The sequence below is a fragment of the Neovison vison genome, chromosome 8, assembly GCF_020171115.1.
Source record: "Neovison vison isolate M4711 chromosome 8, ASM_NN_V1, whole genome shotgun sequence".
Taxonomy (NCBI): domain Eukaryota; kingdom Metazoa; phylum Chordata; class Mammalia; order Carnivora; family Mustelidae; genus Neogale; species Neogale vison.
In genome coordinates this window covers 30,814,650-31,089,063 of record NC_058098.1, presented here as the reverse complement: position 1 = coordinate 31,089,063, position 274,414 = coordinate 30,814,650, and the positions used below count along the sequence as shown (strand labels likewise).

At 46.0% G+C, this 274,414-nt stretch overlaps 2 protein-coding genes across 11 annotated transcripts; both read left to right on the top strand.

Moving 5' to 3' along the window:
* Positions 1-68,091: 68,091 nt before the first annotated feature.
* SLC23A2 (solute carrier family 23 member 2) lies at positions 68,092-198,476 on the top strand. 6 transcript variants are annotated; one of them, XM_044263405.1, is made up of 17 exons: positions 68,439-68,513; positions 94,459-94,581; positions 126,109-126,373; positions 142,596-142,694; positions 149,415-149,531; positions 151,552-151,709; positions 166,120-166,208; positions 167,236-167,306; positions 168,253-168,434; positions 178,107-178,227; positions 178,725-178,881; positions 182,182-182,329; positions 183,488-183,593; positions 189,570-189,699; positions 190,535-190,672; positions 192,263-192,358; positions 193,808-198,476. In XM_044263405.1, the coding sequence occupies exons 3-17, from the start codon at positions 126,266-126,268 to the stop codon at positions 194,038-194,040; spliced, it is 1,953 nt and encodes a 650-aa protein (XP_044119340.1). In that variant the 5' UTR covers positions 68,439-68,513; positions 94,459-94,581; positions 126,109-126,265; the 3' UTR covers positions 194,041-198,476. The 6 variants fall into 6 exon arrangements, with proteins under 6 accessions (XP_044119345.1, XP_044119340.1, XP_044119339.1 ...); XM_044263404.1 differs by having other exon boundaries at positions 68,440-68,513; positions 94,455-94,581; XM_044263410.1 differs by lacking the exons at positions 68,439-68,513; positions 94,459-94,581 and adding an exon at positions 68,092-68,112.
* Positions 198,477-228,478: 30,002 nt separating this feature from the next.
* On the top strand, positions 228,479-270,520 carry RASSF2 (Ras association domain family member 2). Of its 5 annotated transcripts, XM_044263402.1 has the most exons (13): positions 228,668-228,786; positions 229,681-229,746; positions 241,030-241,185; positions 253,362-253,452; positions 255,804-255,879; positions 257,847-257,998; positions 260,261-260,355; positions 261,338-261,498; positions 262,292-262,393; positions 263,300-263,351; positions 263,805-263,926; positions 265,397-265,494; positions 266,548-270,520. In XM_044263402.1, the coding sequence occupies exons 4-13, from the start codon at positions 253,394-253,396 to the stop codon at positions 266,615-266,617; spliced, it is 987 nt and encodes a 328-aa protein (XP_044119337.1). In that variant the 5' UTR covers positions 228,668-228,786; positions 229,681-229,746; positions 241,030-241,185; positions 253,362-253,393; the 3' UTR covers positions 266,618-270,520. The 5 variants fall into 5 exon arrangements, with proteins under 5 accessions (XP_044119338.1, XP_044119334.1, XP_044119337.1 ...); XM_044263403.1 differs by lacking the exons at positions 228,668-228,786; positions 241,030-241,185 and adding an exon at positions 228,479-228,552 and having other exon boundaries at positions 260,261-260,349; XM_044263399.1 differs by lacking the exons at positions 228,668-228,786; positions 241,030-241,185 and adding an exon at positions 228,479-228,552.
* The last annotated feature ends 3,894 nt before the right edge of the window (positions 270,521-274,414 follow it).

Below are 274,414 nucleotides of genomic sequence, written 5' to 3'. Positions count from 1 at the left end.
ACTGTTTTGTTTTGTTTTTAAAGATTAATTTTATTTATTTATTTGAGAGAGTGAGAAAGCACAAGAGAGGGGAGGGTCAGAGGGAGAAGCAGACTCCCTGCTGAGCGGGGAGCCTGATGCTGGACTCCATCCTGGGTCTTGTTGATCTGGGACTCCATGATATGACCTGAGCCAAAGGCAGTGTCTTAACCAGCTGAGCCACCCAGGCTCCCATCATGGGAACTGTTTGTAAAGCAAAGATCAGACCAGAAGATTTTGGCCAAACCAAATTATTTGGTCCTTTTTTTTTTTTTTTTTTTTTAAGATCTTATTTATTTATTTGACAGAGCGAGACACAGAGAAAGAGAGAACACAAGCAGGGGTACTGGGGGAGAGAGAAGCAGACTTCCTACCAAGTAGGGAGCCCAGTGTGGGCCTCCATCCCAGGATCGATTCCAGGATGCTGGGGTCATGACCTGAGCAGAAGGCAGATGCTTAATAACTGAGCCACTCAGGCGCCCATAAAGATTTTCTTATTTGTGCAACAACTCTCGGGCCTCTTGTCATTTCCAAGGCTAAAAATCCTCCCCAGTTGCATCAGCTGTTCTACTGTGATGGAGATTCAGACTCGTTCCCCCTGGATAAGCTTCGCCTGGTCAGTGTGCATGTTCCTTCCTGCCAGGTTTTGTGAGGTGCTAAGGACATAACAGGAAAAACTGAGCATGGTCAGTGAGGAGCAGAGGTTGCAAACTAGTGAACACATGTTGGCCTGCATTTTGTTTTTCAAAATGGAAAGGTTCACGTTTTGATTTGGGGATTTTCTTTAAAAATCGCTAGATTTGGTTGCCTGGGTGGCTCAGTGGGTTAAGCCGCTGCCTTCGGCTCAGGTCATGATCTCAGGGTCCTGGGATCGAGTCCCGCATCAGGCTCTCTGTTCAGCGGGAAGCCTGCTTCCTCCTCCCTCTCTCTCTGCCTGCCTCTCTGCCTACTTGTGATCTCTGTCTGTCAAATGAATAAATAAAAAATCTTAAAAAAAAAAAAATCGCTAGATTTTTCTTCCTTCCTGAGAGGCTACAACCAACTGAAACAAGGTAGTAAAGCAGCTTTGAGCGGAATTCTCCAGGTCACCACAGTCCTCACCACTGCTTGCTTGTGTGCCCAACCCACTAGTTGTTTTCATTAAGGGCAAGAGTGTCTCAGAGTTCCACAAAGTCTAGCACAGTGTTTGTGGGCACTTAAGTTTCTTAAATGAAGAACCAAAGTTGAGAGTACATTTCCATCCCAGGATGCTGTGTTATGTTCCTTCGAGGTGTGGATAGTTGGGCGGGTGCTATTTGATTCAGATGGTCCTAGATGATCCTCCTGTCGGCTGCCGGGCAGGCCAGCTCCTCAGATTGATTTGGTGCTACCTGTTGAGTCCACTCCACCTAATACTCTGCTCAGCCGTTGAGCCCAGTTCACAGCCACCTGCATGTTCCTGCCTTCGGGGTCCTGGGGTGTCCCTGCCAGCTGGCACCAAAGAGCCTTCTGTTACTGGTTCAGTGGAAGCTGGTGGAGGGACCTTCAAAGGGTTATAAACCAGATTAACTCGCCTTGGTTGTCTTGTGTCATCTAAACTATCTTGAGGCTTCTCTCTCAGACATAATCCCTTAGGCTCCTGGCCTCACGAGTTTGGTTAGGGCTTAGTGGCAGGGTGGGGAGGGTTGAGTCTTATTAGCTGTGAGGCTTTGGGCAAATTAGTCTGGAACTTCACTTGCCTTATACAGTGGGGATAAGCCAGTTCCTACCTGTGAGGGTAAATGTGAGGACTTAATAAAACCATGGGGGAGGGCGCTGCACACACAGCCTTTCGCACGGTAGGTGGGGTTAATGGAAGCTGCTGTTGGAGGAAGTGAAGGCAGTCACTCCTTTGGCTTCGGGGAGTAGTTTCTCAGGTGAAACTCAAGAGGGGAGAGAGCCCATCTGCTATCCCTGGGCCCAGCCTGTAGAATCTGCTGTTCCATGGTGGACCGCCCTGGAGTTAGGGGCCCGAGCTAGCATGGCAGCCGTCCCCAGCCAAGGCAGGCCTCCCTGACCTGACAGAATGGAGGGAATGAGACAGTCTCCAGCCTCTGGCCCTCCATTAGCATGCAGCTGGCAGGCACACTGTGTGCTCCAGTCCTGTGGAATGCAAGGGGAAGGGAGAGTACCAGAGCACCCCATTGTAGCCATCATGTGGGCCACAGAGGCCCCTGCCCCAGAAGGCCCTGCGGGGAGGTCCTTGGAGACGCAAGGTGGTGTAGCGGTCGCTCTAGCAGACCAGCTTGCCTGGAGCTTGTTCTTCCCCCATTCATCTTCTGTGGGCCCTGTTCTTGCCTCTTTCTCTACTATCCCTCCTTAGTCTTGGCCGTTGCTACTCGATGCATGGCCTGCAACCAGGAGTTTGTTACAAATGCAGAATCTTGGGCCTGCCCGAGCCCTGTTAAATCCAAGCCCGCGTTTCGACAAGACCTGTACTGTGTCGGTGCCTGAAGAGCACTGTTCGGGGCTCCCTGTGCCTCTTAATCCGTTTCTTCCCTTTGGGCCTGGACCTCTTCTGGCAGCACCAAGGGCTGGGGGGGTGGGGACCAAAATTTAGAGCTCCCCCTCCTTGATCCACCATGATTCTCCAGCCGGTAACACCCAGTGTCTTGAGGAAGCTTCACAGAAATGGCACAGACACAACACAGGGAGGCTTTGTGAAGATGTTTCGTGTGAGCAGTGAGAAACCGAAACAAGTTCCACAGGTGGGGAAGGTCTGTGGCAGGAGCGGGAGCACATTTGAGTGCTCTGAAGGCCAGGGGAAGGGAGCTGTGTAATTTAAGATGCAGTGAGAGGGAGGATGTATTTTCCTGCATATGTGAGAGGCAGGCTCTGCGACTCAGGAGTTTCCCCTGAACACTGGAGGTGCTGTCCTTCCTCCCTAGCTCTGTGGGTCTTTAATACCTCCATGCTTTCATTCCTCTTACTAACAGGAGAAGAGCCAATTATAAAGTGCTCCAGTCTTGGCTAAGGCGTTGATCCTTCAGGAGGGTTTTCTCTGGGATTAATATCCATAGAGTTTGCTCTGAGACCACCACCCTCCGAACCAGTATGCCCCTACAACTGAAAAGGGGACAGCAGCTGAGTCACTGACACAGCTAGGAGGGTTTGTGGCCTGGCGGAGTGGAGATGACAGGCACCAGGCAAGAGTGGTCACCAGCAGGGTCTGGGACTGAGACAGATCTCTGGATATAGCTGCAGGCTCCTGTCCCGTTAGCCAGGATATGAACATTTGAAGACTTCAGAGCATATTGCCAGGGTATTTGCCAAGAGCACCAGGTTTCCCCTTCTCGGGGACATCAGCAAATGCCAGGTATCTTCTCCATTTAATGGAAGTGAAACCACAGTGGGCCAAAAGAGCATGGAATGAATGATGTCAACAAATGCCAGGTATCTTCTCCATTTAATGGAAGTGAAACCACAGTGGGACCAAAAGAGCTTGGAATGAATGGGCCCAAGATCAAGGACTCCTGCTCATTCTGAACATTGACTCAAGATGGTCTTCCACTGTATTGCTCTCCCAGGGCTGCTGGCAGGGTAGAGTACATTTACTGTTTACTTTCCAAGGCCTGGGTCACCAAAACTTGGAACTTGAGAGTACTTTGAGGGCAAGATATCTCTTTATTAAAACAACTCAACTTAAATATTAACTGAAAAAGTAGACCTATAGAGCTTTGAAGGCCACTGTATCTTGATACAGTTTGGTCCTCTAGATGCCTTAACCATTAACAGTCACAGCTTTAATCTAACCTTAGTTTTATCTCCAGACTTTGTTTTAGATCTGTCTGTTAATTCACCTTGAATTCTACTTTTGAGTTTATTCATGAAATGTTTTTTGGGCACCTACTATGGACATTTGCCAGATATCAAAAAGGAATCTTGCACTTCCTCCAGAAGTTTACAACTTACTTAGGGAGGAGAGCTCCATACCTGACCTAGCTAAACAATGTAATAAGTAATATTTATCCACTAATAATTTAGACAATTGTTGCTCTGCTAAGTGGATTGGAGAGGAAAGGAGGCTCAGCAGGCTCCAAGCAGGTCTGGGGGAGACAGGACTTGAGCTGGACTAAGGGCAGATGGGAGGGAACTTGGATGAACTTGTCCCCCCTCCCCAAATCCACATAACACATACACTGGTAATGGGTGATGTGTTCAGGCAGGGCATTGGGAGAGTTGGAGATAAAGGTTGCCTAGGTTACATGGGACTAGGCTGTGACCAGCTAAAGAATGAGGAAACTATGGTAGTTTTCTTTTTCTTTTTTTATTTTATTTTTTAAAGATTTTATTTATTTATTTGACAGAGAGAGATCACAAGTAGGCAGAGAGGCAGGCAGAGAGAGAAGAAGGGAAGCAGGTCCCCCGCTGAGCAGAGAGCCCGATGCGGGACTCGATCCCAGGACCCTGAGATCATGACCCGAGCCGAAGGCAGCGGCTTAACCCACTGAGCCACCCAGGCACCCGGTAGTTTTCTTTTTAAATTTTTCATAAGCAGTTAAACCAGGCTTATTAGGAAAATCATTTGTTCTTAGCAATCCCTGCTCCCTCGTTCCCCAAGGGACACCTTACCCACCTTTGGTTCTTCCAGCTGAATCTCCTTGTATTGACTTTGAGCTCTCTACATGATACATTACCACTTCACAAATTTTCAGTACTAGGCCTAACCAGTTGACTTTATCCGGTAGAACGTGGAGATTTTGCTCCGTTCCCTCACTGTCTCCTATCCTCCTCACATACTTACAAGCCCTCCGTTTTCTCCTTGTAACTGTGTCATTTTGGATGAATCCATATTCAATACTGTGATGTGACTAAGAACATATAAACCCTATTTTCAGCTTAGCCAGGACGTACATTATGACTTAAATCTCCCTTCTGGCTCAACTTTTAGCTTTCCCTGGAGCTGACAATCTCGTTTCGTTTGTTTATGTGATCTTCTATGTACTGTCACTAATTCAGACTCTGCCATTTCTATATGTACCCCTGGTGTTCTGTCCTTGTCATCAGGAACTCCCTCTGGAGCCTGTTGCCCTTTCTTTACCTGCTTATTGTCCTCCAGAGACGAGAATGTGAATGCGGAGCCCTCAACCATCCCATGTGACTTCTGTGGAGATATCTGGTGCCACTCAGATTTCAGGTTCTTCGGTTGGCTGTTGTTTTTTTTTGTTTGTTTGTTTGTTTCCCTGGATGCTTAAAGAGTTGCATTCAGTGTTCTGACATTTCACAGGGACACATCTTGTTGTTGGCCCATTTTTCTTCAGCATAGGTGCTCTGGTAACTCGTATCTTTTAGTGTTAGGGAATTTTATGAAATGAATTTGTTTGATAATTTCCTTCACTCTGAAGTCTCTGTTTTCTGTTTCTGGAATTGTTTCTTTAGGGGTGGGCCCTTACCTTTTCTCTCCAATTTTTCGTATTTTTGTCTTTTTTTCCATATTTTGTGTTTTTTATCTCCTTTATGGAAGGCTTACTTGCCTCTGTCTTCCAATGTTTCTGTCATGCTTTTTGGTTTTTTGCTATCGTGGTTTCAATGTCCAAAGAGTCTCTTTAATGTTCTAAGTGTTCTTTTTATGGCAATTAAGTTTTATTTTGTGGCCTGACGTCTTTTCTTATGTCAATATATTATCAGTGTAAATATTCACTTAATCAGGGCACTTGTTTCGCTCAGTTGGTAGAGCATGTGACTCTTGACCTTGAGTCTTGAGTTCAAGCCCTACCTTGGGTGTAGAGCTTATTAAAAAAAAAAAAAAGGAAAGAAACAGGGACGTCTGGGTGGTTCAGTCAGTTAACCCTCTGACTTCAGCTCACGTCATGATCCCAGGGTCCTGGGATCGAGTCCTGCATTGGGCTCACTGCTCAGTGGGGAGCCTCCTTTTCCCTCTCCTGCTCCCTCTGTTTGTGCTCTCTCTCCCTGTCAAATAAAATCTTTTAAAAATATATTTTTAAAAGACATAAACACTCATTTATCAGCATAACAGTCAGAATGGTCCTTTAAAAATACATCATATCGGGGCGCCTGGGTGGCTCAGTGGGTTAAAGCCACTGCCTTCGGCTCAGGTCATGATCTCAGGATTCTGGGATTGAGCCCCACATGGGGCTCTCTGCTTGGCAGGGAGCCTGCTTCCTCCTCCTCCTCTCTCTCTGCCTACCTCTCTGCCTACTTGTGATCTCTGTCTGTCAAATAAATAAATAAAATCTTAAATATATATATATATATCAATCACATCATGTCATTCCTCTCAACACACCACAGTGAGTCTGTATCTGACTCACAGGGAAAGCCCGGGTCCCTGCAGGGACTGATGTGCCCCAATTTGCTCTCTCCTCCCCCGGCCCCCTGTCATTGGCTCTTCTACCTCTGTTCACTGACTGCAGTCACACTGGCCTCCTCTGTGTTCCTTGACTTCTCCAGACCCAATCCCACCTTAGCACCTTGGCACTGACTGTTCCTTCTGCCCAGAATCCCTCACTTCTTCAAAATGTGGCTCAAATTGCATCTTCTCAGTAAGGCCATGGCCTCCATGAGTAATGCTGCAACCTGCCCACAGTCTCTTCCTATCCATGCCTAGAGCACCCCCTCGCCTGGCCTCCTTTCTCCCACTCAACTCTTCTTTCCCATGGTAAATGTCACATTCTAACTCGCTAATTTTACTTTCTTTTTTTTTTTTTTTAAAGATTTTTTATTTATTTGTCAGAGAGAGAGAGGGAGAGCGAGCGAGCACAGGCAGACAGAATGGCAGGCAGAGGCAGAGGCAGAAGCAGGCTCCCTGCCGAGCAAGGAGCCCGATGTGGGACTCGATCCCAGGACGCTGGGATCATGACCTGGGCCGAAGGCAGCTGCTTAACCAACTGAGCCACCCAGGCGTCCCGCTAATTTTACTTTCTTACTCTGCGTGTTCTTCATTGTTCTGTTTCACTCCCTCATCCCACCCCCACTTAGAAGGGCAGACCTCTCTTCTTTGTTCACTGGTGTTCCCAGCACATTAGAACCATGCTTGGCACGTGGGACACCAGTAGTCTTCGCTGAGTGAAAGAATGTATGAATGGATGAATCTTATGGAGGATTTTCACGGTTGGTTTGTGAACTTTCCATCTCCCTGCATACTGGTCTTTTCTCTAGGTTGCTTTTTCTATTTCTTTGCTTCAGTCTTGACTTTCCAGGTGATCCATGGCTTTAAGCTCATGCAAAAGGGTGAGGACACAAAACCCAGCACAGCTCCATGCCTTGTTGACCATGGGATGGATCCTCTGCACAATAGTCTGCCCGGGCCATTCACAAGGGAGTACTCATGATCAGTAACTTTAGATCTTTCCCTGAGGTTGATCTTTCCCAGACAGGGCTAGCCACCAGTGCCTGGGAACCAAGCTGGCAACAAAGGCTGGGAGTCTAGATCTCTGCTTAGCTCCCTGCTCTCAGTTGGCTCCTCCCATCTCGGCTGGTATTGCCCAGCTTCTCAGTCAAAAAGCCTGATTTCACAACTTTATCCAAAGATCAGACTTCCAGATTCCTGCCAGGATGCTGGAGTGATCTTTGCTTAGAGCTGAGGAGAAGAGATAGGGTGTAACTCATTTTATTTTTTGCTTTTTATGCATGGATTCATACCTCAGGGGCTTTGCTATACCCCTGTTTCCTTCTATCCCCCCAAATCCCTCAAGGCCTGAATTCTGCCTTCTTCCTACCACCCCGCATCCAGATAAGCTGGTGTCATCCGCAGTGTCCTCTGCCTGCTGCTTGGACTCCGGTCACCCACGCATTCTCTGTTATTAGACCCAGTTGTTCAGCCTTTGCTCATACTTCGGCTGACCTCGCTGAGTCAGGAGACCCAAGCACTGCTTCACTCACTGACTTGTTTAACCAAAACTGCTCAAGAAATACATGTTCTGACAGTCTCCAGAACGGCTTCTTCCTTTTCAAATCTCAACCCTGGAAAAGACTCCTTTTTCTTTTTTAAGGGAAATCAGATTAGAACAAATTGGTTTTGTTTTTAAAGACTGTCCTGTTGCTCTTTGAGATCCTTAGAAAGCCCCATAGAACGAGACCTGGCGAAGAGTAGGTCCTGAAGTTCAAAACACAGTGAGTAATTGAAGGTCTGCAATGAGGGTAAAAGGCAACAGGTCAAAGGTGTGGTTGTCTGTGGTCCAGGAAGGAGACAGCTGCATGTTGAAATCTGTCTGGACAAAGCCAGACCTGGGAGAGCATCTTTGGTCATCTGGGGTCAACCTGGGGTTTCCCTGCTACGTGGTCATTTCCCAGGCTTTGAAAAACAGTAATTTATTTAAATACAGAACTGTATCAAGTAAAAAAAAATTAAACGCCCTCCATTATGAGTTTGCCATTGTATTCTTCCAGGAAAAAAAAAGTGCATATATAAAGCCATATGCAGATTGTTTTTCAGCTCTTTTCATTGTCAAATAATATACATATACAGAAAAGCACACAAAACATACATGTATGGCTTAGATAATTAGAAAGCGAAAATTCAGGGAAGCACCTGTCAAGTCAGGGATCACCAGATGGGCATCCTGGGCAGAGGGGGAGACGCAGACAGCCAGGTGAGCGGCGACAAAGCAGATGTCGCCTGAGAGCGGACTGACTCGGTTCTGGCCAGTACGTTGTGACAGGAGGATCCTGAAAGAAGAGGCAGGCTGGTGAGATCTTGGAGAACCCTTTGTGGCAGGGGAAAGAGGCCAGCCTCCTGTCCCCCACCCTAGCTGGGGTTCCGGTTCTTCTCTTCACTCTCAGCTCATCCTCTGCTTCTGCTAAATAACCCACAGAAAGTATAACTTTCCTTCTCTGAGGCTACAAGATCAGAACAGAAAATTCCAGCCTTTGATCAAGCCCTCAAAACTCCTGACACTGGATAAAAACAGACTCTTTTGGGTAAAGATGAAAAGAGGCACATGAAGAGATTCGAGAACACAAAAGAAAACGGAGCAGGCAAATGAGGAGAGTGTTGCTTCCAGTAATGGGATATGGGTGCCAAGAAGAGATTCATGTTTGTAGCGAGATTGGAGAGGACATCAGAGCGGTCACCCGGAGTCCACGAATACTGCTTTCAGATGAACTCAGGACTCAGGAGTAGACACTCAGAGAAGGCATCTTTAAAAACATGAGGAATCGGGGCGCCTGGGTGGCTCAGTGGGTTAAAGCCTCTGCCTTCAGCTCAGGTCATGATCCCAGGGTCCTGGGCTGGAGCCCCGCATCGGGCTCTCTGCTCAGCGGGGAGTCTGCTTCCTCCTCTCTCTCTCTGCCTGCTTCTGATCTCTGTCTGTCAAATAAATAAATAAAATCTTTAAAAAAAAAAAACCATGAGGAATCAATAGCAAATGCCATACAGTATAATCCCAGATGTATTACCTTTAAAATCAGAAGCAGGGGAAAGGTATCCACTAACACCTGTCATTCTGGTTAAACAAAGCAAAAGTGGGCTTGAATCTCAGTTCATTGATTGAAGTTTGCAATAGGGAAGGTGTTCAATCTTTTCTGCTTTTTAAATAATTCCACTGAGTTCCAACCACGAGTCATCATGCCACCAGGAGACTGAAACGTACTTACTTAGGATGGGAATGTCCCCTCACTGCCCAGTTTGCCATCTCAGTTGCAGGAGGGGGCTTTCCAGTGGTACCAAGGCCTCCAGGGAGAGGAAGCAGCTGGCCCCTGTGTTTCTCTGTATCGTTCCAATTTTAGTATATGTGCTGCCGAAGCGAGCACAGGCCCCTGTGTTTCTACACTAGTGTTTGCCTAGATAAACTTTGGTCTAGACGTTAGGTGTTGGTCCATCTGTGTAGCTGCGGTGTCCCCTGTTCTCAGCTGCACATTTTCCTAGGTCTCTGTTGCTCAACTCCTTCTGCACCTCCTTTGGGTCCATGAGAACATCAGGTGGCCCAAGTGGTTCTTCGCTGCCTCAGGGTTCCTTCTGAACACACAGAAAATCATTCCCCTGCTCCTTGCCGCATGCCGGGGTGCGTGGGAACTGTGTGGGCTATCTCCAACCCAGCCGTCCAGCTCTGCCCAGCCCATTTCTCAAAGAAATGATAGAATCATGCTGCTTCCAGGCCCTACTTAGAAAAGGGCATGGGCCCCCTCTGATTGCAGTTTCCCAGTCGGTCAAGGGTATCTGTTGTTCTCCGGCTGGTAGCTCTCCTCTCCCAGCCCCCGCCCTGCATTTATGGCTGGGCTCCTGGGGTTGGGGGTGATGTTCTAGACCCACTGGTTTCCTTCTAACTCTCCTCCTTTCTCTCAATCCGGAGCCTTCTGGTTACTGTAAAGAAGCACTCCACTAAAGCACATCAACTAAAGAAGTGAATCTGAAGATCAAACAAGCTGTGATGAAATAGCTTCCATTTCACTTCCAGTTGTCGCACAGCAATATTTTGGTCCATACACTGTACAGTGAGGCCAGTCTCCTGATCATGCAAATATTTGGATCCTGTGGTGACAGCAAATTGCTGTAAAAGTTTCTAAATGATTCCTCTCCATATCTGTACTTACTTCATCATGGGCCACGATTAAACAGCTCAAGGGCCAGCAGAGGTCAGAGGCCACATTGAGGAACCTGGTATGAAGGCTGTCACCTCCTCCACTGTTCTTTTAAATCTGGTAAAGACCTCCAAAACTGAAAGTTCATAGAACGTGGGGCACCTGGGTGACTCAGTTAGTTCAGGGTCTGACTCTTGGATTGGGCTCAAGTCGTGAGCTTAGGGCCGTGGGCTGGAACCCTGTGTCAGGCGCGGGGCTCAGTGTGAAGTCAGCTTGTCCCTCTCCCTCTGCTCCTCCCCCCCACTCACATACTCACTCTCCCTCTCTCTCTCCCAAATAAATAAAGTCTTAAAAAAACTCCAAGAACATGACTTCCCTTTCCTGTGCATTCTGCTATGTCACCCCTTCCCAAAGCCAGTGGGCACAGAGTACCCTAGCTGCTTGCCAGGCTGGAGAGAAGTGGTCATGAGATCACAGAAAATAGTGGAAATGAAAATTGCATCAGTCCACACAGCCAGTTTCCCTCTTGCTGCAGAAATGAGAAGTTATAAGATTGGGTTGTTGTTGTTTTTAATGAGGAAAGTGGAAAATTAATGATAATTTGGAAGTAAGCAGATTACAAACTATAGAACGGTTTTATTAAGGAAGTTCAGTAGTGAACTTCCTTGATGAAACAGTTACAAAGAAGGTCAAGATCAAGAGTGTTTCTGCTGGGCTAGAATAACTATTAGAAAACAATACAGCAAGGGTGTCATTCACAATGACTATGAAACTAAATATTTGGAGGTCAAATGAGTAGGAAGTTACTGAATATACTTGGAAAACATCACAAGACCTTACTGAGATACTTAGACTTTATTAGTAGTGACTTATATATTGTGAAGAAGTGTCAGTTTGTCTCCATTGGCAATTCCTGTCTAATCAAAGTCACACAGGGGCTAAGAGGACTTCAGGTGATTCTCAACTCAGTCTAGAAATTAAAGGATGACAATAACCAGGAAAAAAGTGTCAAAGGAGAACCCTGAAGTACTTATCTTCTTTGATATTCAATAGCATTACAAAGCTATGGAAATTAAAACAGTAACTATGCCCAGGCATCGATGGGGGAATCAGTGCAGCAGAAAGATGATCCAGAAAGATGCCTGAGGATCAATAAACATTTAGTATAAGATAAGTGGACAATAAAAAGAGAGAAAGGGTGGGTTATTTAATAAATAAATTATTATTACTTAATAAATCCGTTGTTAAAACAACTGGTTAACAAATCTGCCCAATTCTCCTGGGCCTGTTTGGATTAGAGTTCCTCCTTTAGGGCTGGGTGTCATCACGTGATTGGCCCTGGCCAATGAGATGTGTGTTGGAGTGATAGGTGCCACTTCTTTTGGTGGGGAGGGGCAGAGGGACATGGAGAGAATCTTAAGCAGGCTCCACACCCATCGTGAGCCCAGTGGGATAGGATGGGCTCCATCTCACAAGATGGGTGTCACTTCTGAGAAGAAGCTTTTAGGGCCATTACACAATTTCCCATGTTTTCACTCACCCTCAGCCTCAGTCCGGGAGTGAGCGTGACTCACAGCAGAGGCCCCAGCTGACCCATGATGAACACCTAGAGTGAGAGGGAAATAAACCTTTGCTGTTTTAAGCCACTGGATCTGGGGATTTCTGTTACACAGCTACCCTGACTGGTACAACTGCTGTCTCCTACTCACAACTCTCTGAGGAAAAGCAATTCACACCAATGTATCCATGTTTTCTGGAAGCATCTGCGCTTTCAAAGGGAGTGTTGGAGAAAAGGCATAGGCTATCCAAAAGAGTAAAGTACTGTGTGTAGGACCAGCTACGTAATCTGTGGGCCCCAGTACAAAATGAAAATACAGACCAGTTGAGGGGCGCATGGCTGGATCAGTCGGTAGAGCCTGACTTTTGATCTCAGGGTTGTGAGTTCAACCCCCAAGCTGAGTGTGGAGATTACTTAAAAATAAAATCTTTAAAAACAAATATACGGGGACACCTGGGTGGCTCATTGGGTTAAGCCTCTGCCTTCAGCTCAGGTCATGATCTCAGGGTCCTGGGATGAGTCCTGCATCGGGCACTCTGCTCAGCAGGGAGCGTGCTTCCCCCTCTCTCTCTCTGCCTGCCTCTCTGCCTACTTGTGATCTCTCTGTCAAATAAATAAATAAAATCTTTAAAAAAAAACACAAATATACAGGTCCCTTATTTAAAAACTATTAAAAATGGTAAAGATGGTGATAGCAGAGCATTAAAGTATGCATGGGGCCCTTCTGAGCATGAGTCTCTGTGTGACTACATGCAAACACAGATCACACACCCACTGAAGCTTGCCACCCCCCGCCACTGTATATAACTCACATGTCTGCATCCTCCCTTTCCTCCTGCTGCAATTTCCTCCCTGCTCTGCCTCACATGACACATCCACCAAGCACTAAGATGGACCTTTGTGGTTTGTTTTTGAAGTCTTCGCTCAAATATCACCTTCTCAGTGATGCTAACCATCCCCCTTGTTCCTTATCCTGACTGATTTTTCTCCTTCATACTTACCATCATCCATTGTGGAATACATTTGCTCATTTATGTTATTAATGTGTATCTCCTTTACTAGACTGTAACCCATGAGGGCCCAGATTTTTGTCTGTTTTGGTCACTACTGAATCCCTAACACCTAGGACACTACATGTCACACAGTGACCACTCAGTAAATATTTGTTGACTGAGTATATGAGTCAAAGAATATCAATATAAGAATATGGAACAGGCATCCACCACACACACTGGTGGGTCCATTCATTCAACAGTATTTAATGGTTGTCCCTTAAATCAAGCATCATGTTATCTTCTGGGGGTGTGATGACAAACCACGGTGCTGCCTATCCAGTGATGGAGTTGGGTGCTTGACCTGTTGCTGGAAATCCTGATAATCATTATGAAATGTACACTTATGGGACATCCTGAGGCTGGGCCCCATAGGGAAATACTTTTTTTTTTTTAATCAATTTTACCATGGGGAACCTGGGTGGCTCAGTTGGTGGGGCAACCGACTTTTGATTTTGGCTCAGATCATGATCTGCCAGGTCGTGGAATGGAGACCCGTGCTGGGCTCCCTGCTCAGGTGGGGAGTCTGCTTGAAGATTCTCTCACTCTGCCACTCCCCCTGCTCATGCACATGCATGCACTCTCTCTCAAATAAATAAATAAATCTTTAGAAACAATAAAAAATTAAAAAAAATAAAAATCCATTTTACCAGGCTATAACTTACATCCATAAGACACACTTATTTGAACTGCCCAGCTTGCAGCACTTAGGTAAATATATAAGCTCACATTCTGCTTGCTTTTTTTTTTATTGTGGTTAAAAAAAATACCTAATATTAAATTTACTATCTTAATTATTTTTAAGTGTCTGGTTTGATAGTGTGAAATAAATTCATATTTTGTGACCCACCATTAGGATCTTTTCATCTTGTAAAACTGAAACTCCAGTAAATACCAATTCCCCCCTTCTGCAGGGGAAACATTTCTTTTTACTTCACCCTTAAAAATGGAGCATTCAGGGAGCACCTGGGTGGCTCAGTGGGTTAAGCCTCTGCCTTTGGCTCAGGTCATGATACCGGGGTCCTGGGATCGAGCCCCGCATCAGGCTCTCTGCTCAGCAGGGAGCCTGCTTCCCTTCCTCTCTCTCTGTCTGCTTCTCTGCCTACTTGTGATCTCTCTCTGTCAAATAAATAAATAAAAATCTTTTTTAAAAAATGGAGCATTCAGAATGTATAAGGAACTTCTTTTTTTTTTTTTTAAAGATTTATTTTATTTATTTATTTGACAGACAGAGATCAGAAGTTGGCGAGAGGCAGGCAGAGAGAGGGGAGGAAGCAGGCTTCCCACAGAGCAGAGAGCCCAATGCGGGGCTCAATCCCAGGACCCTGGGATCATGACCCGAGCTGAAGGCAGCGGCTTAATCCACTGAGCCACCCAGGCGCCCCGTATAAGGAACTTCTTAAAATAGTCTCAAAATAGGGCTACTTCCAGAAAAAGTCAGTGAATCATTAAGGTGCAAATAAGGATTCTTAAGGGTGCAAATAAAAGAAAAACAGTCTGACTCAAATTGGCTAAATAGTAAAAGGAAATTTGGAGACTCCGGTAATAAAACATTCTTCTACCCAGAGCTTAAATGATGTGACCTGCCCTAGCTTCTCTCTTTGCCTCTCAGCTCTGTCCCTGGGGGCTGTGTCCTCTCCCAGACAGAGGACAGCACCACCAGCCCACCCTCTCTTTCTGGACCTTTCTGGCAACCCAGGCACATGCCTCCCCGGGTCCCCACTGGATCAGCTCAGGTTTCCTGCCCACAGTGGAACTGATCTCTATAACCAGCGCAATGGAGTCTGTTGATTATCTTAAGCCAGTTGGGGTCCATGTGGGAGCTCAGGTAGGGGGTTGATCCCCTAAAACTGCATGCCTGAGAATGGGAGAGCGACAATTTAACCAAGGAAAATTGGGTGCAGGTGATAAAGGGGGAACAGATGCTGGGGCAACATTGTGATGTTATCACTGATATGCATTTTATATAATTAGGACAGTCGATCAGTACTCAGGGAGTCCCATAACAAAGTAACATCCTGATGAACCTCTGGGGTGTGGATCAGGTTGTCCCCAAATCAAGGGTTCAGGTGTAAGTGACTTATGAAGATGGTGCTCCCAGGAGAAACCTGTAAGGGACTGGGGTAGAAGGAGCAAGACGGGGAAGGGGAGGAAGCCCAGCAAGGAAGCCATTGGGGTGATGATTCAGCCTCAGCCTGATCCCTCCAGAACTGAGTATCAAATCACACCCCCAGGGGTGCCTGGGTGGCTAAGTCAGTTACACATCTGCCTTCGGCTCAGGTCATGACCCCAGGGACCTGGAATCGAATTCGAAGTTGGGCTCCCTGCTCAGCCAGGAGCCTGCCTCTCTCTCTCCTTCTGCCTCTCTCCCCTGCTCACACTCTGTCTCAAATGAATAAAAAAATCTTAAAAAAATAAAATTACACCCCCAGGAAAAGGAACTGGGCTGTCATCATACTTTCACCCCAGTCTTTAGCTACTTGGCCTTGGCAAAGGAGGATCTTAAAACTCTCAGATCTTGTCCCATCCTCCAAGCAGTCAAGGAGGATCTGACGCCCAAGGTGGCCTTCTGCAGCTTGCTGGTGGAGGCCCCTCACAGCAAAGCTGGTGCGATCTGGATGCACAGAGCCAATCAGAGGCAGGCCTTCCGGAGAGTCCACTGCAGAGCGGCTGTGACCAGGATCTGCTATGGAAGCTGATGCCAGATGGGCAGCCCCAGGGGGACTGAGAGCAGGGCTTCGGCAAGTGTAGCACCTAGAGGGGAGTCACCTCGGAGAGTGCCACACGGAGCGGTAAGCTGCAGGTGGGGCCAAGGCACACCCCAGTACATGACTGGGAGAATGCGGCTATAGAAGTGAGTGGTGTTGTATACAAAGTGTGGTGTTGATTAGGCCAATTCAGAAGTGAGGATACCCTTCTCCAGAGTCTCCCATGGCAGGGTATCAGCTCCCACCACCCAAGCCTCAGCTCCGAGCTGGCAGCCTGCTTCCCTGGAGTTTGCGAGCTGCTCTGCACCCAGATCCCAGAGCTCTGGGGCCCAGAGATCCCAGACCTTCTGCTTGGATTAGGCTCCATCTCTGTCCCTCAGTAGTGCCTCGCTAAAACCCTGTAGCCTATGGGCCAAGCCACTGAGGTCCAGGGCCCGGGAAGGAAACATGGAGGACCTCCAGGCAGGCTCTGTCTGGGCTCAGCCTCTGCATAGCCGTTACTACCAACACGGGGTCCAGATCCTGGGGCAGCCCTCTCCCCTGTGTTCAGCCCGTGGGCGCTCCCGTTCTCCCCCATGCCTGTGACTTTTGTGGGAGGCCTGTCCTGGACTTCTGGAGTTGTTCCGTAGGCATGGGATCTTGCCTTTCCCAGGGCAGCCCTTAATCACTGAGTGAGAGTATGGGAGAGGGCAAGCCCAGTTCTCTTGCCAGGAGGCACGACAACCTTAGCATAGAATCAACACTCCCGAGCTTCCTGAGGGACCAGATGAGGCTCATACTTCACCTGGATCGCCGCCCTACCTCAGCTTCCTCCTTCTGCCCGCCTCCTACTTTTCCCACTCCCTTCCTGACACCCCTACAAACCCTTCAATATCCTCAATATCCTCTAGTGCACACGGAAGCCTCCTTTCAATCTCTTTCTGGGGAATCTGACCCAAGTCCCCTCCAGAAGCTGGAGCATGATCTTTGAGAAGCTCCAAGCTCAAGTTCTTACAGCCTCATGTCCTGCAAAGGAAAAAGCTCTTCCCTGTCAGCTCTGAAGAGAAAAATCCCAGAGAGAGTTCTGCTTGGCGGACATGGGTCATGTGTCCATCCCTGTAATCATCACCATGGACGGGAAAATGGGGTCCTACAAACTCCCCATCAACTACACAGTGAGAAAGTGGGGCACCTGAGGGGCTCAATCGGTGGAGCTGCTGACTCTTGAATTCAGCTTAGGTCATGGTCTCGGGTTGTGGGATTGAGCCCCGCGTCAGGCTCCACACTCGGCATGGAGTCTGCTTGAGATTCTCTTTCTCTGTCTCCCTCTGTCCCTCCCCTCTGCCCTCTCTCTCTCTCTCTAACAAATACATAAAGTCTTTTTTTTTTAAGATTTTTATTTATTTATTTGACAGAGAGAGATCACAAGTGGGCAGAGAGGCAGGCAGAGAGAGAAAGGGAAGCGGGCTCCCTGCTGAGCAGAGAGCCCCATGTGGGGCTCAATCCCAGGACCCTGGAATCATGACCTGAGCCGAAGGCAGAGGCTTTAACCCACTGAGCCACCCAGGCGCCCCCCAAATACATAAAGTCTTAAAAAAAAAAAAAAAGGTGAGGAAGCATTTCCTAAGTGACTGAGCTACTATTCCAGTCAAACAAAACAATAAATGGTGATTGCATTTGTTTTAGTTTTTTTTTTTTTAAGATTTTTTTTTTTGACAGTCAGAGATCACAAGTAGGCAGAGAGGCAGGCAGAGACAGAGGGGGAAACAGGCTCCCCACTGAGCAGAGAGCCCAATGCAGAGCTCGATCCCAGGACCCTGGGATCACTACCTGAGCTGAAGGCAGAGGCTTTAACCCACTGAGCCACTCAGGCGCCCAAGGTGATTGCTTTTGTAAGAATATAGGTTTGGGGGGGCACCTGGGTGGCCCAGTTGGTTAACTGTCTGACTTTGGATTTTGGCTCATCTCTTGATCTCAGGGTCCTGGGACTGAGCTCCACATCGGGCTTCACCGCATCGGGGAGTCTGCTTGGGATTCTCCCTCTCGTTCTGTCTGCTCCCCCTACCGCCACCCTCTGCCTAAAAATAAATAGTAAGTTTGTTTGCATGTGACAGTGATCAAAAATAATACTACCTCACACAAGGTAGAAATTATGTTTTCTCTGACATAAAGGTACAAGGCGGTATAGCATCTCAGCTCAGTGATGTTGCCAGAAGCTTTGGCTCCTTTTGTCTTCTTGCTCGGCCCTTCCTGCTCTGTGTTGCTTTTAACTGCATTATTCAGTATGGGTCCCTACCCCCCTGCATTGCAATCACTATGGTGGAGGTAGGGGGAAAGAAGAGGGGAGAGCATATTCCTTTTTCCTATAACCTTTTCTCTCATGTCCCATGGACCAGTACCTAATCATGTGGCCACATCCAGCCATGAGTGAGACTGGGCAGAGTCCATTTTATTTTTGACAGCCATGAGCTAAAATATCATTATATTGCAAGAAAGGGAAAAGAAACTTTGGGAGATAACAGGTCTTCCAAGACTCCCTTCAAATACTATATTTATGGGCATTTGGAAAAAAGCAACTGAGATTTCAAAAAAATGGTGGGCAGGCCAGCGTGAAAAAGGAACAACTTAAAGTAATGTGTCTGGGTGGCTCAGTTGGTTAGGAATCTGCCTTCGGCTCTGGTCATGATCCCAGGGTCCTAAGATCGAGTCCCGCATGGGCTCCCTGCTCAGTGGGGAGCCTTCTTCTCCCTCTACCCCCTCACCCTGCTCAGGCTTTCTCTCTGTCTCGCTCTTTCTCAAATAAATAAATAAATAAAATACCCCCCCCCAATAAAGTAGTGCCTCTCAGTCATATTCTACAAAACCTTTTTTCCCAAGGGTTACTGAGAGGGGTGGCAGGAAATTGGGGTTCCACAATCAGACGCATTTGGGACATGCTGTGCTAAATTCAAGGTATGTTAGGAAGTTCTTTGGTTGTGTTTGTTTCGAATCGCAGGACTTCTCAGAACTGTAAATGTGTGCATGTACCTCTGACACACCCACAGAGGACACAGATGGCATTCACGCTCCCTGATACTACTGGGAAGGAGGGGTGTTTTCAGGAACTAGGCTTATGGGGCACCTGGGTGGCTCAGTCAGTTAAGCATCTATCTGACTTTGGCTTAGGTCATGATCCTGAGGTCCTGGGATTGAGCCCTATGTTGAGCTCCCTGCTCAGTGGGGAGTCTGCTTATCCCTCTCCCTCTCCCCCAGCTTGTGCTGTCTCTGTCTTAAATAAATAAATAAATAAATAAATAAATAAATAAATAACATCTTTTTTTTTTAAAGTTTATTTATTCAAGTTATCTCTGTGCCCCATGTGGGGCTCGAACTCATCACCCCCAAAATCAAGAGTCGGGTGCTCCAGCAACTGAGCCAGCCAGGCGCCCCGTAATGAGTTATTTTTAAATTCTAATTCTTAAAAATAAAAATACTAATAATAAATTCTAATTCTTTTAATAACATGACATCAGTAATGTTGTGTAATAATATAAAAAAGAATCACTTAGACTTGGTTTAAAATTTTATTAGTTTCCTTGCCTACCACTATTTCTTTTATATAACATTTTCTTTTCTTCGTTTTTAATTGTGGGAAGGTACCTATAACATAAAACTTGCCGTCTTAAGCATTTTTCAGTATGAGGTTCAACGGTATTAAGGACGTTCTGGTTGGACTCTATCCTCACCATCCATCTCCAGAGCTCTTCTCACATTGTTCAACTGAAACCACACCCACTGAGCACAAGTTCCCTGTGCCCCTCCCCCCCAGCCCTGGCACCCACCTCTCTGCCTTCGGGCTCTGGTCATTCAGCTTCTCCAAGTACCCCAGATGAGAAGACTCAGACAATATCAGTCTTTCTGTGGCTAGCTAATTGCACTTAGCATAATGTCCTCCAAGTTTATCCTGTTGTTGCAGTTGTCAGAACTTCCTTCCTTTCTAAGGCTGCATAATATACATTGCACACACACATGCATACACACGTACACACTCCACTCATTTTGTTCATTCATATACAACTCTTTCTTAAGCTCTCTCTCTCTCTCTCTCTCTTTTTTTTAATATTTATTTGAGAGAGAGAGCATAGGCACAGGTGCAATGGACGGGGAGGTGGGGGGAAGAGAAGGAAAGGGAGAGAATCCCAAGCAGACTCCATGCTGAGCGCAAAGCCCAACACAGGGCTGGATCCCCAGACCCTGAGATCACAACGTGAACCAAATCCAAGAGTCAGGAGCTTAACCGACGAAGCCACCTGACCACCCCAAGATGTTTTTCTTTTTAAATAAATTTGGGGGTGCCTGGGTGGCTCAGTCAGTTAAGCGGCTGCCTTCGGCCCAGGGTCCTGGGATCGGGCCCCGCATCGGGCTCCCTGCTCAGCAGGGAGCCTGCTTTTCCCTCTCCCTCTGCCTATTTGTGTTGACTCTCCAGCTCTCTAATAAAAAAAATAAAATCTTTTAAATAAATAAATAAATATTTATTTATGATACATAAAAATAAATAAATAAATAAATTTATCTGCTGAACTAGCAGTAGACAAATACATTACTTAAAAGTATAATTAATATTTAAATGATATATAATAATTATAATTTATATTAATAATTAAATTATAATATATATTGATTTAGATTTTAGTATTACTTAAAATTATTTTGATAATTTCTCCTTATGCTGAAAATAACACTTCAAGTTATGTTTTCAAGTAGGGCATCTGGTCCATCTTGAACTGCCTACTTTTTGCCTACGGTAGGCAGAATGCTGAAGATGGGATTCTTTCCACACCACATTCTCATCCCCTAGTTATTCAAACACTAACCTAGGCAACTTTGTCAAGGGATTTTGCAACTGTAATGGAAGTTCCCAGTCCATAGATGTTAACACACAGAGGTTCTCTGGATAGGTCTGATCTAATCACAATAAGCCTTTCACAAAGCAGCAGAAGAAGGCAGAAGAAAAAGCAATTCATAGCCTGAGAATGGCTTGATATGTCATTCCCTATTAGAAGATTGCGAGAACCACACGAGAAGGGATGTGGGCCCCATTAAGGAGCCATGAGAGAGGCCCCCAGTCAATAGCCAGGGAAGAACGGGACCCTCAGTCCTGCTACACGAAGGAACTGAATTTTGCCAACACCTAAAAAAGCTTGGAAGTGGATTCTGGCCCAGTAGAGCCTACAGAGAGGAATGTGTCCCTACCATAGTTTGATTTCCGCCTTATAACCCCTGAGCAGAAGATGCAGCCTAGCCTGCTTTTGGTTTTTTATTTTTATTTTTACTTTTTTAGGGAAATGCTACCCTCAATGTGCGGCTCAAACCCACAACTCTGAGATCAAGAGTTACACGTTCTACCAACTGAGCCAGCCAGGCATCCCTCAACATGCGTAGGTGTAAGCTGCTAAGTTTATAATTTCTTTTTAAAGATTTAATTTATTTATCTGACAGAGAGATAGAAAGAGATCACAAGTAGGCATAGTGGCAAGCAGAGGGAAAGGGAGAAATAAGCTCTCTGCTGAGCAGGGAGCCAACGTGAGACTCAATCCCAGGACCCTGTGATCATGACCTGAGCCGAAGGCAGACGCTTAACCAACCGAGCCACCCAGCACCCCAAGTTCATGATAAGTTTTACACAGCACCAAACAACAAATACAATGCCTCTTTTAAACCATCTTAGTCCCCACACAGGGTTAGCAATCATGTTTGATGCATCATCTTTCAAATCCTCCCTCAAAGGATGAAAAGTCGTTTACATGGGTCCATGTAATTATGGACCTATTTGTGGAATTTATTTGAAGGGTGCGCCACAGGATGTGGAAGCAAAATGTGCATGTAAAGAGCCTCTGGGATCAGGAATACCCACAGAGACTTGTGGCTGTCCTCTTGAAACAGCTGGTTGGCCAATGCATAGTCATCAAAGCCTAACCCTTTTGAGAGAAAGAAACAGGGTGAGGGACGTTATTGGCCATTTGGACCACGGGCATAGCTTTGACCTTTTTTCCAGGGTAGCCAGTTCCCTCTCCTCCCTGATGCTGTAAGCCCTCTATTGCCTCAACCCTAGATGGGAGATAAGTGAAGGTGTCCACTAGTCTGACAGCTGTTGTATACTTTTTCTCTATCTTCAGTCTTTAAAACAAAACAAAGCAACCCTTATTTTTGGGCAAAAGACCCAAGTTCATTTTGGAAAAGCAGAATATATTAGATAAACAGGAAGGGAAAATATCCATGAACATTCTCACCACACACAAATTATACATACATACATATATATATGTGTGTGTGTGTGTGTGTGTGTGTGTGTGTCTGTTTGTGTAACACCTCTTTGTATTTTTCTGGGTATCTCTTTCTCTAAATGTACACATCGTTGTCTAGATTCATCTTGTTATATATATCATTGTAATTAAAAACCTAGATATCCTTGTATGTCTATTTATGTCCCCATCTTTCTCCAGCTCCACATCTCCCCATACTCACACCTGTTTCTGTCAGTTTATTTGTGACTGTTTATTTGAGAGTTTTTTGTGACAGTTTATTTGAGAGAGAGAGTGGTGGGGAGGGGCAGAAGGAGAGAGAGAGAATCTTAAGCAGGCCCCACCTCCAGCGTGAAACCTGATGAGGGGCTGTCTCACGATCATGACCTGAGCCGAAATCAAGAGGCTGATGCTTGGGGCACCTGGGTGGCTCAGTGGGTTAAGCCGCTGCCTTCGGCTCAGGTCATGATCTCAGGGTCCTGGGATCGAGTCCCACATCGGGCTCTCTGCTCAGCAGGGAGCCTGCTTCCTCCTCTCTCTCTGCCTGCCTCTCTGCCTACTTGTGACCTCTCTCTGTCAAATAAATAAATAAAATCTTTAAAAAAAAAAAAGAGGCTGATGCTTAATCCACCGAGCCATCCAAGTGCCCCTTCGGTGTATTCTTGACTTGCCGCAGCCCTGCAGTAAGCCACACGGAGCCCAGTGACAAATATTTCCGGAGCCAAGACATTCACTAATGACTGGAGTCAAATACATTCCCACTTCCAAGTTTTCCGGTCATTTCTGGGGCATCTACGGATATCACCCTCTGACTTTTGAGTATTTCCTGACAACCACTCCGTTGCCATTCACCCGGAAAAGAGACAACGTCAGCTCCCAGCAAACAAGGAAAAACAAACACACAAACAAACAAAATCCCCAGCATCTTCCGAGAAACCCGTTTCTTTTCCTCTGCCACACACCCACTCCAGAGCAGATCCCACCACCAATCACAACAAACTAATAAAACCTGCCAGGTGATTTGCCCAGGGTGGGCAAAAATCCTCTCCTACAAATATTTGTTGAGTCTTCTCCCACTCAATAATTAAATCCTGCTTTCCCCTTACACCTGGATGACTGGAACCACTGTGGTGGAAGAGTGCCACCTGCCACCTGCCCCAGCTCTTGGCTTGCCTGGGACAAGAGGATGGCAGAGCAGGGAGCCTGGGCTTCCACCCCAGGGAGAGTTCTGGGTATCAAGACAACTTCTTCGGGCTCCTCTTCCTTGGATTTCCTTCCTTCCCCCTGTATCACTTCCGCACTGCTTCCTGGAATCACTCCCAAACTACTTATACCCAAAATCTGCTTCTGTTAGGAGTCAAATTAAGACTAGCGGGGATATTAGCTTCTTCAGAGGTCAATGGGGACACCTAGCAGTTGTAAGCAGGGACTCAGATCTGTACCGGTTGGGAGCTGGGGACTCTGGTTAGGGGGCGTGGAAATTGCAAACAAAAAAGTCAGGGCGGGGATGAGCACACTCGTTTCTGCGAGCTGACCCAGGTCGGTGATGTTCTATCTGAGTCCAGAAATGTTCCAGGTGTAAACTCTGTGAATCACAGGTGTGAGTAAGGTTCTTTAGGCACGTTTGGGATTTTGACATGTTTTTGTTTTTAAAGAAATATCCTTGTCTCTGCTCCCCAGTCTTGTCCCCCTCCAGGATGGCCTTTAGAACTCTAGGAGGACAGAGAAGCATTTCACATCCTCCTTCAGGGAAGGCAGTGTCCTTCAGGGAAAACTGACTCCACCCTGACAGGCTGGCGAAATGGCCCAAGGCCAGGACCCAGGACTTGGCTGGCCAGTTCCAGCCCAGTCCAGGAGCCCTGCCAGTGTGGCAACGATGCGTCACCAGCTGGGTGTGCTGGCCATGATTGGCTTGACCATGACTGGGCAAGGCTGTGAGGTTTCCCAGTCTGGGTCAGTGTGGGTGTGTGGGCAGAACAGAACTAGGGCTGAGGGCAGAGACCAAAGCTAGGAAATTTTGTTGGCTCCTTCCATGGCATATCGGTCCCTCTGCCCCTTGCTCAGATCAACTTCTGTGGTCTTCTGTGAAGATCACTTTTCTGGTCTTCACACGGTTGGGGATTTTCAATGCATCCCACCCCTCATGCTGGCTCTGCCCACCTCCAGTGCAACTCCAATCTGACTTGCAGTTGTGGTAGCCGGCCTGTCAGGGCGTGACCTGCATCCCACACAACCAGTGAGTCACAACCTCTGTGGTCCGGTCTGTGGGCTGGTCACTTCCTGCCCTTTATGCCAGAGCCCTGCTCTGAGCCCAGTCTTTACACAAGCCCTGACTTTAACCAGTTATTCCAGAAGCATCTCCACATGGGAATCTGGGAAGCTGGTGGTAGTAAGGGGCCTCTGCTCTGGCCTCCTGGCCATAGCCACTGCCTCTCTGCTGCCTACTTGTCTCTAAGATTGTCAGAGCAACTTTGCTGCCCATAACAAGGGCCACTGGGAAAAACAACAAACAGCTAAGGGAGGTGGACCATGGAAATCAAAGAAAGAGAATTCTTTGTTTCAGTCCCTCTTAAGAGTGCCTTCATCGCTCCTGACAACTGGTCAACCTGCATCTAAGCCTTTGATATTCCCTTCCTAGACACCTAGGTCATGCCATTCATGGACCATTCCATTTTGTTAGAAAATTATTGCATATGGAGAAACCAAACCTGCTTTCTATGAAATCTTCCATCTTTTCGTATGTTTATTGAAAATTTTTATTTCATTCACAAAATTCATAGAGTTGTCTAAATTTTCAAAGTTGTAGCTATAAAATTATACCTAATATTTTTGTCTATTGAAATGTCTATGCTCTGTTGTTCTTATTACAAATGTTATCTTTTTATTATCCTTTTCTTTCTTTAGTAACATTTTTCAGAAATGTCTATTTTAGAGTGTGTGTGTGTGTTTTAAGACTTTATTTATAGGGGCACTTGGGTGGCTCAGTGGGTTAAAGGCTCTGCCTTTGACTAGGTAATGATTAGTGGTAACGGTGGTCCGGCTTTGCCAATATACTAAGAACCGCTGAACTATATACTTTAAATGGTGAATACTAAGGTGTGCGAGTTGTATCACAATTTTAAAAAGTATGGGGCACCTGGGTGGCTCAGTGGGTTAAAGCCTCTGCCTTCGGCTCAGGTCATGATCCCAGGGTCTTGGGATCGAGCTCTGCATCAGGCTCTCGGCTCAGCAAGGATCCTGCTTCCCCCTCTCTCTCTGCCTGCCTCTCTGCCTATTTGTGATCTCTCTGTCAAGTAAATAAATAAATAAGTATTTTTAAAAATATATTTTATTTATTTGCTTGACAGAGAGAGATCACAAGTAGGCAGAGGGGGGCAGGAAGCAGGCTCCCTGCTGAGCCGAGAGCCCGATGTGGGGCTCGATCCCAGGACCCTGGGATCATGACCTGAGCGGAAGGCAGAGGCTTAACCCCCTGAGCCACCCAGGTGCCCCTATATTATTGTCTTTCTTTTTCATTTTTTTTTAAAGATTTTATTTATTTATTTGACAGAAATCACAAGTAGATGGAGAGGCAGGCAGAGAGAGAGAGAGGGAAGCAGGCTCCCTGCTGAGCAGAGAGCCCGATGCGGGACTCAATCCCAGGACCCTGAGATCATGACCTGAGCCGAAGGCAGCGGCTTAACCCACTGAGCCACCCAGGCGCCCCTATATTGTGTTTCTTTCAGTGAATTAGCATTGCGTTTGCTTGATCAAATTTATTGTGTTTCATTTGCCTTTGTTTTGCTTACTTCTGCTTTTATTTTGAATAATTTCTGCTTATACTTTCTTTGGATTTATTTTGCTGTTCACCCGCCAGCTTCTTGGGCTGAAAACTCAATTCACTTAACATCAGTCCTTCCGGTTTTGTTATCAATGCACCTATGGGAATGCATTGCCCCAAGTACTGCTTTGCACACATCTCCCAGATGTTGACATGTAGCTCTCTAATTATTGTTTATTTCTGAATACTTTGAAAATTTTTAATTTTTTAAAGATTTTATTTATCTGTCAGAGATAGAGAGAGAGAGAGAGAGCACAAGCAGGGGGAGTGACAGGCAGAGGGAGAAGCAGGCTCCCCACTGAACAGGAGCCCAATACAGAACTCGATCCCAGGACCCCATCATGACCTAAGCGTAAGGCAGACACTCAATTGACTGAGCCACCCAGGCGTCCCATTACTTTTTAATTTTCCTTTAATTTCCTTTTGAAACCAAGAATCTTTGCATAAGCTTTCATATGATTTTTCAAGTTAACAAATTTTTGGTTAAATTTTTCTTGTTATTTTGTAATTCTACTGCCTAGTTGTCAGAGGATACAAGTTGTATGAATTTTCACTTATTTGTAACGGTCATCCATCTGTCTCTGGTCTGTTCTCTGGTCCCTCTCGAAGACATTTTAATTCCTCTTTCACAGGATGCTCCGAAAATTTGATAGCAGTTACTTAGCAGTCCCTGGGGAGGAAGGGGACTTCCCCAGAGCATTGTCCATCTTCTGGGGACTTTTTAAGCTGTTCGGATGCCCCTGCCCTCTGTCCCTCACCCCATCATTGTCATCACGTGTTGAGACAGAAAAGGAAAATCTGCTCTGAGTTAAACATTCACTGTAAGACAGTTGTGGCGTGGCCCATCCTGTCCTGAGGCTCATCTCTGGAGACATTTGAACCTTTCAGTGTCCCTCTTTAGTAAACCTTTGAAGTCAACATAGTGCTCATCAGACTGTAGGGCGCTGTGCACTTCCTCTCTCCCCGAAAACATACTTCCCTTTATGTGTTTCAAAGCTAGCTTTGTCTTTTTCTTTTTTTTTTTTTAAAGATTTTATTTATTTATTTGACAGACGAGATCACAAGTAGGCAGAGAGGCAGGCAGAGAGAGAGAGGGAGAAGCAGGCTCCCCGCTGAGCAGAGAGCCCGATGTGGGGCTCGATCCCAGGACCCTGGGATCATGACCTGAGCCGAAGGCAGAGGCTTTAACCCACTGAGCCACCCAGGTGCCCCTAGCTTTGTCTTTTTCATAGACTGTAAACTAAGCCCCAAACCGAGTTTCCCACACTGGGTTCCACGGAACACCAATTCTGTAGGTATTAATAGGTGATAGACAGAAAGGGTTCTGTTTGGGGACTGTTGAATTAAACAAAGATAACTGACTACTATGTCATCTCAGATCCTCCGTATCTGCTAGTGTATTAACTGACTTTATAAGAGGAGGGAAAAGCATGGCTGTGTTCCCCAAACTAATCTGGAATGGAACCCTTCTGTAGGACACTGGGTTAATGCTCTAGAACAGACACCATATTCCATGTTGCCCTATTCTTGAATAGACTCCTATGAAGCTTTTTGTCTTGGTTGAATTTTGTTCCGCCTAATGGTTAGAGTCAGTCCTTTACTTCAGCTTCCCAGTGTTGATTCTGTAATCCAGTTTTTCTTACTGTCGGCGGATCAGAGCATCCTGCCCTGTGCTCATGCCGGCACAGATAAGTGCTTGGAAAGGACCAAGGACGGAGCCTTGAAGTGTGCCTTGGACTAGGGAGGACATACGTATTTCATTCAATGACTCTGATTGCCAGAGGCTACCTACCCCAGCACATCTTAGAGTTCCTTGTGCAGGCGAACCACCTGGGAATATTGCTAAAAGCAGAATCTGAGTCAATGAATTTAAAGCAAGGTCTGAGATCTTGCATTCCCAACAAAAGCTACCAGATGATGCCGAGGCTGCCAGACCCGGAACTACATTTTGAGTAGCAAGGTATCAGAGCACTGTGCTGAGAAAGAATCTGAGGCTGCATTTGTGCTCAGTGGGAAAGAGTGTCATGATCCACTAGTAATGTCTGCTGTGGGCAGAGGCGTGAACTGTGAATACAGGCTATCTCTGCCCTATAATCTCTATGTAGAAAAGGATGTATTATTCAAGACTAGAGGGAGAAAAAGGTCATTCATACCATACAGTGTTATGTAAGCATGAAAATGAATATCTGTGTCTTCTAGATGGCATAAATTCTAAGATATGTGTAAGAAGGCAAGATTGGAGATAAATTATATGTTATTCCTCCATTTGTGTAGAATAATCAGTAATCCTATACTCTGAGGATACCAAGACTTGAGAAAGCTATAGAAAACAGGGACGTTGTTACACCACTGGTGGGAATATAAACAGGTATAACCACTTTGGAATATTGGGTGGTGCTATTATCGGAATTGAAGACATACACCCTCTCCCTCATCTTCTGCCTGCCGCTCCCCTGCTTGTGCGTGCTCTCTCTATCAAATAAATAAATAAAATCTTTTTGAAAATTCCAGTATAATTGACATTCAGTATTATATTAGTTTCAGGTGTACGATATAGTGATTCTGCCATCTATACATTCTTCAGTAGGCATCATGGTAAGTGTACTCTTAATCCCCTTCACCTATCTCACCCATCGCCCCCCCCCCCCGGTAACCACCAATTTGTTTTCTGTATTTAAGAGGCTGTTTTTTTGCTTATCTCTTTTTATCTTCCTTTCTTGTTTTGTTTCTTAAATTCCATATATAAGTGAAGTCCTATGGTATTTGTCTTTCTCTGACTTACTTATTTCACTTAGTATTATCTAGATCCATCCATGTTGCTGCAAATGACAAGACTTCATTCTTCTTCTTTTTTTTTAATATTTTATTTATTTATTTGAGAGGTAGAGAGAGACAATGAAAGAGAGAGGTCAGTGGGAGACGCAAACTTTCTGCTGAGCAGGGAGCCCGATATGGGACTCTATCCCAGGACCCTGGGATCATGACCTGAGCCGAAGGCAGTTGCTTAACCAACTGAGCCACCCAGGCACCCCCTCGTTCTTTATTTATGGCTAACATTCCACTGTATACATATGTATCATGTCTTCTTTATCCATTCATCTATGGATGGACACTTGGGTTGCTTCCATATTTTGGCTATTGTAAATAATTCTGCAATAAATAAGACTGCATATATCTTTTTAAAAGATTTTTATTATTTTTTTAATATTTCTTTTATTTATTTGAGAGAGAGAGAGAACAAGCACACAGAGGGGGACAGGGAGAGGGAGAGTGAGAGAGAGAAACAGACTCTCCACGAAGCAGGGAGCCCGATGCAGGGTTCAATCCCAGGACCCTGGTATCACGACCTGAGCTGAAGGCAGATACTTAACCGACTGAGCCTCCCAGGTGCCCCTATTTTTAATTTTTTGAGAAACCTCCATACTGTCTTCCACAGTGACTGCATCAGTTTGCATTCCTGTCAGCAGTGCACAAGGGTTCCTTTTTCGCCACATCCTTGCTGAAACTTGTTATTTCTCGTGTTTTTTATTTTAGCCATGTTGACAGATGTGAGGTAATATCTAATCAGGCTCTTTCTGCCCCTAAGCCACGTTCAGTTCGATTCATCAGAAATTTAGTGAGTCGGGCGCCTGGGTGGCTCAGTGGGTTAAAGCCTCTGCCTTCGGCTCAGGTTATGGTCCCGGGGTCCTGGGATCCAGCCCCGCATCAGGCTTTCTGATCAGCAGGAAGCCTGCTTCCTCCTCTCTCTCTGCCTGTCTCTCTGCCTACTTGTAATCTCTGTCTGTCAAATAAATAAAAAAAATCTTAAAAAAAAAAAGAAGAAATTTAGTGAATTTAGTGAATACCTGCTATGCGTCAGGCCCTGTGTTAGGTTCTGAGAGTTCAAGGACAAAACACATTGCTTTTCCTCCTCCAAGAGGCCATATTTCAGCAGGAGAAGCCCCACATACAATAAATAACAGAGCAGTGAAACAGAGGTTGCTGGTATGCCGTGATAACGGAAAGAGGGAGAACAGACAAGGATGGGGGCATAGAGGGGTGGTGGGTCCCTGGGACCACTGCAAAATTTTTCCCAGGGAGGATGGAAGGGTAGGGAAAAGCATTCATTCTAGGCAGAGAGGGCAGGTGACATGAATTAACACCCCATCTGCTGAGTCTGGGAACTGGAAAGGTGAGGAGGGGTCAGCTGGGAAGGGCCTTGAAGGCCTTGAGAAGGAATATGGACTGTCTCCTGCAGGCAGAGATGGGTAAGTGAAGGAGGGTGGTATTAGGAGAAAGCTGGGTAGATCTTAAAAAGTTTCAAGCCAGACCAAAGTTTACTGTAATAGTTTTACAAGAAGACACTTCGAAGAAAATGTGGAGAAAAAGAGGGAGCCTTGTTGTGAGCTATTGTCTAGGAAAGAGGTCATGATGACCGACTTAGGATTGTGGTTGTAGGAAGGAGGGGCCAGATTCAGGTCACAGATTCAGGTCACTAGTGTCAGTCACTTCCATTTTCCATTCTTAGATTCTAGGGTTAGAATTGGAATAATCCTAGAGAAGACCTAAGATAACACTGTCTTGTATCAGGTCCCCTAGAAGCAGAGCCTGATGCGGGAATTCAGGCATACATGACTAACTGGAGGGGTGCTCCCAAAAGAAGGGGAGTGAGGGAGGCAGAATGGTGCAGAGGAAGAAGCTGAGAAAGATGTGGTTTCATGTGGAATCTAGCCTTAGCGTGACCCCAAGACAGCTCCGTGACATGGCTCCCTCCACTGGTCTCACCTTGAGCCAAGAGGACCAGCCTTTTATACAACCAGGTAAGAGTAACCACACAGACAAGGGGACCCTGGTTGGCCAAGACCAATTCTCTGGAGGAGGGGACAGTTGTAAGTCATTAACAAAAAATACTCAGAATGGCTGCCCCCATTTTCATCCTGTCCCCAAATTCATATGCCCAAGCACTAACCTCCAGGACCTCAGAATGTGACTATATTTGGAGAAAGGGCCTTTAAAGAGGTGATTATGTTAAAATGAGACCATTAGGGTGGACCCTAGCCCAACAGGACTGGCGTCCTTATAAGAAGAGACTAGGACCCTCGGAGAGGGATATTCATGCGCACAGAGAGGAGGCCATTGTGAAAGCACGTTGGAAAGGCCGCCATCAGCAAACCAAGGAGACAAGGCCTCAGAAGAAACCAATCCTGCTGACACCTTGATGTCAGACTTTCCAGCTTCCAGAGCTGTGAGAAGGCACATCTCTATCACGGAAGCCCGCCCCCCCATCCCCACCCCAGTCTGTGGTATTCTATTATGGTCGCCCCAGCAAATTAAGAAGCAGATCAGCAGGATTTGGATGGTGCAGGCAACATTCACTATATCTTCATTTATGCTCTTCACCCAAACCCTCTCTCCTTTCCTTCCCCACCTCCCTTCCCCAAACAGTTCATTTAAATCTGTCTTCCCTCTCATTGTTAAGAACAATGGCCTCCATGGCAAGAACCAGCTGATTTCCTGGATGGGATATGGGCCACCTGCCCCAGACAGGAGTCAGCCAGCTATCTTACTGAAGATGTTGTGACATCTCAGGTCGAAAAAGGGCAACCAAGACTAAAGATTTATGGTCCTTCAGTTACAATGAGCAATCACAAGTGTTGCTATATTTCATCCATTAACCCACCATCAATAGACAGGCCCAATCACTAAGGGTTATGTGTGTGGTCCTGGCCAGTCTACAAAGAGCTAAAGAATTGTTCCCAGGTGGGGCGCCTGGGTGGCTCAGTGGGTTAAGCCGCTGCCTTCGGCTCAGGTCATGATCTCAGGGTCCTGGGATCAAGTCCCGCATCGGGCTCTCTGCTCAGCGGGGAGCCTGCTTCCTCCTCTCTCTCTCTGCCTGCCTTTCTGCCTACTTGTGATCTCTGTCAAATAAATAAATAAATAAAAAAACAAAAGAATTGTTCCTAGGATCTGCTATGAAGGGGGAACAGAGTTGGCTAAGCTTTCAGAGATGAGCCTTTAATTGATGTGACCATCATTAAGATTAATATTTATTGATGACTAATTTTCCCTCCACCGCTGGATTTTTCCTGTGGCAACAGTAACCGTGTTGATCTCATTTCCATGTAGCAATGGCAATTCCTCAGCCTGCCAACTTGCTGAAACAATGAGTTCCCAAGAAGCAGGCACCAAGTCTGGTAAATTTATCATTTAGGTCTTGGTAGGTGTGAGTAGAGTTTTGACTTTTTCTTGAGGTGAGATCAGGAGCCATCCTCCAATGGTACATTCGTTTGCTACAGTTATCACAACAAAGTGCCAGAGACGAGGGACCTTAGGCAACAAAAATGGATTTCCTCACAATTCTGAAGTCAGGAAGTCTGAGATCAAGGTGTGGGAAGATCAGTTTCTCCTGAAGCCTCTGTCCCTGGCTGGCAGACGGCCGTCTTCTCCCTGTGCTTCACATTGTCCTCCCTCTCTGTGTGTCTGTGTCCACATTTCCTCTTTCCACCCCCAGTGACTGCATTTTAACTTAATTACCTCTTTAATAGTCACATTCTGAGGAACTGGGGATTAGGGCTTCAATATAGCAACCTTGTTTTTTTCTAAAGATTTTATTTATTTATTTGACAGAGATCACAAGTAGGCAGAGAGGCAGGCAGAGACAGAGAGAGGGGGAAGCAGACTCCCGGCTGAGCAGAGAGCCCGATGTGGGGCTCGATCCCAGGACTCTGGGATCATGACCTGAGCTAAAGGCAGAGGCTTAAACCCACCGAGCCACCCAGGTGCCCCAATATAGGAACTTTGAAGGGACACATGTCAGTCCCTAACAGAAGATTTTGAGCAGGAAGAGATGGTATCTGATTTTTTTTAAGGACCCAGTATGGCTGTGGTGTGGCGCACAGTCGGCAGGAAAACAAGGGTGTCAGGAGGCCCTGGCAAATAATTCAGAGGACAGAAGGGGATGTCTCAGCTAGCGGGGTTGCAGTGGATTTGGTGAGGAAGGATCAGACCTTGAATATGTTTTGAAGATGAAGTGGAGAGGATATGCTGATGGCCTACAGGGTGACACAAAGAGAAATCCATGAATCTGTCCCAAGGCTGGTAGAACACCTAAACACCTTTCACCTTGGTCTTTTTCAAATATATCAGAACTACCAGATGATATCAAAATACAGATACCTGGGGGATGCCTGGGTGGTTCAGTCGGTTAAGCGTCTGTCTTTGGCTCTGGTCATAATCCCAGGGTCCTGGGATCGAGCCCCACTCACTGCTCAGCAGGGACCCTGCTTCTCCCTCTCCCACTGCCCCTGCTTATGTTCCTTCTCCTTCTGTGTCTCTCTCTGTCAAATAAATAAGTAAAATCTTGAGAGAAAGAAGGAAGGAAGAAAGAAAAAGTAAGGAAGGAAAGAAGGAAGAAAATAAACGCAGGGGCGCTTGAGTGGCTTGGTTGGTTAACCCGCTGCCTTCGGCTCAGGTCACGATCCCAGAGTCCTGGAATGGAGCCCCCACACTGGGCTCCCTGCTCAGCAGGGAGCCTGCTTCTCCCTCTCTCTCTGCTGTTCCCCCTGCTTGTGCTCTCTCGCACACTTTGTCAACTAAATAAATAAAATCTTTGAAAAGAAAAGAAAATGCAGTCCATATAGCAAGAAGTAGGAAATAAAGAAAAAGCATAAGAAAAAACCTCAATGCATAAATAAGATGAATTACAGCAATTATAATAATAATACAAGCTGTTAAACTCTATTATTGAAAGATAAAAATTTGCAAATTAGGACACAAAACCATAACTATATGCTGTTTATTAGCTACATCTATAATGAAGTAACAAAAAGGTAAAAATGGAAGAACAGTAAAAATTACATCAGAGAAATACAAATAAAAAGAAACAAAAGTAGTAAATGGACTTTGGTCAGGGAGGATTCAAGGTATTATAAATTCAAAATTTTAATTCTACGCCTTAAAATATTAGAAATAGAAATTGTTCAGGGGCACCTAGGTGGCTCACTTGAGCGCCTAACTCTTGGTTTCGGCTCAAGTCACCATCTCAGGGTGCTGAGGTTTAATCCCGAGTAGGGCTCCTTGCTCAGTGCGGAGTCTGCTTGAGATTCCTTCCCCTCCTTTTTCCTCCCACTCTGCTTCTCCCCATGCTCCCACTCTCTCTGTCTCTAAAATAAATAAATGCGGGCACCTGAGTGGCTCAGTGGGTTGAGCCTCTGCCTTCTGCTCGGGTCATGATCTCAGGGTCCTGGGATCGGCCCTGCGTGGGGCTCTCTGCTCAGCAGGCAGTCTGCTTTCCCCCCACCCCGCCTGCCTCTCTGCCTACTTGTGATCTCTGTCAAATAAACAAAATCTTTAAAAAATAAATAAATAAAAATAAATAAATGCAATCTTTAAAAAATTGTTCAATCTTAAGAGAAAGTAAACAGAACAGTCATTATAGAAATTTTATTTACCTTCAGTATTAACCTATCACAGAGGATAAGAAATAAATAACATTAAAGAGGTTCTGAATAATACAATTAATAAAATTGATTTATTAATTGTAAATCAAAGCGTGTCTCCTAGAAACATAGAATATATCATTATATTCAGCACCGAAAAGACATTGGAAACATGCACTATTTATTAGACTACCAAAAAAAATTAAAGAGGTTAAAAAGTCAGTGTACTTGCAAAAGCAGGAAACATCCAGGCCATTTTCTCTGACTACAATGCAATAAAATCTGCAGATGAAAAGTAAATGTTTTAATTTAAAAAAAAAGTTAACTACTTGGGGAATTTTGGAAGGTACCTTTCTAAGTAACATTTAAGAATTTAAGAAAACAAAGAAAGAAGCCAAAACTGTAGTTAGTTAGAGGAAAATTCATACCTTAAAAAGTTTTCAATATTGACAAGACATAATGAAAATAAATTAATTAATAGAGTTCAAGAAGTTGAGAAAATTGCAATGAGATAAAATTAGGGAACACAAATAAAGGAAATCGATCAGTTAAGAGCATCACCTAATAAAATAGTAGAATATAAAATAAGCTTCTCGTTTCTGTTGAGTTAATTTCTAAACAAAGGATCAAACTTTGTCACTGTTAAATAATATTTATTATGATAATATTTTTCGGGGGCTCTGTCAGGATAATTCCGCATGAGGTCACCTAGATTTTCTGATTATCATTTACCTCACACTGGTCTGAATTAAGGATGGAGGCTTGGTTGAGGCTGTAGAACCTTCTTATTTAAAAAAATATTTTTAAAAATTAAGCTTGTTAAATCTTTAAAAAATGGATTATTGAGGTGCCTGGGTGACTCAGTTGGTTACGTGTCTGCCTTTAACTCAGGTCATGATCCCAGGGTCCTGGGAATGAGCCCCTCATTGGGCTCCCTGCTTACCAGGGAGCCGGCCTCTCCCTCTCCTTCCACCTGCCACTCCCCCTGATTGTCATACGAATAAATAAAATCTTAAGACAAATAGATCATTGAGGTGTGCCTGGCTGGCTCAGTGAAAAGAGCGTGAGACTCTTGATCTCAGGGTCAGGAGCTCAAGCTCCATGTTGGGTACAGAGAGTACTAAAAAAATAAACTTAAAAAAATGAATTATTTGAAAAGGTTAACGGAATAGACAAGTCCTGGCAAGTGTATCATTAAGGAGTGCTCACATAAATATGCAAGATTTTAAGGATTAAAAGATTTAAAAGACCAGGGAATTACAAGAGAATCCACAGATCAAAGAAGAATTTTTTTGAAGATTTTTTAAAAAGATTTTATTTATTTACTTATTATTTGACAGAGAGAGCACAAGCAGGGGGAGCAGGAGAGGGAGAAGCGGGCGCCCATTGAGCAGGGAGCCCCATGTGGGCTCAATCCCAGGACCCTGGGATCATGACCTGAGCCAAAGGCAGACGCTTAATCCACTGAACCTCTCAGACAACCTGAAGAAGAATTGTTTTTAAATTAAGGAAATAACACATTCAACAACATAACACAAAGAACAAGGAAGGATTTTTCAAGAAGTTGTATTAACTGATTAGTAATGGGGGGATATATTTAATTTTTCCTTTCAAATAATTCACCAAAAATGATTTACAGTACATTGTATGTTCTCTCTAGGGCTGATTATTTAAGTTTTTAAAAAAATTTTTTTAAAAGATTTTATTTATTTATTTATTTGAGAGAGAGAGAGAGAGAGCACAAGCTGGGAGAGGAGGCAGAGGGAAAGAGAGAAGCAGACTCCCCACTCAGCAGGGAACCTGAACTGGGGCTCAGTATCATGACTCTGAGATCATGACCTGAGCCGAAATCAAAAGAGGGGAGCTTAACTGACGGAGCCATGCAGGTGCCCTCTTAGCTCTTATATTTGGGTCTCTGGTCCATTTTGAACTAATTTTTGTATGCAGCATTAGGTAAGGGACTAACTTCATTTTTTTGGCATGTGGATATGCAGTTGTCCCAGCACCATATCTTGAAAAGACTGTCCTTTCCCCCCATTGAATGATCTTGGCAACCTTGTCAAAATCATTTCACTATATATGTGAGGGTTTCTTTTCAGGCTCAGTCTTCACAGCGGAATCACCTGGAGGGCTTTAAAAAACTCTGACGCCTGGGCTCCACCCTTCAGGGGTTCTGATGTCAGTGCAACCTGGGCGCGGAGAGGTTTTACTCATCCACAGGTGCTTTCAAGGTGCATCCAAGGTTAAGTAAGAAGAGCTAACATTGACCAACCACTCATGCTGAGCCAGGCTCCATTCTCCAAGTTGGACATCCTTGAAATCGCACCTAATAACCTGATGAGATTAATTTATTGTTTTCTCATACAGAGTGGCCAATGAGTCACAAAGAGGTTAAGTACTTGCCAAAGGCACACAGCTCACAAGTGGCAGGGTCTCCACTTCAACTCCAGAGCCCATGCCCCTTATTAAAATGCTGCATTGTTGGGGCACCTGGGTGGCTAGTGGGTTGGGCCTCTGCCTTCGGCTCGGGTCATGATCTCAGGGTCCTGGGATCGAGTCCCGCATCAGGCTCTCTGCTCAGCAGGGAGCCTGTGCTTTCCCCCTCTCTCTCTCTGCCTGTCTCTCTGCCTACTTGTGATCTCTGTCTGTCAAATACATAAATAAAATCTTAAAAAAAAAATGCTGCATTGCCAGTGGTCATCTGCCAGTCTCAGCCACGATCCCTGCCTCAAGATGCCCCTCGATGTAAAGATGGCCCATAATCTAGAAGGCAAAGATATGTCCACCCTTGGTAGACTGGTCTGGCAGTCAAGATTACAAAAGAGAACCAGGAGTCTGTCTGAAGTTCCTGAGACCAATTCCAGCATGGACCCTCCAAGGATGTGACCCCAAAGCCCTGGGCTGCCTTCCAGAGACATCGGAGCTGTGATCCCAGGCCACCTGGCTCCTCTTTGGAATCTTCTCTCTCTCTCTCTCTTTTTTTAAGATTTTATTTATTTATTTGACAGACAGATCACAAGTAGGCAGAGAGGCAGGCAGAGAGAGAGGAGGAAGCAGACTCCCTGCTGAGCAGAGATCCGGATGCAGGGCTCTATCCCAGGACACTGAGATCATGACCTGAGCTGAAGGCAGAGCCTTAACCCACTGAGCCACCCAGGCACACCTTTCTCTTTCTGGACTCTTCTTATTGGCATCCCCAATCCAAGCTCATGGATTTCATGATGTGTCATTCTTCACATGATGCTTGTGGGTTCGAAGCCCCCAGCATTGTCCCTGTCAAACAAATGTGCATGTTGGGGCCTATGGTCCTATAGAGAATTGAAGTGGTCATTTCCCCCAGTCTTCTGAGAGATCTGAAGAGTATTTCAGGGCTGTCCTCACCCCAGCTGAGGAGTTCCATGGAGCTTGAGGGAAGCTGGGAATGAAAAAGTCTCTGTTCCCCATTCCCTTCCAGTCATTGTACAAGTAAGTCCTGAAAAGAAAAGGGGGTTTCAAATCATGAAAAGTTGAGGAATTTAAAAGAAAAAAAAAAAGGTCTAAAATAAGAGTTCAGAACATAATCTTCATTTTATTTTAATTTTAGAAAATAACCTTTATTTTATTTTATTATTTTTTAAAAGATTTTATTTATTTGACAGACAGAGATCACAAATAGGCAGAGAGACAGGCAGAGAGAGAGAGAGAGAAGCAGGATCCCTGCTGAGCAGAGAGCCCGATGTTGGGCTCGATCCCAGGACCCTGAGATCATGATCCAAGCCAAAGGCAGCAGGTTAACCCACTGAGCCACCCAGGCATCACAGAAAATAACCTTTATTTTTTAAAAAATGAGTCCAGGGACTCTTGGGTGGCTCAGTGGGTTTAAGCCTCTGCCTTTGGCTCGGGTCATGGTTTGAGGGTCCTGGGATCGAGGCCTGCATCGGGCTCTCTGCTCAGCAGGGAGCCTGCTTCCCTTCCTCCCTCTCTGCCTGCCTCTCTGCCTACTTGTGATCTCTGTCTGTCAAATAAATAAATAAAGTCTTTTTAAAAATAAATAAATAAAAATAAAAACTAAAAAAATGAGTCCAGTGAGAAATTTTATTTTATTTAATTTATTTTTTAAAAAAGAGCCACCCAGGTGCCCCCAGTGAGAAATTTTAAAAGCTACATATATGGGTTATCTATTAATACATAATAAGTTACCTCGGAATTTGGCAGCATAACACTGCTATACACATTCATTATCTCACTAGTTTCTGTGTGTGGGTCAGGAATTTGGGGAACAGCTTAGCTGGGCATTTCTGCCTCAGTGTCTCGGGGGTCTGTGGCCCTCCGAAGTCTTTTTTTTTTTTTTAAGATTTTATTTATTTATTTCACAGAGAGAGATCACAAGCAGACAGAGAGGCAGGCAGAGAGAGAGAGAGAGAGAGAGAAAGGGAAGCAGGCTCCCTGCCGAGCAGAGAGCCCGATGCGGGACTCGATCCCAGGACCCTGAGATCATGACCTGAGCCGAAGGCAGCAGCTTAACCCACTGAGCCACCCAGGCACCCCAGCCCTCCGAAGTCTTAACAGAGCAAGGATCTACTTCCATGGTTCCCATGGAGATTAGCACAAGGCCTCAGTACCCCAGGACATGGCATTTGGTTTCCTGCAGAGGGAGTGACCTGAGATGTCCAAGATGATCGGCCATCATTCCTATAGCCTCCTATTCATTCCCCAGGTCACTCCTCTAACCCCATTCGATAGGAAGGGGAGCACCCAGGGGCTGGAATACCCAGAGGTAAGATCACTGGGGACCATCTTCGAGCCTGAATGCCCTACTGTGTAAATACAAAGAAGAGGTAATGTGTCTGTATTCTGAGCGAGGCACTGCCCTAATGTAGTAACACGTTTAGTTCTCCCTATAACCCTGTAACTTCAATGTCTTCTTATTCTTGCTTTACACATGAGGAAAGAGGCCCAGAGACATCCAGCTACCAACCGAACGCTTCACAGCGAGTAGAGATGGAGGCCGAAATTGAACTCCAGTAACCTGGGGCTGAAGTCGTGCTGTGTGCCACCCAGGGAATCCCACTGCCTTGATGGGCACCAGGGGGTGGGCATGAAAAAAGTGAGGGTTAAATCAGAAGAGCTAGAGCGAAAATGGAAAGTAAAGAAATAGAGCAGGAAAAAGAAAGCGAGGAGCGGGGTGAGAAAGGAGTGAAAATAAAGGGATGAAGTAGATCAATAAAATAGGGATGGTTGAAAACAGAAGCTGAAGAAGGCTAAGGAAGAAGACAAAGCAGGGAAGACTATACTTTAAAATCCCGCCAAGTGGGGTGCCTGGGTGGCTCAGTGGGTTAAAGCCTGTGCCTTCGTCTTAGGTCATGATCCCAGGGTCCTGGGATCGAGCCCTGCATCGGTCTCTCTGCTCAGCGGGGAGCCTGCTTCCTCCTCTCTCTCTGCCTGCCTCTCTGCCTACCTGTGATCTCTGTCTGTCAAATAAATAAATAAAATCTTTAAAAAAAAAAAAAATCCCGCCAAGTAAGATTAGGAGTTTTAAAAACAATCAAGGAAGAAACACAAAGCTAAAGCACAATGAAAGGAAGGTTTGGTTTACAAAGGTATAAAAGAAACCGAAGCCAAACCCATGCACGATAAAATAATCTGTGAAGAGGGTTAAAGAGGAGAGGGGGTAGAAAAGTCTCATTGGAGGCAGCTGAGCAGACTCAAAGAGGGTTTTTAGGACACAACAAGCTTCTAGCTTGTCCTAAAATAGGCAGGAAAGCCTCGGGCATCCTCTCCCTCTGCGGCCCCGATGGCAGGGCCCCTAGCTTCCACTTAAAGAGACCCGGGGCAGAATTTTCTAGAACACTGCTTCTCAAAGTGGGGCCCTTGACCAGCGACACCCCATCACCAGAGCTTGTTAGGAATGCAGAGCCCCAGGCCTCTCCCCAGGCCCCCTGATTCAGCATCTGCTTTTTAGCACAAAAAGGATGGAGCCCTGCTGCTTTGTAAGAAATGTCACATTTCTTCCCTCAGTGTTTCCTTTAGGAAGTTATTTTAAATCTCTGAAGCAGTATAAAAATAATGCAGCCAACACTTAGGAACATACAATGCAGATATAACAAATGTTAGCATTTTGACCAATTTGCTTCACATCTGTTTTGTTTGTCCTTAAAACAGGGATAGTAGAGTTTCTTCCTCCCTTGCCACTCACCGCCCCCCACCCCAAGGGCCCCCACCACCACCTTGGTTCTCCTTCCTTTCCCAGAGATAGCGGCTGCTATGAAGTTGGCATTTTCTCCCCTGTATTTTATGTACACCTTTATTACAGATGTAGGAATGCAGAAACACAATCATTTTGTGTGCATTTAACTTTACATGAATGGTATCGTACCTTATGTACCTTTCTTCAACTTGCCTCTGTAATTCAGCACTGGGTTTTGTTTTTGTTCTTGTTTTTATTTTAGGATTTATTTATTTATTTGAGGCATGGGACTGGGAGGTGGGAAGGGGGAGGCGCAAAGGGAGAGGGAAAGAGAATCTTGAGCAGACTCCCTGCTTAGCCTGGAGCCCGATGTGGGGGCTTGATTTCACCATGCTGAGATGATGACCTGAGATGAAATCTACAGTCTGATGCTCACCTGAGCCACCCAGACGCCCGTGTAACCTGGCATTGAGTCTTAAAGGCCTATCTGTATTGACAGACTGCGGCTGAGTTCATTCATTTTAATAGCTGTCTAGTTTTCCTTTGATGGCATATTGTGAAATGTATGGCTTAGCTCTCCTGCTGAGTGACATTTAGGCTGTTTCCAATTTTTGGCCATGATCCAAGGAAAAGCTGAAATGAACATTTGCCGGTCCTTGGGCACATGAATGAGTGTTTCACAAGGGCACATACCAAGGAGAGATTTTCCAAACCAGTTTGCACTGGTGCCAGCCGTGTACAAATGTATCTCTCTGTTCAAGTTCTTGCCACCTTTGATTGCATTGCTGTTTTAGACACTGTGGGCTGGATACCTGGCTCGTGTTCTAGCCCTTTCTGCCGGCTTTCTCTCTATTGCAGAGATGGGACAAGCAAATACCCACTTTCTCATCTCCCTTTTGTCTGTGGTGGCCATGGAACACAGCCCTGGATCTTATACCTCCCATGCTTCATTCAAGAAAAAGAGTCAGAAACAGAACTGACCAAATGTCCACGTGAAGAATTGATTGCAAGTGCAAAGGTGTCATTGTATCATTCTCTTCCTTGGTGGATGTTTGAAATACTTCATACAGCAAAAATCTGCCAGACGGAGGTTAAAACGTTTGCTTCTCGGACAAAGAGGATCAGGATGCTAGCTTTCTTCTTTCCTCTTTGATTCTGCCTTTAAAACTGGTGAGATGGGGCGCCTGGGTGGTTCAGTGGGTTGGGTCTCTGCCTTCAGCTCGGGTCATGATCTCAGGGTTCTGGGATCGAGCCCCACATCGGGCTCTCTGCTCAGCGGGGAGCCTGCTTCCTCCTCTCTCTCTGCCTGCCTGTCTGCCTACTTGTGATCTCTATCTGTCAAATAAATAAATAAAATCTTTTAAAAATAATAATAAAAATAAAACTGGGTGAGATGCCAGGAGGCACACCAGCTACTTTACAATTGTGCAGTTGAGGTCTTGAACTGGTGCCCAAAGTTGATTATCTCCAGATTTCTCCAGACTTCCTGTTATGTGAGAAAAAGAATCTTGTCATTGTCTGAGTTGCTGTTAGTTAGATCTTCTCTTACTTGTAGCCTAATGCATTCCTGATTTATACAGCCAGGTTTGCTAGTTTTTGCCAGTCTGAAGATATAAATGATATCTCACTATGGATTTGGGTTTTGTTTTTTTTTTAAGATTTTGTTTATTTGAGAGACAGCACAAGTGCAGGGAGGGGCAGAGGAAGAGGGAAAAGCAGACTTCCTGCTGAGCAGGGAACCTGACAAAGGACTCTATCCCATGACCCCAGGAGCATGACCTGACCTGAAGGCAGACGCTTAAGGACTTCTTTTTTTTTAAAGATTTTATTTATTTATTTATTTGACAGACAGAGATCACAAATAGGCAGAGAGGCAGGCAGAGAGAGAGAGAGAGAGAGAGAGAGGAGGAAGCAGGCTCCCTGCTGAACAGAGAGCCCAATGTGGAGCTAGATCCCAGGCCAGGAGAACATGACCTGAGCCGAAGGCAGAGGCTTTAACACACTGAGCCACCCAGGCGCCCCTTCATTGTATTTTAATATGCATTTTCCTGCGTGCTGAAGAAGCTGTTTCTCTACATGTTCTATGTTTTGCGTGTTTATTGATCATAGAAACCATTCCTTTGCCTGTTTTCCTTTTGGATTTTTGCCTTTATTATTTGTAGGTTAAAAAAATAACTGGGATACCAATTCTTTTTCAATTATATACATTACAGGGGTGTGTGGGTGGCTCAGACGGTTAAGCATCTGCCTTTGGATCAAGTCGTGATCTCTACGTCCTGGCATCAAGCCCCAGGTCGGGCTCCCAGCTCAGCAGGGAGTCTGCTTCTCCCTCTGCCTCTGCAGCCCCCATGGCTTGTGCTCTCTCTGTCTCTCAAATGAATAAATAAAATCTTTTTAAAAAATTACATATATCACAAATAGTCTCTCTCAGTTTGTAGCTTTTCTTTTTCCCTTTGTTCAAGACTTTCCATGACTATGTGAGAGTTGTCAATGTATCTGTACAAAAGCTTTACATTTTAATGTAGTTAAATTTGACAGTATAGAATCGTGTTAAACATTCTTCCCCATCCAGAGGCCTAAAGATAATTTCTCCAAAATTTTCTTCCACAAGTTTTATTTTTAATATTTAGGTCTTTAATCCCCTTGGAATTTATTTTGAGTGTGGTATGAGCTAAGGATCTCATCGATGCTTTTCTCTATGTGGAAAACAAATCACCCCAGTCCCAGTTACCAAAGAGTCCACCCCTTTCTCCCTCTGTTGGTAACTCCACCTCCCTTACGCACTGTGGTAGTAGCCCCATTGCTAGCTAGACCCCAATGATCCCATGTCCTGGTACTCAGGTTCTTATTAGTCCCCTGCCCTTAAGGGGACTCACTTGGAATGAATGGAATATGCCAGTAATGAGTGTATGTCACTTTTGAGAGTAGGTTATCAGAAGACTGTGGCTTCCATCTTGGCCTTTCTATCTCTGTTTCTCAAATCACTCACTCTGACGGAAGCCAGCGGCCATGTTGTGTGAGCAGCCCTCTCTATGGATAGCCCCATATGGTGAAAACCAGAAGCCTCTTGCTAGAAGCTATGTGAATAAGCTTAGAAGTGGCTTTCCCACCCTTCATATTGTTGCAACCCTGGCCAAGGACTTGCTTACAAGCTCAGGAAAGACCCCGAGCTAGGACCATTCTGTCACTCTTTTTTTTTTTTTAATATTTTATTTATTTCTTTGATAGACAGAGATCACAAGTAGGCAGAGAGGCAGGCAGAGAGGGAGGAGGAAGCAGGCTCCCTGCTGAGCAGAGAGCCCGATGCCGGGCTCGATTCCAGGACCCTGGGATCATGACCTGAGCCGAAAGCAGAGGCTTTAACCCACTGAGCCACCCAGGCGCCCCCATTCTGTCACTCTTAATTGCTAATCTTCAGGAAGTGTATGAGATAATGAGTGTTTGTGGTTTTAAGCTGTTAAAACTGGGATAACTTGTGACACAGCATTACTCACATATTATCTGCAGTTTTTTATTTGTTTGTGTGTTTCTTACCAATTCTTGCACTTTTCTTCTTTTTCTCGAAATCTTCCCTTATTAAGAACAACTATATAAAGAGATCTCTCTCTCTCTCTCTATATATATATATTTTAAAGATTTTATTTATTTATTTGACAGACAGAGATCACAAGTAGACAGAGAGGCAGGCAGAGAGAGAGGAAGGGAAGCAGGCTCCTCACTGAGCAGAGAGCCCGATGCGGGGCTCGATCCCAGGACCCTGAGATCATGACCTGAGCCAAAGGCAGCGGCTTAACCCACTGAGCCACCCAGGTGCCCCTCTCTCTATATTTTTAAAGATTTTATATATTTGACAGAGAGCGAGAGCACAAGCAGAGAGAAGAGCAGGCAGAGGGAGAGGGAGAAGCAGGCTCCCCGCCCTCAAAGCAGGGAGCCTGACTTGGGGCTCAGTCCGAGAACTCTGGGATCATGACCTGAGCTGAAGGCAGACGCTTAACCAACTGAGCCACCCAAGCTCTCCGAAAAAAATATTGATAGAGGCTATCCTTGTTTTTGTTTCTGTCTTTAAAGGGAATTCTTTTAACATTTCACGCTAAGAATTTATACTTTTTGTTTGGTAAATTTCTTTTATTCTTAATAATTTTTAAATTTTTAAATAAACCTATAATGTATTATTAGCCCCAGGGGTATAGGTCTATGAATCGCCAGGTTTACACACTTCACAGCACTCTTGTTTGGTAAATTTCTTAACAACAAGAACAGGGTAAAGTAAGTCTCTCTCTCTTCTCTTTTTTTTTTTTAAGTTTTTTTTTTGGGGGGTGCCTGAGCTCAGTAGGTTAAGTGTCTGCCTTCAGCTGAGGTTGTGATCCCAGGGTCCTAGGATCAAGCCTGGCATTGGACTCCCTGCTCAGTGGGGACCCTACTTCTCCCTTTGCCTGCCACTGTCTCCTGCTTGTGCTCTCTTACCCTCTCTTTGTCAAATAAGTTTAAAAAAAAATTTTAAATTTTATTAGATTTTATTATTTTTTTTAAAAATCATTTATTTTATTATTTATTTATTTTTTGACAGAGAGAGAGACAGAGTGAGAGAGGGAGCACAAGCAGGGGAATAGGAGAGGGAGAAGCAGGCTTCCTGCCGAGCAGGGAGCCTGATGTGGGGGCTCCATCCCAGGACCCTGGGGCCATGACCTGAGCTGAAGGCAGAGGCTTAACGACTGAGCCACCCAGGCGCCCCTATTTTTTTTTTTTTTAATTTTTATTTTAGAGAGAATGGGGGCAGGGGCAGAGAGAGGGACAAGCAGACTAGAGTCCAATGTGGGGCTTGATCCTATGACCCTGAGATCATGACCTGAGCCAAAATCAGGAGTTGACACCTTGACCGACCGAGCCACTCAGGTGACCCAAAGTAATTCTCTTCTGTTTCTAGTGTGCTGAGTGCACCCCGCTCATAACTTAGACCTTTTAGGATGCCTGCGCCCACTTAAATGCCAGAGTCAGCTTCTCTGGGCGGGAGGGCTCGTGTGATTTTCCCCAAACGAAGGAAGGTTGCTTTGCCCCAGTGAAGAGAAGGGAGGCTGAACGCGCTGGGGAATCGACAGCACCAGGGTCAGTTCTCAGCAATGACTTTCTCTTGGGAACTGGAGAACAAATCCCCCAGCTCACTCACCCCTCTGCCCTCTGCTGGGATAATCGTGACAGTCTGCTTCCGGGGGGAATTCAAAGGAAGACAGTGCTTTCATAAAATGCTTTTGAGATTTATCGCTTGTTTTTTTTCTGAATCTATTGAGATGGCCATGCGGTTTTTGCTTCTTTAATCTATAGCTGTGTAAATTATATTGCTATGTTTCTTTTTTTTTTTAAAGATTTTATTTATTTATTTATTTGATAGACAGAGATCACAAGTAGTCAGAGAGGCAGGCAGAGAGGAGGAAGCAGGCTCCCCGCAGAGCAGAGAGCCCGATGCAGGGCTCGATCCCAGGACCCTGAGATCATGACCCTGAGATCATGACCTGAGCCGAAGGCAGCGGCTTAACCCACTGAGCCACCCAGGCGCCCCAAATTATATTGCTATGTTTCAATGGTCAAATAACATCCTTAATTTCTGGGATGAACACTACGTGGTAATGCTTTTTCCCACATTGCTGCATTCGATTCACTAATGGATTTTTCAGAATTGTTCCATCTCTACACATGATATTAGACATTCCCTCCTTCCCCTGTCCTTGCTGGCTTGGTGTCAGGGTTATACTAGCCGTAGTCCGGTGACTAGCTTCATACAAATTAATGAAGCTTATTTCTGAGCTTGAGGAAGCCAGAGGTTTTCTGTTCCTTAAGGGTAGTAAGAGCACCTGTCAAGACACGGGGGCTTGGTGCAGTGTTTTGTAGAATTTTTTTTATCTGGGTTCAATCTTTAATGTATAAGTGTGGTTGGATTTTCTGATTCTTGAACAATTTTGGTAATCGATATTTTTTCAGGTAATTATCCACTTTACCTGATTTTTCAGTTGTATAGTTTAACCTGCAGAGTTCAGAGTTTCAGGACAACTGCTTGTCTCCCCACCACCCCTATTCCTCACCCTCCCCTGCCCTTGTCTAAATTGGGCAGACACCAAAAGGGGCAAGGAAAGAGGGTGTTTTCATTCTCCACAAGATCCAACAAGCTTAAAAGAAATGGGGGAAGGTGCCGATAATTTCTCTAAAGACTTTTCATTGTAATTTTTAAAGAAAACTCATTAAAGACACAGATGTTCTTAGTGGGTAGCCTGGTTCACAAGGGCCCACAGGCTAGGCAAGAGCCCCAAGGGTGATTTCAGGTAAAGGTGAGAACCAACTGGGCAGCAGAGTGGCTTTCTTGGCACAGGGACCAAGATAAGGCCAGAGGTTTATCTGGCACCAAGTCTGTGGCCGCAGTATTGAGACCTGGAGGCTAAGTCAAGGAGGTGGAACTTGACCCCATAGTTACCTGGTCTCCTATCTTTTGCCAAATGCCCAGTTTGGGAGAATTGCAGGGTTGGGGTGGGGGAGACAGACATTTTCTTACTATTTTTAAGCCCTATTTTAAAAGACAGCTTGGGAGTGGAGGAGAGAAAGCTGGGGAGAGGCTGGAGCACTGGTTGGTGAGGGACGCCTCCCCCCCACCCCCTCCCGCCACCTGAGTCTCACCAGAGCAGGAAAATTTTGCAATCAGGTGGGATGATTTCGCCTGGGTGTTGGGAGGAAAGGGTGTGAAAGTGGCCTTCTGATAAGAATGCACAGGGGTTGGGAAAATCCAGGGCTTTGCAGCTGTGTGACCTTGGGCAAGTTAACTCCTAAAGCCTTGAAATACCGGAATAAGGTCTCTGATTTGCAACTGAGTTTCCTGCAATTTTAAATGTCTTTGGCTGGGCCAGAAGGATCAGGAGATTGGTGGAGTTGGGAGGAAACCTCAGGGTCCTATTTCCCCAAGGCCCCTTCTCAAACCTCAGTAATACCCCTATTCTAATTTCACTGGTCTACTGTACACTGGGGATTGAGCAGAGAGCTTTGTGATGAGGAAGCCATAAGATTCTGTGATTTAAAAAATTGAATAGTAGGGGTGCCTGGGTGGCTCAGTCAGTTAAGCATATGACTTTTTTTAAAAAATATTTTATTTATTTATTTGACAGAGAGAGAGAGAGAGAGATCACAAGCAGGTAGAGAGAGCAGAGAGCTGAGCAGAGAGCCCAATGTGGGGCTCGATCCCAGGACCCTGGGGAATCATGACCTGAGCTGAAGGCAGAGGCTTTAACCCACTGAGCCACCCAGGCACCCCAAGCATGTGACTCTTGATCTCAGCTCAGGTCTCAGTCTCCAGGTTGGGTTAAAGTCCCATGTTGGGCTCCACGCTGGGCCTGGAAACTGCTTTAAAAAAAAGGAAAAAAAAAAAAAAAAGAATGTTAAATAGTAAAAGGAACTGCCATTGATATTCAGTAACCACTGGATTTTTAAAATTGTTTTAATTATAAAAAAAACTTTTAGGGAGCTCAGGTCATGATCTTAGGGTCCTGGGATCGAGCCCCGAATTGGGTTCTCTGCTCAGCAGGGGAGCCTGCTTTCCTGCCCCCCTCTCTGCCTACTTCTCTGTCTACTTGTGATCTCTCTCTCTGTGTCAAATGAATAAAATAAAATCTTAAAAAAAAACAACTTTTGAAAGATTTTATTTGTTTATTTGTCAGAGAGAGAGAGAGCACAAGCAGTGGGAGCAGGAGGTAGAAGAGGGGAGCCAGATGTGGGACTTGATCCTGGGACCCTGGGATCATGACCTGAGCAGAGCCAAAGGCAGATGCTTAACTAGCTGAACCATTCAGGCATCCCCCACTGGGATTTTTTTTAAACAGCGAAACACAACATTCAAAGAAAGAAATGCGCAAAAATGTACAAAATGGACTGGGGAGGGGAGAGACTAGATCCTTCGTCCTCAAGAAATGGTCTGTAGACCATGAAACATTAGCATCACCTGGAAACTTATAAGAAAGGTAGAATCTCCAGTCCCAACTCAGACCTACTGAAGCAAAATTTGCATTTTAACTTTAGGTGATTTAGAAATACTTTAAGCCTGCATCAGTGAGGTCCAAAACCAGGGGTTTCAAACCCAGTTACCCAGAAGGACCAGAGAGGTCCTGTAAATGAATGAGGAGCCCATGGCATGGGTGGAGCAGATGGCAGGAAGACCCCACCCCTTGTCCCCAGGGGCTGGGACCCTCAGCCACAGCTCTGAAGACTGGTCATGCCCTAACAGAAGCATTTCCAGGACTTCTGATTTTCTAAGAAAAGCATGAAATCCAAATTCCAATGTGAAATCTCCTGAATTTTTAATCTTGACAAGTTTTTACATTGTGCTTAATTTTGAGATTTAAAAAAATATTTTATTATTTTTAAAAAATTAATTAATTTATTTTCAGAAACAACAGTATTCATTATTAATTTTGAGATTTAAATAAAAATTGGAAAAGAGATTAATAAAATGAGTTTGTTTTCTTCTAACCAGAAAGGGAAGCAAGAGAGGAAGGAAAGAAGGAAGGATGGAAGGAAGGAAAGAAGGAAAGAAAGAAAGAAAAGAAATGAAAAGGGAAAAGGAAAGAAAAGGGGAAAGGAAAAGAAAAGAAAGGAACGGAGAGGAGAGAAAAGGAAAGAAAGGAAAGGAAAGAAGAGGAAAGGACTCCAGGACTCCATAGGCTAAAGCAGATTCCTCTGGGAGTGACATTTTGTAGCTCTGATAATTTATATAGTACAGAGCAAGAGAGGGAGAGAGGGGTTGGGTTAGGGCTGCATCCCAGATTTTGGGAGGGGTGCTTGGGAGAATCATGGAAGCCCGAAAGTGTGGAGAGAGAGAACAGGCCAGCTTCAGGGAAAGTTGGCTAGCCCCGTTTCTGACACGATGAGTGAGTTGAGGCTGTCCCTTTCCCATAGCCATGGATGGGGATAGACTATGTTGCCCCCAATAAGAATCAGGAAGGCTTGGTGTTCGTAGTGATACGAGACTATTTCCAGGTTATGTCCATCAAACCAAGCACGCCACGAAATAGTGTGTAGGGTATACTGTGAGTCTTGGTTTGGGTAAATTCTGAGACAAGAACTTGAAAGCAAGTAGTTTATTTGGGAGGTGAGCTGGGGAAACACTAGGAAGGTGGTGAAGAAGTGAAACAGGGAAGAACAGCCAGTAAATGAGTGGCTTATCCAACAAACAACTACTCTGGGCAACGGAGCTGAATCCTGCTGAGAAACTCTAGAACCAAACCCCTACCCCAAGTTATCCTTCCAGATGGATGGGTGGAGAGTCAAGAGTGTTAAGACTTTAATCCAAATCTAAGTATGAGGAAACCGCAGCAAACCCAAATAGAGGGACATTCTGCAAACCAAGGGACTTGAACTCTTCAAACACACACGCAACATGAAAAATAAAAAGAGGCAAAGAAACTCTTCCAGATGGAAAGAGATTAAAGGGGCAGGACAACCAAATGCAACTGGGAATCCTTAATTGGACTCAAGATCAAAAAGAAAAAAATAGAGGTGCCTCGGTGGCTCGGTTGGTTGATCGTCCCACTCTCCTCCGTGTGCTCTGGTATCTCGGGGTCAAGATGGAAAAGACAGTGCCTCCCTGCAGTAGGGGGTGAGACACTCGTGATGGAAAGAACACCTGGCAGCCGGTAGACACAGCACACGTGTTCACTTAAACTTCAGTTTCACAATTTTGCCCTGGGCCAGTACACACATGAGAGAAAGAAGTCAGTATCCAGAATATCCAGAGTCTTTGAAAAATTCTTTTTTTTTCTTACCATGATGAAATGCTCTCTATTACCATGGAAAGCTATTCATTACTTGTCTATAGCCACATAGCACACATTTCCATACCTGAAGTTTACCTGTTGGGTATTTTACATGAAAAAAAAAAAAAAAGCCTTATTGATAGGTGCCTGGGTGGCTCAAGTCAGCTGAGTATCCGAGTCTTGATCTCAGCTCAGGTTTGATCTCAGGGTCATGAGATCTCAAGGTCTTGATCTCAAGCCCGAACTCTATGCTGGGTGCGAAGCCTACTTAAAAAAATTTTTTAGGGGCACCTGGGTGGCTCAGTGAGTTAAGCCGCTGCCTTCAGCTCAGGTCATGATCTCAGGGTCCTGGGATCGAGTCCCGCATAGGGCTCTCTGCTCGGCGGGGAGCCTGCTTCCCTCTCTCTCTCTCTGTCTGCCTCTCTGTCTACTTGTGATTTCTCTCTGTCAAATAAATAAATAAAATCTTTAAAAAAATTTTTTAAAAATAACTTTATTGAGATAATTCATCTACCATACAATTCACTCTTTTAAAGTGTACAATATAAAGGTTTTCAATAATCCACAGAGTTGCGCAACCCACACCACCTCCATTGTTTGCTGTCTTCCATCACTCCCAACAGAAGCCACTGTCCATTTCCCTCCAACTCCGCCAGTGTTAGCCACCATTAATCTCATCAAGCATCATGAGGAAAGTACTAGTTGTTGGACCTCAGGCAGGTTACTTAATGTCTCTGAGCCTCCGTGTCTTCATCTGTCACATGGGGACAATGATTGTGCCTCCCTCCCAGGGTTGTGGTGAGGGTTAGCTAAAGTAACGACTGTAACCTCTTTGAAACCAACAGTATCTTTTTAAAAAAAATATTTTATTTATTTATTTGACAGAGAAAGATCACAAGTAGGCAGAGAGGCAGGCAGAGAGAGAGAGAGAGGAAGAAGCAGGCTCCCTGCTGAGCAGAGAGCCCGATTTAGGGCTCAATCCCAGAACCCTGAGACCATGACCCGAGCTGAAGGCAGAGGCTTAACCCACTGAGCCACCCAGGTGCCCCTGGAACCAACAGTGTCTTGATCAGAGTGAAGTGCTCAATAAATGTTACTCCCCCTCCTCTTTCTTTTTCACTATTATTACAATGGACCCAGGGAGGTTAAGCAACTCTTCCAAGCTCATAGAGCTGGGATATTTTCCAAGCCCAGCTCTCTGTGTATGTTCCCATTGCTAGGGCACTCCTTACTTCTTTTCTTTTTTTTTTTAAGATTTTATTTATTTATTTGACAGACAGTGGGAGATCACAAGTAGGCAGAAAGGCAGGCAGAGAGAGAGAGGGGAAAGCAGGCTCCCCGCTGAGCAGAGAGCCCGATGTGGGGCTCGATCCCAGGACCCTGAGATCATGACCTAAGCTGAAGGCAGAGGCTTAACCCATTGAGCCACCCAGGTGCCCTGTCACTCGTTACTTCTTATCCAGACTTTTCGTCACCTTCTAAGTAGTCTTCTTTCCATCTATCTCTTTGTCCACTGCTTGTCCTCCACACTTAGTGACAGGGAGCTTCGTAATAAACATCTTAAATCCCCACGTGGGGTGTTAATAGACGCTCTCAGTGCTCTACCTGGGGGCCCAAGGGTCCAGCAATCCCACTTCTGGGTATATAGTCAAAAGAATTCAAAGCAGGATCTCAAAGAGATATTTATACATCCATGACTGCAACATTATCATGAGAGCCAAGATGTGGAAACAACTTAAATGTCCGCCCACGAATAAACAGATAAAGAAAATGTAGGATGTATACACACAATGGAATATTATGCAGCCTTAAAAAAGAAGGAGATCCTGTTACTTGCTACAACATTGATGAATCTTGAGGACATTATGTTGAGGAAAGTAAACCAGCTACAAAAGGACAAAGACTATATGAGTCCACTAATATGAAACCTCTAAAGCGGTCAAAATAATAGAAACATAAGGTACAGTATTCATCGCCAAGGGCTGGGGAAAGGAGAAATTAGTGTTTAATGGGTAGTTTCTGTTTTGCGAGATGAAAAAGGCCTAGATATCTGTTGTACGACAATGTGAATGTATAGTACACTACTAAACTGTACACTGAAAAATGGTTAAGATGGGGTCACGATGGAGGGCACTTGGGTGGCTCAGTCAGTTGAGCCTCTGACTCTCGGTTTCGACTCAGGATATGATCTCACGGTCCTAAGACTGAGCCACTTCGGGCTCTGCACTCAGTGGGCCTTCTGTTTGAGATTCTCTCCCTCTACCCCTCTCCCTCCCTGCTCATGCCCTGTGTCTTTCTCTCTCTCTCTCTAAAATAATAAATACAATCTTTAAGAAAATGGTTAAGATGGTAAGTTTAATGTTATGTGTTTTTTGCCACAATAGAAAAGAAGTCACAGAATGACTCCCCACCAAACCACACAGAACTGGGATGGCAAGCATTCTGTTGTCGCTGTTACACTCAGGATGTTGCAAACAAAGAAGGTGCTGCCACATTGGCCACCACCAGAACCCCGACACCTGTGCCAAGTTCACACTAGCAAGTCACTATTCTGAATCTTGCCTCTCCTCCATGTGACTCAGCTTTCATGCAGGAGCTCACACGAGCATTTTGACAGGTGGGCATGTTGTTTTAGCTTCCAGCCTTTTCAGTCCGGGAAGATGCTCTAGAAAATGAATCCCGATATCAACCAGCAAAGGGCATCTTTTCAGGTATTCCCAATGCAAGAGCAAATCCTGAATAGTCCAAGTCCATCAAACATTATAATCACCTGGAGGGTTTGTTAAAACACAGATTCCTGGGTCCCACCTCCAGAGTTTCAGAATTAGAAAACCCAGGGTGGGGGCGCCTGGGTGGCTCAGTGGTTAAGCCGCTGCCTTCGGCTCAGGTCATGATCTCGGAGTCCCGGGATCGAGCCCCGCATCGGGCTCTCTGCTCAGCAGGGAGCCTGCTTCCCTCTCTCTCTCTCTGCCTGCCTCTCTATCTACTTGTGATTTCTCTCTGTCAAATAAATAAATAAAATCTTAAAAAAAAAAAAAAAAAAGAAAACCCAGGGTGGGGCCCAAGGATTTATCTTTTAAAACAATTCCTATGTCATGCTGTTGGCTTAAGGATCACGCTTTGAGAACCACTGGTCTAAGCACTGTTTCCAAACATTTTCCACACCCTGCCCCATTCAGCTCCATGGATGCTGCTGTCTGAGGGCTTCTGGGACCAACAGCTTGACCTACCTGTAGACCACTCGCAGCCCAAGCACACCTTCTCAGTGATTGGTTCAGCGGGGGGCACACAGATGCCTTTCTGATCAGCTGAGCTGAGACATAAGGTTCCCTTTTCTTTCTTTCTTTCTTTCTTTCTTTCTTTCTTTCTTTCTTTCTTTCTTTCTTTCTTTCTTCTTTTTAGGTTTTGTTTCTTAAGTAATCTCTACTCCCAATGTGGGGCTCCAACTCACAATGCCAAGATCAAGAGATCAAGAGTCGCATGCTCCGTTGACCGAGCCAGCCAGGTGCCCCTAGATGTGAGGTTCTAGTGATGGCCATTGGAAGAGTTCCTTGTTCTGAAAAAGATGCGTAGGAAAAAAAAAACCAGTCCCATGTTACACCTGCAGCCGTGGAGCCATCCTGCAACCCTGAGGGAAGGTAAGCTGCTTTGTTGATGAGATGGGCTGGACAGATGAAAAGGACCTGGGTCTTTGAAGATGTCATCAAACCATTCATCAGCACAAACCCATCCTTACCTCTGGGCTTCCTGCTATCAGAGAGAATGCATTTTCCTTACTTCCTTATATTCATTATCTCTTGCACAGAAGTAGGACTCAGCATTCTGTGTGATTTTTGGCCAAGAGCAATCTAGTTTATGTACATTTTAATCTGCTTTTCACTTACATTCCATGAACACTCCTTCCTGTCATTTGTTATTTTTCTACATCATCAACTAGAATGGCCGTATAACACTTGGGCTGTGATGTATTTAACAGTTCCCTCTTATTAGGCATTCAGGAGACTTCCAATTTTTTATTACTTCAGACCATGCTATGATAGACACACATGGCCATAAATCTTTGCACACATCCATAATGATTTCCTTAAATCCATAATGATTTCCATAATGATTTCCTTAAAATCAGCTTCAGTGAGTAGACTTGTAAGATTAAAAGGTAGGCATGTTTTAAAAAGTTTAACAGTGTGTCTTACTAAGGTTTCCAAAAAGGTTCAACTGATTTAACCCCACCACCAGGAATGTGGGAGAGTTTTCATCTCCTGACATTGTCACCAACACAAGATATTGTGTTTTCAGACATTTTTGCCTCATTGAGAAGCAAAATATGCTACCTTGTTTGGATTTATGTTTTCTGGAACCAGTATTTGCCATGCTACAAATTAAAGATGAAAAGGTTGTATCTTAATTACTTAGGTCACTTAAAGTCTGTATTTTAAAAATTGAATTGTGGACTCTATTTTTATGCCCTGAATAAGCTGATAAGCTATTTCCACATATAACTTCTGTTTAAAGAAATCAGGTAAGGAAGACATGCTAGGGAGCAAATGGCAGGGACGGTATTTTGAAGTGTGGTGACGGAGGGCTGATCCAGCAGAGGCTGTCCCAACAGGCTATCCACTTGTCCAAAAAGTGTCTGCAGAACAGTGGTGAGGCAGCCCCAGAAAGCGGGCACTTATAAGGCTGGAAGAACACACAATCCATTTCAAAATTTGATTTTTAGGCAGCCGTCCGCATTTTCCGGCATAGAGTTCCACACCTCTACATGTTGGACCTAGATTCTGAATATACTTGTTATTTTTTATTTTTTATTTATTTTAAAAAATTTATTTATTTATTTGACAGAGATCCCAAGTAGGCAGAGAGGCAGGCAGAGAGAGAGGAAGGGAAGCAGGCTCCCCACTGAACAGAGAGTCTGATGTGGGGCTCAATCCCAGGACTCTGGGCTCACGACCTGAGTCGAAGGCAGAGGCCTTAACCCATGGAGCCACCCAGGCACCCCTAAACTTGTTATTTTTAAAAAAAGATTCTTTTTGTTTATTTGAGAGAGAGAGACAGAGAGAGCATAAGCAGGGGGCAGGAGCAGAGGGAGAAGGAGAAGCAGGCTCCCTCCTGAGCAGGGAGCCCAACTCAGGGCTTGATCCCAGATCCCTGAGATCATGACCTGAGCTGAAAGCAGATGCTTAACCAACTGAGCCACCCAGACGCCACTAGAATAAACTTATTATTAAAAGAAAATCAGAACAAATAAATATAGATCCCATCTCTCCAGAGAATGACCAACACCCTGAAAAATGCCTCAGAAGGTTTTTTCCTTTTGTTTTTAATTGAAGTAGGGTTGACACAGAATGTTACATGAGTTTCAGGTGCACAACATAGTGATCTAACAAGTCTACCTGTTATGATGTGCTCAGCACATCGTAACTCCCATCTGTCACCACACAACGCTACTGCCACGACTTATTCATTGCATAACTGGAAGCCTGTGCATCCCACTGCCCTTCACCCATTTTGCCCATCGCCCCACACCCCTCCCCTCTGGCAACCACCAGTTTTTCTCTCTATTTATAAAGACCATCTTCTTTGTTTGTTTTTTACTTTAGATTCCACATACAAGTGAAATTATATGGTATTTCTCTTTCTCTGACGTATTTCACTTAGCATAATGCCCTCCATTCACCCATGTTGTCATAAACGGGAAGATCACATTCATTTAATTGCTGAACAGTATTTCATTTCATGTATATCACATCTTCTTTACCCATTCATCTATTGAGGACACTTAGCCATACCGTGGCTATTGTAAATAATGCTGCAATAAACAAACGGGTGGGGACGCCTGGGTGGCTCAGTTGGTTGGACAACTGCCTTCGGCTCAGGGCGTGATCCTGGAGTCCCGGGATCGAGTCCCACATCAGGCTCCCAGCTCCATGGGGAGTCTGCTTCGCTCTCTGACCTTCTCCTCGCTCATGCTCTCTCTCACTGTCTCTCTCTCTCAAATAAATAAATAAAAAATCTTAAAAAAAAAAAAAAACAAACGGGTGCATATATCTTTGTGTGTGTGTGTGTGTTCAGTGTCTTTTTTTTTTTTTTGTAAAGTTGTATTTATTTAGGTAATCTCTACACCCAGTGTGGGGCTTGAACTCATGACCCCAGCACCAAGAGTTGCATGTTTTTCTGACTTGAGCCAGCCAGGCACTTCTTTTTGAATTAGTGTTTTTGTTTTCTTTGGGTGAAAATATTCAGGAGGCTTTTTTCCACAGGAGATCTAGTTAGCATGAATTGATGGAGAAGAGACACAACCAGATGCATTCATAGCTCATTAAAAATATTTTAATAGGGGCACCTGGGTGGCTCATTGGGTTAAAGCCTCTGCCTTTGGCTCAGGTCATGGTCTTCAGGTCCTGGGATTGAGGCCCGCATCGGGCTCTCTGCTCAGCAGGGAGTCTGCTTCTTCACCGCCTACCTGCCTCTCGGCCTACTTGTGATCTCTCTCTGTTAAATAAATAAATAATTTTTTTTAAAAGATTTTATCTGTTTATTTGACAGACAGAGATCACAAGTAGGCCGAGAGGCAGGCAGAGAGGGGGTGGGGAAGCAGGCTCCCTGCTGAGCAGAGAGCCCAATGTGGGGTTTGATCCCAGGACCCTGGGATCATGACCTGAGCTGAAGGCAGAGGCATTAACCCACTGAGCCACCCAGGTGCCTCAATAAATAAAATCTTTTAAAATATATATATTTTATGAAGAACTTAAATATACAAAAAAATGAGCTCAGGTCTGATAGGGTTACCAGACTTAACAAATAAAAATACAAGATCCCCAGTTAAATGTGAACTTCAGATACATAATGAATATTTTTTTTAGCATATGGATGTTCACAACATATATGACACCTCTAGCTGGAAGGAGTCCTACTTGTGTCTTCTTTCTATCTCCTTGAATTTTAGTGAAACTCAGTTGGTACTTATCTTAAATCTTTTTTTTTTTTTTTTTAAGATTTTATTTATTTATTTGACAGAGAGAGATCACAAGCAGATGGAGAGGCAGGCAGAGAGGGAGATAGAGGGAAGCAGGCTCCCTGCTGAGCAGAGAGCCCGATGTGGGACTCGATCCCAGGACCCCGAGATCATGACCTGAGCCGAAGGCAGCGGCTTAACCCACTGAGCCACCCAGGCGCCCCTCAGTTGGTACTTATCTGAGGCTGTTCTTTTCTTTTTTAAAAATAAATAAATAAAAAGATTTTATTTATCTATTTATTTGGCAGAGAGAGACACACACAGCGAGAGAGGGAACACAAGCAGGGGGAGTGGGAGAGGGAGAAGTAGGCTTCCTGCTGAGCAGGGAGCCTGATGTGGGACTCAATCCCAGGACACTGACTGGGATCACGACCTGAGCCCAAGGCAGACGCCTAACCACTGAGCCACCCAGGTGCCCCTGAGGCTGTTCTTAGAACCACACTAGAACTTAAATGCAAACCTTTCACAAAAGACTTGTATAAAAATGTTCACAGCGTATAATATTCCCAACTGGGAACAATTCCAATGCCCATCCATGGCAAAATGAGGGAATGAATGGTGGTCTTCATGCAATGGAACTCTGTGCAGCAGTGAAAGACAATAAATTCCCGTCACTTGTAACAACATGAATGAACGTCAGACATTATGCTGCGTAAAAGCTGCCGGGCACAAAAGAGCACGTGCTGCACAATTCTTTTTATAAAAAAGTTCAAAAATGGGCAAACCCAACTGATGGTGATACAGTAATGGTTTTATGGGGAAGGTGGGTAATGACCAGAGGAGGGCATAAAGGAACTTTCTAGAAGTTATTTCCAGACTCCTAGAAAGTGTGTGTGTGCGCACATGTGTGTGTATACATATATTTGTGTATTTTAACTTACACAAATCCATACACAGGTAGAAATTCATCAAGCAGCACTTTCGGCTGTGTGCTTTATTGTAGTTATATTATATCTTAGTTTTAAAAAAAGGGGGAGTCTAACCACCCTCAGACCAAGATCTCTAGCTTTCTCCAAGTCGGTTTCATGCATGCACCTCTTTTTACACCATAATTTCCCTCTAAATTCCCTCTAGCTGGGCTGAGTACGAATTTTTAAGGGAAGTGTTATTGCTGGAGGGTCTCCATCAACTACTGGACGATGTTCTGTGTCCTCCACCCACTGTTCTCTCCGGCTTAACTTCAGTCTCCTGTGCTGGAGGAGCCCCCAGACCTTATTACCAGGCCTTGGTTCCTTTCCCTCAATGCTCTTTCCCTCCATGGTCCTACTGAATCCACTGGCTTTGAGTATCGTATGTCACTGTTGGCTCCGATGTGTGCAACTCTAGCCCTGTCCTCTTCCCTGAGGTCAATAAGGGAATCCAAATGCAGCTATGGCATTGTTTGCTCTGGGGGTGTCACAGATTGAAGTCTCCCCGCCCCAACCCCTCTTCCATTCAGAACCCATTGACAGAGTGGCCTCTCACCTATGGGCTGCCCAAGCTCCAAACACAGATGTCTCCGGATTTCTTTCTTTCCTTTGTGCCCCACATACAGCCCATTAGCAAGCCCTATCATTTTTATCTAAAAAGCATTTTGAATCTGCTCCATATATCTATCTCTTCCGTTCTCATCCCAAGCCACCATCTTCCACCTAATTGGCTGTAACTCCTCCATGTTCGATTTACTCTATACTTGACCCTCCCATCCATTCTCCACAGGGCAGCAGAGTGATCTGAAAACAAGAAATGAGGTCATGTCACTCCCTTGCTGGACCCGTCAGATGACTTCCCTTCATACTTAGAAGGCCTGCTCCATCCAGCTCTCTCATGACCAACACTTCAATCTCATTCATTTCTTTCCTCTTCCCACTGTCCATGTCCCAACCATACCAACCACTTCTCAGTTTCTCAAATGTGACAAGTTCTTTCCTGCCCCAGCACCTTTGTACTCACTGTCCCCTCTTTCTGGAATGTTCTTCCCCTAGCTCTTTGCATAATTGGCTTCTTCAAATTTTAGCAATAATATCCCCTCTTTAGTGCTTCTTCATTACCTTACCGATGATGGCCGCCCCCCCCAATCTGGATCATGGTCAGTCTTCTTGATGACTCCTTTTTAGCACTTACCACCAACATAATTATATTCTATTTGCTTTTTCGCTGGTTGCCATATCATGTCTTAGAAAAAGTCCTCTGAGCATCAGGAGCCCAGCCAGACACTGGGTAGATGACAATTTCTTCTCTAGCCTCCATACTTACCAGTATACAGGCTCACATGGAGCAGGTGAGGTGAATTTCCTATTTATCAGTTTTGTCGATAGCGTCTAGCCCCATGCCTGCCAGGTTGCATGTGATCATCACCATGTGATCAAGAGTGGCTGTCCAAACTTGTATTGGATGAGTGAGTGGGGCAGCCAACAGTCTGGGCACAAAGGTTCTGAATTCCAAGTGAGCTTGCATAACTGGAGACCTTATCAAAAACAAAGAGAATGAAATTTCATATAAATGAAGTGTAAACACAGTCCAGGGAAAGATCGAGTGTGTGATTTTGGCTCAAAACCAATCGTGGGCTCAGTCCTGCGACTAGATTAGGCCTCTTGTGCTAATAATTTATATTTGTAAAAGGCAGTAGAAAACATTTGCAGAAAACATGTTTGCGGTAATTATATCGTTTAATGCTTATACCAACCTGGGAGTAGATGGGCAGACAGAATTATCTTCACTTTGCATATTGGGAGACATACCTGTAGGTTGGTAAAATGATTTCCCCAAGGTCATCCACAAGGCAGAGTTGGGGCAGGGACCCTGTGCCTTTTCCCCAAGGGTACGTGAGTTGTGTGACACATTTGTTCTAAGACCAAAGGCATATTTTAAATTAAACCTTCACATCCTGTAGTATATATGCACATCTTTGTTTCCTAACGTGCACATTCCTGGAGACAATAGTTTGGACCAATTCATGTCCTGGGGCCTGACTTTCTGCTAGGGCCCATGCTAGGAAGGGGATTCGTCTCTACTTTCTTCTGGAGATGGACCATGTTATTTAAAACAGAACACCCAATTTACTAAATGTAATTTTTTTTTTCTAAGTCTAGTTGTTGCCTTTACTTAATAAAAATGCTTTGTCGGGCACCTGGGTGGCTCAGTGGGTTAAGCCGCTGCCTTCGACTCAGGTCATGATCTCAGGGTCCTGGGATCGAGTCCCGCATCGGGCTTTCTGCTCAGCAGGAAACTGCTTCCCTCTCTCTCTCTCTGCCTGCCTCTCTGTCTACTTGTGATCTCTGTCAAATAAACAAATAAAATCTTAAAAAAAAATGCTTTGTAATATACATACAGAAAACCACACATAAGTGTACAGCCTAATGAAATCTCACTAATTGAATATGCTTGCCCGCCTAGCACCCAGATGAAGGCATAGAACATGACCAGTTCCTCAGAAGACCCTGTGGGTCTGTCCTTAGTCACTGTCCCTCCACAGGGTGACAGCATCCTGAATTCCAACAGCTTGGGTTAATTTTACCTCTTTTCTACTTTGTATAAATATTGATGGATTTTGTGCTTTTCCCATTCCCTCCCCCTCCAGAGACTAAGACTATGAGATTCTAGGCTCAAAGGACTCCTTTACTGGATAAAAGTGTTTACCCAGGCATTTGAAGCCTTTCGGGTTTTGCCTCTAACTTTTGTTTCCCTCTTGGTTTCCAATTCTCCAGGAACCGGGAGTTAATCCTGAGTCTTCCCCTCCCTTCATACTGCATCTCCCATCAGTGCTCAGGCCCTGGTGGTTCAGTCCAACAGCTGACATCCTTGACTATTTACTGAGCATCTACTGTGTGGCAGGCATCATGTGACCAGCCAGCAGGCAAACGTTCATACATAAATCAAGGTCTCTGTCCTGGAGGAGCTGAAAATTAGTGAGGCAGGGGAACAAGGCAGAAAAACAAGGTGTTTCAATATAATTTCAACCTAAGTCCTAGGAAGTATGCAGGGGTACACCTATACCCACCTAGGGGCTCAGTAGAGATTTCCAGGAGAGTCCAAGGGCGGGGGTGGAGGGAACTTAAACAATGAGCAAGAATGATCCAGAGGAAATGTTAATATGATCCAGGCAGAAGGAACAGTGAAGCTGCTGAAGGGTTTTTGAAGAGAATGGACAGAACAATGGACCGAAATGGACACACTCCCCGACTCCTAACACAAGGGTTTGAAGGAACAGGAGGAATGGGAGTCTAAGCAAGTTGCGGGAGCGGGGGTGGCGGCGGGGGGGGGGGGGGAATATGGCCAGAGACATAGAAAAACCAACAGGAAATGCAGCCACAAAGCCAAACAAAGGAGGAGAGATTTTCCTGAGAAAACACGGCGCTGGCTGTGCCAAATACCTTCAGAAATTTCCAATAAGCTACCCACAGAAAAGATCCCCTAGATTGTGCAATTTGGGGGAAATGGCGAGTTTACCTGGATAGGTCCAAAGGAAAACAGGGACAAAAGCCAGATTACCAGAGGGAGAAGAAAGGAGGATGTCAGGATGGAGACAGGGACGGAGGTGGCTCTTTAAGAAGCTGAACTGAGAAGGGGAGAAAGGTGCAAGAGCTGGGAGGATGTGGGTTGTGGAAGGGGGTGGTGAATGCTGAGATGCTACCTGAGGGAGGGGACTCTCCAGAAAGGCTGCGGGGGGGGGGGGGGGGGGGGGGTTCCTCACCGGCATGTGGGGCTGAGGGAAGCACCTCCCAGGAATGGTCTCCCAGGAGGGAAGCAGGAAGTTGGGAGTAGGTACAAATGGTTAGATAGGGAATTTGAGATTGGGGTGGGGGGGTGGGGTGCAGGTTGGAGAGGTCACTTGTGGAGGACAAATAAAAGGCAGAGGGCTGTTCCCATGGGCAAACCCTCTTGTGTCATGGCACAGACATTCGTGGTTGCCCTGAGCTGGGCTTCCTGCTGGAACTGGTATTCTGGGTTAAAGGTGTATACATTTAAATAGATATTTTAACAGATACGGGGCATGCATTGAAACAGATAGATGTTGCCAAATTGCATTCCCCAAAGGCGGACTAACTTAGAATCCTTCCCACAGATTTTGAGAAAGTCTATTTCCGTGTGCTTTTACCAGCCTTGGATGTTATTAATCTTTGCCAGTCTGATAGGGGAGAAACTGTATATATATATATAAAATATTTTATTCATTTATTTGAAAGCCTGGAGCCTGACAGGAGGCTCGATCCCAGCACCCTGGGATCATGACCTGAGCCAAAGGCAGATGCTTAACCAACTGAGTCACCCAGGCGCCCCAGAAAATGATATTGATGACTACATTCCTGCCCCTTGGGAAAGAGAGGCCCTAGCCCTCAGAGAAGGGCTGGGTGGGGTCCTCTAGTCCTCAGCCACTGAACACAGGTCCTTCCCAAGCCTCAGGCCAGCCCTGCCCTGCCTGCTCCCAGCCTGAACCCCTGGGCTATCATGACCCCTCCTGTGCCCTTAGCTTCTCATCCTGCCTTCCTCCTTGCAGATTGTTTTCCCTGCACTCCTAGCCACTCCTGGGACCCCGAGGACACTCTGTACCCGATAACAGCTTTACTTATAGTTGGGTCTTTCCTGGTGGTCAGCCCACAAGGAGGGGACATGGTATAAGCATGGTATAACCGGACAACGGAGTATTTTTCTACCTTAAAAAGGAATGGAACTCTGATACAAGCTCCAGCAGGGACGACGCCTGAAAACATTATTCTAATGGAAAGAAGTTGGATGCAAAAAGATAAATATTGTATGACTCCACGTACCTGAGGCACCTAGACTAGGCAAATTCACAGAGGAGGAAGCAGAATAGTCGTTACCAGTGGGCCATGGGGAGTTAGTGTTTCACAAGGACGCAGTTTCAGTTTGAGATCATGAAAACATTCCGGAGGTGGACAGTGACAGCGGTTACAGAGCAGTGTGAATGCACTTCATGCCCCTGAATTGTACACTTCAATAGTTAAAATGGTAAATTTTGTGTTGTAGAGATATTTGACCACAACTTAAAAAAGAAACGAGGGGCAGCTGGGTGGTGAAGTCAGTTGAGAATCAGACTCTTGGTTTCTGCTTAGGAAGTGATCTCTAGTCCTGAGATGGAGCCCGTCATTGGGCTCCACACCGGGTGCAGAGTCTGCTCGAGATTCTCTCCCTCCGTCCCTTCCCCACCCTCATTCTCATGGGCCCGCTCGCACTCTCACTATCTCTAAAATGAATAAATAAAATCTTTTTTTAAAATAAAGATTAAAAAAAATTAAAAAAAAGATTTTTTTCTTTATTTGACAGACAGAGATCACAAACAGGCAGAGATGCAGGCAGAGAGAGGGGGAAGCAGGCTCCCCACTGAGCAGAGATTCCCAACACGGGGCTGGATCCCAAGACCCTGAGATCATGACCAGAGATGAAGGCAGACGCTTTAACCCACTGAACCACCCAGGTGCCCCTAAATAAATCTTAAAAAAAGAAAGAAAGTGCTGACACCTGCTACAACATGGATGAACCTTGAAAACATTGTGCTAGGTGAAAAAAGCTGATTACAGAGGATCACCTATTAATGTGGTTTAATTTATATTCAATGCCCAGAATAGGCAAATGCATAGAAATAGAGTATAGATTAGTGGTTGCCATCTACGGCCATACCACCCTAAACGCGCCCGATCTCGTCTGATCTCAGAAGCTAAGCAGGGTTGGGCCTGGTTAGTACTTGGATGGGAGATTAGTGGTTGCCAGGGGCTGGAGGGAGGGGGAAGAGGGTTTCTTTTTGGGGTGATGAAACGTTCTGAAGTTGCAGTGGTAATGGCGGTCTGGCTTTGCCAATATACTAAGAACCACTGAACTGTATACTTTAAACGGTGAATACTAAGGTGTGCAAGTTGTATCACAATCTTAAAAAGCATGAGGGCTACATGGTATTTCATACAGTGCTTATATGCCAGTTTATTCAGTCATTCCCCAGTTGATGCCCATCTGGGTTGCGTTTCAGTTTTGTTTTTTTTTTTTTCCTATTTGAAACAATGCTGCAGTGAACATCCTTGAACGTGTGAAAAAAAAAAGAGAGAGAGAGAGAGAATATTTAGGCAGATCTTGGGCTCTCCCAGGCTGCCTCGCATCTGGGCATATCCCTATGTGAGTTTGATTTAGAAAAGTGTCACTTCCTCTGACACCAAGGCATGGTGTAGGGAAGAAGCTTTCACCCTCTTCTCCAAGCACTTTCTCAGAAGAAAAGACTTTGAAATGACCGTCATTTTGCTTTCTTCTATCATTCAAAGACCTATTATAAATTATATCAGCCCCATGTTACCCTGAAGGGACAACCCGAAGTGGGGGGACTTATGGTTTAGATCAGGGCTTGGCCTGTTTTTGTACCAGCTAAGAATGGTTTTTACAGATGCATATTTGTGACTGATTTGATGATAGGAGACACTAGCTTCAAGCTCAAATTAAGCAGAATCTTATTCTCTGTTGCCCGCCCCCTCAAATTCCATTTTTTTTTACCTTAGCAGACTTGTACTACCAAAAGCTTATACTCAATTACTATTGTTGTATTTTGAATTTTTAAAAAAAATTTATTTATTTATTTGACAGACAGAGATCACAAGTAGGTAGAGAGGCAGGCAAAGAGAGAGAGAGGGAGGCAGGCTCCCCCGCTGAGCAGAGCCTGATGTGGGGCTTGATCCCAGGACCCCCGGGACCATGACCGGAGCTGAAAGCAGAGGCTTTCACCCACTGAGCTACCCAGGCGCCCTGTGTATTTTGAATTTTATCAATAAAAAAATTTGTGGAAATTTTCTCTCATTTTATTTTTTTAAAGATTTTATTTATTTATTTGACAGAGAGAGAGAGATCACAAGCAGGCGGAGAGTCAGGCAGAGAGAGAGAGAGAGAAGCAGGCTCCTGCCAAGCAAAGAGCCCGATGCGGGGCTCGATCCCAGGACACTGAGATCATAACCTGAGCCGAAGGCAGCGGCTTAATCCACTGAGCCACCCAGGCGCCCCTTCTCTCATTTTATAACCACCCCTATAATATCCTCGGTTTTGCCTCTTGGCCCACGAAGCCTAAAACATTCGCTATCAGGCTCTTTGTGAAAAGTTTGCCAATCTTGGTTCTATACTCCAGAGAGATATCGGAAATAAATATTGTAAAGAAAAGCACTGTATAAAGATGAAATGGCCCCAAGCTACAATTACCTTTCAAAAATAACACAGCCTGGAAATGACAGAAATTTCAATCAAATTATCCAGGTCATAAAACGTTCTGCTGATTTAGTTTAGAGAAGTTAAGGGGAAAGAAAAAACACCGTTTACATCTTCTATAATAGGAAAGGAAAATGAATAGGAAATAGGGAAATGAAACAAATAGGAAATTATTCATGTATTTTTTGAGTTGATGATGATAAAAATAATTATATAACAATAAAGACATGGATACGTATTGACTATGTAAAATATACTTATGTATTCCAGCCCTGAATAAGCATTTTATATAAAAGATCTCATTTAATCCTCATAAAAACCCTGCAAGGTTGAAGTCAAGGTCATCCCCTGTCTGCCAGCAGCAAAAAATGGTACTTTGTCCAGAAAAAAAGAAGCAGCTGGAGACTAGCTGGCAAAGGGCCTTGAATGCTATGCTGGGAAATAGCCTATATTCTGTTTCTTTTTACCAGGTTACTCTGTAGACCCGGAGGCCCTCAAGAATTTCCAGAAGGGGGGAAGGGTCAATTCTGTGTTTTGGGATGATAACAAGGATGGCTTTGGGAGATAACTTTTGAGGCCAAGAGGCCAGAGAGAAACTTTTTCAACAGTCCAAGGAAGAACCAGTGAGGGCCTGGGATGGTGCACGCAGAGAAAAGAATTCCAGACACATGTCTTTTTCCGATTGGCCAATAGGTTGACAAAATGTACATGGGGGCTGGGGAACAGGCAGTCAAAGGCAACTTCAAAGTTTCTGGTGGCAAAATGGGAGAACTCGGATAAGAAGTTTGTAGTAGGAGAAGGAGTAGGGAGATACTTAAAATTCCTGGGTAGTATCTAGGGAGGTTTGTGTAGGACAATCGGAAATGTCCAGAAGATCAGAAAAATCCAGAAGTTCAGAAAAACATCTGATCAAGAGAGAGAGATTTGGAACCATGAGGAAATGGCTGCTTTTCAGATGGGGTTTAAGAAGGAAGGGACAAGGGAAAAGATGGGAGAGAAAGGAAATGTTAGTAAAAACTAACCTTTTAAGGGTTGAGCATGGGGCAACTGAGAAGGAAGTGGGTGGGGGGGGGTATAGGACATGCAAGACCCAGTGGTATTATCCCGAAAAGAGTTTCAAGAAGGAGGGAGAAGTCAATGGAAGATTACAGAGCCCTCTCAGTAGAAAAGAAGGGCTCTAAACAGGCAATTGGATTTGGTCCTTAGAAGGTCACTGGTGACGTCTGAGAAAGCAGGGAGTGACAGCATCAGCCTGAGGAGGGATGGGGAAGAGGGATGAGGAAGAGAGGCTGGGACAGTGGAAGTTTTTTTTAGGATGAGAAAATCTGTGAAGGAGAAAGGGACACTGAAGATGCAATAAAGACTCTCCCATTTTTCTATCCCGGATCTCACATCCTGGCTGAGCAAGACACAGAGTACTCCGGACCCCACCCCCCAAAATAGACTTTGGCTGGAAAATAGCCTCACTGCTGGGGATGTTACAGGGAGAGGGGACATGAATTTTTCTCTAGGTGTTTGATCACAAACTTTTAATCTCTTATTTCCTCCATCTTCCATGAGGCTCTGGACACCTGACATTCCAATGTAGAAAAAAATTTTTTTAATTCAAGTATAGTTGACATTCAATAGAATGTGTACTGAGTTTTACAAGCCAACTCTTGTATTTTAAACCTAGTTATTAGAGAGGTAAATATGATGACACATTATTGATTCTTACAAACACAGACTATACTTTGTATTTGATGAAATTCCCAGCGGCTAGTCATACCCCTCCCCCCTCATTGATATGTATGATACCTATACCATGGAGTTTCCCCAAAGTGTGTGAATCAGGCAGAAATTCCGATGATGAAATCTGCTCCTCCCCATGTCAGGTCAAACACGGTCCTCAATTCTTCAGCTCTCTCGAGACTTGCTTGGGGGAACTAGTCAGTTATTATTCGGTGGAAACAGCAACCACGACAGTGGTTTCAAGATGGAAGGTGCTATGAACATGCTAATTATTAGTGTTTTGTTTGTTTGTTTGTTTGGTTGCCTCCTTGTTTCTGGCCATGTATTCAGATAGTCTTCAGCAGTGGCTCGCGAAGTGTGAATATCGGACAGCGGCAGCAGCAGCATCACCTGGGAAGCTGTCAGAAATGCAAGTTCCTCTCGTTCCAGACCTCCGGCCTCAGCAGCCAGGGGGTGGGGCCCAACCACGTGCGTCTCACCCGTGCACTCAAGGTGGGGCTGCGATGCGCTAAATTTTACCCGCAGCCCCTTCCGCTCGGCGGCCCTGACCCAGCGGCATCACCCGGGGGCTTCTTTAGAAATGCAACATCTCCGGCTGCCCCCACAGACTCGCTGCATCACAACCCGCAGTTAAACAGGATCCCCGGGGCAGCGGAGTGTGAGAAACCCCGGGCTGTGTTACGGTGTCCGCATGATGTAATGAGGCCCTCTCCTCCAGTAAGTTAAAAAACCTGAGGGCCTAACCCGAGAAAAGGTGAAATTGCCTTGAAACCTCCAGCCACCCCCCACCTCCAGCCCAATGCGCCGCGCCAATTGCACGATTATCTTCCCGCAGCGGTGACAGGGCTCAGGGTCAGGCAGGGTAAAAGGGGAGAGCCAGGAGGGGGAGACTCCGGGCTGGCGCTCTGCCTTCCAGGTGGGCCCCAGGAGCAGGTGTGGCTGCAAGGCGCGAGGAGGGGGGCGACCTCCACGCAGGGGAGGGAGCTAAAGGGGACCTGGGGTGGGGTGCGCGCAGGGAACGCCGCGGGGGCGGCTGGGGTGGGGGCCGGTTGCCCTGCCCGGGGCCCCGCGTGAGAGGGGGCACAGCCCCTCCCCTTGGGGGGGAGGCTGCCGGGCTGGGGGTCGGGGGCGGAGAGGGAGGTGGGTCCCGGGCCGGCGCGGGGGCGGGCGGCTCCACGGCTCCCCGCCCCCGGCCCGCCCCTCCGCGGCGCCATTTTGCAGGCGGCTGTCGCGGGGACCGGAGGCGGAGGCGGCGGCGGCTGGCACTGCGGCGCCGAGGCGCGGCGGCAGGACGCGAGACCAGCGAGCTGCAGCCAGGTGAGAGTCGGGCCGCCGCGCCCCCTGCCCGGCCCGCGAGCCGCACCTGCCGGGCCGGGCCGCGAGGTGCCCGCCGCACCCACGAGGCCGGCCTGGCACGGCCCCCGCGCGCTGTCACCGGCCCGCGGCGCGGCCTGCGCCCCCCAAGCTCCGGCCGGTTCCCCGGGTCCCCGCACCCGCGGGCCAGGGTGGCCGCTGGGCCCGTGGATGCCCCGCAAGCCCCCAGCCTCCACCGCCCCACCGGGCCCGGTCTGGCCCCTGGGCGCTCACCCTGGCCGCCCCGGGAGACGCAGCGTGCTCGGGCCCTCAGGCCGCGCCGCGGGGAGGCAAGTGGGTCCCCCCGGGACCGGGCTGGCCGGCCGCCGATGCCTCCTCCCGGGCCCTCGGCCCACGCGTCCTGGGGTCGCTCTCTCCTCGTCCCTCCCCGGGAGGTGCGCGCGGGCATCCCCGCGCCCCCCGGAATTCAGGGCCATCAAGAGGGCGGCGGGGGGGTGGTTTGCCTTGTACATTTTTTGCTTTCTTCTCTCCTACAAAGGCTGCGCCAAGTAATTTTAGAAGCTGCTGCTCCGACCCCAGGGCCTTTCTCTCAGGCCTGTTCCCCCGGGGGTCGCGAATTCCCGTTGTTGCTACCTTGCTGGAAGGAGAAATTGACGTTCTTGAGTGTAATTACTTTAAGGGCTCAGAATTTTCTCCTTCCTTTGACTCTGGATGTACCCTTGAGTGGGTAGCTGACAGGAACTCGGCCTACAGTCTGGGGGTTTTAAGCATGACTGATGAGAAATTCTTGATTGTCAGGGCAAAGGGTAAATGAGGGCAACTGCAGGTGGAAGAAAGTCACCCATAAGGGATTTCTAGGTCTGGGGTGTCAGCCGCGGCTGTTACTTTTATTCCTGCAATGCTGGAAGATGGGAGGGGGAAGATGCTGCCCCTGCTGACGTTTGGGTGTGCTGAGGAGACCGGTGATGTGCGAGGACGTGGGACCGGGAGTCCCGAGGCAGTCTGGTTTGAGCTGTCATTAATTAGCCATGTGACTTCTCGCGGCCAGTTTTCTTCCTCTCTAAAGCCAGAGACCAGAATCAGGGGTAGCTGAAGCTTTTTTTATTTTTATGTTTTTGCATTTGAATGCTGTTGGGCTGGGGCCTCACTGTTTCCAGTTGTGTACACCTGCCTTTTTAGCTTAGCACATGACTTTTCCCTGAATAGCTCCAGAGGTGTTGGAATCGGGTGAGATTTATAAAGGGTCTTTCTGCTCAGACATTCTGAATTCTGTCCTGGGTTATGGTTGGCTGTCTCAGGATCACTTGTGAACCGGTCACTCATGGTCTCTTTTCCCTTACCAGAATTTAATAGCTTTTGGGCACCAGCCTCTTAAATGGCTGGCAGTGGGTATGCAGTGGAAGGCCTCCTAGCACACCTGGTAGTTGAAAGGAGGTGAGCAGGTGTGTCTAGCCCAGCTACCTGTTTCACCTGACAGCCTGAGCGTGAGCTCTCTGCTTTCTAGACCATTTCCTTTGTCAAAATGGCGACCGGCTTCTTTCTTTGAATTCCAGGGCATTTCTCTTGGGTTTTTTGGGGGGGGGCTCTGAGTGGGGAATGATTTTTTTTTTTTTTTTTTTAAAGGAAAGGTATTTAAGGAACTTTCCATATTGATGTCCCCCTCCCCTCATTCACATGGTTGCATGGCAGTTGTATTTTCTGACTGGCAAAAGTTAATTAAGCTGAGTTTTAATGTTTCTTAGGATGTTTCAAAAATGCTTTTGAAAGTACTGTTGTAGAATATTGGAGAGGGTTTTGCTAGGTTTCATGCCAGCCACACTGCCTGTCGCATTTGTGCAGCAAAGCCTAGAGGTCTTAGTCCTGCAGGAGTTAGATCTCACAGGAGCAAGCTCACATAGCCTTCCATTAGTCCATCTGCTAATTTGGTGTCAGGTGCTGTTGAACAAATAATTGTGGAATCACACTCCGTCTTCCGCCCTCAAGAAGGCCAAGGTCTGGGGTATTAGAAATCCTGAGTTGGCTATTGCCTTCCTTTGCAGTGTCTCTAAAGACAAACCTGGGATCCTCTTGGGGACTCCTTTCTGGCACCACTGGTATCTTGAGGAATTTTCCCATTTTGCTTAAGGGGAACTAAAAGTCAGCATCATAATTTGCAATTACATAGTGCTTTGTACTTGTAAATGAAAGCTTTTTAAAAACTTATTTTTATTTAATCCTCTTAGGCTTTTTTTTTAATTTAAACATTTTACAGTCCTTCCCTGACCTGTTTCCGGGCCTTGCCTATAAAACTCCCAACACACTAGTCTGTTCCCAATGCCAGATAACCTCATTAACTCATTTCTTACTCCCTGCTGTTCTTCCAGTTATTCTCTCCTCAGAGGGCTGCCGGTCTGGGCTTTTATTCTTTTGCTGGAGAACATTCCTGCTCCAGGTTATGCTGTGGCTGTACATTATTGACTTAGGATTTAAAGGCGCTCTGTGTGTGCTTTATGGAACTATCTTCCTTTTCTCCCCAGCTTTACTTTTTCTAGCCTGTTATTTTGTCACAGGTTCTATATTGACAAATCATGGAGGTTTGCTTGCAGCTTCTACTTTTCACAGGATTTGACATATTTAGTACATATTTATTTATTTAAAAAAAAGGATTTTATTTATTTATTTATTTGACAGATCACAAGTAGGCAGAGAGGCAGGCAGAGAGAGAGGAGGAAGCAGGCTCCCCGCTGAGCAGAGAGCCTGATGCGGGACTCGATCCCAGGACCCGATCTCAGGACCCTGAGATCATGACCTGAGCCGAAGGCAGAGGCTTTAACTCACTGAGCCACCCAGGCACCTCTGTTTAGTACATTTATTGAGAACCTGCTGTGAGCCCGGCAGTATTTTTGGTGCTCTGGTTGCTGCACGGAGCTTCTCTGCCCTCATGGAGCTCACACTCTTGGTAAGGTGGCAGACAGAGATTTCATGCCCTGAAGAAGAATCTGGCAGGATTGAGGGTACTAAGTGTTGACATTGAAGCTGAAATTTTAGGAAGGTTAGACAGGAAAGCCCTGAGTCACCTCTGAGTGAAGATGTGAAGGAAGTGAGTCATGTGGATATCTGAGGGCGGAACATTCCCAGTTGAGGAAGCAACAGGTGCAAAGGCCCTGAGGCAGAAGGAGAGCATTTGGTTTTGCGGTCAAAGAGACAGTGGGAATTGAAACATGTAAGGCCATGTGACAGTAAGGCTTATGGGTTTTACTTTGATGGGAATGGGAGCTGATGGAAGGTTTTGAGTAGAGGGGACAGGGACTGACCTAGGTTTTAGCAGGGATTTGCTGGTTATTACTGTTTGAGAATCAACTAGAAGCAGGGAGGGTGGGACAGCACTATGTCTTCCTGGGTGAGGGCTGAGGGTGGTGGTCAGACCAGCGTGATGGGAGGGGATTCTGAGGTGGGGCTGAGGAGATGCTGATGGGCCAGATATGTGAGGGGAGGGTAGCGGTATACCAAAGAGAGTTGAGGGCAGTGTCCAAGTGTCTGGCCTGTGCACTTAGAACGAAAGGAACCCAAAATGTCCAAGGTAACAGAGGGCATGGTGACCAACCTGACAAGCCCGAATGCAGTCAGAAAGGGAGGAAATGGGTGTTTTAGGGGAGCTCCTCCTTCACGGAAATGTAAATCTTTTGGGGCACTTCTGTTGTCCGTAGTCTTAATTCTCTCCTTTGACCTCGGCAAGTCCCTGACCTCAGGTGTAGGTGGCTTCTAAGGCCCTCTGAAGATGTACTCTATGAAGGAGAGTTCCATCTACTCTCTATTCAATAGCACTTTCTTGCGCCCCTTCAGTGGGGTTGCATGTTATGCAGGCCTAGAATCCAAGATAGCACAAAAAGCAAAGAGCTGGATTCATCAGAAATGACCTTTGAAAATTCCTATTTCCCAGGAAGTGTGGCAGGCATGAGCTGCACATACAGTTTGTACCGAGACATCTGAGTCTGTGAATGTGACGAACACAGGTGAGAATTTCACAGAAGATCATATTTGGGACTTGGTCCAGTGTCCTCACTGCCGGCCACTGCTCAAAAGCTTTAGGTCGCAGCCCCAGACCCTTCTGCTGGCCATCGTTTGACTGCAGTTCTTACTCACCATATCTCTGCAGCCTCAGTGAGGGGGTCCCAGTTGCCTTGGGCTGTTGCTCACCTGGCCGCCCCAGACCATGGCTTTCTCTGGTCACCGGTCAGGAAAGCCTTCGTCCGCAGTTCTTTCCATAGGTTCTGCCCTTGGGTCTGTCGCACTGGGGTGCCTCTGAAGCCCGCTGGAGGCTCACCCATCCCAGCAGCCACCTCCCTCTCAGTTCACTCTGAACATGAGTCTTACAGTGCTGAATCCCCCCATCTTCTAAGATGAATGTGAGTACGATTTAACAAAGAGCACTTCTTGTCCGGGAGCCTTTCCAGGCAATAGAAGGGACCCGAGAAAGACTGGGCAGGGAGCCCCCAGGAGCTTGGGCCCGTGCAGATGGGCTCAGTGCTAAGCACTGGACATCAGTATGGTTAGGCAACTGGCAGGTAGAGGCGTCCTGGGCTGCATTTTATTGATGAAGAAATTGGAGTTTGGTTAACTTACCTGAGTTAACTCCTCCTGGGTCTTGATTTCTCCGCTTCAGCTCCAGTAGTCCAGGGATAGAATGCTCATCCCAGGTTTTGTCTGAAGCTCTGGGTTTGTAAGTCCCTGTTGGCTTAGAAGAGGGTAGAGAAGCTAGAGTTGGGTGCCAGGTGCTCTGCCAGCACCTCCTGTGATCACGAATGTCCTTTGATGGCCATTACTCTGGTTCCCACTTCACAGCTGAGGAGGCTGAGGTCGGGAACATTCTTGCTTTGTACCCTCATCTTTCTCTTACTGGCCTGTTTTTCATTCCCAGCTATGGTGTTCCTCTGTGTACTCCTGCTTGGTCCTTGGCTCCTCCTTTTTTTTTTTTTTTTTTAAGTAATGTCTACACCCAGCACCCAACATGGGGCTTGAACCCACAACCCCGAGATGAAGAGTTAGTTGTACACTTCACTGACTAAGCCAGCCAGGCGCCCTGGGTCCTTTGTTCCTTCTGTTAGTTCTCCCTGGCATCTCCTGTAGGAGTCTTCCGCAACCCCTACCCCAATCTCCGCATACAGTCCTTTCTTTTACTTGGTCTCCCTTCAAGGTGGCATCCCTTTCCCACCAGCTTCATTTAATTAAACTTGCATTAGCATTTTCGTTCTGGGCCATCCCTTTTTAGGAGGCCGTGGTGTTACGACTCTAGGGATGGTCTTCTCCACCCTTCTTCTGGTGGAGAGTCCTGCTGGAAATGCTGTTCTTCACATATTACCACTGTAGTTGGGATTTCAGCCTCAAATTGGTTTGGCTCTCTTGTCCCCTCCGCAGTGCTGGCTGAAATCCTTTGCTGTCTCCAAAGGCAAATCCCCTGGCTTGGGGGGTGCAGTCTCTTCCTTGTCTGACGTGGTAGAACTCAAACTGGAGAGTTTCTCCTTCAGAAGGTCTGGGGTGGGGCCCAATAATTTGCATTTCGGATGCTGCCAATGAGAGAGTTCTTGGCACCTGTTCTGGTAAATCGAGTTTTACTGAGGCACAGCCGTGTGCATTCAGGACACCATATGACCTGCAGGCCTAAAATATTTGTTCTCTGGCCCTTTATACAAAGAGTTTGATTACCTCTGCTTCACAGTGGTATGGATGACCTCAGTGCTGAACACTTTCTGTTGAATTCATATTTTATCATCGAGAACTCTATATTAAAGAGACTGATTCACGAATTATTCCTCAGAAGTATGATATGGGGAATATATGCATATTTTGAAGTGTTAGGGAGTATAACAAGCATGGCACTTTTAAGTCTTCTGTTTTATCTAAAAATAATGTGAGTTTTTTATTCTATTCCAGAAACATCAGTGCTTGGTTTAATATGAAACATTTTTCCTCCTTAATCTTTGAGTAAAGTTGATGCTACTGGATATGTTATTTTAATCCTACTTTCACTCTGTTTGAGAAATAAGCCATTAAGATTTGCATTTTTTTGTCATAAGTTGCAAATATTTGTCTATGCTTTTAATTCAGATCTGTCACTTTTTCTTTCTCATCCTCTCTGTACCCTAAGAATTTATTAATATTTTTTATATGTTTTTACGTTCTTTTTAAAAAATATTTGGCTGTTATTTAATACTTGGAGTGTGGCGTGGAGTATGGATTTTTTTTCCTGTACATTTTTTCCAGCACAATTTATTTGTTAATTCATCCTTGTCTTATTAAATTAAAATGACACCTTAATCATATGTTGAATCCTTAGATCTGTTGTGGGAATTGCTGTTTTATTCCATTTATCTGTCTGTTCCTTTGCCATGACCTTGCTATTTTCATCATTATAATCACTCTATAGTAGGCTTTACTCTCTGGTAGTGCCTATGCTCTGTTTTTGTTGTTGTTTTATCCCGTATTTTTCAGTTTAGGGTTTCAAAATAACTTATTGGGAAATCTAATTAAATGTATATAAATTTGGGGAGACTTGTCATCTTTATAATATTGAATTATTCTGTGAATATGAATCTTTGGGTTTATGCAATCTTTTATAGCTTTTGTTTTTTCCCTAATGTCTGCAGATTACTTGTTTCTTGCTCTTTATTTAAAAATATTTATTTAGAATGAGGTTATTTCCCCTTGCCCCTCCCTTCTTCCCAGTGGTAAAGAGCAAGAATAGAGAAAGAAACTGATTACATTCTATGTATCTTCCAACCAAGCACCTGTATTACTCAGGGTGGTTATGTTAGCCAAAATCGGTGTCCTAACAAAATAAAAAGTTACTCCCTCGCCCCAAACATTTACTTATTTGAGAGAACACACAAGGTGGAGGGGGAGAGGGAGAGAGAATCTCAAGCATACTCCCCGCTGAGCAGGGAACCCTGTGTGGGGCTTGATCACAGGGCCCCAAGATCATGACCTGAGCAGAAGTCAGATGCTTAACCCACTAAGCCATGCAGGAGCCCCCATTTGTGGTCTTTTTCTTATACATTTCTTTTTTTCTTTCTTCTTTTTTTCTTTTTTTAAAGTAGGCTCTGCGTCCAGTGCAAGGCTTGGACTGGTTACCCCAAGATCAAGAGTTGCATGCTCTCCTGAGCCACTCATATGCCTCATACATTTCTTTTTCTTAATAAATTATAGAGTATTTATAGAACAGGTTTTAATGTGTCAGTCCTTTTAGTTTTTACTGGGATGCATTATTGTATATAATCTTCAATGATATTAAAGAAGTGTCCTCTTCTCAAGGTCTTTTTCACTAAATTGCAGTATTCTATGTACATAATGTTTTTGAATGAACAAAGTTTGTCACCTTGACATTGACCCTGTAGTTTTCTGTACCACAAAAATCCTTGGTAGAGTCTGACCCTGTTATTGTGGTAATTCTCCACAAAGAAGTTCAGTTTCCCTGCTGATTTGAGGATGACCTCAAATTTTTTGCCAGGAGGAATTATAGGAGTTCTATCTTATCTTCAGGTTCATCCCAAGGGCTTCTATTTTCTGACCATGCTGTCGTATTGTGCAGCTGCTGGCGTCTTTTGTGTCCAGGTTTCTGACCCACAGTCTTTGAAAATGTGCTCTTCCTCAGAGAAGGTTTTGTGGCTTCTTGTTTCCCTTCCTTTCTCTTTCATCCCTGTGAAGATGAACTGAATACTCTAGCAATCTCCATTTGCCTCCTCTGTTGAAGTTCTGCTTTTTGCACCTGCTTCCTGACCCCCAGTGTGAGTTCAGGCCCTGCCCTGTCCTGCAGCCTGTGGGTCCCTCCCCACACCCCATTTCAAGTGATGGGTTTGTGCCCTCACCTCCTGTGGGATCTGCTATGGGCTCCCCCACGGGGTGGGGTGCCCAGATGCTGCTCTGCACCCCCTCAGAAGCCCTGGTGGAGGTAGATGGGGCAGGGAATCTTTTATTCCTTGGGCAGTAAAGGCAGACGGGGTCCAGCTCACTTTTCCTAGCCTTTAGTTCAGTGCCTGGGGCAGTGCTCCAGAGTGGCTTCAAATTTTTTTCTCCCAATTTCTGTTTTCAACTCTTAACATCTCATACTTTCTTTTCTTTTCTTTTTTTTTTTTGGAATAGGTGACAGGTGTCAGTCAACTCCTAAAATACATTTTCCAGACTTTGTTTTGACTGACTCCCTTTCATTGATAAGTATATACACATCAAGTGTGCCCGTGCACATCTCAAGCAAGTTTCACAGAAACCATACCTAACTTTGTGTACTGTGGGTTCTGAAATCTTATACTCCTGTTTGATGAAAAAATCAGTTGTGATGCCCTGAACTGAGATTGAGATCTGGCCGTGAAATCCATACATGACTCCGCCTGTGAGTTGGAAAGGTTATCTATCCATACTGTCCTCTGGTCAAGGAACTGCATGGGCTTCAGAAGGAACAATGGGGAAGGAGCTCGACACAGAATAACCTGCAAAAAAAAGAAAAGTTTCATTGAGTTGTTATTCCATAAACCCCACCTTTTTATTTTTATTTATTTATTTTAACCCCACCTTTTAAATTTTTTTAAAATTTTTAAAAAAGATTTTATTTATCTATTTGACACAGAGAGAAATCACAAGTAGGCAGAGAGGCAGGCAGAGAGAGAGGGGAAGCAGGCTCCCCACTAAGCAGAGAGCCTGATGTGTAGGGCTTGATCCCAGGACCCCCCCCCCCCCCGAGATCATGACCTAAACCAAAGGCAGAGGCCCAACCTGCTGAGCCACCTGGGTGCCCCTGAGCCCCACCTTTTTAAAGGGTGTGCTTCAGTTGTTTTAGTATGTTCACAGAGTTGTGGCCCCCACCACTATCTCCTCTCCAGACCATTTTTGTGAGCCCAGACAGAAAACCCTGTACCTATCAGTGGTCGGTCCCCAGCCTTCCCTCCCCTCAGCCAGCCTCTGGCAACCATGCACCTGCACTGTTTCTGTGGATTTGCTTTATGTAGATCTTTCCTGTAAGTGGAATCCTACCATATGTGCTCTTTTGTAATGGGCTTTTAGCCTGTTTTCATAATTTATCCACATGGTGGCAGGTGTCAGTGCTGCATTATTAGTCAGTCGATGGCCATTTGGGTGTTTCTCCATGGTGGCTTCTATGAGTTCTGCTTCCCTGCATGTTCCTGTGCACCGGTTAGGGTGAGCATGTTTCCCTTCTTTTAGATAAATATCAAAGTGTGGGATTACTGGGTTATATGATAATTCTATGTTTAACACTTTTGGGAACTGCCAGACTTTTCCAGAGTAGGTGGGTCGGCAAGATGACAGTTGTTCTCCTCCTCATCCTCAATGACCCTTGTTAGTGCCTGTTTGGTTGTAGCCATTCCCGTGGGTATGAAGTGTTATCTCACTGTTGATTTCATTTGCATTTCCTTAATGACTAAAGAGGGGGAGAGCATCTTTTCATGTGCTTATTGGCCATTTATATAATGTCTCTGGAGAAATGTCTTTTCAGATCCTTTTTAACTGGGTCATGTCTTTTTATTGTTAATGTTTTATGTACTAGTTTCTTATCTATAAAAAGTTTATAGACTTTCCCCATTTTATGGGTTACCTTTCACTTTCTGATGTCCTTCTCAAACAAAAGTTGTTTTGTTTTAATTTTGATTTAGTTTATGTTAAATAAATTTTAAATTAAATTTTTAAAAAAGGTTTTTGTTTTAATTTTGATTTATTTTAGAAAGAGAGTGCAAGTGGGGTGAGGGGCCGAGGGAGAGAGTAAGAATCTCAAGTGGCCTCCCTGCTGAGTTTGGAGCCTGACATGGGGCTCAGATCTCACAACGCTGAGAGCATGACCTGAGCCAAAATCAAGAGCTGGGTGCTTAGTCAGCCAAGCCACCAGGCACCCAAAACATAAGTTTTTAATTCTGGGGAAGTCTCATTTACCTATTTTGTTGTTGTTGTGCTTTTGATGTCCTATCTAACGAATCATTGCCTCACCCAAAGTCGCCAAGATTTCCTGTACGTTGCCCCTATTTTTTTTTAAGAGTTTAGAAAATATATATGTAGTTTTAAGTAGTCTACCTGACTTGGGGCTCAAACTCATGAATGCTCCTCCAAATGCTCCTCCAACCAATCCATCCACAGTGAGTTTTGTGATTTTTTTTTTTCTTAAGGGTTTTATAGTTTTATCTTTTAGATTTAGGTCTTTGATTGGTTTTGAGTTAATTTTTGTATATGGTATGAGGTAGGGGTCCAGCTTCATTCCTTTATGTGTGATTTCCGGTTCTCTCGGCACCGTTTGTTGAAGACTGTTCTTTCCTCATTGAATTGTCCTGGCACCCTTGTTGTAAATCACCTGATCATAAATGTTACAGTTTACTTCTGGATTCTCTCTTCTGTCCCATAGATCTATTTGTCCATCCTTATACCAGGGTGTCATAATTACTGTAGATTTGTACTAAGTTTTGAAATTGGAAAACATGAGTCCTCCAGTTTTGTTCTTTCTCAAGATTGTTTTGTCTATTCTGGGTCCTTTGCATTTTTATTTGAATTTTAGGATCATTTTGTCGATTTTTGCCCGAAAGGCAGATGGGATTTCTGATAGTGATTGCATTGAATCTGTAGATCAGTCTCAATAGTATTGCCAAGAACTACATATTTTTAACTGAAAAATTTCATGAGATATTATCTATTTGCACTAGGAGCAATGCATTTTATGTTCTAGCTTATTCTAGCCCATTCCATTCGTTTTTTTTTTTTTAAGTTAAAATAATTGCTGGCCCCAGCTCCCTGAATTGATTCCTCTATTCATGTTCATGGGTTGTTAATTTATTGTTTGTAAAACATGTCTTGGGTCAGTGGTCCTCAACCTTGACAACAAATTGGAATCATCTGGAGAACTAAGAAACGACAGCTGCCTGGTCTCATCTGTGAAGCTAAGGTACACTTGATCAGGAGTATAGCCTAACTGTTGGGGTTAAGAAAAAAAAAATTCCCAGGTGATTTCAGCGTGCAGCCAGGGTTGGGAACTTTTGCTCTAAGTGAAGTCAAGTGCAGCTATTTGCCCCTTTGAGAGCCTCTGCCTAGTTGACTGAATGTACTGTGGGATGAATTGTGCGTAATGTGTGTTTTTTTTAAAGAATTTATTTATTTATTTGACAGAGAGAGTAGGCAGAGAGAGCGAGAGGAGGAAGCAGGCTCCCTGCTGAGCAGAGAGCCCGATGCGGGACTCGATCCCAGGACTCTGTTATCATGACCTGAGCCGAAGGCGGTGGCTTAACCCACTGAGCCACCCAGGCGTCCCAGAATTGTGCGTAATGTTAGCTGCAGAGCTTCATGCTAGAGAGGTCCATGTGCTTTTTCTTCATTTAACCTGAGCACTGACATTGTTTTTCCAAGAGATAAAAGGCTTTAACTTTCTCCTGGGTGTGTGTAGTTTCAGTGGTCTGTAGAGAGGGCAAGGATAGAGCAGTCCCTGGGGAGTGTCCTTTCTCAGGAATTTTTGTGTCTTTTGCTTTTCTGTGATAGGAAATGGACTGATTTGAGAAGAATATGCAGGAAATGCATGACTCTTTTAGGGATTGTTGTATAAAGAATCCTGAAACTATTGGTTAGTTATTATTGAAGTATATGAGGCTATTGGTCAGAACTGATCAGAATTACTGGAAAAATAGCTGAAAGTGAGTCCTGTCTCAGAATATTAAGGAATATTAACACACAATATTGACACACAAAATAGCTTGTTTTACTCAATGAATATTTCTTTTTCCAATTTACTTGAAAGTAAAATTTTTTGTTTGTGCACCTGTACATATGCACATGTGTATATTCTTATTTTGAAATAGAGATACAGGGGCTTTTTAAACAATTTTAAAAAAAATTTAGCAATGTACCTTAGGCATATGACTAAATCATTAAATAGCCCTTTAAAACATGGCTTTTAACAGCTCATTTGTGCTGAATGCATCATGTTTTATTTGACAAATCCTTCTATTGTTGGGCATTTAGCTTATGAGCCGTTTTGTGCTGCGGTGAACACAACACAATAGTGAACAGCCTTGTATGGAAATCTGGGTGCATTTTTCAGATTATTTCTTTAGGCTGCTTTTTTGGAAAGGACATCATTTGCATTTTTAAGGCTTTGCTACGCAACATATATACAGGATACTTACTGTATCCAGGTTAACATACTGGGAATCATGGTTATGGTTAAGCTTTCCTCCCTCCTCCCTTTTTTAAAAACCAGTTTGGGCAAAGAATAGAATCATATTTATTTTAATTTTCTTTGACAACTAGTGGGTTTGAACACTTTTGAGTTTTGGGGGCCGTTTATATTTTGTTTGGCTTATTTATTTCTTTTACCAATTTTTCCAGCTTTGTGTTCCATCTTTTTCCTGGTAATTTATAGCAGTTCTTTTTACAGCCAGGATATTAGCATTTTAGTAAATGTTACAAATATGTTTCCCAGTTTGTCTTGTTATTTTATGATGTATCCAGGAAGTGTTTTTTTTTTTTTAACGGTTTTATTTATTTATTTGACAGAGATCTCAAGTAAGCAGAGAGAGAGAGAGAGAGAGAGGAGGAAGCAGCCTCCCCAGCAAGCAGAGAGAGCCCGATTCGGGGCTTGATCCCAGGACCCTGGGATCATGACCCAAGCGAAAGGCAAAGGCTTTAACCCACTGAGCCACCCAGGCGCCCTCCAGGAAGTTTTATTTATAGATCATTTTTAGGGCTTTAGCTTTTTTTTTTAAAAAAAAAAAGTCATTTTTCAGACTCTAAGGTTTCAAACAAAGCATTTTTCTTAAAAATGAATAAAAATCTGTCAGAATGTGATTTTGCTTAAAAGGTTTTTTAGATTTCAAATCTGCTTGTCTTTCAAAGTATGATGGGAATAATCAGCTGAATTTTAAAAAGTTAGATATGAACTTGAAGATTTTTCACCATCCTGGTCCCAATAATTAGGAACTTTAAGTGGGAGCACCCGGAAGTTGGGTGCTGTTATTCTGAAGAACCAGAAAGGGGGGCTAGAGGTCATCAATAAGCTTTCCACTCCACTTTTAAATTTCGACAGTTCTGGTGTTTCGTACTTTTCTGTTTGGGCATGTATGGTGTCTCTTTGGGGTTGATGGAGTTCTTGAGCTTTCATTCCTTGTTTTTGTGCCGGTACTATTAAAAAATGGAGACTTTTGCATCATACTTAAATAATAGCCTCTAGTAACTCTTTCTAATTATATCCTTTAGGCTTTTTCCAAAATATGGACTTGCTGTGTATTCCAGGTCTCTGGAAACGCTTGTCCTAACTAGTTTTTAGTCTTTGTTAGTCTTGTTAACTCCTGAGGTTGTGGGCAGGTTTTTAACAACACGTGTAGCACAGGACTCAGAGAAGGTGCTCCGGGCTCTCTCTGCCTATCCACACTATTCTGTTTCCCTCTCCACAGTTCCTAGTGGGAAATGAGACCGGGTTTGGTATCTATTCTCTTGCTGCTTCTGGCTGGGTGTGAGACCCTGCTTTCCCTCTGTGCCCCTCCCTTCCTTGGCTGGTGAGTCTGTGGGTTTTCTAATCGATCCTTTGTGTTCATTCTGAGGATACTGAGGTACATCTGGGGAGAAGTGGCCTGTCTGAGACCTCCGCATGACCATCTCCAGGTCTTTCCTGGTTCTGAGTTCAAAATTCTGACCCTGAGTCACTTCATTCTGATGACAGGGATTATCTAATTGTGATCATTCTTAGACACTGGAGAAGTTTTCAGGAGTTCTGGGGCTAGCAGGTCCCTGGGGGGATCTTGTCATCCCTCTTCACACACACTCCTGATTCTACTCCAGAATTATTCCTGTCTTCCATAGTAATGAGGCCGTGGAAATGGGTACAGGAGGGGGGAGCAATAGCAGGGGAGCCCCCTTGAGCTGTCAAGTCTGGGTGGGTCAAGGAGCAAGCACCCCACACCAGCAGGCAGAGAATGGGGCTGTTCAGAGAGAAATTGGGGCATTAGAGGTTAAAGACACGTCCAGTCTGATGGGAAGCTTTTGGGGTTAGCTTTTCAGCTTAGTTGAACTTAGCTGTACTAGTTCACGTGCTAAGGCACAGTTTGTTAAGGAAAAATGGAACGGTTTGTGTTAGCTGAGCTTGACTTATTACCACTGATAATTGTCATTGGGCTGTTTTTTTTAATTCGGTCATTTTGCCAGGAGTATAAATCAGACATTACTCCTTAGATCTTTGGGTAATTAAGGAAGATTGGCAATCCTCCATTTTTCTTGAATTAAGTCATTATTATCCTATTTGTAATATGGGATTAAATGTGTTAAGCAAAGGAAAGGCATTTTTAATTTTTTTGAAAGACAGTTGCAACTTAAGCATGTGGGCAAAATTATTTTTATTGGCTTATTTTGCATGTATATTTATGAGTTTTAAGCTTTTTTTTCTAATCACAAATATAATACATGTTCATTAATAATGTAAAACAGACAAGCATAAAGAAATAGGACCCCACATACAATCTGACACTCAGGAAGGATCACTGTTAATATTTAGGTAAAGTATCTAGACTGCCTGTTTACCAAACAAACATAGTTTTTATATAAAAATGGGGAGGGTATTCTGCCTCTTCCCTCCCTCCCCCCACTTAGTAACAGAGCGGGACTGTTTTCCTGAATGGCTTTTGAAGTGTTTTATTGTAAAGCATTTTATTGTCATAATTTAGTTAGCCAGCCCTTAAATATTGAATATCAACTTATTCTATAACTAAAGTAAATAAAAATATACTCATCTAGTTATATTCCTAGAGCTATGATTTTATTGGATATGCATTTTTATTTTTTTAAAGAATTGATTTATTTGAGAGAATGGGGGAGGAGGGATGGGTGGGCTCACACCAGCAGGGGGAGGGGCAGAGGGAAAGGGAGAGAATCTCAAGCAGACTCCCTGCTGAGTGGCGACGTGACACTGGTCTCCATCCAGGGACCCTGAGATCGCGACTGAAGCGGAAAGAGCTGGCTGCTTGACCAGCTAAGCTATCCAGGTGCTCCTGGATATGCATTTTTAAAGGGATGGATGTTAAACATTTAAAAGTTATTTTGACCAAAAACATCTAGATGAAAATGAAGGTGAATATTGCTCTCATCTTGGAGTGAGGAGGGGCTTCCTAAGTACAAAAGTATTAGAAGCAATTGAAAAAGATGTGAGATTGGACTTAAGGGAGGTGAAAAAGCTGTTCTTTATTTCAAGTGATATAAACAGAAAGGAAAAAGCAGTCTTTGACTTTTTCTGGGGGAAAATGTTTGCAACATGACAAACAGTTAATGTCCATAATTTGTAAGGAGCTCTGACCAGGGAATAAGAAAAAAGTCAAACCTACTGAAAAAAATGGACAAAAGGCACTTTAACAGTTCATAAGAGAACTATAGACGCATGGATCAAAGAAATCAAGATTGAAACCAGATGTCATTATTCTCATGTCAAATATGCAAAAGTTAAAAAAAAAATCCAGGACTGGCAAGTGAATTTAACATACAGTTTTCTTCTCTTGTGCTTTCTTTGTTAGCTTGTCAGTTTTCCCAGAAGGAATTGGGAAGGTTTCCAATTTCCTATTTCCTTACCAGGAGGTTAGGATGTAACTGACCTATAAATTTGTCTTAAGCCTGGCATCTTTTTTTGGGGCACAATTCTTTGTTTTTGTAGTTTTCTCTATTTGTGTACTGTTACTTGTTCAGGATTTTAAAAAATTGTTTTAAAAAAGTTGCCCATTTTGCCTAAATTTTGGGGTACATACATGTGCTTCTTTTAAGTCAGTTACAAAATACAAACTCAATGTAAGAGCATGAAGAGTAAGTAGTACATAATATCTTGTGTTTTGCCCTCGTTTTCAGAAGATAGCCTTTGTCCTGTTCAGCAAGTATTTTAAGTTTCATGGGAGAGGTTTGGTATTTGTTTTTTGATTTAGGAGTAGGTATTTTGTCCGCCTTTTTGGCATCTATGGAATTGACAAAATGATTTGGTTGCTCAGTTTCTGGTCTGAGAATGGTACTGGCCCCAGGGCTATGTCCTTCTTGCTTCTGAAGTATTAACATCCTTTTTTAAGGAAATGGTAAAATATAAAGATAACAGTTCTATATATATGTCTGTTACTCACCGCCCCCCCCCAATTTTGTGTGGTTTTTTTTTCTCTGTGAAATCAAAACCTTGAAACTGTATCACTTAGTACCTTTGCATATCCCAATTAAGAAACTAGAGAAGAGTTGTAAATATTTTTGTGTGCGTTCAGAGTGGCCTTTATAGGGGGAAAGTCAGGAGGAACGTTATTGAGCTGCAAGTGATGTTTCCTCTCAACTACTCACAGGGGCCTTGGCTTTGATCTCAGCCTTGTAACCCTGTGTGCAAAGGGCAGGTCTTCACATTTCCAGAGTGTGGTGGCATACAAAGGGGAAGGGTGCTGGCTGGTGCTGGGACAGAAGTTCAAGGATGCACACTGATAACTCAGTCTTGCTTTTGTTGAGTGGCTCCTCCTGCTTAATTTTTCTCTCAAAAATACACTTGTATTTTTCCAGTGTTAGAACTTCTGACCCGATTTCTGTGTTTTGGTGTCTGATAGTCTAGTGGAATAGAAAGCCAGTCCTTCCAAATCCTGGTTTTACTAATCAGCTTAAAAAAATACTTTCCAAAAACAAATCTTCATGGGGTCATAGTACTTGCCCTTGTCCTTTGACAATTTTTCTCTGATTTGTAACTAAAGTGACGTTTTGGTAATTTGCAGCTTTGCCCTCATGGAAGCTTTTTTTCTTAATTAATATTTTTTAGCCCTTTAAAGAATTTATGAAAGAAGCATATACACATGTTGGAAAATAATTCTAACTTGTCAGAATTGGATAAAGCAAATTGTAAAAGTCACATGAGCCTCTTTTACCTCCCTGCACTTCCTGGCAGTTTGCTCTTTATCCTTCCCAGCCCTTTCTTATGTCCACAAATATGTTCTGTAAAATTATACTTTTAATAAAAATGGGATTATACTACACATACTGTGCAACTTGCATTTCTCAAAGGACAACGTACATAATTTCAGTTGAACTGAAAATAAGCGATTCTTCTAAAGCGTTTCTTTAGTTACTTTTTTCCCTGGTATTTCCATTATTCCTCTTCTTGACATAATCTTCACTGATGGATGTTGCCTTGGTGCTTTTCTTCTGAATCTTTGCATTTTTAATAAACATAACTTAGAATGGATTTATGGTTATGCAGATTTTATTTTTGGAAATAAATTACCTTTCTCTTCTGCCCTGAATGTAGCGTTTTAGCAAGAGAAAAACAGTTTCTCCATTCATATGCTCATTATTTCAAACTGAGTAGTCATTTTTGTCCCCAAACAGCAAAAGACCAATGTTTAGTTTCTGAAATTAAAAAAAAAATAGGATCCCTGGAGGCTTCCTGAAGGCTGGACTGATACAAGTGTGATGGCATGTGTATGCTTATTTGCCTCAAGGCCATCAGTGATTGTGGTGCTAACTCACTCCTGAACAAACAGTAGAAAAAGTTGCAGCATTTAAAAAAAAAAGTTTGCAGTGGAACTTTTTTTTTGGGGGGGGGTGTAAAGATTTTATTTATTTGACACAGAGAGATCACAAGCAGGCAGAGAGGTAGACAGAGAGAGAGGGGGAAGCAGGCTCCCTGCTGAGCAGAGAGCCCGATGTGGGGCTCTTTCCCAGGACCCCAAGATCATGACCTGAGCCAAAGACAGAACGTCAACCCACTGAACAACCCAGGCGCCCCTGGAACTGATTTCTAACAGGAAACTTGGTATCTGGCTAAACTCACCTGTGTTTTTCTTTACAGTGGTGGGCCAGACTCCTGACTGGTGTTCCAGAGACAGCTGCCCCAGGTCAGGCTCTGGGTTCGTTTTTATTGTGAAACATATGCACAGGTATAAGGGTATGACATCTGTGTACCTATTGATAATCCAGCTTAATAAATAGAGTACGAGCCAGCTTTTTTTTCTAGAAGCACCCTCACAATACATTTGTAAGAGGCTTTAAAAGAAGGTGATTTTTAAGTAATCACATCTTCTCTCCGTTTCACCAGAAACAGCACTGGTGGGGTGTTGTGGTGCTGGCATTGAACACAATGTAGAGTCATAAAGCCCAATCGTCATAGGCGTGATGGTCCCTGACCCCAATTTTGTCACATAGGAGCTCCAGGACCTTGACCAGACTTCGCCCCTCTTGGTTTTCTTACTTGTAAAGTGTGGACCCAGTCATTTCCGAGGGCCGTTGCGAAAATAAAGTGCACAGGTATGATATTTAACCTGAAAAATAAAAGTTATTTTATGGGTTTATTAACCGAGATTTGCAACTTTGGACATAAAAGCTATGGCCAACAAACAAAGGAGAAAAAGGTTACTTTATGGAGAATGAGGAAGTCAGAAATCCTTGGAAGAAAAGTAGGAGTTCAGGGTGATGTGAGGGTTTGTTTTTGGCTGAGTTGCAGGAGTGGTTAATTTCTTAGATGAGATACTATGTACATTTTCCCCTCTTGGGGCCTGTTATTGATGATTCTTTCCTCTTGAGATTCTTCTGTTAGGGTTGTAATTTACAATTCTTTTTATAGTTGGCATTCAGTGATACCGGCTCCCCCTTCTAACTTCCTGACTCTATTTTAGTGAAGTTTCCCTTTATAAATTTTCGTATTTCCCCCTTTTGATTGAGATTTTTCTCCAAAAGCATTACTGATCAGTAGTCAGAGTCTTATAATTTAGTGGCTTTTGTCTCTCAGTGCTAGGATGGACCTTTCCTGTGTGTCATGTCCCACACTGGGAGAAAATTCTACAGATTGAAAACCTACTGAGGTCACTTTTGAGTAACGAGGGGTGCAGGGAGAACTCTCAGGCATCTCCCATTTCTAGTGCATAGTTATCCAGATTGTAAGCGTTGGAGATTTTCTCTTTATTGGGTATGTTAATTTAAAAAAAAAAGATTTTATTTATTTATTTGACAGAGAGAAAGAGGAGCGCAAGTGAGGGAAACAGCAGGCAGAGGGAGAGGGAGAAGCAGGCTCATGGCCCAGCAGGGAGCCCAACGCAGGGCTCTATTCCGGGACTCTGGGATCATGAACTGAGCCAGAGGCAGACACTTAACCGACTCAGCCACCCTTGTGCCCATGGGTATGTCATTTTTATAAAAGTTTGACAGGCAACAAGTACAGAATCAAAAGTAACATGACAGTTCCAAATTCTGTGATGGCTCCTTTTTCTTTCTTTCTTTTTTTTTTAAAGATTTTATTTATTTATTTGACAGAGAGAGATCACAAGTAGGCAGAGAGGCAGGCAGAGAGAGAGAGAGAGGAGGAAGCAGGCTTCCCGCTGAGCAGAGAGCCCGATGCCGGACTCGATCCCAGGACCCTGAGATCATGACCTGAGCCAAAGGCAGAGGCTTTAACCCACTGAGCCACCCAGGCGCCTCCCCCCTCCTTTTTTTTTTTAAGATTTTATTTATTTGACAGAGATCACAAGTAGACAGAGAGGCAGGCAGAGAGAGGGAGAGGATGGAAGCAGGCTCCCGAGCAGAGAGCCCAACTCAGGACCTGATCCCAGGACCCTGGAATCATGACCCAAGCCAAAGGCAGAGGCTTAACCCACTGAGCCACCCAGGCACCCTTGTGTGATGGTTCTAAACCAGAATCCTAGATCTGAAAGTAGCCATCTAGGGGCACGTGGGGGGCTCAGTTGGTGGAGCGTTCAACCCTTGATCTCTGGGTTGTGAGTTTGAGCCCCTTGCTGGATGTGGAGATTACTCAAATAAAATCTTTGAAAGGAGCCAACTAAAAATATTCATTGGCACTGATTACAATTTAGGGGAGAAAATTCCCTCTATAGGAAGCAAACCCAGAGTTCATTATGCCTACTAGAAGTCACCCCTTTGAGCCTGTCATGAAAACAGAATAATGAATATGACAGGAGCATTTTTAAGAATGAACTGAGTTCATTTGGGAAGGTGCAGTGCAGGTATAAATATGAAGCAATAGCTGGTGGGCTTTTTGCGAAACAGCAAAACTCTGCAGACACTTTAAAACAGTATTGTTATCTTGAAAGAACTGTTCTAACCAAATGTAATAATACAGTAAAGTTGATAATTCAGAAGCCAACAAGAGTTTTGGATTAGAATCTAGACTCTGTTAATAGTCCAGATGAAAAAGAGACTTTGTGAATCCTGAACCTTCTAACAGGCCAGGGCTGGACATCTTGGGGGAAGCAGTCTCATCCAGATGCGTCTGCTTCAAGTCCAGGAAATCATTACTTTCAGGTCAGCAGGCAGTGTGGAAGTCCAGTCAGGGTTTGCTGACTTTCGACAGGTTGTGCGGATGCAGCACGTCTGTTCCCTGGGGTTGGCAGCACGTGGGTGGGTTAGCAGCACCTAGGAGGGGCCTTTCCAGGGAGGCTGAAGAGAGTCTTTCTGGAGGTCTTTTACTGTAGATGAAATTTCCAGGTGCAAGGTGTGATTCTCAAGTTTTCATCTCCAGAGTGTGTGGTGAAAACACGTCTCTACTAGCGCCTGGTTATTTTCAACAGGAGCTGCGAGGCTTTTACACAGTTCAAGTGTATCTCTATCAACCATGGGTCAAAGGCGGCGGGGACGGAGTGTATCGGTCGTTCTCTGGTTATTTCAGAGGGTCAAAGTCTGAAGGGCTGGGTCTGAGTTAGCAAGGACCAATGTCAGTGCTTTAGGCCCAGATAAGAGGGGAGGTCTCTGCCGATTTTGCCCGTTGAATCTTAATAGTGCCCTTAGCACATTGGACCAATCTGAGGGCAGAAGTGTCGTAAAACTGGCTGAGCGGCGCAGATTTGCTGAAGCACCTGCCTGCTAAAATAGGTTCCTCCATCACTCTGAAGTTAAAGAGGAGTTCTCTGCATGAGGATGATTTTTTTTTCTAACAGAATTTTAGCTACAGAAACAGTAGTGGCCTCGGGTGCGAGAGACAGCAGTGGTCCAGGGAGAAAACATAAGAACCATGACTAAAACATATTTAAATTCGTGAGATGAGGGGGTAGCTCTATGAAATCCATTTGCCAAACCTTGAATGGCCCCTTTGGTAATTTCAAATGAGCGGTGTGAGTGAATTTTTTGCATTATGTTTTGGACACATGGGGCAGGTGAGGTAGGCACTTTCTGTGGCTTTATTTATATCTCCCCACTGTATTGGTTCATGAATTGGGCCAGATTATTTGGTCCAAACCACAGTTTGTTTATTTTTTTATCAAAGCAACAATGATTAGATTCCCAGTATTGTTTTTCCTATTCTGGGGGCCAGTTGTCAGGTGTCTCTGGTCAGTTTTTCAAAAGCCTCATTTGGGAGAACATCTCATTGGACTGTGAAGGAGGTTTGGCTCTTGATTTCTTTGAGAGCAGTGTTGTGGTGGCATGTTTTGGTGGCAGTATCGTGGGGTGGTTTCCTTCGGCCTCCAAAGAGTTGAATCTGGAATGCCCAGGAAATTCAGTAAAAGAGCAGCTGGCAAAAGTAGGGCATTTAATGAATTTTAACCCTAGGAGCCATTTTTAATCTTATCCTCCTTGGACATAAGGGTACCACATTGTTGGTGTAACATTCCAGAGTGCTGAGCTACCTGAAGGCAGACCAGCTGTGGGTATAAATGTTTGTGGTTTGATCTATGGCCAAGGTACAAGCTTGCCTGAGAGCGTGAAACTCAGCCTGTGGGGCTCAAGTAGCTAAAGGTAGAAGTGCTGCCTCGGTCCCTTCCAGAGGGGCCACACTAGCATTCCCAGCATGGTACTTGTCATTCTCATCCTCTAAACCAGCACCATTGGTAAAACACGAAAAATACGCCTTGGTTAGAGGAGTTTGCTAGGAATTGTCACAGGAAGTCCAGAGGTGATCTGTCGGTCTCAGGCAGTTGTGAAGGGGTCTCCTCCGTGAAGGAGGAGAGGAGAATCGCAGGCTTAATTATGGTTATGGCAGTGAGAAGGAGTTCCGTGACGAGCAGGTAGCAGGGGGATCTCCTAGGAGGTGAGGCGGCTGACTGAGGTGCTGAGTGTGGTGAGGTTTTAGGGGGGCTTCTGCAGGCAGCACAAGCTTGGTTAGAGGGAGTCCTGAGACTCTTTCTTCACGGGCCTGAACCAGAAGGGCAGTGACAGGAATGGCTCTGAGGTGGGGGCTGAAGGGACATCCCTGGGCACAGGTTCCGGTGTTTGGCTCTCCTATCCTGTGGGTTAGTGATGGTCCCCCATATTTTTGGGTAAGTACTCCAGGCATTTTCTTTCTTCTCACACACAATGAGGAAAGGGGAAGTTGATCATTAGGATGTCGAGGGCAGGAGGCTTTATTAGGCTTTTCTTTAAAGTCTCCAAAGCTAGGTCTTCTCGATCTTTCTGAATGACAGGGTCAGGTTTGTCATTTTTCAAGTAAAGCATACAATGGTTGAGCTGTAAGAGAGAAGTTTGGAATCTCAGTTTTGACAGTAGACAGCCAGCCCCAAAATACTTTGTAATTGGCACTTAGTTTAGGTTTTGGGAAGTTCAGGGTGCTGTGAAACCAACCTGAGTCTAAATGTAGTCCTTGTTCTGAGATCAGGTGCCCTAAGATGAACCTGAGTTTGTGCAAGCTGCAATTTGTCTTTGAAGACTTTATGTCCTTTTGTTTTGTTTTGTTTTGTTTTGTTTTAAAGGATTTTATTAATTTATTTGACAGAGAAAGACATCGAGAGAGGGAACACAGCAGGGAGAGTGGGAGAGGGAGAGGGAGAAGCAGGCTGCTCGCCAAACAGGGAGCCTGCTGCGGGGCTCAATCCCAGGACCCCGGGTTCCTGACTGGAGCCGAAGGCAGATGCTTAACCGAATGAGCCACCCAGGTGCCCCAATTTTATGTCCTTTTGAGGCCAAAAGTTTTTAACAGATGAATGCTGTCTCCTGTGAAGATGTTTAAGAAAAGGAGCAGAAAAGCAGAACATAAATACATATTGTAACCAATAGAGCCCGCAGGAAACTTTATATCCTAAGGTTTATAAGGAGCATTACTGTTCAGGTTTATTACTGTTCTTCCCAGGTGAAAGCAAGAAGATACTGTCCTTATGAACCGGAATACTAAAAGTGCACTATATAGAACAATTACAGGGAAGGAGGATTTGCTTTTAGTGGGAAAGGACATCAGTGTGTGGGGGTTGAGAACAACAGGGCACCCAGGGATAATGTTATTTATTGCTCTGAGGTCCTGGACTAGCCTCCATCCTGGCCAGGGGTCTTCTCACAGGTAAAGTAGGGGCTCCCAGGGCCTAGTACAGGGGATGATAAGGCCCTGAGTCTGTGGTCTCCTACTCCGGGCTTGATGCCTTAAAGGGCTTCTTTATTTATAGGGCATTTGTTCTGGGGAGAGGTGGCGAGGGATCTGTTTGAATCTTGGTGGGAGGCATGCTGTGAATCCTGCCAGTATCAGTTGAGGAATCTGCCCATAAAGAGGGTGGGCGCCTGGGTGGCTCAGTGGGTTGAGCCGCTGCCTTCGGCTCGGGTCGTGATCTCGGGGTCCTGGGATCGAGTCCCGCATCGGGCTCTCTGCTCGGTGGGGGGCCTGCTTCCCTTCCTCTCTGTCTGCCTGCTTCTCTGCCTGCTTGTGATCTCTGTCTGTCGAATAAATAAATAAAACCTTAAAAAAAAAAAAAAAAGAGGGTGGCAGCTGACCCGATGGGGACAAATGGGCCGTGTCCCCAGACTCCCCTATAGTGCCATCAGAGATGGAGCAAACAGAAGAGGCTGAAGGCTCATTTAATCCACCTGGTTGGCAATTTTGATTCTAAACTTATTTCCTTCTTTCGGGAGAAATTCTGGCATAATACTTTCCTAAGAAATCTTGTCCCATGAATGAATGGGATGGAGAAACTAAGGAGAAAAGGGTGGGAATCTCCAAGGGTCTAACCGAAAAGGAATAGGTGCAGAGACAGGAACCTTGAAGGTTTATGAGGGAAGCCCCCTTCTCCCCCCCAATTATTTGGGCTGTTTTCATGCTCTGTTGCCTGCAGGACCTGCTTTCGAGGAGTGGCATAGTGCACAGAGAATGTAGCTGTGGGGTTAGTAAGACAAAGAGATTTCATTCTTAGTCTGGAGAGTGGTTTCTTCAGGCCAATTAAGAGTGGGGACTGGGAAGAGCCCCTGTAGGTCCTTGGAGCCCCATTGCTGGGAATTAGGAGGACGTTGGAAAGGCTGGCAAGAGGGCTGAAGGCTTCTGGAATGTTTAGGTTTGTAACAGACTTTTTTCCCATTGCCCTGGCCCTTTGCACCTAGAGCAGAAACCAAGGGGTTATGGTCTGTTTAGGGGTTGTCATTGGGCAGAGTTGAAAATTGAGAGTTTAGTGGTCTTTCTTTTAGGTGGCCCTTGAGGGTGTGAGTGAGCTGGTTTGCCAAGCTAGCTAAATGTGGAGTAGACACAGTTTCCCATTCCATGCTGCTCCTTCAACTAAAAAATCCTGGTTCAACCTGTTAGTAAATGAGAGCCAAATGCTACCCAGGTGTATTCTCTAAAGGAAGACTAGAATCTTCCCCAGAGATACTTTGGAGTTGGTTATAGTAGTTACGATGAGGTCATCAGGCTGTTGTGTGCAAATTTGAATTCTGTTCCAGTCAACAGGCTTAGGAAAAGCTACTGTAATTGCCTGATGGAGATTTCCGGTGAGTGTTCTAGGATCTTACCAAAGTTAGGGGTTTGTTTCTCTAAATGTTTTAGGATGTTCTCATGGGGCTAATTTCATCCAGCGTTTGGCGTGGTCCTCTCTGAGCGCATGGCCTGGCTGATACAAATCTTAGAAACCGGGGTGGTAAGTTGGAATAAGTGTGTTAAATTCTTTAGCAAATGTGAATTCTGAGTCACTTTACGAAATTCTTCAACTCTGGTGCGCAGTCTGGCCTTGGTCCAGGGAACACAAGAGATTTGGGTTTTCAGATCCTCAGAAGACTTAACTTTAAAGGGGCAGTTTTTATTATGTTCAGGAAAGGAGGGAGTGGGGAGAGTTTCAGAGGAAAAGGGAAGTTCAGGAGTGAACACAAGACAGCTGCTGCACATCCTGAGACATAGGAGACAGGAAGGAAAAAGGCCTCAGAAGCCCTCTTCTCTCTGTTTGCCTCCGTTATTCTAGAAATTGTATTTTGGAGACAAGCAATTTTAGATTCCTGATAATATTCCCTGTTCCCAAGAAGTTGGGTAAAAGGCTAGCACAGTTTCAGTCAGAGTAGCCTGGTTCATAACATGAGCTGGACCGAAGGCCAAATGAGCATTCTTATAAAGAACAAAGCCTTAAAACAGATGCCAAATAATTCTTAGAGAGCTTAAAACACAGAATGGAGCTCAAAATCCAGGAGAAAAATTAAGTTCAAGTTCTAGGGTTGGCGAGAAAGCAGTGAGCTCAAGTAGCTCTGTGGATATGGGTACCTTTTTGTTCATCAGCCTTGGAGTTGTTGGCGGTCTTCTGGATCCCACTTCTAATCACCAAATAATGTTAGCCTTCAAAATAAGTTTTTTTGCCAGCAAAAATGAGTTATTTGGGACATTAAACCATGGACAAACCATAGGCAGGTACAGCAGAGAGGAGGATTGTTTTATGGAGAAGAAAGAAATCGGGAGTTTGTAGCAGAGCCTGTTGGAGGAAGACACTAGTTCAGGGTGATGGTGGCTTGTCATGGGCTGAGTTGGCCAGGGTTGCAGATTTCTTGTAGGGGCTGCAGTGCACTGTCTTGCTGTTTTGAGCCCTATCATTGATAATTCTTTCCTGTTGAGATTCTTCTGTTGGGGTCTGTGATTGACAGTTCTTCCTGTGCTTAACTGAGTTTTACTGGCTCCCCCTTATAGTGTCAGAAGATGCTCCTTAAGAATGAATGTGTCATAGAACAGGTTCTAGGATTGGCCACAATGAGTGAGAAGTAGACTCCATTCATGTGGAGTGCCTCCTGGTAGGTTCATTATTGCTCTGTTTTTATTTACCATCTGTTTTTCTCTAGCTAGGTCTTGACTCTGCTAACCGGGATCCCCCTGTGGTTTCGAGCTTGGACCTCAGCAGCACGAGGAAATGTAGCTCAGCGGCTTGTAACGGAAAGCATATGGACAGGTCCGCGGCGCGGCATTTAGGTGCGTCTGAAACCCAGTCTTTCTCGTTCTGCATTTCACAATGCGGTTGTGCTAACAGCCCTTTGGTGTTAGAATTCATCTGTGCTTGACCTTGTCTTTGCACATGTCCCCAATAGTCTAAATGCAATCGAGGGAATAATTAATAGTTCTATTAATGCTAATGATAAGGTAATAGACTGCTTTAGGCCAAATTCCTTGTAAGCAGATTAAAGTAGAAAACAGGCAAAGTCTTGCTACTAATGGGTAGTGATAAGGTAGGAAGTAAATATTTTCATTTTCCTTTATATGCTTTTGACTTTTTTTATCATTAAAATTTGAGTACTTATCACCAGTTGAGGCTCCTTGTCTTGGTCCCAGGTCTGAACCCTGGAGGTAGACTGAAGCTCTCTTCTTTTTCTAGCATTCCACAATTTAAGTGGTGATATTTATTACATTACTCCCCACATCCCAAAGCTTGATAGGCATTTTGGTTATTTTAAATGTTTCGCTAATACAAACAATACTGCAATGAAATTTCTTGTACATATTTTAGGGAGAATACCTGTAAGTAAGTTTCTAGCAGTAGAATTGTTGGGTGCAGTGCTTAAGATTTTTTAGTATTTTAAATTTTGACAAATTGTCCTATAGGGAAGCTGCAAGAATTAACAGTCCTATTAATAATTGTTCTCTCAAACAGGTTGTCTTGTCAAAACTAACTTATTCAGTATGGTAGGTATAGAATGTTATGTTGGTGGTACTTTTATTTATTTACTTCTAACAAACTAAAATTCACAATTATAAGTGCTTTCACAAATGCTAAAAAGGGGATCATTAAAATATTTTTTTCATTTTCTAATAGAAAGTCTGTACTTACTATTTTTAAAAAAAAAACAAGAAACAAAAAACAAACATGGTAATTCCAAGAATTTAGGAGGAAGATCTTTGATGATCCTACCACCTAATGACACCACGGTGAGCATTTGTGGATTTGACTTTTTTTCTGTGTGCAGTTTTTTTTTTTTTTTTTTCTCCTTAAGCCAGTATCAAATTATATGTAATCCATTCTTAAAAGTAATGTTTATTAACCATGAGGGAGGTGAGGGGAAGACTGTTCTGCCGGGGCGTATCTGCAAAATATGTGGTCTCTCAGCTCTCAGAGTTTCAGTTACAGTCTTGATATTTCAGTTCACACCTCTCTTTCTCTGCTCTGTGCACAGAACTTCTCTCTCAGATCTCTGGTCTTCGATGGGTGCTTGCTGGGTGTACATACCACCCCCAGCTCAAATTCAGCATGTCTAGACTTTGTTCATTACTTGCCTTGTCAAGCCCGTTTCCTTATTTAAAGGAGACACTCTTGTTCTTTCTTTAGAGGTCCTCTTTGACACTAGATCTTTTATTTTTTCTTATTCAGCTCATTCCCTCTATCTCTTTTTTTCACTGCCCCATCCACCGTCCCAATGGCCGGAATCCTTGTACTTGGATTAACACAGCAGCTTCTTGACCTTCCATCTTGAGATTTTTCAGCAGTGGTCTTTCTGTTCTCCTCACCTGCCCAGAAGCTCATGTTTCATAAAGGTGTGTTGCATTTACTCGAACTCCTTTGACCCTGCAGGGGTGTGTATGCTGTATGCTGTGGCTAAGTTGTTCTTGTGGCCTAGAGGCTGCCAGACTTCGGCCTACCTTGGTCTCCGTGGCAACCCACCGCTCAGGAGACTCCGTCCTCTGAAGTTGACCCCCCACCCCCCAAGCCCCACATCCCCAAATTCATTTCTGACCATTTGTGGCCCTCTTGGGTTCCTTTCTCCGAGTGCTCATGCCCAGTTTGATAATGATCACGTCTCTATAATTCACTCACTGTTCCAGTCACTGAGATGGCACACGTAATCCATTTCCATCAGTGCGGAGACTCATGGCAGTTTAGGAAACTAGCCAAACGGTTGGTTTATTCCTCCCTCCGCTTCCTCCCCTCCCCATACAGATCCTAAATATTAAGTTTACAAAGTTGAGAAGTGAGAAGCCTGCCAGTTAGTGTGTTACCCGGAGCACGCAGGTGATAGTTCGCTGTCCGGGCAGGCATCACTGAGAGTACCAGCTCTGCCCGGTGCTGGCAGCCTGCTGACCACGTGCCCGGGTCTGATCTCGGGCACATTTTAGAAGCTGATCCATAGATGTGGACGGACTTGGATAGAAACTGGATTAAAGACTTGGAGCTGTGAGGAAGTGTGTTTTATTGGTGGCTGATTTTGAGAGGCTGCATCTGGTAGTTCTGGAGTCTTTGGTTTATAGACTGTGTGCTGTTGACGTCAGTGTCCCAGTTTCTCATAACTAAACATGTTATATAAAATGCTCATTGTTGATAGTTTGATCGGTTGCAACAAGAGAATTAAATATTTACTGGAAAAAATGGGTACTTTCAAAAGCCTGTGTAAACACTGGTGAAGATCAGGGAGCTTGCATAAGAAGGGAAGGACGATGGTTACTATGGAACAGTTACTGTGAAGGGACTCCCAAGTACATTAGGTGAGCGCTGGCCTTTTCGGTGGGATGGGTTATAAAATCAGTGTGTTAGTGTTGGATTAAGACCAGCTGTTGATAAATTGCCCAAGTCCTTGGCTGACTTTGGTATAGAAAAATCTCATCAATAAATATGTCCCATTCCTTCTAATGACTATTATTATTATTATTATTATTTTATTTTTTTTTTAACAAAAATGCAGGTATTATTCTGTTTTAGCTTTGCCATACGAAACCAGAACTTGCAGTTCAGTAGTTACAACACCCCTCTGGCTCTGAGGCTTGGATGGATGCTGTTAGTTTTATTTAGGTTTTGTGCTGGTTTTGAGCTTTCGGCGCGGAGCCCCTGAATCCCCTTAGGACCTTCAGCTCGTGCTCGCTGTCAGCCCATGGATATCTGCTTTGGATTTTTCCACATCTGGCTCCCTCCCATCTTCCAGGGAAGGGAAATTAGGTTATGGCAGCTGCTCCCCTCCATCAGGGAAAGCAGATACCAGGAAAAGAGAGAAGTTAGGCAGAGTATACAACCATGGTAATCATGACCACAGTCCACCGAAAGAGTCTGTTCTGCTTAGATTGTTACCCACACACTGACACGTAACACGGGCCAGGCCATGTCTTCTTCCCCAGCCATCAGAACAGGCCCTGTATTACTGGGCTACACCACCAGCTTTACAGTCTGCACCCCGGCGCCCTCATTTCTTTGAAATAAAGAATTTGATGACCCAGGAAAATCTGAAGAAGTACACTACTGTTTTTAGATAAAATCAGCCTTTAGGGATGCCCGGGTGGCTCAGTTGATTAAGCAGCTGCCTTCAGCTCAGGTCATGATCTCAGGACCCTGAGATTGATTGGGTCCCACATAGGGCTCCCTGCTCAGCAGAGAGTCTGCTTCTCATCCCTCTGCCTGCTCCCTGCCCAACTAACCCCCGCCTTCTGCTCTCTCTCTCGCTCACTCTTTCTCTCAAAACAAAACAGAAAAAAACAACTCACAAAAGCCTTTAGAAGTAGTTAGAATATAGGAAATGAGGAAATAGAGGAAAATCAGGAATCCCTGAGCACAGTACGTTTGCAGAACATTGAGAATGCCTCCCTTCTGAGCACACTTTGGTCTCTTTACTCAGCTTCTGTCAGCAAGTCCTTGGAAGTGAGAGGCTGAGCATCTTGTTACAGGGATTGGAGTGCTGTACTTTCTCCTTCTGGTTTGTCTTGCCTGTGCATTTACCTTATATTGTCCATAGACAATGACTTCAGGTTTAAAAATTAAAACAGGGGCACCTGGCTGGCTCAGTCTGTAGAGCCTGTGATTCGTGATCTTGGGGTTGTGAGTTCCAGTCCCACATTGGATGTAGAGATGACTTTAAAGAAATCTTTAAAATGATACATACACTGTAGAAAAATAGGAGCAAAAAGTCATAATCCTGTCATCTGGAGTTAATCAGAAAATCACAAAACACTTGGGCATTTCCCCTTCATTTTGTGTGTGTGTATGTACACACTGTAATGGGGATATCATGTATATTTCATAACCTTCCTTTTCCTCCACTCAGGGATACACTCAGCACATTTCCTTCCATGTCAGTGAGTACTTCTGTTACCAGTTTTTAAATCCCACAGTGTTCTGAGAATGTATCTACAGATTTTTTTTTTTTAAGAGACTATGTGAGAGCTGGGGGTGAGGGGTGGAGGGTAGCAGAGAATTTTTTAAAAAAGATTTTATTTACTTATTTGAGAGAGAGAGCATGTACAGGAGAGGAGGGGCAGAGGGAGAAACAGATTACCCGCTGAGCAAGGGAGCTGGGTGAGGGGCTCAATCCCAGGATCCTGGGATCATGACCTGAGCCGAAGGCAGATTTTTAACTGACTGAGCCACCCAGGTGCCCTGGGGAGAGATGATCTTAAGCAGGCTCCATGGCTAGTGTGGAGCCTGATAGGGGCTTGATCTCATGGCCCTGAGATCATGACCTGAGCTGAAATCAAGAGTCAGATGCTTAACTGACTGAGCCACCCAGATGCTCCAGAATGTATCCACAATTTAACCAACCAGTTTAGGCATTAATATTTTCTACTTCAGGTTTGGATTATTCTATGCATTATTTTAGTGAATGTTCTCATAATTAAAAACTGAGCCTATTTTAATTATTTTGTTAAATTCACTAAGAGTAGAATTGTTGGGTCAGAGGCTATATGTATTTTTAGAGCTTTTGATGTTGTTAAATGGCCACCTAGAAATGTTAAACCAATTATTATTCCCACTAGCAGCTTATCTAAGTGTCTGCCTACTGAAGGAACATTAATTATTCAGTGATCTTAAGATTTGTTGAATGAGTAATAAGTGATGCATTTTATTTGTGCTCTTTTAGACTTTTCACGTTTTTAAAAAATGTTGTCTTTTTTCTTTTTTAAAGATTTTATTTATTTGACAGAGAGAGAGGGACAGTGAGAGAAGGAACATAAGCAGGAGGGAGTGGGAGAGGGAGAGCAGGTTTTCGGTTGAGCAGGGAGCCCAATGTGGGGTTCAATCCTAGGACCCTAGGATCATGACATGAGCCAAAGGCAGACACTTAACGACTGAGCCACCCAGGTGCCCCTAGACTTTTTGCCTTTTTTTTTTTTTTTTTTAGATTTTATTTATTTGAGAGAGAGAATGAGAGGGGAGAAGGTCAGAGGGAGAAGCAGACTCCCCATGGAGCTGGGAGCCCAATGTGGGACTCGAGCCCCAGACTCCGGGATCATGACCTGAGCCGAAGGCAGTTGCTTAACCAGCTGAGCTACCCAGGCGGCCCCTGACTTTTCACATTTTTTTTTTTTTTTTAAGAGATTTTATTTGACAGAGAGAGAAATCACAAGTAGGCAGAGAGAGAGGGGAGGAAGCAGGATCCCTGCGGAGCAGAGAGCCCGATGCGGGGCTCGATCCCAGGACCTGAGATCATGACCCGAGCTGAAGGCAGAGGTTTTCACCCACTGAGCCACCCAGGCGCCCCAACTTTTCACATTTTTTTATAAGAAAGTTTATACATGACTAGACTCCCATCAGCAATACAGTGAGAACCACATTAAATTAGGAAGTAAAACCTCTCTGCCTACTTGTGATCTCTGTCTGTCAAATAAATAATAAAATCTTAAAAAAAAGTAAAGGGAATTTTGACAGTATTAGGAATTCTTACAGTCACACAGACTTCTCCCCCACCCCAAGCAGACTACTTTTTAAACATGTGTGGTAAAGTGTTCTGAAGCCAGTTTACCTGAGAACTGCTTTCCTGACCTGGTGGTTCTCTGGATGATTTCTAGGTATATCCTCTGTTCTCTGAAATGGTATTTTACTGTTAGCCCAAACTTAGGAACCATGTAGGTTCAGAAGAACGTGGGTTCCTCACCGTGTGACCTCAGGAAGAACATATGTTTGAACAATGAGGAATACTTGGTATGAATTGTGGTTGTTGCTTTAGAGGGAACAGCAAAGGGAAGTGTGTGATTTGATTTGGATTTTAAGGGGTTCGGGAAGGATTTTCTGAGGAATTGGTAATTTAAGCAAAGATCTGAAGTGTAAATGGGGAATTCTCTGGATGTTACATCCTTCTAGGATTCAGTAATGCCTGCTATTTTGAAGGCCACCCCAGTCTGTGACCCGACCCTCCGCTTACCTTTTTGCCTTCATCTACCAACTTCTTGAGCATTCCTACTAATGAGGACATTGGTTCCTGTTTTGCTCCCTTTTCTCCTACTGTTTCTTCTAACATCGTTTTTGAGATCTTGGCTCCTCAGGCCTCTGAACCTCACCCTCCCTTCACGGGATCCTTTCTGGCAGTTTTACTTCGAGTTACTTCAGCTCTCCTGAACCTTGCCCTCTCCCATATGACACTTGTGGAGTCTCTGCACACATCCTGTCCTTCATTAGGTCTCATTTGTTCTCTCCTGGTTCTTGTTCTCCTCAGGCACTTTGGCATTCTCTGGCTTCTTCCCTTCTTTGTACCTGCTGTGGGTCCACAGGGAGTCATGTTGACTTTCCTCTTACTGACATCTTGGTTTCCTCAGTGAACTGTCTGGGTGACTTACCAGCCTTCTTCAGTGGCACAGTCCTGTTTTTTTAGTTTTTCCATGTTTCTTCTCCCGTTACACTTTGCTGGAGAGAAATGAGGTATCAGAGTGACTTTCTCCTTCACCTATTTACAAGTTCTGGGCTCAGCCAGACCCTTGACTTTTTTTTTTTCTTTTTCCTTATGGGAGTCCTTTCACTCCTCTTTCCTCCAGTGTCCTCCTCCATCTCTCCTCTCCACCATGACTTCCACTTCTTAGCTCATTAAGAAAACAAGTCATCTGATAGATGCTTCCTCCACTTCCTGACCTCCTCCCTCAGCTAGCATTGAGAGACCGCGGCTATCTGTATACATCTCTGCCCACTTGGTTCCACAGAGGATATGAGGCAATCCCGCAGATGGTCTGTGTGGAACGGTTTTCATACATCCTGGAAGTCCCAGTGGCATCGTTAGGACTTCTGATCCCTGGTTTACAGAGACATGTTTGTGTTTTCACAGAAGGCAGAGTCTTAGAAGTGGCCCACCCCTCAGGCAGTGGCAGGTTAAATGACCTCTTGAGTCGACAGAGCCCATCCGGGGCATAGTCAGCGCTGGACTTGCCATCGCCTCTTCAGCAGCCTTGCCTTATCTTAGATGAAAATACTTTAGATGGATGTTTTCTCCCCTGAGTGGGAAGTAGGGTTGGAGGTGACGAGGACATGAAATTTATTTATAATTAGAGAAAAATGGATAGTGGGTCTACATAGAACAAAGTCTGAGAGCTTCCAAGGACAGACAAGGCAATTAGGTCTCCTTCCTGTCTGACTGCAGCTCCGTTCTCTGCAGGCAACAACTTGTACCAGGTTTTATGTGTCTGTTTTGTGTATCTTTTGCTAAGAGTTTATTTGTGAAATTTGTAAAATTGTGAAATTTCAGATACAAAGAAAACGAAAGGATGAACACTCATACCAGATACTCAGGTTTAATAAATCTAAACATGCTCTTGTCTTTGCTTTAGGTCTTTCTTTTATTCTTATTAATTTTCACTTATTTTATTCATTTATTTGAAAGAGAATGAGAGAGAGAGACTATGAGATCGGGGAGGGTCAGAGGGAGAAACAGACTCCCTACTGAGCAGGGAGCCCGATGCAGGACTTGATCCTGGGACTCCAGGGATCCTGGGATCCCTGGGATCTCCCTGCTCATGAGACCAGAGCCAAAGGCAGTTGCTTAATCAGCTGAGCCACCCAGGCACCTCTGCTTTAGGTCTTTCTTTTAAAAAAATAAAACATTTTAGATATCCTCTTTATATTCTTTGCTAGTGTTCTCTCCTTCCCTTCTCTCCCATATTTTTACTGTTTTTTGTTTCTGTTTTCTTTTTTAAATAGGAGGGAGAGGGCGGGGAGGGGCTGAGGGAGAGAATCTTAAGCAGGCTCCACAACCAGCGCAGAGCCTGACATGCCATCATAGGACCCCGAGATCATGACCTGAGCCGACATCAAGGGTCGGAAGTTTAAGTGACTGAGCCACCCCTCGTATTTTTACTTGTGTATTACATGTTTATATACCAATAAAGCCACATTCAGTCCCACATTCAGTATTGACTGCATGATTTAAAACCTTAAGTAATAGATCTCATGTGGTCTGTATTCTGCAGCCTGCTCGCTCATTCAGGAATGTTCTCGAGGCATGTTGACCCAAGCGGCTAGATGGAGTTCATTTTAAGTGCTCTTTTTGAATTCTGTTTGAGCCTCAGAACTTACATATTCTGTTGATGTGTTGGTTGTGTACTATTAAAAGCAGGGTCAAGATGCTGAGGCACGGCATTGCTGAATCATAGTGCAAACACGTCTACAACCTACTAGATGCCACCAAATTGTTTTGCTGAGAGTTTGAACCAATTTACATCTTTGGCAACAGAGTGGGGAAGTTCCTGTTGATCCACAGTCTTTCCAGCAGTTGGTATTATTAAGCTTCTTTCTACCGGCCTTATCTGGTCGGTGTGGAATGACCTCATTAATAGGGTTATGCCACAGTTGGTTTATCCATTCACTGGCTAAAGGTGAACGAGTCCAGATTTTGGCTAATATAAATAAAGCCACCATACACACTTATGTGCAGGTGTTTCATTGAACGTTAAGTTTTCATTTCTCTGGGTAGATAGCTAGGAGTGCTGTTGCTGGGTCATAGGGTAAATGTAAGAAATGGCCAAAATGTTTTTCCACAATGTTCATGCCATTTTTACATCCTGACCCAGGAGTGTATGATCATTCCAGTCACTCTGTGTTCTTATCGGGAAGTGGTGTAGCACCTTAGTTTTAATTTTTGTTTTAGCCATTCTAGCAAGTAGGTCATACACTTTTTTAACACAAAGAATTAAATTTTTAAAATTGGATATTTTAAAAGGACTTGAGGTAATAGATTTTTGCTATTTTTAAAAAAGATTTTATTTATTTATTTGACAGAGCATAAGTAGGCAGAGAGGCAGGCAAAGAGAGAGGGGGGAAGCAGACTCCACTGCTGAGCAGAGAGCCCAACGCAGGGCCTGATCCCAGGACCCTGAGATCATGACCTTAGGTGAAGGCAGATTCTTAACCCACTGAGCCAGCCAGGCGCCCTTGATTTTTGCTAATTTTTTTTTCCTCCTTTAATTCAAAATCAGAGCATTTTGTTAGATGTGTGAGAATTACCAAAGAGTGATAACGGAGGGGTACAATATAGTACAGCATTCGAAGGCTGCTGCTAGAAAATTGGGTAAAGGTGTTTTTCTTGCTGCTGTCAGCAAAGTTCTTTAAGTTATGGTCTCTTTGATTTACCGATTGGACTTCTTTTTTTTTTTTTATTGCTTTTCCTGGAAAATATGTATTAAAACTTTACGGTGAAGCGTATGCAGTCCCCATTTTAATGACATCATACACCTACTTATGATCTGCCTCCCTCAACCCCCGCCAGGCCTCAAAGATTTAATTTGAGAATGCTTGTTGCATTATGAAAAACAGAAGTGCTGAAACTACAGAAGTAGGCCAACACCATTATTTTACAGAGCAAGATGTTTGAGGCCCACTGGTTAATGACTCCCGTGTGCACACCCTGTTTGCGTGTACCGGGCTTCTGGGGACGTGTTCTTGTGCAGACCCTGGAGCTCTGCTGCATGGTGCTGACCAGGCCATGCTGTAGCCTGTACCTGGGGTTGGGAGGCTATAGTCTTCCCAATGGATTTGCTTTGAGAGTTGGAGAAATTTGATTTTACTCTCAGTGATGGAGTTCTGGCACGCACTGTCAGTACACATTCCGAGCTGTGCTTTGAGACTGTGAACCAGTGGCCGGCCTTTAAATGTCAGAGAAGCGAATTTAAGGTGAACAGTGAATTTGCTTCTCTCACCCAGATGTTTACCCTTTACCACAATGCCCCCCTTTGAAGGAAAATAACACTCATCATCATTCATCTGGGTTTTAAATACATACTTATCCATTTCCCTTTGAGAATTTAGTCACTGGGCTTATTCCAAAATGTGTTGTCTTGCCAGATTGTGTCTCTGCATGTTTTGTTTTGTTTGTTTTTATTTAAGAGTATAGTTCAGGCAGTTCTAATATAACCAAATGTGAAATAGAAGCTCTTTTCTCTTACGTAATTTGGCACCTTTATTTCTTACTGGTTCACCATTGTTAGCATACTGATGGATTAATACGGCTCAAGATGGTTCTTGCAGCCAGCCGGGGGTGGGGGTGGGGTGGTGGGGTGGTGGGGTGGTGGTGGATAGGACTTACTTCCACTTCTATCCCATGGGCCAGAACTTAGTTACGTGGCCATGTCTAGCTGCAGGGGAGGCTGGGAAATGTTTCCTGAATTTTGTTGGTTCTGTGCCCAGCCTAACGTCAGGGTTTTCATTTTTAAGTTATTTGTTTATTTTAATTTTATTTTTTTTTAAAAGATTTTGTTTGTGAGAGAGAGTGCCAAAGAGAGCATGCACAAGCAGGAGGAGTAGCAGGCAGAGGGAGAAGCAGGCTCCTCACTGAGCAGGGAGCCCTATGTGGGACTCTTGGAGACACCTGCTGGCATCTGACACTTTTGATGAAATATAGAAGTTGCCACACAAAACAATACATAGTTGGAAATAAGTTGTATATGAAATGTTTCTTAATTCTGTTTACTGTTCTGTATATTTGAAATTATCCAAAATAGTTTTTTGAAACAGTTTTGTATTTTCCAGTTTACTTTACGGAGAGCTAGTTAAATTTTGTAACACTAGGGGGTGCTGTTAGTCAATGCATTTGCTGTTTATGTTTCTAGAACTACTTTTTTTTTAAACCCCCAGGTTGGCTCATTACAGAATCAGAGCAGGTTTTGTCCAGCTGATAATTCTAAACCTTCTTTGTTGTTTTACTCAGTTTTTCAACATTTTTCAGCATTGAAATGTCAGTATATAACATTTATTTGGAAAGACAGAAGTAAGCACAACCTATATGGAAGGGTATTTTTCAAAACAATTCAGATTTTGTCATTAAAAGGAAACATGAACTAGAGATTGCATTAATCAAATTACATATTTTCAAATGCATAATTATTTCTTAAAAGCTAAGCAGTTTTTTTAGTATTTGTCTTCAGTTTAGCCTTTTAGTTGTTTGGCATGATTTTTTGTTCCTAAATTTACTAACCTTATAGGTACTAAGATTTGAGCTGCTTCTAATTTGTCCCTTAATACAATGGGAGGGGCATAAAACTTAGAAAATAAGATTAACGAAAAGAAGAAATACTCAGAATCCCACTTTATAGAGATGACCACTGTAAAGTAATTGGGGTATTGCCTTACTTTCCTAATTCACTTGTCCATGTGTGTATACAATACTTCACAAAAGGGAGGAATTAATATAGGTTAATGCTAGTGCTAAGGATGTTTTTTCTGTTTTTCATTTTGTAACTCCCTACCTTTCTGACGTATCTTATTCTAGGTTTTTATTTTGTTTATTTATTTTTATTACTATTTTTGAAAGATTTTATTTATTTATTTGACAGAGAGAGAGAGAGATCACAAGTAGGCAGAGAGGCAGGCAGAGAGTGAGGAGGAAGGAGGCTCCCTGCTGAGCAAAGAGCCCGATGCAGGGTGATCCCAGGACCCTGAGATCATGACCTGAGCCGAAGGCAGAGGTTTTAACCTACTGAGACACCTAAGCGCCCCTTATTCTAGGTTTTTAAACTCATTTTCTGAGTCAGACCTATTACCTATAAATAATTATTTTGTCTTTGATTTTCCAATATTAGCACTTTGTTTTTCTTAAAGATTATATCTATTCATTTGAGAGAGAGGGAGATCACAAGCAGGGAGTGGGGAGGAAGAGTAGAGGGAGAAACAGACTCCCCTCTGAGCAGGGAGCCTGATGAGGGGCTCAATCCCAGGACCCTGAGATCACAACCTGAGCTGAAGGCAGGTGTTTAACCTACTGAGCCATCCAGATACCCGCCCCCCCCAGTATTAGTATTTCAAAACCTTTTTCTTACTGTAGTTGTTGGGACAGTTTTCTGTAATGGAGGCTATCAGACTCCTTCTGTTCCTGGCTTTAATGGACACCTCTTGGGGTTTTTCAGGGCACATATTTTGCTGGCTATGGCATGAGATGGGGATTCTTTTTGAGGACTTTTTTCTTCTGTGTTGAATGTGATAAGAGCTTTTTTTGTTTGTTTTTTAAAATATTTTAGTTATTTATTTGACAGAGATCACAAGTAGGCAGAGAGGCAGGCAGAGAGAGGGGAAGGGAAGCAGGCTCCTCACTGAGCAGAGAGCCCTATGCAGAACTCAATCCCAGGACCCTGAGCCAAAGGCAGAGGCTTTAATCCACTGAGCCACCCAGGCACCCCATGAATGTGCTAAAAGTTTTATTTGAAAATTGATGCTGAATTGTATTTGGTTTTTGTTTATCTTACAAGTTTTTTTTTCTTCTACCCATTAATGTGAGTTGTAATACTAGCTTTTTTTCTTTGTCAAGCTTGTGATCTGGATGATGCTAGATTTCTAAAATGGCTGATAGGCTTTTTTTTTTTTTAAAGATTATTTATTTATTTATTTGACAGGGATCACAAGTAGAAAGGCAGAGAGAGAGAGAGAGAGAGAGGAGGAAGCAGGCGCCCCACTGAGCAGAGAGCCCGATGTGGGATTCGATCCCAGGACCCTGGGATCATGACCTGAGCCGAAGGCAGAGGCTTTAACCCACTGAGCCACCCAGGCGTCCCTGATAGGCTTTTTAAATTTTCATTCTCCAGTGCTTTGAACCTGAGTAGCCTAGGAAGTTCTGTTCCTTAGTGCTTACAGGCATTTGCCTAGGAAGCTACCTGGGCCCATGTATTTTGGAGTGGAAGGTTTCTATCTGCCTTGGCCTTGGGAAGCTTGTTTAAGAAATTTCTTGGCTGTATTTATCTTCTTTTTTCCTCTTTTTTTTTTTTTTGCTTTTCTAGCCAATTTTTCTTTCTCTCATTTTTTGTCCTTTAGGGTATTTTCTTTCTTTTTTTTTTTTTTTGGGTATTTTTCTTTCTTATTCTTTTATGTTGTAAGGGTGTTTTTACAGTTTCAGTTTCATCTTTGACCCAACAGTAATTTGGGAGAAAGGTTGAAAATTTGGAAGTTGGTACAACTTTGTTGATTAACAATTCTTTTGATCTCTTTGGCATTATAGTCAGGCAATGAGAAATAATAAAGGCTCCTTTTTGTGGGGGATTGAACTTTTCATTTGGCTTGATGGCCAGTTTTCACAAATGCTCTTTAACCAGTAGAAGGAAGGCTCTATTTTCTGGTTGTGCACAGTTTGGTATCTATTTTGTTAGCTTTATCCATTAAATTGGTGACATTTTCTCATCAATAAAAAATAAAGCTCACATGAAGATGGAGCCTTTGCCCCTGTCTCTCCACCCTCTTGTCCCCATCTTCTAGGAGACACTGAAGTACATTTATGAAATGTTGGTCCTTTCTTCTGTATTGTTAGCCAGCCTGTGGACTTAATTTCATCGAAATGATGCTTGGAACATAAAAATTGACATAGTATTTCTGTTGTGAATTCTTTCCCTCTTTTCCCCTGTTTAATACTTCTAGTGTGATTTCATTGTGTCTGATATTTAAGAAATAACGAGGCAGGCAGCATTAACGTTGCTTTATTTTTGTTTCACTTTGCTTAAGGTGTATTTTCGGGCATTGGCATTTGTATTCTGACACATCTGAGAATACTTTATATTTAATTCATTTATAGGTTTAGTTTGTGTTATAGTCTGTGATCTGTTTCAAATTTTAATAGTGGTTTCCTTTAAATTAAAAAAAGAAAAAAAAAACACTAAAAAACAAAACAAATAAATCACCTCCCAAACAGACAAACAAACCCCCTGTTTTCTCCGTAATTATCGCGAAGGTCTAACAGTGTTTTCAAAGTCCTGCTTGTTTGGGAGATTTGAGCATTATCTTATTCCCTGTCTTCAGTCTTCAGTAGTGGAATCTTGCTCGATCTGCTTTATTGTTATTAGTTATATTTTTCACGTAACCTAGCGTATGCTTAGGGAATAATTTGACATATAGGTTCAGTTTTATAATCAGGTTGATCTTCACTATTTAAGAAACTTCTTCATTATTTAAGAAATCTTGATGGTTTTGCTGCTATCTGTGATTAGCAGCCCTGTGTATAATGTCTCTGAATTTTGCCTCTTAGGCGTTGGAATAATACCCTGAACCCCCACCCTAACCACCCTTCTGAGCCCCTGCATATATGAGGTTGCAATTTTTTTTCTATTTTTTAAGTTTTTTAAAATTTTTAAAATTTTTTATTTTTTTGCTTTCCCACATGAAGGGCAGCTTGTCTAGGTATAAAATTCTTTGGGATAACCTTTTCTTCAGTTCTCTGTCTTCATTTTCTATAGACTTCTGGCATTTTCATGCTGCCTTGGAAAATCCTGGGGTTCATCTTAATTATTGCTATTAAGTGACCCTAACACGTTCTCCTTCTCCCTCAATGTTTCTACAAGTTTTTCTTCCTGTAGTTAAATTATTTTGCCAGAATGTGTCCAAGAACAGGTTTCTTCTCCCTGATTTGTGCATGAATCTGGCATGCCTTTGTAATTTGTTTAGTCAGATTTTAATCTTAGAGTAGTTGGTTTCTAGTCTGTATCTTTCTTGAATCTTTAAGCCTGTTCTGTTGGTTGTTTATACAACAGTTCTGTGGAGCTAGAATTCACCACCACAGAGTTCTGCTGGTGAACCTGTGCAGTGCAGCAGCTCCCAGGGAATCAGACTTGTATAACCATCACTGTCAAGCTTGGCACATTTTCTTCATCCCATAAAGAAATCCCAATCTCATTAATAGTCCCTCCCCCTTCCTCTCCCCCATCTCCACCCCAGCCCCAGGCAACCACTGATCTACTTTCTGTCTCACAGTGAATTTGCCCAATCTGGACATTTCATGTAAATGGAGTCCTATATGCCTGGCTTCTTTGTTCTTTTTCAGTCTAGTCAAGGGGCACTGGTTATTCATATCCTGGGTTTGCTCTTTGCTTTTGTCTCTCCACGGTTCTCCTCTGTGAACTGTTACTTCCTTTCTGGACTTTTCCTTGTCTCTGTGTTTTTCAAACCTGTCCTCCACTCTTTAGTTTTCTGCTGTTTCCTTGGGTTTTCACTTCTCTCTTTTGCTTCTTCACCACCCACAGCTGTCCTTCTTGGTGTCTGTCCATTTTCTTCATGTAATTGTGTGATCCTGTTTCCCTTTTTTAAAAAATAGCAACTGTTTTGTTTTTTAATTCTGTTCCAAATTGAAATTTTTCTTTGGTTCCTAGAGTTAAACCTTTTTGAGGCTAGAGTCTTCACAGAACAGCTTGAGGATTGATCTTGTGTTCACGATACAGAGACTGAACTCTTTTTCCCGTAGGCCAAATTCTAGCTTTTTCCTCTCAGCTCACTTTGGAGTGGAGGGGCCTTCTGGTCTACCTGGGCATGTTGCCGCAAGGCGTTGGGTATGTCCTTGTGACCTCTGCTCCTGCTCCTGAACAGTTAAAGCTCTTGGCTCTCAGCCTTCTCCCCACTTCCACTGCAGCTTCTACTGCAGTCAGGTGGCATCTTTCTCCTGTGCCCAGCACTGACTTCCCAAAGATGATTCATGAAATGAGTGTCTGTCAGAGCTGCAGTTCTCCAGGCTGTCCTGTCTCTTCCTCTGCCTTTATCACATCTTCAGGATGCCCTCTGCTGCTGGGAGATGCCCCTTCTGCCTGCCTGTTTCCCACCAGAGCCATGTGGTCCCTGCGTGGTGTTGGGGAGATGGAGGCAGGTTCTAGCCCTCTAAAAGCACCACCCAGGGGAGCAGGTGCCCGCTGCTCGGCTTCCTGGCAGGCCCTGGCCTGGAGACAGGACTACAGAGGACAGAGTCTGACCACAGGTGTGGCTTCTTCACTCCTCCTGGCATTAGGTTGTCAGCATGGGTTTGCCTTTCTGAGTGTTTGTGTGGGCACTTCCACTCTTCCATATGGCCTCTGTGGCTGGGACCTGCGTGCCAGAGGCCACACACTGCCAGGCTCTGGCAGCTGGCTCTCAGTAGTGCAGTTTCTTGTTGCTTTTCCCGACATTTCAATGAAGAGATCATGCTTTGAGGTGTATTCTTAATCTTTGAAAGTCCTTGGGCTTTGAAAACAATTGTTTTGGGAGCCCCCAATCAGGGAAATGTTTCTGGGCCCCCAGTTGGGGAAATGAAACATTACCAGGAAGCAACTGACTCTCCCCCCCGCCCCCCAACTCCTTCACTGAGCTTGAAAGCAGTGCAGGTGGACTCCTTCCTCTGGACAGGAGTGTTCAGAAAGATAGGTTTTAATTTCCCTTGCTTGTGTGGGTTTGAGAAATGTAATCCCAGCAACTGCCTGGTTTCCACAATAGACAAGCCACCCTGCCCCATGAAACCTGGGCCACACTGATGGTGAGCAGGCCCTACCAGGAGCCTGTAGTAACCATCTGTAACCAGGCGGTGGCTGTTGTGTAACTTCTGACTAGGTGGTGTGATTATACAATTTTGGCAAGCCTGTGTGGATTATAAAAGTCGAAATTCCTTCGGCTCCTAACACGGCCACTACTGAGCATCAGGGTGATCCCGGCCCCGTACAGATGCCCCTGTGGAGCTGGTGGGTCAGACACTGACGAACAAGTGTTTCTGTGGATAGGGTAAGATTTCTCTCTCCAGTTCGTACCATTTCTTGGTACATTAGCTCTGCTTTGGGGAATTAATGTCTCTGTGTCTGTGTGTCTGTGCATCTGGAGCTACGGGGGTCTGTTTCCATTCTTGTCTGGGACTGTGTGCACTCCGGGCTGTGGCCGTGGCTGGTTTTCTGCAAGTACATAGCTATGCCTGCCTGTGTCTCTGTAGGGGGGTGAGGAGCCTGGGGCTCAAGTTTGCCCAGCTGCTTACCAGAAAGTATCCGAAGTCTGAGTTTCTCACTGTTGCTGTCAATATTTAAATAACCTAATGTTATCATTTATGCGACTCATAGAATTAGAGGGGAGTGCCCCTCATTAAATGTGTGAGAAAGAGTGACCTTAGAACCCGATCTGCAACAATTGAAATGTCAGATGTGGTGTTTTTCAGGTGCTCTTTTACCTTATTTTCTGAGTGAGGTCCATTGCTGGGTCACCCACGACTTTGTGTGCTCTCTTGTGCTTTCTTTTCTGCAGAATTTTAGAGCCTCAAAGAAAAGTAAGAAACACAGATTAAACTTCATGGAAAGTTGGAGTCTTTTATAGCTCAATATATCAATTTTTTGATCCTGTAAGGTTTGGGGATTATGAAAATGTTAGATTCATCTTGTCCGTGGCACAGGATTCTAAGCGATTGTAGTCTCTGTACTGAATGTATTTTTTTTTTTTTAAGTTTTATTTATTTAAGTACTCCCTATACCCAACTCGGGGCTCAAACTCACAACCTGGAGATCAAGAATTACTCACTCTTCACTTGAGCCAGCAAGGTGCTGCTGAATGGCTGTTGTTTTATGAATTAGGAAGAACATGTTCCTTTGCAGGACAAAAAAGCCCCCCAGCCCAACTATATAACTAACCTACTCCCAGGCATGAGATGTTTATTGACTGTCAGGGAACAGGCTCCCATTTATTGAAGGTCAGGGAGAGCCTTATTATTTGGATCACCGTGTACTTGGGGTTAACTTTGAGAAGAATTACAGTGTCCCAGCCCCAGGTAATTGCAGTTTAGGCAGACCCACTGTTCAGTCATCACGTAATCCACCAGAGTAGGTGAAATTTCAGAGTGCCCTTTTCTTTATCTTGGGAAAGGGTGTGAGGAGGGGAACTTGTGGTAAAGTGGGGGTTGGGTGAGGAGAGAAAAGATACTGCAGAAGAGATTTGCAAATGGAACAGGTGGTAGGAAGGAAGCAGCAGGTGGCGGAGAGAGCTAAGGGTGTGTGTTGAAGTCCAGCAAAGCCCGGCAGGTGTAGTCGGCAGACAGGAAACAAGGGAATGAGGGAGCTTGGCCTCTGTCGGCAGGTGAGAGGAGGACCTTTAGCTTTGACGCTGAGGGCAGGAAGAGCTGATAAGAACATTCCAGAGAGGAAGGGAATGGTCTGAGTAGTTCAGAGCGAGGGCTGATAATAACGTGGGGCTTGAGGCGATAGAGTGATAAAACGCTCCTGTGGGCACCTGTGCTTTTCCATTGGCGGCAGCCGGACAGAGTAGCTGGAGGGGACCCAGTGCCCTCCTGAGGAGGCGTGAGTCCTCATTGTGCTGGAAACGGAGTCTGGAGCAGTACCGAGAGGGGGGCACAGGGTTAGCAGGGCTCAGCCAGCCCTGGAAGTTACCTGAACACCCAGGTTTGTCTGTGTACTGGGAACTGGGAAAGGGGTGGGGGAGAGAGCAGATGACAAAGGTCATTTGGAGGTGTGCAAGAGGAGGAAGCTTTCTTTCCATTCCTAGATAGTAACTGGGGTACTTTTTCCAGCTGCGTCGGAAATGACTTTTGGAGATAACCCTCCAGGCCTCTTCTGGCCGCTCATCTTTTGGAGCTTGTTCTCCTAGTCTCTAAGGGAACTGAGAGCAGCTTTTATGCTCTCAGAATGATTGTTGTGCCTTCCACTTGCCCTTGGCTGTTGTCTAAGTGAAAATCAACTTCTCTGCCTCAGTTTTTGAAGCTGTGACAGGATGATGGGAACAGCCCTTCCCAGCACTGTTGTAAGGGTTAAGTGAAGTCCTGTTTGTGTCATATGATAGGCAGTCAATTCTGAACATGTTTTTATCTTGTCATTAAAATTGCATACAAAATTTCTTTCTAGTTGCCCCTAAAATGACTCACTAATATATTTAAAATAGCCTTTTTTTTCTTTTTATTTATTTATTTTTTTAATTTGACAGACAGAGATCACAAGCAGGCAGAGAGGCAGGCAGGGAGAGACGAAGGGAAGCAGGCTCCCTGCTGAGCAGAGAGCCTGATGTGGGGCTTGATCCCAGGACCCTGGGAACATGACCTGAGCCGAAGGCAGAGGCTTTAACCCACTGAGCCCCCCAGGCGCCCCCATTTAAAATAGTCTTTAATTAAAAACACTATTGGTACAAAAAATGAGATGTTAAATCATATAGCAGGAATAAATGCAATCAAATCAATCTTGTTTCTGCTTGAGTTTTCTCAGATATACCTCTGTATTTTGATTCTGGCCTATAAGCTCTATCTTTTGCTCCATTATTTCTTCTTCTGCCCTCACTTGTCCAGGGCACATGCTTTCCCTGAATGAATAGGGAGGTTTGGGATTAGGTTTTGTTTCAGGTGTATCACTTACCTCCGGAAAAATGGTCAAATTTTCTTTAGACATTTTGAGTGTCTTTTATGTGGTGGACACTGTGTCCCTGTCCCTATCCCTGCCTGGTGGGGGGAGTTGGACCACGAAGCCATGTGCTAACATGGGACAGCTAACCCAGGAATGCTTCTTGGAGGAGGCTGCTTCCTGAGCTCTGACATGGAAACTGCAGGTCACTGTGGTCCAGGTGGATGCTACCTGGGGCAGGAGAGTCATGGTTAGGATAGTCAAGTCTTAAGGCCTTATCATAATTTTATTTAAATAAAGTTTGGACAACACATTTCTGCTGGATGAGACCAGGCCCAGAAGCTGCTGTAGCATCTGATACCTACAGCATTAGGTCAGAAACATGAAGATCACTGATGGGTATCGATCTTAAAGCCTCCAAACCAGCAGAACGTCAGCTGCTTTGACCTTTTACTGTATGCTCACCTCCCATCTTCCCCTGACCAAGACGTCAGTGAGTCAGCGTCTTCCCCTCTAAGTCCCCTCATGGCTCAGCCTGTGTGGAAACGGACATCAGCAGGACAGCCCCTCTCAGGCTGGATTCAAGAGGTCTCCCAGGATTTAGAGTTTTGTTTGGGTTTAGAGCATACTCTGTCCCAGGGCTTCTTGGGCTCAATCTCCAGAAGAGATGGAAGGGGTCTCCCGCAGGCAGGGAGTTGTCTTTAACATCTTCTGTTTCATTTTTCTGCTCCGTAAAGCACTTGCTTTCAGTCAGGAGTGACCCTCCCTTACCCCTAGTGCCGGGAGGGTTTGCGGTGTCTGTCCCGTGGCCCCACAACCCTGGGGCCCACAGTTGCGGCACCTGGCTCCACTTCTACGGGATACCCGAGTAGTCCAGCACTGTTTTCCCAGAGGCCTTTCCTTCCCGCTTCAGAGTGGGGTTGTTGATGTGGGGCACCTCACAGGCCCTGAGGCGGGTGTGACCGCTATGGCACTACTCCTCCTGAGTTCTCAGAAGCTGTGTTTCTGATGGGGAGCCTGGCAGTGGACTCTGGGCTCCCCTTCAGAAATCCAGGTTTTATCTGCCGCCTTTTAAACTTTTCTTTCTATTGAGGGGACAAGTTGACAGATCAGGATAGTGACAAAAGACTGACCCAGCTCGTTGGGGGGTCGTGGAGATTTTCCTGACTCCGGTCAGTGAGGTCATTTGGTGTCAGGCTCTGACAGGTGTTAGAGAGAGGCCACTTGGAGGCTGGGATCTGGGGTACTCTATACGCTTACAGCAAAGACGTTTTAGGATATTTTGTTATCTGTGTCCTTATCTTATACTACGTGAACAAACATTTTCTATGGGTGTGCTCCTTGAAGCCCAGCAAATAACCTGATGTAACTTGGGGTATCCAGACTATGCCCTTTATGGCACTTGCTGGGGCTTCAGTTACATCAGTGACTTTCAGGCTCGTATTTGTTGTTGTTGTTTGACCCAAGCCACGGTGAAGTATTTTATCTTGAAACTAGAATCCCTTATCTTACGAGGTGTACTCTGAAGTTTTTTGTTCTGTTGAGATCCACTGAGTTGATATCCTAGCCCACTACTAGTGGGTAGTGACTTGCAGTTTGAAAAAAAAAAATAAGAGCAAAAGTTCTTGGAGTGTTTTGGAAAAGGCTTTAGGAGGATTTTTCCCCCTTCCCAGTTATACCCCATGACACCGTTCGTAACTGTTATCACAAGATCAAGTAATAACCACCACTTACAGGTTCATTCGTTGCTGCCTAAAGGGAATAGTAATAGCTAGGATAAATGTCAGGATTTTAAACTTTCTAAAGCAGGACCCTGTGTATTGGGCAACTATTCAAGTCCTTTCATTTAAAGGGAGTTGAGCACATATAAATTGAGGTTGTGTGTTCCAATAATCTTTTTTGGTCTTGGATTAAAAGCATTTAGGTCAAATGTTAGCATTTAACAGAATTTAATGGAGCAGCCACAGTTGAGCTATAATCCTCTAATGATGGGATTTAAGCAGAGAGGGAGCCACGGATTGGCTTTCGAAATGTGCTTTATCATTGAACCTGGCCAGCTCTGAAAGGTCTTGTTTGTACCTTGGTAAGAACCAAACTACAGCTTGGCAAGTGGAGGTTTAGAGTTTCCTTATCCCAAAGTTTTTCTTGTTAGTCACACTCAGTTGTCTGGATAGGTTTCTGCAGGCAGAGAAACTATCCCACCCATGGTTGCCCGTGCAAAGGTGGGGGCGGTCTGAGGTCCTCTAGCATCAGAACGTTTGTGCGTTTGTTAAAAATATTCCCAAGTCCCAGTGTAGGTATATGGAATCAGAATCTGGAGGAGGGGACATTTTTTAAGTTGATGGGATTGTGGAAATTTTTAAATTCTTTTTTTTCTTTGAAAATTGACTTTTATTGAAGTATAGTTTACATACTGTAAACAGATACACACAGATGGAACCATGTCGACAGTGTAGACGATTTCTCTGTTTCTTTCCTCTGCCTTTGGAGTCGCTCTGTCCACTCCCGTGCTAGGTCGCTACTACCTGCTTCCTGTCGCTGGAGGTCAGGGAATCCGGCAGCGTATCTTGTGTCCAGCTTCTTTCTCTTTGTGTGGTATCTGTGCACTTTCTCCCTGTTCTGGACATTAGCAGTTGCTTTTCTTTCTGTTGCTGAGTACTTTTTTTTTTTTGTTTTTAATTTTTTTTAAGATTATTTATTTATTTATTTGACAGAGAGAGATCACAAGTAGACAGAGAGAGAGGGAAGCAGGCTCCCTGCTGAGCAGAGAGCCTGATGCGGGACTCGATCCCAGGACCCCGAGATCATGACCTGAGCCGAAGGCAGCGGCTTAGAGTACTTTTTGTAGGGACCCTCTGGGACTTGTTTATCCATTCACTTGTTGATGGACCTTTTGATGTCTTGAGTTCTGGGTCTGTTATAATGAAAACAGCTTTGAGAACTTGTCTGCAAGTATTTGTGTAGAAGAAGCCTGCATTTTGGAGAATCTTTGCAAGTGAGTCTTAGGCATGTGACCTATTGACTCTTTCTTATACTTCATGTATCATTTTGGAGACTGTAGATTTTTGTGTCAAGGTGGATTTGCCCTGCATGTATGTTTTTGTTGTAGTATTGCCATCAATGTGGGATAAATGTATATTTCATTAATACTTATTGAGTATTCTGTGCTAAGAGCTGGGAATATAAAGATGAATTGTACACACGAGGGAGTCTGCCCTTTGGGAGGATTCTTAGTGGTTACTTCATCTGTTGAGTGCTTGGGACTAGGAGCTGCCAGATGCTGATGGAAAGACACATTTTTTTAGGGTTCGGTTTTGCTTCCAAGAAACACGAAAAGGCTTGGTTGGTAGCAAACTCCAGGAGCAGCTCAGCCTTTAAATTCTCTGTTTGGGTAGTACTGTCCTACTTCCAAGTCAGGTGGCCGTGGTAAGCCACAGCAGGAAGTTGACCCATTCCTGGACAGCAGAGAAATGGTCAGATTAAAAAAAAAAATTAAGTGCAAAAGAAATGATCACTGGCTGAAAAGCTGATCAAAGAAGTGCTAATTCAAAGCTGTTATTCTGTATTTGTTCATGATTATTGGTGGCTGGAGAGCTGGTTCAATCCCTGGGGTATTGGAAGTTTGTTAAACTTCTAATTAAAGTTTAAATATTTTACTTCCCTGTTGGCTCATAGCAGCATTTGCCAAATTACTGTTTTTCTGCTCTGGCAGGCTTAGATTTATTTTGAGGTTGAAAAAGAAATATTTTTTAATGAGACTGTATTATTTTCCTGCTTGCTTTAAGGTGGTGATTTTTAACCATGGCCGTAGGAAAGTTTTGTAAACTAGATGCTCAGGCTCCGTAGACCTACTTGGTCAGGTTCTGTGGGCAGGGGACCCAATAGTAGTATATTTAAAATTCTTAGGTAGTTTCAACATGAAATCAAAGTTGAGGACCATTTCTTTGGGGGCACCTCTTTAATTGCCTGTTCCCCCCCTTTCCCAGCTGAGCATAATTTACAAAACCTTTGCTTTTCTCCATTTCTCTTCTGACAATAGAAGTTATTTTACAACTCGAAACCCAAGAACTTTGTTCCATGTGTCTTGTCACTCCAAGGCTGTGTCCTGACCACTCAATGGAAGGGACCAGACTTCTTTGTGTGACCTTGTTGAGGGGAACTGACCATGTCTCTCAATTTGATTCTCAGCAGAGGGGTGGAACCAAGTGCTGCTGTGGACATCATCAGGCTCTTCAGGGAGAAGGGGGCACACCTTTCACTGTCCAGTAAATAGCTTTAGAAAATACGGAGACTTAAGCCCTTTGCTGTCCATTAATCAGCATTTTGGTTAACACTTTGGTGTGTGCGTGTATGTGTGCACACTTAATATCACACAGTGGATAGGTTAGTTCTTTATCTGTTTTTATCCCTGTATGAATTACCTTTAGTTCTTTTTATTTATTACCTGATTTTTAAAAAATTCGTACCTTCTTTTATTATTGTTGTGTTTCATTATTTATTGTCGCGTATCAGAAAATGCGTAAGAACTTTCAGCCTAAGATCTATCCTCTTAACAAACCTTTAAATGTCTTGTTAACTGTGCAGTGTTCTACAGCAGATCCCTAGAACTTACCTTGCATAATAAACTTTACACATGTTGAGTGGCACCCCCCAAGTCCCTGGCAACCTCGATTGTATTCTCTGCCTCTGTGAGTTTGACTATTTTAGATACCTCCTATAAATGCAATCGTGCCGTATTTGTTCTTCCATGACTGGCTTATTTCACTTAGCGTAGTGTTGTACATACTGTTTTTTTTTTCCTTACATAACATAGGGTGAACATCTTCCCATGTCAGTAGATATTTCTATGTCATCTTTTTAATGTCTACATGGTATTTCTTTGCAGGAACATACCATAATTTTGTCATTCAATTCCCTAGTGTTGGATATTAGATTTTTCCTGATATTTGGATTTATTTTGTTTTGTTTTTATTTATTTGACACAGAGAGAGAGATTACAAGTAGGCAGAAAGGCAGGCAGAGGGAGAGGGGGAAGCAGGCTCCCTGCCCAACAGAGAGCCCGATGTGGGTCTTGATCCCAGGACCCTGAGACCATGACCCGAGCCAAAGGCAGAGGCTTAATCTACTGAGCCGCCCAGGTGCCCCGATTTTTGTTTTTTTTTTTTTTTTTTAAAGATTTTATTTATTTATTTGAGAGAGACAGAGAGAGAGAGCATGAGCGAGGAGAAGGTCAGAGAGCGAAGCAGACTCCCCATAGAGCTGGGAGCCTGATGTGGGACTCGATCCCGGGACTCCAGGATCACGCCCTGAGCCGAAGGCAGTCGTCCAACCAACTGCGCCACCCAGGCGTCCCCCGATTTTTGGTTTTATTAATATTGCTAACATGCATGATTTTGGAGCTAAATCTTTGTGTCCTAATTAACAAATATTAGAAGTAAACATGAGTATACTTCTTCAGATACATGTAGCCCAACTGTTTACTCATTAGCAAATTTATTTTTCATTAGGAGTGTGAGTTTGTGTATTTGTTCACTACCTTACCAATAAGGGCATTAAAAATAACCCACATAGGTTAATAAAAAGGTACCTTATTTCAGTATACTTTGATTTGATTTTTAAACAAGGGTGGAACATTTATTTTGCTGCTTTCATTTGAGGGGGATTGAAGATAAGAAGCTCATATTTTGTCCATTTTTAAAAAAGATTTTTTATTTGCCAGAGAAAGAGAGAGAAGGAAGCAGTAGGGGGAGGAGCAGCAGGAGAGGGAGAGGCAGGCTTCCCACTGAACAGGGAGCCTGATGGGGGACTCCAATCTAAGGACCCTGGTATCACGACCTGAGCCGAGGGCAGATGTTTACCTGACTGAACCACCCAGGTGCCCCTGTTCTGTCCATTTTTATATTAAGGACTTTTATTTCCTGTGTATTTATAAGAGCTCTTCAAATAGTAAAGATATGATCACATGATCTTATGTAGATCATATTTTGCTTTTTAGCTTTGTGATTTTTTTTTTTCTCCATACAGAAACCTAAAAAAATCTCATATTGCCTAATCACGACATGGTATGCTAAGAAAGGAGTCCTCTGCCATAATGTTATGTAACCATTAGTGGTCCTTCCTCCCTCCGGCCCTCCCTCTTTTACACTAACCTTAGGACTTAAACTTTTTCTGGATTTTATTACCTAGTATTGCCCTGGTTGTTTTGGCATGTTGTATTGAAAAATCCATACTTTGCCTTATGATTTAAAGTGCTTCCATATTCTATATTTCTCAGTTTTGGGGGTTCCTCTTGTCTATTTTTCTGCCTTTGTGAACTCTGTTTATTACAACTTTATATTAGGGTTCCTATCTGATAGAACACATTCTTACTCTTTTTTCAGATATTTGTGGCTATTTTTGCTTATCCTTCCACAAGAATTTTAGCAAGCCCCCTTTCTCTCCTTTTGGGATATTAATTGATTTTTATAAAATTTATATGCATTATGAATATCAGAAAATGTACATACTTATAGAAGCATTCTTACTCTGGGATCTGGTCTATTTTTCTGGTTATTTAAATCTGTTTTGTAGCCCTGTTTTATTCATAAAGGTCATACCCATGATGAAAGTAAGTAAGATACATCCTCTTATCTTCACGGGTGGGTAAACTTTTCTGTAGGTGTCTCAGGTTTTGTGGCCCAGATAATCCTGTCACATGTTCTTCCTTGCTGCTGTTTACCACCCTGAAAAAATGTGAAAACCGCTCTCAGCTGGGGACCCTGCACAACCAGGCAAGGCAGAACACAACCAGATGCTTGCTGCTGGCGTTAGGGGAATGCTTTAGGTTCACTAGCTAAGTAGGAAACTACCTTAGTAGCAAACCTAAAAGAGCCTTGGGTCCTTTTTTTTTTTTTTTTTTTTTTTTAAGGTTATGTGGGCTATTTTGAATGCCCTTGTTTGTAAGGTAGTAAACAAATACACTCCTAATCAACCGGCAGGTTCTCTCAGATTTTCTCATCTCTTGGTTGTGGTTCTCATTTGGTCTTTTCCTTTCAAATACTTCCCTCCTCTTCCTCTGTCAGCCAAGCAACACCGCGGTGGTGTCGACACCTTGGCTTATCCCGGACATCAGCGGCATCTGGTATGTCACAGATGGGCTTGATGTTGGCTCTTGATTTCCTTACCCAATTTAGGAAAAGTATTAAGCAAGAATGAATGTTACATTGTATCAGGTAGCTTTATTATTATTTTTTAAACCATTTATTTATCCCACAAAGGCTGGGGAGCCTTCAGTACAGCTGCCAAGTCTGGCCCCGGGAGCTGGGGGTCAGGCGATGGCTGTTGCCCCTCGTCCTGACCACCCTGGTGGTCCAGCTGGGCAGAGCTGGACTCGTGGCTCCTGTGTGCCACAGTGATGTGGCGGCCAGAGGAGGCATGGATGGGAAGCACCCCTATGGAAGGGGATGAGGGAGAGGGAGTTTCTTTTGGAGGTGGGCCTCATGCAGGAGTCCGAGAAGCTGGTGGAGGACCCAGCACCTGAGGACTCGAGAGATGGAGATGACAGCACAGCAGGGCCAGGCTTCCCAGTACGTGCCACGGTGACCCCGCAGCCTTGCTGTCATTCTGAGGTGACAGACGAACTGGGGGCATGCAGACCTTCCCCAGTGTAAGATTCCCTGGGAGATTTTGCCTTTTCTTTTAACAAATACTAAACCAGACCCTAAATTCCACCCACACCTTTTTTCTCTGTCTGGGCCTTGGCATTTCCCCACTCAAGTTGAGCCTGTGTGGACAAAGCACTCTGATCTCAGGTTGGTGTGTGGGTTCTGGCCTTGAGGCTGTCTTTCTAAGGCTCCAGGACTTGGCTGTGGAATGCTGTCACGTGGGGACTTCCGAGGATACATTTCTGTGCTCAGTGTTCCCTGTCTCCTCCCCTTCTTTCCCCGTCTGTGTCTTAACCCAGTAAAGCATATCCCCTCCTTCCAAGTCTTGGCACCCTCTGCCCCGAAGCCTCTGTCAGAGAGAGCATCACTGCCTTGCGCTTTGCTTGGACACATCCCCTCTTGTACGCACTTGGCCCCCTGTCTTCAGGGTGTGCCAAAGTGTTCTGCCCTGTAAGAGACTGCAAAGGCAGGGGCTAGGTCCCAGTAGAGCTCATGAGGGCCAGTTAAACACTCAGTGGAGAAACACAGTGCTTGGGGCGCCAGGGCAACTCAGTTGGTTACACGACTGCCTTCTGCTCGGGTCATGATCCTGGGATTGAGTCACACATCTGGCTCCCCCTGCTCTGTGGGGAGCCTGCTTCTCCCTCTCTTTCTCCCTCTCCCTCTGTCTGCTACTCCCCCTGCTTCTTGTGCGCTCAGCGCTCACTCATGCTCTCTCTCTCTGTGTCAAATAAATAATAAAATCTTAAAAAAACAAAAAACAAGAAATACAGACTGCTTGATGGAAAGTGGTCTTGCCACAGTGGAATTGTCCCCTTTTGTTCCTGGTCATGGGGGCAGTGGGGAAGGTTGGCTGCTGCAGGGATGATCAGGTCGGAAATGAGCATGAAGATGCAATTCCCCAGGAGAGTAAATACATTCTACATTAAAAAGCCCTATCCTGGAACGCCTGGTTGGCTCAGTCATTAAGCGTCTGCCTTCAGCTCAGGTCATGATCCTGGGATTCTGGGATCGAGTCCTGCAAGGGGCCTGCTTCTCCTCCTTCCTCTGCCTGCTGCTCTCCCTGCTTGTGCTCTTTTTCATTCTCTCTCTCAAATAAATAAATAAATAAATAAATAAATAAAATCTTAAAAGACTATCCTTTTCCCTAAGGTTAACATGGGTTTGAGAGCTCCGCTTGGTCTGCTGGTGCCCTGATGGCCATGGCTGCATGTGGAGCCAAGGGTTCATGTGATGCTTCTTATAACTATAGCATGTAGTCTTGTAAAAAAAACCTTTCAGTGGTTCACTGTCCTCTTTGCTTGTCCCATCTTCAGGGAAACCTAAGCTGCTTCTGGCAGTTACAGTACAGGTCTGTCTGGGCGACTTCGGGTATGTTCAGAGTCCTGCTGTAGGTGTTGTTTTTGCTGTTGTTTTAGCTCATGGGAAGCTGATGGGTGGAAGTAGTGAAGTCATGATGTATAGAAGATGGATGGATTCGATTATAAACATAAGAATAATTCTAGAAGATCATCCACGAAATTCATGAACACACAAAAAGCTGGGTTAAGATATTTAGAATCAATAGAACAGAATTAAAGGATTAATAGCCTTACAAAAATAAAAACTTGTGAACACTAGAGGCAGAGGGCAGGAGATAAACCACAAGAGTCTCTGTACTTGCTAGAAAACATGAAAAACTCATGAGTCAGCACCTCCCAAAAATCTGAAAAATTCTCCACTGATACAGCTTTGTAATAGCATTCCCGAACGTGGGTGAGATGGACCGATTTGTTGCTGGTGGCATTGCCAAGGATGAGAATTTTATGTCTCAAGAGCCTCTTCTATGTCCTTAGTCCTCTTCGGGAGCTCTGTTCCAGGGGATTGGGGTTTGCCAAGGTTTTGTTACCCATTCCATCATTTTCCTGCCTCTCTGCAAACTTTGCCTTTGCTAGGAGTTCTTTGTGTTGTGTTGTTTTTGAATTGTCATAAAACACTTAAAGTGAGAACACAAGAAAAGGTTAATTCGGAGTGAAATCTCTGTTAGGGCTGCAGGTAGAGCCTTTAGGGTTTTCTAGGCAGTGGGCTTAACTTCCCCTCTGAGGACAGAAAATCCACACTTTTATGTATTATGTATTTACTACATAGTAAAATGGGTCCCCATATTCCCTATGAGCAGCAGAAAACAGAAATGTCCCACTCATCCCCATTATTGTAAAGGGAAAGCTATTTTTATTTATTTATTTATTTTTAAAAGATTCTTATTTATTTATTTGACAGAGATCACAAGTAGGCAGAGAGGCAGGCAGAGAGAGAGGAGGAAGCAGGCTCCCTGTTGAGCAGAGAGCCCGATGTGGGGCTCGATCCCAGGACCCTGGGATCATGACCTGAGCCGAAGGCAGAGGCTTTAACCCACTGAGCCACCCAGGCGCCCCGGGAAAGCTATTTCAAAAAAGTCACAGAATTGCAGTAAGTCACTCAGACTTACTCTTTTAGGGAATTTTCTCTATCTGGTGACATCCATGTCCCTGCTTCGTTCTGTGCTTAGGATTCAGATGGCACACTGGGGTGTCATTTTGGGGAGGAGGGAGATGTATTTAAACCAGGGTTTCTCAGCCTTGGTACTATTCACATTTGGGGCCAGGTAGTTCTTTATTATGGAATCTGCTCCAAGCATTGTAGGATGTTTCACAGCACTCCTGGCCTCTTCCTGTTAGATTCTAGTAGCTTTCCCCTGGTCTGATGACCGGGAGGGTCTCCAGACATTGCCAGACGTCCCCTGGAGGGAGCACCACTCCTGGTTGAGAGCTCCTGCGTTCAACAGACATGGATACAATAAGGCGATGTGTGTGCAAACATTTAATCAGAAGAGCCCCTCTAACCAGTTTGATGTGTGTGCTTGATTCTCTTCTACTTGAGGCAACATGATGTTCTGGCAACTGTTTCTTTTATTTTTTCTTTTTGTGTTCTTCCCATTGAACTCCCAAATTTTTGTATAATTCCTTCTCTTTTCTTTTTTGTCTGTATTTCAGTTTCTCCCGTAGCTCATCCAGTCATTGTTGAATGGAAGAGTCTCTAACAGAGTTCCTCAAACAGATTTCCTCCTTGTTTTTCTAAACTTGGCGTTGGTGTGTCTTCAGAGTTGCCGGACAGCTTGGCTGGGTTATTCACCCTCAGTGGCACATTCACTGGCGTGGAGTCTGACATCATTTTAATGACTGCTCTGTCCCCTCTCACCCCTACCTGCTCGTGTATGTGTGTTTTTTTAAATAAAACTTGGGGCATACTTAGGCATGTTTTATTGACCATGTGCCAACCCTTGTCGGGATCCTTTGTGTCCTCTCATTTTTTGAAGCTGAAATTCCCCAAATGCTTGTTAATTTTTGGGTGGATCTCTTTTATTGTCCAAGTCATTCTTTTGTTTGAAATTGAGTTTTTAATTTTTTTCTACCCTGAAACTTGGCTGCATAGAATTGTTTCAGTAATTTCTTACACTTGACTTTTGCCGAGATTTTTCTCTTAGCCCAGAGCATTGCACTTTTCCCCATCCACCCACGTTTCTCTGAGCATTCCGAATCCATCTTGCTCTCCTTCCCCTTCCTTCCTTATCTCTTGCCATTTTACCTTCCTTCCTTTTTATTTTGTTTTTCTTGATTTCTTCCTTAGGTTTATGCTGTTTATTTGATTGATAGGAATGTGTGGACTTGGTGTTTTGTATGGCATTCTTCTAGCCCATTTAAAGGTCATCTTGAGGCTTTCCTAGAACGTTGTGCGGTCATTTAATCCTAGATTGGTTTCATCTCCTTTTTTTTTTTTTTTTTTTTAATTTAAATGCTTATGAGTGTTTCCCCCTGCCTTTAGTTAGGCACCTATAGGGGAATTCAGAACTTGGATATCCATGCAGTCATACTGGATTAGCTATAACTGCACTCACTGTCTAGTATGGTCAACCCTAGTCACATATGACTATTTAAATTCAAATTGATTAAAATTAGATACAAGTAAAAATTGAGTTTCTTAGGGTGCCTGGGTGGCTCAGTGGGTTAAAGTCTCTGCCTTTAGCTTGGGTCATGATTCCAGGGTCCTGGGATTGAACTCCACATCGGGCTCTCTGCTCGCGGGGAGCCTGCTTCCCCCCTTCTCTCTGTCTACCTCTCTGCCTGCTTGTTATCTCTGTTGAATGAATAAATAAAATCTTTTAAAAAAGGGGGGGGAGTATTTTGTTTTTGTTTTTGTTTTGTTTTGTTTTTAGTTTCTCTAACAGCCCTGTGGGTAGAGACCATTGGGTTGGACAGGGCATTTTCATCCCTGCAGTGGTTTCTGCTGGAGAGTGCTGGGCTGTGAGAGCTGTACCATCATGTGTGTCAGAGAGATCCCCGTGTAGCCTTCTCACCCTTGGACTTGGGTATTGCTGGCCCAGTTCAATGGTCCTCCTCTCAAGGGGCTGGTTCAGAATCTGCAGGGCTCCCTGAAGATGGTGGGGACTTGAAAAGTGTGATTAAGTGATGTGCTTTTTTTCCTGTTTGGATGTAACATACACTATATTTCTCTCTAGGACACGCAGCGAATGTGTGTCCTGTGCCCTTGACGCGCCTGTGGTGATTTGGCTGCTTCCTCTCTCTCTCTCTAGGTGCTGAGAGATGGCGGCGCTTGTGGAGCTCCTCTCTGCCTGAGCATCGGGCCCTCCAGGCACCGGAAGAGCCAGCTCAGACCCTGGGCACCTTGCCTGCACAAGCCTTCTCTTCCAGCCCCTGCAGTCCAGAGGCTGAACTGCTCATTTTTTCTTGATGATGGGTATCGGTAAGAACACTACGTCCAAATCCATGGAGGCTGGAAGTTCAACTGAAGGCAAATATGAAGATGAAGCGAAGCATCCTGCTTTCTTCACTCTTCCGGTAACTCTTCCCTTCTCTCTCTCCCCTTGACTCACTCTCCAGTTGTTTCCATATTGAATCAACATAGGATTAGCTGTAATACTCCCGTTTTCAGTGGAGGTTAAGGCGTTCAAAAACTGAAGGCTTTGCACGTGAGACGGTCTTTGGGAACCCTCTTGGCTGACTGTGGCTTTGGCCGTGCTATGTGTTGGAGTCACCTGATTGGATTAACTCTGGGAAGGAAGCATGTGTGGCTGTGAACGTCATAAAACCACCCCGCCCAGTGCTTACTGTGTGCTGGAGGGTGCTGAAAGCTGCATTCTGGCTCCCAAAATGTGTTCCAATGAAATAACCTAAGACCCAGCTTCACACTCACATTTGCAGGGTAGAGAATGACTGAATGACCAACCATTTGGAAGCCAGAAGTCTTGCTTTGTATCATGGCGGCAGTATCCCAGATGCAGTTTTAGCTGAAGAGGTGTTACCAGTTAGAGAAGGCTGCTTACACACATTCATTAATTCAGTGCTAATACTTTTCCAGATGTAGGATTATGATTTGATGTGTATAAAGTTTTACCTGAAGTATTGGTTCAAAAAAGGAAAAAGCTCTTTAGTGAGAACTTGCTTCCAAGTGTTTTTCTCTTAGTACTAGACATGAGGTTAAGGGCAAGAACATCATTCTAGGATTCCTGAAAGCATGGTCCTGGAATTGGCCTTACTGTGGCATTACCCAGTAAGAAGGATGTGAACACGTATCCTTAAGTACATTGATTGATTTGACTGGCATTCATATTTTGATTTTTACCCTATTAATTCCCAGAGAGATGTCTCTGATTTTACAACCAACGTCACTGTTTTCTTCCTACAAAGTGAAATTTTTAAACTTTAAAAATTTAAAATTTAAACTGTTTAAAATTTAAACTGTTTAAAATTTAAAAATTTAAACTGTTAAGAAAAACTGATTCTCTGTTGTGTTGAAGGCTTAGGGTTGACTGGTTTTCTAGAGGAAGAGGCAAGGTGGTTTTCCAAGTTTAAATTAGATCGTCTTTGAAAAATGAAAAGGAAGATTTGTGCCTGGGTGTTGATTTGTCTCTCCTGCTGCCCGAGAGCTCAGCACACGTTTCACCCTCACCCTCTATTTGAGAGACATGAACTTGAGCTTGCCTTTCCCTCCCACCTGCCCTGTCACTATGGCAGAGAGTTTTAGGTTGACTTGTTTTCATTTTATTTTTATTTTTTTTTTAAGATTTTTATTTATTTATTTGACAGACAGAGATCACAAGTAGGCAGAGAGGCAGGCAGGGGGGGGGGAGGAAGCAGTCTCCCCACGGAGCAGAAAGCCCGATGTGGGGCTCGATCCCAGGACTCTGGGATCATGACCTGAGCTGAAGGCAGAGGCTTTTACCCACTGAGCCACCCAGGCGCCCCTTGTTTTCATTTTCAAATTGTGATACTCTACAGATAGTTAAATCCACAGCATATCTATCTTTTTTCGTATTTATTCCCTGTTGTTGGTTTTCCTCTTCCTCCCTCTTTGATCACTTTTCATTAAACAAACCAAACAAAAACACTGAGGGTCTGTGAATGGTCGCTACCTTTGTCTTTGTATATCTGAAAATAACTGTATTTTGCTCTCAACTATTGGGTGAACATCTGTTAATTACACACTACAGTTTTCCAGTCTGTGTTTCTCTTTAATTGCTTTCTCGTGGTTTGGCTGTCTTTTGCTAGTGTTAACTTCTGATTGGTTTCCCTAGTGTTATTTTACAGTTTACTAATTCCTTGTGGACAGTCGTGTGTTTATGTTAAATTTTTGTTTCAGGTTTTGTAGTTTTTATTTCTGAGATTTCTGTTTCCATTCCTGCCTATTTTGGGTTGTTAATTTCTTGTGTGTATATGTTTGTGTTGTTTAAAAATGATTCTTCATTTAAATCACCGAGGACCCTAATGTACTTATTTTAAAATAATTCTCCAGTTGTTCTGTTTTCTGTTTGGTGTAAAATCCCCTTCTGAGTGTTTCTTCTGAGATTTTCTTCCCTCTCCTGCCACCCGGACAGGTCTCCCTGCTTCTGTTGCTGTGGTTTTGCATTATGTTGGATAAGAATTTCCTCAGATGTGGCAAGGGCTGATTTTTTTTTTTGGAAACTCACATGGAATGGGAATCAGTTTCTTTATATTTCAATTTTTTTAGAGAGCACATGCATGCGTGAGCAAGGGCTGGGGGGGAGAATCTTAAGCAGGCCCCATGCCCAGCGCCGAGCCTGACGCAGGACTCGATCTCATGACTCTGAGATCATAACCTGGGCCAAAATCGAGAGTTTGATGCTTAACCCACAGAGCCACCCAGGCACCCTAGGAATTCCAATTTCTTTACACAAAGTAAAACAAAGGTGCATGACAATACTTTAAAGAGAAAAAGAGTAAATCCTTATTTAGTAAAGGAATAATGAATAGGTCACAGTAAGAGCAGGAGCCTTGCAACTTCTTACAGAAGTTAGATCATGTGATCAGAGTTGATATTAAGTAAGAGAAACATAATAAAAGCTCTCCTTATCCCACGGGAATCTTGTTAGGCAAATTTGTGTGCTTTTAAAGGCAAGTAGGAAATGTGTAATACAAGTGAATGCCACATGGCGAGAAATTAGAACCAGAAAAACAGTGAATAGTCTTGAAGAACTGTCCTGCCCTAAGGACACAGGCCAGGAAGGACTGCAGGAAAAGGTCTGCAGTTGGGTGTGGAGAGCTCTGTGTCATCTGAACTCGGAGGGCTGTGCAGGGGAAACCAAGTTAATAGCCTGAACTTCGTGTTGGCAGAGTCCCACTTGTAGTACAGCAGGTTTCAGCACGTCGGCGTTTTAGTGCCAAGTTCACAGCTGGCTGAAGTGTTGAAGGTTCCCTAAGGCAAGTCTGCAATCAAACCCTAAGTGTCAGAGTTTGAGTTCAGTGTGGGGTGCTGCGTGAGCACCCTGGAAGGACCCCTGCCCAGCCATGTTTATGGGGGTGGGCTTGGCCTGTCAAGAGATTCTCAGGGGAGATGGCCTCAAAGTCCTGAAAAACATCTCAGTGAAGCAGCTCAAGAGGAGGGAAATAGGGAGCAGCCTGGCCGTGTCTTGTTCTGGGCATGAGCTTGATGTAGTCAGAATACAGAGAACGAAGGTGGGCAGCCGGGGATGAATGCTTGCAGCCGAGTTGCTTGATCTTCGGGGTAGAGATTCCTGCCATGGGTGCTGTGAGAGGAAGGGCCTGGAGACCGGAATCCTGGTCACAGGGGCTCTGGCAGCCCAGGTGAGAATGGCTTGTGGTCTGGGAAGGCAGGCGGGAAAGGGACTCTGCCTGCAGCCCATGCTCGCTGGGGGCCTGTGTGGTTCCTGCGCTCTTGGCCTTGACTTCAACGGTGGGAGGAGGTGGAAGATGGACAAAGAAGCAGAAGCATCAAATGGCAGCCAGTGACAAATTCTGGGAATAGAATAAATCACGGAAGAGGGATCACAAGGAGCAGAATGTGAAGTCAGTTAAAGATCATTTAGGACCCACAGACCACTAATTGATTTATCCCTTAAAAATAGGGAGAGAGCTTCCCACAGGTTTAAGGCTCTGGGAAACAGGAGGGATTTAGACGAAAATCCCTGACCTCACAGAGCTTCCACGCTGGTCACGAGACAGGCAGCACATGCTAGAGTTGGTCAGATGTGTAGATGTAGGTAAATACGAATGGAACAATAAACTCGGGAAGTGGAGTAGCAGCTGCTAGGGGTGAAGTGTTGCACGTTCAGCTGGCCGGGAAAGGCTGCCCTGAGGAGATGGCCTCTGAGGGAAGGCCGCTGTGGCCGTAATGTCTGAGGGACTGTGAGGAGGTGGTGTGGCTGGACAGAGGGCAGGATGGGGTCAATAGAGAAGATGTAGGCCGTGTGGCCCTGGGAGGGATTTTGGCTTTTCCTGACCCTGAGGAAAAGCTGTTGGAGGGCTTTGAGCAGAGCGACCTGCTCTGCCTAGTTTTAAGTTTCTCTGTGGCTGCCGAGCAGGGAGCAGACCAGTCAGGAGTTGAGTGCCACAGGGCGGCTGAGCTGACAGTGGCTCCAGCCAGGGTTCTGGCTTGTGGGCATTGTGAGAGGTGGTCGGGCCGCAGATCAGAGCTGACCAGGGTACCCAAAGACTGGAGGGGGATGGAAGTACGAGAGGGCAGGCCAGGACAGCTTCCGGTATCTCACTTGAGCCTCAGGAAGAAGTGGCCAGGTTCTGAGGTGTGGGGAGGCAGACGGGTGAGCAGGCCGGGGTGAGGAGCTGGGGGCAGTAAAGGAGTGTGGAGCTGGCCGCTGGGACACTGGGTAGAAAGCAGGGTTGGAGATTGTGGTGCTTAGGGGAAGTAGTGTGGGTCGGAGCTACTTACTGGGTGTGAGCAGAGGGAGAGGGTATTTAAAGCTGGGGAATGGAATGTTAGCATGTGGGGGATAATGTCCTTAGGGGTGAAAAGGAAGGTCCAAGGGCCTAGAAGGGTGTGGAGGTGGAGGAGGGTCAGCAAAGGGGTAGGTAAGGAGTAGTTGCTGCGGTGGGAGGGAAACCAAGAAAGCTGTGGGGACAGTCAGTGACAAAGGCATTGTGAGCCTTGTAGACAACGAGTAAGGGTGGGCTGCTGGATTTACTAGGGCGTGGCCTATGCCGGATGGAGTGGATTGATGGTTTGTGGGAGAGTTGCTGCAAGGATGCACCCCAGACCCCAGTGGGGTAATGAGGCCATGAGAAGGTATTTGGGTCAGGGTTCGGCAGACCTGCCAGGGTGGAGAAACTGGGGATTGGGGTCCTTGGGGGTATCTAGGAGGAAAGCCAGGTGGGTGAGGCCCAAGTGGCTCTGAGAGGAGCAAAGAGGTCGATGTGACCTGGGACCAGATTTAGTGTTGGGTTGGGTGTGGGCTATGAGGTCAGGGTTGGAGGCACTGGGGTTGGGCACCCGGGGGTGTGTTGGGGGAATGAAGTATGAAATAAGCACATGGTTCACCAGGGCTTTTGTTTGTTTCTTTTAAAGTTGGTGTGGGGAGATGAGGTATTGATCAAACATGGAGTTGAGTTAAAGAGTGCTCCTTTGTGATGCTTTGTGTCCATTTCCGATCAGGGAAATTCTGATCCCTTGGCACCTGGGAAATCTGTTGCCTCCTCTTGTCTTCTGTCAGCCAGGGTGCAGGTCCTGCTGTGTTACTGCAGGGGTGACCAGCTGAAATCCACACTGAACACTGTTGCGTTGGCATCTTGTAGCACAGAAAACTGCTTCTGAGTCACCAGGTAGGAAGTGGCTTGTAAGAAGGTCACACGCAGGCTCTCTGACGTTTGGGTTTGCTGGGGCGGTCCTGGTTCGGGTCTCTTGTTCCTGCACACACGTCCATCCGGTTTCCCTGTCCTCCTGGAGGGGCCTGGTTTGGATAATACATTCCAAGCATAAGTCTGGAAATATTTTATTTTATTTTTTATTTATTTATTTTTTTAAAGATTTTATTTATTCATTTGACAGAGAGAGATCACAAGTAAGCAGAGAGGCAGGCAGAGAGAGAGGAAGGGAAGCAGGCTCCCTGCTGAGCAGAGAGCCCGATGCGGGACTTGATCCCAGGACCCTGAGATCATGACCTGAGCCGAAGGCAGCGGCTTAACCCACTGAGCCACCCAGGCGCCCCAACCTGGAAATATTTTAGCTCTTTGAGAGAAACTTTTAGAAAATTCTTCCATATGATTAGACTTAAACATGAAAACCCCAGCTCTGGTTGTAAAAGTCATACCTGTTGACATTAGGAAATGTGGAAAATACAGTAAAGCATTTAAATGAGAAAAACTTTTTGAATTGGAAGGCTATGAAATGGATAAGAAAATATAGGTGGGTCTCCTCCCTCCCACTTTCTGTAGTTACTACAAATGCATTTTTCTCTTCCTATATACGTGTGCCAGCTTTGACCACTTCTGTAATCCAGCAAACCAGAGAAATGGAGGGCCTTCCTTGTTGGCCGTTGATTTGTGGGATTTTATCAGCATCAGTAAAGACATTGTCCTTGTTTTTCAAGCTATTGGTGAAGGGAAGGAAGTTTAAACCTTGAGTGGAGAAGGTGATAGATTGTGAGATGAGAGAGGAGGTCACGATATAGCAGGCCGAAAGAGATCCCCGATGCAGCTGGGTGTGTGGGTCGGGGAGCAGCCGCTCAGCCGTGCTTAGAAGCCGCTGCCAGGAGACAGCTGCCCGTTCTTTCCTGTCCCATCCTCTCTCCTTCCTTCCCTCCCCTTGCTTTTTCTTCAAGAGAAGGGAGCTGGGCAGACATGGGTGAGTGAAGAAATCATGTTATGTAACTGTGACTCCTCTAAGCCCCTGACCCCGTGATGGCAGATTTGAACAGGCTCGTCCTTAGCAGTGAAAAGAAGGCACAAGATTTGTGCAAATAGTTCTCTTTAAAAAATAGCACGGAAGCCTGGAAAACACCCTTGTTCTTGTGACTTTAATGCCAGGGGCTGTGGGGTCTCTTTAGTGCATTCCTAAGTAGGCTTCGAGTTGTTAGATCTTAACACCGAGGTCTCAGTTAGATGGTAATAATAGGGAAATGTTCTCTTCCTGAAGAATAATTAGATCTTGGGATCAACAGTGTGTGATTCTGAGAATGGTTAGAGGATGAGGAGAATTAAGTTTGCTGCAGTTTCCCAGAGGGTTGGTTTCACTCCTCTCTTTGTGCAGGATAAGAGCTTGAATCTACTGCGTTGTGGCTGTGATAAGGGAGGGGATGCGCTCAACAGGTCAAAACTGAATAGCCAAGATAATCAGTCTTTTCTGTTCAAAGTCTATCAGTTGGAAAATATTTTTTAGGAAAGGGGATATCCTGACACAGGCTTTGAAGTAAAAACACTGGAAAGATGGGATACAAATGATTTTGATGCATGGTGTGAGATCCTTTCTGTTTTTTCTTTTTAGAATTTGTGTTCTTAAAAATTAATTTTAAAGGGGCACGTGGGTGGCTCAGTTGGTTAAGTGTCTGCCTTTGGCTCAGCTCATGATCCCAGGGCCCTGGGATCGAGCCTCTACTGGGGCTCTCCCCACTCAACAGGAAGTCTGCTTATCCCTCTCCCCTGCTCGTGCTATCTCTGTCTAAAGTAAATCTTTAAATAATTTTTAAGATTTTTATTTTTAAGTAATATCTATACCCAAGTGGGGCTCGAACTCACAACCCTGAGAATAAGAGTTGTATATTCTGTTGACTGAGCCTGCCAAGTGCCCTATTAAAAACTAATTTTTATGCTCTGGTTTTGAAATTTCAGATAGTATTTAGTATTTCAGCCCTTTAAAAAAATTTTTTTATTTGAGAGTGCATGCATGTGCATGTGAGAGAGAAAGAGAGAGAAAGAGAGAATGGAGGGAGGGGCAGAGGGGGAGAGAGAAGCGGACTCTCCATGGATGCAGCGCTCCACGTGGGGCTCGATCCCAGGACCCTGAGGTCACTACCTTAGTGGAAGTCAGATGCTTAACCAACTGAGCCATCCAGGCACCCCTAGTGTTTCAGCTTTTAATTCAAATAGAGTTTGGTAGTTTTTTCTTTTTTCCTTTCCTTCCTTTCTTTACCTCATTTTTGAGAGAGAGAGAGAGAATGTGCTCATGAGTTGGGGGTGGTGCAGAAGGAGAGGGAGAGAGATTCTTAAGCGGGTGAGCTCCGCGCCCAACACTGGGCCCAGTCTCAGGACCCCACAAACACAGCTGAAATCAGGAGCTGGACGTTCAACCAACTGAGCCACTCAGGCGCCCCAGAGCTTTGGTAGTTTTAAATGAGAGATGTTTATAATAAAAAAAATTACCACCTAGTTGTTGGGACACAGACAATGTGGTATAAATGATGATAAAATAACAGAGTTGGTGCAGTCACTTCCTAGAGGAGGTTTACAAAGTCAACGAGCATTTTAGCTGATTGTCTTTTACTTTTGCATGTGGCCAAATCCACAGAATCTGGACCTTAAAGCACCTCCTGTCCATTCTGCTCTTATTTAAGGGTTGCTTTGTGCTCCAGGTTTTACGAGATGTGGTGAGTGTGCAACAGAAGCAGTTGCCCAGGCTTCCCCTTCCCCACGGGATCAAGCCCTCCCACCATCGGTGTCATCCCTGGGGCCACTGCGTTCTTTGGATCCTCATGTCAGCTGGGGTCTTTGGTCTCCCTGCCCCCTGGCCATGTTCCTTTCCAAGCCCTGTCTGTCATTCCTGTGCCTGTGTCTTTTGCATTCAGATTTCTTTTTCTTGGAGGTGTTTATACCTCCTGAACCCCTTACCTCTAAATTCTCATTCACTCCTGCCCTGTGTTTACCTAAGCTAGGTAGGCAGGATCCCTGACTTGAACAGTTAGAGGTAAGGTATTTCAGATGGATTTCTTTACCGTAGTCTAAGTCCGTAATTCTGATGGAGAAAAGGCTCCTTTCCTGTTAGGATTTGGTGCAGTACTTGAGGAGGATGACGGGCTTGGGCAGTTGCATGGCACCAATTACCCGGTGTTTGTTTCCCCCACTCCCTTTAATTGTACCTGTTCTAAAGCATCCACGTTTCCCCCCAGGCTTCATGGTAAAGACGTGGTGTTGGAATAAAATGGGAGTAGCGAGAAAACCGTGGTTTTCTTTTCCTTGTTGTTTCTTATAGTGCATTTAGGTTTCTTTTCTGTCATTGTTTCATTATTTGTATAACTTCTTTACTTACAAGAGAAATATGTTCACTCTGGAAAATTTAGAAACTATGGAGCGACATAATGAGAGGAAAACAAATCATTTAGAGTCCCATCAGCCAGAAAAACAGTATGCTGTTTTTGTGTATTTCTTTCTAGAGATTTGAAGTAAATATTTGAGAGTTCTTTTATAAAAGTCTGATGCACACACACACTGCTTTATAAAGCCCTTTAGCTTCATGTTTTAACCTGGCATATTGATGCCATTGAAAACTCCATTTGCGGGACACCTGGGTGGCTCAGTGGGTTAAAGCCTCTGCCTTCGGCTCAGGTCATGATCCCAGGGTCCTGGGATCGAGCCCCGCATCGGGCTCTCTGCTCAGCAGGGAGCCTGCTCCCCCCCACCCCGCCTGCCTCTCTGCCTACTTGTGATCTCTGTCTGTCAAATAAATAAATAAAATCTTTTAAAAAAATTAAAAAAAAAAAAAGAAAAAACGTTGTTTGTAGTGTGACATATGGCAAATTGTGAATCTGACTTTTGCACTTTCACTGGGGTCTTGGGTTGTTTCTCAAGTGTTTGCGAGAGTAGATGTTAGCCTAATGTATGTTAAACTTATTGCAAAGCATACTAGTTTTGAATTTTCATGAGGAGGATACTTTTTTTCCTGTGTTCCTTGGCTTTTCATGTTCTTTGTGAATGTCTGTCTTCCCCACCCGAACCCATTTGTCTGTGCTGAGCTATACCAAAGATCAGAAATGCCACAGACCTATTAGAAGTTACCGTCGTAGCAGTTTGAGGGGATGGAGGGGGAACTGGTGGCACTTCAGCCAGAGCTGTGCCTGTCACTACTGGTAGTCACAGCCTCCTTGTCTGCGTCTGGGATGTTTGAGAAGTAAATGAGATCATGCATATCTGCCTCAGATAACGTACAGGGTAGGCAGTGAATAAATGCTCCACTTACCTTCTGCATCTCCACTCTGTTCCCTAAACCAGAGATCAACAGAGAGGCAGGCAGGGGACCTTAAAGGAGACGAGTGCCAGTACTGGTGTGAATCTGTGCCCCACAAACATCAGCTGTCCCCATCACCATTGTCACGGGCTGTGTGGTAGGAGGAGCACTGGAGTTTTCTTCGTGGGCCACTGACAGGCACATCAGCCCACAAAGTGCTTCGGCATGGGGGCTAGAGCCAGGGAGAGGTGATGCCCCTCTGACTCCTCTCAAAGAACAGTTGTGCTGAGGGCCGGGGGGCGGGGGAGGGGAGTGGACCTGGAACTCCTAGGGTACTCTGGCCACTGCATCCCTAGGCGCCTTCTGGAGAGGGCTGAGGAAATGAAGAGGCGGCCCTAAGAAGCTGAGAGTGCAAGCGAAGGAGGCTGCAGTAGTGGTTGTTGAAGAGTGTCGTGGGGCCGCCATATTTGGGGAAACAGGGGAAACAGGGTAAGGGACTTTGTTGCCTCAGACAACTTCAGGGTTGCAAGACAACTTCAGGGTTGCAAGTGTTCTATCAACTGTATCTTTTGGAGTATCTTAATCTAAGACCCACAAGCTCTGGAGGCTTAGTGTGTGTGGTAGAATACTCCCTTTGATTTCTTTTTCATGGTAGTTAATTTTGAAGTTTCAGAGAATATTGAAAGTAGTTGGGAGGTTTTTTATGTTCTTTTATAATCTTTTAAAAGGGGTTTGGATAAAAGGCTGAGAAACACTAATCTTGATTGATACCTCTGTTCTTTTTATTTATTTACTTTTTTATTTTAGAGAGCGCAAGTGCTGCGAGCCTGGGTGTGGGGGGTAGGGGCAAAAGGAGCGAAAGAGAGAATCCCAAGTAGGTTCCATGCCCAGCCTGGAGCCCGACTTGGAGCTTGATCCCATGACTCTGAGATCATGACCCGAGCCAAAATCAAGAGTCAGAAGCCTCACCGATTGAGCCACACAGGCTCCCGGATACTGCTGTTCTTTAAAGATATTTTAATTGTAGATACGGATACTAGAGGAAATAATCTCGTGTGTGTGTGTGTGTGTGTGTGTGTGTGTGTGTGTGTGTGTGTGTGTAGGAGGGAAAGAATAGTGCTACCTTCTTATTAAAAGAGTAGAAAACAGTTAATTTAGGGTACTTCATTTTTACTTTCAAAGTGAGTACGTAGAAAACAGCTCACTTAGTTATTGGACATGTGAGAGTGGTGGGTGACTTACACCACACCCCAGGCAGGTGACGGACTGAGCTCTGAACCTCTGGTCAGAGGCACAAGGTTTCCCAGGTCCCTGTCCCCTTCCACTTGCAGGTGTCCTCAGCTGCCATTCACTGCCACTTTGTGTGAGTAACACAGGCTCGTTTGCTGTCGGTGTAAACGGACATTGCTGGACACTGACCCTCAGCATTGCACTCCTCTATTGCACCTGTCTCTCCTGCTTCCCATACGTTTGGCCGTCTTGGGATTACTGTTTAGAAACAAGTACATTAGCATTAATGTCTTTGTTTACTAGAAATAAAATACTTGAGTAAGAAAGACATGTTTACAGAGTGATAGACACACTGTCCCACACAGAGACCACCTCAGCCTTGCATACTGGGGACAAACGCAGGCAGAGAAAACCTGCTTGATTCACAGCTGATGGAGTGATTCTATAATACTGGTGTAGCGGAAAAATTTAAAGCCATCAGGTCTGGTTTCAAATAGTTTTGGTGGGGAGAAAGGACATCCTGTTCCCCAAAATAATCCCCCCCTCTTTTTAAAAATAAAAACTAGATCAGTTTCCTAGGATGAAAGATGCCAAGATGCGGTGTTACCGGCCATGCTATTAATAACACAAAAGGAAACGTGTTTTATTACATTAAAGAGGCTTTCCAACTTGTGTTTTATTTCCCAGTTGAAGTAATATTTAGAGATTCAAATATGTGAAGCGCTGATAGTACCAGGAACATTTTTTTTTAATCCTTTTAAAAATCTGTGCTTTTCTGAAGAATGGATTTTAAATTTGATTTTTAAAAAAATTCACATTTAGAAAAAAGCCTAAAGTATCAGAATAGCTAATTTAGTAAACCAAAGGAAACATATTAGTAAAACAAAGCAGTGTTTTATTTTTTCAGTCATGTTTGGTCGTTTCCTACATGCACATACGGTGGAGGCGGCGGGTCAGGCAGGCGCCCTCATGGGCGTCCCCACCTCCTGTCCCCCTCACCTCTCCGTTGCCAGGTCTTCCTCTCCCTTCAGTAGAAACTTCGTTCATCTGCCGCTTGCTCCAGAACCTCCCACCTTCCAGGACATGGCAGAGTGCTGGAGTAGGATGTGTTCTCCCCTTGGGGATGAGGGCGCCAGGGTGGAGGGCAGCAGTGCAGCTCTGGAACTGGAGGCTGGTAGGGATGGAAGTTGGACTCTGAGGTCCTCAGGCATGGCTTGACCTGTGGAAAAATGTTAGAAATCATGGTGATTTAGGTCAGTCCTCTTTATAGTTAAATAAACATCCTGCACTGGCCTGGGAAAGTAAGCGTCCTGTGTGATTTCCAGGAATCAGCCACCTTCCTGATAGGTTTACAAACACTGCTCAACTGTTGTTGGTTTCTTTGGCCCTGCCTGCACCAGCCTCTTTGGGACCAGGACTCATATCTGCCCAGGGCCCAGGCGATTGAACTGGACAGTGGCTGGGATGCCTTCCCCCCGACTCCGACATTCAGTGCAGGGCTAGTGTGTTACCTGTCCGACTGCGGTGATGTCTGCTTGGCGCCCACCCCCAGCAGCCACAATGCTGTGCTCCCATCCCGGCAGTCTCCAGGGGCATTAGGACCACATCCTTGCTCTCTCCCGAACCACACTACCTGTCCCAGAGCGCTGTTCACACCTTGGTCCAGGCTGCTGTCTTGAGTGCCCAGCAGCAGCCTCATTAAAGGTTTGCCTGCCTCTGTTCCCGTTGTCAAGCCCTTTACCGCACCTCGCCCTTCCACTCGCCTGCCGACAGCAGAGCGGCCGTCTGCAGGGGCATCCTGTTGTGGCCCGCCTCTGCTTGCCCCTGCTTTGCAGCTCCCTGCGGGGGCCCCTTGTCTCCAGTCCAAATTCCTGAGCCTGGCACCTGTTGCATGTGGCACCCCTTGGAGGCAGGGGTGGGGGTGGCGGTGGCATGCCAGGACTGCATCTTCATGGCCTGGGCACTGCAGGTGTTCAGACCTCTCGTCAAATGAATATGTGAGTCTTTGCCTGGGCTGGGAAGCATTTGCATCTTTTAGTACTTACCTCATTGTGAGTGTGTGTGTGTGTGTTACCTCATTGTGAGTGTGTGTGTGTGTGTGTGTGTGTGTGTGTGTGTAGTAAGTCCGAAAAGGCGTGGGAATTGATAAATCCTGCCAGAATCTCCTGTTTCGTGCTGATATATGAATTTAAAAAAATCACTGAGGTGAAATGCTCACAATTGGTTAACAGAATTAACCACTTTAAAGCGAACAATTCAGTGACATGTAGCACGTTCAGTGTTGGGCAACCATCACTGCTGCCTAATTCCGAAAACTTTTCAACACCTTTAAGGAAGCCCTGTCCCCACGGAGCAGTTGTTCCATGGCAGCGGGCCATGTGTGCAGATGAAGGGGGTTTTAGCCAGGACTGGACGTTGAATCCGATCTGGGTTTCTTTGATGATTTAGTAACTGAGCGTTGTTGTTGTAGGAGAGTTCATCATGAGTGTGTGTACATCTTGGCGTCTCCGTGGGCTGAGCACTGCTGTGATAGGACTTGGAGCATGGCTCTGATAGTATGTTAGTGTTTCCTGTTGTAGACTTGAACTTGGCTGGGAAGGTCTTTCTTGCTGGTTTTACGGGCAAACAAATGTCCCAAACCCAGGTAACTTGTGTAAAAAAGCTGTCGCATGACTTAAGAGGTAGTCCTAGAAATAAATCTTCAAGATGCTGTAAGAAAACTCTGCTCTGTAAAAATTACGTACTAGTTAGTGCAGATCTCTGGCATTCTTTAAAGTAGCCTCAATGCTTAGGTTATCAGTCTGTATAAGAAGTTGAATTTTTCACTGCCTGATTTCTTCAACTATTTAAAAAAGGGGGGATTGAAATATCTTTGGACCACCTCAATCTAAGCTGTGCTGCTTATTAGATCTTTAGTCGTTATAATTTCTTCCCCATTCCAAAAAGTAGTTGTCTTCATTATAGGTAATTCCAGAATATATAAAGGGAAAAAGATGAAAATGGCCCCACTGATTAAAGACAACCACAGTTAATACTTTGGTGGACATCTTTTTTATTGTTTGTTTAGAAAGGGTTGGCCCGGTGGTGGGTATTAAGGAGGGCATGTATTGCGTGGAGCACTGGGTGTTACACGTAAACAGTGAATCTTGAATCACTAACAAAAACTAATGACGTACTTGTATGGTGACTCATGTAACATAATAAAATATAAAAAAAAAAAAATTAAAAAAAAAGGCAGCAAACAACTCAAAAATACATGCCAATTATAAAATGTTAAAGGAGGAGTGGGAATAAAAAAATGAAAGGTGTGGGAATAAAAAATGAAAGGTGTGCCCATCATTAGTCCTTGTCCCTAGGGTAGCCTTCCTATCATTAGTTTGGAGTCTTTCTACATCCTTTCCCAACTGTTCAAAACAGGGAGGTTATTAAGATTTTTTTTAAAAGCATAATTAGGATAATTCTAGGCTATTTTGTGACCTTTTTTTAAAAGATTTTATTTATTTATTTGACAGACAGATCACAAGTAGGCAGAGAGGCAGGCAGAGAGAGAGGAGGAAGCAGGCTCCCTGCTAAGCAGAGAGCCTGATGCGGGGCTTGATCCCAGGACCGTGGGATCGTGACTTGAGCGGAAGGCAGAGGCTTTAACCCACTGAGCCACCCAGCACCCCTATTTTGTGACTTTTTAAAGAAACAATATTTTTTGGAGTTCTTACCTTGTTAGTACCTTAGTTTATTTTTTTCTTTTTTAATGGCTTTTTCTTTCCAGTCACATTATTTTTGAAATCAGTATCTTATATCTCACAATGTTTATCTTTATTTTTCTCCCGTTGGTTGTAGTGCCTTTTTTTTCTTTTTTGAACATTTAGGTTGTTTCCAGGGATTCAGCATTTTAAATATCAGTCATCAGTCTTGAATGCACACACCATTTGCATGGATATTTCTGGAGGGACAAGTTTCTGTGAGTGCAATTGCTGGGTCCAAGAAGATGCCTATTTTGTTCTGGTGCTAACTTACCCTCCAGAAAGGCCAGTCCACCAAGAATGTAATCTCTCTGATAACTGAGAGTAGCTTTTCTCCCTACACCCTGGTCAACAGCAGATTCATCTTTTAAAATATCCCCCTAATTTATGTTAAAAAATGAAAATTTTAAAAATTTCATTTCTATAATTTTAAATGAGGTTGGACAGCTAATCATGTGTTTTAGATATTTAAATTTTTTCTTGTGAGTTGTAGATTCCTGTCAGTTGCCCATTTCCTGTGGATTGTTTTATTGATTTGCAGGTATTTACCAACTACTGATACCGACCTTTGTGGCCTATAGTCGTTGAGCTGGACTGTCTTTTACCCCATCACTGATTTTTTACTTCTCTTTAATATACTTTACAATACCAGATGTTAAACTTTTTATGTACTTTGTCTTTTTTTCTCTATATTTTAAAAATAAAATTGTGCTGCTATTCTTGCAGTTATTTTTCAGTACCAATTTTTCAAGATAGATAGCTAGAAATGGAGCCACTGGGTGGCTCAGTTGGTTAAGCGGCTGCCTTCGGCTCAGGTCATGATCCCAGCGTCCTGGGATCCAGTCCCGCATCAGGCTCCTTGCTTGGCAGGGAGCCTGCTTCTTTCTCTGCCTCTGCCTGCCTCTCTGTCTGCCTGTGCTCGCTCTCTCTCCCTCTCTCTCTGACAAATAAATAAATAAAATCTTTAAAAAAAAAAAAATTAAAAAAAAATTAAAAAAAAAAAAAAAAAAAGATTGCTACAGGCTTCCAAGACCTAAGATGACTCCATGTGCCTCATCAGGGCAGGCACATGTGACGGTGGTGATGAATTCTGGTCCTTACTTTGAGGGCCCAGAAACTAGATTTTGTCAGCATGAACAGCCCCGACACCCGTTACTACCTGCCTGCGCCTGTGCTGGCAAGCTAGTTTGTATAGTAACCACAGTGTGAAACATCAGCCCGTTGGGTTATGAGCAGTGTGTGTTGCTTCTCCCGGGGGACACTGCTCGGAATCCTCATCATGCGGTGACTTGGGAAGGGATCTTGACCAAGGCAGCATAGGATGCTTTCCCCCAACCCCCACCAGAGTCCACGGCTCTGGCGCCCCACTACGCCTCCTGGAGGTCCGGGGGCACTCCCAGGGCTTTCTGGGGCCGCTCCATTTCCGGCCTCCCCCATAGGACCTGCAGTGCACCGCTCGCTGCTGCCAGAAACACACAGTTGCTGAGGCGGTGCACACTTGTCCAGGGGTTCTTTTAAGAAAACCTGAAACTCGGCCGATTTGGTAGGCAGAACACGCACGGCTCGGGTCTGTTACGAAGATTATAAAAGGCGTCTGGGGAGAATGTTAGCACACAGCGCAGCGATGTGCCGTGAAACAGCCTATAAATGAAGTGCTTCTCTGCAGGTGGTGATAAATGGAGGTGCCACGTCCAGCGGGGAACAGGACAATGAAGACACCGAACTCATGGCCATCTACACGACGGAAAACGGCATCGCAGAAAAGGTACCCCCTGGGCCCAGCCTCCTCCCCGTGTCCCAGGCCCGCTGCAGGGCGTGGCTGTCTTTCCTGGGGACTCCTCTCCATGCCCCTGACTGGGTGTGTTCTTTTCACAATGGAAATAGAAGGGATGAGGAGGAGTGAAAGTGACTTAATTGTCTTGATGGCAGTTAAGGTGAGACCCATATAGAAGTCCTTACTTTTAAAGACCTCAACCAGGATGCTGAGGGAGGTGGTTCAGAGTGTGAGTCTGGACTCAGCTCTGGGTGCTACTGTGACCCAGATCCCCGGGGGAATTACTTAAGCTCTCTGGGTATCAGGTGCCTCAACTCCAAAGAGGGAATAAAAATGTTAGTGTCTGTTCAGTTTGTTAGGATTAGACGAAATAGTAACATAGATGGTTATTAGTGTTGTGCCTGGTGCTTACTCTGTTGCGGTAAACGAGAATAAGAGAAGCCAGTAGATCTTGCATAGCATACATTTAAAAATGACCTAGCACCGACACTTTAGAATGTTTTATAATGTATTAATTGGATATTATTGCCACATTAGTGGCATTAGAAGATTTCATATTCCTCACTCCTGTCTTTCAGGAGATGATTTGGATGATGGGAAAACTCAGATTGAAACTGTCTTTGAGAGTATTAAATATCCTTAGTTAAAGTACTTAAAGCTTTATTAAATTGTTTCATAATTAAAAAAAAGAGAAGCCTGTGGATGGCTTATGTAGACTGTGACAATGAAAAGAGTGATAGAAATCACATGCTGAGATGGGAAAATCTTTTTTTTTTTTTTTTTTTTTGCCTCCTCCCATCTCTTAGAGGTCAGTATATGTGAACCTATTCACAGGGGCCAGGAGAGGCCCGCCCAAAGAGGGTCCAGATGTCTTGATTGATTTTTTCCCTTTTTTTTGGGGGGGGGTCGGTCACTATGGCTAATTCATGAAAAGTGACAGATATTTACAGGTTTCACGACAGCTCTAAAACTTCTCAACTTCATTTGAGTTTTACTTGGTAGACTTTTAGTTTTTAATTTTTTATTTTTAGAGAGAAAGGAGGGTGAGGTAGAGGGAGAAGGAGGGAATCTTAGGCAGGCTCCATGCCCAGTGCAGAGCATGACCCCGAGGTCGTGACCTGAGCTGAAATCAAGAGTCAGACACTTAAAAGACTGAACCATCCAGGCCACTCCAATTTGGTAGACTTTTTTTTTTTTTTTTAAAGATTTTATTTATTTATTTGACAGAGAGAGATCACAAGTAGGCAGAGAGGCAGCCAGAGAGAGAGGAAGGGAAGCAGGCTCCCCGCTGAGCAGAGAGCCTGATGCGGGGCTCGATCCCAGGACCCTGAGATCATGACCTGAGCCGAAGGCAGTGGCTTAACACACTGAGCCACCCAGGCGCCCCAATTTGGTAGACTTTTAAAGCACATTTTATTTTCACTGTGAAAATTTGCTAATTAGTTTCTATAATGTAATGTTATTCTAGAACAGTTATATTTTTTTAAGGTAAGCTCTGTACCTGCTGTGGGGTTTGAACTCATAACCCTGAGATCGAGAGGTGCATGCTCTACTGACTGAGCCAGCCAGGCGACCCTGGATGGTACTTTAGTTAATGTTCACTTAATATTCTAGATAGTGTTCACTTAATATTCTAGAAACAGACCACTAGAAAGTCGATGCCTGCAAATAGTACCCAGCCTGGGTATTAGCACTGGAAGTTTACAGTGTCATCACTAAAATGATAAAGAACAAGGACGTTATATTGAAATTCTAGAAGAATCAAATTTTTGTGTTTGTGGTTTTTTTCCATTTTTGGCTATCTTGGCCAGTATTGCTTTTTGGTCAAGCTGTTATAAATTTGGTCAGTCTATTATAAATTTTATGGAGGCTTATTAGATTCATGCTGAGATGTTAAAATTCCTGTGGTCTTGGATTCTAAAGTGGTCCTCAGAGTGCAGGAATTCAAGTAGCCACTGTTGACATGTTGGCTGATGCCTACGTCCGCAGCTGAGATACAACCCACGGAGCAGGATCTGGGCAGGGAGCCACCGCCCGGCCTGCTTGGGTCTCAGCATCCAGTGCTACATCTTGTAGCAGAGTGCTTCTGAATTCATAGACTCTTACAGCTGTATCCATTTTTTGTGTACTGGGGCCTTAATCAAGAGTCACCAGAATTTCCAGGGTATAGGCTGTCATGATTTTGAACTCCCTCCTACATTATCCAGGAAACGATGGTCATCTTTTGAAATGAATAACAACGAGCATTAACACTGAGGGCTTTTTAACATCTCTGGCAGTACCTTTTACTGATTCTAGTGAACTGTTGGCAGGAAGAATGTCTGGCTCATTTATGCTAGACATTTATTTGCCTGTTTGAAAATCTTTTTCACTGTCTAAACTTTGAAACATTCGTATTTCTTTGAGTACTAGGGAGAGAGGATATCTTTCTGTTTCACTGGCTGCTTTTCTTTATGAAATGACAGGTTTCGGGAGAAGAGCTGTCATGTATTGAATAGTGTAAATGGTCCAGACCTTGGGCTCTATGATTCAGGCAAGGGGCCACTGTTAGTCCTCACCACAACCCAATTAGAGAGGTGCTATCACAATCCGTGTTTTAGAGAAAAAATGAAATTTAGGCCCTCTGCTGTCTTGAATTCACGCAAAGAAAACTTCAGAGGATACTACCCTTTGGGATCTTGCTTTTTCAAGGGCATGGAAAGGCTGTGTCTTGAACACTTGACCATGAAGTAACACTGGAACCTTGCAGGAGAGACAGGATGAGTGGGGGCCAGAGAGAGAACCCCACATGTTCTCCATATTCATGTTTGTTTTCCTAATTATAGCTAGCTGTTAGTTGTTATGTATTTTCTTATTTTATACAAAACTTGACTTCTGGTGTCTCTTAATACTCTTGAGCTCCTTATAGTAAATGCTGGTTAATATGGTGTTAGCTACAAGATACCCATCTTGGAATGTGCTCAAAGGTATTTATTCATGAAACGGACCAGAAGGATAATGCCTTGAGTCACGGACCATGAATCTTTAAGACCATAGCATTGAGACCCACGCCCAGTACATTCTGAACTTGACCTCGGTATTACTGGGATTCCTCTTTGAGGGATGTTGAAGGAATTGAACTTTGTTTATAGTGAGGGTATTTGAAACAGGAATGAAGTAACTACAAGTAAACGGTTTAGATGTTCCCATTGAAATATCAGCAATTTGTTGTTTTACATTGTTTACAGCAGCACGTGAAGTGGTTGCAGCAGTATTGGGCAAATCACTATTAATCACAATTTCAGAGAGTCCGTTGTTTCTGGCAATTTCTAAGCAGCAACCCTGCTCTTCCTGGGAGGCTGTGCAGCATGGTGGCAAATGCAGCCTTTGTGGACAGCCTGTGTGTTCAACTGCTGGTCGACCCGCTTGGCTCCTCAGGGTCTCTACCTCCTCATCTGTAAAATGGGGTTATTATGACGTGTGACTTCCTAGGTCCCTTGCATGGGGGACCGGAGAATGTAAAATAGCATGAGGTTTTTAGGAAGCAGAGATTGCCAAAATGTGGAACTAGTTACAAGTGAAGTAGTTATAATGTGTACCCACTTGAATATCCCACTGGCTTGGCACTGGGGTCTTTTGCTGCCCATTGTTTCAATAGCTGGGTGGTTGCAATGGTCACCAAGCTTGTTAAATAGAAGATGAACCTATTTTTGTAATGTTGAGATTTATTTTTAAAGTTAAAGGCCTTTTAAACTTTCAATCCTTGTGGATTCTGTTTAAACTTAAGGTACCAGCAGTTCTTGAAAAAGGAAGTTCCCATGGAATAGATTAGACAAGAATACAGCATTGTATTCTTATTGGTAATTTTTGAAGCTGGAGAGAGATTTGGGGTTGGTATTCCATATCTCCACCTTTGTATATGCTTGGAAAATTGTGTAGTACAAAGATAAGAGAATAATTGAGTCATACCTTGTTGTCGCTACTCTTTGGTTCTCTGGTATTGATTTTGGCTGTGGAGAAATTGGGCCAGTCTTGTTTTCTTCTTTTTATCAGCATCTTGGTCTTTTTGCCTGTTTTTTGGATTCTTTATCTTCGATATTCAGTAACTTTACTTAGATATGTTTTGATGTTGACTATTCTGGGTCAGTGTTTTTTGGCACTTGGTGTATTTAGCATTAAGGACCCTTTTATTTTAGGAAAGCTGTCTTGAATTCTGCCTTTATTTTTTGTTTCAGTCTATTCTTTCGGTTTTCTTATTTGAGGGACAAATTTTGGATCTCTTTTGCTAGCCTTCGCTAGCTATCCTTTCTCTCTATCTTTTTTTTTTCTTATGTTGTTTGATTTTGATTTCTTTTTTTTCTCCCACTTCCAGCCTGTGACCCTTACTTTGTTACTCATGTCTGTTTTCTCTTATGCTCCTTCATGTGCACTTTTTATTCCTTTTCTTAAAAAAAATTCTTTTATGACAACATGTTTTATTTCCCTTTGTTTTTAAATTTCTGTTTTAAGGTCTTTCTTAGTGCAGTTGATTGTTTTATTGAGTTTTCAAAATATCTGAGTCTGAGCAACATTGGTGGTAACAGGCTGCCTTCCAGAATATCTGAATAGTTTTTCGTTAATTCACTGAGTTAATTCATTGGTGGGTTTTTCTAATTTGCAAACATATCCGTTAGTTCTTGGAAATTTTATTATTTCTTAAATTCATTTTTATATTACATTTTAGACTTTTAAAAGCTTATTCTTTTTTTTTTTTTTTTTAAAGATTCATTTGAGAGAAAGTGTGTGTGTGAGAGAGACAGAGACAGAGACAGAGTTGGGTGGGAGGGGCAGAGGGAGAGGGAGAGGGAATCTCAAGCAGTTTGAGTGCTGAGTGCGAAGCCCAATGCAAGGCAGATCCTACGACCCATGAGTTCATGACCCGAACTGAAACCAAGAGTTGGACATTCAATTGACTGAGCCCCCCAGATACCCCTAGACACATTCTTAAGAGCAGGATTCTCCTTCTCCCTCCCCACTCTGCTCCTCCCTGCTCACTCACTTTTTCTCCCTCCCTCTCTGTCTCAAATGAGCAGAAAAACTTAAACAAACAAACCAAAAAACCCCAGGCTATTCCAAGGATTAACGGTCTGTCTCCCAATTGCCAGGCAAGGACCTAGCCTTTTTTTTCTTTTTTAAAGATTTTATTTATTTTATTTGACAGAGAGATCACAAGTAGGCAGAGCTGCAGGCAGAGAAAGAGGGCGAAGCAGGCTCTCCACTGAGCAGAGAGCCTGATGTGGGGCTCGATCCCAGGACCCTGAGATCATGACCTGAGCCAAAGGCAGAGGCTTAACGTACTGAACCACCCAACCAACCCCCAAGCCATTTTTTTGAAATGTGTGAGGGCTTGGACAACCCAGACCTGCTGAGTTAACCCTTTCCTGCACATTAGTGCATACCACACTGTTCACACACTTGTGTTTTCTCTACCACCCCTACCAACAGATTTTTTAAAGGCACACATGATCCATTTTAACTTATTCAGGAATGCAGATCTGCCACTATCTTGTTGTTTAGAATGGAAGGAAAAGTTCTCTGAAAGGTCAACCTCAGTTCTCGTTTGGATTAGCTAAAATGTCAACTTACATCAGACATTTATTTACCCTTAGGCTTTAAAAGGTGAGGCTGAATTGCGTCACTTCCTTTGTTCAGTGGTATTTGGGCCCCAAATCCTTGTCTGCCTCTGCACAGGAAATTGATTGACAAACCGGGAGTCAGTGTCTTTCTGTGGACCATATCCATGGACAAGAGGGCACAAGTGGGGCTAGATAATGTCAGAAGGTCATCATCCTTTTTTGTGAAACATCTTTTACTTTTTCCTTTTAGGCACTTTTTTTAAATTACAAGACTTAAAGTGCCCATCTCGGATTCTAAGAAATTGTTCATAGAGTTTTAGAACCCAGAGCAGTTTTGAGGGTACATGGGAGAACTTGAGGTTATCTTGAGTTTTCTCGGTTTAGCTGAGAAGTAATGTAGACGTCAACTGAATACGTCTAGACTATAATCTAAAGTGTTCAGTCTTTGTGAAGATTTTGGCTCAAAAAGCATACAACACTTAATGTTTTTAGAAGACTGTAGTAATGGGGAGGGAGGAAAAAACCCTCTCCCCTAAACTATCAATATATCTTTGTCTGTTTTTAAACAAAAATTGAAATCCTATCTGTGTCCTTTCGAATTTTACTTTTCACTCGCCATGTGTCAGAGCGGCTGTGTTTTGATAGGAGGGTGTAGGACTTTGTTTTGAAGTTCAGCGGTCTTTCTCCTTGCAGGGATGGGAAGGGTAGAAGGGACAGATTAGTGCTCTTTGTCTGAAAGTGGTTAGCGTTTTAAAACGTTTTCTTCCCTTGAGGCACCATTCGAGAACTGCTCGTGCCAAGGCATCCGTTTATGGGGTCAACCAGGGAACATCCCTCTCTGTGTAGGGCCCCCTGGGCTTGGAGAGAAACCCTGAGCAAGCTGGGTGCTCTTGGGGATGCGTCTGTGACGAGGGATACCGAGCCCCCAAACTCTGAGGACTGGTCGTCTCGCTGAGTGTGTTGAGCATTGCATCAAAGGCAGCCAAGGCTGATTTTTGCAAGAGCATGGCCGCCACTTCGTGAAGTTGTTTCTCAGTAATAGTGGCCTGCTCCGAGCTGAGTGTGTTCCTTGTCCTCGCTTCTATTAAATAATGCCTTTTCTCCCTGTCACTCACAGAGCTCTCTTGCCGAAACCCTGGATAGTACCGGCAGTCTAGACCCCCAGAGATCGGACATGATTTATACCATAGAAGATGTCCCCCCCTGGTACCTGTGCATATTTCTGGGGTTACAGGTAAGATGGCTCCCTTAGAATGTAACTACCAGCAGATGTTCAACTTGTCTGTCTGGATTCTTTAAAAATTCAATTTTGATTTTTATTTATGGACAACTTTATTATAAATTTCTATTTTAACAATGGCGACTGGGACTCATTAGCATCCGTTTTATAGTAGTGGAAGGAAGAAAAGAACAGGAGGAAGAGGTGGACCCAGGCATGAAAGAGGGAAAACTCTCATGGAATGAGCAAGACGAGTGATGTGGCAGGAAAGAGGAAGGACCGGTGAGATAGAGAAAGAGGGGAGAATGCAGTGAGGGAGGGAGGAGAAGTTTTGATCTTCATTCCTGGTCATGTAGTCCGGTCGTGGTCAGTTCTGCTGTGAAACTGGGGTGACACCAAGAAGTGCCCTGTTGGCCGGGATGCACATAGGAGGTTTCGGTCTTCTCTGCATGGGAAGGGAGACCCACTGTCGTAGAGGCTTCGTCTGCTGCGGACTGCCGTGGGAACACAGTGGGCAAGCCACCAGATGCTGGGAGACCAGACGGGTGGTGACCCAGCTTGACGCGGGCCCTGCATCTTGGGTATTTTTATCCCCTCTCTCTGTATGTACCCTTTTCCCACTTAGGGGTTGGTGGGAGGCCCAGAGGCCCTGACGCCCTGGCCTATATCTGCCTTGGTTGTTTTCGCCCGGGCTCTGTTCTGAGGTTTGACTTCCTTTTTTCCTTTCTCAAGTTGGAATGGGTTGTTCCACCTGAGGTGTTTCAGATGCTGAGAAAAATCGGTCCCAATGCACCCCAGACACGTGTAGTCACTTGGAGGAGGGGAAGTCTCTGCAGACATCGGATGCTTTGGTCTGGTTCCCAGCACCCTCAGCACCTCTGTCCCCACCTCCTACACGGGCATCAAAGTAGCTGGTTACCTGGACTGAAAGGTGTCTAGTAAAGGAGGAGTCACAGCCAAAGGAGCTAAGTTGTCTTTAGCTTGGGCTGAGTATCCTGAATCAGATTCAGGAAACTCACTTTTAGAAATGTTTATATTACAGATGTCTTTAGAAGTATTCCCTGGTCTTATAGGATCAGGAAACCTTGCATGTGTCATGCCTTTCTTGACGATCTGCAGTGCTCTTAAGCTTATGAGCAGCTCTGCAAAGTCCCAGACAGGAACGTTCTGTTCCCCGTCTGGAATACCTCTCAGTGTTGCATAGTGGAGTGTCGGGCGTTAGGCAACCCACTCTGGCAAATGAGAGCAGAGACGGGAAACTTGGGAAGGGAAGTAGGAAGTTTGCAGATCAGAAGAGGGACCTGAACAGACGGATCTCTGGGAGGAAGGGAAGTGAGCAGCAAGTGCCCGGAATGTCCCACCAGGGGTCAAAAGCGGGGGCTAGGTCCCAAAGGAGGAATGGGGGATGGGCACTTTCTGGAGGGTTCCCACAGCTCCCACACACCCATAACCCTTTCCTGATGGTAGTCAAACAATGCCAGGCCCTAGAAAAAGATGGGAAACACCCTGTGCGTAGACGCTTGTGTAACTTTAACCCACAGACTGGAGAGAATTTAAGAAAAAATAAATAAAAGACAGACTGATGATCTCAAGAATATATATGTAGAATGCCACGTGAAATATTGGCAAATCACACCCGAGAAGAAAAACCTAGCCTGACTGCTGAGGGCTTGTTTCAGGAATAGTTCCATGCAACACAATTCGTGTCAACAGATGAGAGGAAAGGGATCTCAGATCTTAGTAACTGATGCTAAAAAAGCATTTGAACAAAGCAGGTGTTCCCAGTCAGAGTTCTGTAAATAAACCTCACCTGTGCAGGCCGGGCTCAGGCGAGCCATAGACAGGAAACTGCCAGGAAGGAGAAGCGCTAAAGAAGGGAGAGGATGTGCTACAGGGTAGGCGTTATGTACCCTGAACACCAGAGAGTCTTCCTGTGGGCTGTTGTTCACAAACAGCCGGGGCTCCGGTTCGGATAGGATCGGACAGAAACACGAGGAAGCGCTCCTCTCTCCCCAACCCCTCCTGTCGCCCACAGCACTACCTGACGTGCTTCAGTGGCACCATCGCCGTGCCCTTCCTGCTGGCCGACGCCATGTGCGTGGGCTACGACCAGTGGGCCACCAGCCAGCTCATCGGGACCATTTTCTTCTGCGTGGGAATCACAACCTTGCTGCAGACAACGTTTGGATGCAGGTGAGATTGGGGTGTTGAATTGGGGTGCCGAAGCCCCCTGAGGCATGGAGTGAGGCCACTCACTCAGGGCTGCTCGGAAGGACTGGCTGGAGCTGGCAGGGTGGGGGGCATCCTAGTGGCCACGGTCAACCCCCCAACTCCCACCCCCGTGTTTCTTTTCTTGGTGGAGGGCCCAGCCTCTCTTCCCCAGGCGGGCAAGCTGGAGACTCAGACTCACTCTCCGCTCCTTCCGGATCCCCAGTGGGCAGGTCTCATTTTCTCCAGGATCCCCTTCCTGTCCCCCTTCCTTTAGTTCAGACCTAACTGCTCTGCTCGTGCCCACTGGTTTCCCTGCCTCCAGGGTGGCTCTGCTCTCCACTCTGTGCCCCCCTGCCCATCTTGCTCCCGTTGCATCTTCCCCTGGGCTGCCTGCCAGGCTGTAGCCCCACTCCCCTTTCAAAATCTGACCACTCCCACCCTATAGGCTTCTCCCTTGCTCTCTGTCCCACCACCCTGCCGTGGGCTGGCCTCTGAGCCCTGCACTTGCTTTGGGCTGAGCTCCTCCCTGAGCCCGCTGTTTCTCCTCCTATGCTTGTGCTCCCCAGCAACCAGTAAACCCTACTTATCCTCCTGGCTTGTCCCTCCCCCTCTGTAAAGCACGCCTGTGTCCCCAAGGCTTCTGTTGTTGCCTCCTCTGAATCCCCACACATGCATCTCGTGTACAGTCTTCTGATGTGGCTCTTAGTCCACTCTGTCCTTTTTTGTTTTCGTGTCTTTTCCCATGGGATTGTGCTCCCCTCGGTGCCAGGGCTCTGGCTGGTTCACCTTGCATCCCCAGCCCCCAGCTCAAATGGGTATGAAGCTGGCACGGGAAGGAAAAGAACCGTCCTTGCCTGCCTCCTTGTGCGGGCCGCTCATTCCTCTGCTCTCTGCTCTTCCACCCTCATCACAGTTCAGCCTCCTCCTTTGCCCCCGGCTCTGCTCTCGGCCTGGAGCCTGCTGCGGCAGGACCCTCTGTCCCCAGCGGAAGGGCAGCAGAGTACACTTGGGAGTTCTGTCCCCTGCTCTGTCAGAGACAGCCTGAGGAGGGCTTTGCCTTCTCTGCTGGGGGAACAAGAACAAGAAGCTACAGAAGGCAGCTTGAGACTCGTGAACTGTATTCTGAGGAGTCTGAACCCTCAGGGACCTCCCGAGGGTTGCCCTTACCTGGGGACAGGAGAAATACGGGAAGGGCTGTGAGCAGAGTTAAGGTGTTCTGATTGGCTTTGCAGATTGCGTCCTGGGAAGGGATAGGGCAGCTTCCTGGCAGGTCTGTGGATGGATAGAAGGCTGTGGGGGTGCCCAGCTCTTGGAGTTGTCCAACCCCAGCCCCTGCAATCCTGCCTGTAGCCACCACTCTGAGCACCTCCCTTACCCCAGGGGGATGGTCTCCTTAGAGGACCTGTGAGGGGAGGGGCAGGGTGTCATTGACCTGTGAGAGGGAAGGGATGTGTTCTGGGCATTCCAAGGAGGACTTGAGTTATTTTCTTAGAGCCAGGTAGATAAATTTGGTTGGGAGCATCTTTCAGTCCTTTGAGAAAGCATTCGAGATTCTGTATTTCAAATACAGAGTGTATTAAAAAGCTTTTGTTGACTGACTCGGGAGCCTTACCTTCTATACAGGCCATTGGTTCTCTGGCAGGGTGGCTTGGGATTGTTCTTTTTTTAAACAGCTGACTCCTTGGGGAACTCGTCGCACAAACCATCTGTAAAATTGGGCAGTGCTTACAGTTGAGATTGCTAGTTGATCTGAAGAGTGAAGATTGCTGATTGATCAGAAGAGAGGAAGCATATGTCTTTAGTGTGGTAAAATATGCAGTGTGCAGCTCTGCCCTGGTCTTATGCCAAGGAGGCTAGTCCTGGCTGACAGTTGAGCCTGGCAGCCGCAGGCACAGTTGCCTGCTGGTGAGACAGAAGTGGGGGGGCCTTTGGGTGAGGGCAAAGTGATGGGAGGGAACCCATTCAGGACCCCCTTACCCCTTACCCGTTCTTGGGGCCCAAGAGACCTAAACAGAACAGCTTGGGTCTATGTACCTACCCCCTAGCAGCTGAGCCGAGAAGGAACAGGAGAGGGCTTTGAAATACCTGCTGGGATCGCTTGGGGACCCAGCATGTAGAGCTGCAGTAGGTGTGCGCATGCAAACATTTGTGTGTGCACTAAGTGCCTATCTGCACCCCGTGCTCAAGAGGCATGGTGAGTGCGGCTTTCTTTGCTCGGTTTCACGGTGGGAGCGTTGTGTCGGGGAAGCCCCACCCATGTCCTTGGGAGGTGTGGGAAGCTGTGGGTCCCATCCTTACTGTGGTGTGGCGGCGTGCCTAGCTGTGGATTGGGAGGTGGGTGTCCGTCTGCCAACCGTGTTAGTGAATGTGTGCAACTGGGTCAGGACAACGTGTGTTGAGGGGCTTTCATGTGGTTTCGTCTTGGGATGTGGATTTTCTGTGGCTGTCACAGTGTGGTGGTGTCCATACTCTTAACGTGGGAAAAAAGAGGAGGAAAGTACTGACCTGTTCCAGCAGATAGGCAGCGAACAGTCTGTGTGGGAGGCCCCGGGTGCCTGGACCCAGCTGTGCGGGTTGTTGAGATGAGCGTGTGCTATGAGGCTTACGGGACAGCCACCTGCACCTTTGGGGATTTGAAGGGAGAGTCCTGGGAGAGGTGATAGCATGTGAGATGGGTCTTGACGACTCAGTGGGCTCTTGGCCCAGGAGGGTTGACGGAACTTCCATCCTGGGCAGGGCAGGGGCAAAGGCAGGAAGTCAGCCTGATGAGGCTTCCCCCTTGACCAGAGGCCAGGCTGTGGGCCAGTCTCTGATGCTTGGGTGTTCTCGGCGGGACAAGAGAGCTTGCTTGGGCTCCACTGGCGGGGCACTTGCCTACTGGGGCTGCGCCTTGAAAGACATTACTTGGATGTAGTGTGGAGAGGGTGATGGGCCAGATTCAGGGGACCAGGGATATCTAGGAGAAAGACAGTGGGATTCATGCAAGGATTCTGGAGGGGAAATAGGAAGGAAAATGTTAGAGGTTTCAGGGTCCCTGTGTGGAGCTAGCCAGGGGCCAGTGGGGAGAGACAGATGGAGACAGAGTGTGTGTACGTGTGTGTTTTTCAGGGTTGAATGATGAGTTCAGCTGTAGCCTGCGTTCTGGAAGTCCATTCCTGCTTTTGATCCTAAAGTGGAAATAAAAACACGGGTGTGCCTTGGTGTGTGTTGATTATTAAAGAATATGATTGGATGAATTTGAGTCAGCTGCCTTTGGGTCTGGGGAGAATTGAGGGAGCAACCCACCCCCCAGTGTCACCCCCTCAGGTTTCTGCCCCTTCTTGCACTGGGTTAACTCTTGCTCTCCTTCTCTGTGCTAACAGCACTGTTTTCCTGCCTGGGATCCTTGCTGCTAGTGCTGTGGATTCCAACTCTGCAAAGTCTTAAGCTGTTATTGATACATTCGTTTCAGTGTTTGTCCACTGTACATTTGAGGGCCTGCTGAGCACAGGTGAACTGAGATGGTGAGGGGTGTTTCCCCCTTCCTGCCTGGCTGGTCACCACCTCTGAGGTTTGTTTGCTGCACCTGTATATTCAAGTGTTCTATCTCCTCTGCATCTTCCCACCCTTCACCCCTCCCACTAGAGGACTGACTTCTCTAATCCCTGCTCTTTCCCTCCTTCCTCTGGGCCCCAAGGGGCAGGGCTCCCCTCTCCAGTGGAACCATCTCCTATACCCTTGGCCCATTTCCTGTAGGTTGAGTGAGAGAAGAGCAGAAATCCCAACAGTGGCCACATATCCCCCTGCCTCCCCTACACAGCCCCTCCTCCCACGTTTCCAGCGGAGCAAGGCGGGCCTAGGACCGCAGTGTGAGGAGCCGTCCATGGTACTGAGATACCCGGCTCCACCCAGCTCCTACTCAGGATGGGGTGGAGGAGGGGCCTCCCAGGATCTGTTCCAGAGGCTCCCCAAGGCCATGCTGCCGGCGCTGGCCCAGATAGAGGTGGGATGCACGTGTCAGGTGTTTAGTTGTGTGTGGTTAATTTGGCAGTGCGGTGATGCTGCTTTAATGGATGAGTAACACTAAAAGTGAGGTATTACTGTTCTAAGGAAAACTAACAGGATTGCAACTAATAAAGGTAATTGATGTAGTTTTTTAAAAAATCAGGGTGTTGGATATTTTATTTTATTTTATTTTAAAGATTTTATTTATCTGACAGAGATCATAGTAGGCAGAGAGGCAGGCAGAGAGAGAGAGAGGGAAGCAGACTCCCTGCTGAGCAGAGAGCCCAATGCGGGGCTCGATCCCAGGACCCTGAGATCATGACCCGAGCCGAAGGCAGAGGCTTAACCCACTGAGCCACCCAGGCACCCCCTTGTTGGACATTTTAAATGAACTGTAATCCTGTGGGCAGTCAGAACCTACAGTACTTGGTGTAAAGCATTAGTTGAAGGCAGGTGGCAAATAATGGTTTCTTTTCCCGTCACACATGGGGGAGTGCAGCAAGCACAGGAAGTTAGAGGGACTGGCTCAGCCCTCTGATTTGGAGCAGATAACCTCCCCAGCTCTGTTTCCTTTTGTGAAAAGGAGAGGTGCCTCTTCTGAAGGTGGCCTGTAGGTGACATTTTGCCATTATTGTGCAAATAGATTATTACAAACTTCCTAAAGTCCATCTGAGACTTGATAGAGAATGAGTCCTTGAAAGATCTTACAGTTCTGCTGGATGCTCACTATAGGCCGTGAAGGATCATTTTAACAGACTCACATATTTACTTCTGGATCACCACAGGATTAAAGAAATAGATAAAGCCATTGGTGTTGTGGGGATGGCAAGGGTGGGACAGTGTGTGTGTGGGGGGGCTGCTGGTGTCTGGAGCGGGCTTTATTCTCCGTGTCCCAGCTGTAAGAATTGTAGGTGGTCTGTGTGTGTGCGTGTGTTTGTAGTTTAGTGCCCATTTCCTTAGGCTTAGAGCCACAGAGGGAAAAGAGTTTCATGTTCAGCTTGCATGTTCAGCCGCAGAGGGAAAAGAGTTTCATGTTCAGCTTGCATGGTATCTAGGACCTATTGTCAGACCACGAAGTGTCTGAGTTCTGTACGGGGTTTTGCCTACACTCCCCCACCTCCCTGCCTTGTGCTGAGTACCCAGTGCTCTCTTGTACTGTGTGCAGTGGGCGTGGGCCCTTCACTTTGAGAAAGCTGGGTTTAGAGCCGAAGATGGAGGAAAGTGTCAGTGTTCCTGAGCTGTGGGCTATGACCAGGTTGTCCCTCCTTCTCACTTCACACAGGCACCCAGGTGGAGAGTGGCACGCTGTTCCCGGAAACCTGTTTTATTCCATGAAAGTAGACAGAATTGCTCAGGAACCGGTGGAGGTGAAGCCAGTGTGTGTCTTTGTGTAAGCCCCAAGCACCAGCTTCAGGATGCTGCCAAGTGAAGGCTCCTTGGGGGCGGGTCACCCGGCGGGGCTGGCCGAGGCCACACCATGTGTGCTGCAGACCCTCCTCCCTTCCCTGCACACCTCCCTCTGCACCAAGTCCTTTCCTTTCCTCTGGGGACCATGATGGTTTGGAAATGGTGGTTGTTGTGGGTCTCAGTCCCTGATGCCCCATGATTCCTGTGGCTTTAGTGCTGCCCAGAGCCTCAGCCTGCTGGGGATAGTCATTCTGCCAAGGCTGCTGCTGCTGCTGCCTCCCTCCTCCCCACCTTGCCTTTTCCTTCTTGCTCCTGCCCATTGACCTTTACCCCTGCACTCTGCTTTCAACAACATCTTCATTGCTGAGTTCCCTCAACTGAGGTTTTAACAATTCTCATTTTGGTTAGTTTGTGATGTCAGTCCCGGGAACTCCTGAGCCTTGTTCCAAGAATTAATGCAAAGCTTTGAAATCCTGAGAGATTGGGGCAAGTTTGTTCCGATTCCCCTGCGCCTCCCCCCCCCCCACCCTCTAATGCTAGCCAGCTGGCAGCAGTGTTGCCTCCCTGGCTTCAGGGAGGACTCAGCTACTATATCACTTTGGCTGCTGCCACCTCTTAAAATAGAGGCCAAGTCTCTGTACAGCTCTGAGCTTTCCAGAGTCCTCACCCCTCACCCCAGGTGTCAGTGCAGAACTGGGGGTGAAGGAAGATCCGGGAACCCTGCCCCCCCATCTTTCCTGAAGTGTGGCAGGTGCTTTGTTTGGGGGTTGCCTCAGTCTTTTGCCTGGGCAAAAGACTGGGAGGCCTCCCTCTAAGCTCTCTCACAAAAGACTAGACTGCAGGTGGGCTGGCCCCTTCCCAGAGGAGCCACTCCAGTCCACCACAGGCCTGCCACAAGCAGGCCGAGCCTTTCTTTGCTGAGAAATGGTAGGGATTGGGCCAAGAGCATCCTAGTAGCTGGTGCAGCAGCCTGTTGTCTAAGCAGATTGTCTGTCCTGAAGAGGGCGCTCCCCTTTCTCTCACCTTCCTGAGTTCTTGGGGCCTGTATGTGATGTGTGCTCACTGAGTACAGGGTGGCTGCAGGATACCTCCAACACTCAGGTCTGGGGCTCTGAAATCTCTTTTTTTAAGATTTTATTTATTTATTTGACAGAGAGCACAAGAGGGGGAATATAATACAAACAGGGTCAGAGGGAGAGGGAGAAGCAGGCTTTCCTGCTGAGCGGTAGCCTGGTGTGGGGTTCAATCCCAGGACCCTGGGATCATGACCTGAGCCGAAGGCAGCACTTAACGACTGAACACCACCCAGGCGGCCCTGAGGGCTCTGAACTCTTAACTGTTCATAAAACTTGCAAGGGTGGAGGGAAGCAGTGATTAGATTGGGGATGGGGGAGATTGGGAAGTCTCCTGCATTCTGTTTCCGTATATGTACTTGGGGTATACGTGCAGTTTTTTGAACCCCTTGAAAGTAAAGTGGCTTCTGTGCCAGCTGACCCATAAAAACTTGTGGGACTGAGGGTCCCACTGGATGATTTACCACATCTGAGAGCACTGTTGTTCTGCTATATGATCTAACAGGCAGGCTGTTTAATTTCCCAGGAGGTCCCTAAAATACCTTCCCTACTGTCCTCTCCACCTTCCTGAATCTGGATGCAGTCTGGGTCATGTGGCACATTTGTTTAGTGTGTCTCTTTGGTCTCTGAATAATAGGCTGTCCTCACATTTTTCCTCCATAGCTTTGCCTCCATAAAGCACTCAGGCCAGATGTCTTGTTGAGTCTAGTGGTTTGAATTTGTCTGACTGTGTCCTCAGGGTGGTATTTGATTTTTTTCGACAATTGCCCTTCTCTGTTGTAACCTGTGGGATGGGGCCAGAAGCACGGTTGATTCAGGGTGAGCCATGTTTGCCAGAATGACCATGAGGGTGAGAGTCTTTCATATTCTGTCACATGAAGCAGGCATATAGTAGCAGATTGCAAGGTTTTCCCCTAAAGTTAAAAAAAAAAAAGTCCATTTAATTCAAATTTTGGGTAGGAGGTTATAGAATTGGGAGCCAGTGAGAACTTGGAGCTCACGACTTTTGAGGGAGCTTTGCCTCAGCCCCCTAACCAGCTGTATTGGAGAGCTTTGGCGTCAGAGCAGGCATCATTCCTGTTCCACTGTTTTCCAGCCTTGTGACTTTGGACAAGCTGCCTGTTCTCTGAAAGCCGTTTTCCCTCATCCGTAAAGTGGTAATAATGGTGAAATTGTTAGCATCAAGTGAGATAATGCCTGGAACCTGTCCACACCTGCCTATTTGCTCTCATTATTTTAGTGGGCCTTCTGGAAGGGAAGGAGGCAGGCTGGTGCAGGTGAGGTGGCGGGGTGCAGGGGGGCAAGGGCTAGGCTGTCTGGCTGAGCATCATGTCCTTCGTCCGTGTAGTAGGTGGTTGCGTGCACTCCTCAGCCACACTGACAGCGTCCCCTGGCCAGGGTGGGGCCCTGAATCTGTCTCAAGCCATCAGAAAATGGTTAGGGCACGTCATCCACTCCTCGTGCGGCCTGAGCACCCGCCACCTCTCCACTGAGCCTGCTCAGGTTTATAGCTCCTTCAACACTGGCTTTTCCAGGATATTTCCCCTTCATTTGACATGCTGTTTCTCTGTGAGCGTTTCTGATGCTCCCGGGGCTAGGAGACTTAGTACATGTGGGGTTACCGAATTCAGTTCTCCACGGAAGTGTTTTAGGCTAACAAACTTTTTTTTTTTTTTTAAGATTTTATTTATTTATTTGACAGAGAGAGATCACAGTAGGCAGAGAGGCAGGCAGAGAGAGGGGAAGGGAAGCAGGCCCCTGCTGAGCAGAGAGCCCGATGTGGGACTGGATCCCAGGACCCTGAGATCATGACCTGAGCCGAAGGCAGCGGCTTAACCCACTGAGCCACCCAGGCGCCCTAGGCTAACAAACTCTTGACTGGAAGTAGTTGATACTGTTACACTTGACAAGGAGGTTATCAAAATCATATCCAGCTAGCCCTCATGAATTCCTGTGCCCTGTCTGGACAAAGCCCTGGCTGTGAGCTGTGGCTTGGGAGGGAACCGAGTTGGCTGCTTCCCACTGAGGATCTCCAGGACTCTGTGACTGGAAGTGCTGACTGGAGTGTTCGTCTGATTTTAGCATTTGCCTGTAAAACAAGAACAGCACAAACTTGAAGAGAAAATGTTACACTTGGGGGTGAAAAACAGAAAAGATTACACTTGTCTTTAGTGAGGAGGTTTTGTTTTGTTTTGTTTTGTTTAGTCAATCCAGAATGGATTAGAGATCCAAATGCAAGAATCATGAAACTATGTAAGTATTAGAATAAAACAAGGGTTGAATCCTATATAACCTAGAAGTAGGGAAAGACTTTTAAACTAGGACTCAAACCCCCAAAACAAAAGGATAACAAATTTGATAACATTAAATATAAAAAATTTTAAACTTTACAATGTAAAAATATACCATAAAAATGACAAACTGGGAAAGTATTTCTAATGTATCACAGATAAAGTCCAAATCTCTAATACAGAAAGGACTCTTAAAAGTCCAGGTATTTTAAGAATGATGGAATATATTTTTATTTATTTCTTCCATTTTAAAAAATATTAAAAAATTAATTCCAATGTAGTTAACATACAGTGTTATGTTAGTTTCTTGTATACAAGATAGTGATTCAACAATTCCATATATCACCCAGTGCTTATCACAAGTGTACTCTTTTTAAAAAATTAACGTATAATATATTACTTGTCTGTGAATCATCAGTCTTACACAATTCACAGCACTCACCATAGCACATACTCTCCCCAGTGTCCATCACCCAGCCACCCTATCCCTTCTACCCCAGAAGGGATAGAAGGAACCTCAGTTTGTTTCCTGAGATTACGAGTCTCTTATGGTTTGTCTCCCTCCTGATCCCATCTTGTTTCAGTTTTTTCCCTCCCTACCCCCACAACCCCCCCACCGCATCTCAGAATCCTCCTATCAGAGAGATCATATAATTGTCTTTCTCTGATTGACTTATTTCTCTTAGCATAATACCCTCTAGTTCCATCCATGGCACTGCAAATTTTGGGGGGTTTTGATGGCTGCATAGTATTCCATTGTGTGTGGGGTGCGCACACGTATGCGTTTGTGTATATATGTATGTATGTATACCACATCTTTATCCAGTCATCTGTTGATGGACATCTAGGTTCTTATCATAGTTTGGCTATTGTGCACATTGCTACTATAAACATTCAGGTGCACGTGCCCCTTTGGATCACTACATTTGTATCTTTAGGGTAAATACGCAGTTGTGTGATTGCTAGGTCGTAGGGTGGCTCTGTTTTCAACTTTCTGAGGAACCTCCATTCTGTTTTCCAGAATGGTTTCACCAGCTACAAGTGAACATATTTTAAAAAGGTTCCAAAAATTATGTAGGCAGAAAAAGCAGAAGACATGAATAGATCATAGAAAAGTTCTTCTCCATATGTAAGAATGTCAATTTATAATAATTAAACTAAAGCTACTCTGAGATACCACTTCTCACCTTTGGTAGATTCACAAAAAATAAAAATTTCAATGAGCCACTCTGATGGCAAGACTGTAGGAGAACATCTTATACATTGCTGTCAGGAGTGAAAATAGTTCAACCCCTTTACAATAAAGAAGAATTTCACAATATCTAGAGTATATATGCATTTACCATTTGATCTAGCAATCCCACTTACAGAAATTTACACTGAAGATACACTCCCATAAATGCAAAACAATGCCCCAAAGTTATTTATTGCTCTATCATTTGTAATGGCAAAATATTTAACAACTCAAATGCGTATCTGCAGGAGACTGGCTGCTGTTTGTGCATCACACACTATAGTCCATGCAGCCCTGAGAAAAAATGGGGACGATCTCTGTGAAGTGGTAGAGAGTAAGTTCCAGGATATGCAGGAAAAAACAAGTGGCAAAAAAGTGTGAGTGCAGGCATGGGAACAAGGATAATTATGAATGAAGGAAAATGGTTACCTGTAGGAAGTAGCTGAGAATGGGACGGAAGGGATGGGGTAGGAGTGAGACTCTCCTGGTATATCTCTCTGTGGTTTGATTTTTAAACTGTACAAATGTTCAACATGCTCAAAACCTAAATCTGAAAGGATGAAGGAAAGCAAATCCTAAAATTACAGAAACCCGTGAGCCTAACTACATGTCAAATTGCTAACCACACAGAAAAGAATTCATTCACAGACTTCAAAACACAGTACTTTCCATGCCCTAAATGGGATGGAAAACAGAACGGCAGGCAGAGGGCAAGGGAGAAGCAGGCTCCCTGCTAAGCAGGGAGCCTGACCTGGGGCTTGATCCCAGGACCCTGAGATCTTGACCTGAGCTGAAGGCAGACACATTAGCCAAATGAGCCACCCAGGTGCCCCAAAATACTAATAGCCTTAATAATCTTAGTAGTCTTTTTTTTTTTTTTTTTTTTTTAGGATTTCATTTATTTATTCATGAGAGACAAAGAGAGAGGCAGAGGGAGAAGCAGGCTGCCTGCTGAGCAGGGAGCCTGATGCAGGACTTTTGATCCCAGGACTCTGGGATCATGACCTGAGCCGAAGGCAGACGCCCAACCATCTGAGCCACCCAGGTCCCTTTAGTAGTCTTGTTAGTAATGATTTTGGTGTAATTCTGTGCTGTATTTTGTTACAGGATAAACCAAATGAATAACATATTGATGGTGATGGAAATCGGGACGCTCAGTATAGGGAAAGGAGAGACATAAATATGGAAAGAAAGGAGATAATCCAGGGGTACTGGGCTGAGCTACAGGTGTCATTGTGACCCCACTATTCAACAATGAATCCTAGCTCTATTTACTAAATGCCACCCCAGTAACTGTGAGCCCACCTGGTGTTTCATCTCGGTTTCTAAATCCCACTCTCCACTAAAATGGACTGGGCTTCCTCGGCAGCCCGGGGGGTCGTTTTTTCTGTCACTGTAAAGCAATAAATCCCTTTACTGGCACAGGGGTAGTCTGCCTTTGTGGTGCCTGGTGCCTCAGCTTTACCCAGAAATGATTGTTCCGTATGCAGACTGGAGACCTCATCCGAGACTGATGCACCAGGCCAGGGTGAGATGCAGAAATTGCTGTTTTCAACCACCCCAGGGATCATGAAGCAACTTCCTGGCAGCTTGCAGGGTGACTTGGAGAAGTCGTGGACCGAAAAGCCCGAGTTATAGGGGAACGTATTTTGAACCCGAGGAAGGAGATCTTGGAATGTTTCCTGGAGGACGTGGTATTTTCTCTGTGCCTTTGAGTGAGGAATAAAAATTGATTGTTGGAAGTGAGTTGATGACTGAGAAGGGCAGAGGCTCAGAAGTGAGAAGCTAGAGTGCAGGTCTGTGAAGGGGCTGTTGAGACCAGAGACCAGGCTCTGGTCTCCTGGGTTCAGAGGAGGAAATGGGATGCCTCCAACTGAGTTCTAAAGAAAATAAGGCTTAGGTTAGGTTTTTCTCCATCCTAAGGCTATAGAGCCTGACATGGGAATGTGTCAGCACGGTAAAGGTGCCTGTCTGCTCAGATTTGTTTCCTCCTAACGTTTAGGGACACTATTAACCTTAAAAGCTCATCTGCAAAAACCCACCACCTCTTCCCATGTTTCAGATAATACTTTCCCTCTACACTGGGGCGGCACACTTTTTCTGTAAAGGGACAAGCAGTAAACATTTTGGGCTCTGCGGTCTCTCTTGGGACTACTAGGCTCTACCATTGTAACCCCAGAGCAGCTGCAGACAACTGTGGCTGTGTCCTGGGGAAACCTTCCTCACAAAGACAAGTCATTTGCTAGATTGGGTTCATGGGCCGGTTTGCCAGCCCCCGGTGTAAAGACAGGCACAGTTTGATTCGTTTCCCTTCCTGCCGTCAGGACAAAGTAAAAGAGTGGGCAGTCCTGCCCACGTGGGGGAGCCCAGGGACCCAAGGTGGTGACTGGTGTGGGACCAAGTGTAGAGAGATGAGCCCTGTGCAGGCAGACGGTCAGCTGTCTGCTGGGGAAGAGCTTCAGAAAGCCCCGTCAGCCACTGAGAGTATCTAGTGTGTCCAGCAGCCGCCCCTGTCCTCCTGCCAGTGCTGCGTGGGGTGGGCAGTGTGCTCGGGGTTGAACCGTGACGTGTGAGCCAGCCCTTTCCAGAGTCCTGCGAGCCTGGGGTAGCACAGGTGGGGATTTTCTGTTACCACACACTTTCAAAGGAATGCAGGGTCCCAATTGCTTGAAATGAGGGAGAGTCTTTGCAGCTGTGTTCTCAGGACCTTTGGTCATGGTTAAGCCATAAAATATTTGCCCTGGAAGGTGCCCAGGTGATGGTCTGGTCCAGACGAGGTCAGGAGTAGTTCACGTCCCTGGGAGTGGAACCCAGAGCCAGTCTTTACTTTGCTACCAGTGAGTCAAGCAGTATGATGTCGATGGCACCATTTCTAGGACGAGGTCTCTAAATGCAATCCACGTTATGTGGTCCTGGGATGTGATGCTGGAAATCCAAAACGATAGTAAAGCAGATGTTATTTGGGCCATTTGAGATGACATCCATTCCAGATGAGATGTTGACCTCCCTTTGCCCCTTCAGAGCATTTCTGAAAACTTATATTTTCCTTTAATATATATTCCCACTTCAGGTCACCTTCACTCCCACTTTCGATGGTACTGTGCTCTGGGCCCTTCCGACAGGAATCATAAATGGACGGTTGGTAGAGGGCGTGCCCACATGAATGACGGCCAGCAATGCCTCTGGTCTGCCCCATGCCAGCCCTATGGCACCCTAGCGCCAGCGAGCATCCTGCCTGCTCGCAGTGATTTCATGGCATGACTGAAACAGCCAGGAGAACAAGAGAATCTTGAGCCCGTGGTTGGCGCAGAGAGGAGTGTGCCAGGTCTGGGCTTGTAACAAGGCTCCTTCAGCCAGAGCCGCCACCTCTTAGCCCACTTCCTGTTCCAGTTGGGGTCAGATGTGCTGTCAGAGCACAGAGGGGCATGTGCTGGGTGCCAGTCCGCTGGCCAGGACCTGACACAAGGCTGCTGGGGAATATTTCAGAAGGATCTGGACATCTGGGAGTTGCCAGCCCTGCCAACAGAAGGAGTCATTTTTAGATTTCACCCTGAAAATATTAAAAATAGCAGTCAAGTTCTCATGTTAGCCTGTAAAGCTACCTTCATACATTTATAGCTGAAATGTTGTACACGTTCAAAAATCTTTTGAATTTGAGTAGCTTAGGTGTTCAAAAAGGCAGCATGGAGTATCTAAAATGTAATTGAATGGTGGCATTTGAGGATTGAAGGCAGGAGATTTTACAGAGAGTCTGCATGCTTTCGGGGTTCTTTAAAAATAGGGTTTAGAACTCTTGAGTATTTTTTATGATTAAGCAGGATATTTTATCTACCGTTGATTTGTAACTTACAGCTTTTCTTTCCTCAGTAGTTCTAGATCACTAATGTGATTATGATGCTTATCCTATAGGATTTAGAGCAGTTTTTGATTTACAAAATGGAATGATGGGTTGGGGGGGATAGATTTTTCTCCTGTGATAACCAGTAAGGATATGAAGGGGAAGAGGAGGAGGGTGGTAAATTGGAAGACACACCGGTGTTTAAGAAGGAGCTCACAAGCTCAGCAGGAGAGCAAGACGCCCGAATGCCCGACATCCCCCACCCCCGAGGGGAAAGGTGGTGATGGCAGGGCCTGGTATTGGGGTGTGGGCGCTGACCACAGGGCTCCCCCAGGGCCCATGCAGGGCTGTGTGTGGGGAGAGCAGCAGGAGGGGAGGACGGAGAAGCCAGCGGCCCTGGCCACGTGCAGAGGAGATCTGTGTAGCCTGGGGCTCTTTCTCCCGCGCGTGCCTGCATTTACTCATGTGCTGTGTGTCTATGGAAAAGACTGTTAAGCTGTCAAATCGTGAACTACCTCGGTAGTTCCTGATGCCGTGATCATGGTTTTGGTCTCGTTTCTTTTAGGTTACCCCTGTTTCAGGCCAGTGCTTTTGCATTTCTGGCCCCTGCTCGAGCCATCCTGTCTTTAGATAAATGGAAATGTAACACCACAGGTAACTGCAGTTATTTCCACGTACGTCATTGGGGTCCCTTAGCGCAGGTGATAGAAGGGAGGCCTGGACGTGCTGCCCTCGGCGGCCTTAAATCCTTTCTGGAATCAGGCACAGAACACAGAACCAACAAACCGCTTAGAATACTCCAGTCTGTGGATCGTGTTTCTGTCTCTCTCTCTCCCCCACTCATTCATCCCTAACCCCAGAGCAAGTAAGGACCAGAAGGAGCCTCATTTCTCTATGCTAATGAAATTGATAAATATGGGAATGGACTAGAACAACATTTGTGCTATTTTTCTGCCTCTTTTCTTTCAGTGGATTTTATGAACCACCAGTAATCACTCTCTTTGCTGCATCAGCATCCCTTCTCTGAACCATCTTTGCTTTTGAAGGACCTGGCTGCTTTGGTTTTCTGCAAATGACTTTCACTCCCCACCCCCACCCCACCCCGTTAGTGATTACAGAGATCTTTAAATAGCCTGATAAGGTCAGGAAAAAATCAGATAGGGGGTTTGAGAAAAATCAGATAGTCCTGTTGTACTCTCAAAATACTGTTACACTTTTTGGTTCTAGGAGCAAAGTTTTCCAACCTTCGTTTCCTTCCTTGCTCCTAGGAGTTAGTTGGTGACCATGGATTTGATTTAGGAACTGGAAAAGGCCCTCTGTTTTCTCCAGACTTTAGAAAAACCTCAGTCAGCAGCCTTGCTATCAGGCATTTCAGTTAGTTCCGCTGCTTGCAAAGGTTGGTCTTTGTGTGAGGAGGCCACTAGCAGTATGCATCCCCAGTTCAGTCAGCTTTTGACGCTCCGGGAGCGCAGTCGATGACTACATGTGGTTACGTTAGTGTTGGGAGTCCACCTTTCAGTATGGTAAGCCATACTGTTGTAACAGGAATTTCAGGGATGGGCATTTTATACAAATATACGTAAAACAGGGAAGAAATTTCTCCTTACAAAGAGTGAAATGAATATATCCTGTGAAACATCAGTGTCACTCCAAAAAAATACTGTCTGTTTTTGTTTTCAAGCTGTTTCAGTGTCCAATGGAACCACAGAGCTGCTGCACACAGAGCACATTTGGTACCCCCGGATACGCGAGGTAAAACACGAGCACCATCTGCATGCGGCTTCTTTGTGTTTCTCCCCCGCTTCCCAAGAATTTGTGCTTCCTTGCGCTAAGCCCTCCTTTTTTTTTCCAACTTTGGACATGTTTTTTTCTTCCGTGAAACTAAGGTGCCATCACCATAAAATGAAGCATGCAGAAATGCTTTATGCCACCATCCAGTGTTGTTTCTTGCCCTTCATTTCCCTCCCTGCCCCTCACCGTGTGCCCAAAGACCAGATACACAACCTCCAGTGTAACCGGCACAGCGGGACACGGCTCCCTGGCAGGGAGTGACAGAGGCTGGCCTATGGGCAGCAGAACTCTTCATCCCAGCCTGCGTTTGCCCGTGTGTGGGGAAGGAATTAAAGAAACTGGTCTGCTCTGGTGCACTTGAACAGAACAGGGCAAGAGAACACAGCTGGGAGTCCTTAGCCATGAAGAATGGCTGACGGTTTATCCAGATCTTCCCAAACCTGGAAGATCTTTTACCATTAGTTCAGAATGGACGCAGACACAGCCCTTCTCCCACTGTAGGAGGGTTCTTTTAGAGTTTGTATCGATAATACCTCCTTCTCAATGTCTCTCAGGGACTCACTCTACAGTCTGTGCCGGAGTGTTCCTCTGAGGCTGGCTTTGAATGTCCCGTGTCTTGAGCGGGATTGATAACTCTCTCACTTGTCCGTGGGGAGGCCGGTTGGCGGTACATCTATCAGTGCCCGTTTATGTGATGCTCCTATAGAGACCATGTGATTCATAGGTTGGCTAGACCCCATTCACTCCACTGGTTTCTTTTGAGGCCTCAGGAATTTTCCAGCTGTGTCATGCCTGTTAGGTAGTAAGTCGCTGCTTGGCAGAGCTGTCCAGTTTGGCTGTGGGTGACATTTGGAGTCTACGATCTACAGGCTGCTCACTCTCCTGTCTCTGGTCTCTCTCGTTCCAGATCCAGGGTGCCATCATCATGTCCTCACTGATAGAAGTGGTCATTGGCCTCCTCGGCCTGCCTGGGGCTCTGCTGAAATACATCGGGCCCCTGACCATTACACCCACGGTGGCCCTCATCGGGCTCTCCGGCTTCCAGGCAGCAGGAGAGAGAGCGGGGAAGCACTGGGGCATCGCCATGCTGTGAGTGCTCTGGACCGCTCGGCACAGACTCAGCACCTCCCCTTCCCACCACCAAGCGGCAGCCTCGGCGTGTGGGTTGGGGGGGTTCGTGGTGTTCTGAGCATTTACACAGACCTTAGGAGATAGGTGGTGTTTTTTTTTTTTTTTTTTTTTTTATTTCACAGTAAGAATAGTCTGACAGTTTAAACTTGATCTGTTTCTTGGCAGAAAGTTATTGAAGGGTTTAAGTCCCAGAGGTTGGGGAGTGACATTGCAGTCAAGGTATTCCAAAGACCTGTTTGGCAGCCATGTGTAGAGGGAGGGTTGTAAGGCTTCCGGCTTTAGGAAGGGGGTGTAAAATGGTGATGCCATTAGTTTTTAACTTTTGAGGTCATGCCAAGTCTCTTGCATACATGAATGGAAACACTGAGAAGCCAGATCCTTTAGGTGAGACTCAAAAAAAACCTTTCCGATTGGCAGGAGACAGGGATGCTGTAGGACTGTGTGTTGGCATTGGTAGGAGATGTGACTCCCCGGGCTCCTGCCCAAGTCCTGCCAGGCATTGCTGGTCCTTCAGTGTGGAAGTGCGAATCCATTAAAGATGTCATTTACCCCTTGATGTGTTGTCAGTAAAGACATCCAGGACCTTGGTAATATTATAAGATTGATTATTAGAGCCATAGAACTCTATACCACAAATAGAACCCGCATTCTTTTTGTGTGCCTGAAGAGCACATGTAAGAGTTGATCTTGTCAGAGGGAAATGGTACAAAACCTGGAATTTTGCCAATCAGTGAAATTCCTAAAACCAAGTAAATAATCATAGAAGGGAATTTTCCGGTTGTTTTGTTTTGTGAGGTCTTCTGTAATTGTCTAACAGCATGCGCCCTGCCCGAGCCTGTGCTTCGGTACAGCTTTGCCACACACTCGTATGCACTGTAAATTAAGGTAGGCACTGCCGTTCGCCCCATTCAACAGGAAAAGAAGCAGAGGCACAAAGAGGCAAAGTTCGTTGCCCAGGCTTGCACAGCCAGTAGGTGGCTGCCATGGTTTTCAGAACCCAAACAGTTTGACCAGAATTTACCCTGTAACACTTAATCCTGCCGGTCTGTGCTGGAACGAGTAAAGTGTATCCTTGGGAAATTATAATCCATCTCTCCTTACAGTTAAGGTATGTGGAAATGTCCAGGATTGTTCTTAATTTTCTCATTTTACTGAAGGTTGGTCAGTATTGCCCACACCAGCACGGGTGTGTAGTAGGGTGTGGAAGAATGTCTGTTCAGTGAAATGCAGTAAGTTGCAAGGAGAAGATGTAATTACCATCACACGGTAATTAGAAACCAGCAGCTAAAGGGTGAACAAAACCCCCAGATCACTTAGAAGCTGGAAAGTGCTGTTATAAATCACTCCTAGTCAGAGGGGAAATTGAAAATTCACAATTACTGATAATTTTAGAAGATTAGGGTAAGAACCGACCAATCCCACAGAGCAGTCAGAGTTCTAAAAAAAATGCAGAGTCTTAGGGTACCTGGTGGCCGTCTGCTTATTCCTCGCCCTCTGCTCTCCCCTGCCCACTCTCGATCTCTCAAATACATTTTAAAAATCTTAAAAAACAGACAAGCCCACACAATCTTAAAGGCAAAATACATGAAGAGCTTATCTATAGAATCTAGAAAAACAGGATAAAAATGGAGGCTAATGGAAGCAGGGGACCAAAAATTAATACATATACAAAAATACGGAAAAAATAAAAGTGAAAAATCCCAACATTGGTTCTTTGGAAAATAACTCATGGACACGCTTCTGGCAAGGCTAACTGAGCAGGGAAGGGGGTGAAGGCCCAAATGGAGGATAAAGCCCTAGGTCCATGGAGGAAGAGTTGTAGCTGTGCTTCCTGTCCCCAAATTTAAAAACAACGACAGCAAATTAATAAAATGGGTGGTTTCCAGAAAAGCATAAAAACCCAAATAGGCTCCTCCTCACCCTGATCATACAATGCCGGGGTTCATCAGAACCTGGTTTCAGGCTGCCTCCCCACCACATGCTTTTCCCCCGGGGGACCCCGTCTAGTGCACAACCCTGGCAAGCCTCTGTTATGCTGGTGACTTCCACAGAAGCCTGCAGCCAGACCTCCAGACGCTAGACTTCAGGTCCAAGCCCTGGCCTGCGCCCTCCACTTGCTGGGACACAAGACACCTCAAACTTCAGAGGAAGAAAGTGTCAAGCTTTTGACTCCCAAACCACTCCTCCCCTCCTGCCATCTTGTTCTCGATCAGAGCCACAATACACACCCAGCTGGTGAAGCCAGAAGTCCTGCAGGTGTCCCTGATTCTTTGCTTCCTCTCTCTCCTATGTGCACGCCATCTTTCTGCCTCCCCTCCAGAGCCCGTCCCGCCACTGGACAGTCCTCATCTTCGGTCATTGCTTCCAGGCTGGTCTCCAACTTCTGCTTGCTCCCTTCTTGCCCATTCACAGCCCTGGAAGTACTTGGTCACTCTCTGCTCCTTTCTCAACCTTGTGAAACTCTACTTGGACACAAGCTAGAATTTTGGAAGCTTGTAGGTCTTTTCGTTGTCTGTGTCTGAAACCTTCCTCACTGTCCCTCATTCTGTTTATATCTCACACTGGGCACTTGGGGCCTTTTCACTCTGGAATCTCAGACATTTGGGGTTGGGGGTGGGGTGGGAAATGATCCTGAATTATTTCAAGGATGCCTTCCTCCCCTCCATTCCTGCGTGTCCCTTTCTGGAACTTTTAGAATGTTGGACCTTCCAAGCCCTTCCTCTGCTTTCCAAATCATTTTTTTCTCTGTTCATGGGTAAATTTCCTCAGTTGTTTCTGTGTATCCATTGTCCAGCTTTTCCTTTTGGCTCTCCTGTTTTTTAGTTTCCAGCCAACTCCTTTTGTACTTGGGCTACCAGCTCTGTAAGGCTTCAGCTCAGTTCTGGTCCCCTTGGCACCTCCAGCACCTGGCCCACTGCCTGTCACAGAGCAGGTGTTTAGTAAGTACCTCATAATAAGCAAGGGGAGAACTGGGGCTTGTGGGTATACCCCTGACCGCAGGAAGAGGCAAGAATGCTGTCAGAGGATTTTATCCCTAAAAAAAGTTCTGGGCTCCAGTAGTTAGTGGGTATATTATATTTCAAGGAAGAGCAAATTCCCACACTCGTTAAGTGGTTCTGGCACTTTGAGAAACCAGGGAAACTTCCAAGCCAGTTTTATCTACATGGCAGATTCCTTTTTTTAAATTTTTTATTATTATTTTTTAAGATTTTATTTATTTATTTGACAGACAGAGATCACAAGTAGGCAGAGAGGCAGGCAGAGGGGGCAGAGGGGAAAGCAGGCTCCCTGCTGAGCAGAGAGCCCAATGTGGGGCTCCATCCCAGGACCCTGGGATCATGACCTGAGCCGAAGGCAGAGACTTTAACCCACTGAGCCACCCAGGCACCCCTGATCTTTTAAAAGGCAAGTGTGCAGAAGACTCTTTTCAGAAAAAGGCCTTAGTGTCCAGCTCTGCACACACAGTTTATTTTTTTAGTGCCATATCTAGTAGCATATCTTGGAAGAATGTTCTTTGGAACATGGTTTGGGAAAATGATCCTATAGATAAGAATAAAAAAGCCAGCACACTATGTGTGTCATTTTAGGAATTCAAGGATGATTAAATATTGGGGGGGGGGTTATTTATTTATTTATTTAAAGATTTTATTTATTTGACAGACAGAGATCATAAGTAGGCAGAGAGGCAGGCGGGGGGCCGGGGAGGGAGTGGTGGGAGGGGAAGCAGGCTCCCTGCTGAGTACAGAGCCTGATGCCAGGTTGGATCCCAGGACCCTGAGATCATGACCTGAGCTGAAGGCAGAGGCTTAATGCACTGAGCCACCCAGGTGCCCCCCCAAAAAAAGTTTTTAAAGATTTATTTGTCAGAAGCAGGCTCCCTGCTGAGTACAGAGCCTGATGCCAGGTTGGATCCCAGGACCCTGAGATCATGACCTGAGCTGAAGGCAGAGGCTTAATGCACTGAGCCACCCAGGTGCCCCCCCAAAAAAAGTTTTTAAAGATTTATTTGTCAGAGAGTGAGAGCACAAGTGGGGGGTAGCAGTAGGCAAAGGGAGAAGCAGGCTCCTCGCTGAGCAGGGAGCCCAATGCAGGGCTCCATCCCAGGACCCTGAGATCATGACCTGAGCTGAAGGCAGATGCTTAATCAACTGAGCCACCCAGACATCCCTAGAAAATTTATTATAGGCCCATGGTGGATTTAATTTATTAAAAACCACGATGACAACTAAATCAGTCAAATTCAGTCTCTATCTCTGCTGCCAACTATTAGCAGTATGGGAATAGAAGGATCTTTCATGAATAAAAGTTTTAAGTGCCTCGTCCTTTAACAGTGAGAGACAAATATCAGGCCTGCCTGCCGAAATCAGAAACCAAGATAGGCGTGTTTGTTATTACCAGTATCATTTAAGGTTGTTCTGGACGTGCTAGTAAGTGAAAAAAAATAAAGTAATATGGGCCATTCCCAGAGAAGTCAGAGAGAAGGGAATGGTGGCTTGCTCTTACAAGAATTAAAATACATTTCAGAATTTAATAACAATACTGTAGCCCTGGGAAGGATAGACATTGGTAGAGCAGAATAGGAGTGACTGAAACAGAACCAAGAAGAAATTAATATTTAGTGTAAGATGGAAATATCTTATACTAATATCGGAAACCAGTGGGGAATAGAAGAATTACATGAGAATTACATGAGAAAAATTATTTAGAAAAAATATAGATTCCTAGTTTATATCAAATTATATTTCAGTTGAATTAAAGACTTAAGTATAGAAAGTAAAACAATAAATGTGCCAGAAGAAAATGTACATAAATATTTAATCATGGGTGGAGAGGATGTGTTTTTTTTTTAAAGATTATTTATTTTTGCAAGAGAGAGTGTGTGAGGTCAGAGGGAGAAGCAGACGCCTCACAGAACAGGGATCCTGATGCAGGACTCCCATCTCGGGACTCTGGGGTCATAACATGAGCTGAAGGCAGACATTTAACCCATTGAGCCACCCAGGCGTCCAGGGGAAGATCCTTCTTAAAGCAGATATTGTAAAGGGAAAGACTGATCGATTTTACTACTGATGCATTTAAAACCCCCATCAAAACCCACTGAAGTTAAGCCTCTGCCTTTGGCTCAGGTCATGATCCCAGGGTCCTGGGATCAAGCCCTACATCGGGCTCTCTGTTTGGTGAGGAGCCTGCTTCCTTCTCTTTCTCTGCCTGCCTCTCTGCCTACTTGTGATCTCTGTGAAATAAATAAATAAAATCTTAAAAAAAATAAACCACAAACTAAACTATAAATGAATCTTGGATATATTTACAACAAATTCCATTAAAAAGGTTAAGGTCCTTAATTTATAGTTTCATTAAGGGAGAGTCCTGGTGGAATAATGGATGAAGGGTATCATATGAGCAGCCATTTAATCAAATAAAGGAAGCATAAATAGCTAATTAGTATGTAAAAAGGGTTAGCCTCCCTGGTTATCACAATGCTGCAAATTCACAGGGATTTTTTTTTTTTTAAGATTTATTTATTTTAGAGAGCTGGGGGAGGGACAAAGGGAGAGAGAATCACAAGGCAGACTCCCCGCTGAGCGTGGAGCCCAATGTGGGGCTCGATCCCGGGACCCTGAGATCATGACCTGAGCCAAAATCAAGAGTCAGCCACTTAACTGCTGGAGCCACCTAGGTGCCCCTTTACAGGGATTTTATTAGCAGTGGGGGCAGTGGTGGTAGGTCAGACTGTACTGACACGGGTTCCTAAGTCAGCCAAGAGAGGCACAGTTAGAGGCATGTTCTCAAGAGAGGATAAATGGGGTGACATTCCCAACTCTAAGCATTGGTCCTGGATGACAACTGCTTTTCATGAGAAAACATTATTTTGATTACTTTCATACAGTTTTCAAACCTGTTCAAATACCGAATAGTGTAAGGAACCCCCATGTACCATCACCACATATATTAAATATATTAAAATTCTAGTCATTTGAAGTTTAACAGTAATTAAACAGGGAAATCTAAATTAAAATAATATTTCCTCCCACCCACTCCCACCCCTCAAAAAAAAAAAAAAGTCATAATTAATGAGTGAGAAGTTTGTATTTGCCCTGTATGCCTGAACACGAACATAGTGACAGATGCAGCTTTACCAGGATCGTCTGCTTTTCACCCTTTCACCCTAACAGTTTTCTGGGCTCATCTCTCTAAGACTGTGTGTTTAGATCTGCTCCATTCTTTGTAAAATTGCACAATGCTAAATAGTATGGAATAGTGTAGAATTTATGAAACCATTCCCCCATTGATACTCATGCTTGTTGTTTAAAGTATTCGCTGTTGTGAACAATGCTGAGATACATACTCTTCAGTGTAAGGAATGAAAGTTAAAATAAACGACGATAATTTTTTAAATTGACGAAATTGGTAAGTATTTAAAAGTATAAGACTTTATGAGGTGCCAGCGTGGCTCAGTTGGTTAAGCCTCTGACTCTTGATTTCAGCTCAGGCCATGATCTCGGGATCCTGGGATCAGGCCCTGGTGGGCTCCCAGCTCAGCAGGGACACTGTCCCTCTGCCCCTCCTTACTTGCTCTCTCTCGGTGTCTCTCTCTCTCAAATAAATCTTTAAAAGAAAAAAAGTATAAGACCTGGTATTGCAGTGAGAAGCAAGTGGATGTCTTTGGTCTCTGGGTGGGTTTTGTAAATTCTTTCAACTTTTGTGTATTTGGCAGTTTGTATCAGAAGCTTTTTAATAAGGAAAAAAAGAGCTTTTTCATAAGGCATTTACTGTTTGACAGATCCATTCCAGTCCTAGGAACCTGCCCTAAGGCGATGTGTAGACAGGTGCCAGGAGGGGTGATCTACCACAGTTGTTTATGCTCCTGGTGTCACACCATATGGAAATTGTGTAACAAGACGTGGTATGTGCATAAGGCAGAACGCTAAGTAGCCACTGAGGTGCAGTTGCTTATTTCTATCTGTTGAGGTGGCATTAATAGGGGCTACAGGCTAGTTGGAAGCATGTTGTGAAGTGTGATTCCATTTTGGGTCAGATGATGGACCTATTAGTGCTTCAAGGGCAAGGGTGACGTCAGTGGTCCCATCTTCCTCTCTAACCCTGGTGCCCCAGACCCAGCGATGCCCTGTAAATATCCAGGGTGTGGAAGCTGTTCAGAATCTATAGGCCGAATATTACGTTGTTGTTACCCAGCTGGGGTGATGAGTGGTCTTCGGGATTTTGTCTTTTCTTTTTGCTTATTCGCCTTTTATAATTTTCCTACATTGTAGTCGCATTGCTTGCATAACATTTGTAAGGTAGGAAGTCAGCAAGCCTGTGGTTGGACAGAACCCTGGCCTGAGGACCTGCGGCTGGCTTATCCTTTCCCCTTCTCTGCTTGGCCAAGATGCGTGGGCTCGGGCACATCCCTCACCTCTGAGCCTCTGCTGTGGCCTCTCTGTGATGGGACTGCCTGCCCCACCTGCTACATAGGCTGTTTGAGGACAAACAAATTAGAAGGGGGGGATGGGTTTTAGAGTGGCAGGAAAATGAAGTGTTCATCTGCCTAGTCCACCCGCTTCATTTGCACTGCCAGATTTGGCCTGAGTTCTGGGTGTCCTTCCTGGAATTCTCTGCACCCCCTCCCCTTGTAAACATGCTTTAAAACGTGAACACCATTGTGCAGGCGATGACAGGTGGCTGTTGCCTGAATAATAGACTTGGGGTCTTTTGGAATCTCATAGTGTTCACTTTGAAATACATCAGCATTTTTTTGGAACATGAAAACTTTACGTTAATGTAAATTTAAAGTAAACCAGTTTTAGTAAACCACCATCATTACCATAACATTTTTTTAAAAGATTTTATTTGTCATAGAGAGTGAGAGAGCGAGCACAAGCAGGGGGAGCAGCAGACAGAGAGGGAGAAGCAGACTCACCGCTGAGCAGGGAGCCCAATAATTGGACTTGATCCCAGGATCCTGGGATCATGACCCGAGCCAAGGGCAGACGCTTAGCCAACTGAGCCACCCAAGTGTTCACCATAACCTTTTTTTTTTTTTAAGATACATATTTATTTATTTGACAGAGATCTCAAATAGGTGGAGAGGCAGGTAGAGAGAGAGAGAGAGAGAGGAGGAAGCAGGCTCCCCACTGCCCACTGAGCAGAGAGCCCGATGCGGGGCTTGAGCCCAGGACCCCGAGATCATCACCTGAGCCGAAGGCAGAGGTTTAACCCACTGAGCCCTCCAGGTGCCCCCACCATAACATTTTTAAGTTAAACTTTACCACCCTGGGGGGAATTAAGATAGCTTGGGCACATGTGTATTTCCAACTTCAAACTGGTACTGGCTCGATGACTTTGTATTTGGGCTGAGACCCCCATCGCCAGGTGGACAAAGCACTTGGGCAGGTGGGGAGAAGATGGAGCGGCATGAGCCTGTTCTCTGGCTAGCTATAGACCACGTGCCTCGTTAGGAATGTGACAGTGAAGCTGCACTTGACCCACTGTCAGCGGAGCTGATAATTCCATCTCTGCAACTGGAGCTGTGCCCAGGAACAATTAAGCTGAACTTTGACTGAGAACCTATTCTTGTGCCAACGCTCCCTCGGGTCGTAAGTGAGAGTGCATCCCTGTGGGCGATGAAACACATCTTTGTAGACCTTCATTGTGTCAGCAATGGGAAGTCGTCCCACACCTGTCACGCTTGGTAGCGGGCGGATGAGGACGTGCAGGGTCCTGCTGCAGAGCAGTCATCTGATGTTGCTGCCTCCTCTGATCCTCAGTGCAGCTGGGTCAGGGGTTGGGGGCTCGAGGAAGATGGCCTTCTGAGCCAGCCCTAGTATCCCTGCTCTTAGGATAGTGTGGAAAAGTAGTTCAGAGCCCAGGCTGCAGAGCTAGACCCCTTGGCCCGACCCCCCAGCAAACTCATGCCTGCGTAATCTTGGACCACTGGCTTTATCTGTCTGGGACGTGGATGGTCACAGAAGCCACTGCTGCAGAAGGCTGGGATGGTGGGCAGCACGACCCTCCCATAATGTCTGACCCACAAACCTCTCAGGAAAGTTATTAATACTGAATCCTGTATGTAGCCGCCTTAAATGGTGAAGCTTTTTGCTTTTTGAAGCTAACTTTATGCTCTTGATACATAGGTCAGAAAATGTGGAAAAGTAGAAAAGTCTCAAAACATTGCTATCGGTAGTCAATCCCTGTGAGCATTTTGGACCCCCTTACCTGTTTGCACACGTGCTTGTGTGTTCATGCCCGTGTGGCAAGTGCATGTCTTGTAGCTGATTCATAGTTGTGATTCTAGTGCGCATTGTCTTGTAGGTATCTTTTTCCCTTACGCAGTGTGAGCATCTCTCCTGAGTATGTGCATTCTTCGGGTTTTCTTGTCCTGTTCAGGAAAATTTAGCCAAAGCATTTATATGGCAGTTTCCTTTAGCATCAAGATATGCTTAGAACTAGTATCTTTCCCAAAATGGCATTTCCAAAAAGATAAGATTTCCCAAATAACAGTTAAAAGGACTAGTAGCTCCTAGAGAAATGAGTTGAATAATGTGGTCAGTTTTGCTGTTGAAGCTTTGAGTATTATTTTAAAACACAGATAGCCTTTAACATAGTTTATTTTCTCTCTCTCTCTCTCATCAGGACAATTTTCCTAGTATTGTTGTTTTCACAGTATGCCAGAAATGTTAAATTTCCTCTCCCAATTTACAAATCCAAGAAAGGATGGACTGCATACAAGTTACAGCTTTTCAAAATGTTCCCTGTGAGTAGTCACTTTCATTTTTTGACAACATTGCTTTTGTTCATGTGGAAGGAAGTCTTAAGCAGGTCTTCCTGGGGGAATGAAGTCAGGATGGTAACATCAGGGTACTGATGACCACAAAATTGTCATTGGCATAAAGTTTACCAGTGGCAGAAGGTTCTGATTCTAAAATCCTTCCAGCAGTGTGAAGGAGAACTCAGTTTGAGATGGGGAGATCTGTATTCCCATGGCCTCTGCAAGCACATTGTCCATTATTCTTGCTTTCTAGCCAGGCTGAGGGTTACAGTAACTTAACCTGCATAAAACTCCTCTCTTGGAATGTGCTTCCATCCAGGAATGGGCTCTCAGCAGGTCTGTGGTGTGTGTTTTCCTGCGAAGTGCCAACGATGGTGGAGGTTGTGGGGTGTGAGATGCAGCCCACAGGAGGAAGGTGTGTGTTTTGCCAGCCTCCACCACCTCGGTTGGCCTCATGGAGCTTTTCCCTTTGACCACTTTAGATCATCCTGGCCATCCTCGTGTCCTGGCTGCTGTGCTTCATCTTCACAGTGACCGACGTCTTCCCTCCTGACAGCACAAAATATGGCTTCTATGCTCGGACGGATGCCAGGCAGGGTGTGCTTCTGGTAGCCCCGTGGTTTAAGGTCCCATACCCATGTAAGTACTCTGGTGGCCAGAGGGAGAGGGGTTGGGAGCTCACGAGAGTCTACGGCCATACCACCCTGAACGCGTCCGATCTTGTCTGATCTCGGAAGCTAAGCAGGGTTGGGCCTGGTTAGTACTTGGATGGGAGCTCATGAGAGCCTCTTTTAGAGGAGCTGGAAGGTGGCAGAAGGCTCTGCAGCTTGAAAAGCCTTCTTTGGTCTAGAATGTCCCATGAAGGTCTTACAATTTGGAGGATTTGACAGCAGACAGGGAGGCCCTGTCCCCAGAGGGCTGTGACTAATGCTCGGAGACTCGGGCCAGCTCCCTTCCCAGATGAACTAATTCTTTTGGTTCCACTGGGATGAAATCCTGAACAAGGAATCCCTTGCCAGGGTTGAAGAAGGCAAATAGAGAGCCACATGGTACCTGAGCTGCCCACACAGAGCAGGCTTAAGTAGGAGAGGCCTGATGATCAGCAAGTCGACTTCTCAGCATGATGGGATTTGTGTCATCTCTTAGTGGGGAGCTATACTCTGTTTTTTATTTGGTCACAGCTGTCAGAAGTGAACGGATACTCACTAATGGGTGGGAGATGGCTCTTGAGTTATAATTTAAAGTGTTGGGTAACTCTTGGCAAGGTGTGGGGGGTAGGGGGTGCAGTCCCAAGCTGAGGTATCACTTGGATTCACACAGAGGACTTTGGAGCCCCAGCCCCAAAAGTGACTTGTATGAATCCAGCGGTTATTAATGCTTGGTTGTTCTGTTGTAAAGACCCTGTTCCCGGCACTTGGGCCTTTTAATTAGAACTGAAACCTGACCTTAGTCGGGTTCTGCTGATTTATTCCCCTGCTCAGCAGCCACATCCTCACATTTTATGATGATGAGGAGAAAAAGTAGTAGAAGCTGAGAATAGCAAGGTTGGGTCAAAGAAAACTGTTCCGAGCATGTTAAGTGACGGTGATATTGGCAGTCGTTCCATCACTGACCTGTTCATACTTAACAAACGTTTATTGTTTCTAAAATAACATTCTCATCAGATCATATGGTCTGTGTTTTTATGTACATCTGTCCCTCGCCCCCCCAAAACAATAAATGCATGTTTTATAAACAGACACAGAATCTGATATAAAATGAGGTGAAACCGGTTGGCCAGGCAGTCAGGAGGAGGAGGTGTGGGAGGTAGGAGGAGCACGGCCAGGAGGTCTGCTCTGTGGCGCGGGCCAGTCCTAAGATGAGCACAAACACGGGGTGGGCTGTTCCGGAAGAGCAGCTGTGCATGTGCTGAGAAACCAGAGAGATGGCCCCAGGGTCCTCCCAGCCTGTGCGTGAGGGGCGTGGCCAAGTGGACTGGGCTTCTGGCCCCAGGATGGTGGCCCGCGCTGTCGGACTCCTCTTCACCACAGCCCTTTGCTGCCATGAGCTGCTCTGGGGCCACCAGTCCTGGGGCAGAAGGGCACCCCCAGACAGCAAAAGAGTTCACCCCGACAGTTTGGCTTCATCTGGAGACAGGTTTTCAGATATCTACAACAGTGGTCGTTGGTCTTTAGCATGAGGAAAATGGTGAAAATACAGATGGGGGGCCCAAAATGTCGGTAGTGCTGAGATTGAGAAACTGCTGTGAAGTGACAACATAAATTAGGCATTCTAGTTATAAGGGGAGATGAAATAACAGTTCAGACAGAAGGCTGGAAGCCAACAAAGTTTATACACACACCTGTAGTTGACTCTTGAACGAGTGGGCAGTGGTGGGGAGATGTGCCTCACCCCCGCAGCCGAAAATCTGCATATAACCTTTCTCCCCAAAACTTAACTAGTAACAGCCCTACTGTTGTCCGGAAGTCTTACTCACAACATCAACAGTCAATTAACATGTTTTGTATGTTACATGTTTTATATATTGTATCCTTACAAAAAAATAAGAGAAAAGAAAATGTTATTAAGAAAATTACAAGGGACAGAAAATACATTTACACTACTGTACTGTATTTATTGGAAAAAACCTGCTAGTAAGTGGACCAGTGCGGTTCAAACCTATGTTGTTCAAGGGTATACTGTATATAGAAATGAGCTGAAGGAAGAGGGATCAAAAATTTAGATGAGTACAATTTAAAATGTTGGAGTAGATGGAATAAAGATTTTAAAAATCACATTTAATTTAAGGCTGCAGGCAAAATGGGAAAAAAAAAAAGAAAACAATAAAGAGACTAAGAAATAAAAGGCAATAGAAACAATGGGAAAGTAAGTATCCCCCGCAAAAACAAGACACTAAAATGAAACTACAGTACTCTGTCAATAACACAATAACTATGTAAAAGATTAGATTAGAGATTATATGCAAAATGTTGCTGGATAAAGAAATTATCAGCATGAGAAAAATCTCCAAACCCACCCGGAAACACCATGTTGACCAGACACACCCCCCTCTACTCCCAGACAGGAACAGTCCTGCCTTCATACACATCCCAGGGCTTATCTGCACACTTGACTTCTTGTCCTCTTTCTCTTCCCAAACCCATTCTCCCTGTGTGGCTCGTGTGGCAATCCAGATATCCAACACAGTGTCCTGAGGACTTTGCTTTGCTTTTCTAAAGAAAACTATTTTATTTAACATAACATGGTTTACTTTAAAAAAAAAAAAAAAAAAGTCACTGATCTTACATTAGAGGACTGTCTGTATCTGGTGCTATGCTTTACTGCTGAGATTTAAATTTAGCTGGTGACTTTTCGCCTCTTTTTCTTTTTCTTTTTTTAATTTATTTGACAGAGATCACAAGCAGGCAGAGAGGCAGGCAGAGAGAGAGGAGGAAGCAGGCTCCCTGCGGAGCAGAGAGCCTGATGTGGGGCTCGATCCCAGGACCCTGAGATCATGACCTGAGTCAAAAGCAGAGGCTTTAACCCACTGAGCCACCCAGGCACCCCTCGCCGCTTTTTCATTTAATGCCACCCCCTGGGCAAGATCACCACTGTTTTGTGCCATGCCTTCACAGCAGGGTTAAAAATCTTCTTCATACAAATATCCCATCCCAACAGGAATTTCCATCCCAGCAGCCTGTGTTAAATTGTAATTTAGTAGACACCAAGCGTGGCTTGGAAGCAACTTCCACTTCTAATCACTTTATCTCTAAGAAAGAGAGCCAGACCAATCCTGGTTGTGGCCACCTTCCTCTGATTTAGGAACTGTCCCCAGGCATGTGGTATACTGAAGAGTGACATTTAAAAATCAACAAAGATTTTCCCCGAGGCGCGGAACCTGGATGTGTGGTGTGGAGTCCTCTGCTGTCCTGCTTACTTTCTCCTGTTTGCCTTCCGTAGTTCAGTGGGGACTGCCCACCGTCTCTGCCGCTGGTGTCATCGGCATGCTCAGTGCGGTGGTCGCCAGTATTATTGAGTCCATTGGGGACTATTACGCCTGCGCAAGGCTCTCCTGTGCTCCGCCGCCTCCCATCCATGCAATAAACAGGTACGTTCCTCTGACCGTGGAGCTCTTCCTTGGGCCCAGTGCCTCATCACCTGGCTCTTTGGTTAATCTTGGAGAAGAGAAGGAGGTTCAGCATGGAAGTAGCCAGCTGTCAGGGCTCCTTATTGGTTGTCTGCTTTGGACAAGTCACTGCCCCCATTTTGCTCTCATTTTCCTTATCTGGGACATGGAGGGCAATTCCACACTTCCTGCTGTGTTGACAGTCACAGAAGACACTGTCTCTGAGACCCTGCCAGACCTTAAACTCACCACAGCAGATGCAGGACGCTGCCGTTGTTCTTTCCTTGATTTGGGGTCATGGAAGGATGTTCCCTTTGATTTCTTTTTTCTCTTACTGTTCTTAGGGCTAAAATCTGTGTCATCTATTCACAGTTGTAATCCCTGTATAGAGAGACGAGAAGAGCAGGCATAGGGGCAGTCTGCAGAATTTGGAGACTTATGGGCTGGGGGTTTATCTCCTCAGTACACCTGGTCTTCCGTTTCTGGATGCTGAGAGCAAACTGGACCCTGTGGAGGCTTTAGAGAAGAGCACAGATCAGCCCCTTCCCCCCGTCGGCCAGCCAGCGCGGCCCTTCCAGAGGGATGGAGGGTGATGAGATCCAGTGCGCTGCTGTCTGAGCACGTCTCGCTTCAGTTCTGTTCGTGTTCACACTCCTGGTTTTTACAGCTTCCTCTAAAGGATGTTGCACATGACGGAGCTACTTATATATTGATTCTTTAAAAAGTTGCAGTGTTGACAGAATTACGAAGCGTTTCCTTCCTGATGAAACTATTAATAGTAAAGGAATCAGATCAGCAGACAGCCTGTATTTGTCTTCGATCCCAACCAATGGCTCTGTTTTCTGGTTAAAAGCCTTTAATTTGGAATGGTTTTTAAACACCTGTGTCTAATGTGTGGTTCCCAGAAGTGCTTCTCACAGTTGAATGAGCATGGGGGATCCTGTTAAAATAGAATGCAGGCCCTGCTCCGGCAGGTCTGGGGGTGGGGGCCCGAGACTCTGCACTCGTAACCCTTCCCAGGAGTGTGGAGGCTCCCCGCCCGAGCACGCCACCTTTGGGGTGCGGCCACTTGGAGAGTATTTCAGAGTGTTTCCCCCATTGAATGAACGCTTCTCTTTTCCCCATTCCTTTACATTTTAGGGGGATTTTCGTGGAGGGTCTCTCCTGTGTTCTCGATGGCATATTTGGTACTGGGAATGGCTCTACTTCATCCAGTCCCAACATTGGAGTTTTGGGAATTACTAAGGTACAGCTATTTTTCTAATTAAATGGTTGGGCCTCTAAGTGTTGATCCATTTCATCGATTGGTCTAACCATCATGAATCCCAAAAGGAAGGCTTCCAATTCCGAGATCATCTCCATCACCCACCCCACCCTTTTCCTTTTTCTCATTGAGGGTTTCTGGAGTGCTGATGGAGGTCTCCCTTCCTTGGCTGCCTGGGTAGCCAGGCACTCAGAGCTGTCACTACTTCATAGGCATTCTGCAAATACTAAGCACCAACCCGTGCCAGGCTATGGGCACTTGGGATACAATAGCGAATAAAACAAAATTCCCGCTGTCAGTGTTTACATTCTAGACAGAGGTAGACAAACTGCAGACAGTACGCATAGTAAGTGTGAGAAAAGCACAGGGCAGGTGTGGGTATTGGGAGTGAGGGCTGGTAAGTGTGAAATAGGGTCAGGCTAAGCCTCACCAAGAAGATGACCTTGAGCAAGAACCTGAACAGGGGAGGTGGAGGGAGCCATGCAAGCCCTTGGGGAAGAGCATTTAGACCGAGGACATGGCCGGTGTGAAGCCCTGTCCTAAGAGCAGGTCCACATGCTGCCCTTCAGCAAGGAGGCCGGTGGGGCAAGAGCACAATATGGGGTGGGGGTGGTAATAGCAGGTAACATCTTCCAGGTAATGGAGGACCAGGTCACACAGGCCCCAGAAGCTGCCAGAGACAGGGAAAGGACATCCCCTGGACTGTGGCTCCATTAGGCTTTGGTTTTTTTGTTTTTGTTTTTGCTTTTGGTTTTTTTAGAGAGGAAGAGGGAGTGCATCCTTGTACACACACGTGCAAGTTGGGGGGGGCTGGTGCAGATGGAAGCAGAGAATCTTAAGCAGGCTCCATGTCCAGCACCGAGCCCATCATGAGGCCTGATCCCCTGACTCTGAGATCATGACCTGAGCCGAAATCAGGAGTCAGATATTTAGGGTGCCTGGGTGGCTCAGTGGGTTAAAGCCTCTCTGCCTTTGGCTCAGGTGGTGATCCCGGGGTTCTGGGATCGAGCCCTGCATTGGGCTATCTGCTCAGCAGGGAGCCTGCTTCCCTTCCTCTCTCTTTCTCTGCCTCCCTTTCTGCCTACTTGTGATCTCTGTCTGTCAAATAAATAAATAAATATTTACACACACACACCCCCAAAAAGAGTCAGATACTTAACCAACTGAACTGACATCAGGATATTTTGTGAGTCTCACTTTGGCTGTTATGATGAGAGTGGACCTCAGGGTCAGGGGAGGAGGTAGAAAGTGGAGCAGTTCTAGTTCTAGATGTGAGATGGTCCCATTCCTTACAGGAAAACATCAGTCTTATAGTAAAGAATTAATATTTTCAAACCAAAGCCACAGGGACCCTCTCTTTCAGATGAAATCTGGCACAAAGTTAGTGGGTTTGCCAGGCCACAGGCCCCAGGTTGAGCAAGGTCTGGGTCTGGAGTCCTCCCCGTGGGCCTCTTCTGCCCCTGTCCCCACACAGATCTTTGACCTATGGCTGTCCCACGCCACAGTCCAGCTTCTGTGAAGAACCGCTCCTAGTCCTTTCTCATTTAGTACTGAACTCTAGATCCCAGTTGTCTTGCCAGAGCACACTGTCTGTGGGGCTGGAACGTGCCTCTGCCCCAGCCACCGTACGCCGAGCAGCTGGAGACCTACTCACCGTCTGGGATGGCTGTGTGCTCCACAGGTCTCCCTCAGCCAAGCGCTGTGTCCTGAGAACCTACAGCCAAGCTGTAGTCTTCTTAAGCTATCTGACCTCTGTACAGTTAGAAATACCGCACCCCCCCTTCCCTGCTCTCTGCAAGATTGTATGACCAGACCAAAAGAAACCAGAGACTGCTTGGTTCATCCTGACTGCGAGTCCAGGTGAGAAGGGCGCATGGTTCTGACACTTTGATTTCCTTGGATGTCAGCAGGGCCTTCGCAGAGCCCAGTGTCCTGTGTGCACACAGCCCTGTCAGGTGCTCCTGCTGCTCAAATGCCCTATGTCCTCCAGCGCCATTTTTGGGTCCTGGCACTGTCCCTGGGGAGAAGCTGATGCCGAGCACAAGAGCTCAGGGCCATGCCTCTCTTTAACCAGTTTGCTGCCATGACCCTGTGATTCTGGGACAGACCTAGAACGAATCTGAAATACCATAGTAATGAAATTCTTATAGACAGAGGGACTTAGGGCAAAACAGTTTAACAAGCCAGCTCCCTTCTGCACCCCTTTGAAACTGATCCTCCCCTCACATAACGTAATCAGGGTCACTGTAGGGAGTAGGGGGTGTTGTTCATGGAGGTTCTATTCTGAAATGTCACTGAAGTGGTTTGGGGAATAATTAATTACAATTTGAATGTTGCCAGCTTATTCTGAAAAGGCAACCTGCTAGCTCTCTTTAATGAGCTAATTGATCTTACCTCTGAACCCCTTTGGATTACTATCCCCAGGCAAAGGTGGCATGCATTCAGGGGCCTAGAGTTGATTTTCATTGCCCCGACTCACAGTGGGGATGATTGAGCTGTCCGTGTAGCTGCCTTGGGGTGGGAAGTGGGTCTCACAGTAGAAATTTCTTTTTGGCCCCAGCCATGCGGCCACTGGAAGGACTCTGTCCAGGAGGAAGGAGGCACATGTTGGAGGCTATATTCTGCCCCTCATCTAGTGGAAGGACTTGGGACAAGTCACTTGTCTGAGCAGAACTCTCAGCTCTGAAATCTGACAATTCTAGACCTGGATCTGTGCTGCCCAATTTGAGAGTAGCTGTATGTGGCTCTTTTAAGTTTGTTAAAAAGGAAAATTAAGTTCCTTAGTCACACTAGCCACATTTCAAGGGTTCAGTAGTCACATGTGGCTAGTGGCTGTCAATGGGCAGTACAGATATAAGACATGTCCATCCTTGTAGAAAGTTCTGCAGACAGCACTGGTCTGGGCTACTGTGTCCAGCTTCCAGGGCTGTGGAAAGAGGGTGATCTCTGGTTCTTCCCAGGGATCTGCCTCCATGTCCTGGCAGCTCGGGTTCTTGTTATCCACTCCTGTTGCTCTGTGTACGTGGAGATCCTAAGCTGTTTGATCAGGAGCTGAGGCCACCAGCTCCCCTATTGTGTGCGTGGAAGCCGTCAGGTGGGATTCCAGGAGTAGGTCTTCTCTTCTGAGTTTGCTCCAGTGTCTGTCCTGCAAAGGGGGGGGTGGCATGACGGGGTGGGGAGGTGGCTGTTTGGTATTGCAGCCCTGGTGCCATGACTTTGTCCCGGTGTGGCTGTGGGCAGATTACGTCACCTCCCTGTGTCTCCATGCTCTTGTCTATAAAGACGGCTGGCCAGCCATTAGAATTAATAAATTGGTATAATGCATGTAGCAGAGTCAGGCGTATAAGTACGCAGTAAGCAGTAGGTAGTGTCCCTGCTTGATATTTAGCCCTAAGTTTATTTCTAGGGACTGAGTAAACCCCACCTCTCCTGCCAGCGCAGTCCCTTCAGAGGAAGGCCATTTCTCCCCTGCCGTGTCCCACACTGTTGAAGACGGGCAAGTCAAAAATGAGGGTTCAGTGTTTCGATGGCCCTAGAGGCAAAGTCAGAGTTCAAGAAAGAGTTCAGAATGGAGGCAGGGAAGGGAGTCCAGAGAGTGGGCAGCAGGAGGGGTGAGGCCAAGGCTCTATGTCAGCACTGAGGGGACAGGGATTAGGCCTGTGCTCCCCGCATCGCTCACAGAATTGTGTAATAGGCACCTGGCACTTGGTTCAGTCATCAAGCTGAAGAATGGCTTAGTTGCTGCTTGTTTGTTTTGAGCCTTCAAGGCAGATCAGCCTTTCCTGAAGGTTAGTCTTCATAAAGGTTTATTATTTCAAGGGTCCCTAGGGCCTCCCCCTGGCACCTCTGATCGGCTGGGAGGGTGGGCTTTGCACAGGCGGTTCCCCGTGCCTGGATGCTCTTCCTCCGGGGAGCTCTTCCTCATCCCCTGAGACCGTCTCTGTGGAGCCCTCCGCAGCTCCTCCTCCCACCTGGCTTCCCACAGCCCGTAACAACTGCGGCAGCGCTGTGATGTGATCGCGAGTCTATGGCTTACTCCTCTCCATATTCCCCTCCCCCTCCAGTCTAACAGTGCTGGTCACAGTGTAGGTTCCCAAAAACGTTTGCGGAGTAGCGGCAGGCTTCCTTACGATGTAACGCCACTCAGCAGAAGTCATTTTTGCTCGATTCTCCAGTTTGCATACCCTTTCTTGCTGCTTCCCTGCTCTCGAAGATTCAGTGGGAGAGGTGGGGAACCTAACAGCCGAGCCTGGCCTCCAGGGTCAGCTAGGCGGAACAGCCATCCCTCCGTTGGCTCAGTAAGATTCTTCTCTGATTCTTTTTTTTTTTTCTTTTTTCTTTCTTTTTTTTTTTTTCTTCTCTGATTCTTAACCAACTGACCTTTGGGTCCTCTGAGATGCTGCTGGAAGCTCTAGACCAATGCGAGCCAGCGAAAGCATGGTGTGGTGGTGGGCACAGCGGACATTCACCTGTGCTGCTGTTCTGTGCAGGGACCACCCAACATGTTCCTGATGGGCACTTGATATAGTGGCTGGTGCGGCTGAGGGACTAGAGCTGACATTTCATTTCATTTCATTTTAATTAAATTTAAGTAGCCATCTTCTCACTGTAAGTCATACTTAAAGCCCTACAGACACTCCCCAGTCACTTCTGGAACCTCTTTTACTCAGTTTATGTGCTCAGGGTGTTTTCTTGGAAGAGACAGCACACAGTAGGGGCCAACAGTACAGGATTCTTGAGCCTATTGCCCGCTCCACATCCCACTGCCCAGGGGACAGCAGGGTAGGTAGAAGTTTCCGGAAGGCAGAGAGCAGGTTGAGCAGATAAAGATGAGACCGTGTGGAAAATATAATGGTTCTGCAGAGGCGCAGTGTGGAAAGGCAGAGCCTTGGAATCAAGGAAGACTTTTTTTAAAGAGGAGGTAACATTTGGGCAGTCTTCTGAAGGACGTGTCTAGAACCAGCCAGAAAGGGAGGATGTGGGTGTGTTCTGGGTAGACAGGTCTAGGGATGTCTGCGAAGGGATTTTATTTCATAAGCACCAGAGGATTTAAGGAGGGGGGCAGAGGAGCATTGACATCCCACATCGCTGTGTTTGAAAGGTCACTCTACCACAGTGGAGAGGACAGGGAGGCAAAGGAAAGGTCAGAGTCAGCAAACCTAGCTGGGAAGCTGTCATTATGGCCTCATGCTTGCCAGGTGCTGTTCACACTGTTTTCCACCTTGTCTCATTTAACCCCTAAAGCCAAACCTTGTGGTTTATCATTATAGAAGTAAGGATCCCGCCACCCAGAGAGGCCAAGTGACTTGCCCTGATCACATGGATAGAGCAGAGTGGGGTACACACCAGGCAGGGCGCACTGAGAATCCACACTCCTTTGCCTCTTGGCTGTGCCACCTCTCACAAGCAAAGCTCCTTTAGGAGAGGGGATTCCAGAATTATCCGGGGCTGTTGTCTGATTCGGGGTGTGGGGAAGATGGAGACGAAGGTGAATTGCTTTGGGGTGGTTAACTTGGTAATGGGTGATTCTAAGAGCCCAGAAGAGAAAAGCAGGATGAAGCAGGGGTTTTGTGTTTGATGTTAGGTCATCCTAACTGCTGACTGTAAGGGCATTCGAAACCTGGGACCCGAGAGCTGGAGCACAGCCATGCCGAAATGACATTACCCAGAGTGCAGGGAAGCACAGGCCGAGCCCTGGTGCTGCCTTCCTCCTGGAGCGTGGACAGGATGAGCTAGAGGAGAGGAATCTCTTTATTTGGGGTGTCTGTGTAGCAATGGTTCCCTGAGGTCAATCATCCCTATCTGACGAGACCTGTCTTAACAGCAAGTTTTCAGGATCTAGGGGATGTGTGGGGTTTTGTTACACTTGCTCTGGGACGGGGGTACGGCGGGGGGCACTGGATGAGAATGGGTGCAGAACTGGCACTGAGTGCCATCTGCTTCTGGTGTGTCCCGCAGGTCGGCAGTCGCCGGGTGATCCAGTATGGCGCGGCCCTCATGCTGGCGCTGGGCATGATTGGCAAGTTCAGTGCCCTCTTCGCCTCCCTCCCCGATCCCGTGCTTGGCGCCCTCTTCTGTACTCTCTTCGGTAAGATCCCATTTCCTTGGTAGCCTGACCTCTCTCCTCCTCTGCACATTTGCTAACAAGTCCCTTCTGTGAGATGGGAGGTAATAATATATTTCTGTTTAAAAATACAAAGAGGATACATCTTCAAAACGTGAAAACCTTCAGCCATCTCTGAGTTGAATTTATGTTAAAGGTAGAACCAAATATAGAATACTTGTGCTAGGAAAAATAAGATGACCTTAATCTTTAATTGGTGTATCTAATTGATTTAACTTCTCCCCTGAATGGCCATTTATTTTTTTTTTAAAGATTTTATTTATTTATTTGACAGAGACAGATCACAAGTAGGCAGAGAGGCAGGCAGAGAGAGAGGAGGAAGCAGGCTCCCTGCTGAGCAGAGAGCCCAATGCGGGACTCGATCCCAGGACCCGAAGGCAGCGGCTTAACACACTGAGCCACCCAGGTGCCCGCTGAATGGCCATTTAAAACTGACCATTTTTACCGTGGCACTCGACATGATCTCTGTGCCATCCAGTTGTGAACAGGGCCCAGATCTTCGGGTGGGTTTCCCAGTTGAGTCAAGATATTTGCATAGAGGTTTTCAGGGGGTAACCGATGTCCTCAGTTTTCTGCTTGGTTTAAAGAAGGTGTCGTTTGATGTTTGTGTCCCTGTGTCAGCCGTGAGCCGTTTGGATCAGAGAGCCAGGTGGTCACTTTCTGACCCCATCCTGTCACTGTTCTGTGTCCCAGCTGGTTTCTGGTGGGACAGAGAAGGGACGATGTGGGGAGTCTGCAAGGCCCGTCACCCGTCTGTAGGTGAGCTCTGTGCAACTTGCCATCTGCTGTTTCTCTCCAGGAATGATCACAGCTGTTGGGCTCTCCAACCTGCAGTTCATCGACTTAAATTCTTCCCGGAACCTCTTTGTGCTTGGATTTTCAATATTCTTCGGGCTCGTCCTTCCAAGTTACCTCAGACAGAACCCTCTTGTCACAGGTAAGGAAAACTGGCCTTGAGTCTTGGGAGTAGTTGGAATCCCAGCTGTCGGTTCACAGACACCCCACCCCCTGTCACAGAGGGCACTGGAACCTCAGGAGTTGTCTCCTCTGACATCTATCCATGTGTTTGATTCAAGCTTCACTCTGCCACCGCCAATCTGGAAGCCCCCTGCACATCCAGCATGAGCTGGCGGGTGCACGTGACTCATGTGTACGTTAAGGTCTCTTTATTGACTGGGACCCTGTCTTTTGGGGCAGTGCCTGTGTGTAAAACCTTTTGATTTCTCAGACTAATGCTTTATGAAAATGTATAATTCCTTAAAACTCAGCTTCATAGACTTTCAAATACATGTCTTTCTACCAGGATTGTAACTTTTGAATTCAAGATTAACCTTTTTAACACCTTTTAATTTTAATAACCTGATGTCATGAAAAATGAACAAAAAAAACCTGTTTTTTTAAGTGGGGGAGGGCAAAGACAGAGTGGCAGACTCTATACCTATCGTGGACCCTGATGCAGGGCTTGATCTCACGACTCTGAGATCATGACCTGAGCCAAAACCCACTGAGCCACCCAGGCACTCCTAAGGATCATATGTTTTTAATATAGAAAGTGTGAGAGTTTCTAATAACAAGGAGATTCTTGCTCCTTTTTATATTTTAATATATCACATTCATAAGAGTTCATTTATATACATGCAATTGCTCCTAATTAAAGGCAGCTAAGCACAGGGGTGCCTGGGTGGCTCAGTCGGTTAAGCGGCTGCCTTCGGCTCAGGTTATGATCCCAGGGTCCTGGGATCGAGTCCTACATCGGGCTCTCTGCTCAGTGGAGAGCCTGCTTCTCCCTCTCCCTCTGCCTGCCACTCTGCCTACTTGTGCTCTCTCTCTGTGTCAAATAAATAAATAAATAAATAAAATCCTTTAAAAGCAGCTAAGCACAAATCAGTGATCCAGGATTCTGAAACCCTTTATCTGATTGCAAACACCACAGATATTTTTGTTGTCTTACTCACTTTGTAATATTTTCAGCCTTAAAACAGCCATCTTTTTATTAATTTTCTTTTCCTAATCTGCTAACACCACACCCCAGTGACTTTTTAGTTCATTATATGAGCTTCACTCTTGGATTTCTTTTCTGGGGACCACTGTTAGGGAATTTTCCTTATAGGAATAACCTCTTTTTTTTTTTTTTTTTAAAGATTTTATTTATTTATTTGAGAGAGAGAGTGTGAGAGAGAGCATGAGCGAGGAGAAGGTCAGAGAGCGAAGCAGACTCCCCATGGAGCTGGGAGCCTGATGTGGGACTCGATCCCGGGACTCCAGGATCACGCCCTGAGCCGAAGGCAGTCGTCCAACCAACTGCGCCACCCAGGCGTCCCTAGGAATAACCTCTTGATTATTGTTGAAATTATTTATAAAAGTTTAAAATGTTACTGGCAAAAATTTATCTACTTGTGTCCAACAGAAATTTGTACTTTCATGCATTGCATTGACTGGTGATTGGTGGCTCCCCTGCCCCCCTCCCCTGCCCCCAGTGCTCCTTCCTGGCCATAGCTGTGACCCTACCACTGTGTTCTGTTTCCAGGGATAACAGGAATCGATCAGGTGTTGAACGTTCTTCTCACAACTGCCATGTTTGTAGGAGGCTGCGTGGCTTTTATTTTGGATAATACCATCCCAGGTATGTGGTACATACTCACATGCTTATTCCACATGTGAAGCACTCATTTTGCCAAATAAATAGGGAAGCAGGCAGAACGAATCAGCTCGGAGCCATTGGTGGTTGAGACGGTCTTTTAAGTGGTTAAGATGACACTCCCAGCCTCCTTTTGTGAGTCCGTTTTTTGCTGATAAACCTAGTAGATTTTTTCCTCCTTGCTCAGTTAGGAGAAAGCAAGGAAGTCCCTCACCGTGGTCACTCTCCAGGCCTCGCAGCCTTCCCAGCTTCCCAGAGGAGGCTGAAAAGTGCTTCTGTGGACACGTGGGTAGATTCACCTTCCCTCAAGGAAGGCTGATGCTTATTCTTGAGCTAGGTGTTTCCCCTGAAGACTGCACACCCTCAAAAAGCCTCTGTGAAGAGGTTGCTGGGGAAACCAGGGATGAACTCATCAGGCAGAGGGAGTCACATGCACAAATTCATGGACCTCGTTAGATTCATGGATGTCAGTAACACACACTCTCAGAGCGAACTGAGAGGCAGGCTTAGGAGTCAGGTGGGAATGAGAGCCCCGTCACAGAAACACTGACAGGAGGGCATAGGGCATAGTTTAAATGTAAGAGAATAATGATGTTCCTTCTACTCACTGGGGACTCGAACTCGTCATCTAGGCTTGTGCACAGAAGTATGTCCTGTGTAGCCAAGAGCAGGTGCCAGTGCGCCTCTCTGCACTGGAAAGATTTATGAATCGAATCCAAGGCTCAGCATTTGCTGAGAATGAGCCCACATCATTCTCCCTCACTCATCTGTTGGGGTACAGTTTCCCCGAATGTTAATGCCAGTAGAAGTTCATCCTCACAAAAGGGGCATGACAAGTGGAGAATACAGAGCAGGTGTATCCCTCTCCTTGTCTCCCTCCACCCCATCTCTCTCTGTCTCTCTGTCTCTCTCTTTCTCTCACACGCGCATGCACACACACACAGCGAAGTAGGATAGAACTCATTATGCCTGGATGCAGGTGGTTTGCCCTGGCCAGTTGTTGAAGGCATTATAAATGGGTCCCCTTTTGTGGTTTTGTGAGAACAGACTGGAGGAAGGAGATGGTGAGATGGAAGAGCAGGCAGTAAGGGGACTGTTGTGATGACCTCGGAAAGCGACAATGAGGTGTGCTCCGGACCCTCAACAGTGACGGGAGGAAATGGGTCATGTGGAAGGACAGGGAGGAGGCTGGAGCCATCAGATGGCTTGAATGTGGAGCAAAAAGCACAAGGATGGGTTAGCGATTCTTAGATTTCCGGCGCAGGCACCTAGATGGCTGAGTGCCATCCACTCCTCCTTAAGGGCTCCTTGCTGTCCTCCTGGCAGCTCCCTGTGCGGGACAGCACGCTGGGCCAGCTCAGTTCCTGGTGGAACTGTCAGGCTAAACATTCCTTTGTGTTGTTCTGTGTGTGTGTCTGTATGTGTGTGTTCCAGGTACTCCAGAGGAAAGAGGAATCAGGAAATGGAAGAAGGGTGTGGGCAAAGGGAGCAAGTCACTCGATGGCATGGAGTCCTACGATTTGCCATTTGGCATGAACATTATTAAAAAATACAGATGCTTCAGCTACTTACCCGTCAGCCCAACCTTCGCGGGCTACACGTGGAAAGGCCTCGGGAAGAGCGCCACCAGCCGGAGTCCGGATGAGGACTCACAGGCCACAGTATAGCTGTAGGTCACCTGTGGCCCGGCCGCAGTGGGGCATGAATCTGTAGTTCCTTGCTGAGTAACAAGCAGTAATCTATATGTTTGTATATCTGCATTTACATTCTGCACCCGGAGCTAAGACGATTACAGATAGCTTTTTGTTGTGGGTGGTGATTGTGTCTAATATCGTGTCTCACTTGTCTCCTTATTTAAGCCCTACCCCTTGCCCTTAAGAGCATCCACTGAACCTGAAGTCCCTATCCTCCTGTGGGAGTGGGTGTTTGAAATCCACAGCGGTTCCTTGGTTTTGGTCTCCTTCCAGCATCCTGGGCTAGCTTTCCTACAAGCTGCCTCCATGGTCCAGGGGCTTTCTGTCCCAGAAGTACCTGGACCTGCTCCTATTTAATTTGACCTTGGCCTGCAACCCACAGAGAACCCCTCTGGTCACGGGGCACCAGTATCCTCACACTGTCACAACTGATGGGTCAAATGTGATTCTGTGTTCCCTGATTAGAGGGAAGCTATTGGCCTGATTGAAAACTGTGACATGATTACCCCAGGCCCATGTCTGTGTGTGAGTAAGGTCTGTACAGATGTTCTTAGAATTGAAATCTGTTTGGGGGATTGGAGGGAAAGGGAAAGTACCTTGAAGTTGAATCTGATTCTCAACTGCTCTTTCTTGGTGCCATCCTGGCCCAGGCTGGGCCAGCACATTTCATACGGGCTTCTTTTTCACTCTGATGGAGACACTCTATCTGACATTTATCACTCCAGGCTGGTGCGATGGGTGTAGAGTGCCCCACGATGGCACTAAGCAGATGTTCATGGGAGTCTTGACTCTGCTGTCATGTGGATGTCAGTTACTGTTGCGCGTGTCTATAAATTACAAGATTTTATTCCTATTTAATGTTATTGACTATAGCAGGTTTTTGAAATCAGTGTTTTCCACGTGACCCTCTTACCTTTCATCCCTGTCACTTGTCCCCCACCCTTCACCTCCCATTAAGAAAAGAACCAGCATTTGTAAAGCTGTGGACACCATCAGGGAAGCTTGTCCTCATGGCTTTTGAAGGCCAGTAACCATTATTGTGGTTGTGTTTTGTATTGCTTGATACCATGAAAGTGTAAATACTGTAATGCCTAATCTATTTATCAAAACTGACTACTGGACCAGAGCCCAGAAACCTTATGGGTTAAGTTATACGTGAATTTGTTTTGTGAAGAAGGGAAGCTGGGGGCAGGTGATCGACAGAGTCGCCATATTGAATGCTCAGACATCCTGGTAAATTCATCACTGCAGTTCTGTTTCGAGTCTTTTCTGGCACTTAAGGCTTAAAGAGACTCTGTGTGGGTTGCCATGTTGTGTGTCCACTGGATCTTGATTTTGCAGAGGGGTAGAGTAGACCCCCCCTGGCCAAATGCACCTTTCCTATTTAAGTCATTGCAGAATGCTGGTGAGAAAAGCAGGTGGCGGGGCCCCTTCTGTCGGGTTCTCATTAATAACACTAAATCCTTTCTGAAAAAAGTGACTTCTTTGAAATTCGGTTTGAAATTTGTCAGCCAAAGGAAAACCCTGAAACACCAAGTAGTGACCTCGCCACGTGAGGTGGTGCTTCCTAGGTGGTTCGTTGACCTGGCTGAGCCTTGGGTGGCCGCAGGTGTTCCTGTCTCTGATAGCAGAGCATGGCTCCCCGCAGCCTCGTGTCCCGAGGGTACGTTCCCTGCTCCCACAGCTGGCTCCGCGCCACAGCACTGGGGTGTCTTTGGCAGTGTGATTGTCACTGCGGCCTCCCTGGCTCCTGGGAAGTTTGGGGCTGCAAAGTGTATTCTAGCAAGAACAGTTCAGAGCCCCTGCATTGTTCTGCCAAGATCTGGTTGCAGATTACGTTTAAAAAATTAGATTCTAAATTACTTTTAATTTTGTATGTTGTTTTAAAAAATTGTACCTGATGCCTAGTTAACTTTGGAAGCACACTGTTTAGCGACTGTCGTCCCCGTGACTTGGTTGGTAAGCACTTGATGTCAAAAGCCCTCCTGCTCCAAGGCGCTCTTAGTTTCCTTCTGTTTGTGTTTTTGCTCAGCATCTCTAATTTCTCTGCCCTGAAAAGTGGGGAAAACTGTTAAACATGCCAGAGATCCTAGCTCACTAAGGGAGCAGAAGGACCAAATATACAAATAAAAGCATCTGAACCATTGGATAATCTTCACTTTCAACCTGGCATCGTCCGTCCCAGTGGGTGATACTCAGGACATGTGCTTCAAACATCCAGACACTCCCTCCCTTCTGAAACCCCTCCTTGGACTGGGTTTTATTGGGAGGTTGCAGGTCTGCTGGTCTGGGGGGATGGATGTCTTCTGCAAGCATTTAATTGTGGAGGGAAGCCCTGGACCTCGACCCTCTGTTAGAAATGAGGCGTTTTTCCCTTCTTGCTCCATTGGGGCCAACTTTGGATTCCCTAAGGCATGGGGAAAGAGGGCAGCCAGACTACAGGTCCCATTGAGTCTGGTACTTCTGCGTGGCCTGTGAAACTCACCTTTGCTTGAGTGGCTGGAGTCTCCTGATGAATGCCATTTTTGACAGTGGTCCTCCTGCTGGTAGATATACTGTAGAACCAGTCTATAATCAAGAGAAAAACGGATTCATCTGCTCCTGAGGCTTAAGCACACACGTGAAAGGGAAGTTTGGGGGAACACAGTGGCCGTGCCTCATCTGTACCTATATACTTACCACTTACATTGTTGGCCTGCACTGCTGGGGCGCATACCCACCAGGCTTTGTTTGGCCAGTGGAATGTTTCAAAGTGTTTTGGATGTAAATGTCCTTGGGCAGGCCATGCAGACTCCAGTTTCCATAGTGACCACCTACCCACCATCTTTACATTCACCTTGGTGATCTTGATGTGAGAAGTAGAAAGTGTTTATAAGGACGGTAGATGCTGTCATATCACGGTGGGTGGCAAGGGAGATCCCACCACTGGTTTTAATAAAACATCTAACATGGTTGACAGAATAGTGGGAAATGGCTCCAGTCTTTGCCTCACTAGGTAATTAAACTTAGATTCCTTCATAGAGTCTTTCTCAAGACGGTTTTAGCTGTTAACGTGTAGTGAGTTTCTGGTGATTGGTGAAGGAGAAAAGTGGCTTAACCAGGCCAGCTGAAGCATCACAAGTCCCAATGGTTTCCCATTTTCATGGCGACAAAGTCACAAGCAGGATTTGCTTTGTACTGTAGAATACTTCCTTTCCTGATGACGCCTTGGTTTATGCATGAATATTGCAGTATTTCCATATAGTAAAGTAACATTTCTACCCAGGATAATAGTCACAGTTTTCCAGGGAGGGAATGATATAATTTTCATGACAATGTCATGTGATAATAGAATTTCTCCATTGATGAATCTCTAGTATGTGTGTATACTTTATTTACCCACGCGTCTGTTTTATCACCATGAGCTAAGTTGTTACTTTCTTAGTTCACGGCCCTGCTGAAATACCGGTACTGGCAACTTAGACTTGAAGTTGGCAATGGTAATCTTGCATAATACCAATGCGGCAGGAGTGGCAGGTGGCTAGGTGGCTGTGGCAGAGGCCTCATTCTGGGACCTGGCTGGCGCTGGGTGGCAGCATCGCACGGGCACCCCACCCCTGGGCCCTGGGGGGCTGTGCTGCCCACGTGAGTGGGCCTGAGACTTTGGGGGGTCTCTTTGCGGGCGCCACCCTTGGCCTCAGAGAAGCGCCTGGGGCTTTCACACGCTGTGCGTGTGGTACTCTGTCCTCTTAGGATTTGGATCCTCGCCACTTCACCTGCAGTGGCAGCGCGAGAAGACTGCCCGTGGTGCCGGCACTCGGCTCCCCCCAGCCCCGTGGATGCAGAAGGCACGTTAGCGCTGGGCACCCCTTTGCGGCAGCCTCACACACATTCCTGTCCTTTGAGGTGGTTCTTGACTGTGCCTCGTCCTCACTCCGCAGAAGTCCCATCCAGCGCCCCTCGACTTCCTGTGTTTGTTTCCTGGCACGTAGGGCCCCCACACCGGGGCAGCCGTCCTACTGACAATTCGAGTTAATACCCTTTTCTGTAAGTTGGTAACCACCTTTGTTTGACACGTTAATAAATTTCTGACTGTTCTTAAAGCAGTGGGGATGCCTATATTTTCCTTGAGTTTTTGTGACTGACTTTGGCTATATACCTTTCGGGGATTTTCTTTGTTTGTTTTTTATGTTTATTTTGCATACCGAGGGTATTTGGGGGTGGGGTTGTTTTTTGAGATGTGTAATTCTTTTATGGAATTTTTAAAAAGAATTTTCATATTGTTTTTCTAACATGGCTTCATTAAACGTTTAAGTATTTTAAAAATATGTACTATTTGGACCAGATGTTGTGAATAATAGTAGAGATAAAGCTATTTTATTCTGTATTTTTAAAACTGTTCCGTACGAATAAAAGCTCTCCTGGATGCAGTTCTGTGTTTATGTGCCTCCTTCTTTGGCTCGTCTTTAAGAAACGTGTCATTAATTAAAAGTCAGCACCTAGGGGAGGGAAATCGACTAATAAAAAACTTGCTTCAGCAAGTCTCTGATGTTACCATGGTCAGGGTCCTGGAAGACTCAAAGGGAGGAAAGCAGGAACCAAAGCGTCCTCTGTCCCCACGACCAGAGAACCACAGCGGGGTCCCTGCGGGGATGCCTGAGTGAGCCTTCCATTCTGAGACGCAGCCTGCAGGACGGTGGGTGAAACTCTGAGTCTCTTATTAAGGCCACAACCTCTGGAAGCTGGACAGAGAAGCAGTCTGTGCACACGGTGGAGTCCAAGGCTCCCAGAGCGGCCTGGGCCAAACCGAGTATTGATGCTGGGGCAGGAGCCGTGGAGGCGTGGGTGCCCTAAAGGCCTGGAGCTGAGCTTGAAGGCAGCTGGGGACAGCTCGTTCTGCCAGGCCTCCCGGTGGGGACGTGAAGATGGGCGCAGATGTACCCCCAATGTATTTCTTAATTTAGAGCAAACTTAGAGTTCCCCCATTCCTATCTCCATCCCTGATTCATCTCTGGCAGTTTGGGCTGTGAGTGGCCCCCGCAGTTACTCTCGTAGGGTGTGCTGCACCCTGTCACCAGTACCCTGACCTGTAAGCCGCCCCTGGACATCCAGTCTGTCACAAGGTATTTACTTGATGCTATGGACATGCCCCCCCCCCAAAATAAGGTATTAAAATAATAGAATACCCATATTCCCACCTCCAGTGGGACAAAAGCACACGGTCAGTACTTCAGAGCCCTTCCCGCACCGCACCCCATGTACCTCTGTCCTGGTGTAACCCATCCACCACGAGAGAACCATCGTCTGGGTTTCGAGTTGGTCGTCTCCTTGCTTCACAATCTTGCCCATATAGACGCATCTCTGAATAGTTTACCGTTGAGTCTTTTGTGTGTTTTTTAAGGTTATGTAAAAAGAGTAACAGTATTGTATCATCACATTTCCCCCACTATCATGAGAATCTTTCGTGTTGGTATGTGTCTAGAATGTAGTTCATCCATCTTCACTGCTGGCTAATGAACTCAAGCATTCACAAAGACGAAGCTCATCCTGAAAACTGGAGACCATGAACCAGAAGCAACGGACGTGAGGTATTCCAGCAGCCGCCCTGTGGGTGGAGTTACCATTTCTAAAGACCAAAGGAAAAGAAAAAACTTCAAACTTGAGAATTTCCCGTCTAGCCACCCAAATGTCCCCATTTAAATACTTTGGGATGAAGTAGTTGTGAGGAGGAAACAAAGCCAGGAGGCGTTGTAGGAGATGATAGAGGGCGAGGTGAGCCGCACAGACCTCGGTTAACCCGCTCTCTTGGCCCATTTTGGCTGCAATCACAGAAAACCATAGACAGGGTGGCTTATGAACAAACATTTCTTGCAGTTTCGGAGGCTGGAAGTCAAAGCCCCAGTAGATGCAGTGTCTGGTGAGGACCAGGCCCCCAGACCATAGACGGCCATCCCCTCACTGTGTCTTCACATGGTGGGAGAGGCACAGGATCTCTCGGGAGCCTCTTGGATGAGGCCACTAGTCACACTCGAGAGAGATTCTGCATCCCGCCTCATGACCTGATCACCCGAAAGGTTCGCTCCTAATACTATCATTCTGGGAATTCAGTTTTACCATGAATTGGTGGGGGTGGGAGGGGCACAGTCTAAAGCACCTGGTCTCAAATTGTAATTCAAGGCCGTATGAACTTGGCGTTGGGGGAAAAGAGGAACCTTACAGAGATGAGAGAAACGTGTCAAATTCATCAATAACGATAAATGAACTACACTTGCCGGTTAAAAGGTATATGTTAGGACAGAACAAAATCCTGATGTGTGTTTAAAACACTGGTATTCAAAAGCTTGGCTCTGTTTCTGAAAGCTGTGAGAAAATCTGTTTAGGAGTTGATAAGATCTTAGAAGCTTCATGTGAAAAAGTTTCCAAGCAATTCGACAGTTATTTTATGTGTGTTGGATCCAATACTAAAATATCTTGCCTGTATTTTACATGTCTTTAAGTCCAGAATTTTATTAACCTTTTAAAACATTTTTTTAAAAGTCTGAGGCTATAATGGTTTGGGGAAAACAAAAAATCTTTCACCACAGGTAGGTTTAAGAACACCATTTACAAGAAACTGGTTTCCGTTAGGCAGTGCAAAATCGACAAAGGATGGAGAAAAATCACATGGGACCAATACAAACCGTCTATTTTATTCTCAGACAAAATCTGAGACAAAGCTTTGTGAAGGATATGAGAGTTCATGATGTAATGATAGGTTCAATTTACAAAGAGTCATTAATTTTAAACGCAACCTCAAAATTCATCCATAAATGGATAGAACTATAGGAAGAAAGTGGCAAATCCACCTACCAGTGGAAAATTCTAGCACTTCCCTTTTGATATGTCAGACAAGCAAAAACTAGGCAAGCACAGAAGTGACCAAAGGGCATGGTTAGAACTCTACACCCAAGAACTAGAGAATAGATCTTCACAAGCACTCAGGCATGTTTCTAGAAACTACTTGTCCTAGTCATTAAAACAAGCCCTGAAAAAATTTCAAGAATAGGTATTTTGCAGAACATGTTCCCTAACTATGTGCAATTAAGTTGGAAGTTAATAATAAAAACTTGAATTTACAAGTTTGCATATTTGGATGTATAACATATTGCTAAATAACTCCGTGACTAAAGGAGAAACCGATAATGGAAATGTTCTTTAATGAAGTGTATTGGGTGTCCTCCAATGGTTCTGTACATGCCTCCTAGAACTCTGATTTTATGTCCGCCTTTCATCTCCTGGGTCTCTCCTATGGGTTTTGTATAGTTTCACTTATGCTTTTTTCCATTTCCTCTAAGTTCTGGGAGAAGTTCTTGAGCAACGATTTAGGTTACTGGCTGGCTTTTCTAGAATACTCAACCTCGTACTTGTGTCATCTAGTGCAACTTTTAAACAATTTATTTTGGTCATTTTCCAAATGTATACAAAAGTAGAAGAGCATAACCACTCCCCATGTGCCCGCAGCCCAGCTTAACAGATACCGACTCCTGGCCAACCTCATTTCATCTACACCCCTCAACTTTCCCTCCTCCATTGTTCTGATCAAATCCCAGACATCTTACTTCATCTATAAATATTTCACTGGTTACCACTAAAAGGTTTTTTTTTTTTTATAAAAGCTACTCGGTCTTAAAATTAATATTATTTAATATGGTCAAATAGTTACGCAGTGTTCAAATTTGCAGTTGTCTCATGAATGTTTGAAATGTTCAGATTTTGTCATTGGTATTGGTTGATAAGTCTCTTTCTTCATTGCCGTTTATTTGTTGAGCAAATTATTGGTCCTGCAGTTTCCTACAGAAGTGCTGAGTGCAGCCCCTTAAACATGTTCTTTGCCCTGAACCTGGTGTTGGTCTTGGGGTGGGGGGGAGCACTACTTTGTAAGTGGCTGTGGGTCCTTTTGTGAGGCAGCACATAGTCTCTCCTTTTGTGATGTTTACAGCCATTGACACTCAGTTCCCATACCAAAGTTTTTCTGGGGACATTGCCTTTTTTTATTTGGCTCTGTAATTGCATTGCAGATTAAACACTCTTTCATGATGAGATGTTTTCATAGATGGTGTAACCTCACAAGTCCCACTGAAAATATATCTTGGGACTTTGCCTAAAAGTTTTCTCCCATTTCTTATGTTTCCTTGGGAAGTGTTTCTTTCAGTTACTCTGAATGTAACCTTCTTTGGGACTGGAAACTTTTCATGTTATCTGGTGATTTTTTTTTTTTTTTCTGACTGCTTATGCTCAAGAAGGAGGTCTGTGCTTGCTCAACAGTAGGATTTATGATTACTTTCCCCCCCAAAGCTTCTGAGTTGAAATTAAAATCCTTTAGACCCTTTGAGTGGGCCTCTCCTTGGACTTTCTTCAGTTTGGTTCCATCTGCATCCATTTGCCAGACTCTGGTTTACTTAGCAATAACTCATAGGTGTTTTTCTAACATCTCAATTTTATCACAAATATCTTCATATTTACGTGAATGTGTGCTTAAAGGGAAGTAATGAAAATGTACCTCAAGATCTTTGATTATTATCTTTGGGAAGTGGGGTTATAGTTACATTTATTCCATTTGTTCTTAGTATTTTTGTACTTTTAAACTATTTTAAATACAAATTACTCAAATATTTTTTCAAAGAAGATAAAAATTGCATTATGAATACTTAGTAATATCATAGTTTAAAAAATAAGGAAGTCCTGTACTCTTCTAATACAAATATAAAACATTGCACTTCCTCAAATTGTACTTCACATTAAAATAAGTTGTAGCCAAATACTCCTTGGTTGAAATATGAAACAGCTAAAGCTACCACTCAATGTGTTGGCTGCCATTTGTCTTGTACAGGAAGATTTTGCCTTATAAATGACATGGCTTGGTGGACAAAATCTTCCAGAACATTCCATCCTTAGGGACCGGAGGAGGGGTCGCTTGGGGAGGACACATGATGTTTGAAAAAACAAGCTCAAGATGAATGACCCTCAGATGGTGGAATTTTGGCATTTACCCTGAGCTGTGCCCAAAAGTCTGTAATGACCACTCCTGCACCATGCCCTGTGGCCACAACACACCAAGGCAGCCCCAGTCTGAACTGGGCTGATGTGGTCTCTGGAAAACTTCCATTGCAGCCCCAACCTTCCAACCACTACTGAGATGCTGAGCCTCAAATTCCTAATTTATATCAACTATGAAGCAACTGTCCTTGGATACTCAAAGTCGTCAGAGGGCCTTTTATATATTTATGTGTGTGTGCATACACATATGAGAACATGTACAATTTGTTTTGTTTTACCTCTTGGGCAGTGAGTGATCCACTGTGGTCTCAGGAAAATTATGAGAATGAATTTGAAGCAGGAAGAATTACCCTTAGAGGGATCGTCTAGGAATGAGCCTCTTGCACAACAGAAGAGTTTTTTGAAATAAAAAGATTTCACATGGAGTAGCAGCCTAGTCATTTTTATTATGGTTCAGTGATCAGGTAATGAGCTTTGCAGGTATACAGATCCATGCTCAGATCTCAGAAGTCCTCTTTCCACTGTGGCAGACACTACCAAGTATCCCCCAGGGTCTATTCCCCGATTCTCCCATGGTCATGCAGTTTCAAAAGGGTTCAAGACTACGTTTCCCAACCTTGCTACATTGTAGCTCCCTATGACCATATGATCAGGCTTGTGCGAGTGAGGGGTAAGTAAGGCTGAAGGTATAACTTCCGGGTTGTGTTCTTAAAGGATGGATGTTTACCCACATCCTTGCTTTCCCTTACAACCCCCAATTCTCCCTGCTGGAAGGCAGAGGTAGTGGCCAGCCAACGTGGTCCATTTCAACAAGGACAACACGTGGCAGGGCAAGAAGATATGGAAGAAGAAGCCTGAACTCATCATGACAGCAGCCCAAACTTTGAAGTGAGAGAGAAACACACTGGTTTAAACCATTATTACTTGTGGCAAAACTGTGCCCTATTGGAGGTTAAAAACCAATCTAAAATTGGATTAGCAATTCATACATTTCCACCTACAAGTGACCAGCTTATATAGCCTTGAGCATGCTATTTAACTTCTCTATAAAACAGAAGTAATACTCATCCAGAGTATTGCGATTATTGGGGTTAAGATATAAAGCCTCAACAGGCTAGGTTCCATTCCTCCTCAACTCTCCACGCCTTGTAGGCACACACACATATTTTTATAGAGCCACAGTCATGGCACATGTGTTTTTATTGGAAGAATTGCCCAGGCTAGTGCTGAGACTTGGGTATGTCAAGGTGTACAGCTGTGGGTCCCATCCCTTGTTCCTCTGTGTTCTCTAGACTACCCAAGTCCTTAAGTGGCCCAGAATTTTCAAAAAGCCTCATAAATACCCAGGCACATTCTCTGAATTTGACCACCACCCGGGATTTTTGTGGAAGGTAACATCAAGACCCTCTACACATGGGACTCAAATGTCTACATACTCTTGAGGTAGAGTGAGATGGTTGCTGGGAAGCTGGGCTCCATCCAGAGCCAGATGTTCAGGGGCAAGTGGAGATGGAAAGAGAAGGAAACCTGTCATTACTTTAGAGTTTTTCTCTCTCTGGATGTTTTGAAACTATCAAAGTAATACGTGCTTGTTGTGACAGTTCCGTCAACACAAAGATGTGAACAGTGAAAGTCCCCCTCCCCCGCTCCATCCCAGGCCCACCCCACCACGCTTAACCATCGTTACCCATCTGGTGTATCCTTTCACAACGTTCTCTTAGTTCGACAAATGCATATAATCATAAATCGACATCGACAAACGTGTTTGTGATTTGTTGGGTTTTTTTTTTAATAGAATGGTGGTGTACTACATTCTGAAACCCGTTTTTTTTTTTTTCCATTTCCCAGTATAGCATGGACATTCCTACAACTGGAAAGACGTAGATCTTTTTCCTGATACTTTCTGCGCTGAGATACAATTTAACATAAAAATGATCTTACACACCATGATTTCTTTTTTTGTGCAGACTTCTTTCCATCATTTCTGTCTGCTCATTTTCCTCCCTCCCTCTCCCTCTCCCTCTGCCCACCCTTCTGCATCACTCTAGAAACCCATGTTGGCAACCTGCTTAGTAGCATTCCTACATTTCTCCGTGTTCACGTGACCACGTAAACTACCCATCTAACTGTGCACACACATGGGCATCGACACCACACCTAAGTATTCATTCATTCATCTTTTCTCCGGGTTTGTTCTACAAAAAAAAAAAAAAATCCACTTATACACGCTGTTCTGTACTTTGCAGTGTTCTCTCAATAGTATCTTATGGAGATCTCTACGAGTCAGCAGCCATCCCCTGGACTCATTTTTTTTTTTATAAAGATTTCATAATATTCTTTGCTGAGGACTCACAGTAGTTTATTCAGAGTTGATATTGGTGTTCTCCATTTTTTTAAAAAAGATTTTTATTTATTTATTTGGCAGACAGAGATCACACGTAGGCAGAGAAGCAGGCAGAGAGAGAGGAGGAAGCGGACTCCCCGCCGAGCAGAGAGCCCGATCCCAGAACCTGAGATCACGACCTGAGCCGAAGGCAGCGGCTTTAACCCACTGAGCCACCCAGGCACCCCGGGTGTTCTCCATTTTTAACCATCCTATATAGCTACAGTAAACATTTTTGTACACACATCTTAACAAATGCTAAAATACATTCCCACAACCAGGATGGGTAGGCTAGAGAGTATGTGTATTTTAAATGTTAAGGGATCTTACCAGATTGCTTTCTAAAAACAGAAATAATTCTCTTTCCATCAGCAAAGCAAGACAATACCTCATTTCCTTCCTCACTCTTGCAGCTCTGCTGGCAATGATGCTACCTTTCTCTTAATGTCGGTCTAACGACTATAACATGGTATCTCGTTGGACTTCGACTTACCTTTCCTTGACCACTAGTGTGTTTGAGCAGTTTGTTTGTTTGTTTGTTTTAATTTCTCAGTCCCTTCAATTTTCCCTTCTATGAATGGTCTGTTCCTATTCTTTGCTCATTTTTCATTTGTCTTTTTAGGTTTATCTTTTTTTTTTAAGTTTTTTGTTTTGTTTTGTTTTGTTTTTGTTTTTGACAAAGAGAGAGATCACAAGTAGACGGAGAGGCAGACAGAGGTTGGGGAAGCAGGGTTCCGGCTGAGCAGAGAGACCTATGTGGGCTCTCAGGACCCTGAGACCATGACCTGAGCCGAAGGCAGAGGCTTGACCCACTGAGCCACCCAACCGCCACTAGGTTTATCTTTTATTTTGTGAGAATTTTTTGTGTGTTATGGATATTTAAGTCCTCGTCTGTGTTGCAAATTTTTTCCTCAAATGTATTTGTTTTAGTATTATTTCCTGGCAAGAAATATCAGAAACAATGTTAATGGAAAAATAAATTTGGGGGAAAAATTTCACAATACAGGTAGAGTTAAATATCCATAATACATAAAGACCTTATTAACAGTTATAAGGTTAACTATGTCCATGCCTGCAGAGCATCTGTGTCTCCTGCTTTAAGACAATCTCCCCACCCCTAGATTGCATGTGTAGTCCAAGATTTCATTCTTAATTTTTTATTTTTAATGCTTTATGTTTACAAGTTTTAACACTTCTGGAGGTTATTTTTATGATTGGCTGTTCTACTAATCTATCTGTCCCTGTTCCAATAAGAAGGCAAATCCAGGCTTACTGTTCTTTTCCTTATATTTGTTTTTTTTTTTTCCCCCCAGGTTTTTATTTTATTTTTTAAAGATACATTGCTTATTACTACCACCAGGGGTGTCCTGGATGGGTTGGTGGTTACCCTGGGCTCAGGGTATACCTGAACCGTGCCTTGTTGGTTGGGAAGCTGGAAAGAGGTTGGGTTTGGAGGCCAGGCCCAAGGGCTTCTTGGATTAGTTTATGGAAATGGGTAGCCACAGCTACGTGGCCAAGAAGACTGAGAACTTCTTGGAGATCTGGCTTCCCTTCAGAGTTGAGGTTCCATTTTTGTACCAGGGTCCTTCTGGCTCTCTGTGAAGGCAGCCAGTTTCATATTCATGAGGCTTAAGAACTCTTGGAGAGTCTTTTTGCCAGAAAATCAACTGTTTTCTGTGAAATTCAAATGTACTTCTATAGAGGTGGGTAGGTATTCTTAATCATTTTTATAATACCTTACGGCATCTCCTTTTTTTATTAATCAACTTTTAATTTCCTCTTCCTATTTTCTTTTGCTTTAACTTTTTGTTCTTTCCAGCACACTTCTGAAACACAGCAATCAGGGACTCAGAGCTCCTGTCAGTCTCTGTGGAGCTGAAGATTTTTGCCTTGTTGGAGTTGAACCGGAGGCTGTGTTTGGGGAGTGGCTCAGGCATTTCTTGTTTATCAACACCGTCTTGACGAACTCATCCAAATCCCTGAGCCTTGAGATTCTAACTAGAATTACATTATATACTAATCCCCAATAAAGTATGTGATACATCCTTTCATTTGTTTAGAATCTTGCTTTTAAGGCCCTCAAAAAGATTTTACAGTTTTTCAGTTATGTCTTACTGCTCTCATTAGATTTATTCAAAAGAAGTTAACAATTTCACTGCTATTGTGTATGGAATATTTTTCCAGTATCTACTTCTCCACATGTATTGTACAAACCAGATATTACTATTTATATACTTATCTTGTATCAACCAGCTTCCTAACTTCTTTTATTAATCCTTTTAGTTTTCTTTTATTAGGCCGATTTTGAATTCAAAGTGTTGTGTTGTTGGCAAAAACAAGACTGTGTCAGATTTTCTTGCCTGATGTTCTGATTCTTTTCTTTTTTCCCTGATCGTATTGCAATTACTAGACTCCAAGACAAGGTTGACTAATAATGAAGATGTCAGGCATCCTGTGCATTTCAACAAGGACAACACGTGAGAGGGCACGAATTGAGTGTTTTTCCCTTTAGAATATTTGCTACTGGATCTTAGTAAATAGAGTTTATTATATATTTAAGCCATTTTCAGTTTTATTTAGCATTTTAAATAAGAGTGCCTGCTGATTTTTATCAGATGGCTTTTCAGCATTGAATTATTTTATTAGATGGTTTTGTCTTTTAATTTGCTGTAATGAATTACCTTGTCAGAGCTCCTGATTGTAAGCCAGATTTGCATTCGTGGAATACGGCACACAGGGCCACAGTGTTCCACTCTCCGTACATGGCTGAGTTCTATTTATTAATAACTGGTCAAAAATTGGACAGCCGTACCCATGAGGGCAACTGACCGTAAGTTTTCTGTTTTTGTTGTGCCATATCAGAATTTAGTCTTCAAATTAGTGTGGCTTCGTTTAATACGTTATGAAGGTTTAAATTATTTATCCATTGCCTAAAAAAATTTAAATAGCACTAAAATCATTCCTTCCTTAGAGGAAAATAGAATGTGGCTGTGACCCCATCTGGTTCTTTTTCCGTGGCTGGTGTTTGAGCACAACTCTCTCTTATTATAGTCTATTTAAATCTCCACTTCTGGAAATCTTTTTGCCAGAAAATCAACTGTTTTCTGTGAAATTCAAATGTACTTCTATAGAGGTGGGTAGGTATTCTTAATCATTTTTATAATACCTTACGGCATCTCCTTTCTTTATTAATCAACTTTTAATTTCCTCTTCCTATTTTCTTTTGCTTTAACTTTTTGTTCTTTTTCTAATTTCTAAAAACTGATGTCTATATTAATTTACCTCTTTTTAAAAGATTTTATTTATTTATTTGGCAAACAGAGATCACAAGTAGGCAGAGAGACAGGCAGAGAGAGAGAGAGAGAGGAAGCAGGCTCCCTGCCAAGCAGAGAGCCCGATGCAGAACTTGACCCCAGGACCCGAGATCATGACCCAAGCGGAAGGCAGAGACTTTAACCCACTGAGCCACTCAGGCACCCTTCTAGTTTACTTTTTTAAAAACTTTGTATTAGGGGCGCCTGGGTGGCTCAGTGGGTTAAGCCTCTGCCTTCGGCTCAGGTCATGATCTCAGGGTTTTGCGATCAAGCCCCGCATGGGGCTCTCTGCTCTACAGGGAGCCTGTTTCCCTCTCTGTCTCTTTCTCTGCCTGCCTCTCTGCCTACTTGTCTGTCAAATAAATAAATAAAATCTTAAAAAAGAAAAAAAAAACTTTGTATTGATTGGACAAAATTATGCTCATTTCTTCCTTCCTTTCCCTTCTCTGCCCAGTTAGGTAGAGGAGATCATTGAACTTCCCCCAGATTTCGTAATTAAACAAGTAAAATTCTATTTAATTTATTTATATATTTTTAAAAGATTTTATTTATTTATTTGACAGTAAGAGAGAGAGACAGAGCACAAGCAGGCAGAGTGACAGGCAGAGGGAGAGAGAAGCAGGCTCCCTGTTGAGCAGGAAGCCCCATTAGGGACTCGATTCCAGGACGCTGGGATCATGACCTAAGCTGAGAGCAGATGCTTAACCAACTGAGCCACCCAGGCATCCCTAAAATTCCATTGTAAAAACAAAACACCAGCCCTTCCTCTCCCTATTCCCCTCCTTTCCCCTCAATAAGTTGAGGCAAGCTTAATACTTGCATTTCTTCATCTTTTTAGATGACATTTAGAAAGCTGCTACTTTCCAAACCCCGCCTGTCACCCTATTACTCCTAAATTTTTAGAGATAGTTTAATAGACTTCATCCCAGCTGATTACTTGAATTTCTCTTACAGTACGTCTCTTCTATGCATAAACCCTTGCTAAGTGTTTATACCACACAATTTCACACCGTGTCTTATTTAACAGTGTGCCCTTTTAAAGGTCCACTGGTGAACACTGTTTCCTCTTTTCTTTACCCTCTCTCAACCTGAAATCTCTGTTCTGAGTCATTTGTTTTTGGACAAGTTTCTTTCTTGAGAATTTCCCTAAGGGACAGTACATTCTGATTCTTATCATATCCACAAATATCTTCCTTTTACGCTAACATGTTAATGAATCTTGGTTGAGTAGAGGATTTTTGGTCTGGTAGGGTTTTTTTGCTTTTTCATTTTTGATCAGTGCATGTTATCCCACTGTCCATTAGATTCCTGTGTTGCAGATTAAAAGTCTGATGCCAGTTTGATTATTTTTTATGTGTAACTGCCTGGTTCTTTCTTTCTTTTTTTTTTTAGTTTTTAAATTTTTTTCCCGTGTTTTCTTTCAAATCTCAGCATCAGCCATCCTTTCCTTCAGTTCATTTGCTGAACATTTTAATTTAAAAAAAAATCACACTTTTATAAGGACACCTGGGTGGCTCAGTCTGTTAAGCGTCTGCCTTCAGCTCAGGTCATGATCCCAGGATCCTGGGATTGAGTCCTGCATTAGGCTCCCAGGGAGCCTACTTCTCCTTCTGCCTGCTGTTCCCCCTGCTTGTGCCCCCCGCCCCGACAAATAAACAAAATCCTTAAAAAAATAAATAAAAATCACATTTTTATCATTGTGATTAGATGGTACAATGTCCGTATGTTTTAGAGAACTGAATTTAAGTTACTTTTGCAAAGTAGAAAAGTAGATAAAGCAAGGGTTAAATTTGGGTTAGAAGAGAGCAAGTATGTATTTTTTTGAGCTGGATCCTGAAGTATGAAGGGAATAGGACTTGGTGTCTGGAATGGGCTTTAAAATACTTAGTAGGGAAGAAAAGGAGATGGATTTTGCCTGTGGCAAAATCTTTCTACTTGCTGAATCTGGGTGATGGGTGTGTAGGAATTCACGGTACTTTCTATGTGTAAGTATTCATCTTAAGCCTCAATAATATTTTAGTTCCTCATTTTTTGTGCTGTTCTTACATCTTGCTGGGCAGTGTTATTAATTTTTTGCTCCTGCTGTGGTGCGATGGCTAACAGCCAATTCCAGGAAAAGCGACCCCGGAGAGCGTTTTAGGGGACGACAAACACTTGGGCATTGCTGGGAGCATAAGGTGTGAGCCAGAGAGAAGTCAGTCATAAAGATGGCACCTTAGGTAAGAGCTAGTTAGTGGACAGCCTTGCAGGCTGGAGTCAGTGACATTGAGACCCTCCATTTCCTATCCCCCGGGCTACCTGAGTTCCCTGGGCAGAGGGGGCAGCTGTCCCTAGGCAGAGGAAGCCCAGGGACAGTTTCCTACCTCAAGCATATGTACGTTTCACTTTTTCTCTGCTTCAAGCTTGGGCATCACAGCAGTTTGCTCAGGTGAAGGCAGGGGTTCCAGAAGTGGAAGATGCAGGGATTTCTCCTCTTCCAGTACCAGACTGGTCACAGTGGGTCAGGCCCCAGACTTCCGTCCTCCAGTGGGATGACTCTAAGGCACATTCTATGTACTGTTCCAGAGAACTCACGGGTTGGAGTCCCATTTGCCACAGCGACAGACGGCTTCCTCCCTCCCTCCCTGGTGTTTCCTAGGATTACTTCCCCGCAAAAAAGTATGTGGTGATTTCACGATAGATTCACGAATTCTTTGACATGTCTTCCTTCCAAAGGTGGAGCTAATTTCCCTCACCTTGAGGGCAGTGGCTTTCGTCACTATGTCTAATGAATAGAATGTCGTAGTAATCACAAGGTATGTCTTCAAGTCTAGCTCACACAAGACAGAACAACTTCTACTTGCTTCTCCTGGATCCTTTGCTCTGGGGGAAGCTACTGGCCATGCTGTGAGGACATGTGAGCCACCCTATTGAGAGGTCCAGGCTGTGGGGCAGAACTGAGGCTTCTTTTTTTTTTTTTTTAAGATTTTATTTATTTATTTGACAGAGAGAAATCACAAGTAGATGGAGAGGCAGGCAGAGAGAGAGAGAGAGAGGGAAGCAGACTCCCTGCTGAGCAGAGAGCCCGATGCGGGACTCGATCCCAGGACCCTGAGATCATGACCTGAGCCGAAGGCAGCGGCTTAACCCACTGAGCCACCCAGGCGCCCCAGAACTGAGGCTTCTTGACAACACCTGTGTGCACGAGCCATCTTGGAAATGGGTTCTCTGACCCCGGTCAAGCCTCCAGATAGACTGTAGCCTCTGTGAGAGATCTTGAGGCAGAATCATTTAGCTAATCCACTCCCAACTCCCTGACCCACAGTCAAGGTAGGAAATTACCAGCATTTTTTAGTGCTTTAAGCTAACTTTGGGGGGGGGTAATTTGTTATATGACAATAGTTAATTAAAATACAGATTCTGCTTTGGGGTAAGACATGGGAGGCTTCAGGACCTAATCCTCTAGGTGTAGGAAGTTGCAAAAGGATTTTAAGGGGGAACCCCCCAGCTCCAACCAGCAGATCCCGACTTGGGTCTTTTCTCTCTTCAGGGCACCTACTGTCATCCATGGCCGTGGCTTACATTATCTTCCAACGTGGCACGCGCAAATTGGATCTCTGCCAAAAGGAAACCTTTCTGACTGTTCTCTTGTCTCTGAGACCCATTAGGATTTTCTGGGTCCTCTCGAGTCCAGGCAGGCCAGGGGGTGACTTTATTCCAACCCTGGATCTGTTGGGTCCAGCTCCTCTGTAGGCGGCCCCCCCCTCCGCTTCCGTCCCTGCACCAGCTCCAGAGTGCAGGGCCACGGTGTGGTTGGTGCCTGAGGGTCCGGGAGCCTGTCTGACCGTGTTTGCAGACCCCCGGCTGCTCCTGTTTCTCCGCGGCTGACATCCAGGTGCTGTTTTCTCTGCACCCCAGAGCCCTGAAACCGCCTCTCCCGGACGAGAAGTCTGAAAACTCTGTGTCCTTGAGTGGGAGGCTTCCTCCAGAACGGAAGCTGTGTCACACATCCCCACCCCCTCCCACTCTAGGTGACCTGGGACACGAGTTCCTGAAACGGTCTCCTGAGGTGGCCATGCTCACCTTGCCACCCCAGGTGGCGTCCATGGTTCCCAGACACCGTGAAAGTAGCCTGTCCCTCCTACCAACACCTGTAGACATATTGCGGGGAGGAAGGCGGCCTTTCTGTGCACCCCATGTGAGGGACAGAACGATGGCCTTCCCCGCCACGGGAGAGGCTGTCAGTGTCCACCCGCGTCCTCTAGGCACAGACACTCACTCGACCAATGCCGCTCTCTGGGAAGCTTTCAAGCAAACAGGAAGTGCCCGGGGGCAACACCCACAGGAGAAGCTCTCAGCCAATGGCTGAAGGGAGTCAGTGACCAGCAGCCTCATCCACTGGGTGGATGGCTGAGGTATGCTCTACACTCTCTCCCAGAATCCCCAGCAAGACTGAGTCCCAGTTGCCCACAGTGGTACCGGGCTCCACAGGCCCCGGGTTGGTGTCCTTCACTCCCCCACTCCCCACCTCCCACCCAGGCAACCTGCACTGGCATCTGTGTCTTTGGACCTACATTGGAGGGGACCCAAATCCTGACACCCACCCGTGGTTATCACTGAACTTCCCAGGTGCCTCATCCTGGAAGTGGGGGAAGGGGGAGGTTGTATAGTGCTCTGAAGCGTCTACAAATAACTTTCTCAAAAACCAAACTAGAACAAAAATCCTCTTCCCAGCCTCATGCAGAATTTCTCTTCTTTCAGCTTCTCTGAACCTGACAGAGAATTGTTCTCTCATGTGGCAGCTTGGTGTCCCTTCCACTTAGTCCCCTGGGGTCTCATGTCTTCAGGGGTCTGTGTCAGGGTGTGGGATTGGGGCGAGGAGAACAGATCTCCCATGACATCACAGATTGTGGCCACAAGCAAAAACCCTCTGGTAGACTTTGGTAAGCCGATGACTGGCCATTCTAAATCTTCACCCAGACCTCGTCTCCAAGTTCCTGACCCTAGGGCCAACTGCTTACTTGACATAACCACAGGATGTGCCTCAAACCAGAGACATCCCCGTCCCTCTCCACCAAAGACGCTTCTCTTCCAGCTTGTGATTCCTCTACTCTCTGGTCTCCTGGCCCAAGGCTGTCACCTGTGAGTCCTGCCCCGCCAACACCTCCTGAATCGATCGCCTCCTCTGCACCCCCACCGTTACCCCATCACACGATTAGGGCTATGTGGTGTTACCATTGGTAACCCTGCAACGTGGTTGCATCCGAATCTGCCCAGAATCCACAACCTTTGACACATGACTGTGGTTTTTCTCACTAGCAGTGTCGTGTTCTTCCCATACTTTGGCTTTGGCTTTGGCCATGTGACCCACTTTGGCCAATAAGATGTTTTAAAGACTTGAAATGTGCTGGTGGAGCGAGATGAGGTCTCTTGTGCCTCAACCATCATGAAGAGGAGAACATACCGTGGTGAGCACACTGGTCTCTGGAAGGGGAGAGAACACCAAGCAGAGCTTGAGGTCTGCAACATGAAGCAGAGCTGTCCCAACGGCCCCCCACAAAGGGTAAGTGTTTTCAACCCTGAGTTTTAGGGCTGTGTGTCGCGCCACGGTATGTGGCCCTAGACAACTGACACCCCTCTGCGGTGTAAACCCTCACAATTTTGTTCCTTCACTGACGTAATAACCTCTGGGCTGATTTCCAGGTTCTAACCTTACCCCTTGCTAATCCGTTCTCCTAATGGTAGCCTGAATACAGAAGCACCAGCCTGTCCTCGAGTTCTCTGCCATGTTCCCTGTTTCATAGCTTCGACGTGTGACTTTTCTGATCTCTCAACAATTTTCTTTCAGATGTTACCTCACCATCTCCCACTAGGGAGGTGAGGTCCATGGCGCTATGAAATTCGTGATTTAAGGTTCTCACTGCCAACATGGGTGAAACCCAAGCTCCTCACTGTGGCCTGCGGTGCGAGGCCTGACCAGCGCCTCAACTGTGCCCAACTCCCTGCGCCCTCTCCCTGCTCCTCCACACACTACTTTCGCCATTCCCTCATGACCAAAGCCAGCTGGCAGGACACTGGACCCTTCTCTTGCCTGGCCACTCAGCGGCTTCCAGATCCTTCTTGCCCTCCCTTCCCTGGGAGTGGGTCTGGGGAGGAAGAGGTTAAGGTTGTTGGAAGGCCTGAACAGCCCAGGCCTGTTCTTAATCAGGGCCCAGCAGGTAGGCATGGGAAGTCTCCACAGCAGAGCGATTAGGTGCAGTGGAGAGAACATGCTGAAGGTTCGTCTCTGTGCACAGCGGAGGGTGGGGCAGTCAAGGCCTCAAAGTGGGAAAGCCCTGAGGGTTGGCTTTGTGGCTGTGGAGACTCGGCCAGCTCCGGGTGGAGGGTCAGCGTCTCACACAGGCCGGGAGAGGCCCACGGACTGCTCCTGCTGGCTGAGCTGTCCTGCCCTCCCTTCCTTGGCTCCTTCCAGACATTTCTTGGCCCGGGAAGCATGCTGGTCCTCCAAGAAACTCCCCCCAGCGGGCTGCTCTGGGCTGGTCTGCCTCTCCGCGAGAGAGGTGGCGTTGGCTCTTCGTCCGGCCCTGCGGTTTGAACAGTGTTCAGGCCGAGGCCCAGGGGAGCTGTGTTCCTGAGACACCACAGGAGCCAGGGATCTCAACTCGTCCTGAACTTTGTTTCTTGGCTGTACAAATGGAACGTAAAACACGTCTCACCTTCCACCTTCTGTTCCAGCCACCCCAGACCACACACAGCCCTCTGACACGCGCAGGCTTTTCGTGGCTTTGAGCCTACTACAGCTCTGCCTGGAATAGCCTTTGCGACCCAAGGAACTTCTGATTGCCCTTTAAGCCTCAATCCAGATGTTACCTCCTTCTGAAGTTCCCCCCTTCCTAGATACCCAGTCCTGTCTTTCTAGGTGCTTCCACGGAGCACCTGAAACTATCATATCAGGGGCCTCTACCATTAGGGTTCCTTTGGAGCACCTGACCCCCTATTAAAACTGAACCTGGCCTAAGGCCTGGTTCTGGACTTATAGCCAACTCCTGAGGTCAGTGCTGCTGGTCCCTGGGCCACAGTCCAGGAAGCAAAGATTTAAAGCATTTATCTCATTCTCTCGCTTGTCTGACAAGCCACACGTGAAACGGTTTGAAAAAAACACAACTTACCCTCTCCTTTGAACTCCCATTCAGCTAGTAGTAGAAAACATGCTGGTTAATTTCTGGTAAACTTGCTCATTCCAGGTTAAATTAATTCTAAAATTAATGGTTAAATCTAAAATTTTCCTTTCTGTCTGCCCGCCACCTCCCTCCCCTTCTCTCTAGGTTCTCATCTCAGTTGTTTTTTTTTTTAAGATTTTATTTATTTATTTGACAGAGAGAAATCACAAGTAGATGGAGAGGCAGGCAGAGAGAGAGAGAGGGAAGCAGGCTCCCCGCTGAGCAGAGAGCCCGATGCGGGACTCGATCCCAGGACCCTGAGATCATGACCTGAGCCGAAGGCAGCGGCTCAACCCACTGAGCCACCCAGGCGCCCCCTCATCTCAGTTTTGTTGCAAATGCTGCTGCTGCCAGTGGTGGTGGTGGTGCGGGGGGGGCTTGTGTGGCGTCTTGGCAGCTGCGAGCTGGGGGAGGCATCTGATGCTGGGTGGATGTCCTGCTGGTTGTGGGTAGAGCACCCTTCCACTCCGGCTCCCCCAAGATGTCTGAGCTCCCATATGGTCCTCAGCATGGCTCAGACTACCGCCTTTTTGTGGATCCCCTTGTCCTGAGCTACCCTCAGGTCCCTCAGCTTTTCCCATCTGGCTTCCATGGCCTTCTCTGGGGTAAGGAGAATGTCAGTTGTCTCCCACACCCCCCTCCAATGGCCGCCAGAAGCTTTCTGTACCTGCCTAGGTCCCTCCCTTGACCTAGGCAGACCCCAGGTCACGGGTACTAGCTTACTGCAGGCGCCTGATGGGAAGTGATGGAGTTCCTTCCCACTTTCAGGTCCCAAACTGATCCAGAAATCTGAGGGTCTTCTTGTCCACTCCCCCAACCTTCTGGATCTAACCCTAGGGAGGAGGCAGCCTGTGGACCCCTCAGAAATCCCCACCAGCTACTAACTGACTTGCTTCATGGCCTGCTCACCCTCCCTCCCAACTCCCTGCCTCCCATAGGGCTACGTTTACTTTGTAATTTTTTCACTACTTAATATATGCATATTAAACAAGTAATTCACATAGTACAAAAGCACTCAAATTGTTACACAATTTATTTACTTTTCTTATCTAAGACAACGTTGTTCAAGTCTCTACCATAGTGATGGCAAATCCCCATGCCTCCACTCTGCCTCATCTCTTCCCTCCCCTCTTCTCCCCTCCCCTCCGTTGCCCTCCTCTCCGCTCCCCTCCTTTCATTCTCCCCTCCCCACCACTCCCCTCCTGTCTCCCCTCTCCTCCCCTCTCCTCTGCTCTCCTCTCCTCAGTTCCGGTTGATTGTTACTATTGGTTCTAGGGCTTTATTTCTCCGTGGGGATGAATTAATGTGTTTCTGGGAGACAGATCTTCTTTGTTTAAGACGGGCGAGCACTTTGCACTTGCTCCTAAGCTTTGATCCCAACCCACAGGAAGGCGTGAGTGCTGCTGAAGCTCCGGGACCACCAAAGATGCAGACACCGCCCCTGGCTGAAACCTGCCTTCAGTGGACCCTTGGACACCCCTCCGCATAACTCTATTACCTGGGCTGTCTGCTTGCAACGTCTTTTTTCATTCCCTTGCTATGAAAAAATGAAGAAATCAGGATACTTAACAACGTCTTACCTCCCTTGGTTTTATGGTTTTTGTATCATAATGGGGTATAACATTTATGTGGTTTTTGGAACCATAATTCCAAAAGTTGTCTTAACTTTAATCCCAAACATTAGTACATTCAGTGATCTCTTTGGATGCTTTTCCCCGTGTTTCTTGATCCATTTGCTTACCAGACTTTGTCTTTCTTCAGGTATTTTCTTCAAAATGGCTGAAGTTGTGTCGATGTGAAATATTAGTGTGTTTTATATTTGGATTACAGTTTGGGTTGATGTAAATTCTTGGGTCAGGTTTTCTTTCTCTGTGGACACCATGGTGTTGTAAGAGGTACCCGACTATTTCATTGTTTTCTAGCTTGGAATGTTGTTGTGCTGTTGTTTGTAGCCAGCCTGACCTTTCTTCCCCCAAAGAGTGATTGATTGATCAATCCATTGATTATTTATTTATTTATGAGAGAGCACAAGCAGGGGGAGCAGCAGAGGGGGAGGGAGAAACAGCCCCTACTGAGCAGGGAGCCGGATGTGGGACTCAATGCCGGGACTCTGGGATCATGACCTGAGCTGAAGGCAGACCCGTAACCCACTGAGCCACCCAGGTCCCCTGGTTTTTTTATTTTTTTATTTTTCAAATAGGTGATTTGACTTTACTGCTAGGTAACTAAAGGAATCTTTATCTTTGAAGTACGGTAACATTATTAGGATGTGTTGGTGTTGTTTGGTCTATTCCTTTACCAATTCATTCAGTCAATGTTTATTGGGACTCTCTAGTGCCAGGCATGATTTTAAATGTGGGGGACAGGGCGCCTGGGTGGCTCAGTGGGTTAAAGCCTCTGCCTCTGCTCAGCAGGGAGCCTGCTTCCCTCCCTTCCTCTCTCTCTGCCTGCTTCTCTGCCTACTTGTGATCTCTGTCTGTCAAATAAATAAATAAAATCTTAAAAAAAAAAACAAACGTGGGGGACACAGCAGTGAACAAAAAGGACAAGAACCCCTGTTCCTACACTTCATGAAACTCATTTTGGTGAAAAAATTAAGAAAGAAAACTCTACCTATTTTCTTAGAACATAGTATACCCTTTAAATCTGTAAACTCAAGTTTTTTGTTTAGGGAAGTTTTCTCAATTCATATATTTGAATGCCAGTATACATGTGTTGGAATCCTTTGTTTTTGTTCCATATTTGTTATTCTCTTCCTTTTAAAATTCACTGTTTTGGGTTCTAAAGTATTTTTTTTTATTTTTTGGGGGGGCGGGTAACAGAGGGAGAGAGAATCTTAAGGAGGCTCCATGCCCTGTGCAGAGACCAACACTGGGCTCGATCTCACAACCCTGAGATCATGACCTGAGCCGAAATGAAGAGTTGGACACTTCACCAACTGAGCCACCCAGGTGCTCCTAAAACTCATTGTTATTGTCCATGTTATGGTGCTCATTTTTCTGGAATTCGTCTCTGATGTTTGAAGCTGAATTTTTCCTATTTTTTTTTAGTGCTTCTCTGTGCCCTTCATTACTGTGATGATTTTACGTTCCTCTTCCACTTTTTTCCCTAAGTCCTGACAACTTATATTTCTCCTCTTCCTTTTGTCTTAGAATTTTTCTTGTGTGCTTATAACTTTTCTTTGAATTATTGTTTTTAGGTGATTTTTAAAAAATATTTTATTTATTTATTTGACAGAGATCACAAGTAGGCAGAGAGGCAGGCAGAGAGAGAGGAGGAAGCAGGCTCCCCGCTGAGCAGAGAGCCTGATGTGGGGCTCGATCCCAGGACCCTGGGACCATGACCTGAGCCGAAGCTCAGTGGGACCATAACCCGCTGAGCCACCCAGGCGCCCCATAGGTGATTTTTTCATTAAGTTATTGAATTTATGAGAAAATCTTCATCACAACTTATCTATCCAAGACAGTCTTTCTCAAGTGGGAGTAAGGGATCTCTCTCTGTGGCTCTTTAGAAAGCTCTAGACAACAATATAGAATACTAACAGTAATATATATTAACAGTGGTATGAACAGTAATACATATTTACTTCTTACACTACACTATAGTAACTTGACAGGCTTTTGTCTCCTGATTGTTGAAAGCACTTCTGGCATTGTTCCTATTTTTGAATGTTTGCTGTGACTGACAGAGGCTTCTACATCACAATGGAGGAGAAAATGGGAGTGTGGGATAGGAAGGGAAGATAGGGGAGTGAGGGCAGGGTGCAAGGCCAACTTCCGCTGACTTCACAATTTTTCCAAGAGTGGGTGGGTGTTGTGTTCTCACCCCAAGAATTCTGAGGTGATGCTTCTGTTGCTTCCAATGCCCAGCCCTTAGAGATTACAAAGAAGCAATAACTTGACTTTCTCTACTCTCACTCCCGGACATATACCAACCTCAGTTTCCTCATTCAGTTTCAGTTTTTAAGTGAGGCTAGCAGAGTGAGGACCCAGTAGTTGTCATTCTCTACCTGGTCTGGGCTGCTGAGGCAGGAAGCACAAAGGCTGAGAGACACTTTTGATAGACTGCCTAGATTCATATCCTAGCTCTGACTGTTGTTGCTATGATTTTGGGCACATTATCCAACCACTCTTTGCCTCAGTTTCCTTTTGTGTAAGAATGAAGATAATAATAATACCACCTACCAGGGCTATATGAGAATTAAATGAGCTAAAACTTGTGGCAAATAACGTGATAGGATTAATTTTTTCATTTCCTTCATTCACAGATATGTATCGAGCACTCTCAATATGGCTGTTGGAGAAGAACTGATAAACTGATAAATAAGACGCCATCTTGGCTGTTGGGCTGGTCGACCTCAGGAGGTGCTCACTGTAGATACATTTTGAAATGTTGCTGTGAGATCACAGAAGAAGTGACGGAGTAGGTGAGGAAAGGCTCTTCAGGGAGGGCTTCCTGAAAGAAGGGGCACTGGAGCCAAGTTTTGGAGAATGAGCAGTCATCAAGAGTAGGTCCAGAATATGGGAAGGGCTTTAAGTAGAGTTCTAATTGGATTATGGAACTTAGGGGATTCAGCAGATGCTATTATTGACTGATCTTTTACTTGGATTGCATGTTTCAGTTGGGAAGATGAAGGGTAGAGGGCACTGATGGACATTACATCAAGGGTAATGGGAGAAAGAGTCCAGCAGAGAGGGGGAGGAAAGACTATCCAGGAGGGAACGCTCGAGCCAGTTAATGGAGGTGTGAGAAGGCACGGCACATTCAGGGAACCCACCACTCAGGGTCTCTCAAGAATGCCCAGGGGCCAGGGTTCCGTGGACAGGGACCATGCCGCCTGACCATGGACCTGAGCTGACAGAGATGAAAGGGTCAACAGGTGGGAGATGAACAGACTAAATGACCACTCAGAAAGAGACTCCAAGCAAGCACTTTCCACCTCTGCTCATTTCTTCCTTTTCTGAGATCACTAACCCATTCTACCTGCCCACCTTACCCTGCTGCAAGCCACAGCAGATGATGCCCAGAGACTGTATGAGCTGATGGTGGGCACAGGATTTCTAAGTGCATGTAGACTTAGAGATCAAGACTGCCATCTGGGGAGAAGTTAGAGCAGATATGAGGAGAGAAGGCAATATGAGAAGCAGGGAAGAAGAAAGGGAGGGAGAGAGGGAGACAGAGAGATGAGGGGCAAGAATGAGAGGAGATTGTAGGTCACAGTCTAGCCCTCTTGATGCTGGCTCACTTCCTTCCCATGAGTTCTACAAGGAATTTTATTCCTTAAAATCAGTCTCTCTTTACTTAGGCTGGTTCAGAGGGCTTCTCTTTCTTACCAGAGGGTGTGATGAGTTGGTTTCTCTAAGTCTCGATTTCTGAGTCCACCAAATGCATTATTGGACAAGATGTTGTTTAATGTTTTCTCTTTTTTTTGTTTTTAGCTCCTTGATTTTGATATTTCTTTTATTTCACCATGCCTAACATGGTCCCTTGCACACCACAGATGTCTCGTAAATATCTATCAACATAATTTTGAATGTGTATTGCATTATGACAGGATAACATTTTCACACCAAGTAATTAATATTTCAATACATCCAAGAACGGAGGGGGAGCTTTGATGGAATGTAAACTTGGGGTCAAAGAAACTTGAATAGATGGCTAGAAAAATTATATGAAATCTCCTATCTAATCTGAAACACAGTTCAGTTACCAAATTCTGTTTATTATTTTTATTTTTTTAAGATTGTATTTATTTATTTGAGAGACAGCAAGTTAGAGAGAGAGTGTGAGCAAAAGCTGGCGGAGGCGCAGAGGGAGAAGCAGATTTTCCCACTGAGCAACGAGCCAGATGTGGAGCTCGATGTGGGGCTCGATCCCAGGACCCTGAGACCATGACCTGAGCTGAAGACAGACACTTAACTGACTGAACCACCCAAGCACCCCACCAAATTCTGTTTATAAGCACTTTGTTTAGGGGGATACCTGTGCAGAGAGTTTTTGGCCTACGCCTCTCTACCAATACTTACTGGGAAAAGTTGCATATTTGCAAGGAATGAACTGACTCTAAGCTATATACTTTGAGTCCTTCACTTTCCTTTTTCCCTCTCTCACCATCCCCCATCTGCACTTGAGGTGGAGGAGGGAAAAATCCAGGAAAGGCAGGTCTCGTCTCTGGGGCCTCTGGGGCCGGAGACTGGCACACCTGAGTCTTCTTCTTTTTTTTTTTTTAAAAGATTTTATTTATTTATTTGATAGAGAGAGATCACAAGTAGGCAGAGAGGCAGGCAGAGAAAGAGGGGAAAGCAGGCTCTCTGCCGAGCGGAGAGCCCGATACGGGGCTCGATCCCAGGACCCCAAGATCATGACCTGAGCCGAAGGCAGAGGCTTTAACCCACTGAGCCACCCAGGCGCCACCCAGGTGCCCCGCACCTGAGTCTTCTTAAGTGCCAACTGTATGAGAGCTTTAATCTGCCCTCCCATCTCCAAGGATGAGTCCAGACACTGTACTGTATAAATATTTAAGATGCTATGGAAATTTCTTGGTGGATAAAGTGGACGCTTTTAATTAAGAAAGCCCTTCTCCATGACAGATAAAGCTGTGGGGTTCAGTGACAAAGTCTTTGTTACTCAAATTTCCCTATGTCTCTCCACTTTATGAGAACAAATGGTCCCATCAGCAGCCATAAACAGAAATTTCATCAGCTCACTGAGACTTCGGCCAGCCATACTTGCATACTGGTTTTGGAGGTGGGGGTGCCTGTGGGGAGAGAATTCCCAGAGGCCTCCCTTGCAAGCTCATAAGCAAATCCAGGAGGCTCCAGACTGGTGTTCACTGATATCCTGGTTGCGTCGGCCATGCCCACCTCATCTTACTAAGTTCTTTTTCTTCCTTTGTATTATAGGATTTTATTTTATTTATTTATTTTTTAAAAAGATGTATTTATTTGACAGAGAGAGATCACAAGTAGGCAGAGAGGCCAGCAGGGGGACAGGGAAGCAGACTTCCTGCTGAGCAGAGGGCTGATGCAGGGCTGGATCCCAGAACCTGGGATCATGACCTGAGCCGAAGGCAGAGGCTTAACCCACCGAGCCACCCAGGCGCCCCCGGGCTTTTATTTTTTGTGTGTTTTCCCTTCTGGCTTTATTGAGATATAATTGACATACAACATTAAGTAAATGGAAGCTGCACAGCTTGATGATTTGATATATGTGTATATTGCAAAACAATTACACCAATAAGGTTAGTTAACACATCCATCAGTGGCCAGAGTTACCATTTTTTATCCTGTCAAGTTCTTTAACAGTCACTGCTGTATAAGGAACAACCCAGACCTGAGTGACTTAAGATGCAACCGTCTATTTAGCTCTGGGTTGTACTGGTGGGCTATCTGGACTAGATTCAGCTGGATTTCTTCCTGCATCAGCGGTCAACTCGGGGTTGGGTAGAGGGCTTTCAGATCTTGGTTGGGTCTTTCACATGTCTGGGGGGCCTCAGTTGGGACAGCTGGGTTGCCTTGGCTCTGGGTCAAGAGATCTCTCACCTTCCAGCAGGCTAACTCAGGCTTACTCATGTGGCAGTGGAGAGGGTAGAAGAATGCAAGGCTTCTTGAGGTCAGGGTCTGAAAAGGTACAGTGTGACTTCTGCTACATTCTGTTGGCCAAAGCAACAGTATCAACCCAGATTCAAGGTGGGGAAGTAGGTTCCCCTTTTTTGTGGGAGGAACTGTGAAGTGTTTGTCGGGAGGGGAGTAACTGTGACTGTTGTGGCAATTCATCTACTACTTTCTGGGTAATGTCAACATACCTAGCCCTTGAAATGGAGAAGCGGAATGAAGTGTAGGTCTCTCAAGTGTTGCTTAGCAGGAGGGTCCCCAACACATAGCTGCTTGGGCCCCAGAGTCTCTCTGCAGTTTATGAAAGAGTTTTAGGAGTTGTAACATAGAGTTTCTTTCTTTTTTTTTTTTTTAAAGATTTTATTTATTTATTTGACAGAGAGAGAGATCACAAGTAAGCAGAGAGGCAGGCAGAGAGAGGAGGAAGCAGGCTCCCTGCGGAGCAGAGAGCCCAATGCGGGGCTCGATCCCAGGACCTTGGGATCATGACCTGAGCCGAAGGCAGAGGCTTTAACCCACTGAACCACCCAGGCACCCCGTAACATAGAGTTTCTATCTTCCTAGGATCCCTGGTGTGTCCAGAGGGCCAAGCCGGGGACAGAGTTGAATTCCATCTTCCTTCTGGCACTTAAACTTTGTTACTGGACCAAACCAAACATGGTTTCTTCTTTCCTTAGAATGAAAATAATCTCCCAGGAGGACTTTTTTCACCTTCCAAGCAAATAGATTTCCAGCCAGCCCACCATGCGAGTGTGTCAGACATGTCCAGTGGCAGACCTCGCTGAGTCTTCTCTAATTCTCTATAACTCATTAGATTTTCTTTTGCAGAGTCTCTCTTCCTGGATAGCAGAGGGAAAAAAATGGAGTCTGAGGCAATAATTCAAACAGTCTCTCTGGTCTCCTTAGAGACTTCCCAAGTTCTTCCTGTGGTGGTACGTGAGGTGGTGTCTCTGGGTCTCCGCTAGGCCTTCCCGCAGAAAGTCTGCTCCAGATCATTCCTTGAAAGCAGAACGCTGAGGGGTGATGGCCCTACTCCTCAGTGCTCGGCTGCGGAAGCCTGCGGCTTGTGTACCTCATGGACTGGGTGCTCCGTGCTCCTTCAGAGCTCTGCAGTGCTCCCTGACTTCCCAACGATGTTAACCAAAGTTCCTTCACCAATATTCCCTCTGAGACCTCATCATAACCTCCCGTCAGTCCCTGACCAAACCTCCAGGGTCTACTCGTCCCTCTCCATACTGGGCCTTAGATCAGATGATTCGTGTGTTCTGTGTCACAACCCCTCAGCCCACCTGTGACCCTAGCAGAACTGTGGGGCACAGCTTCATGCACAGTGACTCATCCCACCTCTAGTGACAAAGGCAGTGGCTCTGCTTTTCTGTCCCAGATGTTTCCTTGAAACACAACCAGAAGTAAGAAGAAGTAAACTTTCCTGGGAGACATCCTCAATTGGTGGGAGATGAGATAAAGGCCCCCAGCCCCATGAACTTCAGAGAGGACCATTTTGAGGCACATTTTATACAGTTCCTCAGAGGGGCCCCAGAAGAATGGAGACCTAGTTGTACACCCTTTATTAGCGTCTCCTCCTGCCCTGTCTTACGTCCCTGCTTTCTGGATCAACTCCAGATAAGTGACCTGTACCCAAATCCTTACCTCAGATTCTGTTTTTGAGAGAACTCAAACTAAGACAGGCCCCGCAGAAAGCCTGAGCCTCACAAGTTAGCTTCCTTCTGAGGCCCCTGGTCCTGGGGAGCAGGAAGGAACTTCTGCATCATGTCTGGACCACCGAGGCCTTACAGGTGACTCCAGAAACGAAATCCAGCCCAGGCCCTAGTTCTGTATAACCATGGTGATCCACGAAGCTGACTTTAAAGAGGCCACTCCCTCTCCTAGCCCAGTGCCTGAGGACAGGGGAGGAGGAGGTAGGCAGCCCATGTGGTAATCTCCTGAGAACCTTCCTTAACCCACTGACATACCTCCTCACTCTGGTCAAAGGTCACAATCACGGAGGATGCGACCTTTCCTTCAGACTGTCTGTCTCCTGCTTCTTCCTCTCTTCTCCCAGAATCCACTGGGAACTCAAGAGTGGGCTTTGGGCCTCCAACTCTTCCCTGCAGACCTTCCTTTTCCCCAGGTGTGTGTAGAGCTCTGATCTACTGGCAAAGCCTGCCCCTTTCGATGTTCTGTGGAGACATGAGGAATTTGGAGAATCATTTTCTCTCTGGCCACACTTGACATTCCTGCCACTGCTTCGCTAAAAAGATGAGGGAAGTCGACTCTGAGACTCTGAGTCAATCAGTGGCTTCCTCGCTCTCTAATCTTGCGCCGTCCCAATAGGGTAGCCACCAGCCACCTGTGGCTTCGGAGCACTGAAACACAGCTGGTACAACTGAAGAACTAAATTTCAAGTTTATTTAATCTTAATTAAAATTTAAATGTAAAAACTGATATACTCAGTTTGGTTATCGGCTAATTTTAGAGTATATCTGAAACAACTTGAGCCTGTGAATCTACTTTCTCAGAGATTTGATAAAGCTTAAACTGAGGTCAAGTATTTTTTAAATGAAAATCTAACGTCTGAATTGAGATGTGCTGAAGTAGAGATACTCACCCGATTTCAGCCTTAGTACATACTCATCCGATTTCAGCCTTAGTACATGAACAGAATGCAAAACACCTCATGAGTCATGTCTTTATATTGTTTACATGGTGAAAATGGTAATATTTTGAATACATTGGGTTAAATAAAATATATCATGAAAATTAATTTCACTTGTTTTGTTTTTAAACTATTTTCAATGTAGCTAGAAAGTTTTAATTGAGTCTGTGGCTTGCACTGCATTTCCATTGGCCAGCCTGTGTTCTAGACAGTGCTATCTGCTGCTTTCCTGGAGCCATGTGCCTCCAGGGCCAGTCCCCAGGGGTGGATGGTGGCAAGAAAAGAAGGTTTTGAGGGTGGGCTTCATGTAGCTGTTTAATATTTGTGAAGTATTAAACCTGTTACAGATGTATTGTCCCTATACCCACTGGAAGGATAAGAATCTTTTCCTTTCTCTTCTGTGGCTTCTGTATGGGGAGACTGATGAAAAGAAAGATGTTTTCTGGTATCTTGAATTAATCAATTTATTCACCAGCATGGAAATATAAGCAGAGGGGAATGGATTCTTTATTTCTTTTTTTTAAAGATTTATTTTAGACAGAAAAAGAGAGAAAGTGGTGGGGGGGGGGAGGCCGAGGGAGAGGGAGAGAAGGAGTCTCTAGCACACTCCCCAATGAATAGAGAACCCAACTGGGGCTTGATCCCAGGACCCTGAGATTACAAACTCAGTCAATACCAAGAGTCTGTTGCTTAACCCACCAGCCAACCAGGGGACCCAAGGACTGGACTGTTTTAAACAGGGCCTAACGGCAGGGTCCCTGACAGCCCAGTTTGTACAAGAGTCCCCCACCCCAGCTGATTGGTCATACATAGCATGATTACCTGACTCAACCTGGGCCAAAGAGTTGCTCTCTTGGGGGATTGAGTAAAGGCAAAGGGATTCCAGCTCCACCTGGCTGCCGGTCTTCAAAAGGGGAGCTCCAAGCCCCAGTGATGTAAATGAGGGCCACCCTTTGTCATGTGTCTGGGGCGTGAGAAGGCCTATTTGTGAGCCAAGGGAAGAGCTGGCATCTCAGAGAAGACTTTCTGAGTTCCTGGAAGCCCTCCAGGCTCTGGTTGTGCCTCTCATGCAGCTCTCCCTGCCGTTCTGATTTCGAGGTCATAGAGAAAACACCCTGTCCTCCAAATACATTCCCGGGATGGTGCTCATGTTACCTGCAAAGGAAAGCAGCTTACCAATACAGAGTAGTGGCTGAGGGGTAGGGGAGAATATTAATGGGAGAGCTTTGTGTTTATAGGTCAAGGGGAATGTACAGTAGATTTTTTTTTTTTCTTTTTTCCCTACAGAAAATGCTGATCAGTGGCCTCCTTGTTCCAGGGTAGCTGACACAGTCTTGGGCACCACCCTACAGCTGCGTTTTGGGTTCAAAGGCTTTTGTGGCTGGGCTGGGAAGCACATCACCATTTATAACATTGTTTCTAAGGGAGACACATTCCAAGATCCAAACAATGAATTTAGTAAAGAATGTTTGGCTTTTAGGAGGGATGAGCAGAGCCGGCTGTATCCTGGGGGCTGGCTACGCATTAACCATTAGCTTCCCTTCCCTTTTGACAAGGAGACTCACCGTGCAGGGCTGGGGCATGTATGGGAGGAGGGGTTTATGATAAGAGGAAGGAAATAGATAAGGGGCCCCGCAGTTGGGGTTCTCCAAGTCTTCCTCCGCACTGAGCGTCCCCATAGTCCAGGGATGGATGAGTGAGGGAGGTAAGAGGTGGACAAAGAAACTTGTCTTCCTTCCCTCACGGTCACGTCTGCCCGCCCGCCTGTCGAAGTGGGCTTGCCTAGCCCCTGCTCAGCTCAAACCCTTTTTGGAATAAGGCGGGGTGTTAGAAAATGAATCCCACATCCTCTGCCTGGAGAATCCGGGGCGCTCGAGGTGGGCTCTGCGGGGCGGCGTGACCATTCCCTGGGAGTGGCTGTCACAGCTTGGGGCGAGCCAAGGGGCTTGGGCCAAGACTCCATCCGGCTTAAGAGGGCAGCGGCGAATGGGGTGAGGGGAGCCAGTCCATCCTCTCCACCCCTGCACTTCTACCCCCGCCCCCCCCCCCCCCCCCCCCCCCCCGCCAGCCCGGAAGAAGCGCTGGCTGCCTGAGCCCAGACTCGCAGGAGGGGAAGGAGGGGACGCGCAGCCCCAGCATTGTCTGGGAGGGAGGGGAGAAGCTCCGCCCCCCAGGAGGAGGGGAGGGGAGGAGAGGGATAGGGGACGGAGGGCGGGAGACGCGGGGAGGAAGAAAGGCGAGGGAAGAGGGGCGGGGGAGAGATGGAGAGCTAGAGAAAGACGGGGAGAGAGGCCGATCGGACGCGGTAGGGACGGATAAAGGCGGGGGGCGGGATAGAGGGCGGGAGGGGAGGCGAGGAGGGCGGGGCGCCCGACCCCCAATCGCGCGTCCGCCGCCTGCGCCGCCCCGCTGGATTTGAGCCGGGCCCGCGGCTAGCAGACCCAGGCGCTGGCTGGAGCAACGCCCCCCCACCCCCGAGCAGAGGCACCCCCACTTTCCAACTCTGCGGGCGATGCAGCCGACTCAGGACGCAGGCAAGGTTCGGGGCGCGGGGCACTGGGCGCGGGATGCGGGGCGCAAGGTGCCGGGCACGGGCCGGTCCTCTCTCCCCCGCCCTCCCTCCAGCCCCGCCGAAAGTTTTCCCGCGGTGTTCCCAGCCTGGTCCAGGTCAGCGCCTCAGTCTTCCCCTGCCCTGGTCTCTTCTCTCCTCCCGGGGCCGCTGGGGGTTCCCGGGAGTGCGGAACCCCCGGGGGCCGCGTAGGAGCCAGCCCCTGAGCGCCCAGCTTCTGGCCGGAGAAAGTTGTGGCTCCAAGCTTGCCCTCCCTCTGCGACCCTTGGGGGTCCTTCTTCCCTCCGGCGCCCCTGCCACAACCCCGGGGTTCCCGGGACTCCTTGGCAAGCTGGGGCCGCGCAGCAGGTGCCAGGATGGGAGGCCCGGACAGCGCTGGGAAGTGTCTAACCCCAAACGGGTCCCCATTTTCCCAGCCCAACGGACGGTTCCCCAGAGTGGGGTCCAGCACCCGGCGCGGGCAGGCGGCGCTCCCGAGGCCACTTCTGAAGGGCGCGTGGCCTCGGGGGCCCTCGGTCCTCGTGGCACTTCCCGTTGCGGTCTCCCCGTCCGCCTACCGAGCTAGCGCTGAGGTCGTTGGGGACCTCGGCTTTGCGTCCTCTCTCTCCGGAGAGGGGCAGTTTCTTTGGGCGACCCAGCCACTTCTGCATTTCGGTCGCCTGCTTTGCATTCAGCTCTTAAACTGGGAGAACCCTGGGGACAGCGCGGAGCGGCGCGGTGGCCCGACTGGGCGACGGAGGGCTTCCTCTTACTCCGGGGCTCTTACGGGTCCTCGTTTGTTCACCCCCCCCCCCCCCGCCGCCACAGAATGACAGCAGGAGCTGAGCGCTGCGCTTCTCAATGCTGCCCATACTTTATTCCCAGGTGTCCGGAATCCGGGTTCTCCCAGAGGACAGAGGCCGTGACTAACTAGCCTGGGCCAGGTTTCTAGTAAGTACCTTAATGGGATGAATGAAAATTAGACCCAGGGAGCTGCCAAGTAACAATTCATCCTGGAGTGGGACTCTGTTCCTGTCACAGCTGATCTTGGTACAATGGGAGGAAAGAATTAGAAACAATGATTCTTTTAAACAGCTGGGATTCAGAGCCTGGGGCCTGCTTTCCAGAGCATCTGGGGGAGGAATCTGGGGTTGGATTTATTCTACTTATCAGTCCACACTTATTTACTGGGAACTTTTTCTGGAGTGGTCTTTGGAATTAAAGAAACTTCTCATGGCTAAGATATATTGGTTTTTTTGAGGGGAGGTGGGTTAGTTGTTGTTGTTGTTGTTGTGTGTGTGTGTGTGTGTGTGTGTTTTAACTTGTGTCTACATGTGGTGTCCCAGGGACTAAGTGTGAATCAGCCTGGGAGGCTCCCACTTGGGATCAGAGACCCTGCAGTGGGGTCGTGAGCTGTGCTTTGTCCTCTGAACCGGGCAGCCTGGGAGCTGCTGCAGTCCTCTGGGCCCCGATAGGCTAACAGCCACATGGTGGCTGGGCTGGGAGAGGTGGGATAGTTTGGGAAAGAGGGTAGGTGGTTCTTGCCCTGGCTGGAAGGGCAGGGAGTCAGAGAGGCTGCCCTCCTGGGGAACCTCAGAGCGTGGGCTGGGCTGGGCTGGGGAGGCTGGGCTATGAGTCCTGACCCCCCTTCAGAAGACGGAAGAGCAGGGGTGGCATATATGGAGACAGGGTAATCTGGCTGGGGTGCAGCCGAGATGTATCCTATGCTCCTTGCCCTCAGTTTTGTGCTTTTGAAATCCAGGTGCATCTTCAGGGAGCCTGGCTGAAAGGAGGCCAGGTGACCTGGGGCCCCCAGGCATGCCCCCCTCCAGGGGAAGCCCCAGGGAATGGGTGGGAAGGGGTGCCCCTTGCCCCCAAATGTGCAGACCAGAGCATGCGTCCCTGTGCCTCGGGTGGCAGCATCCCCACCTTCATGAGCTGGGTATGGGGAATCTCATCCTGCCCCCGGGGCTCTGGAACCCCCCTCTCTGCATTTCTGCAGAGCTTCTGTTCTTCCTGTTCCCTTAGAGGCCACTTAGCAGGGATAGATGCCCCACACCTGTTTTCCCTCCCTCAAGCTTCCATTTCTCAGCTTCGCTGTCCTAACCAGGAACTTTCAGTCACCCACTGGTTTTGCTTTGATTTCTTGGTCTATTTCCTGGAATCCCAGAGCCAAGCTTCGTGTCTGCCTTCTCTGCGTGAGCTGCTTAGGAATGACCAGGAGACTTGGCTGGAGAGGTGCCCAGGACTGTGCTTCTAATGGCGTGACCATGACTGTCCCACAGCACAAAAGAACGCTGGCCTGATGATTGCCTTCGGTTCTCCCTAGGATACTTGGGCCGGAAGTGTCCTCACTGGGAGGGGGTTTACAGGCAGGACCTGAGGGCCAGAGAATCCTGCTGGGGTGCCAGGAAAGGGACTGGGACTTGCCAGGGTCTCCTTCTTTCCCCCAGGGTGAGAAACTGGGCAGGTCTCAGCAGTGTTCCTAGGACAGAACAGGACGGCCAGTCTCTGGGTTCAAAACAAAGCTGTTGAGAGCTGCTGTCACTGGGTTTCTAAAACTAGGGCAGTGGGGGTGCCTGGGTGGCTCAGTGGGTTAAAGCCTCTGCCTTCGGCTCAGGTCATGATCCCAGAGTCCTGGGATCAAGCCCCGCATTGGGCTCTCTGCTCAGAAGTGAGCCTGCTTCCCCCCATCTCTCTCTCTCTGTCTACCTCTCTGCCTACTTGTGATCTCTGTCTGTCAAATAAATAAATAAAATTAAAAAAAAAAAAAAAAGAAAGAAAAACTAGGCCCCCTTCTGCCACCTCCTTGTTTCTCCCACGGCTCCTATAGTATCGTCCAGTGATCTACCCTCATGACACACTGTCTTATTAAACACCTCCCTGCATCTCCAGGAGAATGTTAAGTGAGTCCTTAAGATGGGGTCAGCTCCTGAAGACCTGTGATTGCTGGTTTCATTTCTTTGGCCTACTTGTGTGTTCCCATGGAGGGCATGTGTGTGTGAGGTTGGAGGGAGAGGGTAGGGCAGGAGGCACAGGGGAAGCGGGGCACAGTAAACGGGGACAACCTCCAGACTCTGCTGGCAGGGCATCTAGTGGGTCATTTGGGATCATCCCTGGGATGGCAGGCGGACTCTGGAGCCTATAATTGGCTGATGAAGCTGCTTGGGATGACAGTTTGAGGCTGTAGGACTCTGCCCAGGCCAGCTGTGGCTGATTCCGAGAGGGAAACCTTACACCGGAGAAGGGGGCAGTGACAGGGTCTTGACTAATTCCCACGGAATGAGCAAAGTGATATAGAAGGGCTTTCCCCTAGTCATCCCATTGATTAAACTTGACAAAAAGATACCCTTGCTGTCCTTGGACATCCCAACCCAAAGTGATTTGGCAAAGTGGGTTTATCTCACCAGCATGGCGCTCTCCCCGTGGCTGGCATGCAGTTCAATGCTCATTTCTAAAAGAGGAATACAGTGTTGGATTTGGGGTTTGAATGGCATTCGACCGCTTCCAGCTCGATGATATTGGGCAACGTAATAGATGCTCTCAGCATCCTTCCTGTGTTCCCTTGGCCTCAGCCAGTGACCGATGAAAGCTCCCTCACTTCTCTGCTGGGGTCACATGGGGGCATGTGCTATGCTGTGTCTTAGAGTCGCCTAGTAACTGGTCCCCTTCACCGGCTGCTGTCCCTTCCCTGTTTCCCTTTCCAGCCCCCTTCCACTTGCACCCTGATCCTTGTTTTAGGGCCAACTTCTGGGGGAAAGCAGTTGAGGATGGGTTTCAGGCTGCAGTCAAACAGTCACGGAAAGCCTCTCAGCCTCAGTTTCCCCAGCTGTAAGATCGCAGTTATAATTGTCTCCTGGTGATACTGTGATGCGCATTCAGAGGAGCGCCTGGCACACAGCAAACATTCAGGCTGCCATGGGCCGCTCATTGATCAAGATGGAAGAGGCCTTGGAGGTTCTGGGAGCGGGCATTATGATGGCTCATGAATGGCCAGTTATAACGCCTTGGTGGAGAGAGGCTATCCTTCGGCTAGGTGAGAAAGCTGAGTGCACCTGCTCATGGCTGTCACATTTAGGCTGTGACCGGTGATAGATGCTGAACAGCCACTTGGGTGGCACTGGGCCATCCTGGAGTCCTGCTGTGGTCTTTCCTGTTGCCAAGGGGAATTCAGCCCGGCCACCTTCTGCCTTCCTGGTATAATGGTTTCTCTTTATGACAGAGGCGTGTTGTGTCCCCTGAGGAGGGGACTGGTTTCTTATGGAAAGGATAGTCCCTACTTTGCTGAACTGCTATGCCATGCCACAGACACCCAAGTGAGAGCCCAGAAAATTCTATGTGGCGAAAAAGACCTTTGTGTGGCAGAATTCGACATCCCTGCTGAGATTTTTATCCCTAAAGCTCTGTAGACAGTCCTGTGGCGGGAGTCCCGGACTCCACGGTGGCCCTGGTGGGAAATCTTATCCTAGGGATGTAATCAGGCAAGTGCAGAAAAATATATGCACAGGGATGTCCCTTGCAGCATTCTTTGTAATAATAACCACCGAAATGGAGAGTAAACCCCAACAAAAGCAAACATGTTAATTCTGGTCCAGGTAGCCCTGGCTTTTCCAAAGTTGTTTGCCTTAGGCTGCTTGGTTGTTTTTGTTTTTGTTTTAAAGATTTTATTTATTTATTTCACAGAGAAATCACAAGTAGGCAGAGGGGCAGGCAGACAGAGCGGGGTGGAAACAGGCTCCCCACCAAGCAGAGAGCCTGATGTAGGGCTTGATTCCAGGAACTTGAGATCACAACCTCAGCCGAAGGCAGAGGCTTTAACCCACTGAGCCACCCAGGTACCCCGGCTGCTTGGTTTTTAAGAAGGATCTACATTAGTACCTGTTTTGTTAAAGAAAGAAATCCAAAAAGGATTTTCATTTTCTTAAATTTATCTATTTATCAGAGAGAGCGAGCGAGCACACAAGCAGAGGGAGTGGCAGAAGGAGAGGGAGAAGCAGGCTCCCCACTAAGCAGGGAGCCTAATCTGATGTACAACTGGATCCCAGGATCTTGGGATCATGACCTGAGCTGAAAGCAGATGCTTAGCCGACTGAGCCACCCAGGCGTCCCAGGATTTTTGTTTTTATGAAAAAAGGCAAAAAGCATAAGTAGCACTCAGCATTTCTGCAATGAGCCCTTATGGAGGCTGTGCCCCCCCGCCCCCCACCACCACGGTGATGAGAGTGGCCCCTCCGAGCTCCTTCCCTGGGACCTCCTCTCAGCATCTCACCGTCTCAGCATCAAGCCAACGCCGGAGCTTTGAACTGTGTCTGTGAGCATCTGTGCTTTGCCTTGATTTATTTTGTGTTTTCTGTTAGCAAGGTGTGTCCCAAGGTATCAGAAAAACCTAAACGAGGTTATGTTTGGGTCTGGGAACGCTAACACATTTCCCCATATAGATTAATGGTAATTGATTTTTTGCTTTAGGTCGCTTTGGCTCACGAAAAGGTTCATAGGAACTCTCTGCTTTTGGGTGGTCAGGGAACACCTCCATATGTATGCACTAGAATACCATGGGGCTGCAAAAAATACAGGGGAGCGATGTGCATCTATTATCGTGGAAAAATATAATATTTCTCAAAAGCTGGTTACCCAACTGTGCTCTTTGCAAAATATATCCTCCCCTCCATTTTATATTTGTCTCTGGAAGGATGTGCAGGCAAATGTTCGCAGTGATGGTCTCTGCGTGGTGGCATTTTGGGGAGAAACTGATCTTAGTCTTTTTTTAAGTTAAATATTTTTGTTTTTAATGATGGTAAAATATATGTAATAGAAAATTTGTCCTTTTCAGCATTTTTAAGTGTGGAATTCAAGGGCTGTGCAGTCTCTCGTCAGAGGATGCCATAGACTGAGTGAGTTGACCCCAGAGATGACTTTCTCGAAGATCTGGAGACTGGAAGTGTGGATTAGGGTGCCCACAGAGGTGGGCGAGAGGCTGTTCTAGATCTCAGACTTCTCGTTATAACTTCATGTGGCAGGAAGGATGGGGGAGCTCCATGGGGTCTCTGAGAAGGGCACTAATCCCCTTTGGGGATTAGTCACCCCCGTGAGTCATGCCCAAAGGCCCCGCTTCCTAATCCAGGCCATTCTGGGTTAATATTTCCATGTAAGAACTTGTCGGGACCCAAATGTTACAACGACAACAGTGACATTATGTGTACTCCCAGTGTTGTACGACCCTCACCAGACTCCCTCTCCAGAGCTCTTCCGTTGTCCCAGAGACCCTGTACCCGTCAGCTGTCAACTTCCCATTCCCGACCTGAGAGCCTCTGGCAACCTCAGTTCCACTGCCTTTGTGAATTTGCCTGTCCTAGGAATGGCATAGAATTAGAATCATTCAATAATCTTTGTGCTTCCCTATATTTGTCAAAGAAATAGAAATGTTTTACATAACAAGGAGTGAAACAGCCCCGTGGGAGAGTGGCGGTGTTTTGTCCCTGGGGGTTTCGTTTCAGGCAGGGCCCGAGGTCCTTGTCCTGGCCATCCGTCCCAACCCTGCCATCTTCCCCCCTGGGGTTGGGAGCAGGTTCTGAGCTCCCTGTTGGCCTGGGGAAGCCAAAGGCAGGTGGCCAGGCACTGACGAATGCAGCGCCCCTGGCCTCGGAGCTGACCCGCAGATGTGGCTTGCTGGTTGCTGGCAGCTGGGCCTCAGGCCCCAGACGGCTGCTTCTGTGGTGGGTTTGAGTGGGTGTCCTTGGGGTTCACTGTGCCTTGAACCTCAGGGCCATCTTGCAGTGAGAAATGTCCAAACCTGCTAGAGGTGGGTTATTGGGACCATCCTTCTTGAAGGCTGAGAACGACAGCCTCATCATTTCGATTTCAAGCGTCCTCTGTGTGTGTTCCAGATCCCAGGGCTGAACTTGACCTGCCAACTCCCCACCATAACCTGTTAAATTGCCACCATGGTGGCTGGGGGGTATGGCTGTCGAATGTTCTGTCAGCAGGTGGGGTGGGTGGGCTGGTGTGCAGCAGGGGCATTAGCTGGTGGGGTTTGTGAGGCCCCAAGTGCTCCGGAGAGATGGGTGGTGGCCTTAGGTGGGCGGAGCCCTCTTCCTGAAGCTCCATATGGAACCTCACAGTTGATCACACAGACATTTGGGACAAGGATGGCTCTCTTGTGCATGTGACAAGGTAGTCAGGGACGTGGTGCAGTGGGGTGGGGAGCAGGGAAGATGGTGTGTCGACTCTGAGGTGAAAGGGGTCAGGAAGCTTCGGGACCCAGAACTGGGTCTTGTGGCCCTGTTTAGGCGTCATGGGAGTGGATCAAGTGGCTTTTCAATGGGACACCTTGTTCTGTGTGAAAAGCTTTAAGTTCCTTGGTAAGTGAGCTCCCAGAAGGCCTGTTGGGCTCTCCAGAGAGTCAGTGAGAGGATTTAGGTGTGGGAGGGACAGACTTGCCCACTGAACTCTGAAGTTTCTTTACCTGGTTCTGCCTGTCTTCTCTCTGCCCAGTGGGAGGCTGCTCTTTTAATCCTGGGCAGTTGGGGGAGTGTAAAGATTTTACAGAGACGGCCTTTGAAGCCCATCTTGACGAGAAGTTCTGTGTTGCATGGTGCTGATTTTTCTTCAGGGTTAGTCAGCTGGTGGCAGAGCAGGCAGAGGAGGGTAGGAACGCGGTTTTGTGGAAAACTCTCCCTGTCAGCCTCCTGGAAATGCTCTGGAAACCCCCAGATGTGCCGTCTTTCCTGGTACTCGGAAGGATCTGAGATCTGTTGTGTGAGGGTGAATTTTTCCACACACGGGGTATTAAGGAGGTGAAAGGAGGTCCCCCTCCAGTAGCTGCCCCCGGGGAAGGCTCAGTGCCCACAGGATTCTTCCCTTGCTCTCCCTTCTTTACTGTTTCTGAAATGCCAGGAACCTGCCCATATTGGCAGGAGTAGGGGGACTGGTGGTGGGGGGCATGGAGGAAGCCCACAATCCTGGCTCTCGGGTGCCCAATCCTGGCCCCAGGTAGTGAGGAGCAGAAACCCCAAGATCTCTGCACACAAAGCTCGGCCTTAGCTTCTAGCACCAAAAAAGGAAGAGCTGCTTGGGTTCCCTGAGGAAGGGGAAGTGAGGTCAGAGATGAGTCTCAGAGAAATCGCTCAGTAAACAGGAAGAAAGAAACCTGTGCTTGTAGGAAATGGGGAGCTGGAGGCCGCCCGTCCTCACCTGCCCTGATAGGTCAGCACATCCCTGCATAGCTGAGAGACTAACCACGGACAGCAAGCAGGGGCTCCAGGCCTCAGGCCCTCCCTGTGGGACAGGCTCCACCTAAATCCCATAATTATCAGGTGGAGGAAAGCTTAATTTGCCCTTCCTGAGGTAGCACATGAAATGACCCTATAAAATAGACCTTGGTTTTGAGAGATGCAGGTCAAGGAATGTTTCATCTTTCTTCCCTTATTAGGGTCAGTGTGGCCTCTTGCTGACTTCCCACTTTTTCCTCAGGCTACCTCAGCCACACAGAAGTTGGCATGTTGCTGAATCCTAGCCTGTGAGGGGCTGATCTTGGCAAGACCCCTCTGGTGGGTGGTGATGAAGGGGTTGCTTTGGGGAAGCAGGAGAGTCTGTCGAATTGGAGGGTTGGCTTTCTAGATCTCTGGTTCCTCCGAGCCAGAGTCTAAATTCTACATACGTGCGCAACACACACACGCACACACACACACAGCATTTTCTGTCTGGAGTTTTTACTTCCTTAATGCCTTTTTTTTCGTCCTGCTCCAACACCCTGGTTCTCGGATACAAGATTAGGGGACTTTGGGTTTCCTTCTAAACATCCAGAAGGTCAAAATCTTGCAGACACTGGTGGGACTTTCCTATAAGCAAGTAGTTGCTCATCCGGGACTCTGAGGTGATTGTTTGGGTGAGTCGCAGTGGTGACCTTCCAGGTCACTCACCTGGCCACCCGCCCGCTGGTGTGGAAGGGGAGGCAGGCCCTTCTGGCAGGAATCCCAGGACCGTTTCCTCAGATCTGCACCAGCCGCACTGGGGACTCAGCCTTGTGTAGAGAAGGCCCGAGCAGAGTGGGCTGGGGTCCCATTTGGTGGTGGAAAGAGCAGGGGATTCATAGGTCAAGCTGCTGGTGGGGAGCCCAGCGTGGCTGGAATCTCAGCTCCTCACCGGAGAGGGTGGGCCAGGCAGGAGCTGCCTCCGGGGATGGGAGCCATGTTTCCCGTCAGCAGGGGCCTCATACCTGTCCTCAGTCAAGGCCCCCAGCTTTTTCCGGGTTGGGGGAGCCAGTGGTTTTGGGATCCATGAGGTGAGGGGTAGCTATTCTTTGGACAGAGGGTAGATGTGACTTAGGGTCTGTGGCAGGTCCCTGGCTGAGGTCTCTATCCTTGGCCCCTGAAAGGTCTGCTCTACCTACATCCTGTCTGTCCAGCTATTTACTCACTACCCCCCCTTTCCCCAGGCCCCCTGGGCCTGCTGTGGCTGGCAGCGGAAGCCCCTCATACCCAGCGCTTAACCAGGGCACCACAGAAGGAGCCCTGGGCTTCATGTCGGCTCTGTGACCTGGAACGAGTTGCCTGACCTCTAGGACCTTCTGTTTCCTCATCTGTAAATGGTGAAAATAAAGCCTTCCCGGTGGGTTCTTTCTTGTAAGGAAGAAGGTAAAGCTTCTAGAGCCTTGTTACTGCAAGGCTGGCATCACTGGGGAGTTGGCTTGTTAGGAATGCACGTCCTCTGACCCCATCCAGAAGGACTGAATCAGTAGCTGGGGGCGGGGGATGGAGGAAAGGAATCTGTACTGAACTAGCCCTCCAGAGCCTTCTGGTCCACACTCCAGTGTGAGAACCCCTCCTCTAGGGTGCCGCTGGCTCAGTTGAGTTTTAGCTGAAACTCTTTTTTCCCCTTCACCTCAAGAGGTTTCTGCTTTGCCAGAACTCACATAGTTCCAGGTTTGACCTCCACCTCCCTCCTGGCTGTGTACTTGGGGACCAGGGACTTTGGTTCTTTGTGCCTCATTGGCTTCATCTGCAAAATGGGGATATTGAGGTTTCTCCATGGGGTTGTTGTGGGGATGAAATGAGCCAAAGCAGATACTAGGTGGCCCACAGTGAACTCTCGTTTATGGTAGCTGTCTATGATTCACATCTGGTGTCTTGTTATTAGCCTAATAATAATAGTGTGATTGTTCTATTCTTGACTGATGAGGGAAACAGGCGTCAAGGTCCCTCCCGAGACCAGTCTTCTCCTAGTTCAGAACTCCTAGTTCTCCTGAGCCTTTTTCCACCTTCCCACCTCTTACCAAATACCTTCCACTTCCCCTTTCGTGATGCTTAGCATGCTTTTGGGGTGGGGACTGAATGAAAGCCTTTATTCACTGTCAGATGGAAAGCTGAGAGAGTGCCGTCCATACACTCAAGACATTTGACCTTAGCTCCCGCTTTGGTGGTGTTTGGTGCCAGACTCTTTTGAGCGGAGTGACTGGGATAGCAGTGTGGGTAGGTCACCGGGGGCCTCTAGGCCTGGAAAAGGGGACAGAGGTGGTACATTCAGGGAAGGGAGCATCAGTAAGGTGGACAGGCCCTAGAGAGGACCCAGGCCTGGCCAGTAAGTGGTCTTTTATTGAATGAAGGTGGAAGGCAAGGTGAGCTGCTTGCTTCCTGGGCAGCCAGAATTTTGCCCATTCTAGGGCAGGTTCAGGTTCAGGAACCAGGTGGTGGAATCTCTGGTAATCTCTAGAACTTGGCAGGGTCCCAGGCCACAACTCTAGTCTCCTTCCTCAGGTGGCGCAATAGGGCTGGGGTTTCCTGTTTGCCATCGACACTTCTTCCTGCCCCTCTACCAAGGGGCTGAAGTCCACAGGGGTCAGCCCGATCTCCTCTGTAACCCCTGCTTGGTTACAAAGCAGAGTCCCTCAGGATACCCGACGAGACTGTCTTTAATACTATAGTATGAAGCACTGTGAAGGAGAATATTCTACTCTAGCCCAGGAGCTCTAGATCATCCCCCTGGGGAGGGGGGCAGAGCAGGACTCAGAGAAGAGGTGGGGACAGGCCCTAAAAGGGGAAGCTGTGGGCCTCCAGTGTGCATTTCCTTTGTTTCTGGGGCCCAGAGCTGACTTCCTGCCCTCTCTGCTCTGGTGCTCTGGTTTGCGTGTCACGGGGCCCTTTGCGTCAACTCACTCCTCTGTCCCTGCCTACACCCACCCTTTGGGATGCTCTGTGCCGCCCTCTCTTCCCTGCTGAGATATTAGTAATAGGGAGGGGGGGTGCTGAAGATCTGACTCAGTTGGCTTTCAGAAAATTCTATTCCTTCCATTCCTGAAAGGCTGTTTTGAGACGCATTGAGTGGGGTCCTCAGTCTACTCAGCTCTGTCTCTATCAGATTTCTAGGTCGTTCTCAGCTCTGGTTGTACATCGGCACCCCCATGGGGAAGACTATAAAAATGCTCATATCTGGGCCCCTTTCAGTGGGTTTGATGTCATTGGGATGAGGGGCAGCCTGGACATGTGGAATTTTAAATCAACCCTGCTTACCTCCCTCTCCACACCTCGCTGTCCTCACTCAGAGAGAGTCTCAGGAGCACCTACAAGCAGAACCTCTGAGCTGCTGTGTGTCTCAAGGCCAGCTGCTTCTCCTTCCTGCTTTGGTTTCCGCTGTGGCCTCGCAGATGGCACGTCCCTCTCATCGGTCAGATGGGAGCTCTCTGCGGTTTGCCCCTCTGGGCATTCTCTGTGGAAAGCCCTCCCATCCCCTAGCCTGTCTCACTCTCCTCGCTGTCCTGTCTTAGAGACTGGGACTGCCTGGGTCCTGTTAATGGGCAGTGGCCACCCCCCCACCCCCATCCTGCCCTAGTTGCTGAGGTCAAGTCTGGCTCCTGCTGCGCCACCAGGAAGACGGTGTCGGAAATGAAGTGGATTCTTCATCTCCTCCGGGCTCTCCTGCCAAGGCCTGGGTTGCCAGCCTTTCTGTTCTGCCTTTGCCCTTCTCCCTCTGGGGACCTTCCAGTGACTCAATAAGATGAGACATACGTGGTCCATAGGCTGGAACAGAAACTGCAGGGCTTAGCCAGCGTCCCAGGGAGGCTCTGAGGCCAGATGAACCTCACTGTGTTTTCCAGGTGTCCAGCAGAACGGGAGTGAGGGCCCTGGGCTTTGGAGGAACCAAGAGCTAAGAACACAGATTTTGCTCTCCTTGAAGAGAGCTTTGGATGCCTTCTCTCCCTCCTGGAGCAAGTTGAAGGCTTGATGTTTGCCTTCCTCATAGGAAGCCGAGCTGGTGACTTTCAGCGGCTTGCACGGCCCCTCATTTATTCTTGGGAAAGCTGGAGACACCTGTGCAAGGGCAGGTCTGTGAAGAGGAAGAGGAAGGGCCCCTTTGTGCCACCGCTGCAGGGCTGTGATTGGTCCAGAGCTCTGGCAAGTGAGTGTCCCCATCCCTGCACCTCAGCCTCACGGTGCACCTGGCCAGCTTGGGGGGTGCGGGGTGGGCAGCTGCGTCCTCCCTGCTGGATGGCAGGTGGGAGAAAGGGAATTCCTGCTCAGTCTTAGTGGCTCCCTTGTCCTCAGATGGGTTCTTGCAGGGCCGTGTGTGGGAGCTCACCCCTCCTCCCAGGACGGCTCTCACCTGACGACGGACTAGCCCAGGGGTACAGAGGCCAGCCTGCCTGTCCAAGTCCGTGGAGCTCTTGACACCCCGGAGCTCCCACGGGATCAGACTGGCTGGGCTCCAGCTGAATGAATCCGGTCACCTGGCTCCTTCCCCGGCCTAGTCCCGCTTCCCTCACTTGCTGACAGGGCTCTCTTGAGAGCCTCATTAACTCATGTGTCCAAAAACCCTTGTGTGGGGCCCTGCTCCTGGAAATCCTCTTACCTAGGACAGCAGGAATCCACTCTCTCCCTTGAAAAAATAATCATGGGAAGATTCACAGGAGAGAATCATAGGCTGGGGGCTGGGGTCCAGAAAGGGGAAGCTCCAAGCCCAGGACGGGGAAAGCAACACCGGATGGATGATTTCTGGGTGGTGGCAAGCGCTGTGAGGAGCTGGCTGAGGTGTGAGCGCCTAACCCCCAACACTGCCCGGGGGCAGGGAAGATACTTTGAAGGGGGAGCTAAGTTTTGGATCAGGGTCTAGGGACCACGTGAGTTTGCTTGGCTCTGTAGAGGAGCATGGACACACTCATGGAGCTTGAAGAGCAGGCCTAGAAAGTTCTCTGTGGCTGGGATGTCATCACCTCCAATGGCTGAGGAAAATTCCAGTTGTCAAAACGTTCTCTTGGATCTTAGGGAAGGTTGTACAAGCAGGACGTAATGGATGGGTCTTCCCATCTACCACTAGCAAGGTTCATGGTACTGCCCAGGCATTTGATGGAGCTGAAGAGAACCTAGAAGATTCTGCCAGGGTGTGAAGTCTGGGTCAGAAGGAAGGACTGATTACTTGGTGGCCCTAATGGGTCTCCAGTGTGACTGAGCCCTGAGAGGCTCCTGCCCCAACGTGGCAGTCCCAATGATACACGCACCTCCAGATCTTTAAGCAGACGTGCTTCAATATACATTTTATCTCTTAAAGTCTTTCTACAGGGAAGTTGTACCTATTTAGAATTCTTGAGGGGTGAATAAGGATATTCCTAGAGGGAGGTCAGCCAGTTTTAATATGATTCAGACTTCCAAAGGGCAACTCTGCGTTAATGATTTTTTTATGAATAGTTTTTTTGAAAGTTATTTTTCTATAAAATTTATGTGTTGTGTCCAAGTCGTTCTTTCGTTTGCATCCCCTACTCTCCCCTTCCTTTTCTGTGTGGGCACCTGCGAGCTGTTTCAGTTCTGTGTCTGAGATGCTGACCCACAGGGGAAGTCCCCCCTTCCTCCCCATTGTGCTCTCTCTTCCTCAAAAAGATGGTGATGGCCCCTTGCCCCTTTGCCATTTTCAAGACATCGTGGAAGCATTGCAGGCAAAGGATTCTTACAAGGCATTTTGGAGTCCCGGAGAGCCCCATAAATTCTTGATAATAACAGACAAGGCCGAAGAGTTGCAACGAGCCAGCTGAACCGGTCCCTCTCCCCAAGGCTGCAGATTTCGGCACGCGCCCTTGGAGGAAGTGTCCCATTGAATCCGCATTCCAGCCCCATCTGCCATCTTCCTCTGACCCTTCCTTGTATGAGGAACAATACTCTGTTTAAGGAATATCAGATTGAACTCTAAATTTCTGGCCCTTTGTTAGCTTTGCTGCTGTGTTTGCCTTAAAGTGAATGTTAATTTAGCTGAACCCCCCCTCAACGTTGCCCCCTGCAAGCCCCCCAACCGGTTGGAGGTAGCCAGTGATTTATGGTGATGGTTGGAAAGTTTCTGAAGAGAGATGTAAACATTGTTTCCTTGAGACAGCAAAGAAGGGGTTGGGTCCTGGTATCAATGACCTGTAAGTTTAATTCAACAGTGTGATAGGCTAATAAGTGTTTCCTAACACCCCAAATTCAAGATTTGTAAAAATAAGGAAAAAAGTGGGGAGAAGTTCAGGTTGGAGAAAAAGATTGAGCAACATGATCCTGGGGGGTCTGATACACAGCGATGGCCTAGCTAATATCACCCAACAGGTAGTGATGGAATCTTGGAGAATCCCCACATTTGGGCCATCAGACTACTTGATTTATATCAATCTGGCAAGTAAAAAAAATAGTGATTAGGGAGTTTGAACATCTTTTCATAAATCGATTAACATTTGTATTTATTTATTAACTGTGAATGAACTTTTTGTGTCCTTTGCCCAATTTTGTATTAGGTATAGAACCCCTTTTTCTTATGGATTTATTAATTTCATAAATTAATGACATTAACCCTTTGTCTATTGTATTGTAAATGTTTTCTCTCAATTTGCCATTGACTTTTGACTTTGGATAGTGTAAAAAAATTTTTTTTTCTAAAAGAAGTCAGAAATTTTTACAGATTGGTTCCATTTCTTTCTTTTCTTTTTTTTCAATTATACCTTCTAGATTTGGGGTCTTTCACAGCAGAGTTTTTCCCACTTCAAGTTGATATATGTCTTATGTTTCCTTTCAGTATTTTTGTTTTAATGTTTAAATTTTTTATTCATCTATGATTTCTTTTGGTGGAAGGAGTAAGGTAGGGATTTAGCTTCCCCAACCTCCCCTTTCCAAAGGTCAGTCAATTCTCCAACAACATTTTAAAAATTAATCTATCTTTCCCTGGCTATTTAGAGATGCTCCCCACATTCTGTGTTCCGAAATATATTTGGGCCTATTTCTGTATGCTATATTGTTTCATTGATCTGCCTATTTTTTCTCAAGTACCAAGTAGTTTTAGTAGCTATAGAGAAGACTTAAATTCCCTAATTGATGTGTGGTCTGTAGATTTAAGAGGGCAGTTTAAAAGGGAATTGTCTTGAGAACAGGACAGACTGCTTTCAGATGCAGAACGAAATTACTAAATTATAGCTTATGGTAGAGGCAGTGAACAAAAGAGAGTCCTGCCCAAAACCCAGTCCACGAGTTAGAAGATGAGCTGCAGAATTCTAAGGAGAACAAGGAGGTGGAAGGTAATGAGTAAAATGAGATGGTACTTGGGGGAGATCAGGCAGGGTTGGATGTTTGGGTGGATGGATGCACAGACAGGCAGACAGTGCTCAAGAGAAGGTCTAGAGACGATGCCCAACCAAGAATGGAAGGAAGAGAAGAGAACGAAGAAAGGCTGGAATAACGTTTCCCCAGTTGGAGGAAGACTTGAACACTCAGGGTGAGAATTTCTGTGGACGGCTAGGCACCGCTAATCTGATTTCTACACCAGGCAGGCTACAGAATGGGCTCTGGCTGAGGTCCCCCATGACTGCCCCGAGGCTGCTCTGGGCTTTCTTCTTTGGGCTTCTACCACCAGCTTCTGGCTCTGCCGACCAGCCTCCTTTGTAAGGCATCTTATTCTCTTATCTTCCGGGACAACATGTCTCCCTCCTTCTCTTCGAGAGATTCCTTTTTCTCTGCCCATAGCTGACCTACTGGGTACATCAGAGCCCTCCGTGCGTTCCAGACCTCCCTCTCCGGGAGCTCCATGCGGTTGCCTTCCCAGGCCGCAGACCTGGCTATGCTTGTTGTCGTCTGCCCCAAAGGGTTCCGTGGGCCTGTCTCAAAGTCAGCCCCTGTTCCTCAGCTTGCCACGTGCGAATGTGACACCACCCCCAGCCCTGCATCATCCTGGACTCTGCCTTTATCCTGGACTCTGGCCTTGGACCCTTTTCCATATCTTTTTGCTAGTGTTATCACTACTTCTCCCTCTGCCTCTTTAAATCCTATAGACGTGGTGAATCTGCCCCCATCGCCCTCTTCCCCGGGTCAGGCCCTTCCAGGGGTCCCCCTGCCTCTGTTCTCTGCCACAATCCTTTCTTAAAGTAGACTGCATGGGGCAGCTGTTCCAACATTCAAGTCCGATCACACCCTCCCCTGGTCTCCTGAGGGCGGCTGTAAACACCACCCTAGACGGGGTGGTTGAAAACAACAAACTTACTCTGTCACATTCTGGAGGCCAGAGGTCGGAAATGGGTTTCATCTAGCCCAAACACAGATGTCAGGAGGGCTCTGGGGGGCGGGGGGCGGGGGAATCATTTGCTTGCCTGTTCTGACTCGGCGAGCTGTGTGCCTTAGCTCGTAGACCTTTCTCCATCCTCATCCAGCTTAGTACCTTCCCGTCTCTCTGTCTCTCTGCTGGGGTTGGTGTTCCAGAAGCTCCCTCTGCCTCTCTTATAAGGACATGTGTAATTACGTTCAGGGCCCACCCAGATAACCTAGGATGGTCTCCCTATTCCAAGAACCTTAATTTAATCACACCTGGGGGGTTCCCTGTACTGTACAAGGTAACGTTCACAGGCTCCCTAGATTAGAACCTGGGTAACTTTGGATCCATTATTCAGCCTACCATACCTCCCATGGCACCTCGAACTCCTTGACATGGTCTAGGTCCCAGATGCACCCTCCTCCCCATTTTGCACAGCTCTGGGGTGTGTGTGGCTTCCATCTGGACCACTCTGCCCTAAACTTCTGCCAGTTCCTTCTCATCCCGGAGGCCTCAGCCTAGACAATGGTTCCTTCAGAAAGCTTCCGGGAGGGGCGCCTGGGTGGCTCAGTGGGTTAGGGCCTCTGCCTTCGGCTTGGGGCATGATCCCGGGGTCCTGGGATCGAGCCCCTCGTCGGGCTCTCTGCTTGGCAGGGAGCCTGCTTCCCTCTCACTCTCTGCCTGCCTCTCTGCCTACTTGTGATCTCTGTCAAATAAATAAATTAAAAATCTTAAAAAAAAATGGAAGAAAGAAAGAAACTCCTGGGATCCCACTCATGTCCAGTTTAGGTGCCCTTCTGTGTCCTGCCCTAGCACCTGCTTCCCTTGCTAGAACAGTCTCCTGTTACCATCTCTTACTGCACCTTGAGGACGGGGCTGTACCCGTTCTCTTTGCTGTTGAATCACCATCAATAAGGGCAAAAGGCACATACACGTCAGGCACAGGAGAAGTGATTGTGAAATGTGTACATTTAAATCTGCATAGTGGTGCCTGAGTGGCTCAGTGTATTAAGCTCTGCCTTCTGCTCAGGTCATGATCCCAGGGTCCTGGGTTCGAGTCCCGTGTTGGGTTCCCTACTCAGCAAAGAGTCTTCTCCCTCTGCTTCTGCCTGCTGCTTCCTCTGCTTGTGGTCTCTCTCTCTGTCAAATAAAAAATAAATAAATAAGTAAATAAATAAACCTTCATAAGAAGGGGACTTTTTTTTCCCATTTTTAAAATTTAAATTCAATTTAATTAACATATGTGTGGCTTGTTTCAGAGGTAGAATTCAGTGATTCATCAGTTGCATATAATACCCAGTGCTCATTATGGCAAGTGCCCTCCTTAATGCCCATCACTCGGTTACACTTCCCCCACCCCCAACAACCCTCAGTTTGTTTCCTAGTTAAAGAGTCTCTTTTGGTTTGCCTCCTGCTCTGTTTTTCTCTTAGAAAGGATACTTTTTAAAAAAGTGGGCACTGACTAGTTATGGGTAATTATCACTTAAAAAAACACAAAACTTTCTCACCAGTCTGATTCTCTTTCCTTTTTTTCTTTCATTCTTTTCTTTCCTTCCTACCTTCCTTCCTTCCTTCTCTTCCTCTTCTTCGCAGTACATATGTATTCTGATTTTTTTTTTTTTAAGGTAGTATGGAGCCCAGTGCAGGGCTTGAACTCATGACCCTGAGATCAAGACCTGAGCTGAAGGGGCGCCTGGGTGGCACAGTCGGTTAGGCGTCTGACTCTTGGTTTCAGCTCCAGTCATGATCTCAGGGATTTGGGATCGAGCCCCATGTCAGGCTCCCTGATCAGCATGGAGTCACCTTGAAGATTTCTCTCCCTCTCCCTTTGCCCTTCTTTCCTGCTTGTGTGAGCTCTCTCTTGCTCCCTCCATAAAATAAATAAATAAGTCTTAAAAACAGAAACAAAAACAAAACCTGAGCAGAGATCAACAGTTAGACGCTTAACCCATGGAGCCACCCAGGCACCTCTGAACTCCATTTTTTATGATATTTTTTTCCTTTTAGGAAAAATCAAGAAATTAAAATTTAGAACTTAGAGAGAATGACTGTGTCCTTAGGATACCACTTTTGGGTACACAGTTGGGAACTGAGTTTTCAGAACGAAACTCAGCCTTCAACTCCCCTCCCTGCACCGATGCCCTCTTTATTAGGGGGCCTCTTATATTTGTCTCCTGCGACTCCTTTAACAAAGTGTCAACATATAACCGCTTAAAACAACACAAATTTATGATCTTAGGGTTTTTTAGGTCAGTACCTACAGGGTTTCACCGGGCTAAAATCAAGGTATCAGCAAGGCTATGTTCTAAAGGACCTAGGGAAAAATTCATTTGCTCTTCCTTTTCAGCTTCTAGAGTACACCATGTTCTTTGGATTTGTGACCCTCTTCCTCTAGCTTCAAAGCCAGCAACAACAGATTGTGTCTTTTTCACATTGTATCACCATCACACTGGCTTTTCTGCCTCCCTCTTTCATTCTCTTTTATTTATTTATTTATTTTTTAAAAGATTTTATTTATTTATTTGACAGAGAGAAATCACAAGTAGGCAGAGAGGCAGGCAGAGAGAGAGAGGGGGAAGCAGGCTCCCCGCCGAGCAGAGAGCCCGATGCGGGACTCGATCCCAGGACTCTGAGATCATGACCTGAGCCGAAGGCAGCGGCTCAACCCACTGAGCCACCCAGGCGCCCCTCATTCTCTTTTATATCATGGTGAAATACACATGAAATGTATCAACTTCATCATTTTTAAGTGTATAGTTCAGTGGCATTAAGGACATTCCTGTTGTTGCCCTAGCAACACCACCATCCATCCACGCAATGCTTAATGTTGCAAAACTAAAACTCTATTCTTGAGACACTAATTCCGCTCCTCCCCAGCCTTGGCAACCAAATTTCTGCCTTATGTTTCTATGATGTTGACTACTTTGGAGACTTCCTATTAATGGCATGACACAGTATTTCTCCTTTGGTTGCTGGCTTATTTCACTTGGCTGAATGTCCTCAAGGTTCTTCCATGTTGTAGCATGTGTTAAAATCCCCTTCTTTTTTAAGGCTGCAGAATATTCCATGGTATGTGTCTAACATGAATTGCTAATCCATTCATATGTTGATGAACACTTGAGTGGCTTCCATCTTTCAGCTGTTGTGTTTTATGCTGCTATAGGCGTGGATGTATAAATATCTCTTCAAGATCCTGCTTTCAGTTCTTTTGGGTATATACCCAGATGTGGAGTTGCTGGATCATATGGTAATTCTATTTTTAACTCTTTGAGGAACTGCTGTACTGTTGTTTACATTGGCTGCACCATTTTACATTGCCACCAGTGGTGCACAAGGTGCCCTATCCTTCCACATTCTTGACACTTGTTATCTTGTGTCTTTTTTTAAAAAATATTTTATTTATTTGACAGAGAGAGAGAGAGATCACAAGTAGGCAGAGAGGCAGACGGGTTGGCGGGGGAAGCAGGCCCCCTGCTGAGCAGAGAGCCTGATGTGGGACTCGATCCCAGTACCCCGGGATCATGACCTGAGCTGAAGGCAGAGGCTTAACCCACTGAGCCACCCAGGCGCCTTTTTGATACCTAGCCATTCTAGGTAGAGACACCCAGGTGTCTTTTTGATACCTAGCCATTCTAACACAAATGAGGTGATAATGTGATTTTGACTGGCTTTTCCCTACCAACCTGCTATTTGAGCATCTTCTTATGTGCTGTTGTTCACTTGTATGTCTTCTTTGGGAAAATGTCTATTTGGTTTCCCTGCCCATTTATTAATTGGATTGCTGGGTTTCTTTTGCTATTGAGTTCTCTGTGTTCCTTATATATTTTGGATAGTAACCCTTTACCAGATTTATAGTTTGCAAATATTTTCTCCCATTCTGTAGGTGGCCTTTCCATCTTGCTCTTCGTTTCCTTTGCTGTACAGAAGCTTTTTAGTTTTATATAGTCCCACTTACTTATTTCTACTTTTGTTGTTCATGACTTGGGTGTCATATCCAAAAAAATTGTTGCCAAGACCAGTGCCTAGGAACTTTATTTCTGTTTTCTTCTTTAGAGTTTTATAGTTTCAGGTCTTACATTTAGTCTAACTCATTTCAAGTTAATTTTTTTTAAGTAGCCTCCACACTTAACATGGAGCTTGAACTCATGACCTCAAGAGTTACGGGTCTAATGCCATTCTTCTGCATGTGAGTTTCCAATTTTTCCAACATTCATTGAAGACACTATTCTTCCCTCATTGAATATTCTTGGCTCCCTTCTCAAATATTAATTTCATGTGCATGGGTTTGTTGCTGGGCTCTTCATTCTGTTCCATTGGTTTATGTGTCAGCATCACGCTGTTTTGATTGCTATAGCTTTGTAGTACAGTTTGAATTCAGGAAGCGTGATGCCTCTAGCTTTGTTCTTTCTGAGGATTGCTTTAGCTGTTTGAGTTTTTTTGTTGTTCCCTATAGACTTCAGGATTATTTTTTCTGTTTCTGTGAAAAATGCCATTGGAATTTTGATAAGGATTCTGTTGATTAAGAGGTGGCGTTGGGTAGTATGGACATTTTAACAATATTCTTCTGATCCATGAACATGGGATATCTTTCCATTTATTTGTTTTTGTTTTTTATTGTTTTTTTTTTTTTCAATTTCTTTCATCAGTATCATTCAACTTTTAGTGTGAAGGTCTATCACACACTTGGTTAATTTATAAGAATTATATTTTTTGATGCTATTATAAATGGGATTTTTAAATCTCTTTTTCAGATAATTTGCTGTTATTGTATAGAAACACAACTATTTTTGTATGCTGATTTTGTATGCCGCGACTTTACTGAATTCATTGATTAAGTCTAACAGTTTTTTGGAAAAATCCTTAAGATTCTTAAAAAAAGATTTATTTATTTTAGAGAGAGAGTGAGTGTGTATGAGTCAGGGGAGAGACAGAGGGAGAGGAAGAGAAGCAGATTCCCCACTGAGTGCAGAGCCCAACTCAGGGCTCAATCTCACAACCCTGAGATCATGATCTGAGCCAAAATCAAGAGTTGACGCTTAACTGACTGAGCCACGGATATTCTACGTATAAGATCATATTATGCAAACAGAGACAATTTTACTTCTTCCTTTTTGACTTGAATGCCTTTTATTTATTTTTATTGCTTGAAGACTCTGGCAAAGATTTTCAGTACTATGTTGAATAGGAGTGGTCAAAGTAGACACCCTTGTCTTACTCCTGATTGCAGAAGAAAAGCTTTCAGGTTTTCACTGTTGAGTACGATGTTAGCTGTGGGCTTGTCATGTCTGTCTTCTATTATGTTGAGGCATATTCCTTCTATACCTAATTGGTTGGAGTTTTTATCATGAAAGGATGTTGAATTTTATCAAGTGCTTTTTTTTTTTTTTTTTTTTTGCATCTGTTGAGGTAATCGTATATGATTTCCATGTGTGGAACTATCCTTGTATCCCAGGGGTAAATCCAACTTGATCATGTTGTATGATCTTTTTCATGTATTGTTGAATTTGCTTTGCTAGTTGTTGAAAATCTTTACATTTACACTCATTCTTTAGGTATATCAGCCTGTAGTTTTCTTTTTCTGGTCGTATGTTTACCTGGCTGTGGGTATCAGGGTAACACTGGCCTCATAAAATTAGTTTAGGAGTATTCCCTCCTCTTCGGTTCTCTGGGAGAGTTTGAGAAGGATTGGGTATTGATTCTTCTTTAAATATTTGGTAGAATTCACCAGTGAGACCATCTGGTCCCAGGCTTTGCTTTTCTTTTCACAACCTGGGAAGTTTTTGATTACTAATTCAGTCTTACTCATTATTGGTTTATTCAGATTTTCTTTTTCTTCGTGATTCAGTCTTGGTACGTTATATGTTTCTAGGAATGTATCCATTTCTTCTAGGTTATCCAATTTATTGGCATATAATTGTTCATAATAGTCTCTTAAGATGATTTGCATTTCTCTCATGTCAGTTGTAATGTCTCCTTTTCATGTCTAATTTTGTTTATTTGAGTTTTTTCTCTTAGTCCAGCAAAAGGTTTGTCAATTTTGTTTATCTTTTCTAAAAACCAGCTTAGTTTAATTTATCTTTTCTATTGTTTTTTCTGGTCTCTCGTTTATTTCTGCTCTGATCTTTGTTATTTCCTTCCTTCTTCTAATTTGGGGCTTAGTTTATTCTTTTTCTAGTTCCTCGAGGTTGTTTATTTGTGATCTTCCTCTTTTTTTAATGTAGGTGTTTATTGCTATAAAGTTCCCTCTTAGAACCGCTTTTGTTGTATCCCATAACTTTTGGTATGCTCTATTTCCATTTTTGTTTATTTCCAGATATTTTTGACCTCCATTTTGATTTCCTCTTTGACCGATTGGTTGTTCAGGAGTGTGTTGTTCAATTTCCACATATTCATGAATTTTCCAGTTTTCCTCCTCCTATTGATTTCTAGTTTCATACCACCGTGGTTGGAGAAGATACTTGGTATGATCTCAATCTTAAGTTATGAAGCTTGTTTTGTCTGTAATTTACTTTGAAATGTATAAAAAATAAGATGGATTATTGAATAGATAAAGGAATGTATAGCTGGCCAGCTGTGTGATAAGGATAGTAATTTTTCTTAAAGACTATGATTTATTTATTTAAAGTATTTTATTTATTTATTTGACAGAGAGAGATCACAAGTAGGCAGAGAGGCAGGCAGAGAGAGAGGAGGAAGCAGGCTCCCTGCCGAGCAGAGAGCCCGATGTGGGGCTCAATCCCAGGACCCTGGGATCATGACCAAAGGCAGAGGCTTTAACCCACTGAGCCACCCAGGCACCCTAAAGATTATTTATTTGAGAGAGAGAGAGAACATGGGAGAGTGAACACAAGTGTGGGGGAGGGGCAGAGGGAGCGGGAGAAGCAGACCATCCGCTGAGCAGGGAGCCCAATGTGGGGCTCACTCGATCCTGGGAGCCTGGGATCATGATCTGAGGCAAAGGCAGACACTTAACTGACTGAGCCACCCAGGCACTGCAGCAAATGTTAAGGGTAGAATAAGCATATATCCATGGCCGTTCATTGTCTTCTTCATCTTTATTTTTGAAAATTCTCATAATAAAATGTTGGAAAAAACTTTGGAGTAATGCCATTCCCCAGAGAGAGCCAATCCTTCACTCCTTTATATACAGATAGACACATGCCGGGGATTCTTAACTGGGGGACGTTTAGCCCCCAGGGGACACTTGGGTAATTTTTGATCGTCATGACTGGATGGTGCTGCCGGCATCCAGTGGGTAGAGGCCCGGGATGTTGCTAACAGTGCCCTCTGATGCAGAAGACAGTCTGCACAACAAAGAATGTTTTAGCCCAAATGTCGACAGTACTGAGGCTGAGAAACCCTGTCATATATATCTGAATATCTGAATATTTTTACCCATTTGTATTAATGTGTATATACATATATATATATATATATATGTATACACACACACACATATTTTAGGCTTACATATATTTTAAACAAAATTGAACTCATGGTTTTGTAACCTTTGTTTCCATAACATGTTGTCATTTTCCCAGGTAATTAACTGCCTTAAACCTTATCCTATTATCCTATTTTAATGGCAATTGTAGGTGTCTATGCTAGATTCATTGCACCCAGCTCTGTCTGGGCATTTTCAGGTGGCCGGCCAGTCTCTAGTGTACCTTAGTGGAGTCTGAGTCTTCCCTGACAGACATATCTCTGTTCTGTGTGGTGAAGTTCTCTTCAGGGAAGACTTGTTGGTCACCCTTGGGACCACCTTGGGCATCAAACATTCTTAGTGACTGGAGCATTTGTTCTGGGGCCCTCCAAGGGTTGTCAATCTCCCCTTTGGGTGTTCTCCTCCTCACCCCCCCAGAGGCTGTGCCAAGCAGAGGCAGCAGCCAGCAGTGTGGTATCTCACTAGCCCTGGGTCAGCATTGGGTTGCCTAAGCTGTGGATCGGGGGTGGGAACAGAGAGCCATGTGCCCCCTCCCCTGGCCCAAGTTCTGCATCCCTAAGGACCCAACTTGACTTTGACCTCTGTCTTTTTTCAAACATAGGTCTCCCCTTCTGATGAAAAGAGAACAGAAGAATGGACTACAGTCACCAAACCTCCCTCGTCCCGTGTGGACAAGATAAATACATCTCCAAGTAAGATTTTTGGCTTTAGTGTTATGCCCCCAGTGGCCAGTCCCATGTGGATGGAAGCCCCTGGCAGAAGAGCCTCTTCTGCCCATGGATGGCAGGGGCTCCCGTGTGTGGGAAGTAGGGAGCACAGCACGGTTGGTGCTCTAGAATAAAACATAGCCCTGGGGCTGGCCATGGACAGTAAAGCAAAGGGGACCTTCAAGACACAGATGGTGTCCTAGAAGGAGGAATTAATGGTGGTTGCCCTTTGTGCTGTCTGTGGTGTCCCCTGAGGCAGTCCCCACTGGGTCATATCCCTGTGCAGCTGGGGGTCTGACTGGAATGGACTCAGGTGAGCTCTGAACAGAAAGAGACAGTCTTATGGCTTTATATGCACTTAAATCTCCTGAGCTCAGATTTTTTTGCTAATGGGAGCCAAAATGGACTTTTTCAAATGATAATTTCGAGAATAGATTTTTCTATCCAGCACAGGGATTCGCTCATACTGAATGCTCTCTATCTGAAATAAATGTTTAACTCATCCGAGGCCAAATTGTTTTAATTCCTTTACACATATTTGGCCACATACAGACACGCAGTTGTGTGAACTGCGGCTTGTTTTTATTGCTTCACTGAGGGATTTCTCCAGGGCCCTCAACTGACTGGCCAGTCATTTTAGATCTCTGTGCTCAGAAGTCCCAAGCAGCTTTGCGTCAACTAATTCATTTAGGTTTGCATAGAATGACTCCAATTTTTCTAGGTTTAACTTGTCAGGAGCTTCTTGGAATTTCAAGCCAGCTCTGACCTCTGGTGTGGCCCCAAATCCCTCCACTGAATGGCGGCATTCAGAGAGTCCAAACTTTTGCCTGAGAGCAGGCAAGAGCACAGGGCGATGTCTTCAAGCCCCTGCCTTCCCAGCCCGCAGGCACTAGCATGCACCTTCAGATAAAACCGGAGTAGATTGTTCTCAGGTTGGATGAGGGCTCGTCCAAATCACAAAGGTGGGAAGTCCTTGCTCTCTCTCATTTAGCAGAGCTGTGTTTCCAGGGGGCCACCTGAAAACCAGGATTTAACAGCAAAGCAGGCTAATAGAGGGTTTTAGAGGAAGATTTGCAATTTAAGAAAAAAAATTTTTTTAAGTTTATTTATTTAAATAATCTCTATACCCAACATGAGGCTTGAACTCATGACCCTGAAATCAAGAGTCTCACACCCCTCCCACGGAGCCAGCCAAGCACCGACCCCAATTTTTTTTTTTTTTTTTTAATAAACTTAAAAGCACTTAGAATAGAATGAAAAGATAAAAGCTTGTAGAATAGAATACTGCCAGGGCCCAGAATCCCCTCCTGCCCCCTTGTGGTCACTGCTCCCCAAGGTGAACTGCTATCCAGAATTCTAACACCCATTTTAAACTCTGTATACATGGGATCATATAATAAGTGGCCTTTGGAGTCAGGCATCTTTTCCTCAACGTAAGGTCTGTGAGATCCATCCGTGGGGGTGAGGCTCATTCATATTCTTGTTACTATGTAACATTCCACCGTGTGACTACAGCTTCCTTTATTCATTCTCTGTGCTGTTGACGGGAATTTGTGAGTTGTTTGTTTTTTTTTTTTTAAACATCATCTGTAAGGGGACACCTTTCCCCCTTTTTTTTTTTTTTTTAAGATTTTATTTATTTATTTGACAGAGAGAGATCACAAGTAGGCAGAGAGGCAGGCAGAGAGAAAGAGAGAGAGGAGGAAGCAGGCTCCCTGCTGAGCAGAGAGCCCAATGCGGGACTCGATCCCAGGACCCTGAGATCATGACCTGAGCCGAAGGCAGCGGCTTAACCCACTGAGCCACCCAGGCGCCCCAATTTGTGAGTTTTTAAACCCGCTGTAAGGTCATGTCTCTGAAGCATTAGTCAGTGGGTCCAGACCGTCCCTTTTAACTTGCTGCAAAGCCTAGAAGTTCCTGAGTCTCCCGAAAGCCTGTATTGATTGCCCTGTCCTCACAGCAGGGGTGAGGGAGAAAAAACAGTGGGGTCCCAGCAGGCTTATACGTGGACTTAGTCGTGTGTTTGCCTCTCTGAATCTCGCCTCACCAAGGACTGTGTGTGGAGTTTGGTTTGGGGAGTGTTGTCAGAGCTGCGAGCCTGGGTTTGCTGGATTGCTACTTGCACTCTGTTCTTGACCTGTTCTTGACCTTGATCCTGGGGAAAATGGAGATGGGGGTGGTGGCTGTGTGTGTGTGTGTGTGTGTGTGTATGCATGTGTGGACAGACACCCAGACTGGGGCAGCTGGAGGCCAGTTTTGAGGTGAGAAAAGAGGGAACAGGTGCATTACAAGTGGCTTCAGCTGAGAATGTCACACCTTTTGTATCTTGCCCTAAGGAACGAACTTCTCCTTCATCTGAAGACCTATAATTTGTACTATGAAGGCCAGAATTTGCAGCTCCGACACCGTGAGGTAAGGAGACCGTGGGGAAGCCTGTGGGCCAGCCCAGTCTGTCTCCATGTCTCCAGGGTCTCGGGGTTCCTGCCTCTCCTACCCCCACCTATGGGTGGCCTTTCATTGAGGATATTAGCGGGAGCTCCTGGAGTTCTTTGGAAGGAGACCCCAGGCTTGTTTTGTACTAATGAGGATGACCTTTTCTGTTCCAGAGATATTCCTGGGGATGTGAGCCTGGGCTAGCCTCAGCTTCAGAGGGGGGTCTTTCAAAGGGGACGTTCATGAAATGATCCTTTCCCATGGCTCTCAAGCAAGCTCTTTCTTCTTGGGCAATTCAGGAATCTTACCCAGTCCTCTGTGTTTACACACCTGGGCCCACATCAGTCAGCTCGGCGTGGAAACACTTGGCCCTTCTGTATGACTGCAGTGGTCTTCCTCGGGTGCCTTCCTGGGATGCCCTTTGCTCTCCGTCCGGCTTCTCCCAGCCCCCAGCCTGAATCTAAGCTTACTCATCCCATATCCATTTCCGTTAAAGCCTGTTATCGGGTAGATGGTGAGTTATGGAGGAGCCAGGTGGAGTAATTTATACTCAAGTGTTCTAGACTGATAAGATGTGTGTAATACCTTCTAAACACATTTTCAGCTCATCAAGCCATGGCGATCCAATCCACAGAAACAGATATCAGATGGTAGAATTTCAGCTACAAAGGCAGGCTCGTTGGGGAGAGTATGTGAGATGCAGTGGCCTTTTCTGTGTCCCTCAAACCAGTCCATGTAGGCAAAGTCCTACTGTGGGTTAAATCCTGTCCTAAAATCATACTATGTAACAGTAGGCATGCCAGCCTCAGGCTTTACCAGCAAGAAAGGCCCTCTATATGGCCTGCTCTTACATAAAGCCTTTCCCCCCAAGACCCCTCCCAGCCTGAAAGTTGTTCTCCTCTCCTGCCGTCTTTGGCTCTTCCCTCCTCTCTGTGGATGATCCTGGGATCTGGGTCAGTTGTTCGGTGGACAGGTGTCCTTTTCATCCATGTGGCTTATCCTGAAGACGTAGCTGTGGCCCAGGTCTGACAGCTGTGGGTTTTTCTGAGACCCTCTGAAAGGCCTGACCCTTTTAGGCACTGCCCTTAAAGCTTCTCGTAGTGAGTGGCTCAGCCATTTGTAAGATTTTGGTCCTTGGATAGCTTTTCAGCAGTATGTCTTATAGAATAAATTCTCAGAATGCTCTATGACTAAATAGAGACTCATTATAATAAATGAGATTCAGTTCTTTGAGACAAAACACACCGATGCCCTTAGAAGGGTCTGATGTTTAACCTGTTAGCAGTCAACCACGCTTGAGTATAAATTTGGAATTCTTAGAGGATTTATTCACCTCTTGGAGAGCCATAATGTAGCACATTAGCTAATTAAAGGCTCTGGGATGTTATGCTGGTAAGAAATCTGATGAACATATCCTCTCCCAGCTCGTGATCGCCTGACACCCTATTTAAGGGAACGGTTGATCTGCGAGAGGAGCTAGTATTCGGTAGAACAAACTTGGGGAAATGTTACTGCAAATCTCCTTCATCCAGCAGGTCAGATTGGTAAGCATATGTTCTAGCTAAAGACACAGCTTCCCATGGTGGGGGAGGGGAAAGTAGCTAATTCAAGAACCTGGCTCTGACTTCTGTTAGCAAGGCTCATCTCACGCTAAGCGATATCTTCTTCTTTCTTTAAAGTATAAAAACAAAACAAAAAACCCCACCATTTTAATCATTGACACACATGTGCTTGATTTTGAGGCAACTTTTGTGTTGACCTTGAGGTCGTCTTTGGGGCGTCAGGGGTCGTTTGCAGTGGGGTGTGTCTCAGAGCTGGCCTGTGGGTGTAACTTGGGTGCACCCAGCCAGGACGCGTCAGGGGCGCTGTCCATTGTCCCCCGACGTGCTGCTGGCTTCTTCGGGGTTTTCAGGGCTGGCTCATGGTGCCAATTGCTTTGTGGGCAGGAGGAAGATGAGTTCATCGTGGAGGGGCTGCTGAACATCTCCTGGGGGCTGCGACGGCCCATCCGTCTACAGATGCAGGATGACAATGAGCGCATTCGCCCCCCGCCGTCCTCTTCCTCCTGGCACTCTGGCTGTAACTTGGGGGCGCAGGGGTGAGTGAAGAGAGAGCGTACCGGGGATGACTAGGGTTCTGTTCTTCAATGTCCTTGAGCAGAGAAATGCCACCTTCTTCCAGCAAGCCTTGACCCTGGCCCCCATTCTCCCCACCTGCACTACGCACCTGTTCTGGGCTTAGGAGGAGGAAGGAGCAGGTGTTGGTGTGATCAGGCCACTGTGCCTGTCACTACATCAGAGGGGAGAAATGCTAAGGCCTGCTTGCAGTGCATCCTCCCTCACAGAGAATTTCTGAGTCTCTGACGGGGTGTAAGCTTGTGGTGAGCTGGGCCTCGCCTGCAGATTTCTAAGGGACAGCCGGCCTCGGCATCTCCCCATGGGGACCACTCCTTATAGAGTGGCCCTGCTCTGGAGACAGCAAGGGCTTGAACCTTGTCTCCAAAGCTTTCCATGACTTGGGGAGGAGGAACCTGGAAGAAGAAAAGGAACATCACAGCTTGTCCAAACCACTCCTGCGAGGCCAGTCAGGGGACTGCGTCCTTCAGGCCACACCCGGACCTGGGCGACAGTGTGACAGTCAGGAGTCTGGGAGGCTCCCTTCTCTGGATTCCCACTGCAAGGTCTGCAAAGCCCAAGACTGGTCGCCCCCTCCCTCTGCTGCCAGCTGAGTAGCCAAGTGCCATGTTTTGAGGCCTGCCCTCTCCGCTGGGACTTCCTTCAGGGACTTCGGTTTTGGGTGTCAGTGACCGGCTGTGTTCCGTCCCCAAACTGGCTGGTGCTGCCCTGAGGCCAGAGTGTGGGGGATGTGTGCTGACCTCCCAGCCAAAACCACGGTGACGTGTTTTCTGTTTTCAACCGGACCTAACCCGTCTCTGTTGGACACATTGGAATTCTGCTCAACTCTGCAGCCAAATCCATCTTTCTCTAAAGTTGAGAGACGCCTGCATGGTGGCCAAGCCCTGGAGCTGATGTGCTTTCTTTCCCAGGGAATTTTAGGAGGGACGTCGCCCAGCCCATCGGCTGCTGGGATGTCTGGTCAAGGTTCTCGGGCTTCATCTCCTTGGTTAGTTTCACGCTCTAATTTGATTTCAGCCCTTTTGTCTTCTTGGATTTCCTGCGGGCCAAACCCTTTTCCATGGCCGCAGCCGGACGACGCCCAGGCTGTGTTCCATTGTGTCCCCTCCACGAGGGGATTTTGAGAACGCCGTTGACTGCGTGATTTTTGGCTGAACCTGCTGGCCGGTCCTTCCCTCCGCACGCTCATTTCTCCTCCCTTCCCTGCAACGCCAAGCTGGACTTCGCTAGTTCTTGAAACCCACCAGGGCTCTTGACCGGGTTGTCAGGAACGGTAATGAATGTCATCCCCGATGCCGGCTAGAATCAAGCAAATACCTGGGCCACTGGGCTAAGAAGGGGGCTGAGACCAGTTTCTGCTGCTGTGAGGGAGTGGGCGGTGGGAGCAGCCCTCCCTAGCTCCAGTCTGCAGTCAGAAGTCCAGAGTTAGACCACAGTGGGGAGTCCTTCCAGATTTTCAGTTTTTATGGTCTTCCCTTAAAACTGTCATCTCCGGATCCTGAGTCCCATCTTGACTGGATCCTAGGGAGCCCATGCTCTTCTCACAGTGGGATGGTCCTAATGGGTTAAATACGGTTCTCCTCTCTGCTCAAATCTCCTGTTGATTTGGGGGATGCATCTCTGAGTTGCAGTCATTATTCTTTTTGGCTTAGAAGGGGGTATTTGCCAGTTATCCGGGCCTCTGCTCAGGCTGGCTGTGTGGGGTCCAGCTTGGCTGAGCAATCCATCTGGCAACCCCAAGGACACTATCATCAGTGGCCCTTCCAGCGCTGCTCTGACCCTCGTGGGCAACCAACCTATTGCTTCTCCTCCTTGAAGATGCCAGAAGCAATTTCTGAGTTATTCCCCCAACAGAAAAGGCTCTGAACTGGAATCTCGTCTGGAGAAGCAAATACTCATTGTTACAGGGTTTTCCAAATATGCCGTAGAACCTGTACGTGCTCAGTAACAGTGCAGACAACACCTGGATTTTGTTCTTTGGTGTTCTCCATCCCGGGCTTGATGAACTCGGGGATTGTGTTGGGATGGATGCTGGGAAAGAGCATCTTCTCCAGAACACCCCCTCCCCTCCCAGTGCACATCCCTGGAGCAGAGCCAGCTTCACGGGCCGCCCGCACGGGGCTGTGCTGGTCCCCAGCCCGGCCCAGGCCAAGTGCTCTTGCAGGAGAGGGAGGGTCCCCCTGCAGGAGCTGAACTGGTCTCCGTTTTGTGTTCTTTCTCCCCAGCACCATCCTGAAGCCCCTCACCATGCCCAACATTCAGATCTCAGAAGCAGATGCCCCGCCCGAGGGCGAGCAGACACCGAGCCCCACAGGTACAGGTGCGGTGGGAAGGGTCCCGCTTTGGGCTCACCTTTGGGAGGACTGGTGTGATCTAGATGCTGTAAATGGAATTAATAAAAGTCATGTGGTTTGAGATTCAATGAGTGTTCAAAGGAGGCAGTCAGAGGTTCCCCCATTTCTTCTCCCCACCATAAGTGGTTCCCTCCCTAGAAAATCCTCGAAGGCATTCTTTCTGAGGTATTCTAGACAGGGAAAAGCAAATACACAGCAACATGCCTTTATAGTTGGAGGTCATTTCTTTTCTTCCCCTCTTCTGTTTCTGCACATCCCTGTTTCTGTTGGTTTGTTTTGAGGAGTGTTCCACACAAATCCATCAAGAACTTTGGCCTTCTTATCCAGCTGTGTTCCACCGTGTGGAGAAAACGAGAGCTGAATTGCTCCTCGGTGATGGACGTTGAAGTCATTCCAGTCTGTTGCTGTGACAAACGGCAGTTAGTGGCCCTGGACATGTGTCATTTCACACATTTGTCATGTCTGTAGGATTCATTCAAGTGGAATGTCTAGGTCCGAGGCTATGAGCATTTGTAATTTTGATAAATACTGTCAGGTCCTTAGGTCATGCTTCTCCTGTGCCAAACACTATTTTCAGTGCTTTGCGTGAATTAATTCAGGAAACCCTCATGACAACCCCATGATGGGGGGGCTATTAGTATGCCCATTTTATAGATGAGGGAACTGAGGCATGGAGGGGTTAGTGAAACATGGCAATGGTGAGGCTGGGATTTGGCCCTGGGAATCTGGCTCTTGAGTCTCTCCTCTGAATCTTGTCACTGTAGAGCTTCTCCGTAAATTATACCATAGGTTTTTGCCCCAGCAAGAAATACTGTTTTGATGAAACGTATTTCAGTGGGAGGCCATGGCTAGTACCGACGGTAGCATTGGCCACAAAGAGGGGACTGTGTGCAAACCGCCACAACCCTGGGCTGGGCAGACGGAGCTCATCTCTCCCTTCCCTCTTAGACTCCAGGGGCCTCAAGCCCCTGCAGGAAGACACCCCCCAGCTGATGCGCACACGCAGTGATGTTGGGGTGCGTCGCCGTGGCAACGTGAGGACACCCGGTGACCAGAGACGAATCAGACGCCACCGCTTCTCCATCAATGGCCATTTCTACAACCACAAGGTAGAGAGGATGGGGGAGGGGAGGGGCTGGGGGCCAAGGGAATAAGGCCTCTTCTTGGGCAACGGCCACCTCAAGGTTACAGACGAGTGGGAAGCCAAGTGTTTGCTATTCTGTCTTGGGTCATGGGTGGGCTGCAGGCTCTGCAGGCTTTGAGAGGGATGAGGGACCCCAGATCAGAGCCCCCCATAGGGTGGTGGGTGAGATGACACCACAAACATCAGATTTTCCCTGGAAAATCCACATGTACCCCCTTCCTATACCGTGGGCCTCTTGCTGCTGGATGGTCTCACTTTTCTGTGAGCTGCATGCTACCCACTGCGGCAGGGCAGCAGGACTCAAATCAGGGGGTGTCCTTGCACTACCCGCCCCCCCCCCCCGCCAATTCTAGCTGATCCTCCTTTCCTCCCACTGCCTGGTCTGAATCCAGCCCCAGAAGCAAGTGCCTCACGGGAGGGGTCAGAGACCCCTTGCGTTGAAGTCACAGTGGAAGGGGCCTTGTGCGTGTTTTCTTTGGCAAGAGGGCCTTCCTTACCTGGATCCATTCCTCCTCCTTGCTAAGCTCAGACCCCTCTAGCTTCCCATGGGGACAGTGGGGAGGAGACAACCGGAGTTAGGCACAGCTCTCTGGGGCGGGGTGGGGGAGGAGGGGGACTCTTAGGGTGCACGGGGAGAGTGCCCTTGTCACTGTGCCCTTTACCCCAGGTCATGGGGCCGGGACACCTGGGTTTTAGGGCCCAGTTCTTGTCCCCTCTTGTCCCCACTGCCACCCTAAGCCATCCCCCTCTATTGACAGACATCGGTGTTCACGCCAGCCTACGGCTCCGTCACCAACGTCCGCATCAACAGCACCATGACCACCCCCCAGGTCCTGAAGCTGCTGCTCAACAAATTCAAGGCAAGTTCCCTCCGCGGGCTGGCCTTGGAGGGGTGGCGCAGGGGCAGCGCAGGGGCCTGCGGTGCCCCCGAGGTGGGAAGGGGGACGGTGGAGAGTGTGCAGTAAGTGGGGGGCACTGGGTGAGGGGGCCTGGGGTTTTCGACCCAGTGGCATTAGTATCCCAAGGGATGTTGTTAGCCAAGCAGCTTCCCAGTCCCCAGCCCTGAAGCAGACCTACTGAATCTGAAGCCCAAGGACCAGGGAAGCTGTTTGGCAAATAGCAGGAGATTGGTCCGCTGAATTCTGAGAAGCAGCCCAGAGCCCAGGCACAGACCCCAGGCCCTAGGCACACACCTCAGAGCCCAGGCACAGACTGGCTTCTGAAACACATTTGGGAAACGTATTCTGAAAAATGACTTCAGTACACGTGCAAGTTCTAGTGCATGAGTCTGTAAAGTCCTGTTACTCTGCAGGTTTTACACGATTCCTTTACAAGAAATCTTTAGCAGACAGGGATCCCCATTTTTCCCTGAGGCCACTGTCAGCTGGTGGTCTCTGGGTTCAAATCCCCAGCCGTCACCTGCTGATTGGAGGAGCCGAGATAGTAACTTAAGCTCCCTGTGCTTCTCCTTCATCTTCTCTAAAATGAGGGTTCACGGGACCCCGCTGAGGGCCTGTCAGGAACATGAGATGAGTTAACACGTGCCAAGTGTGTCGCCCAGTGCTTGGCAGGGTGCCAGAAAGGTGAGTCCTTCTTATCGACTGTGATCTGCCACTCTCCTCATCCCTTCTGAGAGCTGGAGAGAAACGGCTCCCCCTCAGAAGCACCGAAAATCCATTTAGCTTTGCAACATTCCAGAAGGAATGGCTCAGAGGTAGGATACGTAAATACGCACTCTCTTCAAGCATCTCTTGTTTCTGATTCAGATCGAGAATTCCGCAGAGGAGTTTGCTTTGTACGTGGTCCATACCAGCGGTGGTAAGTCTGAAAAACACCATGTACTTGAAAATGTTTATGTCCCTCAAATCGACCTCATTTGCTTGTTGTTTGGCCTTTGGAAAGTTCCAAATGTTGTTTGCTCCTGAGGCTGGTGGGGTCACTGTCTGAGTCCACTGGGGAAGGCCGTAGGTGGTCTAAAACCTAACTGCTTATTTAAAAGGCAACTGGATTTTCTCAAGAGGTAGATGAAACCGATTCCTCCCATGTAGCGTCTTATAGCGGGGTTGGAGCCTGGTAGTTTTGTCTGGGAGAGTGGGGAGGGAATGGTTGCTTTGAACCAGAATTGTTCATTCACAATTCAGTCTCCTGACGTAGCTGGCCACATCTTCTAAGTGGCCTGGGCCATCTGGGCCCCTGAGTTGGCCGCTTCTTACGGTGAGAAAGGCCTCAGGCCTAACTCCGGGCTGTTCCTGGCTGTGTGTGTGGTTCCAGAGAAACAGAAGCTGAAGAACACCGATTACCCTCTGGTTGCCCGAATCCTCCAGGGACCGTGTGAGCAAGTCTCCAAAGTGTTTCTTATGGAGAAGGACCAGGTGCAGGAGATCACCTACGATGTGAGTCCCCTTCCGGTGGGCGGTCAGAGATTTGCTTGGGTTATGTGCAGCTTGACTCTCTGGCCAAGGACCAAGTCCCATTTTCCTGCCGTTCCTCCATACCAGGTTTTCTTTTCTTTTCTTTCTTTCTTAAAGTTTAATTTATTATTTATTTTTTATTACTTTATTCCATCTTTAAAACATTTTCAAATTTCTGATTTTTAATATTTAAACATTTTTATTCTAATTCATTTATCTTATTTTTTGAATTTTAAAATTTATTAATTTTATTTATTTTTAATGAAACATTTTATTACGATTAAAAAATTTTAAAATTTTTTCATTTTTTCTTTCTTTTTCTTTTATTATTATTACTTTTAATACCAGGTTTTCTTGAAGCAGGAATGGTCATGAGGCCAGGAGAATGAACACAAAAGCTAGGCGGAGGGGAGCTGTTGAGGGAATGTTCTGGTACAAAGTGGTTTACACAGAAAAAGTAAATGTCTTCAACCTTTCTAGGGTACTGTAAAGGGCTGAGAAGTTTCTGCAGACCTCTCTCAGCAACTTGAAGCTGTTGGCAGGGATTTTCCCTTATCTTGTGTGTTAGTCAACTTTTGCTACAGTAACAAACATCTCCAAATCCTAGCTGCTTGCCACAGCAAATGTTCACTTTCTTGCTCAGGGCACCGCAGGCTGGTGGCTGCCTGCTCTGCTCCCAGCCTGGGGTTGAGTTCACGTCTCAGTCCGAGACCCAGGTATGAGGGGTAGTGGCTTCCTGGGGTACACTTCCCAGGGCAGCTGCCTGAAGGGCGAGATACCAGACCGAACCTCAAAAGCTCCTCTGAAACCTCCACTCAAACGGCCCTTATATCATGTCCACACACGTTCCATCGACCAAAGCAAGCCACGAGTCTTAGAGCAGTTCAACATGAATAGGCTTTTCCCATGGAAAAGAGTTGATCGAGTAGGAGGGGGATTCTTGTGGAGGCGAGGGCACAGCTGCTTTAACTTCAGCTCACCTGGAGGCACCCTCACCCCCATGGCCTCTCTGGAGCAAGTTCCCATTTGGATGCCCATGTGAGACTCCAAATGCAAATTATCATCCTGAGCCATAGGTCCCTGAATCCCAATAGAGCAGAACGTACAGGTTTATTGACTTGGGGGTTCAGGTGTTCTCAGCATTCTCAGCATCACTGCCTCAAGAGAGAGTGCTTTGCATGTTGGATAGCAACTTGTCGTGCATTGGATACATGGGACGAGAGAGAAGTTCCAAGATCTGTGTCACGGATAGGGAGTGATCGTCACCACAGACTCGGTGCCAGCCGCGAGATGAACGGGGCTTGGCTACTGTAGCCTTTAAAGAAATCTTGGATCCATGCAGAAATAGGTTTCCCACCCCGTTGCACCTTACATGAGACAGACAACAAAAGGAATTGGAATAAGTTTGGGACGGGGCGTGCACGCACCCCAGACGGATTTCTTCCTCCCCAGGTGGCCCAGTACATAAAGTTTGAGATGCCTGTCCTAAAAAGCTTCATTCAGAAGCTCCAAGAGGAAGAAGATCGAGAAGTCAAGAAACTGATGCGCAAGTACGTGTGGCCGGCCCTGGGGCAGCTGCTTGGGCTTCTCGTTGGGACCTCCGGGAGCCGGCTCTCTGATGGGTGCCTCCTGGGGACTGTGCTGAGTGGCTGTGTGGGCCTGGGTCCTGGGGACCTTCTTCCCGGGGGCTCCCTGTGACACATGTGGATCTCAGATGGGGACACAAAGCTTAAGTGTGTTCTCTCTGCTTCCTCAGTCAGCTTCTTATTTTGATGTGGGACAGAAAAATGTTCTGGGGATTTTAGGAAAGCTGTCTTAGCAGTGGAAAGTAGCCGAAGCTACCTACCTCTGAAATCCTTCTCTCCTACCCTTCTTCTTTCTCAATGCTTCTCTTCTGGAAATTACATTTAGCTTGAAAAGTCCAGTAAAGCTTCTCTCTGGAGAGGATTTTTTTTTTTTTAATTTTATGATCGTAGTGTCGTTGACATACAGTGTTATATTTGCTTCAGGCGTCTGGCGTAGCGATGCAACGGTTCCATACATTATTCAGTGCTCACCATGATAAGCAAAGTCCCCATCTGTCACCATCCACCGTTTTGACACTTTATTGACTGTATTCCCAACGCTCCACTTTTCATTCTTGTGACTTTTTATTTTATAACTGGAAGTTCGTACCTTCCAATCTCCGTCACCTGTTTCACCCTATTTCTCTGGGAAGAATTGTATGATTTAAAAATTTTTTTTTGCCATATTTATTCATAAAGTGGACAGCTTTCCATGGATACGGCAGAACAATTGATTGACTTCTGCCCCTGGAGAATAGCGCCAATGCTCTATTTGCCCTAACAATGATGATCGTGCAAAAGCAGTTAACATTTACTGAACGCTACTGTAGTCCGATTGTCTAGTTTGGATTGGGTCTGCTCGGTTCCTCTCCTCTGGGTGCAGAGATAAACACAAGCCACACAGGGTGGCTGGCAGCTGGGCCACTGATAGAAGTGAAGGGACTGACAGGGGGCTCCCAGGAACCCGGGCTGTGGGGGAAGATCAAAAGGGAGCATGTGTTGCTTTCTGCTGCCCATTGTAGCTGTTCCTGTCCCCAGGTATACTGTGCTCCGGCTCATGATCCGGCAGAGGCTGGAAGAGATGGCCGAGACCCCAGCAACAATCTGAGCCACACGAAGGAGGGGATCCAGACACCACAGGGGCCGCCACTGGCACAAGAAGAAGCACAGGAAGCTGGGAGCCTTCCTTCCATGGGAATGTGTAGCTACAGACCCCTCCAGCTCCTGTGGAGCCACTATCCATTGCCTACAGCAGAATGGAGAAGCCAGCAGACAGCTCCCCATCCTCGGATCCCCACGTTCCTCTCCTTTCTCTCACTCACAGGACTTTTGAATTTTGTTATAAGGACCCAACGTGTATGTGTGTGTGTGTATGTATGTGAGTGTGTGTGTGTGTGTGCACTTGAGCACACACATGCACTAGTAAGCGCGTGTGCACACATGGTACATATCCACGTGCCTACCTGATATTAACACGGAACTGTTAATTCCGAGCCACCAGCACCCACCTGGGGGGTTGAGATTGATGTCTTCCCTCAAGGGCCAGGGAGCAGCCACGCATGTTTGGAAGGGAAGGGGTTTCTGCAAATTCACCATTTGGGGTATTTATATATTGGTGGAGATCTTCCCCATACGTCTAGAAAGACTGGGCATTGAAAATTAACAAAATAGCGGCCCCATGCCCTTGGGGAAGGTCGGATGGAAAGAGAAAAATAAATCATCTGTGGGGTAGATGCAATAAACCCACAAGTTTTTACACTGGAAACTTTGTTTTAAAATAACAAAGACGTATGTGATCTGTGTGGATTCTGCCTCTGTCCTCACCTCTGTGGCCATGCCTAGGAGAAGAGACTGATGTCTCACTCAGCATGCCAACCCCATGCCATGAAGGCCAACCCCAACTCTTTGGCGCCTCCTTGAGTCGAAGGAAATGTCTCATGGGTTTTTCCATGGCCAACTGGCTAGAACGGCCCAGATCTGGACTTGTCCTTGGGTGGTGACCAGAGTTTCCCTCTTTAGGGAATCATAGAAGCTCCTTGCAGAAGTGACAGATGCCTGGGAGGCCAGCCCATTTCCCATCATCAAGGGCTCTCCCTGCACTTGGAGCTGAGGCATGTGTTTGAGGTCAAGGCCAAGGGTTTCTTCTTCCCAACCACAGGATTCTTGTAAGTTGCCCTCAACTTATGCATGGAGATGGACTCCAAGCATGAGGAAGACCCTGCTACTGACTGAGTGTGGGGCTCAGGGAAGCTCTTTGGGCTGTCCTATGCAGGTGCACGTGGAGGGTGGAGCTTCTCTGAGCAGCCACCTGGGTGATCTTTGGAACAGACCTCAAATGGGGGAGAAAGAGTAGGACAGTCTGTCCCCTGTGTCTCCTTTCAGGAAGACCACTGGGTAGCTGGGCATCAATGTGGCTGGTACAGTTTGGAAGGCAGCTATGCTCACCACTATACCACCAACGCGTGGCTGGTACAGTTTGAAGAGGGACAGACAGATGCTGGGAGCAGAGGATGGACCAGGCAAGGGTGGGATCTCCTAGCAGCATGTGTCTCAGTCTTTTGGGGGGGGTGTCCCCATCTCTTCACCTCTCCAAGAAAGGTTTTGGGAACCGGGCACTTGGCGGAAGGAGAGCCACTGATCCGTGTCTGCAAAGAAGGTGGATGCTTGCAGCAGAGCCGTTCCTGCCTCCTCCTGCCCCCTGCTCCCCTCTGTGGCTTCCGTAGCCTCGTTAGATGGCTCGCAGCTGTGGTCTTGTTGACTTCCACAAAGATGGCGTGCTGCCACCTGGCATCTTGCCGGGGGTCTTTTAGCAAGGCGACCTCCTCTTTGGGGACAGCGCCACCAGCCCTATGGGGCGTGGACTGGAAATCCGGAGTCTTTAGTCTCCATCATACCCCTCAGTGGGCCTCCGCAAAATGCACAGAAAACCCCGGGGGCAGGGGGAGAGGCTTCCTTTGATAGAGCTGGGAAAGAGCCCTTGGTGAATGCAAACAGACTTCCTGAGTTTTGCATTTGCGAAAATGACCTAAGAAATTCTCTTCCAGTTACTTTTATTTTGAATGTTTAAAGCCTGTGTTGGACCCATAACTCTCTTTGGTGGGTTAGGCAGAAAAATTTCCACAGAGCAGATGACTAACCTCTAACTTTTGTTAGATGGCGACTTCTGATTTATAAAAGTTCTCTTTGATTTGCACTAGCACTACAATTGCTTCAATACGGAAATGTTGCAAAACGTAGGGTAGACCTGGCCTCTTAAAGATGGGGTTGGGGGGGCAGGTGTCAAGGTGAAAGTCAGGGGAAATCGCGTCTTACAGGATACATTCCCCTTACCACGGACTGTACTTTTCCGTTTTGGCCCACCCTGTTTGAAGATCATTTCTCACATCCTAATAACCCCATCAGGAATTTTGGAAAGGTCTTTTGAAATAGCAGCGGTTGAAACAGAGACACTTCTCCATGGTGTGGAGCCGGATTTTCTCACTGGTATCGTATGGCTTTGCAGCTTTGAATTCCTCTACTGATTTGTGTGGTTTTATGTAATTGCGTGCAATGAACCTGAAATTGGGTGAGGAACAAAAGGCCAATTTATAGGTTTTTTTCCCCTAACTTGTGAAAAGCAGGCTAGCCACATCTGGCTTTCTTTTCGTAGGGGCTTGTGTTACAAGGTGATCAAATGAAGGAAAAGCCTGAGTCTCATCTGGCTGGGGGGAGGGGGGCGGTCCGTTCTGCCAGGTGTTGGTGGAATTAAGCACAAGGTCACATTTTCAGTGATCACGTGAGTGGGCAGGTGAAGAGTTAAAGGGGGGCGTAGGAGGGTGGGGGAAACTTGGGGAAGGACTGACAAGCACAAGCAGCCTGCTTGCCTGTGCGGGCTGGTGAGGAATGGGCTGGTGAGGAACGTGTGCGCCGGGCTCCAGGCTGATAAACTTGAATTCTACGTGAGGTTTAAGAGAGAGGAGATCAGATTAGCCATCCACCCACTGGGTCCCATGCTAGGACCAAGAGCTGAGGTTTTGGTCTGAGACTTCAAGGAGAAATATTCACACCCTTCCCTTCTCCCTAGCAGAAAGGAAACAATACACTCTCCTGGAGATCCTCATGTAGACATTTTTCCACCATTGTACATAATAAGACTTTGAAATATAATGATACACACAACGCAAATCTGTTCTCGGATGTAAAACTTCTTGGCACAAATTCTTTTCTGCAGGGTTGGGTGATTATTTTGGTGTCAGGAGCAAAGAGGTGCGATGGCTCCCAGTAGGGCAAGAAACTCTCTTAAGAGAAACTCTCCTCCCCCTTCTCCCGCTTCAAAAAATGCCAAGCTCCATGGCACAGAGAATATGGTGTCATAGATAAATGGCCAAGAGAGAAATTTTCTACGAGCGGGGGAATTTCAGGGTCTCGTGGCCAAGCCATGATGTGGGAGCTGAGATAGCAAGCAGGGAATTTCCCAGCATCCTCGAGGCCGTAGCACACATTTCCGAGTTGCTGCTTAAGTTGTTTTACACAAAGTCCTGCTTGAGTCAGGTGAGACGGGAATCTCTCAGAGAGGCAGAAATACAGAGAAATGTGGCAGCCCTTCTTTCAGTGGAACTGAAAGCACTTCCCCTGCCACGGGAGGTTATAGCGCCCCCCTGTGTTTGAACCAAGCACAAGACGTGGACAAGCCGGGAAGGGAAAGCCCAGTTTGCCCTTCGGAGCCTTCTCAGCTGATTGCAGACCTGCTTCCCCGGCTGATGGTTTCTGGTGTGTTAGTGCTAGTGTTTCTTCAGGGTTTCCCCACTTAGGTTAGCTTCGCGAGGTATTCGTTTCTTTATCATAACTTGCCTTCAACAATGGTACATGACCCGGTTCAATGTTTGGTTCTGAACTTTTAAAATGATGCATCTGGGTATCCTAACATAATTTGACGAGGCCTCAGAGGGAGCCATAAATGTCTGTAACATTTTGATATGTTTTCATGCACCTAACTTAGATCTTGTTGAAATAAAGCACTTTTCAAAGAGAAGTTGCTCTGTGGATGAGTCCATGTGTGGCCGCTGGGTGGGGACCCCTGCCTTGTGGGAGGGCCGGGGATGGGGGTGTGAAGTCATATCCAGGGAATAAGTTGATTTTCTTCCCTAAGAGTTTATGGTCTGAACAGGCTCAGGCTTGGCTGTAATATTCCAAATAGGAAGTGAAATGAGAACGTCCCTTAGGAGTCTTGAGTTGAGGTCCTGCTGGAGCCAGAGTTGTAGCAGAAAGAGCTGGGTGGGAATACCATTGATGCTGGATTTTGCCCTGACTCTACCCCAGGCCTGTTTTGATCCTGGGCCCAAATCATGGAACCTTTTGCTAGTCCTTGGTCATCATCTTAGTCCTTAGTCCTTCCCCATGTCTAAAATGGCTGAGTCACCTAGTAGGGGAGTGGGGACCTGGGCTTGCCTCAGGAGTTGCCTCTGCAGGAGGTAGCTCCCCAGGGGTTGCCAAATGTAAGACCCCAGACAAGGGCCCAGGTTCTACCCTATGGTGTGGGGCCAATGTTCATTAATTCTGTGTCAACCTGGCTAGGCCACAGTGCCCAGATATTTGGCCAAACACGGGTCTAGATGTTGCTCTGAAATGTTTTGTTAGATGAGATTAACATTTATATCAGTAGACATGGAATAAAGCAGATGACCTTCCACAATGGGTGGGAGGGACTCATCCAATCCGTTGAAGGCCTTAAAAAAAAAATAGTACCTCCCATGATGGAGAAAGAATTCTACCTCCAGACTGCCTTTGGACTTGAGCTGCAACGTTGGCTTTCTTCCTCGGGTCTCCAGACTGCCACGTCCTGTTGGTTCTGTTTTTCTGGAGAGCTTTAACACAGAGGGGTTGTATGGTTGATTCACAACATTTGAATATGTGATCGATAAGAGCTCTTCCTAAGAGCATAAATAGTGACCAACACAATTTGGGCTCTAAAAAAAAACTAACAACCAAGATAAGATTTTTTAAATAATTTTTTATTTTTTTATTCCAAGATAGGATTTTTAACAATGCCCCCAAATGATACTTATATGTTTCTTTTTTTTTTTTTCTTTTAACTTTTTAAAAGATTTTTTTTATTCATTTGAGAAAGACAGAGACAACAAGTGAGAGCATGGGAGGGGGGAGTGTGTGGTAGGGAGAAGCAAATTCTCTGTGGAGCAGGGAGCTAGATGCGGGGCTCAATCCCAGGACCCTGGGATCATGACCTGAGCTGAAGGAAGACGCTTAACCAATTGAGCCACCCAGACACCCCACATGTTTCTTTTAAAAGAGAGCGAAAGGGACACCTGGGTAACTCTGTTTCTTAAGTGTCCAACTCTTGATTTCAGCTCAAGTCATGATTTCAGGGTCCTGGACTCAACAACCCCCATGCTGAGACCCACATTGGGCTCCACGCTCAGCAGGGAGTCTCCTTGACATTCTCTCTCCCCCTCTTCCTCTGCCCCTCCCCCCAACTCATGCTCTCTAAAATAAATCTTTTAAAAAAGAAAAGAAGAAAAAAAATTTGGATGGATCAATGCTCATCTTAAGTGTGATCTTGATTTTTTATATTTAGAGTTTCCACTCTGAGCAGTAGCTTTTTGGTTGCTGAATTGAGTGAAACAGACGAGCAGACAGTTAAAACACTTCAAAGAAAGTGTGGTTTTTGTACAGTTCGGATGGTGCATGTAGGTGACAAAGACAAAAGATAAACTGTCTGGGGTCCCCCCAACACCCCAAATTAGGCTGTAAGCCTTACCGAAATTAGAGTGCAGAAAATTACCCAGCAAATACCAATAACCTTCTCCCCAAGGAGCCAGCAGTTCTTGGCTTTCTTTATGGAAACAGATTTTATGAAATAATTTGGTTTTGTCTATTTTAGGTAATGAAGCTAGTACTGAATGGGGTTTGCTGAGGGCACAGACCGAGCTGTCAAGTGCTGAATGCATCTGAAGAGGTTTTGCTGAGGTGCTTAGATGCAAGGAAACCTACTGAAAACTGAACTTGGGTAAAATTGACATTGCTCTTTTCATTTTAAAAACCACACAAAATAAAGATGATTACTTATGATTTAAGGGGCACCTGGGGGGCTCAGTTGGTTAAGCACCTTTTTTTTTTTTTTAAGATTTTATTTACTTATTTGACAGACAGAGATCACAAGTAGGCAGAGAGGCAGGCAGAGGGTTGCGGGGAGAAGCAGGCTTCCTGCTGAGCAGAGAGCCTGATTCGGGGCTTGATCCCAGGACCCTGAGATTATGACTCAAACCGAAGGCAGAGGCTTAACCCATTGAGCCACCCAGCACCCCAGAGACTTTTTAAAAAGGATTTTATTTATCTATTTGACAGAAAGAGGTGCAGCAAGAGAGAACACAAGCAGGGGGAGTGGAAAAGAAAGAAGCAGGCTTCCTGCCCAGCAGGGAGCCCGTGCAGGGCTCAATCCCAGGACCCTGGGATCAGGACCTGAGCTGAAGGCAGATACTTAACGACTGAGCCATCCAGGTGCCCCAAGTGTCTAACTCTTGATCTCAGCTCAGGTCCTGATCTCAGGGTGCTGAGTTTGAGTCCCATGTTGGGCTCCACGCCAGGCATGAAGCCTACTTAAAAAAAAAAAAAAAAAGATTACTTATGACTTAAGTAGATACTTTAGAAGCTTTAAAACCATGGGCGCCTTGGTAAGGACTACAAATTCTGGTTTGCTCAGGACAGTCTCGGGTTATACTTGTCGTTCTTTTGTAATTATCAAAAGCAGCCCCTATTTCTCTCAAAATGTCCCAGTGTGGCTAATTAATATGGTCACTCTGCGTATGGGCTAGAGAAACAGTGCGCTGTAATTATAATGTGTGAGGTTGTCAAGATGAAGCCGTAAGCGGGAACTCAAATTTACATTTTATGACAGATCTGAAATCTAAACACATGTTTTGGTGAAAGGCAAGATATAATATGGATATTTATTTTTAAAGATGTATTTATTTATTTTTAGAGAGAGCATTCTTGGGCGGGGAGTGGAGGAGGGGCAGAGGAAGAGGGTGAATCCCTAGCAGATTCCCTGTTGAGCAGAGATGGGGGGTACGGCTCCATCTCAGGACCCTGAGATCATGCCCTGAGCCAAGATCAAGAGTGGGACGCTTAACCGACTGAGCCACTTGGGCGCTGCGATACAGATATTTTACATAACAATATTTTGAGAACACTGATTTAAACGTTCTTGTGTTCCAGTGAGATCCTTTTTTCCTAAAGGAGTTTTTGAACTGGACACATTAGCATTAACTTGTGGTTGAACTCTGCCCACAGCTGCCGAGCCATCTAAGGGGTGGGCAACCCCCAGATTTTGGGTCTCTTAAAATATTCTCCACAGAGAGAAATCTGGGCTCCCGGGAGGGTAATTGGTGCTAAAGACTGGGGCAGAAGACCGCGTGGGTATGGCTTGCTAATGGAAAGTAATTATGTCTCAGACATGTCTGGGGTATAATTTCGGGAACAAACTGCTGACGAGAACTCCCACACATAGCAAGAGCAAATATCGAATAGCAAATATTGAATGTCTAGGACTATGAAAAACCTTGAGTCCAAAATGATCCCAAGGAAAGATTTTAAAGGTAAGGTATATATTTATAGAAATGGGATATATTGTTCAACTTAAATTGTTAAAGTTTCTTAGCCAAATTTTGTCTATAACACAAGTCACAAAAATACATTTGGGTAGTTTGCTCTAAAGCCCTTGAGTTATCCAGGCAAAAAGAACAAATGATAACATCCATGACCCATTAAAAGAAACCAACAAGGGAAAGCTGAATTTAAAATGGTCATAATAATCTAGAAATTATTTGGAAGTACCAAATAAATTTTGCAGGGTTGCCAAAATGACGTGAATATATAAAAGTTTATTTTTTTTCTATGTATGGGCAATAAG

Coding starts and splice junctions, on each gene's coding strand:
- SLC23A2 (XM_044263410.1), top strand. CDS start 126,266: ATGATGGGTATCGGTAAGAACACTACGTCCAAATCCATGGAGGCTGGA. Junction 182,330..183,487: donor CCCATCCATGCAATAAACAG/GTACGTTCCTCT, acceptor TTTACATTTTAG/GGGGATTTTCGTGGAGGGTC. Junction 183,594..189,569: donor GAGTTTTGGGAATTACTAAG/GTACAGCTATTT, acceptor TGTGTCCCGCAG/GTCGGCAGTCGCCGGGTGAT.
- RASSF2 (XM_044263399.1), top strand. CDS start 253,394: ATGGACTACAGTCACCAAACCTCCCTCGTCCCGTGTGGACAAGATAAA. Junction 263,927..265,396: donor TGCAGGAGATCACCTACGAT/GTGAGTCCCCTT, acceptor CTTCCTCCCCAG/GTGGCCCAGTACATAAAGTT. Junction 265,495..266,547: donor GTCAAGAAACTGATGCGCAA/GTACGTGTGGCC, acceptor TCCTGTCCCCAG/GTATACTGTGCTCCGGCTCA.